The sequence below is a fragment of the Ambystoma mexicanum genome, chromosome 6p (assembly GCF_040938575.1).
Source record: "Ambystoma mexicanum isolate Mex_15411 chromosome 6p, UKY_AmexF1_1, whole genome shotgun sequence".
Classification (NCBI taxonomy): domain Eukaryota; kingdom Metazoa; phylum Chordata; class Amphibia; order Caudata; family Ambystomatidae; genus Ambystoma; species Ambystoma mexicanum.
In genome coordinates this window covers 128,311,265-128,599,622 of record NC_090935.1, presented here as the reverse complement: position 1 = coordinate 128,599,622, position 288,358 = coordinate 128,311,265, and positions in this window count along the sequence as shown.

The following is a 288,358-nucleotide window of genomic DNA, read 5'->3' as shown; positions in this document are numbered from 1 at the left end:
CTTCTTGTTGACAATATTGTAACTTTTCTTTTTCAACCCTATATCCTTTGTCAGCAAGTATAATCATCAGCTGAACAGGATTGTGTCTGCACTCTTCCTCTGTGGTGCTGTAAACTAGAATGTCATCTACGTATTGCAGCACAACCCTTTCTAAAGCAATATTGCTCAAGTCCATCTGGAGGACTCTGTTAAAAATTGATGGGGATTCTCAGTACCGCCGAGGCAGCCTTGTGCTTTTTTAATCGCACTTGTCTAAAAGTAAACAATGTCAAATCTTGTGAGTCTTTGTGCAATGGGATTGAGAAAAACACATTTTTCAAATCAATCACTGTGTAATATCGTGCATCAACATGTATATTACATAAAATCGTAGCCGGGTTAGGGACTAGAGGGAACTCAGCCTCTACAATTTTGTTTATTGGTCTCAAATCTTGTATTAAATGCCACAACCCCCCCTTACTTTTATTCACATGGTACACTGATGTATTACATGGCGTCTCTAACGTCACTAAGATACCTTGGTCCATCCCGGTGGAAATTGTTTTAAAAATGCCTTCATCTGCCTCTTGAGACATGGGTATTGTCGCGCTCGAGGTAAAATTGCTCCTGGATTCAATGTAATCTTTACTTCCCCAACTCCTTTCGGTAAGCCTACGTCATAGTGGCCAGTGGTCCATAATAATATTGGCACTTTCACCACATCTTCATCAAAATATTCAGGATGCTTTTTTGCTAGCATCATTATCTCTTAATCACCTTTGCCCCATATGTAATGCACATTTCAAATATCACAAAATCGTCAGATCTGTCATCTCTAAACAAGTCTTCACCAGTGACGTCAGTCACTCTGCAATCTTCCTCAATGTCAATTATTGTGCTCCATCATCTACCTTTATCATCAGTTCCATTAAGCAAAGCCATATTTCCTTGAACTATAGCTGCTTCTATGCCTAAGGGGAAAATGTGTCCGTCCTCTTTGTCCATAGGTATCTGAGGTCTAAATAGAACCTCACCTGGTATTCTCATGGTTCTGCCTACTAGTCCTGGCAGCCATGTTAACAAAATATGTATCCCATAATGGAACACTTCCAACAGTATCGCTCTAGGCACTACTTTCCCTGCATATGCTCTGATAATTTCACACACGTTTAGATTCCCGGTGTTGAGCATACTATGCCATTGTCTGTAAACAAAATAGTCATATTCATTTTCGTCATTAAATCTCATCCTAATATGTTGACAGGTGTTTGCCTTGAATAAAGCAGTGGTACCTTCATATCGCATTCTCCTAGGGAGACTGGTAATTATTTTGTAAAAGGAACATGACTCATTGCTCCTGTAAAGCCCAGAGTATTTATCACATCGCCAGACATTAACAATTTACCCTCACATATGCACGAGTGTGTTGCACCCGTGTCCACTAAGAAGGAACAAGCTTTGCTGCCTATAATTACGTCTACCCTTCGCTCCTCATGAGGATTTGGCGTAATAGATAGAACTGAAACACATCAGATCTCCCAGTGAGCTGTCCTATTTGGGGCCAGTCTCACTCCATCACCCACGAATGGATTTCCTCCATCAACAGTAACACCTCCTATTCTACGTGTTATAGACTGTTCTGTGTTTTTGTTCTGCTGAAATTGCATAGGAGATTTCTGTGATTGTCCTTGCAGTTGATTAACTGTTACTTGCTGTGATTTCAAGCCTTGCTGCACTCTCAGCGCTTGCTGCTGCACTATTTCATTTTGCGCAAATCCATTTCCTCCCTGCTGCGAATATGCAGGTGGATTTGGCATTCCCTGTCTTGAAAATTGATCATTCTGTATCATGCCTTTGCTTCTACACATACGAGCTATGTGCTCTGTCATTCCGCATGTCCAACATACAAGCGGCTGTCTCCCCATCTGTCAATGTTGCATGTTCTGATTACCATTTTGCATTTTCTGGAACCCTCCCTGATTATTCTGCCAATACCGTTGATTTCCTTGCCAATCTCTCCCTCGATATACCCTCTCTCGTGGAGCATATCCATTATTTGTCTGATCAAACTGTCTTTGGTGATTTACCTGTGGCATGTGCAGGGCCTGCAGTGAATTTGATCTGCCGCCGTTAGGTAACATTGCCCCTTCAATGGCATACCTAGACAGCTTTTTCTGAACTAATTTTGCTTCTTCACCTTTTCGTGTATCGTCCTTTTTGCGATTCTTTTCCTGCATGAGTCTGCAATAATGTGCAATGGTTAACTGGATTTCCGACCATGGTTTAGCTTCAATACCCACTAACTTCTTGAGCTGTTTCTGTACCTGCTCTAGCAGCCCTTGGCATAATATATGATAGAATACAGGTATGGACTTCCCCCAAGTTTCCCGTTTTTCAAGCGCCCATGTGTCTTGAAAACTTTGAATGTAAAGCAAAGGATACTCTCCTTCCTCCCATATCGGACGTGTACGGATATAGCACTCGAAGCGCTTTACAAATCGCTGCTCTACAGTTATAAAACGGCGCAACATCGTGTGCGGTGTTGACTGTAGTCACACCAGGGTAACCTGCCTGTGTCTACACGTCATCAGCTCTCTCACCAAGTATGGCGATTAGAAGACCTTTATTATCCACTATAGCTAATGTGTTCCCTCCCGTCATTTTTTCTAACTCATATATCCATTTTCCAGCACCGGAAGTTAAATTTGGGAGTTTATATTTTAAATTTTCTCTGTCCATCTAGGGCCATGGTATATGTTGCAGCCTGGCCCCTCCCTTTTGCAGCAAGGGGAACTGTGATGCTCCAAACTCATTCTAATCTCTCATCATTTGTCTATATACTGTTGGGGTAATATTCCCACATCGCCGTCTACCTGGCAGTGATCTTACTCTGCTTACATAAGGCGGGGACTCCGCCCTCTGACCATGGGGTTGCCTCTTATGTCGATCTGACTGTGTCAGTGGCTCTGGTGCCTTAGACATAGGTATTTCTGAATCTGACCATCTTACTCCCTTATCCATAGGTGAACATCCCTCTAGATCACATATATCACTTCTCTTTTCACTCGGGAAGGTTTCCCTTTTTTCGTCTGATACTTCATGTGCCCAACTCATGCAGCATCTCTCCTCATCATCTCTAGTTAACGTTAGTTTGTCTAAAGACCGCACTACATAAGGCTTCCTCCTTGTCATACAACTGAGGGCTCTCGAGATGATAATTTTTTCCCTTCCTTTGTGATTCTTTCTGGGCTTGCATTTCGTGGTATACCTTATCAATCGTGTTCCCAATGCTTCGTGAGTGAAACTCGTCTTCTAGATTTGCTCTAGACATGTCTGGTAATGACTTGGACTCAGGGAAGAATTCCTCTATGTCTTCCCATGTTACTCGTGGATTGGGATTTCTTACTTCCCTTTCCAAATACTCGAGATCTCGTGCTGTCTTCTTTTACATTTCATGTTATCATCGACTTCTCTGCACTTTCTCACTTCTTCTCTTAATCTATCTTCCTCTTTCTTTTTCATAACCCTTCGTTCATATGCCCTTCGTATTTCCTCATCCCTTTGTCTTTGTATTCTTTTCTCTTTTATCCTTTCCTGTTCATCATCTTCTATTCTTTTTCCTTCTAGCCTTTCCTGTTCATCGGCTGTTCTTCTTTTATTATTGCGTTTCTTTGCTCTTCTGCTCTCTCTTATTTTTTAGCTTGCTCATCTTGATATAACTGTTCTTGTCTTTGTCTATTTTTTTCTTTTCGCTCCTTCTTCTTTCAATCGTTCCTCCCACTCTTTGTCTCTTCAGTCTTGTTCGTCTTGATCTCCACTTTGTCTTACCTCTTCGATGCTTTTACCATCGAGTTTAAGTAAAATCTGACCTCCCAACCATTTGTTCTGTACAAGCTCGATCTCATCAGTTTTATCCTTATCTCATTTCCATCTCTTTATTTCTCTCCTTATGTCTAGAGATGTACTTGCATGATCATTTCACTCCTTTTCGCGTCTCTCCTTATCTCTCGGGACTTTGGAGTTTATATCTTTATCAGTGTCTTTCTCTGGGCCCTTGTCACTACTTTGCATAGGTGACTCATATGACGGATTGATATATCCCGTTGCTGCTTTTAGTTCCCTTAATGGGTATAATCCTTCGTATTTCTTAATCACATCTTTCATTTCAGATGGGGCGGGCGGAGCAGAAGGCTCTTTACTCCTCTCTTTACATATATTGAGTATCCAATTTAAAGGAGGCTCCTCCTCTTTCTCATGTTCATATATTTTCCAAAGCTCTAGACTCGCTAGGCGCTTTTCTAACTTTTTTCCTGTGTACGCAGCATGCTAATATGTCATCATATGCTACAGAACTGCTTTCGATATTCAAAGATAAAACTTTTTATCTGCGATTTCTTTAACCCATTCTGCACTGTACTGTTTAATTTTAAGCGCATGCTTTGGTAGCTGTTTGCAAAGATGCACTAATGGCGTAACTTCTTCCATTTCTTAACTATTACTTTTCTCTTTGCTACCACTTGCTTATGCTTTAGTTACAGTTTTTCAATTTTACATATCAATCAACATACACTTATGAGCAAGCACCAACCGTTGCAGTCTCCAATCTTGTCACAATGCAATTTTTAACTTTAATCTTGCTAACAAACAAACCTCAAAGTTTAATCTTTAAACAATCACTTTCTGCATCTCTACTTCACGTTTTTTAATCACTTAAATATTACTTTTTTCAATTCTAACATCATCACACCTTTCAACCACATAAAACAAAACGGACAGACTTAACAGGTCACATGTACGTACTACCTAGCGTCTTCTTCTAACACTTGTCTACCCTCTAGATTCTACTCTGATTGGAACTTAAGCTAATTCCTTTAAGAAAGTCTTTAAACTAATCTCATCTCCTATATGTCCCATGTAAAGGGCCTCTGAATCATAGCTTCTGCTAGCACTCTTTAAAGTCTAGGAACAGGGCGTATCCTCGTAGCGTGGCTACACTCACGACTATTTTTCCTCATATATTACTTGATCATACTCAAGTCAATAAATATCTTGTTTCCCAGATACATATATATTACACTCTTACACTTGAATTTTATGTTATCCCGCTTCCCTCCGTTACTCTGTTTTATTTACCAAGCATGCATCTCTTTGCCACACTCTTTGGTCTATTCACTCACCGTTCGCATGTTTTTCGTCTTTGGACCGTCGGGATCACTGCCTTCGTTACCGCCTCTTTGAGCTGCTTTTCAATCCGCTTTTCGTAGATGTGGGAGGAGTTTCTTGTCAACATAGGGGTCTTGTCAAACCTTTCCCTGCAGGGGTCTTTCCTATTCTAACCATTATCTACGAGGAGCTTCACGTCCTGTCAGCCGAATGGAAATGTTTGTGCAATATTGACGAGACTCTAAAATTACTTACGTCGACAGCCGATGCTATCTTATCTAACCATCAATCTCTGCTACCAAGTGAACTGGAGGCTCCCAGCCCTTGAAGATGGGTAGCAATACCCTGGAGAAGGGTGGGGATGCAGATTCTACTCATACATCAATAATCAAGATGACACAAATAGTTTGGCGAAGTTTGTCTGTTTTAATGCAAGTCTTAAAACAGGAGTACAACGAAAATCAGCAATCGCTCGATATTCTGGCTCTAACTACTTGATAAAAAAGTTGGGTTGTTATACCCGTAATTGGTCATAGCTGACATGTTGACCTATGTCATTACCAACGTCATTCTACGTGGCAAACTACAGAAACGTATCGGGTAGCGGATTGGGTCTCTTAGTGAATAACTAAGCATAGGTACTATGTATGGAGTAACAGAGAAAGTTAATAGGATAACTAACATCAGGTGGGGCAACTCAGCCCTGCCTCCAATGTCCCATTGGTTATGCAAACTTACTAACTGCGTGGTCCCATACAATTTTTTGGCTTCTAACCCCCGTCAGTAATTTCCACCTACGTGAGCAGCACGCAGACTGAACAACCAGGTGCGGATAACCTCATCTTTGCACCACTAATTAAAATATAATCCATCATCACCTCAATGGTCCAGTGTCAAGTAGTACTTTGAAGTTGGCGTTGAGTCTGTACTGTTCTCTGAGAAGTTTTAAGGATTATGGGTACTATCCAGCTTCCGTGCGTAGGTGTGACCATCTCGTCCGTCCAACTTTCTTCTATCACGTGCCTGGACACCATAAATTGAGCCTTTTTGTGTATTTGATTTTATTCTTCAATAGTCCTCTGATGTCTTTTGTTTTTGCTTGACCTTCTTGAACAGGAGCTTCTGTTCTTTCACGTTAATTGTATCCAATGTCAGCCAGCTCCTAATTTGATAAGACCTTGGCTTTCTTGGCTCAGTTAACTGTTTAGCTGAAATAGATTCTGTTTAATTCAATTGCTTTTTGTAACTGCGACACAGAATGAGGCATTCTCGCGTTGTTCAGTACTGCTTTATACGTAGTGGAAACATTCATTCTTAACTTAATTCATATGTATCTCTGAGGTATATAGGTATATGTTGGCGCTTGCCACGGTCTAATCTATTTAAGCATGTGGCTAGCTTCATGATTGCTTTTCTGCTTGCGTTTCATTGCATCTGTACACATTTAAACTAACTAAATATCGTCATCACATTTGTGGCATAAGTTTCTTCATCTTGATCTCAAGATGTCACTTATCCTTGGGATTTCTTTGTTCTTTATAAATGGTCTGCCTCTCTGGTCTAGTTATCGTTCTATCTGGTTGTCGATTCAACTTTGTATGATGTCACCATTCATCCTGGTCATTCAGTTTCTTTTTTTCATCAGGAATCTCGTTTCAATGACCATCATATTGTCTTGGATACAAGTATGGTTTCCTTAATGGGTACTTTACTTCCCATATTCTCTTAGGTATAGGTATTCATATGGGTACAGCACAGAGCCCTCTCTCTTCTCTTTGTTGGTTTAACTGTTCAGTATACATCACATATTTTGGTTCATATGTTTCAGGTAATGTAAGCGGGCAGGTGCAGTGGGGGTACTTGACTCCTCCTCTACAGTTTTTATTACTTTGAAAAGGTAAACTAAGAGCTGAGAATCAGTGTGGATCCCAGGTCGAGGGACGTCAGCTCTACCCAACCACAGTTCAGTATCCGAGGGGTGGGTAGCAATGGGCAAGAACCAATGGTAAGACCCTCACAGTGCAACATTGTTTAGAGATAATAATTTGGGAATGCACCAGGTCAGCCACCTGACATGCGAGGGCCAGTAGAGTAACTCATATAAGGGAATATATAGGTTATTAGGCTCCTAACAGCCAATCCCATATGGCAATATGTTTTCTGGAATAGGGCCCAGGTTGTGACGTCACTACGACACAATCAGGATACAAAACTGGCCTTTGTGCCAGGAGACGTTGAGATGTCTGTGGATTTCTTCAATCCTCGTACTGATCCCTGTTGGTTTTGGCTGTAATAAACTGCAGTTTGAACTTTCTGTCTGGCTGGGGCTACGTTCCTTTTGGGAGAAGGTGTTGGGCTGTCTGAGAGTCCGCAAACTCCTAGTAGCCGTCACACTTACCTGGGAGTTTGTCCCCAAAAATACACAAAGTGCTTTGCTGTGCCGGACAGAATTGTAGCAGACAGGAGACAGGAAGGAATGAGAAGCCCCCAGAAAATCAAGATGGAGGTATCATTTCTCCTCTGTGATCAGGCCTGCAGGTCTGGCTTAGCCTGCTCACATCTCTAGTCCTGCACTTCAAAGGTTCTTTGGTTTGCAACCCCTATTGTGAGGAAGGCATTTGTTATGGAATACCCTCTTTGAAGACAGGCTCCTAATAGGTGTACTGTTACGAGTCACTGGCAATGGCAGGAATTAGTTCCCTAATTTCCCAGAATGTCAACGGAGACAGGCATCCTGTATTCTGTCCCATTAACTATTACGCAAGAGGCAGGTACCTGGAATCACATGGCCTTTTATAGATAGTCTGAGCCCACAGGGTTGACACTGGCATGTTAACATCAGATACTACTTTTAATAATCATGCAAACCATCCACAACCATACCAAAACCTAAGTATGCTTTATATTTCCAGATTATAATGCTACTAAGTTGATAGTTGATCACACGTATGCAATTTTAGAACTGAGGTGTCAATTTAAAAGCAGGCTCTGCACTGCAGTGACTTGGCTGCCACAATAGCTGTCAAACAGGGAACCTGTGACTTCTGAACCTGCTCTGTGCCCCGGGATAGCAGGGGATGTAAATGAGGATAGTGATGCATCAGGGCACAGGTGTCTGTGTGACTTTAGCATGGACTTTGATTAAAAGCTGGGCCTGGTTATTAGACCACCTTTCTGACACGGATAACCTACATCATTTTACTATAAAATCAAAATCAAAAAAATCTGTGACTTTCCTACACTGGCTAGATGGGAATCCTTTGTGCTCAGTGATACCAGTAGACAACTGTGGCATTAACTCCAGGAATCCACACCGTAATGAATGAATTGATCTTTTATAACACACTTAACAGAGACCAGTCTCTAAGCGTGTGACTGGGATTCAAACCTCTGTTGCTTGATTAATTGATTGATTGGTTATTTATAATGCCCAATACACAAGTGTTTCAAGGCGCAACCAGGCAGGGAGGGGGAAAACAGGAAAGAACAAGACAAATGATCTTACTAGGCCTAGTATCATTTAGATTGAGCAATTGTGCAGACAAGAAGTGCAGGGGAGAGGAAGGGGGAAAAAGTGCACCCAGTGGAACAGTGTACTGGGTTAAATGCAGGACGGCAGTGCCTCCAAGGGGAACATGCCCAGTAAGTGCAAGGAATGCCAGATGGCAGTCCAGGTGGGCCCGAAGGCAAGTTCTAGGGAGTGGGCAGGGTGGGCAGGTGTCCTATATGACTCAGAGGCGCACTAGGCACCAAGTCAACGTAAAAGCAGAAGGAAGGGAAGGATTGCAGATGGAAGGCAGAGAGAAAAGGAGATGGGGAGAAGTTAGCAGAGGCGAGGCAGTGAGACGGAAGAGGAGAAAAGGAAGATCTTGAGGAGCTTCCAGAACTGGAGGTCCGGCTCAAGGCACTGTCTTGCTTCCAAGGCAAATGTGTTGTCCAAGCTATCCTCCAGGCCCTGGCCGATTAATATGCAGCACATAACAAAAATGCATGCTCTCTTTTGGAGTCCATGACAAATTGGATCAGCACAACCCTAAGGGGAACCTCCAAGGACCAGCTGCCTCCATCTATATGCAGAATCATGACTGAAGGTTAGCAAAGACAGCTTCTAGACAGCATCACATGCCTTCTCTTCCACAACAAAATCTGGCTCGCTGACAACTACTCAATGGAAATCCCCCTGGCATTCCACCCAATTTCAAGATGGACTTTGCCTATCATGCTGTTAGAAAGGGAAGAGTTACACTCATACACATGAAACAAATCTGAACCATGGTAACACAATCCACATCGGTCCCAGGCTGTCAATTGCTTCTGCTTACTGATACAGCACTTACTCAAATAAACGTCCATGTTTCTTTTAGGCTAGTGCCCACGTCCTTGAGCCCTTCCTCAGAACAAAATGTACAGATGAGGCCCCTTTAATCTATCTGTGCTTCATTTATATGGTGACTGAGAATCCTAGGAGACTTAAACTAGTGACTGGTGCAGGATTACAACAGTGTAGCTAGATCCCTTCCAGAAACCCAGAGGAATTGAACCTAGGATGGCACACCCACCAGTGTACACATGTCATGTATGGCCATACTTGGAAGCTTTGGAGCCAGAGGAGGAGCCGCAATGAATTTGCTTGTTACGTTTTCCCCGAGTGCTGTCTAGCCTTTCCGCACCGTGGCTGATATCCTGGCCTTGGTCCCCCCCCATGTATTGCAACTCTAGCTTCTCCTTGCACAACGCTGGCTATGAAGTTCGTCTCCACGTTCTTTTCCTTTCTTCTTTTGGCCAGTCTTCACTCAGTGTACTCGGATTCCTGTCCCTCCTGTTTCCAACATCTATGCCGGTGTTCCACTCTTTCTGTCTTTCTTTCTTTCTTTCTTTCTTTCTTTCTTTCTTTCTTTCTTTCTTTCTTTCTTTCTTTCTTTCTTTCTTTTTTTCTTTCTTTCTATTCTTTCTTTCTTTCTTTCTTTCTTGCCACTTTTCTTGTCGCCATTCTACCACTCTCTTCACTCTCCCTTCTTCCACTGTCCCTAGCAAGGCTACTCGTCTCTCCAGGCTTTTCGCCTTCCACGTCTCACTCGAGCATTGTTGGCTTTCGCTTTCTTTCCTTTCCAAGCTTTTTTTCTAGCTTTCTTTCTTCCTGCTTCCTATCTATGGATCCTGTTTAGACATCTTTCGCATTTTGAGTTCTCCTTTATTCCTTTTCTTACTTACCGCCAAGCTCCTGCATTCCTCCGGATTGGTGGTCCTTTTTCCCACACTGACCACCCTCTTCCCTTTTGGCTACCTTGAATATTCCTTGGATACTTCTGGATTATCGTGTGAAGAATTCTTCCTCCACTATACACTTTTGGAACTATACCAACACTTCTATCCAACCAGACCAGCGTGCTACAGCAACAGGGGGGACACCATTCTTGATTGTTTCCAAATCGGAAACAGTGGCAAATCCCTGGAACAGACCCTATCTCTTCAAGAAGAAGAAGAAGGGAACCTTTGAGGAACCTACCACCGAATTCTCTGACTCCGAAGCCTCTGACAGTGGGAGTGACTCAGATCATCAGGTGAGATCTGACAACACACCACACAGAATCATTAGTAGTGACACACTGCTCTTGCAGATAAGTGAGAGCCTCTGTTTGGCCCTCATGCCACAGAACATGTGCAGTGAGACCACCTTTCAGCACTTTGCTGCACATTTTACAGGTACGTATGCAAAAATTAAGAATACAATTAGTGATGCGTCTTTCCGACCCAACTCCTTAAAGATTGCTGGGGTCCAAATGATGCCCACCTCTTGCACAAAGGCCTTGACTTTCATACGTTCAAGAAAACTTGTTTTTATGTGAAAGCATCAGCAAGCTATATGCCAGACATTTTATTTTTTCACTAACAGTAAAAGCTTTTTAACCAGTAACTTGCTGGTAATAATAACTGTTACGGTTAAGGAAAAGATGGAAAACATATAGTTAGAGCAAGATAACGAAAAATAAGCTTGGTTAACCTTGCTTTTGTATCTAGCTATGACACCCGAAATGCAGTTAGCCGCATTTTTGATGATCTAACACCATTGGATTTCCAACGGATATTTGAACTTGTACTGTATTTATTTGTTGATGTATAGCAGGCCAGCTGTAATTTGCAGACTTCTTGGTGGCAACCCAAGTGGAAGTCTTGAAGTGACAAGAGAAGGACAAGAGGGTATGGAATATATCAAAGGAAATTCACAGTATTTGGAGTCTTCAGACCAGCATAAGTAGAAGATAAAGAGAGGAGGGAGGCAGTGTTTCATTTACGTCGGTGTTTGCCAGGGCTCAGCACAGGCACTTATTTTTGTGCCCCGGCACTTATTGTCCCCGACTCACCTTAATTGTGAAGTGGTGATAGTCAGTGCGTCCATCAACCACAATGAGCAGTTGCGAGCTGTAGTGCCATCCCAAATACGTTGACACTGTGGGGAGCAGCTATGGGTGGTGGCAGCAGTGGTGGGAGACTGCCCTTCCCTTCACCCCCCATAGTGTCACCGGAGTGCTAGAAAATATTTGCGGCATAACACTTATTTTTTTACAAATTAAACACTGGGTGCAGGGCAGGTCTTAGTGGCAGCAGTGCCCTGGGCAAATTGGCGCCCCCCCTATCCGCACAGCCCTGGTCAACAGGGAGCCGGTGGCAGGATGAGCCACATTCTTTTCACCCTCCTAGCTCTGGAACCTCGTAGGGAGCTAATCATAGGAATAGGACGCTCATGCTAATGCATGAGCGTCCTATTGCAATGCAAACATCCTCGATCCCGCGTCAGAGCGAGGGGGTAAACAATTGAATAGGGTGCTGATGCAAAGCATCAGCACCCTGTTGTTATTAAATGCATCACCTCCCCCACCGCAGGCACATTTAATAGCAAAAGGGCACCTGCTGCGCCTTCTCTCACTACTCCAGCTCGGGGGAGTCCTTGAAAGACTCCCCGATCTGGCGTGGCAGGGGCTTAAAGCCGCCCTGGGGGCAGGGTGCCCAGGGCAGTCACCCGGCCTGCCCTGCCTTAAGGCCGGCCCTAAACGGGTGGGAGGTAGTGCAAAACCTGGCAAGTTGTAGAGGGACAGGGCCATGCCAAAAGAAATGTATACATGCAAAGCAAGTACGTCAGGGTTTAGGCTGCAAGAGCATCAGTTCATGAAGCTCCACGTGGCACCAACAGCATGCTGGAGACAAAATGTCAATCAGTGTATCGACCGAGAACTCGAGGAGCCAGCAAGGTGGGCTCTGTCACATGGAACTGGTCATCATCTGAGTCCAGAAACTTATGGACCTTAGTCCATGCGAGACATCAATTTGAACATATCAGTATTTAACGGTGTTCTGCATCCCTGGTGTTTGTCTTCAGGTGTGATGTTGAGCGGTAGGTTGTTCCAGAAGGCAGTGGCCCGGAAATTGTCTTCGCTAACTGCACATAGTCACTGATGGCAGTGGAAAGCACAACCTTTCTCCTGCTGCTAACAACAAGCCTGTCTCTGCTCAAAAAAGCAGAGACCTTTAATCTGCAGAGCGATTGCAGCACATAAACAATGCATTTTCCAATTCATAAAAACGTAGTCTCTCTGTTTGTTGCTTTTATGCTCGGAAAGCCCCCCAGAGCCTCGCTCCTAAGTTTAATTTACAAACATGTTACCAACAAGGTCCCATAGCAGATGGCTGCTAAAAGGCAGGCAGGAAGTGACAAGATCCTCCTTGGTGTCTGTTTTCATGGCCCTTCTTTCTTGAAGCAGCCAAAAACACTTTAAGGGTAACGTCCTGTGCGGAACATTTGCTTGAGTGCGCAGGATAATTATTTCTTAACAGTGCCTCTTTATTGGACCCAAGTGGACTCATTCGGCAGGTTTTTGGCAGCAATGATGTTCGAAATTGCTTTCTTTTTTCACCTCTGCTGGAAAACTCAAAAGAAGAGCACTTCGGAAGAACTCCAAAGTTGGAGAGCAGTGACGAGCTGTGTATTGCGTTTGCCGAGTCCTGACAGACGAACACTGGACAGCTGAAAGATTACGTTCTTGGTCGCCTGAACGTGCACACGGGTGGTCACGCAATACGCGATGACGTCTTCACACCCAGACCCATTTGGCAGATGAGAATTTGCATATTAACTAGATGTTCACATATACAAATATTGAACTCATATAGCTGCACTGCTTTGGATAGGAAATCGAAAAAAAATGCCCCAATGAGTCACTAAAAATTTGTGGGGGTTGAACATATAAAGTGTCCGTCACAGCCTAACAATGTCAAGAAGATAATGAGCTTTAAAACTAAAGGAAGGGGCGAACCGACGCAATCGAGTTTTCGCATATGGTTATAAAAGATAACACAGCCTAGTTAAAAAAAGCAGTATTAAACATAATATAAAGTGTCAGTTGAAAGTCGACTAAAGGAAAAACGTTAAAGTGTGAAAACTACATCAAACCAGCAACAATGAAGGTTCATATCGCTTAGTTCTTTTCAATGAAATCTATGATTCTCATGTTTTAGCTAATTTTATGTAATTATTCTGAAGAGGTATCGACATAATCATCAGTTGCAAAAATCAACGTATTTTCACAATTACATTTTTCCTTGAGAGTATTAAAAAAAAAACCTCGGGGGTGTATAAAACCGACGACGTGATTCAACATATGGGGTGATGGTGACATCCACATATATCCAACACTTTTTATCCTAAATATGTTTGATATTTCCTTATCATCTTTTTTTTTTATTCTGCTTTGGTACTTGTTATTTTAATTATTTATGTATGCGTATTTAAAATAATGTGTAAACATCTGTAAAGTGTAATTATAAACTGTATCACATTATTAATAAAATTGTAAAATTGTAAACAGTACATTAACAGTATTAACACGCCATGTTTCCATTGTCTTTCAGCATGTCCGGGGAGCGCTCGCAGCAGCTGTTGGATCTATTAGAGGCTGTGTCCTGAACTAGCCCTATTAAAAGTGTGAGGCAGCCATGCTTCTGTGTCCTCCTCCAGTGCACTCTAGCACCACACTGCTACTGGACAAGCTGAAATGCAAATGCCGGATTCCATTGCACTTTGGGCTAACATGAAAGAGACGATGATAGTAACCTTCATGAAATGCTATGTTATATTGTGTAATGTTATGTTACTGTGTCTTGCTGTTGCATGGGTTATGCCATTGGCTTGGCTTCTTAGCTCGTTGTGTTCTGCACATACAAAGGTGAGGTTGTGGGTATGCTGGTGGGACTATAGAGGGCAGAGCAAAGGTTGCTGTAAGATCACCTGTTCGAGCCAGGCAGCGGTTATCATTGCCTTTGTGCATGTGGGAATATGCTGTGTGTGGGATATTCGCTAGTGTTTCGATGGGTGTCATAGTCAGCAAGCCAGAGCCCATTGCTTTGCCTGAAAAAACAATTTTCCTGTGCCTGCACCTGAGTATGATGGGTTTCATGAAACTTTGAACCAAGAGCTAAATAGTTGTGACTCAGGAATTAAAATGGCAGACTGATAGATTTCTTCGAAGTTGTTTTTGATGTTGCCACTGCAATAAACTTAGAAAGAAAATACACCCAGACCCTCATCAAACTCAAATGGCTTACGCCCCAAATCAAGTTTCATCTTCAAATCCTGCTGCATCATCTACTAGGCTGTCACTCTAATCTAGTTCACTGACAGGTAGGTTGGAGCACAGACAGAGAAGACAGGCCTTCACTGTCTATACCCCAAGACTCTGGAACCCTGTCAACATTAGATGTGCCACCTTGCTTCTTCAGTTCAGGAAGTAACTCAAAATAAATACCCTAAAAATTAAATGTGATTATTCAGAGATGTGAATGAAGTTTTGACGTTTTTCCTGGAAGTTTTGCTTGACTGTTTTAACTTTGACTTTGAAGTATTCAATCCTTTTCTACCAAGTGATTGTGATTAGGGCAACCAATGTGTCTGACGTTCACCTTTATACTACTATTTTTTCCCATTTTAAATCCTTAGGGTGTTCCAACTGGCACAATAGAAAGCAATTCTATAATAAGAGGTATTGTATTGTATGTAGACTCGTAGCGTGAAAACTAAGTACAGGTGGTATCTAGGCACTAGCAGCAAGTGGGTGGGAGCAACTGATCATAAAGTCTAGGATCAAAAGATATACATTTTCAGGTTCTACTGAAACTGAAGATGATCAGAAATGTCCTGGAGGTCCATCGGCAAAGAATTTCACAAAGTGGGAGTCAACACTGAAAACGATCTTACCCCACTCATGCCCTACAGAGGCTTGGTATTCGGAGCAAAGTTTGGGAGGAGAGCAAATGGTTCTGGTGGGCTTATAGAGAATAAGCCTTGAGCATAAATACTCAGCACCGGTATTATGAATTGTGTGACGTACTAGACACAGTATTTTAAAATTAATATGCCTTCGAATTGGAAGTCAGTGCAACTCACGAAGCAGATCCGCAGAGTTTGAGTGTCCTGGGGCTCTGAGAACCAACTGTGCTGCCGATTTCTGGAGGATCAGCGAACGTTAAAGCATAACTTTTGGGCGTCCGAGATAGATGCTGTTACAATAGTCAACAGACCCCATAATCCAGAAAGTGAAAACCTTAGCCCTAGACTCCGTGGGAAGAAATGGTAGAATTTATCTCAGAATTTTCAATGTAACAAAGCCAGACAGAAGATATTTGGGATTCTCTAGAGCCACTTGCAAGGTCCTTGATCCCCAGGCTTATGACCAATAACACAGGCTCAGGACAGGGTCCCAGAGAGGCATGCCAGTAGTCGGTACTCCACGAGGCCCCAGTGGTAGGAGAACTCACCACTAGGACCTTGTGGGATGTTTTTATCCACGCATCCAAGGCCTACCTCAAAACTGTGCAGTACTGACATGGAAAACATCATGATGGCCAGAGCTTCCCAGAAAATGCACAGGGAAATGCATGAAGAATAGGCTGCCACTCATTTTTGCCGATGTTATGGGCACTGCCTAAAACCACCATTGGACTACCCACACAGTAGTCTGAAACCATTGGGAATGGCAATGCTGATTGCCAAAAGCAAACCCATAACTGTTGGGAATTCATTTTCTTAAATCCCAAAAAGGGGTGCAGTACCAGTACTCACCACTATCGGAAAGCCGGCGTTTTAAAACAACACCAGATTTTACTTTTTTGTAGAAAACTGAATAAATGAACCCAAAGCAAGCCAAAGAAAGACTTACTGAGAGGTGGATCCAATGTAAAGTTATATTCTGAAGTGACTTGAAGGTTTATAACAAGACTGGCTGAGCTGTGGATTTCAGCAGTTTAAGTAAATTTGGACTGAAAGACACTAAAAATCTAAATGTTTAAATTGACTGAGTGACCTACTTTGAGTGTCACATAGGTTGCAATTGTTTAAATGTCATGGTTTTAAACTTAGAATCAGCATTCTAGCTGCATATGTAAACATTGTCTTGACTTAAACTGGGTAACAAAAAGTGACATTTTATCTGAAACCTGGCTTAAGGAACTGAATTCTGCCCACCAGCTACCCCCGACAGGAGATGAAACTTGAGTCACAGCTGTGTTCCCAGGCCTATCTGCCTTTTGCTGGCCACACTAAGGATATGCCATCTCTCTGATAATTGAATTAAGGGGAGCCCCCACAGAATACAGGAGCTCTGAACAAAGCCCTGTCCTGACTCAGGCAAATGTTTTATTGGCGGGAGTCGTAAATGGAGCTTCCTCCTGGAAGGACAGGGGAGGAGCACTGCCTGTGAGAGCAAGCTGGCTTGGCAGAACTGGAAAAACCAGAAATTCAACCTTGTGCTGGGGGGAAACCACACCCCTTTGGGGCCAGAACATAACTCTAAAAAGATGAATAACTCATAGTACGGACTTGTGAAAATTATTTAAATGACACCATAATTCTTGTGATTTTTCTGCCCACATTTTAAGACGTGTTAGGACCCGGTGGTATGTTCAGGGGGGTTTTAGCGGAAAAGAGGATATTACTCAAAATGTGTGCATGTGAAAAATCTGACACTTCATCAACTAATGTCCATACTCCTTGCGCACATGTGTGTAAATTTGGGTTAATGTCCGAAATTGCAAAATCAGTTAAAAAGTGCAAATGTTGCCATTTCTGAATGCAAGCCCCCAGGAAGAGCAGATTTGGACAGGGTATACCTCCTGTGATATGTGAGGGGTGCATGTAATTTTAAACAAATGTGTACCTGTGCAAATATGTTTTTTTTAATCAAATATAGATTGTGTGCAATTTGACAGGGGAGGATCCTCTGACCCATAAAACCTACAGCATCACTCTGACTCACAGTTCCTTCCCCAATCATGGGAGAGGGGAGAATTGGGCCAATGGCAAGTGGAGAGGGGTAGAGCCTAGTGATGCTGCACACACACCCATTTTAAAAGCATACAGACAGGACAGATAGGGACCTTCAAATCCATTTGCAGCTGGAAGCTATGCCGGGAAAATCCATACTTTACCTCCCTCAACCTTCAGAGAGCAGACATAGAGACTTCAAATCTATCAAATTTCCAGAACCAGAGAGAGAGCAGAGCTGACCCAGATCACTGTGAAGTGCAGAGACCAGAGTCCAGTCTAAAACCTGACCAGATCCGTGGCGAGGCCCATTTAATTCAAGAATATAGTGTGAGTACCTAGCAAAACTGTGCAGAACCAATCTCTTAGTTAAAATAATATAATTCAATCTATTTTAATCTAAGTAGAACTGCCTCCTAACTGTCACCTGTCATTTTCTAGTTGCAAGCTGCACTTGTCTTTTTGAACTTTAAAATTTCAAATCTGAAAAACGACCTTTATTTAATCGCTCATATCTCCGTGACCGTTTGTCTTAGAGACTTGCAGTCACTTTCATCTGGAAGCTGAGATCCTAGGCTTTCCTAGGACCCCAAAACGATAGTGATAGCCCTTGTAGTCCCTGTAATCGCGCCCGGCGCATTAGCAAATTTTGCCGCGATTTGACATTTTGCCGCGATTTGCAATTTTCTCCACGTGTAAAAATCTGCTGCTGCTTGCCTTCCGTTAAAGAAAAGTTTGTTTAACCTGCTAATCATCCCTGAATCATTGCTAGTGTGAGCCTGGACTAATATTAACTTGATAACACTCACCCTGAACCTCTAGGGGGAATTAAAAGCATTTTAGCATATTTTTCACTTCATTGCCAGCACATATAAAAGCATTTTGGGCCTGTGTTTAAAACTCCGATCTGTACTCTAAGCTTGCTGGGGTGAACTGAATTACATTTGATTGCATTTCTGAGAACTGTGTGCTTTCCTTCCATTTCCTTGCATTGCATAAAGGGGGGAGTGGATTGCCAGAGAAAAGTGATTACATTGTTTTGTTGAAATCATATTGAGTATTTTCTGTACTGCCTTTCATTCAACATTGCATCCATTTGAACTCTATAAAGCATTCTCTATCACATTATTCTTCTGTCCCTACTTACCAGTGTGCTACCTTATCCATTTCATGTCAACTCCTTAGCGATTATAAAGAGGTGTGCTAGTGCCAGACTCTCCGTTGTTAATCTTTATCATATCAGATTAAGTGTGCTTTTCAATTATTAATTTATTCTAAAGTGTGATATATCTATACATTGTTTAATTTTTTTCAAATAAATCTTTTAAATTTGCAAAACAAACCTTCTTCTTGGCTCAGTGGAGTCAGGGGGAGTCCAAGAGAGGGGTGTTATATAGGGGGAGTCATCCATACGCATGAACTGGACATAAAGATATATCAATAAGCGTTTCCATTCAGTATCCCAGACTAGGCATTGACTTAGCTGTAGTGTTGAATTGAATCCTCTTACAACCCCAATTTTATCCCTGTTATGTGTAAGCCAATTCAGGTAATTACAGTAGCAGTACAGCACCTGGCTTTATTGTTCATACTCCTCTTAAAAGATAAGATAGCTTTGAGAATTGTGTGCTTACCTCCGATATGTATGTGCAACGTGCAATCACAGAAAGGACATCTCGGCCTGTTATCCTACAGGAGTCGGTTAATTGACTACCATGTAGTGGGTAATTCTTCAAAACTAGCAGTACCATGTGCATGGCATGCTAATCTTGCACTCTATCTCTAGCTGCACTTGTGCTATCACTCCGTGTGTCTCTCTCTGTCACTCTAGGTCTGTGTGTGTGGGGGCAGAGTCACATTGACAGGTGCATGTTTGCTAGTGCCACCCCAATTGTTTTGAGGTCACTACAGATTGCTGCAGTCCCCCTGTAACCTATCCTCCTCCCCACACCTCCCCCCCAGGTTTACTAAAGTCAGTAAAGCCAACCCAGTCAGTGCATGGCACGAGTGTAACCAGAGGGAAAACACAGGTAGGTTGCAGAGGGGGGTGATATTTTAATGGTGAAAAGTAGACTGACAGCAGCAGTGACAGAACCAGCCCAATCGTGGGACTGACCTGGCATTTGGAGACAAATATTGTCATCATGTGTGACTCGCAGGAATGTTGTCACCACCCTGAACGCATATTGTCTGTCTGAGGAGAGGTAAAGGGGGCGTGGATAGATTCAATGTGGGGTGCATGGGTTAGGCATAACTTGTAAAGCACCAGAGGACCAGACATAGTGCATACAAATGTGTTTTACATTTTCTGTATCGCATTCATTATTAGTCTGTGTGTGCTTAACTACTACCCTATGTGTATCCAGCACCCCCAATAAAGCATGTGCTTGGTGCTCACTGGAGAAACAGACCACTAGTTTTAATCTGACCCTTCCTAAGGAGGCTAAGAAGGTAGGACTAATTAAGAAACGAAATGGTGTGGACTTTCAGCAAAAGAAGTTATTTAACAAAATATACATTATTTAACTGAACTGATATTGCAAACTGGTTCTTTTTAAAACTTCACAGTGTAAAGATCTAAAGATCACTGTCAGTATGCACCTTTGAGATAATACAAATATTGCATTTGTCTTATTCGTATAAGTACAAAAAACCTATAGTAGCCATATACATATTTCTTCTGATAGCAGGTTATCAGTCAAAGATGTACAGTTTGATACACTCCTATCATACTCTTTCGAGATAACAGTATGAGAAAGGGAAGGAGAAAAATAACGCCAATGTGGACTCCTGGATCATTTCTTAAAATGAAAGACCATTCAGAAAAAACATAGGCTTGACAATAGATAATTGTATTGGAGCTATATTTTTTGTGATCAAAGGGTTGTGTGCTTAAATCTCTAAATTAATCACACTGGGCTTGGTGTTCATATAATTTTTCAGAGCATTCATCATTACTCTATAATATATTTGCAACTAGAACCATAATATGAAGGGCCACAACCTTTGCATGTGAGTTTAGAATTGCTGAAGTGTCTGTCACTTCTGTAGCCCGATGACTGCCCTGCTTCGTATTTTCAAAGATAATGTTGCATTTCCCCAAAACTGTCAGTCTGCCAGAATTTTAGAAGTGAAGGATATCCGGGTTTATTGTTAAGCATGGCTGGTAATTGCCCAATTTTCCAGCCTCCTTAGGAAGATATGGCAGTAGAATTGGTTAGGACCATGAATGATCCCTGCTGAAACCCACTATAAATGTGTGATATTATTAAATTATTCATTTAGATTAAGAAGCATTGCTTTAAAACATGGCTGGACATGTCGACTCACTCATAACATAGAATTAGTGCAAATAATGTCCACTGAAATACACACTATGCAAACATGTCTCTTACAAATGTGCTATGGGAAATGTCAATGTTATACGTTTAGAAGCCTAGTTCCAAATTGGCGGAACTGCTGGGGAGGAGAACTACAATTCTAAATGTAAATGTAATTGGTTATTTATAACGCGCTTAATACACAGAGTTTTTTAAGCGCGGAACCGGGGATCGAACCTGTGTTGCGTCTTTCCTCCAAGGGTTGTCCCTGAGCTATCCTCCCTAAGAACAAATCTCAGTCAACAAGCCAAAGCAATGAGTGCAGCTGAAGTGATACTGCAATCCATACATGCTGCTTATTCATCATCGTTGCTGCCAAACCATACTTTTCATGTGTCCACTCCTACATGTTCTGTGCAGCTGGAATTGGATGTTCTACATATTTACCATAAACTGCAGATAGTCTTCCATCTGCCAATGAAGTGGGATTAAAGGGGCACCTTTTCTGAGTGTTGCAATCCGCTGACAGCGGGATATTGCATTCACATTCAGCATAGAACATAAGGCATAAAGAACACAAGAGGCACATGAAAACTAATTTAGTGAAAAAAAGAAAAAGGCCACTGGAAATCACTCTGAACAATTGTATTAAAACATTGTATTAGTCCACATAGCACTCAGAAACTTTGAATGGCATTGGTGTTTTAAAAATATGAATACATTAGATTACAAAAATACCACAATTAGAATTACAATATGACCAAAAAACCTCTACAGAGAAAAACAGAAATGAAAATAGCGGCATTGTTTGTAGGAACAAGAAAACACATTTCATCAAGTATAAGCCACATACATTTCCTAAAAGACTTTCTGGTTTACTGATGGATGTATGGAGGCAATGAATTATAGAGCTGGGGAACAGCAACTGAAAGTGCTCTGTGAGATTTGGCAGACATTTTGTTTTTTACTTGCAAGTATCTCATGCACCTGGAGAGGAAAGCTAGGAGTATTTTGAGAGACGTGGATCATTTTTGGTTTGTTGGCTCATTATCTAGGATGGCCTTTGACAAGGGCCTTGCAAAAGAGACAAGAAACCTTGAGGCAATTACCTGCCTAAATAGGAATATAGTAGAGGGAGTTAAGGTAAGAGTTTGTGTGATGAAGTTCGTAGATATCTGATACAAAGCGAGAATGTTGTACTCCATTTAAATATAATATGCTCAGGTACCGGGGTGTATGTTATTGTAATTGACTGTGCTCGATATATGACCATTGATTAAATAAAGTTAAAAAAATTAATTTAAAAAAAGTGAAAAAAAGAAGAGGGGATATCATGATGAAGTTCCTTTCCACCACCATCCAGATGAAAAATTGCAAGAATCTGGGTAGCAGAGTGAACATGTGGGCATGCAGAGCATGAGGCCAAAATGAAACCTATAGAGCGGGCATAAAGTGCAAGCATAACGGAGGTACCAATAGGTGTAAGCATGAAAAGCCAGGCCAGATGGCATGGGAGGACTGTCAGAAGAAAAGAAGGACACATTTTGTTTAAGTGCAGTTCAGTTTACATGAGTGTTGGGACTCACAGTCTTTGATCATGCAGTCACAGTGCCTCAGGTGGTGCCAATCAATCAGCCAGGGACAACACTGGGCAATAATAGAATACTGACACCTGGTCTATCCACCAAATCTCCATGTTGGCTCCACGGTGATGTGAAACTTTGGGGAAACCAGGATCAGTATGTAGGGTACACCATAACACAATAGCACAGCCCAGATGGGGGGAGCAGACCTAAACCAACTAGGAACATTCACTTAGGAATGCAATCAATTAAGTATCTGGCCTTAACCCCACGATTGCAGTTAAAATGCATAATAGGAAAACATGATATTCATGATATCTGTCAGAAGCCAGAAAGACATCGTGGAGGCATCACCAGCACCCAGAATGTGCAAGGCATCATTCACCACTAAACTGCACTGGGCTTTTTGACGTGTGTTGGCCGGTATCTGTTGAAAATAAAGAAGGTGCTAGAAAATTTGGTGTTGGGGGAGTATGACCTTGTATCCAGATGCTTAGCAGTCCCAGTTTGTAAATTAATGGAAATACACTATATATGGCAGGAAGTGAAATTGCTGATGAATGAGTTGTAGCAAACAAACTCAAATGTGTGGTTCTTTTATTTTGTTTAAGTGCTAATGAAATTTAAAAAGAACATGTGTGGTTCTTAACTGAGTTATTCTGGTAAGATGTCCTTTACATCAACTGAAAACTATCCACCCAACAAGACTCAAAGGCTTAGTGGGATCAAAACCCACAATTTCGCTGAATGAAACTTCAGCACTAATGGCAATTTGGGGGTTTTGTTCTGATCTCCTGTCTGTTCTACCGCTTCCACTTATGTATATTGCTGTATATAAGCTTTGTGAATAATTGTGTTTATAATTAAAATGGTAATAACGTTTTGAAAGAAAGTAATCATTTCATTCAATTCAATTCAATTCATCAAGTGTTTCAAAACATGTTCAATTGCAAAACAGAGATTGTTAGGGAAATTACAATGTGATGAAATATGCCAACAGTCAAAAAGAGGTTGGGCACACATAAAACAGGGAGAAGTGCATGCCTGCAAACAGGTTATTCTAACTGGATCTTCATTTATGTATAGAGCAAATGCCTGACTTCTTGCCAGATTTGCCAGAAAGTGGAAGTCTCACCAAACTCTGGTGGGAGTTCGACAGGCAGGATCGAGTATAGCAGGTCGATCAGAGTAACACATGCTCATGATAGGTCTCCCGATCACCCCTGACAATTTGTTACCAATATTATAAACACAACCCCTTGTAGGGACTTTTCATCAAAATGAATTCCATATGTGATGTCTTCAATGATGTCATCAATTGAATTTGTGATGTCATTTTTGATGTCCTGGTTGTTAGTCTTAGCAGTGCACAGTGGTGGCACAAGTTATGGTTGCTTAGCGTACCATAACTGGCGCATTTCTGTTTTTTTTTTCATTTTACTTGTAACCATAGCGTCCCTTTAACAACGTTTTTCATTGAATTTCATAGGTTTTTATCAGTGAAAATTAATCATAACGTCCCTTTAACAAAGCTTTTTTCAGTGAATTTTATAGGTTTTTATTAGTGAAACTTAACCATAACATCCCTTTAACAAGGTTTCTTCAGTGAATTTCATGGGTTTTTAACAGTGCATGCTAATTTCCTACAACTTACTAATATCATACTTAACCAAATAAAGCAACATTTTTGTACAATTTACAAAGTCAACCTTAAAACTCTATCATTTCCCACCTTCTAGAATAATTTTTAACACATCTATAGACTTTTTGCAACTTTTTTCAATGTTTTTGTGTTCGTCGACGTCCACAAACGTCTGACGTCATTGCAGACTTTTCGGACAGTGTCACGTGACCACATGCGCAGTATGATGACCTGTTTATGAATGCTATCACGCTTCACCATCAGGTCTGTGCTTCGCGGACGTTTAGGTATTGCACTTTCTACTGATCTAGAAATTTTCAAGCTCAAAATGTACCCTTGCACAGCTCCTACACCTATTCTTACTCATTATCCATTAACAATCTAGTACAAACCACATACTTGGAAGAATATTAGCAAAACTGCTACTTATTTTCAAAATGGCAACAGGTACTTCCATCCCTTCTCCCCAAGAGCCACCACCAGCTGGAAGACCTACACAACAAAAAAAGTTCAATACTTCCAAAGACAATGAAGAGGACTATGAAGATGAGGTAGAGGAAGTGCCTAACTCTAGCACCCAGAGAGAATCATTGGCGTGGCAGTTCTTTACCACTGTTTGCAATGTACCAAAGGCTAAAGCTACCAAAGTGAAATGCACTGATCGCAACGTTGTACTGAGTCGCGGATTACCTGGACAGTACTCTTATGGGACCACCTCCATGTGCCGCCACACCCAATCCAGCCACTGCAATGCTCTCAAAAACGTTCCTTTCTTAACAAGTAGTAGGCTGTCTTCCTCCACCTCATCTTCCTCAACCAATTCTGTAACCATAGAGTCTACTTCTGTGAGACACAAAATCCCACCAGCTACCTTGCAAGCAAGAAACGAGGCTGTTGATCCTTATCTGTAGAAGACAACAGCCTTCTGTATATACTGCAACACACCACTCTTCAGGTGGGAGCAATTTCAAAGTGCTTTTGAAGCTGTAATCAAGGAGCATGAGAAACACTGCCCGCTACCTTAGATGTAACACACATGCAACATCCTCCCCTGTCCACCTGCGCCTCCATATTAGTTATTGGTGCCTCTTCCCTCATTTCCCGCCCCAATTTATGTTCTATCCTCACATGCAACCAAAGAATAAAAGCAAAAAACAACAAAAAAAGGTTCCTTTAGGAACTACCTTTTACAGTTAGAAAATAGAACAAACAAAATAATCTTATAGGCTCCATCTACTTTACATTTCTCTGTAAAGTACATGAACTCAATAATATTTTCCAACATTTCCATTAGCATTTTGTGTTATGCTAATGGGAATAATGTGATGTTCATCCCCCGTTCTAGGGACTGCAACTGGGGCAAACGCCACGGCAGCCCAAGCTACTGGCCCACGCGAAGCCACAGCAGATAACTGGAACTCTCGACGTTATTCCCCGTTCCAGACCCTGCAATGGGGAACGAAGGCCATTAGCACCCTGGGTTGTCAAAGCGTTAACCAGAGGTGCTTAAAAAAAAAGGATTTTTCTCCCTTTACCAGGATGCGCGTGGCTTCCCGCTGTAAGAAGGAAAATCCTTTTCCATTATGGCTTCCAAAGTCCCTAACAATAGCTCCTGCCCAGGGATCTAAAGGAACTCGCAAGCTGAACCGAAGCTCTCTTTTGGCCTTACTCAACAAGATCCCGTCGCTTAGGATCCTGAGCTCTGGCGACTTTGACTTTGTTGAACCACTCCGCTTCCCTGGGTCCAAAGCTACTAAACTCCACTGCAGCCTGCCTGAGACCATCTCACTTATCAGGCAGCATAAAGCTTCACTTGATCACCTGGGCTATGCTCTGGATATACCAGCTACTAGGGAGGTGTCTGTGGAGGGTTGCGTTAAATGCAGATGCTCTCAAGCTAACGCAATACCAACTCAACCTCAGACAAAGGTCACGCCCTTGTGCAGCGACTCTCAGTGGTGGGAGTGGCTGAAATCAATGATTGCTCTAAAAACAGCTCCAGAGTGAAATTGGTTGCTGACCAGCTGGAATACCAGAAGTTTTAGTTAATGGTTGAATGAGGATGGGTCTGTGGAATTGTTACGCAAACACAACATTTTTATGTTACATGAAACATGGTGCACTTTTGATGTTGAGTTTGATGGGTATACGATTTACCAAGTTAAGGCCAGTAAGGGAGAGCGGGGTCGCCCTATGGGGGGCCTCATGATTGGTGCCATATTTAATCTGAGAATAGTTCACCAGGCAAATCCTGGGGGCAACATTCTGACAGTGGAGGTGTCCTCCCCAGGTGGCTGGGGTAGCTGTCGGAACACCTTACTAGTCTGTGTGTATGACCTCCCCCGGTGAATCTATTACAGAGGTAATTTGTGACCAATTAGACACCATACTTACTACCTGGTTGGTCTCCTTAGACAGTAGCTCAGTCATTCTAGGTGGGGACTGGAATGCCAGGGTGGTGGACCCAAGGGGTTGTGGAGGCTTTGATAATGTTTTTGATTACTGTAGCATGCCATTTACGAAATCCAACAACAAAGGGAAGTTATGGATGGACTTATTGAAGGAATGGAACTGTACGGTCCTGAATGGGCGCACCTCTGGAGACTGCCCATGGCAGTCGACCTTGGCTGTAGGGACAAAAAGTGCTATTTTGGACTATATGGCAATCTATGACTCCCTGTTGGACTATGTACTACAGCTGCAAATCACTTTGAACGTCTATAGTGACCATACCCCCATTGTACTCACTATGTGTGGTGTGGGTGGGGGGGGGGGGATTTGTCTCTGTAGTGATGTGATCATAAATCTACCAGGAAACAGGATCCGCTGGCCCGAAAAGAACATCAAGAGGGTTAACGCACCTGCCTTCCCGCTACATGGCAAGATAGGCAGGGAACTCCGGGGCAAAAACCCTGATGCTATTGAAAATTGGATAGAACAAGTATCTCTAGCCCTCTTTAAGGTCAACCATTCCACTAAGATAAGGTGGGGCAGTGAGGGTATAAATCTCTTTGACACGAACATTAGGGTCTGTAAGCATCAACTGAGGTGGGAAATGTGTCTCTGTAGAAGAGAACCCACCCCTCTGCACCCACGTATGGGATCATCACCCACATAAAGTATCTAAAACAGCAGTATCACACTTGGCTCTATCATTACCATAAATCTCAGCAGAGAGGGCAGTGGCAAAACTTTATTCGGATCCTGTGTATCAGAGATACACGGAAAATATGGCAAATTCTCTCCCATGCTGGGGGGGGTGGGCCTGACCCAGAAAATCTTGAACCCAATCCCGGCCCAACAGTGGGATGACCATGTTAAGTCTAAGTACTATAAACCCATCACATGTGCACCCTGGGTGATGGAACATCGTGAAGCTTGCCGCTCCCTATTAGCTACAAAATTGTAAAACAGGCCATCATGGACACTAAAACATCAAATGCTCCTGGCCCGAATGGCCTAGCCAACTGAATCCTGAAAAAAGACCCAAATAACTGGGCTCAGGTCCTCCTGATCCTCTACCTCTACGGGTGTGTAGGTCTTGCACTTTCCCATCATCATGGCAAAGGTCTGTGTTTATCCCAGTCCACAAAAAGGGGGACCGGAGGAATGTGACCAACTACCGCCTTGTGTCCATGCTGGATGTGACAAGCAAGATCTTTACAACACTAGTACTTAGAGAGCTGGAGACTTGGGTGGTAGCTAATAGGGTGCTGAGCTTTGCTCAGACTGGATTCAGACCAGGCTCCAGCACAACACATAACATCAGAGTCTTGGACTCATTGATCAACTTCACTTTCAGTAATAAAGAGGCTACCCTATATATAGTCTTCGTAGACTTTAGTAGTGCATTTGATCAGGTGATGCGAGAGAACTTTGGTCTAAGCTCAGTGACCTAAATTGCCCTGACTGGATAATGTATATCTTGAGGGCACTGCACAGTGAAAACAGTTCATGTGTTAGACTCAAAAACGAGGCAGAATTGACAGAATCTATCAGCATTATTATGGGGGTCAAACAGGGATGTGTGGCGGCTCCATGTCATACAACATCTATATTGCTGATCTTCTCCCACGTATGGCTGCAAAATCCAACTGCCCTCCCCCAAACTTGGGGATTCACCTATCTCAGGCATGCTCTACGCAGACGACCTGATACTGTTCGATCAAACTATGTCTGGCGTGAAGAACTTGCTACAGGAGCTCTCGCAGTATTCATCACAGTTGGGATGAAGCATCAATTTAAGGAAGACCAATATAGTACAAATCTCCAGAAAGGGGCCTAGGCGATCCAAAATTGAAACTAGTATGGGTGAGATTGAATTCACTGAATCTTACCCCTACCTGGGATTGGAATTTGATGTCTTACCTAACTATGGCCTGATAATTGCACAAAAAAAGAAGCAAGCCAAGATGCTCACCCTCCAGGCACGGAAATTTGCAAAAGGATCCACAGGGTATAGTATGGACGGCATTGTAAAATTGCATCAACAATGCTTCGTACCTACCATACTGTACGGCCTGGAAGCATTAGCCAGGCAGGATCTGAGCTGGCTCAACATCCTAGAGGGTCATTACTGGCCAACAGTATTGGGACTCGGCCCTCTTGCCCCATGCAATATCTGAGGCTAGAACTGGGCCTAACCTCGCTGAGGGTAATGGCACTGCGTGCTCGGGATACCTTTTACTTGAAATCATGTGCCTCGCCAGTATGCAAACTCCTTGCTCTGTCAGGTAGCAACTATGACCTAGAAAAGGTGCCGCGTGGCGGCAATTTCAAACACCTTAACTAATCCCTTTTTCTGGATATAGGCTGGATCCATGGCACGCCGAGAACTAGACCATACACCCACCTGAAAAAGTCATTTGGACACAAGCTAAATCACTGGGATTGGTGTGAAAACTACGCCCACTTAGAAAAGCTGCAAGGGTATGAGTCAGTATCCCACGTAGTCCACAGATACAGGAGGATACAACCTTGCCTGATCTTGTGTCCGGACCCAGACGTAAGGGACTTTGTCCTAATGCTACGCATTAACCAATTGCAGGTCCTTGCTGTCACAGGCCCCCGCCTGGGTATAGCCATCAGGGACAGGAATTTCCGGGAGAGCCGATTGCCTGGAGACCACCAGACATGTGCTAACTGCATGTCCCAAATTGGGACTGTTGTACACGTGCATGCTGGGAAGGCTGGTGCATAGCCTGGACACTATCACCGGAGACTCTTTTTGTGACTATTGTCTCAATACAGATACCATCTCATCCCAGCTTGCACTGTTCCGAGTTTGGACACACGTGAGGGATCTCCTGTTGAATTAATCCCTCAAGAGACTGGACATGGCACTCCTACTTGCGTTGGCTAAGCTCCCTTGAAGTTGGGCATAACATTACAGGTCGGGACATAGGCCTCATACCTTGCTCTGTCAGAGAACCAGTTAGCCTGAGTACAGAACTATAGAACGGTCTTGGATAGTCTGGACCCTGTGGATCACTGGTGGGGGGGTTGACCCATTAACATTAGCATTAATTGTGTACTCACTGTATACTTAGTTCCAGTCAGTCCCATTACCTGATCCATTCCTCTTTCATATTCATGAAAGAACTATAAAGCACCTTTAAGAAACACTTTTACTTATGTCTCTTGTTATCAGCAGGGCATCCTGGGGATGGAAATTATCGTTAAATTGCCTACGGCATAAGGCTCCCCCATGAACCCAACCAAACCACCCCTATTATTCACTTCCCTGCATCCTAGTTCAGTGTCCACTGTACTATAATAATGTATACAATGGCCAGTGCTCATAGCTTGCAGCCAGGGCGCAGTCTCCAAATACCTGGGGCATAGGCTTCAGCCATGCCGCATTCCCCATTAAGCAAATCAGAGCACACATTTGCATTTGCCGAGGGCCAGGCCCACTACCCAGACACCAAATGTATATCACTAGTTTTTTTACTTACATTCTTACACTTTGGAAAAATAGGACACAAGACGTATTTCCAAAAACATGTTTTCAGGTCCTTGCTAATGCTCGTCGGCCAAGTTTGTTGTAATCTAGCCCACCACTTCATGCGGTAAGCGCAAGCAGAATATTTTTTCACATTCAAACCTACCACATCGGCCATGCCCCATGCCCCCATAAGCAATCCAAAGTACACATTTCTCCTTGCTGACGGCTAGGCCCATTAACTAGACACCAAAGTTTTATCACTGTGTTGTGTACTTAGTATTTATACTTTTCTGTGGGGATCATTACGAGTTTGGCAGTGGCAGGCTGGTAAATTCGGCACGGCTGCCGCCAAACTCGTGACAATACGGGCACCCGGCAATGGGCAATTACCGGGGTATTCCGGCCCTGCCAGACCTGATAATTACCAATTGCCGGGTGCCGGTACCCATTACTCCCCATTCCCATTGACCCACATAGGGCTCAATGGGAATGGGGAGGTCGGATGCACCAGCACCATTCGTGAATGGTGGCGGTGGATCCAACGAGTTCTGCTCGCGGGTGCCAGATTGCCCGCCAGGTCACACCTGGTGAGCAGAAAGGCACCTGCAAGCACCACTCGTAGTTCGCCGGTCCGGTAGCAACGGTGCAGGTAACTTACCGGCACCGTTACTACCAGACCGGCAAACTTGTAATGAGGCCCACAGAGGACACATTTGCAAAACAATGCTTTAGAGTTCTTGCTGACCCTCCTCGTGCATATTTGCTGCAATCCCATTTCAACATTTTTAAATGGCTTATAACTTTGTTGCCATTTGACGAATGTGCACAAAAGATGTAGAATAAACCCAACCTTGAATGTTTCTGAAAAGTGTGAATAGATTGTGTGAAGTGGGGCTAGGTTATACAACTATTTTATGTACGTATATTTTGACACTTTTCAAAACATAAACCATGGATGGATTTGCAACTCATTCAAGGCGCATTGGCAAGGATGTGAAAGTATGGTTTTGCTAATGTGTCCATGTTTTATTTTTTTAAAAGTGTCATAATGTAGGTACAAAAAATAGTGATATACCTTTGGCGACTTATAGCATGTGGCTATGGAAAGTGGCCATATTTTTCGAGTCATGGCCAAAGGCCACTACTATTAGAGAACAGCAATGGGGTTAAAGTGGGTATGGCCACCAGTGACCGGCTATGTGGTAAAGTTTTTCAAAATTGGGATAGGTTTGAATGGGAACAAACATTTTGCTTGTGGCTACAGCCTAAAGTGTTGGACAGGATTGCAGCAAACATTCACGAGGAATATTAGCAAGCACCTGAAATCATGGTTTTGCAAATCTGGCCTGTGTTTTATTTTTTCTAATGTGTGAAAATGTAAGTACATAAAATTGTGATATAACTTTAGTATCTGGCCAATGGGCCTGGCCCGACGCAAAGACAAATCTGTACTCTGATTCTGAAAGCATGTCTTGTGTGATGGTGTGCATGTGCAATCTGGATTTTCTAATAAGGTGTGGGCTAGACAGGGTAATGGATTGTGGTCTTTATTGTATACTAGAAAGAAGAATTTCGGCAAAACATTATTTCTGTGCTTTTTTGTTTTTCTCTACTATACAATGGTCCATTATTTCCATTAGCATATTTGAAAATGCCAATGGGAATGTTGGATACTCTTATTGAATCTAGCAACTTCACTGAAAAATGTAAAGTAAATGGAGTCTATAAGCTTATGTTTACATGATACATGATATTCCTTATGTTTTGTATTGTGACCGGGACTGCTGGAGCAAAGGGGAATTTTAGGTCAGTTCAATTACATCCAGCAATATGTTCAAATGAGTCTCATTTCAAATTAGATAAATAACATTATTTGAAGTGAAGTGAACACATGGCAAAATAAACTGGTGCTAAATTACACTTCACATTAATTTAGTTAATAGAGTAGTAGCTAATACAGTAATTGAAAATAAACATAGGTATCTATAATTCACAAGTGCATCCTGTTATGTGCTTAGGGCGCAGGGACATAACTGTGACTTTTATATTTGTGTTATGTTCTCCTGTAAATGCTCTGCAGCCTGTTGAACTATTTTGGTGCTAAAGCACACTCTTTTTACACATGGCACAGATCCACTTCCATGTGCATTTTTCCATATGTCTTTACACTCTTAATGAGGCAATAATTGAAGAAATATGTGATTTTCATTCATGTATTCAAAACAGGAAAAAAGGCCTTTTGCATCTTTATATGTAGAGAGCTCCTATCTCGTTATTGGCCTATCCTTAGCATTGACAAACCATATTTTAGAATCATTGTTAACGAGCTCAGAAATGGTGGCAGTTTCAGATATTCACTTTCAATCCATTAGAACATGTTCTTGGGTGCCTACTTGCATTTACAGGCAAACCCTTTTTTATCATGACAATGAACAAGAGGCAGAAAGCGCCTAACAAAACAAACTCGTTTGTGTAATCCCTCTCCTGCTCTTTCAGAGTTTTCTATTGTCAGTCTATTTTAGGCCAATATACTTTACTGCAAAGTCTCTTAAACTTCAATTTGGACACAAATCATCTATGCTCTTTACACAGAGTGCCTAGCAACTGACATGCACGCTGAGTGAAGGGCATTTCCGATCTGCATGCATCAATGCAACAGCAAAAATATCTTATATGTTCCCGCTCTACACTTAGGTTTGCCTTTACCACCTAATTTGTTGTACATAAACAATGTATTTGAGTTGATATAGCTAAGCAAAAAAATGTTTTTCTTGTTTTATATTAGAAAACTCTCCTGATGAACCACGTGCGTTAAACGTGGAGAAACACGTGTTGAGGGACAAAAGGGATATGGTTATTTGAAGAAGAAAGTTTATGTTTGAAAGGAAATAAAAAACAAAGATGTGCATAACCAATCAAAGATGTATCTTTGTATGATTTAAAAGTTCAGAAAAGGAATACCGGAAGCGCACTCCAATGAAGTGTACAGTTAAAAAGAATCATCTATGCTCTTTAGATAGAGTGCCTAGAAACTGACATGTACGCTGAGTGAAGGGTATTTCCGGTCTGCATGCATCATTGCAACAGCAAAAATATCTTATATGTTCCTGCTCTACACTTAGGTAAGCAACTAACCTCTCTGTTAGATCCGCTTGAGCATTAAGAGACCATAAATATGGCAACAGAGTATGCTATTAATCCTACTACAGTAACATAAAGGAATGTTTCAGTCAGGGATATTCTATTATTATTATTATTATTATTATTATTATTATTATTATTATTATTATTATTATTATTATTATGTTTATTGATCAACACCTACTAACATCGGGAAGCAATGGGGTGCTGTACAAGTCATAGGAGGAAGCACACGATGAGGGAAACAGATTGCAAGGTATTGAAAGAAGGGATTACTATAAGGGAGTAGGTAGCTAACATCAGGGAAGGTGGAGGGCAGGCAATTTGGCAGAAAGGGATCTACAAGCAACCATGGGAGGACACAGGGAGGGATCAGATTGCCCAGTCTTATTAAGTCACTGTAGCTATTCATGGTTATGAAATCTGAGGACATGCTGTTGTGTAAATAGATGAAAGTTCCTTCATTAGAAGTTTATTTTCGTTGTTAAAGGGAAAACACTGAAGCTTGGAGGTTTACATGAAGAACCTGTAACGTGGGCAAAGAAATATGTACTGCATTGTGTATTAGAACCATTTGTGATTCTCTAAATGCCATTACTAGGGATTCCCTTAGGCCAGTGAGGGAAATATGTTGGGATGTGTAACTGGACAGAAAGCTATTCATGCAGTTCAGATTAAAATGCCTCTCTCTGTGTTACCATACTGCTAAGTGGAGCAAGGATCCTTGGTCCAGACTCAATTACTGGAATATTAAGACCATTGAGAATAACGGTGGGTGAAATTACCGACAGCGAAAAGAAATTGGTGAAATTCGCCTTCACTTTCATTTTGCTAGAACTTCGATTTTGCACCTTTTTTCCATCTTTTAGGTGAATTTCATTTAGATTTTAAATGTATTATTTCCCCAAAGATCTTTTTTAATCGCCTTTAAAAAACAGAACTTCAAGGAAAACAGAACTCCAGGAAAGAAAAGACATTCTGGCCCTCATTCCAAGTAGGGCGGTAAGGGATACCGGGCACCGGTAAGGAGACCGGCGCCGGTAATCCCTTACCGCCCTACTACGATGTCCCTTAGCGGGTCTGACCAGGTGTTAAGGACGGGACCCGTTAAGGGACCTGGGTGCAAATAACGGGCTTGGCATACACCGGCACGTTATTTGCACCCTCCCGATTCCCATTGAGCCCTATGGGGTCTGAAATGGAAATGGGGAATGGTTTGGTAAATGGGAACTTACCGGTCCCTCCAAGGTTGGAATGGACCGGTAAGTGCCTATTGAACCAAACTGGAGTCGGTACCGGTATGGGAGGCAGTAATTGCGCAAATAGCGACATGACTACCACCATACTCAGAATGAGGGCCTCTGTCTTTATATGGCCAGAGTATTTTATGACATCTCCCCCAAAAATTTGAAAAATAAAATATTTAGGCAGGAAATAACCCACAATTGTCAATTGTGATCCACAGGCACAATTTGCAAAAGATGAGTATTTTGCCTACCAGTAATTGAGACCATGGGCAAATGTCTTACTCTTATGTCTGCATTATCACAGTTGATATGAAAGTAATTACTATCCTTCTTTAGGGTGAACAATATTAAACATTGAAAAACACACTGGAGTACTACACATCCACTAAAGATAAGTGGGTGATGGACATAGGGGTGTAGAGAAGGAGCTAAGTACCCCCACCTCAACCACTTTGCCCAGAACGCCTATAGGTTGGAAACCAGAGTATGTGACATAAGTGGAACAACTAAAACGACAGAGGCCAAAGGAAATCCTGAAGGCTAAGTTCCCATTGAGAAAACCATACCTGCATTCAAGACAGTATGATGGCTGTTTAAACGAAATCCCAGAAGAAGCAGGACATCTGACTGAGGAAGCAGACTGGTGACATCATGGGAGAGTCAAGCTGACGTACAATAGAAGAGATGCTGACACGAGAGAATATGGATATTCTATAAGGCATCAAAGATAAGCAACATCTTGGGCTCAAGATGAAGAGGCTTATGCTACAGAAGCATTGAAGATATGAAACCAGTTCACACATGTACAAACGCAAAGTAAAGCAAGCAGACAAAGTTTGAGGCTAGCTTTATAGTGAATAGATTGCGGCAGGCGCCAATGTATGGATACATAGGAATAAGTAAAGAATGGATGGTCCCATCATGAACTATAATCAGAGCTGAGCTAAAGGAGAAAGGACATCTTTTTCAAGTGTGGCACAGTTAGAAAACAAATGGATTACAAACGGAGATCAGAAAGGTGAGGTTGAACGAGCCAAGAAGCCATGGTCGTATCTGGCTGAGAAAAACAGAAATTAGTTACAAAACCTTTGAAGGGATGAACCTCCTGTTCAGAAGCTTGGAGAGAACAGAGAAGATATCAGAGACTCATTGAAAGCTCTAATTCGTGGTCTTCAGTCATGTGGGGAGAAGGAGTTCGACGAACATGATGGTCACACCTACGCATGAGGGCAGATCGTCCCTCTACTCCCCTGTATCTTCCAGAGCAAATGAACACACCAAAGGACAAGTTCAAAAGGGCTAATTGACAACCGACCACTGAGGTGATGATGGATGATGTTCTAATTGGTGAGAAGTGGATGTTTAAGACCAACTCACCAGCACCTGGCAGTCTGGCCTGCGTGTGGCTAGCATGGGCTGAAGGCTGCTGACAGAGGTTAGAAGCCAACCAATGATAGAGGATTGCATGATTGGGGGGTCCTATAGTTAAGTAGCCAATAGGACGTTAATGACTTTCATAGTGACCTGTTTTGGGGGAAGGGCTTAGTTGCCCCACCTGATGTTAAGAAACCTATCACCTTTCTCACACCCATTAGACGAGTATGAATTGTATACTTAGATATTCCCTTAGACCCTATTACTCTCTTCAGTATGTTTTTGTAGTTTGCCACGTAATATGACGTTAGTAGTACTCAGGTTGTACGTCAACAATGACGAGACTTTATTATAAAGGAGTGCTTTTTTATAAAGTTCGTTGAGATCATGCTGTGAGACGTCCGATGAAGTCCGTTGTTCTCCCTGTTTTAGATAATTGATATTAAAACTGTTATCTTTTGCCAACGTCCTAAGTTGTTTTGTTTATTGATGTTTGAGTAATCTCTGCATCCCCATTCCTCTCAATGTATTGCTGTCGTATCTTAAAGGGCTGGAAGTCCTTCAGTTCACATGGTAGCAGAGGGTGCTTTGATTTCCATTGAGATAAGTAAGCTTTGGGGTCCCCCGGCAATATTGAACAACCTCTGTCATTCGGCTGAAAGGACGTGAAGCTCCCTGTGGATGGCGGTTAGAATAGGGTAAGGGCAAGCTTAGGTAGACGGGTCCCCTGTTTTCAGTCATTTACCCCTCCCAGCATCTACAGGAAGCTGAACGGACACAAAGTTGGAGAGCCCGCAGAAGGAGGTGTTGCGATCTTGAGGGTCAGAAGCCGAATGTACGAATGGTGAGTACAAACTGAGCAAGATGGCAAAAATGTATGAAAGGGCAGTGGGAAGGGATATTCAGTGATAAGGAAAAAAAATGAGTAACAGTGGGTTGGAAAGGGATGGTCAAACCGAGACGAGGATCATCGAGTTTAATGGGGATAATTGACTCGAGACGATAAGAGCGTTGAGTAATTTAAAGAAGGTTGACTTGAGACGATGAGCATCAAGCAACGAACCCTGCGAGACGAGGAGCGTCACAGTGGGATACACCCAGTTTCCTGAGTGATAAAGAAAGTCAGCAGGATCTGTTCCCTAGAGCCCTATTATGGGTGACGTTGAAAACAAACTTGTTTTAAAGAACAGTTTAACACTCACACTCAAATGGAGTATTGTTTTAGGGGCATAACGGGGATGAGTCTTGAAATATAGACTTATATATGTGACCGGTCAAGTATGTCTGGTTGGGTGTTTGTTTTATGTATGTAAATGGTGAAAAATTAATGGAGACATTGATAGATAAGGAAATTAGAACATGAGAAAGTGAATTAAAACTGTTTATTTATGATATTGTATTGATGATGTTTAGTGGGAACAAAGAGTAAAAGGAGAAAATGTAACGTAGAATGGATTGGAGCATGCGACGACTGGTGCAAGCTCATATTATGTTATTTTTGGAAAACACATTTTTTTAATGAAATTGCAAAGTGTACAGGTGAGTATTGACTGTCAAGAATGACGAGTCAACATGAGGAGCATTGCTCCATTTATACATTGCTGCAAATATACACTCGAGCTTTAATAGTGAAGTACAGAAGGGGTGAAGGAGACCTCAGATAGGATATAATATATATATATATATATATATATATGTATATATATATATATATATATATATCAGTGAAAAAACATTGTTAAAGGGACGTTATGGTTAAGTTGCGCTACTAAAAACCTATGAAATTCAGTGAAAAAAACTTTGTTAAAGGGACGTTATGGTTCCAAGTAAAACCGAAAAACCCTTGAAATTCGGCAGTTATGGTAAGCTAAGCAACCATAACTCGCGGCACCACCGTGCACTGCTAAGACTAACACCCAGGACATCAAAGATGACATGCGCTAACCAATCTCCGCGCACTTGGTGTCCTGCAGACAGGCGCTTCCTTCGCGGACTAGTTCGCAAACGGATCATATGACCGCGCCCACGCTCATCGTGTGTCCTGAAATGCGGACACTGTTTGTGTCCCCGAACAATTTAAAAGTACATTTTCAGTTAATCCATAATATTTTTCAATAAAATCTCACCATGGCACATGTCCCACATAGCAATCTTGAGTTTCTATATACCTTTTGAAACTTTCCGATCCTTTTTTTGTGTTCGATCTGTCCGCGGATAGTGCGCATGTCCGCGGACCGCGCACAAGCACCCCTATAAAAGACCATGCCCAAGAGCTTATTCCCATTGTGTTTCTGGCTATTCTTCAGAACACAGTGATTTTTGCTGCCACCTGCAGACTACACCATCATCGAGATGGCATCCTTGGCTGCTGAACTGCCACTTGGTGCTGCACCTGCTTCAGCACCACCCCCACCCCCTCCACCACCACCACCTCCCCAAGGGCCTGAAGAGGGGAACAGGAGTGAGGATGCGGAGGAGGAAGAAGAGGATGATGAGAATGAGGTAGAGGAAATCCCTACTACCCGCACTAGGCGTGAGTCTTGGGTGTGGCGGTTATTTACCATTCATGGGAATGGTCCTAAGGCTCGTGCGAACCGTGTTACCTGCAATGAGTGCAAAATGATACTCAGTCGCGGGAAGCACGGTAAGTACAGCTTTGGGACCACTACTATGAAGCGACACCTGAGGTCATTTCACTCTGGGGCTATTCGCAGGGTTGTACCTTGCGAAGAACGTAGTAGGTTCATTTCCTCTACTTCATCCTCTGTTTCTGATCCTGTCACCACAAGGACCACCTCTGTGGGACAGCGTCTTTCTCAAGCTGCCTCACAGGCCATACAGAATGCTGATGACCCTTACCTTTCGAGGGTCACAGTTGTATGTATGTACTGTGACACAGTAATCTGCAGGGGGGAGCGACTTCGGAGTGCTTTTGAGACTATCATCTCAGAGCACGAGAAGACCTGCTCACTACCCAAATAAAACCCACTCTACATCTTCCTCTCTCAGCTCACCCTTTCTTATCCCTGTGGTTGGTGTCCCCCTTTACCCTCCTTTACCCTCCTCTCCTAGTGTGTCTTGTCTGAAAAACCAAAAAAAATACAAAAATCAAAAAAAAATAAGGCTCTTTTCAGAGCCGCTTTTCCCAGTTAAAAAATAGAAGTGAAAATAAATGAAGCAGGGCTCTTTGTATTTTTTAGAAGTCCGCGGACAGTTCGCGAACATTAAAAAAATTGGGTTGCTACTCCATCACAAACACTGTAATTTTCTCTGGAAAGAAGTGGTGGCTCTGAAAAGAGCCTTTGGGCGGTGTTTGTAAGTCAAAAATTGTAAATGCTTAACATCTACTTCAAAATCATTGTTGTAATTCCAAAAAAGGTCGCAATGCATTTTTTACATTTCTCAGAAAAATCTGATTGCCAGCATAAGTAAAATGGACTCCATCTCTGCGAAAAATGTATGTACTACAAAACATAATATTTTCATTGTGAAAAGAAGACATGCCAAAATCTCTTAGAAAGGCACAAACAGCCTAATTAACATTGCGCCTTGCTTTTTCCATTTGTGGACCAAATGAAGAAGAACGAAGCCACATTTGTATCTGCGCAATCCGTGAAAATATCACTTGAGAATTAGGAAACATGTCCATAACCTTCCTAAGTCCTTCTTTCATAGCAAATTGCAAAAAAATTCCAGTCACATGTCCTAAACTGTTCCCTCCACAATGAATTACAATTATGTCTGAATGTTGCTTTGTCTCCAAAGTAGCACAGAGAGGTAGCAAGTCCAACCACTTCATTCCACGTACTCCATGCCAGTGTACTTCCACATGTGGGAATCCAAGATCTACAGCTACTCCACAGATTTCTGCATGCACCTTCAACCAATGTATCCACGAATCTCCTAAAATCCAAACAATCTGTTTTCTGAAACACACAGCCATAGCTATCTTTTGTTCTCTCAGCAAAAAGAGTATCTGAGAAAATCTCTCCTGGCACAACACACCCACCAAACTTTCCTGACCAATCCCTTTCAGTGCTTATTCTCATTTGCATGACTTCTGAACCCAAAAATCCCCGGATGTAACTCCCGATGTCCGCAAACTACCGCCATGTCCACGGACATATCGTAACATGAACAGCCCTTCTACCATTTTCCACTACACTCTTTCTGCCTTTCCCTCATTGGATGTACCTCAAAAATCACATGACCATGCACCAATCACATTCAAGACCTCTACATCTAACTGCATCATCATAGATCAGCACTGCAAATGTACTCTGAATCTCATATCATGGCAGCTCCATGCATATCCATATGCATGAACACAAACTTCAGGTATGCATATTTTCTGTATAGTAGATGAACACATTTTCAAACAGACTTTTACCTTGTAAAATCTGTAAAATGAATTTACTGTACTTTTTTCAATTTCCTAAAATCAACTATCACTTATAAACCTTTATACTATTTACTTTCTCTATACACACACACTCAAATCATGTTAAATTAACATTTTTTAAAAGGAATATATAGACTACATATATTCAAACAAAATTGCATGCAAACACAATCTATGTTTAAACATTTCTAAAAATACTTATACAATTTCATATTTTTTGTTTTTATTTATTTATTTACTTAATTACTTTAAATTAGACATGACATTGAGGCGCTATTACCTAGAACAGTTTACTTACAGAAATAGTGGTATTCTATTCACTAATATATTATACATTTCACAAGACATGGTAAAGATATTTTTTTTTGCTACAGTTAGTCATTCAATACAATTTGTTGGTTTTACAGAAGGCACTGAGAATTTCAATAAAAAAAAATCAATATCTAAATTAAAAACAGTGCTATATACAAACAAAGTTACTAATTTGAAGCTTTTACAATTGCAGTGAAGACCAGTCTCCTGAAAAGAAGCAGCCGAATTCGAAGAAGAAAGAAAAACTATGAAGTTACCAGTTAATTTTAAAAAAAAGTAAGTAAAATATCACCATAATATTTGTATTATTAATCAAATATACTATAATATTAATACGAGCTATTTTGGTTTCTAAAAATAGAGATTTTGTACCATTTTGTCCAAAAATGTCCATGTCTTAAACAGTGATTTACAGCCAGAATGGCCCACAAATTTCTATTTTTGGACACACAAATTACCCAACTGGACCACTACAATTTTCATATTATAGAACAAACAACAGTTTTAATTGTATACATTAGAACATTAGATTTACTATTTGTACTTTTCCACACCACTAGCTTACTTTTTTTTGTGTCATCTGAACCCCAGTTTAGTAACACATAAATTCAAGAATACCTATCCCTACTAGTTTTAGTTGCCAATGCACAATCACACACCATTACATACATCTTTATCATCTTACTCAAACACTCATGCACACAGCACACTTACATTCCAGAACACCCCAACCCATATCTTCTTTATTTTTTTCAACAGACCCTAAAGAATGCCTACCAAAAGTCAAGTCCGTAGAAAGCAACGCAAAAGTAGAGCAAATGAAAATAAAGGTGTCCAAATAAGCATCCATCTCTAGCAGAATTTGTAAAAAAAGTTGAAACAAAACAGCTAATACAATCATTTAGTGAAACACAAGAAGTTTCAAGTACAACAACTTCGCTTCCTCTATCAAAATGTAAAACAAACCAAAAAACAATTAACAGAAAATCAGCTATCAGTACAGATAAAACTACTTCTTCAAATGTTAATATAGTGCAAAGTAAGCATACCAAGAAAAGTATTTTAGCCAAAATATACCGTCACAAAGTCCTTCAAAATCTTATAAAAACAGGAGAGAAATCAGGTTCAAAGCTAAAAACCTATCGTAGGAAATTAATCTTAGAAGCATTGATGGACAGTGCAATTCTTCTCAAAAGAAATTTATTTATTTTACTGTTAAACAAAATGAAACCACTAACAAAACTAATAACTAAATTACAAAAAAGACTTCTCAATAAGCGAAATGTCAACAGAAAGAACTTCTTAAGTATCTGCGGAGGTGAATGGAATCACACTACGAGCACAGAACCATAGTTTAATGAAGAAGCGTACAAACAAAAGCAAACAAATACAATTGCCATAAATAGCAGTGGTCGAGGTTATGAAAAAGTGAATAATACCATAATGGAACAAGAAGTACTCCTTACAAAAATATGCCCTGAAAGAATTACCCCTCCATTCAACTGAATCAGAACGTCTAGTGTACAAATGGCCATGCACATCAATGTGTAACATTCCCAAACAATGTTTCAAATCTTTACGCCAATTCCTCAATAAATATGTAAAAAGCAAAGACAAAATCAAAATTAAATTACTGCAAAATATAGATACCTGTCCAGTGCGCAAGTACACAGGACTACAAGGACATTCATTGGCCTGCATTACAGGACCTACTTGTAAAACCACTTTCCATGATATCAAAAAGATATCAACACATCATTCAACTATAAGAAATCTAGTCTATAAACTGTACTATGCTAAAAGTCCTGCTTTAGCACTAGCAAAGTTAAATAACATCCTTCTACATGGTACAGCAAAAGACCTACTTGAAGAAATTCACTATATCCAGAAAAAATATTTTGGAAGTGAAAGCCATTTACAGAATGAAATAGCTTTAAACCAATTAAGCAACAATTCTACACATGGCAACCTTTTGCTAAACACATACAAAAAAGAAATACTAAAATTTAAAACTACTTTAGCTGAAGTACCAAACCATGTATGTGTATGTTGCCGTAGAATTTTTTATAAAAGTAACACAAAAACTGTGGACCTATCATACAAAATAGAAGACAATGAAGATTCTAAATGGTTTGAATTAGCTCTCTACCTTGTAGCAGAAAACAAATATAAAATAACTGAGCCCTTAATACTTTGCAGTTATTGCACTACAAAACTTGACAACAACCAAACTCCTTCACGTTCTATCACAAATAATTTGGAATTATACCCAGTACCAAAACCTCTACAACAACTTAATTTATATGAGAGCATCATAATTCAAACAGTACACCCATTTCAAGCAATAATACGCCTTCAACCAAAAACAGCAAAATTACCTCCCTCTGAATTGGTAAAAGGCATTTGTGGAAAAGTAGTTGATTTACCATTAAATCTAAAATAAAAAAAACGTGCATACTCTAGGAGTGCAACGTCCAATGCAGCAATCTTTAATTATATTAGTAAATGGAGTACCTACAAAAGACAAAAAATATGGCAACAGCTGGTAGATTTATATAAAGTTAGACAAGCCTTCCAATATCTTAAAGAGAATAATGAATATTACAAATAAATTAATATTGAAGAAAACATGAAAGATACAACTGAAATAATTCAAGAAACACAAGAAGCTGGTCAATTTGAGCTACTAGATCCTGCTACAATATCAAATACTTTAGACCATTATACAATTCATCCTTTGCACTGTAATGACACCGTACAAGATGCACTGGAAACTTACCAAATGCGTCAAACAAAAGGATCGCCAATCAGTATACGGGAAAAAAGTATAGAAGCACGTGCTTTTCCTCTACTCTTTCCTACTGGCAAAGGAGGAAGGTATGATGATAGACCTATTCAAATATCAGCTTCAGAATACCGCTCATTACGGATGTATTCTGAAGATCCCAGATTTAGACAAAATGTGGAATACATATTCCACCTACTCTTTGAAAGTGAACTAGCAACTTTATGTTACGGAGTTGCACACATATTAAAATCAGGATCACACTTTCAAAATATGACAGCTACACAATTATTAGAGAAAGTGCAACAAAAGGATGAGGTTTTACAATCAAATATTACAAATCTATTAGCAAATATGCGTGGTACTAAAGAGTACTGGTTTCAACGTCATGGAGATGTACGTTGTATGATCATAAACCTTGGCCCACCCACTTGGTTTGTTACATTAAGTTGTGCAGAATATGCATGCGAAGATTTACATGATTTCCTACGCATATCAAATAAAAACAAAATAAACATAGATATTCTAACACCTGGAGAACTTTGTTCTTTGGATCCTGTTAATGTTTCAAGATATTTTCACCATCGCTTCATTGCTATGCTACATTTTATTTGTAATAAAACTGTTCCTCCCCTTGGAGAAGTGCAACACTTCTTTTGGAGAAAGAATACCAAGCCAGAGGAGCACCACATATTCACATGCTTTTATGGATTAAGGATGCTCCTAAATTTGGTCAAGACAGTGATGCCACTGTTTTACAGTTTATTGAAAAATATGTCACTTGTGAAATTCCATCAGAAGCCACAAATAGTGATCTTCGTGCACAAATTTTACAATTTCAAAGACACAAATGTGGAAAATATTGTCGTCGCAAATACAAAAACAAAGGAAAATACTACACCAAATCCCGATTTGTTTTCCCTAGACCCGTTACAAATACAGGTCAAGTAAACAACCTCATGTCTTCAGTTAGACATAGTGTTAAAGGTAAGTCACCTAAAAATACATATTACATAAAAAGAAAAGAAGAAGAAACATATATCAATGATTATAATGCAATCATTGCCCACTTATGGAATGCAAACATAGATGTGCAGTACATTGCAGACAATTCTACTGCAGTTGCACGATATGTCACAGAATACTTAACTAAAGCAGAAAAGACAGAGCTCCAAGACCTCTGGAATGACCTGTCATCAGATAAAACAGTATCTCAGAAATTATACAGCTTGGGCATAAAAATGCTCACCCATAGAGAATGTGGATCTTATGAAGCAGCTGATCGTTTAACTGGTACTTCATTGTATGGTAAATCTGAAAATATAGTATGGCTAAGTCTTGGTCCAGCTAAATCTAGAAAAAGAGTTCTAAAATCATATGAAGATATAGAAACAATAGCCAAGCATGATCCCAACAGCAAAGACATTTTAAAAAACAATTTATTGGACACATACTACCCAAACAGAAGTAATACTTTGGAAAACATGTGTCTATACCAAATAGCCCAAAACTACACATACAAAAATAATATGAAACCTGATGAAAAAAAAGGTAAATATAGAGTGACAGACTGTGAAGGCAGCTTAGTTAAACTCACTAAACCAAATTTAATTAATCATATCAAATTGTCATTGAAGACTCCTCAACATAAAGAAGTATATTACATGTCCCTGCTACAACTCTTCAAACCATGGAGATAAGAAGAACAATTACTAGATAACTATGACTCATATGAGGATGCTTTCAAAGCAAATGAAAGCACTATAACTGATGTAAACTTTACACAGTACAAAACAATGTTGCACAATGAACAGCAACATGAAGAAGAACTCCAAGCCCAACTAGATAAGGATACTCCTGACAGTAGTCAACCTTCTGTAACAGGAAGCCAAGAACCACTGGGAGAACCACTAATAACAAATGAGGCAGAATTAGCTATGATAGAAGTAGAAAACACCATGTGTCAGTATGAAGATAAGGAAGACTTAACTATACTACAATCAAAACTAAACAATGAGCAAAGTAGCATTTTTCAAGAAGTAACAAAACAAATTGCACATGGTGTAAAACATGAAAATAAAGAATGTTACTGCCATAATTATAAACCTATACTACTGTACGTCAGTGGTGAAGCTGATTCTGGCAAAACATTCCTAATCAAAATCATTAGTAAGTTCCTTCAACAATTGACAAACATTAAACTGTCAGCTGTTGTCACTGCCCCCACAGGTTTAGCTGCCTACAACATAGGTGGTGTTACATTACACCGATTACTACTATTACCAGTAGAACACCAGAACAAATTAGACTATTACAAACTTTCTGCAGAAGCTGCAATGGAATTACGCAGAGTATTGAAACAAATGAAAATGCTACTAATAGATGAAGTGAGCATGGTCTCCAACCTGATGTTAGCTTTGATTCACCTCAGATTACAAGAAGTACTCAAAACAGACTATGAAGAGCTCTTTGCAGGAAAACACATTATTGTTTTTGGAGATCTGCTTCAATTAACACCAGTAAAAGGTGAACCTATTTTTAAAACATTAGGGCACAAACTCTGCCGTAAATCTGTTGGCAGCATTGGAAATGTCAACCTTTGGCAACATTTCCAATACAGAGAATTAACAGAAAACATGCGCCAATCTGCAGATCTAACTTATGCCAACATTTTAAAAAGTTTGAGAGTTGGTATACTTTCTAAAGAAGCAGAAGCAACATTGATAACCCGGCACATTAATGTACTTTATGGCGATAATGCATGTGCTACAGATGTTATGGAACAATTAGCCCACAAAAATGTCAATTGTATGGCCTTAATGCCAACTCTTGCAAGCTGTCTCAAATTCAATGAAATAATGTGAAGTAAAGAAATGCAACCAATAATGGAAATTAGCGCCACAGACAAACTAGATGTACATGGTATGACACTACCCATGTGTGACCAAGCCACAACAAGACTAAATAATTTAGAAAAATCAATCTCAAACACAGCAGGCTTAGAAAAGATGTTAAAATTATCCTTAAATTGCAGAGTAATGCTTAAACGTAACCTTGACGTGGACCAAGGACTAGTTAATGGAGCACTGGGTACAGTTGTTGCCTTTCAAACATACCCACGTGACAACAAAATTCAGTTTGTCAATATACTCTTTGACAAACTTTCAGAAGTAAAACGGATAGGACGCTCAACAGCTAGATTCCTTCTCTTCAAAGATATGTATGTACGCAGAGAACAATTTTCTCTGACTCTTGCATACGCAGACACGATTCATAAATCAGAAGGTCTTACCCTAGACAAAGCAATGATAGATATTGGTAACACAGTCTTTAAAGAAGGCATGAGCTACGTAGCACTATCACGCTTACGTACACTTGACGGTCTATTTCTAATCAACTTTGATGCAAGTAAAGTAAACGCTGATATTCCTTGCATTTTAGAATATAATAGACTTCGCTCACTATACACTCCCCATCTAAACACATATTCTGTTCCACAAAAACTAAAACGTTGTAAAAGAAAACTAAATCAAACAGAAATGCAACAGGACGTCACTGCAAATCCTCCAAAGAGAGTAAAAGAAACGAATACTTCATCAAGTACCACAAACAAAAAAGAATCAATTAGAGAAAGTAAACCAGGTACTTCTTTAAAGAAGGAAGACAAACTCCAAAAAAAGCAGTTAGATACAGAACTACCTGGACCATTTAAATTCTCAAATATAGTTGGTGTAAGTAGCTATGCAAATGTAGCAATGAATATTCTATTTCAATTTCCACCAATTGTTGACAACATTTACTTACACAGTACAGACCCATTGTGTTTGCAAATGTTAGTACTTCACAGAAATGCAGCAAACAATCCTGACAACACATTTGGGGGCCAATTCATAGAATTCGGCGACACAAGTGGCGCACGCGGATGGCGCACAGTGTGCACGTGCGGTAGTCTGCGCCAGCCGCGTGCGCCGAAACACATTCAGGCGCACAGCGTATTCATGGATTCCAACATCCACAACCAGCCGTGGCGCACAGTGGCGCAGCGACCCTGCAGCAGCGTCAGTTACGCCCCCAGGAACGCCCCTCGCGCAGGGAAAAGCCATCAAAATCCCCAATCCAGCGCAAAGGGCAGCAGCAAACGCAGAGCGGGGAGCGTGTATTTCAGGGGTGTGCGGGTGTTCCCACATGCGATAGGCCTGGGTACGTGTATTACAGGGGTGCGCGAGAAAATCTACACACGATTGGCCTGGGTACGTGGATTTCAGGGGTGCGCGAGAAATTCTACACGCGATTGGCCTGGGTACGTGTATTACAGGGGTGCGCGAGAAAATCTACACGCGATTGGGCTGGGTACGTGGATTTCAGGGGTGCGCGAGAAATTCTACACGCGATTGGCCTGGGTACGTGTATTACAGGGGTGCGCGAGAAAATCTACACGCGATTGGGCTGGGTACGTGGATTTCAGGGGTGCACGAGAAATTCTACACGCGATTGGCCTGGGTACGTGTATTACAGGGGTGCGTGAGAAAATCTACATGCGATTGGCTGGGTACGTGGATTTCAGGGGTGCGCGAGAAATGCTACACGCGATTGGCCTGGGTACGTGTATTCCGGGGGTGCACGATAAATTCTACACGCGATTGGCCTGGGTACGTGTATTACAGGGGTGCGCGAGAAATCCTACACGCGATTGGGCCTGTGCGAGTGGGGCAGTGTATTACGTGGGTGTGCGGGAAGTTGAAGAGGTGAATTGCCAGTGTGGGTCCTCCCAGGTCTCCCCTCTACCCCCTCCACGACCTCTGCAGGCAGCCCACACCACAGGGGACTACCCTGCACCCCTGGTCATGTCCCGCAGGCAGCTCATCCACCATGGGCATGCCCCCCAGCCAAGCCACATGTCCCCTGGCACCCCCACCCCCCAGCACCGTGGGGCACCTGCCAGCAGGCCCCCAACCATGTCCCACTCATGTCCCCTTGCACCCCCACCCCCCAGCACTGTGGGGCACCTGCCAGCAGGCCCCCAACCATGTCCCCTTGCACCCCCACCCCCCAGCAGGCCCCCACTCATGTCCCCCTGCACCCCCACCCCCCAGCACTGTGGGGCACCTGCCAGCAGGCCCCCAACCATGTCCCCTTGCACCCCCACCCCCCAGCAGGCCCCCACTAATGTCCCCCTGCACCCCCACCCCCCAGCACTGTGGGGCACCTGCCAGCAGGCCCCCAACCATGTCCCCTTGCACCCCCACCCCCCAGCAGGCCCCCACTCATGTCCCCTTGCTCCCCCACCCCCCAGCACTGTGGGGCACCTGCCAGCAGGCCCCCAACCATGTCCCCTTGCACCCCCACCCCCCAGCAGGCCCCCACTCATGTCCCCCTGCACCCCCACCCCCCAGCACTGTGGGGCACCTGCCAGCAGGCCCCCAACCATGTCCCCTTGCACCCCCACCCCCCAGCAGGCCCCCACTCATGTCCCCTTGCACCCCCACCCCCCAGCACTGTGGGGCACCTGCCAGCAGGCCCCCAACCATGTCCCCTTGCACCCCCACCCCCCAGCAGGCCCCCACTCATGTCCCCCTGCACCCCCACCCCCCAGCACTGTGGGGCACCTGCCAGCAGGCCCCCAACCATGTCCCCTTGCACCCCCACCCCCCAGCAGGCCCCCACTCATGTCCCCTTGCACCCCCACCCCCCAGCACTGTGGGGCACCTGCCAGCAGGCCCCCAACCATGTCTCCTTGCACCCCCACCCCCCAGCAGGCCCCCACTCATGTCCCCTTGCACCCCCACCCCCCAGCACTGTGGGGCACCTGCCAGCAGGCCCCCAACCATGTCCCCTTGCACCACCACCCCCCAGCAGGCCCCCACTCATGTCCCCCTGCACCCCCACCCCCCAGCACTGTGGGGCACCTGCCAGCAGGCCCCCAACCATGTCCCACTCATGTCCCCTTGCACCCCCACCCCCCAGCACTGTGGGGCACCTGCCAGCAGGCCCCCAACCATGTCCCCTTGCACCCCCACCCCCAGCAGGCCCCCACTCATGTCCCCCTGCACCCCCACACCCCAGCACTGTGGGGCACCTGCCAGCAGGCCCCCAACCATGTCCCCTTGCACCCCCACCCCCCAGCAGGCCCCCACTCATTTCCCCCTGCACCCCCACCCCCCAGCACTGTGGGGCACCTGCCAGCAGGCCCCCAACCATGTCCCCTTGCACCCCCACCCCCCAGCAGGCCCCCACTCATGTCCCCCTGCACCCCCACCCCCCAGCACTGCGGGGCACCTGCCAGCAGGCCCCCAACCATGTCCCCTTGCACCACCACCCCCCAGCAGGCCCCCACTCATGTCCCCCTGCACCCCCACCCCCCAGCACTGTGGGGCACCTGCCAGCAGGCCCCCAACCATGTCCCCTTGCACCCCCACCCCCCAGCAGGCCCCCACTCATGTCCCCCTGCACCCCCACCCCCCAGCACTGTGGGGCACCTGCCAGCAGGCCCCCACTCATGTCCCCTTGCACCCCCACCCCCCAGCAGGCCCCCACTCATGTCCCCTTGCACCCCCACCCCCCAGCACTGTGGGGCACTTGCCAGCAGGCCCCCAACCATGTCCCCTTGCACCCCCACCCCCCAGCAGGCCCCCACTCATGTCCCCCTGCACCCCCACCCCCCAGCACTGTGGGGCACCTGCCAGCAGGCCCCCAACCATGTCCCCTTGCACCCCCACCCCCCAGCAGGCCCCCACTCATGTCCCCTTGCACCCCCACCCCCCAGCACTGTGGGGCACCTGCCAGCAGGCCCCCAACCATGTCCCCTTGCACCCCCACCCCCCAGCAGGCCCCCACTCATGTCCCCCTGCACCCCCACCCCCCAGCACTGTGGGGCACCTGCCAGCAGGCCCCCAACCATGTCCCCTTGCACCCCCACCCCCCAGCAGGCCCCCACTCATGTCCCCTTGCACCCCCACCCCCCAGCACTGTGGGGCACCTGCCAGCAGGCCCCCAACCATGTCCCCTTGCACCCCCACCCCCCAGCAGGCCCCCACTCATGTCCCCTTGCACCCCCACCCCCCAGCACTGTGGGGCACCTGCCAGCAGGCCCCCAACCATGTCCCCTTGCACCCCCACCCCCCAGCAGGCCCCCACTCATGTCCCCCTGCACCCCCACCCCCCAGCACTGTGGGGCACCTGCCAGCAGGCCCCCAACCATGTCCACTTGCACCACCACCCCCCAGTAGGCCCCCACTCATGTCCCCCTGCACCCCCACCCCCCAGCACAGTGGGGCACCTGCCAGCAGGCCCCCAACCATGTCCCCTTGCACCCCCACACCCCAGCAGGCCCCCACTCATGTCCCCCTGCACCCCCACCCCCCAGCACTGTGGGGCACCTGCCAGCAGGCCCCCACTCATGTCCCCTTGCACCCCCACCCCCGAGCAGGCCCCCACTCATGTCCCCCTGCACCCCCACCCCCCAGCACTGTGGGGCACCTGCCAGCAGGCCCCCAACCATGTCCCCTTGCACCCCCACCCCCCAGCAGGCCCCCACTCATGTCCCCTTGCACCCCCACCCCCCAGCACTGTGGGGCACCTGCCAGCAGGCCCCCAACCATGTCCCCTTGCACCCCTACCCCCCAGCAGGCCCCCACTCATGTCCCCCTGCCCCCAGGTCCTGACGAAACGCAATCATGGCAGTAATGGGCAGCATACCCAGCACAAACACCCAGCCAAGGATTGCATCCACCCACATAGTAGATGCAATTACATGATACAACCCCAATGGCAAGTATGTAAATGAACACATGTCCGTCACACACACATACACAATGGGTGCAAGTGAATGTCAAAACCCATATCATGACATGCATGAAACCAATGAGAAAATACCACAAATGTAAGTAATAAATATATGTATTAAAGATGAAAATGAAGTAAAGAAATAAAACACACAACAATGGGGATGACAAAACAAATGGTCCATGTCCGAGAACTAATAGAAGAAATCAAAAAACAAAGGTATCCAAAAACTAATGTAGTCCAAAGCAAAATAATGGGGGGAAAAAATAAGGAAAAACCATTGCCTCATGGTGAACACAAATATAAATCCAACAAATGTTTTCCAAACATCAAACTATGTACAAGAATATCCCAGGGTCCATGAGCCCAACACCATAAATGAAACCTACTACTACTAACTAATAAAAAAAATATATACAGAAAAGTGGCCATTGTCCGAGCGGTCCAAAAAAAACTTAAAAAATAAAGGAAACCTAACACTAACTAACTAAAGAACTATATACAATGGCAGCGGGCAAGTCCTGCGGCTCACTCTGTGATGTTGCCGGCCAGGGCATCATCGAACTCCATGTCGATGTCCCGGAGGCGGGACTCTGTCCTGGCCCCGAGGTCTCGCAGGGACAACCCCGTGTCCACCTCAAACTCCCTGCGAGCTTCCTCAAGGCACTCAGCCCACCTCAACGCCCGACGCATGGAGAACTCCGCCCTGACCATGGTGAGCCGCTCCTCTTCCGCCCGCTGCCGCTCCGCACCTATCCGCTGGACCAACTGCTCCCACACGGAAGACACTGCCATCCCAGGGTTCTCCTGCCCTCCGGCCGATGCCTGCCCCTCTGATCTTGATGGCCCCGAGCCATGATGCCTCCCACGTCGAGCCTGCTGCTGCCTCCGACGCCACTGCCTCTGCCAGCACGACGGCATCCAGGCTGATGGAATCCACCGATGCCGTCGTGCACGTGCCCTGCCAGATGATGCCGGCACATCCTCCATCTGCAGGGGGACAGTTGCTGGTGTGTCCACCCCTGCTGGACCTTCGACTCCCGACTGGGGCAGGGATGGGGTCCCCACCGAGCTGGCTGCGTTGGTCGGGGCAGGTCCACAGGGGGCCCTGGTGGCATCTGGGCCGGAAGACGGCATGGAGCACGACTGGCGCATAGCCTCCACAGAGGAGGAGAGGGTCGCCAGAAGGCCACACACATGTAGGAAACCCCCGACCATGGCGGCTCCCAAATGGTTCACGTACGCACGGTGCTCTTCGTGATGATGTGCATGCTCCTCCCGGGAAGCATGCACCTCATCACGAATGCCAGCCGTGCGCAACGCGACACCAATCAGGACCCTCTCCACACGGCCAGGGGTCCGCAGGTAGAGGAGTGTCAGATGACATGGACATCTCCCCTACCTGCGGACGGGCCTGGGATGGGGCATCCCTGCTGGTGCATGGTGGTGCAGTCACAGTGTCAGGGACAGTGACATGCACAGGCACCTCCACGGCGACCTGTGCTGCCTCCTGCCCCTGGCCCTGGACTGCACCACTTGCACCAGCGGGGATGCCCCCACCAGGCCCCATGTGTGGCTCAGTAGCGGCCTCCTCCCCCTCTGTGGAAACCACCAACCTGGATGTCTCCACGCCGTCTTCCGCCGGTGCAAGCCCCTGTGGGGGCTCACCCACCCCTTCCGCTGCAGCCGTGGCGGCATCCCCGCCGCTCTGCTCCACAGCGCCTTCTCCGCCCTCTTCTTCACTTGCCACTGTGTAGAGGGAGACATAGAACACAAGCATCAGGGTACTGTACAATGGTCCCCTAGACAGGAAGCAACAGCAGATGCGTGGCACTGTCATACATCACTTCCATCATGTCCCTCCACAACACATGGGTCAGTGCAGGCAAAACACATACAGTAACAGGCATGGCGCATGCCATGGACATTGGCATACATGACCAAGGGACTCATGATTCATACAACGTTGGTTTTAAACTCACATGCATCATGGGTCTTGCCATCACATGCACACACCTCACCGTAGTTCCATCCATCTGGCCTCGTACACCACAGACGCAGTGGATACAAGGATGACTAGGCTGCATCAGTGAATCTGAACATTGTCACAGACATGTGTCATGCATCCATGGCATTTACAAGTCACAGACACGCAGGTCAGACACACACACATGGACACCATACGTGTACATGGGACCAGCACCCATCCCTCACCCCCACCCATGTCCAGGAACAGAGACTGCCATGCTTCCATGTGTCCATTCCGCACAGAGCCCCCCATGTTGCAATAGAACACATGCACCAACCATGTGGTTCACACATCACTGTACTCACATGCCTGACCATGATGTCCCTGCACACACACATACGTACATGGCCTATGTCATACATACAGGCAGGTATCAGACAACCAGCACACTGCAACATGCCCTGTCTCACACAGCAATGCTTGGCCACTTACCGGCCAACTCCAGATGGGTCTGCCTCCGAAGGATCTGGGCGTGGAGCGCTGGGTCTACGCGTTCCAGGACCCTCATCTGGATGTCACTCAGGCGCTGCCCGGCCCCCCTCCGCGAGGCGCCGGGCCTTATTGAGGGTCCTGGACCTCAAGTCCTCCCAGCGCTTCTTGATGTGCTTGATGTCGCGGGTTGCCACCCCCTCCGCGTTGATGGCAACCACTACATCGTCCCAGATCCTCTCCCGTCCTTCCTTGTTGGCGCGTGGTCTTCCGAAGAGGGCATCATAATGCCCCAGGACATGCTCCACCAGGACACCAACTTCCTTCTGACTGAAGCTGGTGGCCCTCTGCCTCTCTGGCTGGGGGTCGCCACTGGTCTCAGATGGTGCTTGCCCCGACATGGCGACCCCCGAGGCAGGCGTGGGTGGGCAACTGGGTCCTGGGGCTGGGCTGTGGAGCGATGGTATCCCAGTCGGGAGTCTACTGTTCCAGCAGGGGTGGACACAGCAACTGGACCCCTGCAGATGGCTGATGTGCAGGCACCAAATGGCAGGGCACGGTGGCAGCGGGCAGGCAGGCAGGCAGGCAGCAGCAGATGGCACGTGGGAGGCTGCTCGGGGCACTGGGGGACAGTGATTCAGCCTTCTGGGCAGGAGCGTGGTCTTCCGTGTGTATTTGCGTGGCCAGCTTGATACGGAGTGATTTGGCACGTGAAAAATCTGCACGTCAGCGTGTAATTTCGAGGAAAGGCATTTTCATTGGACCAAAGGCCCTCAGCGCGTGAGCGCGTCTGTGACGTGACGTGCGAGGGTGTATCCCTCATTGCACGTGATGACAGAACACACGTGGATTTCAACCAATCGCGTGTGAAAGTTCACGGCACCCCGGAACACACGTACCCAGGCTAATCGCGTGTGGAACTACCCGCGCACCCGGAAACACACATACCCACCCAATCGCGTGTAGATTTTCTCGCGCACCCCTGTAATACACGTACCCAGGCCAATCGCGTGTAGAATTTCTCGCGCACCCCCGGAATACACGTACCCAGGCCAATCGCGTGTAGCATTTCTCGCGCACCCCTGTAATACACGTACCCAGGCCAATCGCGTGTGGAACTACCCGCGCACCCGGAAACACACGTACCCAGCCCAATCGCGTGTAGATTTTCTCGCGCACCCCTGTAATACACGTGCCCAGGCCAATCGCGTGTAGAATTTCTCGCGCACCCCTGTAATACACGTACCCAGGCCAATCGCGTGTACGCTCGCTCCCCTCCGATCACACGCGATGACACCCGAATACGGGAAACACGTGCACGGCAAAAGACGTGCACAGGCGTCAACGAGTCCGCCCACACGGAGGCGTCCCGCGGACAGCATAAAAGTGCGCGCAAACAACAAACGCGTATATACAGCGACGATGAATGCCCCATTTGTTGCTGCACTGATCGTGGAACACCGCAGGAGGAGGAGAATAGCCAGGGCACGCATTTTTGCACCACGGACAAGCCTTTTTGGGATGCCTGACGACCAGGTCTACGGCAGGTATAGGTTTCCACCCCATATCATCCTAGACCTGGTCAGGGAGTGGGAAGATGACCTCACATCCCCCACCCTTTGCTCCCAAGCATTGAGCCCCTTGGAGAAGCTGCTCAATGTCTTGCATTTTTTGGCCACTGGGTCGTTTCAGCGGACCACTGCCATAGTGGGGGGGTCTCACAGGCCACGCAGTCACGCTGCCTACACCAGGTACTGGCAATCATGACAGCGCACCCCTCAGTCCGCAGGCACATATACATGCCCAGAACACCCGCAGAAAGGCAGGCCGTTGTCCTGGATTTTTTCAGGGTGGCACACTTCCCCAAAGTGCTCGGTGCCATAGATTGCACCCATGTGGCCCTACGTCCACCTAGGGCCACTGAGCACATCTACCGAAACCGCAAGCACTGGCATTCCATCAATGTACAGGTGGTATGCGATGCAAAGGGAATCATCACCTCTGTCTATGCAAACTACCCTGGCTCCACCCATGACAGTTTCATATACAGAATGTCCGCCCTGAGCCGGGCCCTGGAAGCTGGGCAGCATGGCGACACATGGCTCCTAGGTCAGTACAAATGCCCTTGCACATGCATGCAAGTCACACACAGACAAATATCCCAACCCTAATAATCTCAATTATTATCACCTCCCCAGGGGACAGTGCCTACCCTCTGAGCAACCACATGATGACGCCAATCCGGAACCCCACCACACCACCCCAGGTAAGATACAACACCGCCCATATTGCAACCAGGGGCATAGTGGAGCGCACATTCGGAGTGCTCAAGTCACGTTTCCGCTCCCTTGACCGCTCTGGTGGGCAACTACTCTATGCACCACCAGTAGTGTGCAGGATCATTGTGGCAGCATGTGTCCTGCACAATGTTGCAACACGGCAGGGCGTCCCGGTGGACATGGTGGTGCCCCCACATCCCCAACCACAGGCACAGGCGCTGCCCATGGGAGGGGACAGGGCACGTGGCGAGGAAGCCCGGACCCAGCTTGTGGCCACATTTTTCACCTAAACTCCCACCCCTGCGGAGTGCACACAGGCCTGGCACATACCAGGTGACAATTGATGATGACAAAGTGACAGTCAACTGTCACAACCCTACCACCCTGAGATAGTTGCCATGGAAGTGCCACATCGTCTGCATCCCTAGCTACTTAAACACAAGCTATCCTGTGCAACCAAAATGCACACATATGACATGTGACATGACATGGGCCATACACAAGTATTCCAAGGCGCAATGAGGCAGGGGGGGGGGAACAGGGGAACACAGAGAACGGTACTACTAGGCCAGGTGTCATTGAGATTGTGCAAGTGCAGGGGTAGGGGGAAGGGAAAAGTGCAAGGGGAAGGGTGGGGGGGAGTCCAGTACAGGGGAAGTAGGCCAAAAAAATAATACATAGGTCGCCTGGTGGCAACTGCAAAGGTAAGTGCAGACAAGTGCTGGGAAGGGAAGGCTGTAGGGATAGAGAGACAGTACTGCAGTGCAGGGGTTGCCAGGGTGGCAGTGCAAGTGGACAGTGGCTGGGCCAGGGACCGAGGTTGGTGAGAGTGTCCCAGTAGCAGCTCCTGTGCAGTTCCAGTGAAGAATTCTGCAAGGGAGAGGCAGAGAGTAAGCAGAAGCAAAGAGGAAGGTCTTGAGGTGCTTCCAGAACTGGAGATGGTTCCCCTCAAGTTCAAGTCAGGCAGGAAGTCTGTTCCAGGGGGAGGGCCCTGCTGCGGAGAGAAACCTACCCCCAGCTAGTTGCTCTGAGAAGCGGATGACCTGGACATGCAAGGTGTGCATCACACACACCTGCAAAACAGGCCATGGCCATCACTGTCATGTCAGTCAAACCCTCCCAAACATCAACATGACATGGCAAGCAATACCCATACACCGACGCAGTAACGATAAGGTACACATTGCCATGTCCTAAATGTACAGTGGCATCGGACAATGATGCCTGACCCGGAATCAGATGAAATGACAGACCAACAAAATGTCCCACCCAAAATAAGTCGTTTCCAAATGCATTGCAACAGTCGTAGACGTAACATCACAATGAATGCCTGTCTATATGCACATTATGCATTGCAAAATCAACACTGCAGCTCATGTGTGCAGTGTCCCACTCCTGCATCACACTGCTCAGCGCACAGCACAGTGAACAGCCATTGCGTGTGATGCACACCCTGAGCATCACATCTAAGTGACAGACTACATCAAACATCAAATTAGGCATGTACTGGAACCATAATCGGTCACAGAACATGTGCTGCCGGGACACAGTGGGCACCAGAAGGCAAACAGTGTACACGTGGATATGCAAGGGTGGGAGTACATGGAGTGCATCCGAGTGCAAGTGTGTGGTTCTGCAGGGACATGCACTCCACATATGCATGTGCACTCAAGTGACCATCAGTGTTCCCTACACATCACATGTGAACATCCACCATGTGTACACCCCAGCATGTCAAACCACAACTATCCCCTCGCACCTGAAAGGAAAACACAACACATGAACAGGCATTGATCAGCAGAACACAACATGTACATAGGACAACAACATTACAATGTCAGAGTTCCCATCACACTGCAGGGCAATGCAACTATCAACAACAACCCCCCCTCCCGCACAAATGACCATGACCCACTGAACAACTGCACCTGGGTCATGGAGCCTCCAACCCTCATTTCCACCTGGCCACAGGATCACCTTTACCCTTCGTGTCCATCTCCCACCTTGTGTGTAAAAAGATGCCTGAACCCTCAGAATCCACACTCATTTCCAAAATCACAAAATCCAAGGCATGAAAACGAACCCAAACACCCTCCAGTAGATGACTTGACGTAGCAGTACCTCACAAACGCCAAGTACTACCACAATGATGCAACAACCAAGGTAGCACAGCAGAACAATGTCACGACAGGATGTGAGACATGTGTGGTACATGACATAGGATGATGCACCATGAATGGATGTGTACTGTTACAGGTCCCCTGTACAGGCGCGGGAGTCTCATGAAACAACCACCCACACCATGTCCCGGGTGCCTGCAAGGTCAAACTCACACAGGCCCCTGAGATCATGGTGGGGAATGAGGTTCAGGGATATGCAGTCGGGACAGGTGTAGACACACTGGATGACTGGAATGAGTGGCAGGTGACGGGAGGAGGAATGACACATGAAACTAGGGAATGCACGAAAATGTACAACCTGCATGAACACATACACAATCCAAACAAACTTGGACATCATTGTCATGGCCTTCTGTAGTCCAGGCTCAGGAGTGGTACGAACCAACCACCCCCTCTAGGGTTTTGGCGCCTGCAAGTTCGGGGCTTACACAGGCATCCACAACCCCAGTGGGGAAAGAGGGTCAGGGAACGTTGCTTGGATAGGCACGGGAAGCAGGAACACCGGGTAGAGGGCACAGGTTTCATAATTGCATAGGATCACGGGTGATTAGGGAAAAAAACATACCAAATAGGACCACACATACATCCATGCATGCATCAGTACACTCCACAGCAAGCCTATGCAGGGCAGTTTGTAAGGAAAACAACAAGACACTTAGCTCTGGTTTTGAGTGCTGGCCTCCTGCCTGCGCACTCTCAGGGCCGGTTACAGGAGCACTGCAATGCTGCAAAGAGAGACACAGTCAACAACCTGTATGTGCCAATTACACAAAAACACAACACAAAACATGCCCCATAGCAACAAACTACTCTACAAACAGACAATCAGTGCTCGATGCTTCGTACCCATATATAACATCACCCCTGTGACGGGTCATACACAGTCAATGCAGTAAGTCAGGCGCTGGTGGGTGCGTGGCAAATGGAACACCAATGTGTCACAATTCACACAACATGCAATGTTCCCTGGGTAAGCAGACAGACCCATATGGCAAGCCATGACTACAGAGCAAGTTGCGTACCACCATGACCAAAACAAAGTTGGCAGTGCATTTATCATGAAGTACGTGGAATAGACATGCACTGCACCCAAGTATGTCCCTTGCTGTATGTCCCTGTGAGCTGCCCCTTTCCATGTCTCGGAAGGCTACATGGTTGATACAAGTGCCTCAATGAACCTTGGTGTACCGCAGGGTATGTGCCACTGCCCCTGCATGTGTCCCAGACAACCCTACTATCAACAGCCATCAGTCCACAAACACATCTGAGCTGCATTGTGTGCTTCAACACCAATATTCGTCTAAGCTCACCCTCAGTGCTGTGACTAAGCCTGCATGTGCAACTCGCCTGGTGCAAGCTTTGCTGTGTCGTGGCCCCCCTGTGATGCTCACCTTGCCTGGAGTTCCTTGGAACATGTCAGCAGTTCTATGATGTGGGTCTGCAATCACTGTGGCTCTGCTCGTGCACACATGTGCATGTGGGCACCAACAAACGGGTCAGGAATTCCGTCGTCCAATGGGCCATGTCTGCTGGCAAAGGTGCTCTGGTGCCTCATCCCCCTGCAGAAAGTGCATGAAACAAATGATTAATGCATCAAAGTGATCTGTGTGTGTCTCATCAGGCATCTCATTACTTGACCATGTCAGAGAGTCACATCACAAATCACACCATCAGTCCGTCTTTGACTTCCAAAGTGTGGAACACTATCTACAGCATGAATTGCAACAGGTTCGTGTACAGGAAAGATATGAGACATAATACACAATGCATAGCAATCAATGTCCACATTAATCATGACACACTCCATCTAGCAAAAGCTGAACAGTGGACAATTACACCTAAATCATCCCCACTAGGGGTGTCAACACAAGTCACAAAGCACCAGACATGCCACAGATATGACAGTCCAAAGCCCTTGTGTAAAATTCTGTAACACCGAACCATCCTTGCGAGCCCATGGATAAGGGAGGCAGGAGTGGCATATGTGAGTCAAGGAACCCAAGCAGCAAACACATACACAAGACAACCATGAAGGGCCCAGCTGGAATAGACAGTGGATGCCTTCAAAAACCACAAGGCACCGCACTGTCACATGAAAGCACAATAGACTACAAATTTTAAACTAACTCAACTATTAACTAATTACACTAACTATGGAAAACCTACATTACCTATTTAAACTAACTATCAAACAGAAACTTAACTAACTAAACTAAAAGAAAAATCAAAAATGGCCACATACGACCCGGGGGGGAGGGGAGGCACCCAGGAGGGGGGAGGTACAGGGTGCTGCTCAACATCCACATGCGATGATGCTGAGCCAAAAAAAAATACCCCCATGGGCTCAACGCCTGCACAGCACGACCTATGTGGGAGATAGATGGTCGTCCGAGTCTGGCTCATCCTGGAAAGGAGGACGTGGCACAGTAGCCTGGCCACGCCTAGCCGCAGCTTGCCCCTCGTCGGCAGCAAGTCTGCCGGACAGGTGAGCCTGGTTCTGTGTGGCGATGTTACATAGGTCTGCATGCAGAACCTCACGTGATACACGTGCTTCCTCTTGCAAGGTAGCACGTGTAACACGGAGTTCCTCCTGCAAGGCCTGGCTGGACAACCGCTGCACCTCCCGGCAAGCCTGTAGCTCAGCCGAGATGGTGCGCTCAAGCTGTGCAAACCTCTCCTCTGCCTGCTGCCTCTGGGACATCATAAGGACACCCAGAGTGGATCTGAGGGAGGCATACTCCTCCCTCAGGGCATCCATGTGCGCCTCTGCGTGAGCAGCAATTGCTTGACGCAGAGACGACATTTCAGCCTGGCGTGCCCTGTCTGAGGCCGCCATGCCCAGCCTGAGCGAGCGGGCCGTGGACCGTGCCGCCTGCTGCTGGAGAAGCACCTGCCTAGCAGGGGGGAGCACAGATCGGGCCACATGCTCCATGCTGTCAGCGATGTTCTCCATTGCTGCCCCCTGCCGTTCGGAATTGGCAGTCATGTCTTGCTCCCACTCAGTATACAGCGGTTGCGCGCGGCGACCGCGTTGCCGGGCTTGACCCCTGCGGGACCCAAGGACCGGGGGTCCTCGCTGTGTTGGCACCGCTTGCGGCTGCACGACTACATGCCCCCGTCGACGTGATGTCCCAGGCACATCAGTGACTGGTGTGGAGGGTGACCCTGCGTCCCGATCCACCACGGGCGGAGGAACCAAGACTGTCTGATCCCTCAGTGCAGGTGTCGCAGACAGAGGAGTGTCCACATCAGAATCACTCACCCCTGACACATGGACTTGATGCTCATCCAACTCAACATGGATGTCAGAGTCGTCATCAAGGCTGGACTCATAGGCAGCCAGAGACAGGATGGACTGCAGCAGTTGGGGGTTTTCGTGGCCTACCACCCCACGACCCCCACTAGTGCCGGGTTGATGTGGTCTTACCAACCCTGTGTCTGGCATGACAACACCATCCTCTGCATCCATTGCGTCATCACCTGAAAAATAGAGAGGAAAAGGTCACTACACATGTCAGAAGCACACAACACACACACACACCGACAGCAAAGGCATCTGGCAGACATGTGACACACAACATATGACCTGGCATGCATGCTGGGTCTACTTTGAATAGCTACTGTGATCAGACCTGTTGAAAGGTGGCAGTTTGCATGGAAGTGGGTCTATGCAGTGCTGAAAATGTGTACGCCACTCACTACCTACATGTACAAGCACTCCATGGTGTGTGCCAGGAAATGTGAAGGCAGTGCAATGTCAAATTCAGACATCACGTGCATTGTGTATTCAATGTGTACCATGTCTAGCAGCCAAGCACCCCTCCACCCCAGTACCAAAGCAGGGATGCCTAGCATGGTATCAAAAGGCTGCCCATACACCTGTGTATTGACAAGCAGTGTTGACTGGCATCAACAGCTTAATGTGATTCAAATTACAACACTGCAAATGATGCTGGGACAGTGGGCAGGACACATGATGGAAGATCCGGAGGCCGGCCACGTGTGAAGAAGACACGACAAGAGTTGGACAGAGTCATTGGCCATTGAACAGGCTGAGGCCTGTGAGCCACACAGATTGTCAGAGCCTAAACATGTGTGCAACGCAGGACTGAGCCACAGTTGACATGGGGAGGCCGATAATATGGCAGGCAATGTATGTAACCAAGGACTCATATTACAGTGATCATCCAGTCAAGGACACATAGGGGCATGCGTGCAATGCACATGGAGCATGAATGGGCACTCATGTCCCTGCGGGACATCTGACCCATGCACAGTACAAGTGAGATACCCTGCATCGAGTACTAAGGCTGTACCACATGGCATATGTCTGGCAGTTTCTAAGCTGGAAGTTAGCATCTACACAGGACACATGAACAAGAAACTACACATTGGCAAGAATGTAGCAGACCAGTGCAAAGGTGGAACTGGGGTGCAGAGTGGCGGAGGAGGGGCAAGGGAGCATGCCCACATGGAGTCCCGCATGCAGGCAGAGGAGACATGCATGACGGTAGCATTGCATTACTTACACATCAGAACCATGTACACGTCACATGTAGCAGCAATCATGCACAACACATCCCACAAGTGAAACACACACGTACTCAACAATTACGCATCAACACTCACTGGACTGGGCATCAAAGTCCAGCATCTCTCCCACACCTTCGACCAATTCTGGTGGTATGAACTCCGCAACGAGAGCCTCATGCGGAGTGAGTTCTTCCTCCTCTGGTGCAGGCCCACCGCCAGTCACCAGAGTCAAGTTGTAATTTGAGGCACGCTTAGCCTTAGTGCTGCGCTTGATGTCATTCCAGCGCTTTTTGCACTCCTGCGCCATGCGCACCTCATGGCCGAATGAACTGACATGTTCCGCAACATGCTTCCAGTGGGTTTCACGTTGGGCAGCCGTAGTCTGACTATTGGCACCCACTAGCATGTCACGGCTGTGTCCCCGCACGTAGTCCATGAGGAAGTCCAGTTCCTGCTTACAGAAAGGCTTCTTCCTCGACGTGCAGGAGGTCGTGGCTGTGTGTGGGGTCCCAGCCTGTGCTGCAGGTGCAACCTTCCTCCTCTTGGACTGTGGCGCAGACCCTGGCTGGCTAATGCCGCCCTGACCAGTATGGCCAGTGGGTTCGGTGGATTGAGCCGAGGGAGTGGCAGGTGGAGGGATGACCAAAGGCCTGACTTGTGTCAGTGGCAGCTGGGTGCCCACTAATGGACCCTGCGCAGAAACATCAGCTGTGGCAGGGTGGTTGGCCGCAACGGTCCTGGTTGGCAGACTCACAACCGGGGTGCATGTTGGGTGCATCTGCCCCTGCACTTGCCAACACCCGGCTGTTCGGGGCAGCAGATGACATGACTGCCCCAGGGACACGTGTCTTGGTCTGAGCAGCCCGGCGTGCCCCTATGGTTTCCCCCCTGGCCTGTTGGAGATCTACCAAGGGCTCTTCAAGTGCCAACGCAGCCTGCGCTGGCAGACCCTGAGCCTGGGTGGCGGTGTCCACAGCTGCACCTGCAGCTACCGCTACCCTTGGGCCCGTGGCAGTCGATGGAACGGACTGCCGGGTCATACGGGTGCCAGTGCCAGATGCAGGAGCTGCATCCCCCGGAACCACAGGGGGTGGTGGCATGGCTGCACCAACACATGGCACAACATTGTGCTCAAGTGGCGCACCCCTGCCTCTTCCCCCTCTGTGGCTGCCCTGGACACCGTGGAGTCCCCCTACTCCCTGGTCACCACGGCCACGTCCCCGACCACGCCCGCCACGAGGAGTACGCCCAGCTGAGGCGCCCCTCACCTTTGGTGGCCTCCCAACCATGGCACAGATGTAATAGTGCTGGCACAGATGGAGTGGTGCCAATGGGAGGTGTACAGCACAATTGACCTGGGCTATTGGGGTGAAGGGGGTGGGAAGCAAGATGTTAACAGCCCCCCTGCACCTGCAAGGCTGTATGTGACCCCGGTGATGTGGTGATGGGTCACGCAACGCTCAGGCACCCCAAAACTGCAGTAAAACCGTGCATGCAACCCTGCAGCCTACGTGCGTGGATTTAACCTCCCGCAGTACGCGGTGGCACCCAGTAACACGAATAACGCGTACGCGTGGGACACGCAGGCTACGATGACATCGAAAATGGGTGCAATACACAGGGGCACCCGCAGTGGGAAAAGGAGCGTTTGCGACTCACCGTCTGACTAGCGCGATGCAGAAAAACACGCGTAGCCAATACCCCCGCCAAAAGAAGAGATACGTCCTTGAGAGCTGTGAAGTAGATGGCGCGCGAAACAACTGGAAGCAGCAACACACGTCGGTCTCCACGGAAGGCACGTACAGCGAACTGCTGGGCCCGCTCACCTTTAACCCGTCCTGAGGGAAACGCACACGCGCGTCACGTCACATGCGGACGTGCAGTTTTTCACGCGCGATTACGCGCATTACACGCGGACGTGCAGTTTTTCACGCGCAATTACGTGCATTACACGCGGACGTGCAGTTTTCCACACGCGATTAGCCTGGGTACGTGTGTTTCCGGGTGCGCGGGTAGTTCCACACGCGATTGGCCTGGGTACGTGGATTTCAGGGGTGCGCGAGAAATGCTACACGCGATTGGCCTGGGTATGTGTATTCCGGGGGTGCGCGAGAAATTCTACACGCGATTGGCCTGGGTACGTGTATTACAGGGGTGCGCGAGAAAATCTACACGCGATTGGGCTGGGTACGTGTGTTTCCGGGTGCGCGGGTAGTTCCACACGCGATTAGCCTGGGTACGTGTGTTCCGGGGTGCCGTGAACTTTCACACGCGATTGGTTGAAATCCACGTGTGTTCTGTCATCACGTGCAATGAGGGATACACCCTCGCACGTCACGTCACAGACGCGCTCACGCGCTGAGGGCCTTTGGTCCAATGAAAATGCGTATGCGTGCAGACGCGCTTACGCGCTAAGGGCCTTTCCTCGAATTACACGCTGACGTGCAGATTTTTCACGTGCCAAATCACTCCGTATCAAGCTGGCCACGCGAATACACACGGAAGACCACGCTCCTGCCCAGAAGGCCGAATCACTGCCCCCCAGTGCCCCGAGCAGCCTCCCACGTGCCATCTGCTGCTGCCTGCCTGCCTGCCTGCCTGCTGCCACCGTGCCCTGCCATTTGGTGCCTGCACATCAGCCATCTGCAGGGGTCCAGTTGCTGTGTCCACCCCTGCTGGAACAGTAGACTCCCGACTGGGATACCATCGCTCCACAGCCCAGCCCCAGGACCCAGTTGCCCACCCATGCCTGCCTCGGGGGTCGCCATGTCGGGGCAAGCACCATCTGAGACCAGTGGCGACCCCCAGCCAGAGAGGCAGAGGGCCACCAGCTTCAGTCAGAAGGAAGTTGGTGTCCTGGTGGAGCATGTCCTGGGGCATTATGATGCCCTCTTCGGAATATCACGCGCCAACAAGGAAGGACGGGAGAGGATCTGGGACGATGTAGTGGTTGCCATCAACGCGGAGGGGGTGGCAACCCGCGACATCAAGCACATCAAGAAGCGCTGGGAGGACTTGAGGTCCAGGACCCTCAATAAGGCCCGGCGCCTCGCGGAGGGGGGCCGGGCACGCCTGAGTGACATCCAGATGAGGGTCCTGGAACGCGTAGACCCAGCGCTCCACGCCCAGATCCTTCGGAGGCAGACCCATCTGGAGTTGGCCGGTAAGTGGCCAAGCATTGCTGTGTGAGACAGGGCATGTTGCAGTGTGCTGGTTGTCTGATACCTGCCTGTATGTGTGACATAGGCCATGTACGTATGTGTGTGTGCAGGGACATCATGGTCAGGCATGTGAGTACAGTGATGTGTGAACCACATGGTTGGTGCATGTGTTCTATTGCAACATGGGGGGCTCTGTGCGGAATGGACACATGGAAGCATGGCAGTCTCTGTTCCTGGACATGGGTGGGGGTGAGGGATGGGTGCTGGTCCCATGTACACGTATGGTGTCCATGTGTGTGTGTCTGACCTGCGTGTCTGTGACTTGTAAATGCCATGGATGCATGACACATGTCTGTGACAATGTTCAGATTCACTGATGCAGCCTAGTCATCCTTGTATCCACTGCGTCTGTGGTGTACGAGGCCAGATGGATGGAACTACGGTGAGGTGTGTGCATGTGATGGCAAGACCCATGATGCATGTGAGTTTAAAACCAACATTGTATGAATCATGAGTCCCTTGGTCATGTATGCCAATGTCCATGGCATGCGCCATGCCTGTTACTGTATGTGTTTTGCCTGCACTGACCCATGTGTTGTGGAGGGACATGATGGAAGTGATGTATGACAGTGCCACTCATCTGCTGTTGCTTCCTGTCTAGGGGACCATTGTACAGTACCCTGATGCTTGTGTTCTATGTCTACCTCTACACAGTGGCAAGTGAAGAAGAGGGCGGAGAAGGCGCTGTGGAGCAGAGCGGCGGGGATGCCGCCACGGCTGCAGCGGAAGGGGTGGGTGAGCCCCCACAGGGGCTTGCACCGGCGGAAGACGGCGTGGAGACATCCAGGTTGGTGGTTTCCACAGAGGGGGAGGAGGCCGCTACTGAGCCACACATGGGGCCTGGTGGGGGCATCCCCGCTGGTGCAAGTGGTGCAGTCCAGGGCCAGGGGCAGGAGGCAGCACAGGTCGCCGTGGAGGTGCCTGTGCATGTCACTGTCCCTGTCACTGTGACTGCACCACCATGCACCAGCAGGGATGCCCCATCCCAGGCCCGTCCGCAGGTAGGGGAGATGTCCATGTCATCTGACACTCCTGTACCTGCGGACGAGGGGACCCCTGGCCGTGTGGAGAGGGTCCTGATTGGTGTCGCGTTGCGCACGGCTGGCATTCGTGATGAGGTGCATGCTTCCCGGGAGGAGCATGCACATCATCACGAAGAGCACCGTGCGTACGTGAACCATTTGGGAGCCGCCATGGTCGGGGGTTTCCTACATGTGTGTGGCCTTCTGGCGACCCTCTCCTCCTCTGTGGAGGCTATGCGCCAGTCGTGCTCCATGCCGTCTTCCTGCCCAGATGCCACCAGGGCCCCCTGTGGACCTGCCCCGACCAACGCAGCCAGCTCGGTGGGGACCCCATCCCTGCCCCAGTCGGGAGTCGAAGGTCCAGCAGGGGTGGACACACCAGCAACTGTCCCCCTGCAGATGGAGGATGTGCCGGCATCATCTGGCAGGGCACGTGCACGACGGCATCGGTGGATTCCATCAGCCTGGATGCCGTCGTGCTGGCAGAGGCAGTGGCGTCGGAGGCAGCAGCAGGCTCGACGTGTGAGGCATCATGGCTCGGGGCCATCAAGATCAGAGGGGCAGGCATCGGCCGGAGGGCAGGAGAACCCTGGGATGGCAGTGTCTTCCGTGTGGGAGCAGTTGGTCCAGCGGATAGGTGCGGAGCGGCAGCGGGCGGAAGAGGAGCGGCTCACCATGGTCAGGGCGGAGTTCTCCATGCGTCGGGCGTTGAGGCGGGCTGAGTGCCTCGAGGAAGCTCGCAGGGAGTTTGAGGTGGACACGGGGTTGTCCCTGCGAGACCTCGGGGCCAGGACAGAGTCCCGCCTCCAGGACATCGACATGGAGTTCGATGATGCCCTGGCCGGCAACATCACAGAGTGAGCCGCAGGACTTGCCCGCTGCCATTGTATATAGTTCTTTACTTAGTTAGTGTTAGGTTTCCTTTATTTTTTAAGTTTTTTTTGGACCGCTCGGACAATGGCCACTTTTCTGTATATATTTTTTTTATTAGTTAGTAGTAGTAGGTTTCATTTATGGTGTTGGGCTCATGGACCCTGGGATATTCTTGTACATAGTTTGATGTTTGGAAAACATTTGCTGGATTTATATTTGTGTTCACCATGAGGCAATGGTTTTTCCTTATTTTTTCCCCCCATTATTTTGCTTTGGACTACATTAGTTTTTGGATTCCTTTGTTTTTTGATTTTTTCTTTTAGTTCTCAGACATGGACCATTTGTTTTGTCATCCCCATTGTTGTGTGTTTTATTTCTTTACTTCATTTTCATCTTTAATACATATATTTATTACTTACATTTGTGGTATTTTCTCATTGGTTTCATGCATGTCATGATATGGGTTTTGACATTCACTTGCACCCATTGTGTATGTGTGTGTGACGGACATGTGTTCATTTACATACTTGCCATTGGGGTTGTATCATGTAATTGCATCTACTATGTGGGTGGATGCAATCCTTGGCTGGGTGTTTGTGCTGGGTATGCTGCCCATTACTGCCATGATTGCGTTTCGTCAGGACCTGGGGGCAGGGGGACATGAGTGGGGGCCTGCTGGGGGGTGGGGGTGCAAGGGGACATGGTTGGGGGCCTGCTGGCAGGTGCCCCACAGTGCTGGGGGGTGGGGGTGCAAGGGGACATGAGTGAGGGCCTGCTGGGGGGTGGGGGTGCAAGGGGACATGGTTGGGGGCCTGCTGGCAGGTGCCCCACAGTGCTGGGGGGTGGGGGTGCAAGGGGACATGAGTGGGGGCCTGCTGGGGGGTGGGGGTGCAAGGGGACATGGTTGGGGGCCTGCTGGCAGGTGCCCCACAGTGCTGGGGGGTGGGGGTGCAGGGGGACATGAGTGGGGGCCTGCTGGGGGGTGGGGGTGCAAGGGGACATGGTTGGGGGCCTGCTGGCAGGTGCCCCACAGTGCTAGGGGGTGGGGGTGCAAGGGGACATGAGTGGGGGCCTGCTGGGGGGTGGGGGTGCAAGGGGACATGAGTGGGGGCCTGCTGGCAGGTGCCCCACAGTGCTGGGGGGTGGGGTGCAAGGGGACATGAGTGGGGGCCTGCTGGGGGGTGGGGGTGCAAGGGGACATGGTTGGGGGCCTGCTGGCAGGTGCCCCACAGTGCTGGGGGGTGGGGGTGCAAGGGGACATGAGTGGGGGCCTGCTGGGGGGTGGGGGTGCAAGGGGACATGGTTGGGGGCCTGCTGGCAGGTGCCCCACAGTGCTGGGGGGTGGGAGTGCAGGGGGACATGAGTGGGGGCCTGCTGGGGGGTGGGGGTGCAAGGGGACATGAGTGGGGGCCTGCTGGCAGGTTCCCCACAGTGCTGGGGGGTGGGGGTGCAGGGGGACATGAGTGGGGGCCTGCTGGGGGGTGGGGGTGCAAGGGGACATGGTTGGGGGCCTGCTGGCAGGTGCCCCACAGTGCTGGGGGGTGGGGGTGCAGGGGGACATGAGTGGGGGCCTGCTGGGGGGTGGTGGTGCAAGGGGACATGGTTGGGGGCCTGCTGGCAGGTGCCCCACAGTGCTGGGGGGTGGGGGTGCAGGGGGACATGAGTGGGGGCCTGCTGGGGGGTGGGGGTGCAAGGAGACATGGTTGGGGGCCTGCTGGCAGGTGCCCCACAGTGCTGGGGGGTGGGGGTGCAAGGGGACATGAGTGGGGGCCTGCTGGAACAGTAGACTCCCGACTGGGATACCATCGCTCCACAGCCCAGCCCCAGGAACCAGTTGCCCACCCACGCCTGCCTCGGGGGTCGCCATGTCGGGGCAAGCACCATCTGAGACCAGTGGCGACCCCCAGCCAGAGAGGCAGAGGGCCACCAGCTTCAGTCAGAAGGAAGTTGGTGTCCTGGTGGAGCATGTCCTGGGGCATTATGATGCCCTCTTCGGAAGACCACGCGCCAACAAGGAAGGACGGGAGAGGATCTGGGACGATGTAGTGGTTGCCATAAACGCGGAGGGGGTGGCAACCCGCGACATCAAGCACATCAAGAAGCGCTGGGAGGACTTGAGGTCCAGGACCCTTAATAAGGCCCGGCGCCTCGCGGAGGGGGGCCGGGCACGCCTGAGTGACATCCAGATGAGGGTCCTGGAACGCGTAGACCCAGCGCTCCACGCCCAGATCCTTCGGAGGCAGACCCATCTGGAGTTGGCCGGTAAGTGGCCAAGCATTGCTGTGTGAGACAGGGCATGTTGCAGTGTGCTGGTTGTCTGATACCTGCCTGTATGTGTGACATAGGCCATGTACGTATGTGTGTGTGCAGGGACATCATGGTCAGGCATGTGAGTACAGTGATGTGTGAACCACATGGTTGGTGCATGTGTTCTATTGCAACATGGGGGGCTCTGTGCGGAATGGACACATGGAAGCATGGCAGTCTCTGTTCCTGGACATGGGTGGGGGTGAGGGATGGGTGCTGGTCCCATGTACACGTATGGTGTCCATGTGTGTGTGTCTGACCTGCGTGTCTGGGACTTGTAAATGCCATGGATGCATGACACATGTCTGTGACAATGTTCAGATTCACTGATGCAGCCTAGTCATCCTTGTATCCACTGCGTCTGTGGTGTACGAGGCCAGATGGATGGAACTACGGTGAGGTGTGTGCATGTGATGGCAAGACCCATGATGCATGTGAGTTTAAAACCAACATTGTATGAATCATGAGTCCCTTGGTCATGTATGCCAATGTCCATGGCATGCGCCATGCCTGTTACTGTATGTGTTTTGCCTGCACTGACCCATGTGTTGTGGAGGGACATGATGGAAGTGATGTATGACAGTGCCACTCATCTGCTGTTGCTTCCTGTCTAGGGGACCATTGTACAGTACCCTGATGCTTGTGTTCTATGTCTCCCTCTACACAGTGGCAAGTGAAGAAGAGGGCGGAGAAGGCGCTGTGGAGCAGAGCGGCGGGGATGCCGCCACGGCTGCAGCGGAAGGGGTGGGTGAGCCCCCACAGGGGCTTGCACCGGCGGAAGACGGCGTGGAGACATCCAGGTTGGTGGTTTCCACAGAGGGGGAGGAGGCCGCTACTGAGCCACACATGGGGCCTGGTGGGGGCATCCCCGCTGGTGCAAGTGGTGCAGTCCAGGGCCAGGGGCAGGAGGCAGCACAGGTCGCCGTGGAGGTGCCTGTGCATGTCACTGTCCCTGACACTGTGACTGCACCACCATGCACCAGCAGGGATGCCCCATCCCAGGCCCGTCCGCAGGTAGGGGAGATGTCCATGTCATCTGACACTCCTCTACCTGCGGACGAGGGGACCCCTGGCCGTGTGGAGAGGGTCCTGATTGGTGTCGCGTTGCGCACGGCTGGCATTCGTGATGAGGTGCATGCTTCCCGGGAGGAGCATGCACATCATCACGAAGAGCACCGTGCGTACGTGAACCATTTGGGAGCCGCCATGGTCGGGGGTTTCCTACATGTGTGTGGCCTTCTGGCGACCCTCTCCTCCTCTGTGGAGGCTATGCGCCAGTCGTGCTCCATGCCGTCTTCCGGCCCAGATGCCACCAGGGCCCCCTGTGGACCTGCCCTGACCAACGCAGCCAGCTCGGTGGGGACCCCATCCCTGCCACAGTCGGGAGTCGAAGGTCCAGCAGGGGTGGACACACCAGCAACTGTCCCCCTGCAGATGGAGGATGTGCCGGCATCATCTGGCTGGTCACGTGCACGACGGCATCGGTGGATTCCATCAGCCTGGATGCCGTCGTGCTGGCAGAGGCAGTGGCGTCGGAGGCAGCAGCAGGCTCGACGTGGGAGGCATCATGGCTCGGGGCCATCAAGATCAGAGGGGCAGGCATCGGCCGGAGGGCAGGAGAACCCTGGGATGGCAGTGTCTTCCGTGTGGGAGCAGTTGGTCCAGCGGATAGGTGCGGAGCGGCAGCGGGCGGAAGAGGAGCGGCTCACCATGGTCAGGGCGGAGTTCTCCATGCGTCGGGCGTTGAGGCGGGCTGAGTGCCTCGAGGAAGCTCGCAGGGAGTTTGAGGTGGACACGGGGTTGTCCCTGCGAGACCTCGGGGCCAGGACAGAGTCCCGCCTCCGGGACATCGACATGGAGTTCGATGATGCCCTGGCCGGCAACATCACAGAGTGAGCCGCAGGACTTGCCCGCTGCCATTGTATATAGTTCTTTAGTTAGTTAGTGTTAGGTTTCCTTTATTTTTTAAGTTTTTTTTGGACCGCTCGGACAATGGCCACTTTTCTGTATATATTTTTTTTATTAGTTAGTAGTAGTAGGTTTCATTTATGGTGTTGGGCTCATGGACCCTGGGATATTCTTGTACATAGTTTGATGTTTGGAAAACATTTGTTGGATTTATATTTGTGTTCACCATGAGGCAATGGTTTTTCCTTTTTTTTCCCCCCATTATTTTGCTTTGGACTACATTAGTTTTTGGATTCCTTTGTTTTTTGATTTTTTCTTTTAGTTCTCGGACATGGACCATTTGTTTTGTCATCCCCATTGTTGTGTGTTTTATTTCTTTACTTCATTTTCATCTTTAATACATATATTTATTACTTACATTTGTGGTATTTTCTCATTGGTTTCATGCATGTCATGATATGGGTTTTGACATTCACTTGCACCCATTGTGTATGTGTGTGTGACGGACATGTGTTCATTTACATACTTGCCATTGGGGTTGTATCATGTAATTGCATCTACTATGTGGGTGGATGCAATCCTTGGCTGGGTGTTTGTGCTGGGTATGCTGCCCATTACTGCCATGATTGCGTTTCGTCAGGACCTGGGGGCAGGGGGACATGAGTGGGGGCCTGCTGGGGGGTGGGGGTGCAAGGGGACATGGTTGGGGGCCTGCTGGCAGGTGCCCCACAGTGCTGGGGGGTGGGGGTGCAAGGGGACATGAGTGAGGGCCTGCTGGGGGGTGGGGGTGCAAGGGGACATGGTTGGGGGCCTGCTGGCAGGTGCCCCACAGTGCTGGGGGGTGGGGGTGCAAGGGGACATGAGTGGGGGCCTGCTGGGGGGTGGGGGTGCAAGGGGACATGGTTGGGGGCCTGCTGGCAGGTGCCCCACAGTGCTGGGGGGTGGGGGTGCAGGGGGACATGAGTGGGGGCCTGCTGGGGGGTGGGGGTGCAAGGGGACATGGTTGGGGGCCTGCTGGCAGGTGCCCCACAGTGCTAGGGGGTGGGGGTGCAAGGGGACATGAGTGGGGGCCTGCTGGGGGGTGGGGGTGCAAGGGGACATGAGTGGGGGCATGCTGGCAGGTGCCCCACAGTGCTGGGGGGTGGGGGTGCAAGGGGACATGAGTGGGGGCCTGCTGGGGGGTGGGGGTGCAAGGGGACATGGTTGGGGGCCTGCTGGCAGGTGCCCCACAGTGCTGGGGGGTGGGGGTGCAAGGGGACATGAGTGGGGGCCTGCTGGGGGGTGGGGGTGCAAGGGGACATGGTTGGGGGCCTGCTGGCAGGTGCCCCACAGTGCTGGGGGGTGGGGGTGCAGGGGGACATGAGTGGGGGCCTGCTGGGGGGTGGGGGTGCAAGGGGACATCGTTGGGGGCCTGCTGGCAGGTGCCCCACAGTGCTAGGGGGTGGGGGTGCAAGGGGACATGAGTGGGGGCCTGCTGGGGGGTGGGGGTGCAAGGGGACATGAGTGGGGGCATGCTGGCAGGTGCCCCACAGTGCTGGGGGGTGGGGTGCAAGGGGACATGAGTGGGGGCCTGCTGGGGGGTGGGGGTGCAAGGGGACATGGTTGGGGGCCTGCTGGCAGGTGCCCCACAGTGCTGGGGGGTGGGGGTGCAAGGGGACATGAGTGGGGGCCTGCTGGGGGGTGGGGGTGCAAGGGGACATGGTTGGGGGCCTGCTGGCAGGTGCCCCACAGTGCTGGGGGGTGGGGGTGCAGGGGGACATGAGTGGGGGCCTGCTGGAGGGTGGGGGTGCAAGGGGACATGAGTGGGGGCCTGCTGGCAGGTTCCCCACAGTGCTGGGGGGTGGGGGTGCAGGGGGACATGAGTGGGGGCCTGCTGGGGGGTGGGGGTGCAAGGGGACATGGTTGGGGGCCTGCTGGCAGGTGCCCCACAGTGCTGGGGGGTGGGGGTGCAGGGGGACATGAGTGGGGGCCTGCTGGGGGGTGGTGGTGCAAGGGGACATGGTTGGGGGCCTGCTGGCAGGTGCCCCACAGTGCTGGGGGGTGGGGGTGCAGGGGGACATGAGTGGGGGCCTGCTGGGGGGTGGGGGTGCAAGGGGACATGGTTGGGGGCCTGCTGGCAGGTGCCCCACAGTGCTGGGGGGTGGGGGTGCAAGGGGACATGAGTGGGGGCCTGCTGGGGGGTGGGGGTGCAAGGGGACATGGTTGGGGGCCTGCTGGCAGGTGCCCCACAGTGCTGGGGGGTGGGGGTGCAAGGGGACATGAGTGGGGGCCTGCTGGGGGGTGGGGGTGCAAGGGGACATGGTTGGGGGCCTGCTGGCAGGTGCCCCACAGTGCTGGGGGGTGGGGGTGCAGGGGGACATGAGTGGGGGCCTGCTGGGGGGTGGGGGTGCAAGGGGACATGGTTGGGGGCCTGCTGGCAGGTGCCCCACAGTGCTGGGGGGTGGGGGTGCAAGGGGACATGAGTGGGGGCCTGCTGGGGGGTGGGGGTGCAAGGGGACATGGTTGGGGGCCTGCTGGCAGGTGCCCCACAGTGCCGGGGGGTGGGGGTGCAGGGGGACATGAGTGGGGGCCTGCTGGGGGGTGGGGGTGCAAGGGGACATGGTTGGGGGCCTGCTGGCAGGTGCCTCACAGTGCTGGGGGGTGGGGGTTCAAGGGGACATGAGTGGGGGCCTGCTGGGGGGTGGGGGTGCAAGGGGACATGAGTGGGGGCCTTCTGGGGGGTGGGGGTGCAAGGGGACATGGTTGGGGGCCTGCTGGCAGGTGCCCCACAGTGCTGGGGGGTGGGGGTGCAGGGGGACATGAGTGGGGGCCTGCTGGGGGGTGGGGGTGCAAGGGGACATGGTTGGGGGCCTGCTGGCAGGTGCCCCACAGTGCTGGGGGGTGGGGGTGCAAGGGGACATGAGTGGGGGCCTGCTGGGGGGTGGGGGTGCAAGGGGACATGGTTGGGGGCCTGCTGGCAGGTGCCCCACAGTGCTGGGGGGTGGGGGTGCAGGGGGACATGAGTGGGGGCCTGCTGGGGGGTGGGGGTGCAAGGGGACATGAGTGGGGGCCTGCTGGCAGGTTCCCCACAGTGCTGGGGGGTGGGGGTGCAGGGGGACATGAGTGGGGGCCTGCTGGGGGGTGGGAGTGCAAGGGAACATGGATGGGGGCCTGCTGGCAGGTGCCCCACAGTGCTGGGGGGTGGGGGTGCAGGGGGACATGAGTGGGGGCCTGCTGGGGGGTGGGGGTGCAAGGGGACATGGTTGGGGGCCTGCTGGCAGGTGCCCCACGGTGCTGGGGGGTGGGGGTGCAAGGGGACATGTGGCTTGGCTGGGGGGCATGCCCATGGTGGATGGGCTGCCTGCGGGACATGACCAGGGGTGCAGGGTAGTCCCCTGTGGTGTGGGCTGCCTGCAGAGGTCGTGGAGGGGGTAGAGGGGAGACCTGGGAGGACCCACACTGGCAATTCACCTCTTCAACTTCCCGCACACCCACGTAATACACTGCCCCACTCGCACAGGCCCAATCGCGTGTAGGATTTCTCGCGCACCCCTGTAATACACGTACCCAGGCAAATCGCGTGTAGAATTTCTCGCGCACCCCCGGAATACACGTACCTAGGCCAATCGCGTGTAGCATTTCTCGCGCACCCCTGAAATCCACGTACCCAGCCCAATCGTGTGTAGATTTTCTCGCGCACCCCTGTAATACACGTACCCAGGCCAATCGCGTGTAGCATTTCTCGCGCACCCCTGAAATCCACGTACCCAGCCCAATCGCGTGTAGATTTTCTCGCGCACCCCTGTAATAGACGTACCCAGGCCAATCGCGTGTAGCATTTCTCGCGCACCCCTGAAATCCACGTACCCAGACCAATCGCGTGTAGATTTTCTCGCGCACCCCTGTAATGCATGTACCCAGGCCAATCGCGTGTAGAATTTCTCGCGCACCCCTGAAATCCACGTACCCCGCTCAATCGCGTATTTAACTTCCCGCGCGCCACTTTTTTGATGCGCTGGGACTCTACCGCCTGCCTTCGTGTGGCGGCCGTGTTTCAGCTTGTGCGTGTCTTTGGCTGTGCGTGGCTTTGCCCTATTCGATTCCATGAATACGTGTGGTTCGAGTGCGTGTGGGCGTTCCGTCTGCTTCCCTGCAGTACATCCCCAGTTACGCCCTTATTTTCTCGTGTTGTTCCCCATTCCGCGCGTTACGCCCCATGTCCCGCCCACTTTCTGGTGTGTGCGCTGAGGTTGTGTGCTTTCACTGTGCGCGTCGCGCATGCCTTTCGCGATGTTGCAGTGACTTGTGCGCCATGCACGGGTTTGGCGCACATCCCGCGGTGAACACGCGCAGGGACTTCCATGAATCGCACGCGTGTGCGTGCGCCTGTTTTTTTCCGCTTGCGCATGCTTGCGCGAAGATTTTCGGCGCACGTTTGTTCCATGAATCGGCCCCATAGTGTTTTTGGAATAAGACGACAATTGGACTACTGTGCTGGAATGGTGAAATTCACTATAAACTCACAGGAAGATCCACAAGAATTTCTAATGTACTTACTACAAGTACTGGAAAACAAAAACATACCTATAAATGAAATCTTTCAGATTTCATACATGTGGAAACATACATGCACTCTCTGCAACAATGTGACACAAGAAGAAATCCCCAATGAACGCTTCATATATATATCAATACCAAATTGTGAATCCATTCCATTTCAGCAACTTGTACAAAATGCAAACCATGGTAGATTATGCTCTACCTGCAATTCAGATAATCGCTCCACGTTAGTAATACAAACACATAGTAAATACGTAATACTAATGCTTCTACGTTACAATGCAGATGGTACCAAAAACAACTGCAAGCTGACTGGATTCACACATGGTCAAATATCACTTGGTAAGAAAACCTTCACAACAATAGGTATAATCTACCACGCAGGAGCCACAAGCAATTCAGGGCACTACACTGCATATATAAAAAAGAAATGTGGATGGTTTGAATGTAATGATAGTACCATTACTCTAAAGCAGAGATTACCAGCAAATCTTACAAATGCTTATTTGATGTTCTTAAAACCAAAATTTGATAAATAAACTGTATTTAAACCTTTAAGTAAATTTGTGTTAAAAAAATATAAACTGTTAGAATACTACAAAAAGCTATCTAACTGCTCAAAGATTCTACAACAACTAATCAGATAAATGAATACCACTAAATTAGACCAAAAAATACACAGTTAGAATACGCCAATTGGTATCTAACTGTCCCAAAATTATAAATTTGTGTTAAAATAATATAAACTGTTAGAATACTCCAAAAGCTATCTAACAGCTCAAAGATTCTACAACAACTAATCAGATAAATGAATACCACTAAATTAGGCCAAAAAATACACAGTTAGAATACGCCAATTGGTATCTAACTGTCCCAAAATTTAACAATATCCAAATAGATAAATCAAAACCGCTAAAATATATTAGAAAAATAGACAGTTAGAATACGGCAATTGGTATCTAACTGCTCCAAAATTTTATAATATTAAAATAAATGAAGAATCTGTTACTGCTCCAAAATAAATACAACAAAGCAAAGTATAAAGCATTAGCCAGAAACAACAAGTGAACACTGAAAACAAACAAACAAATAAACTGTAGCATAACAGAAAAAGGTTTTTTTTTTTATCCAACATGGATTTTTTTTTCTCCCACAGACCCAATGATTTTAGCAACAAATACAGAAACTGAGCAAATTGCACAGTACTCTGATTTGTACTCTACTAAATATGAGGGTCGAAAAAAAATAAAAGTATATTGCTTATACAATGTAATAAGTCATTACAAAATACTAATACTAACATGCTATTTTCTTTTATCACAGAAATGAAGAAGAAAAACATGGACTCCCATTACTAGACCAAACAGTAAGTATACAATAATAAGGACAACCATAGCAGCATATCACATCCATAGTATCTAATACCTTTGTTCCTTATACATTTGTTTTTCGCCCAAAGTTATAAGAAAATATGAATGTGATATGCTGCGGTGGTTGTTGCCAGGGCATAGAGTCTTCGGTGCATGGCCAAATGGCCATGAACCCAAGACTCTATGCCCTGGCAACAACCACCGCAGCATATCACATCCATAGAGTCAAACATTTCAACTATGATCTATGGGAAACTTTTAATGTCCGCGAACAATGTGAGTGTTCTTAGAACACTTTGAACTTGCCAGCGAACAATTCAGACACCGTTTTCAGGACACCCCCTACGAACATTTCAGAACAACGCGATAGTTCTTAGAACACTTTCAACTTAACAACGAACAATACGGACAGCGTCCTAAGGACACCCCATACGAACATTCCAGGACACCGGGAGTGTTCTTAAAAACGTCTTCAGAACACCCCCATTTTGTTTATTTGCGAACATTTCAGGACACCGCAGGAGTTCTTAGAACACATTCAACTTGACAGAGAACAATATGTACAGCGTCCTCAGGACATCCCCTACGAACACTCCCCGGACACCGCGAGTGTTCTTAGAAGCGTCTTCAGAACACCACCATCTTGTTTATTTGCGAACATTTCAGGACACCGCGAGTGTTCTTAGGACACATTCAACTTGACAGAGAACAATACGGACAGCGTCCTCAGGACACCCCCCCTATGAACACTCCCCGGACACCGGGAGTGTTCTTAGAAGCGTCTTCAGAACACCACCATCTTGTTTATTTGTGAACATTTCAGGACACCGCAAGTGTTCTTAGGACACATTCAACTTGACAGAGAACAATACGGACAGCTTCCTCAGGACACCCCCTACGAACATTCCAGGACACCGGGAGTGTTCTTAGAAGCTTCTTCAGAACACCACCATCTTGTTTATTTGCGAACATTTCAGGACACCGCGAGTGTTCTTAGGACACATTCAACTTGACAGAGAACAATACGGACAGCTTCCTCAGGACACCCCCTACGAACACTCCCCGGACACCGCGAGTGTTCTTAGAAGCATCTTCAGAACACCCCCATTTTGTTTATTTGCGAACATTTCAGGACACCACGGGTGTTCTTAGAACACATTCAACTTGACAGAGAACAATACGGACAGCGTCCTAAGGACACCCCCTACGAACATTCCAGGACACTGGGAGTGTTCTCAAAAACGTCTGCAGAACACCCCCATTTTGTTTATTTGCGAACATCTCAGGACACCGCGGGTGTTCTTAGAACACATTCAACTTGACAGAGAACAATACGGACAGCGTCCTCAGGACACCCCCTACGAACACTCCCCGGACACAGCGAGTGTTCTTAGAAGCATCTTCAGAACACCCCCATTTTGTTTATTTGCGAACATTTCAGGACACTGCGAGTGTTCTTAGGACACATTCAACTTGACAGAGAACAATACGGACAGCGTCCTCAGGACACCCCCTACGAACACTCCCCGGACACCGCGAGTGTTCTTAGAAGCGTCTTCAGAACACCACCATCTTGTTTATTTGCCAACATTTCAGGACACTGCGAGTGTTCTTAGGACACATTCAACTTGACAGAGAACAATACGGACAGCGTCCTCAGGACACCCCCTACGAACACTCCCCGGACACCGCAAGTGTTCTTAGAAGCGTCTTCAGAACACCCCCATTTTGTTTATTTGCGAACATTTCAGGACACCGCGGGTGTTCTTAGAACACATTCAACTTGACAGAGAACAATACGGACAGCGTCCTCAGGACACCCCCTACGAACACTCCCCGGACACCGCGAGTGTTCTTAGAAGCGTCTTCAGAACACCCCCATTTTGTTTATTTGCGAACATTTCAGGACACCGCGGGTGTTCTTAGGACACATTAAACTTGACAGAGAACAATACGGACAGCGTCCTCAGGACACCCCCTACGAACACTCCCCGGACACCGCGAGTGTTCTTACAAGCGTCTTCAGAACACCCCCATTTTGTTTATTTGCGAACATTTCAGGACACCGCGGGTGTTCTTAGAACACATTCAACTTGACAGAGAACAATACGGACAGCGTCCTCAGGACACCCCCTACGAACATTTCAGGACACCGGGAGTGTTCTCAAAAACGTCTTCAGAACACCCCCATTTTGTTTATTTGCGAACATTTCAGGACACCGCGGGTGTTCTTAGAACACATTCAACTTGACAGAGAACAATACGGACAGCGTCCTCAGGACACCCCCTACGAACACTCCCCGGACACCGCGAGTGTTCTTAGAACAGTTTCACTTTGCTTGCGAATAAAACGGACACATATTTAGTCCTTAGAACACCCCCCAGTCAGTTTATTTAGAACATTTCAGAACACCCGTGATGTCCGCAAACAAATCGAACACAAAAAGAACGTCTAACACATAAAAAACACAACTTTCATCCTATCTCATACACTCCCACCCTCCCCAAACACTCCTACACACCAACACACTCTACTAAATACACATTTTGAACAAAGTTTCACCGTGCTGTCCGCGGAGTCCGCGAATCCAAGATGGCGGGCGCTACCGAAAAATCTGACGCGCTTCACGCTCCACGCCGTCCAATCAGCGAACACGTTGCATGTCCGCGAACATCACGCAAGACGATTGGCCAATCGGGACACTGTCCGCAGAGCGAACAGGGAAGTGTGTCCGCTAACCGAACACAGATATCACTAATTTTTTTTTACCTACTTTTTGGTCATTTAAAAAAAAACTACTGGACGGATTTTCCCCAAATTTGCAAAAGCACGCTTTCGGGACCAAGCCGCTGCTCCTGGTCCAAATTTGGTGGAAATCCGTCCAGCGGTTTGGGCTGTAGGCGCGAGCAAAATGTTTTTCCCATTCAGTCTATGGGGAAAAAAAAAAGTTTTGGGACCCCCCCTATAACTTCCCCCCCTGGACGAATCCTCACCAAACTTTGCAAAAAAAATTCAGAGTGACCCAAATACTTTTTTTGCAAAGTTTGGTGAGGATCCGTCCAGGGAGAGCGAAGTTATAAGCCACCCAAAAAGTGCTCTTCCTATGGAAACAGCAACTTAACCATAACTACATGGCCACTACCGTGGCCATGTAATATATATATATTATATTATTATATTACAATATATTATATATTGTTTGAACATGAGCGAGTTTATTATGGTATTTATAGGGCTTTGTACACATCACAGGGAGATTTTTGGACCTAGTTATGAGGGGTCACGCCCCTGGCAATTAAAGATGACAGTTGTTGAGTTTGCCGTTATGAGGGCTGACAGTATGGTCATAAAACGATTTTATGATGTAATGTATTGGAAATATAGGGATTTGTTCTATTTACGACGATTTGAGGGTATGTTGGTGTTTTCAATGGCTATTGCCTATGAGGGGGTTGTGTTAAAACTGGCGATCAAATAGTCCCACATGGGAAAGAGAATTCTGCCAAGGGTGCAGTGGAAAATATTGACGGGCACTGAGAAGGTTCGGGGGTGTTTGTATTTTGAGAAAAATTTAGGATGAACCCACAGGGTAAAGAATGAGATATTGGTAGTGGGGGAGATTTTTGTTATGAACGGTTTGTCGAGAACCAATTGGGCTAATAGACTTATAGATACAGGTGCCGCTCGGGCAAAGCATAACAAGAAGTATTAACAAGTGCATGACTACTGTCTCACTTTTTGGCACAGGCTGCTGAAATAGTGGCGCTGATTGTTGCGCTGGGAGGATTCGTGCAGACCAGAAAGTAATGGTGAACAGTGACTCCGCCTAAGTGCCGTTGACATTACACGCAGAACTAGCACGTTGGAAAAGGATGGGTGACCTCCGAGTGGGCAGTACTTCAGTGCAGCACGCAGCTTTAGTGAATAGAGTCAGAGGAGTGAGCATTATGACTCGTAGTAGCCATTACAGTAGCATGAAATATGTAGTGTAATGTGAAAGGAGAAGATTTTATTATATGTTTAGTATTTTAAAGTAAAAATAAAAAAGTGAACGGTATAAGAGGGAGCTTTGTTATGATTGTATGAATACGCATGGAGATGAATAAAAGAACGGTAATGATAAATGAGAATGTTTAAAAATTGTGATGTTAAAATTATGATGATTTAGTTAGTAGAAAGTTAGCAGGAAAAGCGCCAAGATGAAAAGGATTAGTGAACGCGGAACTGGTGTTTTTAAGCGCTTTTTGGAGCATTGTGGCAATGAGACAGCACTGGTACACCAGTGATGCCTGAAGCCTTATTAAGTATGGAGATAGGATAGCTACACTGCCTTGGTCACGGTAATAGAAAAGAATCACACCACAACGAGTGTGAGGAATGGTTTGGTTTGCATAAAGTAGAACATGTTGCATTTTGTATAGTAATGTGCACTGTATGTTAAAATATTTACTGCTGGGCACATGTCGCTCACTGTTAGGAGAAGTATTTTGGAAGAATAGGGAACCGTTTTAGTATCCATGCTGATATTGCAAAAAGAGATATATAAACCTGGGTATGTGGTTGATATAAGTATATCTTTTCTCAGGGTGGAATGAAGATGGACTGTGTATTCACGCCCAGATGCCATCTCTGCAGTAAAATTAGAGGTGCACAAAGTCTTTATAGATTGGAATTATGTAAAATAAGTCAATAAGTAAAGCAAGATAATGGTCCTCATTACGAGTCCGTCGATAGCTGTGCCAGTAAAATCGGCAGGCTGCTGCCGATCTCGTGGGGATTTACCAGCTCCGGACTTGCCGGAATCACCGGGGCATTACAGCCTCAGTGGTCCGGTTTGTTTGTTTGTTTGTTTGTTTGTTTGTTTTATTCACTTATAATGCGAACCAGACCCGGAGGTAGCCGGACGCAGCAGTAAAGAAAATGCAAAGCTTAAGTTACAGGGTAAGGTCATGGGTTGCATACAGTGTACAAAATACACAAACAGTATATCACAGATGGGCGGCAATTGCAATTTACACACAAAATACAAGCAAAATGAATACAAAATACAATAAAGACAGTATATATACAGGCACTAGATGGACGTTAGCTCATCAGCCAGGTGGGCAGAGTAAGGAGGTCCATAAGATCAAAGGAGAACAGAAAAGTGATGTGTATATGCTAGGTTGTGTGAGGATAAGTGTGCGCCAATGGGCTAATCATTGGCAGATCTCAACAGATTAATGTAGTTGGTTCTGAATTTAGGAAAGTTTGGCAGTGAGTTCCATAATTGGGCCGCTTGAACCTGGAAGCTGCTTTCCCCCGCCTTAGCTAGCCTGAATCTTGGAATGATGAGGCTGTTGGCATTTGAGGTTCTGGCAGGGCATGTGTGGTTTCTTTTTGTGAATTTGTTACAGAGATAGCTCGGTGCGGCATTGTTCAAGGCTTTGTGAGCCAGGGACGCTACTTTTAAGTGGATTTTGTTTTGGGTGGATAACCAGTTGTTTTGACGCCTGATCTTTGAAATATGCAATCTTTTAGACACACCGAGGGCGGCTCATAGGGCATTGTTTTGTAGAATTTGAATTCAGTGGGTGATAGATTTATTTGCCCCAATGTAGAGGGCATTACAATAGTCGAGCCTCGAGAGGATTAGTGCTCTCGCTAGGATAAGGAAGTTGTTATCAGAGAGAAAGTGCTTGCCTGCTCTAATGAGCTTGCATGTGTAGGCAGTGGCCGAAGCCAATGACTTCACCTGCTTATCGAAAGAGAGGGTGGCATCCACATAGAAGCTGAGTGTCTTCACCTCTTTAGATACCTTGATGATGTTCCCATCAATTTCAAATGAGGTATAGTCCTGGCTAAGTTGTTTGATATTTGAGTGTGTGCCTAGGATGATCAACTCTGTTTTGTCATCGTTCAGGCATAGACCGTGGGTTGCCATCCATGCCTGGACGATGATATACACCCTATTCACCAAGGCCAAATCCTTGTTGTAATCCCCGGAAAGTAGGAGGAGAATCTGGGTATCATCTGCATAATTAGTGTAGGTGATACCGAGATGTTCCAGATCATCAAAAAGGGGCTTAGTGAATATGTTATAAAGAGTCGGGGAGACACACGAGCCCTGAGGAACTCCGCACCTGATGGGGATTGGGTCAGCCGCTGCCGATGGGGAGAACACCCTCATGGTCCTGTCACTAATAAAGGATTCAATCCAGGTTATGGCCTCTCTGGAGAAATGTGCGGCAGAGTCTAAATGACTGCAAAGAACCTTATGGTCCACGAGGTCGAATGCCGCCGAGAGGTCCAGCAACAAGAGGAGATCCATTTTTCCTTTGTCCCTAAGTTCATCTATTTGTGCCTTTAGGTCAATAAGGGCGGTCTCTGTGCCGTTTTGGGGACGGAATCCTGATTGGCGCTCTCCTAATAGTTTATGTTGTTCCAGAAAACTTTGGATTTGATTATATGCAATCTTATCCAGGATTTTAAGCAGGAAGGGGAATGTCGTAATGGGACGGTAGTTTGTGGGTATAAGAGGGTCTAGCGTTTGCTTTTTGAGCAGTGGTAGTCTCCAGGATTGTTTTAGATTGGTGGGCACCGTACCGGATGTGAATGAGGAGTTGACAAGTTTAGCAATAAACGGGGAGCGATCCCTAGCAGCATCCTTTATAATCTGGGCAGGGCAGGGGTCGCCCTGGCAGTTTGACGGTTTAAGAGAGAGGATATCCGGCTCTGGTAAAGAGCCAGCATTCCATTACTCCCCATTCCCGTGGAGTCCCATAGGACTCCCCATAGGACTCCACGGGAATGGGGGCAGTGGAAACACCGGCACCATGCGTAATGGTGCAGGTGTTTCCATGTTCATATGCGTCCGGTGGCGTTAAACCCGCCAGGTCAGACCAGGCAGGCGTAATACCACACGGCCACATAAATCAGAGTAAGTTAACTCATAATGAGGGCCAATGGCCCTTATTTCATTTTTTGAAGCCTTTGAATGGATAAGCTTATTGTTCAGTAAACAACAAGGTATCATTGGCGTGTCCCAAGCAGACAGACAGAGTTGGAAAGACACTTGACAGCCTGCTTAAGAAGAGAATAGCCAAATAGGAATTGATTATGAAAGAAAGGATGCGTTGCATTGTCTATCACTGGCATTGTAGAGAGATAAGGAATTGGCCAGGTATGGACCACCGTCCTATCTCACAAGGAGAAAATGACAGGGACGCAGATGAGGACATCCCTCACCCCTCCATCTAGACTTAGAAGTGATGCCCAAGCAGCAATAGAATTGTTAGGAAAGGAACTACTTCTGTTCCTTATGTGTATGACTTCAAGTATTCTTGTCATTTCAGATGAGCTCCAAAGACAGGGGGGTGGGGCAGCGCAGAACACAGAAGGAGATGCTACAACTACCGGAATTGAAGGACTTCGTCTTCCCAAATTTTTCACCAGATATTAGGTCATGAACTTTACAAAAACCTCACTAACGAGAGGAGAGAGCTTCGCTTCAAGTAGCCGTCCATTAGTGAGGGACATGACTTCCCCTGCAGCCCAGAAGCAAGGCAACCGCACAAGGCTAGCCACCTGTAAAGACGTAAAGACATCCATTGACGAATCCCCCTCACCCTGACCCCCAGCAAAAGAAAAAATCGGAAGCAAGCATCGGGGTAGAACCTCAGCATGCGCAGACTAGATGTATGATGAGGAAGAAGCATGCAGAGGCAGTCAAGTAAAGACAAAGAGTTCATTGGACTGTCGCTTGTTTTCGAGACATTCTTTTCGTCGACTGAAAATAAGTGAGTCAAGGGAAGTTATAGTATCTTGAGCCACAGGAGCATGTTGACATTGAACTGAGACATGTTTGAGTCTCAATCTCGCAGGCAAAGAGGCCAGATATGGAGTTCTTCTTTCGATAATTGGAAAAGAGAGCAGTATCCTTATTCATTTTTCACAGAAATTCTCTTTGGAAGTGCTTATGGTGGTGCCCAATGAAAACATTGTAGGGAACATTAGAGCAAGGTTTTCTCTTCATGTTAACACTCATCTGTCGTTAAAGAAGAGAGGAACTTTGGCGATCTGAATCAATTCCTGCAGAGTCCTTAGAATGGTCAAGAATGAGAAATAGCTGCAGCAGTTATTGAACAGATTCTGAAGCTTCCTGAGGTAGTTGGGAAACGCCAATGCCCCAGCCACCAGATAAAGTGCTTATATTGACTGTTCAACTATTTCACTTCATAATTGAGGAATTTCCATATGCTGTTGGAAGACAGAGCAACGTCAGAACATTCCTGAGGGACCAGATAAACAATTTAGTACTGTTGCAATTCTTGAGAGACATAATAACCGAATTGAATGTGTATTCTGATATACCAAGGAGTATTGAATGAAACCTTTCAAGGGAGAAGAGCCAATGGTCTGCTGATTTAGGAACTTTGGTTCATGCTGAACAAAGATCTTCATCTCGTCTGATATTAGACAGATTTTAGGTGTTCATTGGGAACAGGTGCACGTCATTGAAATAATCCAGCCAGCTGTAGCTGTTTGAAGAACTGTTTGAGCCGATTCAGCAGATGACAGTGACGTGTTGCATGAAGTTGCCCCAGTATGAATGTTTTTCTTTCCTTAGTAGAGCAAAATGGGCAGCATCTGAAGCAACTTCATCATGGAGCATCATGGGAGACGTCCACGATGTGTGAAAAGATGTTGTTGCCGCCTTTCATACATGTGTGTCATCTACACCTGTGTTTTATTCATAGTGGGACTGTTGTCACTTGCGGTACGAACCACATACTATGTCGAGACAAATGAGGTAAAAACTATGATGTACCCTCCTGTAAGAGAGAGAATGGATACAAATGTGGCAACTACTAGGCAGCAGAAACCTAATGTGATTTTTTCCACTCTGAAGGTACCCACTAGAGCACCTGATTCTCTGATGATAGGAGCAAAGTTACGCTTTGTGGAGAGGTCATGTATGGAAGTTTTCGCAGACCTTATACAGCCATCATTTGCCGCAGCTAGACAAAAACGGCAGGATAGGGAGAGACTTTTTGCACATTCCCCTCTACAGATAGCACATGTGAATGCACCCAGTCCACTGACAAATGCTCCATTAATTGGTCCATGAAGGAAGAGTTATACTGAAACGCTTCATGATCTAATACTAGAGGCTCATATAAAAAGAGCAAGACCAAAAAAAATGCTAAAGAGAATGATTATGAGCTGAATAACTATTTGGACAGCACAGCGCATTTGGGGAATAAAATTTTGTATCAACACATGAAGGAAGTAGGACGAAGGACATCAAAGATAGAATGCTTTGTATGTGTACTCCTGCCCTATAGTATGGGGAAGTCAAGATCTTCATAGCTATTGAAATAGACGTTCAGACAGCTCATTGCTGTCCCACATAGCGCTCTGCAGAACAAGAGGCCAGTTCATTGGCCGAGATGCCTATCTCAAATGGGCAACTGAATGGGCAGATCCAGATGAAGATGATTATGTCCAGAATACGAAGACAAGAAATAGGGCGCATAACAAGGATCACGTGATTATATATGAAACACCTGGAGTAAAAGGAGCAGGAATCAGATGGAAAGTAAACAAAAAACTTGAAAGTCCAGGAAAATCTGCATAGGAAATTCGTAGATGGAAGAACAGAGGCCAGATGATGATTTGGGAATCAGTATTATCACTTGATGGCTGGGAAGAAGGAATGGTTATTTGCAGAGCCTGGGTGATCATTGGTTGTTACTCGCCAGTTGTTGACATAGTGCAAAATGGATGTGAGCTATTATGGCCAATACTCGCTACTGACCTGGGTGGAAGATAGAGGAGGACCCTTGCAGATGGTGCCTTTGGAAAAGTCAAAACTGTGTTTCAGGAATAATGGCACCAGAAAAGTTGGAGAGAATCAGAACTGTGGCTGAATCTTTGATGTGCCAGGATTGAACATTTTGTACAGCAGTGATCATGGATCACTACTGGGCTTGCAGAGCCAAGGCTTACATGAAGCTTCCAGAAGGCTGGGAAGAAATATGCACCTTGGTGAATGTTCATGTTCCAGCATTAGTGATTCCAAAAAGTGATCTGAACATTGACAATTTCCCGAAAGCAGATTCTCACCTCAGAAAGAAGAGATCTCTGGAGCTGATAAGTAGAATGAAGAGAGAGAACTATTTCTCAGCCAAGTCAATAGAAGCCTTTGACTCTATTCCTTATGAGCACAGGTTGTTCAGCCAGACTTCATCAGTATTCACGATGATCTTCATGCCGAGAATCCAGGTTGGAGTAAATACCAAATGGCTGCAGATCACCAGATGGAAATTGCTGAAGACGATTGTCACGACCATAAATGGATTCAATGCTATCAAGTAAGACTTGAGAGCTGTAAGGCTGATGACACTTCAGAACAGATATGTCTTGGATATTATTACAGCTATGGATGGAGGTGTTTGTGCAAAAATTGGAGAATCATGTAGCACAGTCAAACCTTCTCATGATGACGAGAATGCCACCTTGACAGAGGCTAAGGGAATGCTATCAAAACTGCACGGCCAGGTGATAGAAGAAGTATTAATTATTGCTGATGACAGCTGGTTTGGAGCACTATTTTCTTGGATCACACAATTGATGGCAGTCATGTTCAAGTTTCTTGGGGCACTGATCGTGTTAGAGTTGTTAGGATTCGGTGTGATCAAGATAATAATCACAAAATGCAAGACGACAGCCAAGAAAGCGATAGGGATGAAAATCATGATCAATGTTAAGTCAGGATGGAAGACTAAGGACTTGACAGATGAGGAAATCAGAGACTTTGTGAGGACCACTATGAATGCACCCAAGGAAATGAAATTCCTGTATCCAAAGGACCATAAGAAGTGTGTGGGAAGATGGATCCACTGCAGTCCAAATGGACAGTGCATCCTTATGACCTGGAACAAGGATGCGCATGTGAAGAAAACTGTATGCCTGAAGGGAGTCATTAAAACATGGCTCCCTAAAAAGCATCTCTTCAGACAAAGATGTTTGGATATCAAGGAGAAAGGGGGAGTGGTTGATGAATCGCCCAGAGGGGGGAGTGTAGAGAAGGAGCTAAGTACCCCCACCTCAACCACTTTGCCCAGAACACCTATATGTTGAAAACCAGAGTATGTGACACATGTGGAACAACTAAAACGACAGAGGCCAAAGGAAATCCTGGCGGCAAGGTTCCCATTGAGAAAACCATACCTGCATTCAAGACAGTATGATAGCTGTTTAAAAGAAATCCCAGAAGAAACAGGATGCCTGACTGACAAAGCAGATTGGTGACGTCATGCAAAAGTCGAGATGACGTAAAAAGAAGAGATGCAGAGACGAGAGAATGTGGATATTCTATAAGGCATCAAGAAAGTATTAAAGATAAGCAACATCTTGAGCTCAAGATATAAGATATAAGATGAAGATATTAAACCAGTTCACATGTGTACAAATGCAAAGTAACGCAATCAGACCAAGTTTTCATGAGGCTGGCTTTATAGTGAATAGATTGCGGCAGGTGCCAATGTATGGATACATAGGAATAAGTAAAGAATGGATGGTGCCATCATGAACTATAAGCAGAGCTGAGCTAAAGGAAAAAGGACATCTTTGCCAAGTGTGGTGCAGTTAGAAAACAAATTGATTACAAATGAAGATCAGAAATGCGAGGTTGAACGAGCCAAGAAGCCATGGTTGTATCTGGCTGAGAAAAACTGAAATTAGTTACAATCTTGTGAAGGAATGAACCTTCTTTTCAGAATCTTGGAGAGAACAAAGAAGACGTCAGTGACTCATTGGAAAATAGTCTTTTTAATACAATGAAAGCTCAAATTTGTGGTCTTCAGTTACATGGGGAGAAGGAGTTGGATGAGCAGGATGGTCACACCAATGCATGATAGAAGAGCGTGCTTCTACTCCCCTGTATCTTCCAGAGCAAAGGAACTCTCCAAAGGTCACTTTCAAAAGGCCTAATTGACAACCAACCACTGAGGTGATGATGGATGATGTTCTAATTGGTAGAAGAGGATGTTTAAGACTAACTCGCCAGCACAAGGCAGTCTGGCCTACAAGCGGGTAGCTTGGGCTGAAGGCTGCTGACAGAGGTTAGAAGCCAACCAATGATAAAGGATTGCATGATTAGGGGTCCTATAGTTAAGTAGCCAATAGGATGTTGTATATTTAGTGACGTTCATAGTGACCTGTTTTGAGGGAAGGGCTTAGTTGCCCCACCTGATGTTAAAAACATATCACCTTTCTCAACTAATCGCCTGGTTATCTCGATCTTTAATTGGGTTCGGGTCAGTGGTCGTGCATTTTCCATAGCTGTTGCTACTCTGTGGAATGATCTCCCGCTTGCTATCAAGAAAACTACTAACTATCTAGCCTTTAGGAAGGCCCTGAAGACTCATTTATTTTAGGCTGTGCTGGCTGTAGTTGTAGTTACAGTCTCGTTCTTTTAGCGTCATGATGCCCCTGGGCAACCGTGCGCTTTAGAAGTGATATTAACATAACATAATGCCCATTCGATGAGTATGGATTGTATACTTAGATATTCCCATAGACCCTATCACTCTCTTCAGTAGGTTTTTGTAGTTTGCCACTTAGGATGACGTTAGTAGTATGCAGGTTGTACGTCACCTATGATGATATTTTACTATAAAGGAGTGCTTTTTTATAAAGTTTGTTGAGATCATGCTGTGAGACGTCCGTTGATGTCTGTTGTACTCCCTGTTTTAGATAATTGATATTAAAACAGTTATCTTTTTGCCAACTTCCTGAGTCGTTTCGTTTATTGATGTTTGAGTAATCTCTGCATCCCCATTCCTCTCAAATGTATTGCTGACCTATCTTAAAGGGCTGGAAGTCCTCCAGTTCAGGGGCCTGCTATCTAACTGCATCCTGGCAGGAATGAAAAAATACCATTATTGCCTGTATATGCAAGGATTGTTAAATAGTGAATGGAAGAGCTGTGAATAAGGGATATGTAAGGTTGTTTTATGGAATTTGTAATTTGTATTGCTAATGTTTTAGTACGGCTATGTCTTATTTAAAAGCCATATCCTTCAGAATAAATTGAGGTCTCATGGGTCAACCTCATTCTTGTAGCATTGAAAACAATCGATCAATTCAACTAATGTTATCTGTGCCAAAACCACATACATGGTTGTGCACTGTCAAGGCCACTGATAACTCGTTCCCATCTAACCGAGAAGGATGTTACAGAAATGCGCAGTCAGAACTGTTTACTTTGATTGTTCATTAGAATAATTTACTTTGTAGATCAAGTAAATCCACTTATCCTACAAAGAAGGTGAGTTAAACTAAGATCATACCTGTGTTCGCTGGACATTGTTGATCCAGCCAGCTTCAACCAATTTCTCATTGCCCTTTACTGCTAGAGTACATTGTCAGTCAGAAACTGACATCCTTTGCTAAATTGCATGAGGTACATTATGCTGCTCAAATAGGAACTCCCAAACTGATCACCAGAACTATCTTGAATTGAATCAGGGCTGTCATATATGGTGATGATGTCAGACCCCGAATTTTATGGTGTCAGTCAATATTGTATGGTGTCTGTCAACATTGTAGACCACCAGCTCCTCATCAGGTGCCTGGGTTGTGGGTTTATGCTTGAATGTCCTGTGTTGGATCCATGCTTCATAAACAGACCTAATCCATTCAGTACCAATCCTTTTGTCGGCATGCCCCTGCTCTATCATTTTGCCGGGCCTTGTCAGCACTTCTCTTCAACTTCAAACATCAACATTTTGCTGCACTTATCCGTGCCAAATGTTTAAATTTTTTAATAATGCAAACTACACTCAAATGCACACTCAACTTTCTGCAGATCTGGGTCAAAGAGGCTGGAACACTGCCTATTTCAAATCAGCAGTTGTATGTTGTCTAATATTTTTTGGGAATGTAACTGATGTAAGACTGGTTTTGTCATCTATTCAGAAGATGTAGGGATGCTTGGAAACTCACCTATTTCCCTGACTGCTTGAACCTGCAACCGTCAAGCCAAATGAATAAATACAATGCCGCCACTAGTGAATTTACCGCTGACATTCTAGCACCAACATAATGACTATAGAGGTTTGTTAATGCTCCTAGGTTGTCAAGATATCCAACACAAGGGGAATGTTTCTACCTTATCCATTGAACAGTAACAAGAACTATATACTGTACCAGATACAGGAGAAACTGATCTCAGATGATCAACAAATGCAAAGAGATTATAGGTACCATGTGCAAAAGAAATTCCACATGCAATTAACATATACACCACACAAATAAAGAACTTCTGCATGCCCATGAGTGGTCGCCCGACTCGACAGCATAACAGTCAGGGAGCATCATTCTTCATGCAAGAGACACTTCAAGCAGGGCTTTCGTGAAAACAGGCAATCCTGTGTATGTGTTGCATACAAGAGACACTGCAGGCAGGCCCTTGATGGAAGCAGCCAATCTAGCATGTCTGCACATGCAAGAGAAACCTTAAGCAGGACCTTGATAAAGACATGCAATTTGGTGCATGCACCACACGTGCAGGCAGATCCACACTGGAACATGCAATATAGTGTACGTGCAGGCAGAATCATGGTATCAACGTGCAATCTAGTGTGTCTGCCACATACATGAGACACTGCAGGGGGATGATTGATGAAAACATGCAATTGAGTGTATTTCCCACATACAAGAAACAGTGCAGGCAGAATATTGAAGAAAAATATGAAAACAGTTTTATGTTCTAGATACAAGAGGCACTGCATCTAGAACCTTGATGAACACATTCAATCTAGTGGATTTGCCACACACAAGAGATATTTCAGGCACACCATTGAAGAAAACATGCAAACTACAGTATGTGCTAAATACAAGAGACACTGCAGGCAGAACCTTCATGAAAATCCACAATCGAGTACATGTGCTGCATACAAACGACATTTTAGAGAGTAATTTGATGAACACATTCAATCTAGTAAATTTGCCACACATAAGAGATAGTTTAGGCAGAACATTGAAGAAAACATGCAAACTACTTTATGTGCCAGATACAAGAGACACTGCTGGCAGAACCTTAATGAAGAGCCACAATCTAGTCATGTGCCACAAATAAATGACACTGCAGACAGAACCTTAATGCAAATGCTCAATCTTATATATGTGCCACAGAAAAGAGACACTGCAGGCAGAACCTTGATGACGACATGTAATCCAATGTATATGCCACATAAAAGAGACTCGGCAGGCAGAAACTTGATGGAGACATGCAATCTTGTGTATGTGTGCAATTCAAGAATTACTGCAGGTAGAAGCTTAATGAAAACATGAAATGTTGTGTATGTGCAGGTAGAACTAAGATTAAAACATGCAATCTAATGTATGTGCCACATACAAGAGACGCTGCAGGCAGAACCTTAATGAAAACATAACAGCTAGTGTATGTGCCACATACAGAGACACTGCAGGCAGAACCTTAATGAAAACATGCCAGCTAGTGTATGTGCCACATACAAAAGACACTGAAGGTTGAACATTGATGAAAAGACACAATCGTGTGTATGTGCTGGATACAAGAAACACTGCAGGAAGAACCTTGATGAAGACATGCAATATAATGTATGTGCCAAATACAGAGACACTGCAGGGAGGACCTTGATGAAAACATGCAATCTAGTGTATGCGCCACATACAGACACACTGAAGGCAGGACATTGATGAAAACATGCAATCGTGTGTATGTGCTGGATACAGGAAACACTGCATGAATAACCTTGATGAAGACATGCAATCTAATGTATGTGCCAGACACTGAGACACTACAGGCAGGACCTTGATGAAAACATGCAATCTAGTGTATATGCCACCGACAGAGACACTGCAGGCAGGACATTGATGAAACATGCAATCTAGTGTATGTGCCACATACAGTGACACTGCAGGCAGGGCTTTGATACCAAAACATGCAATCTAGTGCATGTGCCACATATAGAGACACTGCAGGCAGGACTTTGATGAAAACATGCAATCTAGTGAATGTGCCACATACAGAGACACTGCAGGCAGGACTTTGATGAAAACATGCAATCTAGTGTATGTGCCACAAACAAGAGACACTGCCTGTGGCCGTAATCGAGTGTGTGCACGGGAGGTGGGAGCTTCCGCAAGCAGAAAGTAGATGAGGCGAACGAGAAGTGAGGCAGGCAGTTGACACTGGTCTTTACTGGTCCTCTCATCCCTCCAACCAACCCTGTACTTAACCCCAGCACATTGTGGCGCATCATTACCAATAGGTAGCAATTTGGGGGGAGAGCAAATATGTTGTTACATTTATAACCTACCTTCCCTCCTATCCCGCGGTGGATTCAAAACTCGCGAGATTATGAAGCACAGCGGCCTGCTTTGTCAGAAGCTGAACCTGTGCTGCAAGTTCACAGTTGGATGATTATTTAAGGGGGAACTCATTATGCAAGCAATCGTGAAATGTTGGTGCAGCTGTGTAAATTGGCGGGTCATTGGCGAGCTGTTAATAGGGCTGTTAGCGAGTTTGGGATTTAGGAGGTGTTTGCTTTGGAGCTCTTGCGATGTGCGGTGTCCCAGCAGGCAGCGGCCTGGACTTGTAGGTGCCGCCGTCCAGCTGGCAAGCGTGAAGGTATTAACCTACGCACAGGCTGGCACATAGCTTAAATACTGAGGGGCGGGGTGAAGGGCTGTGTAGCTGGTGCTACCATGTGGTGGGTTTAACAAGCACCTGGCGCGAGGTGCGACATACCCACTCCAAATCCACTTGTGTTGGCATAGCGTGCAACGAATGCTTACATGCCCTCTGGCTTTTTTTCTTTTTGCCCACCCTGTATTGCAGAAAAAACATTGACTTTATCGAGACACAAACTTAAAGAACAAGTGGTGCATTCAATAACAGCGTGTTGGCTCAGCCATCAGCGGGAAACAAATTAAGCTGGGAAGATGCATTTGGGTATATGGTTAAAAAAAGAGACGCTGCCTTGACTGTGCACATCAACAGGTTTTGGACTTCGTGGTAGAACCACACTTTGGTTTCTGGAACTTGTAGTTTCACATCCCACATTGTAAACATGGACCATGCAAGTCCCAGTCTTCAGAGTTATTTTGGCTGGAAGACAACCGGCCTGGCTGAAGGCGACCATCATGCAATCAGGTCAGCTGACAGCTTAGATGGATCTTATGTCTTAACTTCTTCTGCACTTACTTCTCCATACACTCACTTTGTCCCATTTACCTCGTCATACCCTTACTTCTTCTGCATTCACTTCTCCATACACTCACTTTGTCCCATTTACCTCGTCATACCCTTTACTTCTTCTGCGCTCACTTCTCCATACATTCCCTTTGTCCCATTTACCTCGTCATACCCTTACTTCTTCTGCGCTCACTTCTCCATACATTCACTTTGTCCCATTTACCTCGTCATACCCTTACTTCTTCTGCTTTCACTTCTTCCAACATTCATTTCGTCATTACAGGGGGACAGCCTTTGCAATCCCCCTTTCTGTTTGCAGCTAGCGTTTTTTTGCTGTTGTCTTGTTCTTCTGGGGTGTCCCTTTGCTTCAGCCCTTCTCACTTTCGAAACCCCCTTTTGCATCCCAGTAGGAGCCCCCATGTTAGAAGTTGACTGTGCTATGAAACTGCAACATACTCCTTTCATTCGGGACTTTAAATGTGCACTGTGCAGTGATCATGTTACAGGCTGCATTTGCTGGTGGCCTCACACTGTCACCCCACTCAGGACTCTGGGGTATCCAGCAACACTCTCATCAGCTTGTTGTCTTTTTACTCTGGTTACGTCTACAACAGCCCTGTGGATGATAATACCATTCCATTGGACATTGCCCATCCAATGTGATAATCTGCAGCTATTTTCCCCCTGGCTGTATTTCTTTGTCTTTACTATGAGGTATGCCCCCCAAATATCATTTTAAAATGTGCCCCACGATCCTTCACACGTCGTCAACAGGCCCTGCTCCAACCTACTGGGAGGCCCAGAGGCGTCGCTAGGGGGGGGCTAAGAGGGCTATAGCCCGGGTCTTTTGGTTGTAGCCCCAATAGAATCTCAGGAGCTACAACGAAAAGGCTATCTAGCCCCCAGTCCCGACAGTTCTGACATTAGCATAGCCCTGGGTCTTTTCCAGACCTAGCAACACCCCTGGGGAGGCCTAGGTTCTGACCCGTGCTTTCACTCCAAAAATATTGTTATGCCATCCAAAGGCCAACGCAGGACCATTGTATGCTCATCTTTCCTTGTTTTGTAATTGATTGTCTCGCTTTGCACAATGCGTTGTTGAAAGCGCAAAAAAATACAAATACAATAAATAAATGCATTCTTTAAGCTAGAGTTTTTAATTATGTGTGGACATGGTTTAATGTTATCTTTCTGAAGTCAGTGATTTTATGACGAAATAATAATGTCCTTAATATACATTCTCATGTTCCATAAAACAACAGCAATTTCAACTTGCATTAATTGCTCACTCCAAACAATATTGCATGTCGGCAATAAACAGAAGTTATAGTAATAGCATTGTGTTCTTACATAGCACTTCATGCCAGAATCCTGCGCCTTCTAAGCGCTGTAACAACAACTGCTGTTGTGAGCCCTTGAGTTTTGGCCGCCGGACGGATGGAAGTCTACATGCTGCGGTTTATAATGTGTGAAATGCAGACTGTTCTCGTGTCAAAGTACGAGGCTTTACCCGTGTAACTACCCGCCCATGGCATAGTTTTGTATATGTTAGTGAAGAAACTAAATGAGCAGCTGGAAAAAGGGGCTATGGGGCACTGGCATTTTTTCCTTGCAATTGTAACCGTCCCTTCTGGTAGCTCCCCTAAAGATACATTGGCACCATGAACTTCCATTTCCTAAAACATCTAGTCGCTGCCAAGCTGCATCAGTGGGCAGATGGAGCAGCGAGTTCTCGGTTTGTGGCACTGTTTCATCTGCATCCTCTCCTCACTATGGGGCACACACCTACTTGTATACACCATCTGCCAGACTGCCGTTCGCTACCCTGCTATGAGTCTGCTTTTGCAAAGAAGAGCTATGTTTATTGTTTGTGCCTATCTGGGCGAGGTGTTGGAGGCACACGTGAATACGTGGCTCAAGGTTATTTATGTATTTTATTGTTCATTTATAACGCGCTTAATACCAGCGAGTGGTTGCTAAGCGCGTGATTCACCGCGTCGCTTTGCTTCCAAGACAAATGCGTTGCCACTGAGCCATCCTTCTTCCCCAGTGGGAAAGAAATGGGAGCCAAAGGGCCCTTGTCCCAACGAAGGGCATTTACCAACTACATTTGAAAACCATAAGACGATGTTATTTCATCTGATTTATTGGTCAGTTACTTCATATTACTAAAATGACCACATCGAATATACACCACGACAGGCCTCATTCCATTCGGGAGGCACAAGACATGTCCTGGCTAAACTTTGTATTCTAGGTCTTGAAGTTCCAGATGTTCCCATTATAAACCCGGAACTACAAGTCTCAGAATGTAAAGTTAACACCGGGTCTGGACTACCATTTCCCAAATGGCAGGCAATGTTGCCATGTATGCAAGAAACTATCACACTACGTTATCAAAATGTTTCAATGAAATGTCTAAACCTTATTACACGTCTGTGAACTAGGTTTTAGTATAGGAAGGTAGCTCTCACAATCATACATTCACATGCATGCCAACTGTATCCATTCTCTTTGGTGGAAGTAGTCCAGGCCTGGTTTTAATTGTGCATTCTGTGACTTTTACACCAAGCTTTATAATAGGGAAATCTGGCACTACAATCCCAGGATGCACAATTAAAATCATGAATTATAATGTGCTGTGTTGCTATGGATTGTCTTGCTTCCAAGGTAAACACGTGGCCCCTGAGCTATCTTTCCACTCTAAAACACAGACTGGACTTGAATCTCCAAAATGGAATGAACAATGGTGGCATATATTTATTCAAATCAAACTGTCTTTTTAAAGCATGGCTTGCCATATATACCCACTGTTCTACCTTACAACAGACTGACACATGTCCATGCTACAAAAAAGTAAGTGAATTGGTCTCATTTCCATAACATTTTCCTGATTTGAAACACCCTAGTCTGCAACCTTTGGCTCCCAGATGTGTTTGGACTACCATTCCCATCCGGCCTGTACAGCATAGTCAATGTCAGGAGATCATGGGAGTTGTAGTCCGAAACATCTGGAGAGCCACAGGTTGCAGACCCCTGGGGGCTCTTGTGAAGCGTTCTGGGTTTTCAATGCGTGTTCCCAATAGGCTGCAGTTTGGACGAAAAATGTCTTGTCTTAGAACATTTACAGGCCTGGTTTTGGTCCCTCCTCTCTTCCTGTGGCCGAATTCGAAGGGATACTTACCATGCTTTGCTATGTGTATGCAGGATCTGTGCCACAGTGAATAGTGCAGCACCCACAAGTATGCATGTTTATACTCATGGTCAAAGGTTCAAATCTTGCAATTGTGCGGCACATATACTCATGGAATTCACGAGTCATCAGTAGCCTTGGCGCAATGAACATCAAGCAGCGCCAGTAACGCCCCCAACATGCCCTTGTGTGAAGGAAAAAGCCAGTACACTGCCCAATATGGCGCAAGGCCCTGTGCAATCCGTGTGCCAGCACACAGCCCCCATTGTAATCGTGTGAAAAATTAGCGCGTAGCACGCTCGCACCAGCCAAATCGTGTGGAAAGGGCTGTGCGTACCCCGTCCGCACCCCAGCGAATTCGCATACCCTGGTCGCACCAGCCAATTCGCGTGGAAATTTTGCACGTACCCCATTGCACCAGCCAAACCATGGCTAAAGGCCAGCGCGTACCCCTACCGCACCCCAGCTTTATCCGTATCCCGGTTGCACCAGCAAAATCGCGTGGAAATGCCAGCACGTACCCCGTCCACACCCCAGCGAATTTGCATACCCCAGTTGCACCAGCCAAATTGCGTGGAAAGGGCTGCGCATACCCTGTCCGCACCCCAGTAAATTTGCGTACCTTGGTCGCACCAGCCAAATCGCATTAAAAGGCTTGCGCGTACCCTGGTCGTACCAGCCAAATTGCTTGGAAAGGCCTGCATGTACCCCTACCCCACCCCAGCATAATCGTATACCCCGGTCGTTCCAGCCAAATCACATGGAAATGTCTGCGCGTACCCCGTCCGCACCCCAGTGTAATTGCGTACCGCGGTCGCACCAGGCAAATCGCGTGGAAAGGCTGGCGCATGATGCCATCAGCTGCAAACAAACCACGCATTCCACATGGGACCTCCACCATCACCTGTGACCATACCCCACAGGCAGACCACACCACATGGGACCCCCCATCACCTGTGACCATGCCCCGCAGGCAGTCCTCACCACATTGAACCCACCCATCACCTGTGACCGAACCCCGCAGGCAGTCCACGCCACATGGTGCCCCCTCCATCCCCATACCCCGCAGGCAGCCCAAACTACATGGGACCTCCCATCACCAGTGAACATACCCTGCAGGCAGTCAACACCACATGGGACACCCCAAAGCACCTGTGACGATACCCTGCAGGCAGCCCACACCACATGGGACCACTCATCACCCGTGACCATACCCTGCAGGAAGCCCACACCACATGGGACGCCCCATCACCACTGACCATACCCCGCAGCCAGGCCCCGCCTCATGCCCCCCCACACCTGTGACAGCAACCTGCAGGCAGGCCCTGCCTCAATTCCACCCCATACCTGTGACGGCAGCCTGCAGGCAGGCCCCACCTCATGCCCCCGCCCCACACATGTGACGGCAACCTGCAGGCAGGCTCGACTCATGGAACACCCCGACTCCCCAACACACTGTGGACCAATAGAAATAAATGCAGCAGATGTGAAAGGAAATGCCACCACACACTGCACATACCAAGTGCACTTTAACACCCATCCATTGTTTATGCACACCACAACATGCCACATGCCATTGGAAGACAAACATGACACATGAATTCATGTGTTCACACACATGAACAAAATAGGCCAGCATCGTGGACATAGAACAGAGTAAGCAAGAGCCAAACATGGGGGAAACCATTGAGACCAGACACCAGTTTGATTTAACATGAAAAAATATAATTAAAAAACAGTATTCAAGTCATACTCAATAATCCAGAAGTATATAATCAAAAGAGAACTATGTACAAAAAGTGGAGCAAAGTCCAATAACTCCAAATAAAATTTTTAAAAAATTAAACCAAGAACTATATACAATGGCAGCAGGCTAGTCCTTCGACTCACCATGTCCCCTCATTGTCTCCGCCAGGGCATTATCGAACACTGCGTGCACTTCCCCTATGAGGGCCTCAGCTCTCCCCTCGAGGGCTTGCAGGGACTCCAACATGCTACTCCGAAACTCTCTGCAAGTCTCCTCGAGGACCTGCACCCACCTCTCTGCCCGGCGTACTGTATTCTCCGCCCTGGCGATGGTGAGTCTAGCCTCCCGTGCCTGCTGCTGCTCTGCTCCGATCTGCTGGCCAAAACGCTCCAACACGGAAGACATCCTTGTAGTAAGGTCCATGTGCAAATTGTGCATTCAGCTCACACGCATCCTGGGAAATACACATCTCATTCACACACATCACCTGACAGTCATGAAGCAGGGCATGGATCTATCATGTCAGAGTGCACTCGAGGTCAAATTGACAGTGTGAGGCAATCACACAATCAAACGCTCAAGTAACTTACATCCCGGAGTGTTGGCTAGTCACACACTCACTACTCAGACACATGCACATGTACACCATGCATGTCCATGATGTTGCCAAAAGCACACGTGTCACACCTCTCGCATGCCCCAGTCCAGACACAGGGATGCAAGCATGCATCACGCATTGCAACACAGACACCATTGAGGTTGCACACACTTGAATGGACTCACATTCAGCAGTGTCTGGGACATGCACACAGACATCTGTACAGGAGGCATGCCAGAAATAAGGCCAAGGTGCACACTCCAACCACACATCAACATGCACATGCCCTATGGTGGACAAGAACACATGGACACTTAACAGTCGACTCCAGACGGAGCGCTAACTCCAAGACCTGGGTGTACAGCGCTGGATAGAAGCGCTCCAGGGCCCGCATCTCGTCGGTGGTCAACTGGCACTTGTGCCCCCTTCAGTCATCACCAACTTAGTGTAAGCGCCGAGCCTTGTTGTGGGTCCTGGACTTGAAGTCTGCCCAGTGCTTGTGGACATGCAGGTAGTCACGGGGTGCAACCCCCAACGCGTTGATGGCACCCACAATGTCCGCCCAGATCTTCCTCCATCCTTCATTGCCGACTTACGATGGTCCATGGAAGAGGGCATCATAATGCCCCAGGACTTGCTCCACCAGGATGGCAACTTCCTTGGATGAGAAGCTGGCAACCCTCTGCCTCGCTGCCGGGGGGTCGTCACTTGCCTCAGATGGTGTTGTGTCAGACATTGCAACCCCTGAGGCAGGTGTGGGTGGGAAAGGTGGTCCTGGCACTGGACTGTGGAGCAGTTGTATGGCACGTCGGTGTTAGGGAGATTTCTCACCCAAGTGCTAAATTCCCTCTACCTTAGAGCCCTCCAGCTCTTTTGCTATATTTTGGGACTTTGAACTTTTCATTTTCAATGTGTTTCGCTTTTGTGTTCTTTGGTTATTGAGTTTTAAAACAACTCCATAGGCATCATCTTTTTCTGTGTGTCACACAGCACCATCAGTGCAGTGGCACAGGGATGTCTTTCAGACTTCCCAAGGTTTAAATACATCCTCTGGGACTGACTACTGTCTCCTAGAGGATGTAAAGATACATTGACTTTACTAGTCTCTTTAAATGTACAGACCCAGCACACACTATCTTCCTATAGAGTGCTGGAGGGGTTGCCTAGCATCCCCAGAGTTAAAACCCTCATGCAACAGTCAAATGTTACCCATTCTTACTTGAAATGGCTGGTGAAAGTGGTTTAGATCAAACCACCATGATTTTTCCCGACCGCGAACAACGGTAGCTAAAAATCGGGTCAGCCATGTTTTTCAATATGGCGCCCAAGACCTATCTGTAAAAACCGACTCCAGTGAACTTTTTTCGCCAGTTCTTTTTGAAAAGGTCCTTCTTGTGTTTGTCTCTGTGCGCCAAACCAGATTTGGTCCCTTTGTTTGTTGGCCTTTGGAGGGCTTCAGTGTTGAAGCCCTCCTCTGGCGCCTGATTGTCTGGGGTGAACAGGATGTGAAGGAGGTGTCAGAAACTCCCTGTGCTTAGTCTCCTAGGAGACCTGAATGCACTCTGGCGTGATTGGCCGGCTGGCTGTCTGGCAAGGGCAGCTCCCCTGCTGTGTGAGTGACAGCCAGGCTGGAATTAATGGGGGAAAACTGTTTAAAAGCAGGTCTCTGGGACTTGGAAAGAAGAGTCGACCACTGGAACGAAAGAACCAAAGACAAACTGAAGGAAGACGACTGCTACAACTCCTGGACGACCAGAGAAGCCCTGCTGCAGGTCCGAATTGCCTGAAACTCCATCGACAGAGAAACCCTTTAAGGTTAACTTCTTCCCTTGAGTTGGTGGGAACAACCAACTCGCAAGCCGCCTGGACACGTCCCCCCTTGGTCGAATATTCTCTAGAGGGCTGTGGAAAACCGGATAGCCAATGGGAAGGATACCAGTTTGTGGTCTTTAAGGCACTCGCACCTTAAACTGACATTTTTGCCAAGCTTGTTGCCTCTTCCCTGGGCAGTGCAGGAACCTCCCGACATCCACCAGACGTCCTCCAACTTATCCCCACGACTGAAGTTCAGGAACGGCTAGATCTGCTTGAACTGCCAGGAACAACTGCCTCAACTACAGCTCTTCTTCACTTTAAAGGTACTGTGCAAACGCGATCCGGAAATCTTTTCGGGCATGGTGAAAGTTTGTGAAACATTCCCCGACTTCGAAGGCTTGTCCTTCCCTAAACCAACATCTAACTTTTCGTCTGACCAAATTCTTCTAAGATCCATGGCAAAGACATAACCGTTTACTAATAGAACTGTGCTATCCTATACAAAGACTCTGAAGCATTGACTTTGGCCCAGGCCTATGAACTTAATTGCTGGTTGTAGTTTACTGAAACCCTTTGCCCTGCCTATGAAATTATGTGTGCTTCATTTCTTATAACCTTGTCTTTATACCCCTTTTTAAAGTAACTGAAGTGCCATTTTGCTCATACTTCGGGGGAGCTGAACTTGTTCAGTAACTTATTGGTTGTGTATTTGTAGTATATAAGTATATGATATTGAACTGCTCTTGCTAGTGTAATGTTTTCCAAATGACTGTGTAAATAAATGTACATTCTTTTACCAAGAAACCTTGAGTGTTTGTTTGAATCACTGTATTTGTTGGTCCTTTGTGTAAGTTGTTCTACTGCTAACTTTACTCTTGAGATAAGACTGGCTGCTCAGCCACTTTTACCACATTACTGTGTAGTACAGGCTTGTACCAAAGGTGAAATTGTACTGACACTTGTAGTCTTAATTGCATGTAGTGTTCCCCAAGGGTACTGCATGTGATTCAGCCTAACAGTCGGTAGTCTCCTAGATCAGCAGAGGTGTTCACAACGACAGGATCCCTGACAGTGGCTGTAAAGCAGGCATCAAAATGCAGGGCACTTGGGCAGCAGGCACACACAGTGGGCAGGCAGCAGCAGATAACTCATAGAAGACAGCTTGTTACAGTTTGAGGCATGTGAACTGGCCGGTAGGCAGGAGCGTGGGTCTTCCGTGTTACTTGCATGCCCATCCAGAAATAAAGTGACTGCACGTGCGGAAACAGCGCATTAGCGTGGAATCAAAAGACAGGCCCTAAGCGCATAACTTACGTGACAAGCACTGAACGTTGGGCGTGTCATTCAGGATGGGGATAAAGTAGTGCATAGGTGAGCATCACACACTTGCCGGGTTATAACAGACAGACGTGTGGAATTTGTTTCCATGCAATCTCTTCACTGCGTGCAAGACTCTTCTATTGGTGGGGGATTGCCTCCACGCACATGTGTGTGTACATTTGAGGCTGGCTGTCATGGCCCTTGACCCTGGCCCTCACTGGCAAGTCAGCCTTCCAGTTAGGGCCAGGCAAAGGCCTTAAAACCACATCCAAGACTCTCTTGGAGTCAGTCCTGGCACCTTTGGCACCAGCTCATAACAATCATGAAGACCAACATTAGAATGGGACTATTTGCTTGTGACTATTTAACTTGGGTGGGTTCAGCCAACATGGAGGCACATACATAACTTAGTTAGAAGGAACAGAGCTATGAGATCTAGTCTTTTGGGTTGGCAGGCCTGGGACTACTTTACCTGGACTACTTTGGGTGTGGCAGGCCTGGGACTATTTTACCTGGACTACTTTACCTGAGACTATTTAATCCGCACCCAAACAGCAGAACGTGCTTTGCGTTATTCTGCTGTGGGCAGCGTAATGCTCACCGTGTCCAGTTCTTTGATGCCAGCTTACCTGAAACCAAGGGCCTGCAGAGAGAGAAAGAACACTACAAAACTTACCTGGAACAGTATCCTGTCTTCAATCCATCACCGACTTCAGTTCCACTCACCTGAAGGTACGCACTCCATCATGCGGAACCGCATGCATCCTGGAATATCATAACCTGGAAAGAGGAGAAAGAAAGACAGCATTAGTAAGCGTTTACTCATGTTTCCTCCCGAATGAAGAAAGCCACACAATTCTTACCTGGGTAGTCATCTCCTGGTCAGTATCATTGCTGGAACATTACGGAGCTCCGCGAGGAACATCGCAACCTGCAAGGAGAGAAAAGGCACAGGTTAGCAATATAAAAGGCGAAACAGCGCCGCGCATTGCGCATTACTCACCGGACAGCATTGCGCACACCGGCCCATGCTCATCTTCAAACTTATTCGAATTAAGAGGAACATAAGAACTGCATATAAAGACTGTAAAGCAGCAAACCTATGGAGTCGCAGCAGGCCTGGATTCCCACAGGAGGGGCTTGCACCAGTGAAGTAACTTGGTCGCTGCTCGCCCCCCACATCTACGCGCCCCTGCCACGAGGCGCAGGACGGAGAATCCACCTTTTACAATATTAAGGTGAGGAGAGGGCCCAAGGGGGAGGATGGAGTTGGGCCAAGGGAGGTGGGAAAACATAAAGACAATCTGGTATTGAATCCAGCTCTCCTATATTGCAGACCCATCTTTAACCAGAGCAATTACCCAGGGACCGGGAGAGGGTTCGAGAGTGCGTCATCACATCAAGGGCCAGGTACCCTTGGCCTAGGCAGGTGTCGGGTGCCAACGCGGTGGTCATGTGTGAGCTGACGATACTGTGTGGGAGCAGTCCATGTATGCTGTTGCACAACAACAGGCTGCTTCACATGAGATGTTGGCTTAGGGCATGGATAGGCTGGCCAATTCCATGATACCTCCAGCAAGGCAGGTGGAGCACCAGCAGCAGGCATTGCGGTCCGCAGGCGTTGCGGTCCACATGCCGCTCACACAGGCTGAACATGGAGGCCAGCAACAGGAGCTGACAGGCAGAACTGAGGGCTCTGTGTGCATCCTTGGCTGCAGAGATTCGGGCCAACAGGGAAGCCCTGAGGTCAGAGTATAGGTCCCTCAGGGTTACGTTGACTGTACTCGAGACATCCACCAGTAGACGGTCTGAACATCAAATGCAGATGATGACTTGTGCCATCACGGAGGACCTGCGTGCATACCGTGAGATGATGCATGGAGATTTCCGTGCCATCATGTTGCAGATGCAAGCATCTCCCTCCGCATGGCCACTGCCATGGAGGACAAGACCAGGACTATACGTGGTTATCCTCCCTTTCCACTACCACATTCTGACGCAGCACAAGAGGGTGGGGACAGCAGTGACGTGTCTCCCACTCCATCATAGCCGTGCGGGCCATTAACCCATGGAGGGTTCTTTTTTAACATCCAAACATGTGGGTGTGGATGTGCACCCTGCACCTCCTTCCTCCTGGGTGGGCCCATTGTCTTGGTCCCCTATGGGCATTTTTGATTTTTTTAAATTAGTTTTTTGTCTATTGTGGATTTATGTGACAGTGTGTTGCTTTTTGTGGCAGCCAAGGGCATCCACTGTAGGTTCCAGCTGGTGCCAGAGAGGCTTGTCTCGTTTTGGTGATTGTACCTTAGGTCCAGACACATATGCCACTCCTGCTTCCCCTTTCCATGGGCTTGCTAGGAGTGCAGTGTGTGAAAGTAACTTACCCAGTGGCATTTGGCTTCCATTCTATCTGTGGGCAGTCTCAAGTCCGACCTGTGTATACACTCCTAGTGGGATTCATGATTGTTTGTCCACTGCATGGTTGCCATCATTTTATGATTGTACATTGAGATGCATCCTTTGTTAATGTTCTATCTTCATGTATTGCCTTGACTGTCTCCATTGTTGTTAGCATTCATGCTGTATGCGATTCCCTGGCCCCCTTTCGTTGGCAGTGCCACAGAAATTTTGAAGGGTGCAATTTAGTGTGTGGCATGTGCAAGTCAAGAAACATTGAGGAATATGTGCATTTGGGTATGGTCACGGTCAGACAGATTAACTCTTGGGTCCTGTGTTTCTGGTTTGTTGTACTGGCCAATTGATATTCCTGTGTACATGATTATATTGATAAATGAGTTATTTCTCGAGGTTGATCGCTGCACGCTTTGTGACAGAAGTGTTATGTGTTGGCCATTTATTTCTCTGTTTGGACATTGCATGGCATGGCATGGTGTGTCAAGCAGGTGACATGAGGTGTGGGAGGGTTTAGGTGACATACCGGCATTTAGATGAGTACTTTGTCATGCCGTTTCTGGCATACTCTATGTTCCATGTGTTCCTTTTGTGCACACCAGATTTAGATACTTTTAGTACTAAGGGATGCACACAATGTAGCACTTCCGAGGACACATTTTCAGGGTGTTATTGTTGGGACAGATGATTGTCCCTTTGTCATAATCGATTGTCACCTGGAATGTGCTAGGCCTGTGTGCACTCCCCAGGGGTTGGATTTTATGTGAACAATTGTGCCACAAGCTGGGTATGGGCCACCTTGCCACGTGCCCTTTCCCATCCCGTGTGCATCTGCCGTGCATTTGGTTGGAGATGTGGGTGCACCACCATGTCCACCGTTACGCCACACCGTGTTGCAACATTGTGCAGGACACATGCTGCCAAAATGATCCTGCGCATATAGTAGCTCACCACCAGAGTGGTCAAGGGAGCAGAAGCGTGACTTTAGCACTCCGAATGTGCGCTCCACTATGCCCCTAGTTGCAATATGGGCTGTGTTGTAGCTTACCTGGGGTGGTGTGGTAGGGGTCTGTATTGGCGTCATCATGTTTGAGCTCAGAGGGTAGGCACTGTCCCTGTAGAGGTGAGATAGGTTGTCCATGGTGTGGTTTTGTCTGTGTGACACATGCATGCATTTGCAGGGCCATTTGTACTCACCAATGAGCCATGTGTTGCCATGCCTCCCTGCATCCAGGGCCCACTGTAGTGGTGATATTCTGAATAAGAAACTATCATGGATGGACCCCGGATAGTTAGCATATACAGAGGTGATGATTCTCTTGGCATCGCATACAACCTGCACGTTGATGGAATGCCAGTGCTTGCGATTGCAATAGATGTGCTCTGTGGCCCTAGGTGGATGTAGGGCCACATGGGTGCAATTGATGGCACCAAGCACTTTAGGGAAATGCGCCACCCCGTAAAAGTCCTGGAACATGGCCTGCATTTCTGCGGGTGTTCTGGGCATGAATATGTGCCTGCAGACTGAGGGGCGTGCAGTCATGATTGCCAACACCTGGTGTAGGCAGCGTGACTGCGTGGCCTGTGAAATGCCCCCGACAATCCCAGAAATGCAGTACATTGCGCACCTTTTCCAAGGGGCTCAGTGCTTGGGAGCACAGGGAGGGTGATGTGAGGTCATATTCCCATTCTGTGACCAGCTCTAATATGATATGAGGTGGGAACCTATACCTGCCATAGACCTGGTCATCAGGCATGCCAAAAAGGCTGGTCCTGGGTAAATAAATCCGTGACCTGGCTATCCTCTGCCTGCGGTGTCCCGCGATCACTGCTGCGAAAAATGGGACATTCATCGTAGCTGTATAGCGTGTTGGTTTTTCGTGTGCCCTTTTTAAGCATTGTTTTTTATGTGCCTGATTAGCACGTCTTTTTCCGCGGGCAGGAGAGCCCTGTTCAATTCCATGAATACGTGTGGTTAGCGAGCGTGTGGGCGTTGCAAGTATTTTACTGTGCTACATCCCACGTAACACCCACATTTACGCTTGTTGTTCCCCATTGCATGCGTTCCGCCCCCTTTTTGGGTGACTGCGCTAGACGGTATATGCCTTCGCTGGGCTTCTCGCGCAAGTCGTTCGTGGTTTCGCAGTGACGTGTTGGACCACCGCAGATTCAGCACAAGTCTCCGGTAAGCCACGCACTATGTGTTCCATGAATCAACAAACGGGCGCCTGTTTTTCAGCGCTATTTTATTCTATGAATTCTATTCGTGCCCCTTATCTTTGATTTTCTAACATTTAGATACGGTAACTGCACAATTCGGAAAACCCCATCCTTTGATCAGTCACCCTAACTTCAAGTGCCCTGTGAAACAGATATGCTGCGCCCTTTCTCATGATGGTGCACAGCGTAGTCAAACATTGCCTTTCAGCAACTACGCCATCACGTTTCCCAATACAAAATGTGTAAAATTTACACACACACACACACACAAACACACACAGTTAATATTTACTCTCACAAACAAGAAGATAGTTTGTTACATAGTTTGTGGAATCTGTAGACCACTTTCTGTTGGCATGGCCTCTGTTCGTAGATTATAGAACTCTGTACCTAATACAGCCATTGCAAGTAGCGGGGTTACAATCAACAGAGGAAACCAAAACATTCCTAAAGAGTACAGCAGATGATGCTATTATTTATACAGTGTCTACCTAAATGTACATAGCTTGGAATAGGATAAGCCTAGCGAGTAGTGTAGCATTATAAATGGTATTAGGTATATGTTATCAGTTTAGAGTCATCGTTGCATATGTGTAATTATTTTGAAGATTATGCCCTGAGCTGAATCTCATTATTGTAATTATTCTTAAACTGATAGGGCTTTTTTAACATTTTATTGTTGTGACAGGCCATTTTAACTGCAAATGTAATTACTATGAAATTGTATGCAACGTTTCATTGAATCACAAAGCTAACTAATTTTGGGAAATATTATGAATTTCATTAAAATAATTGGGCCGATGGAAATGCTTTTATATGGTCCCTCCTTCTTGCTGGCCGCACTACTTCTTCATTCAATGAGAGCGATAAAAGGTTTTATCAGAGCACTAGATGTAGCTACTTTCAGGGTAATTCATTGAATCAAGCGCAGAAGTGGTGCATGCGGCTGGCGCATAAAGGGAACGTGCGCCAGATTGCGCCAGCCGCGTGCGCCAAAATCCATTTCCACGCACCGCGTATTATGGATTTCCCCATCTATATTCAGCCAAGGCACAGCGTGGCACAGCGACCATCCAGCAGCGGCAGTTATGCCCCAAACCCCGCCCTTGCAGCAAAAAACAGCCGCACAAATCCCCTACATGTCAAAGGCCAGTGGACCAGCATACAGCCCCCCAATAACGAAACTGTGCTAAAAACGCCACTCACCCTGCTTGCGCCAGCCCAATCACGTGTAGACCTCCCTGTGCACTACCTCGGAATACGCAAACCCCGCTTGCGCCAGCCCAATCGCGAGTAAAACTCCCCACGCACCTCTCGGAATACGCGAACCCTGCTCCCGCCAGCCCAATCGCATGTAAAACTCCTTGCACACCCCTCGGAATACGCGTACCTTGCTCACGCCAGTCTAATCACCTGTAAAACTCCTTGCGCACCCCTCGGAATCGCGAACCCCGCTCGCACCAGCCCAATCGCGTGTAAAACTCCCTGCGAGCCCCTTGGAATACGCGTACCCCGCTCACGTGTAAAACTTCTCGTGCACCCCCTGCAATACGCATACCCCACTTGCACCAGGCAAATTGCATGGAAAAAGTCCCCCCTGCGTGTGGGCTGGCTGCGGGGCATGGTCAGGGTGGATGGGCTTCCTGCTTGGTCATGGCCAGGGGTGATGGGCTGGCTGCAGGGCATGGTCAGGGGTGTAGGGCCATCCCCTGTGGTGTGGGCTGCCTGCGGGGCATGGTCAGGGTGGATTGGCTGCCTGCGGGGCATGGCCAGGGGGTGTAGCGGTGTCCCCTTGGTGTGGGCTGCATGCGGTGCATGGTCAGGGTGGATGGGCTGCCTGAGGGGCATGGTCAGGGGTGTAGGGCCGTCTCCTGTGGTGTGGGCTGCCTGCGGGGCATGGTCAGAGTGGATGGGCTGCCTGCGGGGCATGGCCAGGGGTTGTAGGGGTGTCCCCTGTGGTGTGGGCTGCCTGCGGGGCATGGTCAGGGTGGATGGGCTGCCCGTGGGGCATGGTCAGGGTGGATGGGATGCCTGCGGGTCATGGTCAGGGCTTGGGGCTGGCTGCGGGGTACGTTCAGGGGTGTAGGGCTGTCCCCTGTGGTGTGGGCTGCTTGCGGGGCATGGTCAGGGTGGATGGACTGCCTGCGGGGCATGGCCAGGAGTTGTAGGGTTGTCCCCTGTGGTGTGGGCTGACTGCGAGGCATGGTCAGGGTGGATGGGCTGCCTGCGGGGCATGGTCAGGGTGGATGGCTGCCTGCGGGGCATGGTCAGGGTTGTAGGGGGGTCCCCTCTGGTGTGGGCTGCCTGCGGGGCATGGTCAGGGTGGATGGGCTGCCTGTGGGGCATGGTCAGGGTTGTAGGGCTGTCCCCTGTGGTGTGGGCTGCCTGTGGGGCATGGTCAGGGTGGATGGGCTGCCTGCAGGGCATGGCCAGTGGTTGTAGGGGTGTCCCCTGGGGTGTGGGCTGCCTGCGGGGCATGGTCAGGTGTTGTAGGGGTGTCCCCTGTGGTGTGGGCTGCCTGTGGGGCATGGTCAGGGTGGATGGGCTGCCTGCGGGGCATGGCCAGGGCTTGTAGGGGTGTCCCCTGTGGTGTGGGCTGCCTGCGGGGCATGGTCAGGGTGGATGGGCTGCCTGGGGGGCATGGTCAGGGGTGATGGGATGGCTGTGGGGCATGGTTGGGGTGTAGGGCCGTCCCTGTGGTGTGGGCTGCCTGCAGAGCATGGTCAGGGTGGATGGGCTGCCTGCGGGGCATGGCCAGGGATTGTAGGGGTGTCCCCTGTGGTGTGGGATGCCTGCGGGGCATGGTCAGGGTGGATGGGCTGCCTGCAGGGCATGGCCAGTGGTTGTAGGGGTGTCCCCTGTGGTGAGGGCTGCCTGCGGGGCATGGTCAGGTGTTGTAGGGGTGTCCCCTGTGGTGTGGGCTGCCTGTGGGGCATGGTCAGGGTGGATGGGCTGCCTGTGGGGCATGGCCAGGGCTTGTAGGGGTGTCCCCTGTGGTGTGGGCTGCCTGCGGGGCATGGTGAGGGTGGATGGGCTGCCTGGGGGGCATGGTCAGGGGTGATGGGATGGCTGTGGGGCATGGTCGGGGTGTAGGGCCGTCCCTGTGGTGTGGGCTGCCTGCAGAGCATGGTCAGGGTGGATGGGCTGCCTGCGGGGCATGGCCAGGGATTGTAGGGGTGTCCCCTGTGGTGTGGGCTGCCTGCGGGGCATGGTCAGGGTGGATGGGCTGCCTGTGGGGCATGGTCAGGGTGGATGGGATGCCTGCGGGTCATGGTAAGGGGTGGTGGGCTGGCTGTGGGGTATGGTCAGGGGTGTAGGGCTGTCCCCTGTGGTGTGGGCTGCCTGCGGGGCATGGTCAGGGTGGATGGGCTGCCTGCGGGGCATGGTCAGGGGTTGTAGGGGTGTCCCCTGTGGTATGGGCAGCCTGCGGGGCATGGTCAGGGTGGATGGGCTGCCTGCGGGGCATGGTCAGGGGTGTAGGGCTGTCCCCTGTGGTGTCGGCTGCCTGCGGGGCATGGTGAGGGTGGATGGGCCGCCAGCGGGGCATGGCCAGGGGTTGTAGGGGTGTCCCCTTTGGTGTGGGCTGCCTGCGGGGCATGGTCAGGGGTTGTAGGGGTGACCCCTGTGGTGTGGGTTGCCTGCAGGGGGTGCATGTGGCTATTCAGCACACTGGTGCGTGAATATGGGGGTACGTGAGTGAGCTTTACACGCGATTCCACTTGCGCAAGTGGGGTACGTGTATTCCGGAGTACGCGAGAGAGCATTACATGCGATTTCGCTGGTGCAAGCGGGGTACATGTATTCCGGGGTACGCGAGTGAGCATTACACGCGATTACGCTGGTGCGAGCGCGGTACGTGTATTTTGGGGTACGCGAGTGAGCATTACACGTGATTTTGCTGCCACGAGTGGGGTTCGTGTATTCCGGGGTACGCTAGTGAGCATTACACGTGATTTCTCTGGCGTAAGCGGGGTACGTGTATTCCAGAGTCCGTGAGTGAGCATTACTTGCGATTTGGCAGTGTTGGCCCTCCTGGGTGGCCCCCCTCCCCATGTCCCGCAGGCAGCGCACACCAGAGGGGACATCCCTACAACCCCTGGCCATGCCCCTCAGGCAGCCCACACCACAGGGGATGGACCTACACCAGGGCAGCCCACGCCACAGGGGACACCCCTGCAACCCCTAGCCATGCCCCGCAGGCAGCCCATCCACCCACACCATTCCCCGCAGGCAGCGCACATGGCACCATGCACTTGTGAGCCCCAACGCATGTCCCCTCCCACCAGTGACGGACATATGCCAGCAGGCCCCGATACATGTCCCCCCACCCCACCCCCATTAATGGCAACCTGCCAGCAGGCCCGACACATGTCACCCTACCCCCATTGACAGCAACCTGCCAGCAGGCCCTGACTCATGTCCCCCCACCAGTGATGGGCACCTGCCAGCAGGCCCCGCACATGTCACACCACCCCACCCCCATTGACGGCAACCTGCCAGCAGGCCCTGACACATGTCGCCCCACCCCCATTGACGGCAACCTGCCAGCAGGCCCCGACTCATATCCCTGCCACCAGTGATGGGCAACTGCCAGCAGGCCCAACACATGTCCCCCCACCCCAACCGCATTGACGGCAACCTGCCAGCAGGCCCCGACAGAAGTCCCCCCACCCAACGTGCTGTCAGAATAGAGGCCCATGTCAGAAATGCCAACCTAAATCCCACACCACAGCACTCCAGTCCAAACACACAACCATATACTGTACCCACTCCCCACTAAAAGCACCACGCCTTGACATTCAGAAAATCACACACATACACCCAAAGACAAAATGTCCAACAGAGCCACACAGTGGTGACACATGACAGAGGCAATGGACAGGGACACATGCACAAAACTAATGAGAGTAGACCACACCAATAATGAAGATTCGTGAAATTTATTAAAAAGAAAACAAAATGAAAAATTCAAAACCACACATGCAAATGAACAAATTATCAAAGCAATAAAATCCAAGGAAAAATAAAAATCCAAGACATGAAAACTGAAAAGTGGTCCATTGCCAAAGTCCACAGAAATAAAAATAAAGTTGAACACCACAAAAAACCATTACTCTAGGGGATGAAAAAAATAGAATGTATGTACATGTTCGGAACTATTCACAATGTAAGTAACAAGTGTCCATGATCCCAAAGATAAAGGAAACCTATCAAAAACAGAACTATGAAAAAAAAGAAGGAGGAGCAAAGTCTGTGGACTCCAAGTCATAAATTAAATGAAAGGAAACCTATGCCTAAATAACTATGTACAAAGGCGGAGGGCTAGTCCGACGGCTCACTTCTTGATGTTCCGAGCCAGGGCATCATCGAACTCCACGTCAATGTCCCGGAGACGGGCCTGTTCCCTGGCCTCGAGGGCTCGCAGGGATGTAGCCATGGACTCCTCCAAGTCCCTGCGAGTTGCCACAAGGCTCTCAGCCCGCCTTCACACCCAGTGCATGGAGTTCTCCGCCCTGACCAACGTGAGCCGTGCCCTCTCCGCCCGCCGCTGCTCTGCATCGATTTGCTGGCCCAACCGCTGCCACACGGAAGACACTTCCAGTCTGGGATCCTCCTGCCCATTGGCCGATGCCTACCCCCAGGATGTTGTTGGTCCCGAGTGATGACGCCTCCCACGCTGAGCCTGCTGCTGCCTTAATGCCAAATTCCTCTGCCACCACGTTGGCCTCCAGGCTGATGAAATCCCCCGCGCCATCGTGCACATGCCCTACTTGATGATGCCTGCAAATCCTCCATTTGCTGGGGTCCAGATGGTGGCCTGACCACCCCTGCTGGACCCCCGAGTCCGGACTGTGGCAGGGATGTGTTCTCCACCAGCCTGGCCACAGGCTCAGGGGCCGCTCTGCAGGGGGCCCACGTGATACATGGGGGGAAGACGGCACGGAGGACGACTAGCGCATAGGGGGTGCAGTTGAGGAGGGAGTCGCAAGAGCATCCAGCACACGGATGAACCCTGCGCCAGTGACATGTACTAGCAAGTCGAGATGGCCAAGCAGGTATTCGAAATGACGTGCACTGTCCTGCCTAGAACCATGCATGTCATCCCGAGTACGACGCGTGGCCAACACCACACCGACTTCGACAGTCTGCACATGGTCACGGATTTCCACGTCTGCAGGGAGAGGATGGCCAGTTGTTGTAGACACATACCCTACCTGCGAACGGGCCTGGACAGAGGCATTCCTGCTGGTGTGGGATGATGCAGTCACAGGATCAGGGACAGGATTACACAGAGGCACCTCTGAGATAGTCAACTGTCACAACCTTACCACCCTGAGAATGTTTCCACGGAAGTGCTACATTGGTAACACGCACCAACTTGACATTGTCACCACCCGGCCCCCTCCCACCATCAGTGTAGCTTTGAAAGCTAAAGGGTGCAGGCTACCATCTACATCATGAAGTGCATCAACGACGTATACAGGCAAGTAATGAAAAAACATCACAATCAACTTAAAAAAAAACCACAGTTCAAAAAAATACTCACCAAAATTGATGGCAGACATGCCGTGGAGAAAACATCCTTAATCCCCACTAGGGGTGTATACACAAGTAGGACTGCAGACTGGCCACAGATAAGATGAAAGTCCAATGCCCCTGTGTAATTTGCTGTCCATCCTTGCAAGCCCATGGGAAGGGGGAGCAGGAATGGCATATGTGTCAGGAATCCAAGCCACAAACACATACACGAGATAAGCTTGTATGGGCCCAGCTGGAACACACAGTGGATGCTTTAAAAGCCACAAAGCACCACACTGGCACATGAATGCCCAATAGACAAACAATATAATAAAAATAAAAATGGCCACATATGACCTGGGGCCTGGGGGGACACCTGAGAGGGGGGAGGTACAGGGTGCACCTCATCACACACATGTGATGATGTTGAGATAAAACAAAAAATATATGGGCTCAAAGCCTGCACGGCCAGACCTGTGTGGAAGATCCTACTCACCCTCTGGATGACAATCAGAAGGTGGATGTGGCACAGTTGCCTGACCATGCCTATCTACAGCTTGCCCCTCCACGGCAGCAAGCATGCAGGTCTAGTAAGTCTGGTCCTGTGTTGCAAGGTAGTACGTGTAACATGGAGTTCTGCCTGCATGTCCTCACATGACATCTGGAGCACCTCCCGACATGCACGTAGCTCAGCCGAGATGGTGTTCTCAAGCTGCTCTAGCCTCACTTCTGACCGCTGCCTCTGGGACATGTTGAGCACACCCAGAGTAGATCTGAGGGATCAGAGTTCTTCCCTCAGGGCCTCCCTGTGTGCCTAATCCTGAGCAGAAATTGCTTCGCACAGAGACGCCATTTCAGCCCAGCCTGCCATGTTTGAGACCACCATGCCCAGCCTGAGTGAGCGGCACATGAACTGCATTGTTTGGAGCTGGAGCTCCACCTGCCTATCAGGGGGAGCATGGATTGGGCCACACTTCCCATGCCTTGAGCAATCTTCTCAATAGCTGCCCCCTGTTGCTGTGAACTGGCATACATGGCATGCTCCCACTCATTTTACCCGGTGGCACACGGCCACCGCGTTGCCGGCCACCGCGTTGCCGCAGCCGTGGTTCTTGCTGGATAGGCACCGCACGCAGCTGCAGGACTACATACCTCTGTCGACATCATGCCCCAGGCACATCAGCAATTGGTGTGTAGTATGACCGTGCAGCCAGAACGACCACAGGTGGACCTTCCAACACTGCCTAGCCCCTCACTGCAGGTGTCGTGGACAGAAGATCATCCACATCAGGATCACTCACCGGCAACTAATGGTCATGATGCGCATCCAACTCAACATTGTGCTCAGATTGTTCATCAGAGCTTGACTGATTGCCAGCCCTGGACATGACGGTCTGGAGCACAAATAGGTTCTCGTGGTCTACCACCCCACGACCCCAACTTGTGCCGGGTTGTTGATGTAAAAGCAACCCATGTCTAAAATGACATCACCCTCCTCTTGCTCCATTGCGTCATCACCTGTAACGCAAACAAAATAAACATGAGTACACATGTCAGCAGCACATAACACACACACACATAGACATCACTACATCGACAGCCAACACATGAAGCAGACATGTCACACAAAACTCAATCTCCTGCATGCATCCAGTGGCATTGATATGCAAGAGCATCCCGAAAGCAGAAATGGATGCATGTAAATTGCGAAGCCTACACATGTACTGTATATGTAATATATCACCTACATCACACACAACCTCTGGCAGGCACAGATCACAGGCAGAAATGACAGATGTCAACAAAGAGATGTCACGTGGCATAAACATGTTTGTACAGCCAAATTGCCACAGCTGCAAGTGAATCAAAACACACCATGACACACATAATATGCATGTAGACATGCATTACTAAATCATCATCACCAATATAGCTTCATCGAGGTGCAGCTCGGCCCGTACCGGGCGTCATGTGCCATGAAGACATACTTAATGTCCCGGGCAAATCGAGGGCCTTCAACGAGGTATGTGGGACCATAACGCCCTGTACGGTCCGAGCTGCCGGTCCATGAAGCTTCTAGAACACCCTTCAGGGCCTGATTCAGTACTTTGTGCAGTGAATGTCCCAAAAAACATGATTCAGCATATTAAATCACCACGCCCAGGCTCCACCAGTATTGCTAAATGGGCCTGGGCGTACTCGTAGTGCACGACAGTGCACCTTCAGGATTGTTCCGATTTAACATAACGGGCGCAATGCTGAAATCTCAGCAGCATTTTCATAAAATAACGACATATTTGTTATTCAACAAAAATGCTGCTGAGAACACATGTCTAAATAAACACTTTCACACACACCAAAGTAAGTAGCTGCAAATGTTGCACAACACAACATTGAAGCTGCTTGCATGTGTGTATGTGAAAGTGTACATATACACCCTGTACACATACACCATATGGCGTATATCAACACCTTCCTATACAGCAAAGCATGCAGCTTCAACAATGCTTGCTTTGATGTATGTGAAAGTGTACACATAAACACGTGCAGGCAGCTCCACAGTAATCACAATCCAATGTGCGGCCTGTAACCATTCTGCGGGCTATACCAGTTAGTATAGCCCGCAGATTTACCAATCAACTTTGCGAAACACCCACTAGGGTGTTCTAATACAGAGTACATGTGCCACAGGATGCACCTCTGCTACTGCGTTTCATAACAGTGAAGGGATGAACACCTGACCATACATGCCAGGTCACTTTGACATTGCAGCAGTGAGTAGGCATGTAGAATGGTGTACCATGGCTCAGAAGTGGGTGGGTGCAGTGCAGTACATGTGTACATTCCCAACAATCTACATCAACAAGTACGTTTTGATGTCAATCAGTCAACAGGACGGCAGTGTAAGGGCAAGTTCAGCCATCATGTGCAATGTACTTGCACTGGGTTGCATGGCTACAGTTCACCCACCCACCCCTTAGTGAAAATGCAGGGAGGCATTGCATGGAAATGAAAGGTTGACCAGAGAACTGTGTATTGGCAGACAGTGTTGGCTATCATCAATTTCATCATATCAGTCAACTGACACCACAGCAGATGAGAATGGGACAGGGGGCCTGCAACAGGGGGAGGCCTGTGCCCCACACAGACAATGACACCCTAAACATGTGCGTGATGCAGGACTGAGCCAGAGGGAGCATGGAATGGATGACAAAATGCCATGACACGTGTGTAATCCTAGAGACGTGCTACAATGATCATCCTGCCAAGGACACATAGGGGCGTGCATGTAATGCACATGGAGCATGAATGGGCACTCATGTCCCCGGGGAGCATCTGCCATCTGCACAGTCCGAGGGAGACACCCTGCATCAAGGACAATGGATGTACCCAACAGTGTGTGTTGTGCAGATTTGCAGAGGGAAGTGTGCAAGTACGCAGGAGTGTGGAACAGGCCATTGCAGTAGTCCAACATGTTGCCGACCAGTGCCCTGGTGAAATTGATGTGTAGGGGGGTGGAGTGGCAAGGAAGCATACCCGCGTGGAGTGCCCGCATGCAAGCATGACTACACATGCACATCAGTCATGCGATGACATAGTCCGAGTGCAGAGTGAAAAGACACCACAGGCTACATGCAGACAGGTCAGTGAGCTGGGACATTGACCAGAGGAGCAGCAGAGCGACTAGCATGTGAGTACGGTGCATGTGTGGTGATGAGGACCGTGCCTGTCTGCTTCACATGTCCAGCATACATCACAACAGGCACGCATCAGTGAAGCATTGCATGACTCACACATGAGAACCATGTACACATAGCATGTGGTGGCAGGCAAGCACAACACATTTCACAAGCAAACAACACATGGGCTGGAGGAACATGCAACAACACTCACCGGACGATGCATCATAATCCAGCATCTCTCCCACTCCATGGATCAATTCTGCCTGCATCTCCTCGTGCAGAGTGAGTTCTTCCTCCTCAGGTGGTGGCCCACTGCCAGTCACCTGAGTCATGGCATAATTGGAGGCACGCTTTTACTTTGCACAGCGTCGGAGTTCATCCCAACACTTTTTGCAGTCCTGAGCTGTGCGCACCTGATATCCAAATGCATGAACACCATCCACAATATGCTGCCAGTGGGCCCGACGCTGAGCAGGCGTAGTATGGCAATTTGGGACCACTAGTATATTGCGTTCGTGTTCCGACACATAGCCCACAAGGAAGTCCAGTTCCTGCTTGTTGAAAGGCTTCTTCCTCGATGTGCCGGAGGCCGGAGCTGTCTGGGGTCCCAGCCTCTTGCTCAGGATCAACCTTCCTCCTCTTGGGCAGTGGTCCAGACCCTGACTGGAAAATGCTGCCCTGATCAGTAGGGGCAGTGGCGTTGGTGGACTGAAACAAGGGACTGGCAGGTGGAACCGGGATGGAAGCACTGACTTGCGTCAGTGGCTGCTGGGTGTTCTTGCCAGGACCCAGTGCAGCACAGCCGCTGTGCCAAGGACTGTGACCGACACAGTCCTGGCTGGCAGACTCACAGCCGGGGTGGTGTTGCTGCATCTGCCCATGCAGTTGCCAACACCCGGCTTCTTGGAGCAGCAGATGACAACACTGCCCCAGGGACATATGCCTCAGTCAGAGCATCCCTGCGCGCACATTGCTTGTGCCTCCTGACCACCTGTAATTCAGCCTGTAAGTCGTCAGGTGCCAACGTGTCATGCGCTGGCTGACCCACAGCCTGGGTGGTGGTCGCCATAGCTGCACCTGCAGCTACAACTACCGTTGGGCCTGTGACAGTAGATGAAACTGACTGCCGAGTCACATGGGTCCCAGTGTCAGATGCAATAGCTGCATCTCCTGGAGCTGCAGGGGGTAGTGGCATGACTGCACCAACATGTGGCAGAACATCCTGCCGAAGATGCACACCCCTGTCTCTTCCCCTTCTGCAGCCACCCTGGCCACCTTTGATTCCCCCTACTCCCTGGTCACCCCGGCCATGTCCCTGACCATGCCCACCATGTGGAGGATGCCCAACTGAGGCACCCCTCACCTTTCGTGGCCTCCCAACCATGGCACGGATGTACTAGTGCCAATGGGAGCTGCACACAACAATTGTCCTGGGCAATTGGGGTGAAGGGGGTGGGTTATGTGATGTAAACAGCACCCCTGTATTCCTGCAAGGCTATATGTGACCCCTGGGGGAAAAAGACAGGTCACGCAACGCTCAGGCACCCCAAATATACAATAAAACTATGCACGCAACCCCCGGTAGCCCACGTGTGTAGAATTAACCTCCCGCAGTACGTAGTGGTACCCAGGGACACAAAAAACTCATACGCGAGGGACACACAGGCTACTATGACCTCGAAAACGTGGAACACGATACACAGGGGGACGCGCAGTGCGAAAAATAGCATACTCGACTCACTGTCTGACTAGCTTGGGAAAGAAAAACACGCGTAGGCAAAACCCCCGCCAAAAGAAGAGGTACGTCCTCGATCCGCTGTGAAGTGATGGCATGCGAAACAACAAGAAGCAGCAAAACATACGCGTCGGTCTCCACGAAAAGCATGTACAGCAAACTGCTGACCCACGCTCACCTTTAACCCACGCCGAGGGACATGCCCGCACTCATCACGTCACTTACGTGCTTACGCGCTAAGGCCCTTTCCTCGAATTACACGCTGATGTGCTGTTTTATCACATGCTAAATCACTGTGCATTGAGCTGGCCACACGACAACACATGGAAGACCACGCTCCTGTCCAGAAGGCCATTTACCTGCCCCCTAGAGCCCTGAGCAGCCTCACACAAGCCATCTGCTGCTGCCTGCCTGCCTGCTGCCATCGTGCCCTGCACATCAGCCATTGCCAGAGATCCAGTTGCTGTGACCACCCCTGCTGGAACAGAAGACTCCTGACTGTTGTTCCATCGCTCCACAGCCCAGTCCCAGGACCCAGTTGTCCACCCACACCTGCCTCGGGGGTTGCCATGTCGGGGCAAACACCATCCGAGACCACTGGCAACACACAGCCAGAGAGGCAGAGGACTGTCAGCTTCTCAGCCACAGAAGTTAGCATCCTGGTGGAGCAAGTCCTCGGGCATAATGATGCCCTTTTCAGACGACTGTGTGCCAACAAGGAAAGATGGAAGAGGACCTGGTCGGACATCGTGGTTGCCATCCACGCAGAGGAGGTGGCAACCCGCGACTTGAAACACAGCCAGAAGCGCTGGGAGGACTTCAGGTCCAGGACCCTCATGAAGGCCTGGCGCCTCTTGCGTGCAGCGGAAGCAGGGGGGGCGTCAGGTCCAACTTACTATCGACCAGATTAGGGTTCTGGAACGCATCAACCCTGTGCTTCACCACCAGGTCCTAGAGAGGCAGACCCGTATGGAGTCGAGCAGTGAGTGTCTGGGCTATCCCATTCCACATAGACCATGTTAAGGTGTGGCAGGAGTGTGCAGCTTGGACACATGACTGACATGACAGATGTATAGATGTGTGTGTGCAGGGACATGCCCATGCTGCATGTGAGTCCAGTCATGTGTGATGCACATCAGTGGTGTATATGCTCCAATGCATGATGCCCAACTTCATGTGGAGATGCACACATGTTTGCATTTCTGTGTATGTACTATGCCATGGTTGGGGTGTGACACATGGATGCTGGTCCCACCTTCAGGTACGTGCACAGTGTACATGTGCGTGTGTCTGTTTGGCATGTGTGTGACAGTGAGACGTCATGGATGCATGTGACCCGGACATCTGGGTACCTGATTGGCAGATGTGACATAGTTGCCGATGATTGCACTGTGACAGGTGGTGGAGATGTACAGATGCATGTCTATCTGGTGGCGTGTGTGCATGTGATCGCCACTCCCCATGTTGCTTGTGACCTCATACCAACCTTTGGATGTTCATGCAGTTACGTGTGTATGGATGCTGATGTCTGGTTATTTGTGCATGAGTGTGGATTCAAATGACATGAGTGTTGGGGTGTGTGATGCCATCTGTGATGTCTGACACTGACACTCATGTGCAACTGTCATGTGTGTAGCAGACCATTGCATGGTGACCTGATAGCTGTGTTCTCTCTCTCCCTGTCTGCAGCGTCGAATGATGAAGAGGGTGGTGAGGTGCTGTGGAGCCCAGCGGCAGCGATGCCACCGCCAGCTGGACACGCAAGGCCCAGCTCCCCTCCCAGGTTCTGATATCTTGCGGGAGTGTGGAGTCTGGTGCCGCATCCATGGTTGCAGCTACCGAGGGGAGGTCCAAGAGGCCAAGGTTGGAGGTGGATTCCTCGGCAGCAGAAGGGGCATTTGAGCTCCCAGAGGGGCGTACTGAGGAAGACGGCACAGAGTCATCCAGTTTGGTGTTGGGTGTGGTTGAGGAGGAGGAGGCTGTATCAGCTCTACGCATGGGGCCTGGAGGGGGTGGTTCCACTGGTGCGAGTGGTGCAGTCCAGGGGCAGGGGCAGGAGGCAGCACAGGTCGCCGCAGATGTGCCTGTGTGTAATCCTGTCCCTGCATCATCCCACACCAGCAGGAATGCCTCTGTCCAGGCCCGTTCACAGGTAGGATATGTGTCTACAACAACAGGCCATCCTCTCCCTGCAGACGTGGAAATCCGTGACCATGTGCAGGCTGTCCTAGTTGGTGTGGTGTTGTGCACGCGTGGTATTCGGGATGACGTGCATGGTTCTAGGCACGACAGTGCACGTCATTTCGAATACCTGCTTGGCTGTCTCGACTTGCTAGGACTGAGCCAGAGGGTCACTGGCACAGGGTTCATCCGTGTGCTGGATGCTCTTGCGACTCCCTCCTCAACTGCCCCCAACTATGTGCCAATCGTCCTCCGTGCCGTCTTCCCCCATGTATCACATGGGCCCCCAGTGGAGCGGCCCCTGAGCCCACGGCCAGGCTGGTGGAGAGCACATCCCTGCCACAGTCCGGAGTCGGGGGTCCAGCAGGGGTGGTCACGCTACCATCTGGACCCCAGCAAATGGAGGATGTGCAGGCATCATCAAGTAGGGCATGTGCACGATGGCACGGGGGATTCCATCAGCCTGGAGGCCAACGTGGTGGCAGAGGAATTTGGCATTGAGGCAGCAGCAGGCTCAGCATGGCTGGCGTCATCACTCGGGGCCAACAACATCCTGGGGGTAGGCATCGGCCGATGGGCAGGAGGACCCCAGACTGGAAGTGTCTTCCGTGTGGCAGCGGTTGGGCCAGCAAATCGATGCAGAGCGGCGGCGGGCGTAGAGGGCATGGCTCACGTTGGTCAGGGTGGAGAAATCCATGCACGGGGTGTGGAAGTGGGCTGAGAGCCTTGTGGCAACTCGCAGGGACTTGGAGGAGTCCATGGCAACATCCCTGCGAGCCCTCGAGGCCATGGAACAGGCCTGTCTCCGGGACAATGACATGGAGTTTGATGATGCCCTGGCCCGGAACATCAAGAAGTGAGCCGTCGGACTAGCCCGCCGCTTTTGTACATAGTTATTTAGGCATAGGTTTCCTTTATGACTTGGAGTCCACAGACTTTGCTCCTCCATTTTGTATATAGTTCTATTTTTGATAGGTTTCCTTTATCTTTGGGATCATGGACATTTGTGACTTACATTGTGAATAGTTCCGGACATGTACATACATTCTTTTTTGTCATCATCGATTGTAACCTGGTATGTGCCAGGCCTGTGTGCACTCCGCAGGGGTAGGCGTTTAGGTGAAAAATGTGGCCAAAAGCTGGGTCTGGGCTGCCTCGCCACGTGCCCTTTCCCCTCCCATGCGCAGCGCCTGTGCGTGTGGTTGGGGATGTGGTGGCACCACCATGTCCACCGGGATGCCCCGCCGTGTTGCACCATTGCACAGGACAGGCTGCCACAATGATCCTACACACTACTGGGGGTGCATATAGTAGCTGCCCACCAGAGCGGTCAGAGGAGCGGAAGCGTGACTTGAGCACTCCAAATGTGTGCTCCACTATGGCCCTGGCTGCAATATGGGCTGTGTTGTATTTTACCTGGGGTAGTGTGATGGGGTTCCGTATTGGCGTCATCATGTGAGTGCTCAGTAGGCAGGCACTGTCCCCTGGGGAGGTGATGATGGTTGTCATTAGTTGGGATTGTGTATTTGTCTGTGTGTGACATGCATGCATGTGCATAGACATTTCTACTCACCAATGAGTCATGTGTTGCCATGCTTCCCATCTTCCAGGGCCCGGCTCAGGGTGGACATTCTGTTTATAAAACTGTCATGGGTAGACCCAGGATAGTTTGCATAGACAGAGGTGATGATTACATGGGCATTGCATGCAACCTGTACGTTCATGGAATGCCAGTGCTTGCGGTTGTGGTAGATGTTCTCAGTGGCCCTAGGATGACGTAGGGCCAAATGGGTGCAGTCTATGGCACCAAGCACTTTGGGAATTGTGCCACCCCGTAAAAGTCCTGGACCACGCCTGCCTTTCTGCAGGTGTTCTGGGCATGTATATGTGCCTGCGGACTGAGGGGCGCGCAGTCATGATTGCCAACACCTGGTGTAGGCAGCGTGACTGCATGGGCTGTGAGATACCGCCAAATATGGCAGTGGTCCACTCAAATGACCCAGTGGCCAAAAAATGCAGGACATTGAGCACCTTTTCCAAGGGGCTCAGTGCTTGGGAGCACACGGTGGGTGATGTGAGGTCATCCTCTCACTCAGTGACCAGGTCTAGGATGATATGATTTGGAAACCTATACCTGTCATTGACCTGGTCATCAGGCATCCCAAAAAGGCTGGTCCTGGGCAAAAGAATGCAGGGCATGGCTTTTCTCCTCCTCCTGCGGTGTCCCATGATCACTGCTGCGAGAAATGGGACATTCATCGAAGCTGTATATGCGTGTTTGTTGTTTGCGCGCACTTTTGCACTGCACCGGAGCGCTCCCGCCTGCTTTCATGTGGCGGACCAGTTTATGCCTTTGCGTGTCTTTTGGTGTGCACATGTTTTCCCTATTCGATTCCATGAATACGTGTTGTTTGCAAGCGTGTGGGCGTTCCAAGTATTTCCCAGCAGTACTTCCCCAGTTACGCTCTCATTTTCACGTGCTGTTCCCCATTCCACGTGTTCTGCCCACTTTTTGGTGTGTGCGCTACACGTTGTACGCTTTCGCTGAGCACGTGGTGCACAGCGTTCGGGATGTCGCAGTGACGTGTAAGGTAGGTGCGGATTTGGCAGAGCTCCCGGGAAAAACATGCGCACAGACTTCCATGAATCGATTGCGTGCGATTCACACGAGTGCACTGGAATTTTCTCGCTTGCGCCACTGATTTCAGCGCACAATTATTCCATGAATCAGCCCCTTTGAGTATTTGAAATTTTACAGTATCTTGTTCTTTTTTTCCTTTGCCTCCTTTTAAGAATATTTAGACTTTTATTGTTTTCAAGATTTCAACGGTTTATTTATGAAGTGTATTGACGTATTTTCCTTGAAAGTTAATTAAAGTTTGATTTGTTTCAACCAACAATTTAAGTTAAAAAAAAGCTAATGCTATGAAATATTTGTTTCATTTAATCTGTTTATGATTGTCTCAAAATAAAGTTTGATCGGATCGTATTGTATCAAGTTACACTTTTCAATAATTAATCATAGTCAGGAATGTACTAAGTCATTATATTTCTTATTGCAACAGAAACAGTTTAATACTTTGAACAGAGCCATTACAACCTTTTTGCACATAATCAATGGAAGAACATAATGTTTACTTCAAGCCATTGTAATTATATTTAGGTTAAGGGACAGATTTTGTGAAATCTTTCAGATTTCATTCTTCAATGTTTGAAGTTCTTGAATTGTGCAAGGAAATTCCCAGTGGAGTGAAATAGAATTAAATGTATTTCCATCCTCCGATTTTCTCTAAAGCACGTAACCTTCCATTTGGAATAAGAAATGGTCTGAAATAAAGCTTTGTTCTCCGCATGTGTTCATTGATGACATCTGGGAATGTTTTTACTGAGTAGACCTGGGCAAAATTTTTAAATTCCAATCCTCCAACCGCAGAAGCTATATCTGTGAAATTTCAATCCATTTTGCCCCAATGCACCATCCCGTCACCTCTATGTATCGGAAAGAGCTCCGCAAAGTTTCTCGTGCTGCTGCGTGAATGAGCCACACAATGTTTCTTGTGATGCTGCTCGAACCTATCACCGATCGAAAAGAGCAGCACAACATTCCTTGTGCCGCGGCCTGAACCTAGCACAAATTCAAAAGAGTGGCAAAACATTTCTCATGCCGCTGTGTGTAATGCCCATGAAATGGAAAGAGTGGCCCAAAGTTTCTCATGCCATCGCTTGAACCGAAATGAGCTGTGCATAGTTTCTTGTGATGCTACTCGAACCTAGCATGAATTGAAAAGAGCAGCACACATTTTCTCATGCCATTGTGCAAATTTAGCACAAATCGAAAAAAAGAGCGGCACAAAGTTTCTCGTACCGTAGCACAAAACTAGCACGGCTAAAAAAAAGTGTGAAGTTTCTCCTGCTGCAACGTGAACCTAGTATGAATCTAAATTAAACTTGTGCAAAGTTTATTGTGTCACTGCATAAAACTAGCATGGATCGGGGAAAAGCATGCAAAGTTTCTCGTAATGCTGCATGAAACTACCACGGATCGAAAAATACCCACACAAAGTTTTTTGTGTCGCTGCTCAAAACTAGTATGAACAGAATAACAACCTGCACAAAGATTCTTGTGTCGCAAACCTAGCATGGATCGAAAAAAGGCCTGCATGAAGTTTCTTGTGTCACCGCACAAACCTACCATGAATTGAAAACAGTGTGAAATATTTTTGTGGCAATGCACGAAAATAGCATGATTTAGATATACCCACACATATTTACTTGTGTCACTACACAAAACTAGCACCGATATTTTATAAAAAGATCCATAGAAAGTTTCTTGTCACGCTACACAAAACTAGCATGGGAACAAAACACCACACTCTGCGCAAAACTGCAAAACACTGGCCGAAACGTCAATGGGTTGAAGCAGATTCCAGTGCGGATTCTCATCCCAGAAGATAGACAATGACTGCTCTATTCATGATGGTGATGCTCCAGTTTAGGTTGAAGAATCCCCTTGTGGCAAATTGCTCCCATGACATACACACATTTTTAGGATGTAACTTTTTTGTTCTAAAAAATAATAAATTATAATTTAGTACCCATGTCAAAAGAAGTAACACTATTACATGCATTCAAATAAAACATATTTTTATATGTATTCCACATGTACAAAGTAATCATATAAATACAACAGGTACTGGGGGTCATTACGAGTCGGGCGGTAAGGGATACCCGGCACCGATAAGGAGACCGGTCCTGTAATCCTTTACTGCCTGATTCCAAGGTCCCTTGGAGGGAACCGTAAGGAACGTGTGGTCAGACCACACGTCCCTTATGGGTCCCGCTAATGGACCAGGGCGCTAATAACGGGCTTGCTAGTCACAAGCCCGTTATTAGCGCCCTCCCCATTCCCATTGAGCCCTATGGGGACTCAAATGGGAATGGGGAATGGTTTGTTCAATGGGGACTTACCGGTCCTGCCAGGGTCGACTGCACCGGTAAATCCCCATTGACCAAGACCGGTGCCGGACCCGTTATTGGAGGCAGTCATGGCGCAAATAGCGCCATGACTCCCTCCAATCTCAGAATATAGGCCCACTGAGTTGTGTTTTTTCAGAAAAAACATATACGTTTTATATCAGTGTAACAATCCATTATTTGTAGATTTCCTGCATACCTCACAACTTTCCCAATTACTTGTGTGTGCATTCATCCAAGTCCTTTGTTTTTCTGTGCACTACATTCTGCAACAGCTAAGATAGTTCTTTCAATGTGCAAGCTCAAGTACAAGCTCTATCATTCAATTCCAAGCCAAAACCATGACGTGCAATAAAAAGGGCACATTTACGTTCAAACAATTTAAAGATATCAGTAGCCATTGTGTTGCAATTTTTACCCTATTTAAAAATACTTTCTATATGTTGGGCCTCATCACGAGCTGGGAGGTAGCCCTTAAATGTGGCAGTACTGCCATTACCGCAGCAATTAAGCAATTAAGGGTCTGCCCAAACGTGGGTCTGGCATGAGCTGGGGGTAAACGCGCCGGAAAATTTCCCATTTTCGGGCGCAATTAGCATGTACTTATTGCGAGGGAAATTCCCCATTGGCTCCAATGGACCTAAAGGGGAATGGGGAATTACAGTTACCACCCAACCCTTGATCCGGGGCTAATAGCGCTGAACCGGTTGGCAGTAGCGCTATTAGCATGGGTGGTTTTACCCCCGGATCCCGCCCGACTCATGATGAGGTCCGTTATATTCTAATGAAAAAGAATTCTCTGTGTTTGCGTCAATTCGAAGATGAATGAACAGTTACATAATTGTTCAAATAATTATGAAAACAATACTTAACTGAATTGTTGGCTTGCCATTCTTGCAATGCAGGTCGTTCTCTTTCAAGAAATCAAAATTTTATTTTGGCCTTTGCAGCTCATGTTATCTATTTATATTGTGCTTAATAACTAAATGTTATACTTGGAATGTTTAATCTGGCAATTTCAGGGACGCCTTACATTGAGACTCTTCTATCAGTATTAAAAATTCTAAGGTCCACATGACTTTTGGTTTTCCTTTACCGCAGAAATTAAAAATATTGTTTTCCTATTTCTATTTAGATGTTGATATGAAAATCAAGACACTTGTTTTTCTCCTCACCAAAATATTATGTTTTTTAACCTTTACTGTTAATCTACATATTTGTAATCAAAACGTGTTAAATTAAAAATAAATAAATATACAAGACTATATGGTTTTGGTCAAATGCATAATGAGTAACTTGTTTGTAACACAAGGAAAACATGTTAATTTTACTAACAATGATACTGAATATAAATTTAGCTGGTATTGGAATACGATAGTAAAGTATCACAAAATGCAATCACCTTGGTTGACAATTGAAAAAACCAAGTAGTCTCTTACATTGTGACAGAGACAATCATGGGATGGGCGGAGGCATGGCAAATTACTACGGGGCAACAATGTGTCTACATAAGCTGGACATGATTAATACAGAGCACACATGCTAGAGTCATTTATTTACCTTAGCGCTATGAAGTCTGTCTGTACAACTTTGTTTTCAAGAGTTCAGGGGGTACAGATCTACAAATAGAGATTGATGCAATCAAACACCTCTGACAAGCAGACATATACACAGAGAGTAGAAGTGCCAGTAAGACAGAGTTTAAAAAAAGGTGCATAGATGGCGAGCGATGGATAGTGATATAGGCAGCTGAATAGGGAGGGATACATAGCTAAAGATATTGACAAGGAGATATGCATATAGGATAGAGAGATATAGAGAGAAGCATACAGGGAGATGGATAGAGGTAGGTAGATAGAGAGCAATGAATGGATAGATTGATAAAGAGATACATAGAGTTACATTTGTAGCGAGAAATGGATAGAGAGCCAAAGAGATATGCATATATTGAGATGTATAAAGGTTTATAGATAGATAGAGATGGATATGTAGATTGATGTAGAGAGATAAAAAGACACATTGAGTAACATTAATAGAGAGATATGGATAGAGAGAGATGAATAAATACATAGAACATAGATGGGGATGTATATAGATAGATATACATAGATGGATAGATAGATATAGAGAGGTGGATAGGTAAATATGAAATATGCATTGAGGATGCTGTATATATGTACAGATAGAAATATGCATAAACAGAGAGAGATGGATAGATATATCGAGAAGGATATATAACAACTATATATATATATATATATATATATATATATATATATATATATATATATATATATATATATATACAAACAAAAAACCTTGTTAAACGGCCGTTACAGGAGCATTACAATGAGTGCCGCCTATATAGGTGAAGGCCACCCAATAATTTAATCTCCCGGCATGTCCCTATGTCCCTATAGTATCCTTCTGTGGCTTGTGTGAGAGCACGATAATAAATAAAAATGCACTGGGGAACGAAAAAAGGTCAAAAAAGAAGGCACCTTTCACAGATGAACAACGGAATTGACAATGCACGCATGCAGGGCGGGAGGCGTGGCATTGTGGAGAACACTGTAGTTCAATCAATAAAAAAGGAGTGCACTGTATAAAGAGGTTTCTTTACATGTTGCAGAGTGTTTTCAAGAGAGACACAGGGTAACACTTACTACAAGAAAATATCACTAGTTGCAAGAAAGGCACCAAGCCAATTTAGATGGGGTGTGCAGAAATCGAGATAGCTGGTACAGTAAGATGAATGTTATAGCTAAGGAAAAGTATTCGTGCAGTGAAAGGTCATAAGGCCATGGGCAAAGTATGCCATTGGCTCATGACAAAGAAATGCACAAATACACTTCTTTGCAATGTACCACGCTGTCTCCATTGATGGACCAAATAGAAAATGACACTGCCACATCGGTAGCATACTGCGATAGAAAGTTATGCAAGAGATCTGAAAGAAACGCATGAACAGGGCAAGTGCCTCCTTCATCGCAAACGGCATTGAAACTCGTGTAACATGCTGTGCAATGTTCCCTGCACAATGAACAACAATAATATTGTCATGATTGCGTATCATACACACAAACCACAATCAGGCATATCATTGTACCTACTCCATAGCACTACACATGCACATCATAGATTAGTAAATGAGTAGCGAGTGCACGGTGTTTCTCATTCACTTTCACTGAATGTATGTCAGCATACCCTTAAATCTGCATGCTGTGCCTCGTAAAACACACAGCCATAACGGCACCTTCTGCATTTCTGTGAACAAATACACAGTGTAGCACCCTCGGTCCAAACACACCACACCCACAAACTTTATTGCCCAATCCCGTAACCTCTGCAGGCACATTTCTGTGGGTGTCATCTGCAAAAGGGGCGTATGTACCATGTGCCACCCTGCAACTTATGTGATATTCGCGGACCTTCCATACTGTACGTGTGCGCGAGTGGGTTAATAACTTTCTACCAGGGTAGCGCACATCATTGGTTGTGGTGGTTCTTAAAAGAACCTTTGTTTTTTCTGTTTTAAAAAAAATGTAAAGGCGCTTCCCTAGAAACACTTTTTTGGGGGGTTTTATACGTGAATGTGTGTTTTCAACTTCAGCTCACATTCTTACAGTAGGGTCTTCAGTGCAGTCTGTATATTGTGAACAAACATTTCATTGCCACTGGCTGACAAAGAAATGCCATTTACCTTGAAAAGGTGTATGTATCGGTAACCAATGTTCTCATTCTCACAGTAGAACATCCCAGCAGCACTAACAAAGTCACACATGCTTCTGTTGATGAGACCCCTTCCGACCTCTGGCTGGCGACATGAAGCATTGGAATAATGCCACGTGATTCTCGGCAGTATACATGAGAAAAGCACCTTGGAAAAATGTGCTGCACTGCTTTCATCAAAATCTTCAGTTGACTGAACACACGGGAACAAGGCATGTAACCCAAAAAGAAGCCTCCAAAGTGCATGATCACAACATGTACAGTTGCCGAAGAGGTCATGCGTCGACATTCTAGAAGCAGTCTGCCGAAACAGCACGATTCCATACCACTCCACAAAACGTCCACTCCCTCCAAACCCAAATTGCTAGACAAGTCTTCTTGGAGGGCATACACGCACAGATATTCCACAAAGCAATCACCCACAATGAAAACTGTGCGTCTTGCCATGTTTGCAAGCTGCAGTACACAAAGTTATGGAAAAAGGAATGCCTCCCTTTCCTGTGACGCACACCCAGAGCAACTGATTGGCCAAAGGCCATAGTTCCATTTCCATTGGCCAACATGGTTAGAAGGGCAAAATGTGGCATGCGCCTTTCCCCAATCACCGCAAGGGACGCACCCTGGTGAAGCAGGAGGCTCCCAATTGGTGCTCTTTTCTGTAACGTACACCCTGACCACCTGATTGGTCAAAGGCCATAGTCCCATTTCTATTGGCCAGCATGGTGAGGAGTTTTGAATGTGGCACGTGTGGGTCCCCAAGTACGTCGAGGGCCGGTCCCCAGTGCTGCAGGAGTCGCTCTTCCTATTGCCACACATCCTAAGCAATTCATTGGACAATCCTTGCAGTTCAATTTTCCTGGCCGCCACCTGCAAAATCTGTGCATTTGACATTTGTGCTGCGTGCGGGCATACAGGAATAACTTGCAACCAAGACAGGGGGAGATGGTAGTAAGGGGCGAGTCTGTTTTTTTTTTTGTTGGTGTAAATCCTTCTACAGAAACACCTTTTTTGTCTGGTTTTAGTAGTTTTTTTGTGTTTTCTTCTACACACATTAGTTCAGTAAACTCTTCACCACATCCTGTAGACGAGCAAACAAAACTTCATTGCCGATGGATGACAACAAAATGCGATTTTCTTGGAGAAACTCAGCATTTCCACCAGTAATTAAGGTAATTGTTGCAGAAGAACATTCCACAAGCGGACAAAAAAGTGTACATGTTTCTGTTAATGAGGCACCTTCCTTCGTCTGGCTCGGAACAACATCCATGAGAAGTAGGCCATACTCGTGGTATTATAGATGAGAAAAGCACCTTGGCGGTGGGAAAAGGCGTCCTCATTACATCCGGCAACCTCCTCAGTCTATGGAACAAATTTGAGCAAGGCAGGTAACCCATACCGCCATAATGAATTACAATAACATCTACTACTGGAAATGTGGCAAGGTCTTTGCAAAGTGCATGCATATTGAAGAAATGGCACTCATACACAGCGTTCCACAATGCGTTCACTCCTTCCAAACCAAAATTGCTGTCAAAGTTTATTTGCAGGGCACAGTTGTGCAGATCTATTACAAAGGGATCACCTACAGTCAACACAATAAGTTTTGCCATGTCATCGACCCTCAGTACGTGCAATCGTTTCACTTCCCCTTCCCATTAACCACACCCACGCTACCTGACTGGCTAATCCCCGCACTGCCATGGCAATTGGACAAGGTGGTGTAAAGGGCATATTTTGGCATGTGCGCTTCCCAATGTAGCGCGTGGCCCGCACCCATGTAAAACTGGAACAGTCCTTCTTCCCTTTGCACTCTGCAGCTCTACTTCCTTGGTTTACTGGTAAATAGGCACACACGCATCCACCAATCGCATTAAAGCCACCATTATCGAACACTGTCACTGCTGTACAACACTTGAAATGTACCGTTCCACATTTGCAGTACAAAAATTGTGCCATTCCAAAGCACGTCCACTACAAAGTTTAATGAAAGTATGCACAATGTCTCCATCCGCATACATCCACACAGCTACCCAGGATGTGGCACGTGCAATCCTGAAAGTACCTCGTAATCCACTACCTTTTCGTGATAGTGAAGGTTGGGGTGGAGGGGGGGAGTGGTAAACAATATGAAACTGGGCAGGGGATTCAGTCTTACAGCGTACATGTATAAAGTGTTTTTTTGTTTTGTTTTTTTAACGTGACGGCAAGCAATTTGTTTTTGCATTTTCTCTTTATAAGCATTTCTGTTTGCCTGTCCTCACATTTTTACAACATTCTGATCAATGCTTCTTGCATAGAGTAAAAGAAAATGGCATTGCCAATGGCGCTCAAATAAATGCCATTTCTACAGAACCACTGCATATTTTGCGACCTCATGATCCCATAGTGGGTGGAGAACATGCCAGCAGTCTGCATAAATTGACGCATAATTCTGTTTATAACACACCTTCCGACCGCTGCCTTGGGACAAATTACACCGTCATGGACAGAAACTGCTGTTGGTGTTATGTATGAGAAAACCACCTTGGCAGTAGGAAAAATACACATCACTGCGGTCAGCAACCTCTTCAGGAGACAGATTAATCGGCCACACAACATGTAAACCAAATGTACACTTCCGTAGTGCACCACGACACAGTCCACGTTTGTGATGGACGCCACATATCTGCAAAGGCGAACCATCCCGCTGAAACTGCAGTCACCCTCTCAGGCCCAGGAAACGTCCACTCCTTCCAACCCGAAATTACCAGCAATGCTTCTTTGCACGCAACACCTATGCAGATGGAGCACAAAGGTATCACCGACAGTAAGAACTGTGCGTCTCCCCATGTCAGCCACCCTCATGACACAGTATTGTTACGAAATGGTACCACCCCTTCCTATGAACCATGCCCTAAACTCCTAATTGCCTCTTTCCCACAATTCCATTTCCATTTCCACCCTGCTCATAATGGGAGGATGTTCACGTGCGCTTTCCCCTCTACAGTGAGGGCCACAGCCCAGTAAAACTCGGACAATACTTCTCCCCTTTGCACATTCACTTTTGCAGTACTCCCCCAATTGGGTGCTGTCACATTTCAAAACACGCATGCACCAATCACATACAAAACCTCTGCATTGCACACTGTCATTTCTATACACCCCTCCTTGTTTACCGTTAAACACTCTCAGTACATGTTCCGTTTGATTGCAAAGCCCCTCCACCAGAAACTTCTGCTAAAGAATGCACTATTGCAGAATCCACAAACATCCTAATACGCCCCAGCACACTTTTGGTTATGCACCCAACATTGTAACCTTTTCCGCACTCACCACAACACTATACATCCAAGCAAGTGACAATGTAGGCACCTAACATTATGCACAAACATTACATACATAGTGGCAGTTCTACCCATCTCCCCCAAACCATAAAACACCATTCAGGAAAATGTGTCACACTTAGCAGAAGCCAAAAACATAGCGCAGCCTGCACCACCCCTACGCATTACCATACACACTTGATTGTGTCATTGCCAACCTATGCACACCACCTTCACAACATTGGGCCTACTTCAATAAATCTGCACACAGCAGAGTAACCAACCACATATAAGATGCCCTTCAACTAGACCCACTTCCATACTAACATTAAGTAAGCACTGCACCCTGTGGCCACACTACCCAACTTCTCACTGCACTATCTCCTGCCGCACACCAAATACTGTAGCATGTTCCAACTATCACCGCAACCATACAGCGCACAATACACGCTTTGCAACTCACTTGTGCTGCTGTAGCACGTCAACAATGTGCTCCACACGCCTTCTCCAAATATCACCACACTGTGCCTCATACACTGCCAAACCTGCATTGCTCCAGTGGGTCTGCTCCTTACACACATTCCCCCCACCGTAATTCAACAATACATGTCGACATATCACCAACTACCACTATGCATATATGCAACACTGGCACTAGCACTCCTAACCAACCTCGACACCGCAATGGACATGCACATCATTACATGCAACTATTACCATAATGTCTAAACATTACACTCTCTCAGGCACCCCTACACCCTTTTATTCACATACTATTGTCTTACCCACTTTCACTCAGAAAGAATTGTTTCACTGGCAACGTAAGCACAACATGTTTACAACATTACCCATACTGCAAGCATTGTGCACACAGCACACTATCCAAGCACATATAAGCTGCCCTTCAACCTATACCCTGCAACATACTGACAGTATACATGCATTGCACCCAGTGCCCACACAGCGTGACTTTTCACTGCAGCCTTCTCCAACCACAGGGCACCGACATGGAGCTATGCAGTAACATATTGTAACAGTTACCATAATGTACAAACAAGACACTCTCTCCTGCATTCCTGTACACTTTTAATCACATACTATGGGCCTACCCGCTACCATGCACAAATTATTGTGCCACTGCCAACCTACCCACAATCTGTTTGCAACAGCGTCCTATAATGGCTTAAATGTGCTCCTCACCCATGTCACCAACCTCTAACTCATGCACATTTGTTTGTTTGTTTGTTTATTTATCTATTTGTAGGGCGCACCAAACCTGGGGTTAACTGGGCGCATGGAATACAAGAATACTTTAGGCTTAGGTTACATTGTGAATCAAGTAGGTAACAGGATTATACATTGAACAATGCATTACTGCTGTGTGTGTCCTCAATGCCTAGGCCCTTGAATGCATGGCCTACGGCCTACGGCTTTCGGCCATGCATCCAATAGTCTAGGCTTTGAACACACTCACGGCAATGTAATGCCACCATGCATGTCTCCATATCAGCAACTGTGACAATCCACATAGACACCACTGCCACCAAAACTCCTACCTAACCTGTACACCGCCATGGCGCTACGGAGCAACAAAAGGCAACAGTCAATATAACCACCTCCACCCACAGCCATTCACAAAGTATTGTGTCATTAAAAACAACATTTTCACAACATTCAGCCTACTTCAATAATTCTGCACACAGCATAGGCCTTGAATACACATAATGCAACATAATGCTACCATGCATTTCATCATTTCACCATCTACGACCATCGACATACACACCACTGCTACCAGCAGTCCTACCCAACCTCCGCACCACCATATAGCTATGCAGCAACAAATTGCAACAGTTCACGCAATGTGTGAAGAAAACACTCTCTCCTACACTCCTATACACTTTCATTCACATACTATAGGCATACCCACTCCCATTCACAAAGTACTGTGTCACTGCCAACCTACCCACATTCAGTTTGCAACACTAATGCTACTGCAACCAATCTGCACACACAGCACCATGCAAGCACCAGCCTGTACCGGATGCAGAGTCAAACGTGCCTTCCTGCGGTGTGTATGTGTCATGATCCCAGCAAAGGAATACAGGTCCCATTCAGAAACATTAGGGAAGCAAGGAGCTTCTTATCCATCAGTGGGTCAACAGTGTCATCAAGCCTGGCACAAAAGGCATTTGCCTCACTCTTAGCATTGCACCCATAGGCTCATTGCACTTACATAGGTTTTCATTACACTTAACATAGCTGCCGCTAAGTGCATAGCATGCATGCTACACCTGTTGCAGAGGGAGCTACTTAAGCCCCTCCTCCGCTGGAGCGCTTGCTTCGCATCTTCTCCGCTGACAGCGGGTAACGCTACCAGCGATCTGCTGACAGAACCTGTCAATAGAAAAGCGAGTTAAAAGATATTAATTTCCACAGCAAATCAACCAAATCCCACTATAATTGTAAAAACTTACCAAACCAAAGTTTTTCTGAAGCTTTTCCTCAGTCCGCTTTTATTTTCATAGTCTCCACATCTTCTGTCAGAAGTTCTGTCGCAGCTGCAGCATTTCTTCTCTCAGCAGCCTTCGATTGTGGTCGCAGTGCCTTCATTCGAAAGTTTTCCTCAGCAGCCTTCGTTCTCGGTCTCAGTGCCTTCATTCAAAAGTTTTCCTCAGCAGTCTATGCATCGTCCAAAGGTATTATCATCAACAGGTTTTTCCAAGACCTGCAAAACAAAGGTATTTAATGAATGAATGAACTTGTGAAAAGAAAAGAAAGAAGAAGTTACATATGTGCTTACCTGAAGTCTCAGCAAGGCTTTTCTTCGCTTAATTATTACCACGCTTGTCACTGAAGACAGCTATTACTCCATTTCGACAAACGTATGTTATTTAATGATTCCTAAAACCGAGTATAGTTGCAGCAATACCACAGCATCTGCCCTTTTTCTGGAACCACGAACCTGCAAAAATAAAGGAGAATTTTAGTAAGAGCGATCTCCCCAATGTAGGGACAACTCAGAATCTGATGAACTGTACATAATTATATTTTTACGATAAGACTTGCCCAAGATACATCTAGAAGAGGATAGGACATCATTCAGTAAATAATCTGCCGACACCACAGCCCCTCAGATTCAAGGTTATCAACCCAACGCATCCCTGTAGAATACAGGATAGTGAGCTACACAAAACATAAGCACAGGTAAGAAGGGAGGGTTTATTCAAAGGTGCACTGCACCACAGTTTTTGTTTGCGAATGGGAATGACAGTAGTTCTATTGTTATAATTGTTGTTTCCACAGAATAAAAGTCCAGATAAGAGGTCCGCTGGCTGAAAATGCATTGCGCTTCCAGTATGTTGCAGCCCTACGCTCCTCAGAGAATGCCCTAAAGCCTACGGGCCACGGGCTTCACCAAAGCAACCAATAGTGTAATCCTTCCACAGACCCACTGCACCTTCATTCACCCATGCATGCCTCCATGTGCCCAAATATTGCATTCTATCCACAGCGCACTGCCACCCCCGCTCTCACCCAACCTATGTCATGTGCAATTCGCTCCCCATCTGCAAATGACCTGGCACCACTCACCACAAATAGAGTTCACTGCAAACAAGTTGCGGCAGAAACTAAGGGGCCGTTACGACAGCTGCCTCCAATCACCACAGAAAATACTAGCCCACGTATGTCACATGAACCACTTCTCACTCCCCCAGCCATTCCCTCCTTTATTGCCACCAACACAATGTGTACGGTACATTGTCCAGACCTTTCCTCCGCCGCACAGTCCTCCGATACACCATGGCGGCTTTCCCAAAAAAAGCCATACTGTAATGAACCATACCCAAAGCACCAGCTGTTCTTGCTTGTTCCCTACCAGCATTTTCATTGAGAGCAAGTACAGCCAGAATTGTTCCGGGCTCCATGCTGTCTATTCCAAAAGGCAACCTTTTAGGCCTGTACTTTAGGCACATATTATGGGATATCTCCAAAACCCCCGTGTGGCAAAATTCAGTTAGGCCCTTCACATCTTTGGTAAGCAATTTGTTGCACACAATCTTTTGAAGGTCTATATGAGGAGGGGAGTCATGCGCCAATCACATTTCTTATGATCTTACACTTCACTCAAAGGTTCATGTACTCATGTGAATGCTCGGTATCCACACATGGGTATATGTTTGAACTATGATGGAGCAGTGAACACCACTTTTAACCAGAATCTGGACTGAATCCAAGTTTTTGAACACCACCACATGGATTGTAACCATTTTAAAATTTCTTCTGACCTCTTTTTTACCAGCAGCAGTGACTTTATTTGGCTATTGATTTGGTGACTTGCCATACATCAAATGGATGCTTTATATCCACGATTTGCTCCCGTATTACCTTTGCTATTCCCATGTGCTTGTCTGTGGCTATCAATTCTATTTGCAATCCCTTTGATTGCAGAAGTATAATGGGTTTAATGATACCGTATTTCTCCATGGCAACAGAGAATGTGCATTCTGACACTGCACCATGACAGAACGCACTATTATTTCGGTGCCCATGTACAGTAAGTGGTAAGCACAGTACTTAGGTGAAAATCTTGGACTGATACATTGCCCATCACCAGCAAGCCTGAGCTTTTTGCCTGTGAGAGCATTGTTTCTGGATATCTATTTGAGTTTCCCAGCTTGTCTAATAGCAGGGAACAAGAACTGTTTCTGGGATTTGTAGAATTCAGTTTTATCAATTAATTCAAGTCCTAAAAATGTATAGAAACTTGAGATCTTACTAATCGTTCATCCACTGAACAACAGAGCACAATAACTAATTACATTTACAGCTGGTTGAGAGGAGCACAAAAATGTTGAACGCTTGTGCACACAGCTCCATTGATCTTTAGTGCCTTTGATTTCTTAAGTAAACTTCACCAATAGAAACCTACAAATTATCTTGCTTTTTCCATAGTTGCATTTAATCATTTTTTAATCTCACTCAGGCAGCTATCAAAATAATATAGTTGTGTGCCCTTAATTGCTAATCATGTTATGATATAGGGATTTCAGATTATATGGTGGTGGAAAAACGTCTCTGTACTAACCATGGACAGGGTCATGCAAATTGTCGTTGTTGAATTCATAACATGCCTCAGAGATTTCAATCTATGATATTTCTTGATGAACACATTTCCAAATAACAAAACAACTTTGAACCAATCTTTAAATCCTGCTTTGTATTTGCCCAATTTTCCTAGTGGGCTTTGGTACAGTTAAACTTCATTTGCTGAGTTCATCCCCCATCTGAAACAAAACATTCACAATAAGTTGTAAACAACAGAACGTTGAATATTTGGTACCTTTCTTCCTTCGACAGTCAAATACAAGTGTGTTTACATCCATATACATTCCAGTGCATGTAACATATTGAATGGAAAGGAATTGTCATTTTATTAGCATTTCTCACATTTAAGTTTAATATACTATTTGTTATTATTTGTTATATTATTTTGCAAATTGGAAATATTATGCATCTATATAGCATAGCTAAGTACACGGACAACCCCATAATTGGCTGTTTATCCTTTTAATAAAGTGCATTATGGATCGATCCGTAAGATGTAATTAAGTTTTAGAATTTAGAAAGTATAAAATATTAGAAAGTACATTAATTACGAAGCTATGATATTACAGATACTCAATGTTTTTCAGTATTAAAGATACATACTGCTTTACCTTGCAATACTTTTACCTTTGGTTGTACAATTTATTACAAAACTACATATCTGGTGACCATCACTAGTATCATGGACAATGGATGGAAAGGTTACTCATTTGTTATTAACTGTGCTTCAATAAATCAATACTTTAAAAAGTAGCATCTCGCAGTGCCAAGAAACATAAATACAATTAAAATAAGTACAATATTTCACTTTGATGAGCACTTTGCACAATGAAAGGGACATCAAAGTGAAATGGATGTAAAATAATTACTGTAACAATTATTTTTAATACCTGTGGTCCTTGTGCCTTTTCCATCTCCACCGCTTAAGTAGTAGACTCCTTGTACATATAGACATATGCAGTAACAATTGGATAATAAATAGTTATTTGAATGTTAAACTTGTTTCATAACAATAATGACCTCTTGATAAGTGACATTTTATGCATTACAAATTTCAACGAGTGATGCAAAATCCAAAGACAAGGTAATGATATTAAAAGAAATGCACATTTTTTATAAATGAAAACACATGTAATTGTTATAAAGAGAAAGTCAACCATTAAATGATTGAAACTTTAGAACAATAAGGCATTATGAAATATACCATAATGCACTAACACAATCTGCCTTTCGCAAATTCCACTCTACAGAGACTGCACTCCTTTCTGTTTCCAACTTTATTCTGTCTGCGAGTCACTCTAACCTTGCCTCTATTCTAATCTTACTTGACCTCTTTGCTGCTTTTGATGCAGTAGACCATCCTACTTTTCTCACTTCTTTACATTCCCTGGATTTTTCTGGCACTGCTCTTTCTTGGTTTAAATCCTACCTGGCCGACAATTCCCTTTCTGTTTCTTGAGGCAGATTAACGTCTTCTACTTTCCTGCTGACTCATGGCATTCCCCAGGACTCCATCCTGGGTCCTCATCTCTTTTTCCTCTTCACCTCCTCCTTGTCTTTTGTTGTTTTGTTCTGCATATTTCCATGCAGATGATACTCAGCTCTTTTTCTTTCCTCTTTTTTCTGACAACCTTCACTTGACTATCTCTAATTACCTCATGGCCATCCAATCTTGGATACACTCCAATTTCTTACATCTGAATGCTTTTAAGTCTGAAATACGTTTCTTTCCTGCCCCTTCAATCTCACCTGCCCTCTTGACACCTTCTATACTGTTTCCTCCCTCCTCAATTCCTTGTTCTTCTTCCACCCAGAATCTAGGTGTCACATTTTATTCCTCTCTTTCCTTTACTGTTCGCATCACTAATATTGCTTGCACCTGGCATTTCCAATTCTTTAAAATCTGTAAAGACCGTCCTTTTCATGCAACCAAACCCCTTATTACATATTTAGTTTTTTTCCCATCTTGATTACAGGTCCTTTCTTTTTCTTTGTCTTCCTGCTTCTCATATTGCCCTTCTTTGTTCTGTTTTTAAGAGTTCTATTTGCACTCTGTGGCAAATTTCACCTTGGGTCTCTATTATTCCCTCTTTACACTACCTCCGTTGGCTATCTTTGAATCTCATCTTCTGTTTCACTTTCACTGTATTACCTTTCAATGTTTTCCTGGATCTGATCCTCCATATCTCTGTTCTCTTGTTTCTTTGTATGTCCCTTTCCAGTCCCTTCAATCTCAATCTTTCTTATTGTTAATTGTTCCTAGGCCACCCTGTGCCCATTCTTGCTTTTGATTGTGCCTGCTCCTAGATCCCAAACTCTGGCATTCTCTCCCTCGTCACATCAGGTCTATCCCCACCTACTCCATTTTACCACACAACACAATACCCATCTTCTTTCTAATATGATAGTTTCTCTCTTTTGATATTTATGCTAATGAATCATGTTAACTTTTCATGTCCATTTCTACTGAATGTTTTGTTTGGCGCTTTTGAAAATGCACCTAATAAATCAATAATACAAATACGTGTTGAAATTCACTGGTGTCACAGGGAATTGATGTTAGAGTTATCACAATACTCTTGTCCTTTAAGGAAAAAGAGAAATAATTATTTTCACCACAAAACTGTAGTATTATATAGTTATTTTTGATTGTTTGCTCTTTAGTTCTACAGTATATAAAAAACATGCATAGAACATTTAGAGAAAAACAGAATCCATGAAATTGATCTACATTCATACTTTTATGCAAGGATTCTTGTCAATGTTGCTTGTTGGAAGGTGCATGATACTACATTGACAAACGCATGCATTTATTTTCTTGTCCAAACCGTTATGCATTGAAAACAACATGTAGAACATTCAATTAATTCCACAATCTGCCTCGACTTTGCTACCTTCTGCCCTTAACCCCTGTGCCTCCTACCTAGCAGCCCTTCTCCCCTTCTTTCAGTCCTTTGCTCCCTGTCTGCAACCCCATGCTCTCTACCACCAATTCTCTCATTTTGTGTCTGAACTTCCTTTTTCTGTGCCCATAGTCTGTGTAACCTTGCTTTTGCTTCGTAGATTCCAGTCCTGAGTTTCAGTTTTATATGTTTGCAGTCCTGCCCTCAGTATCCCAGTCCAGAGTTATATTTTCTTGTATTCCTTGTTACCAGTTTGCACTTCTGTCCATGTTATCCTAGTGGCAAACTTCTGTCCTCAGATTTCTTTCTCCTGGTCTATTGTTGCTGCTGCTGTTACTTGATTCCGGTCCTTAGTTTTCATTCTGCAGTTCCGGTCTCATGTACCCTTGTGCTTAGATTTCTGTGTTCTCGCATATCCTCTTTTCTTCCGTTCTCTGTCTTGAATCGGGCTCACTTTGTTTTCCTGTTCTTTCCTTGGATATTTCTGTTATGGTTATTGTCCTCACTTGTTCTTGTGTAATTCCTTTGTACAGAGTTTGGGTGCGGGGATTCCCAGCAGGCAATCTCTTCCCATTCCTCTGTCATGTTTCAATATTGTACATCATGCTATATTGTTAACAGTGTGCTGGTTCCTGTTTCTGGAGGTAGTCACTGTTCAGTTCCTGCTGGACTCATACAGGCTTCAGTCTTGTGAGTATTGTTTCCTTGTTCAAGCCTTAGGGCCCAGACACAGACACCCAACACGTATTGCTCCTTTCCAAGAGCATTGAGAATGGGCCCCTGAAATTGTAACCAGCTCAGATGGTTAGAGTCTCTCCTGACCCTATTGGAAACTCTCCCACTATTCTGCATATACCCAATCCAAATGGGATCAAAACGTGTTTATCTTCCTTGTACTCCCTCCCCCTTCCTGTTCACAGTATTTATTTCCTGTCTGTAGGCAATGACAACCCTTCCTTGTCTGCAAGACTCCTTATACTCTGATCCCATGTGCACTTTTCTTCCCTAGGCTTTGTGGGCAAGTCTCAACCCTCAAGCCCCTGACAGTAATTTCCTCAGGCATAATGGTCTGCACTTCTATCAGTGTGGGCTATGTAATTAATGAATACACTATACAAAACAGACCAATGTACAGTTACCTCTATTGACGTTTGACAAAAAGTGTCACATTGCAGTGAACATTTTGTGTATGCAAACATTAGGAATATATTGCAGCTGAAAGTCTAAAATCTAAAGATGTATAAATTCAACCATAATTAGAAAATTGATAATAAAAAATATAATACAATATCTTGAAGAAGAAAATCCATGCTATCATTGCAGAAGCAATTGGTACAGATGTTGAATTGAAGTGATTTTGTTGTAATCTCTTTGAAAATAAATATCGAGATGTGTATATATGAACATGCAATATCCACTCATGGTTAATACTCATCTGACAGTATTGGCCAGCAACTAAGGAGTGACTCTGGGGCTACCCTTTTTAGTGAATCATGATGTTCCATACATATCTTCCTAGAAGTGCATGCTGCACACAAATAAACGATTGCCCCTCACGTCCATCAAGACATCTTTGGCTCTACCATCAACTTTGATACTGCAAAACCACAGTTGATCAACCCTTTTCATATCAATGGCCCTCATTACAAGTCAGGCGGTGGACCATGGTGCTATTAGCACCATGGTCCATGCCGGATTCCGCCATGGTGGATGGCGGAATTACCGCCCCATTCCACGGTGAGTGGGGCGGTAATTCCCCATTCACCATTTGCCCTTCCCCATTCCCATTTTTGCCCCATAAGGCATATTGGGGATGGGGAAGGCGCTAATTAGGACCAAGGTCGCTTAGCGCCTTGGACTTTAACGCCTGCAAAAAGCAGGCGTTAAAGTGTGAATCAGGCGTTAAGGGTTAACGTCGCCGACGGCGCCGTTAAACCCTTAACACCTGACTTGTAATGAGGGCCTATGACATATCACGAGGGAAAATGTGCATTGCTGTAGCAGGAGTCTTATCATGGCTGATATTAGGGCAATTCAAAACAATACATGAAGGTTTTGTTTTATGCTCAGGAAGATCTAGTAAAAATATTATAAAACAAAAATAATCATGCCAGTATGAGAGTGGTTTATTCAACAATTAGAACCTCTATATACAAAGCACTTCAGAGTTTGGTAACTGCTTATAAGCAAGCGTAACCCGCCAGGCTAACCACCCACTCATATGTTAATCACATGGCGCATGAAGTAAAGTATTTATGGTATTTTGATCATCCATAGTGCCACCAAAAATAAGTGCGCACATTTCATATTAAAAAAGACCCTATCATTGTATGTACTACTTCAAAATATAATAATACATTGGAAGGTTGATAATAGAGAAATGATTGAGATACGTGAATAGAAGATTTGGATGTAAATTGGTTAAAATGCACTTGTACAAAGTTGAAAACAAGAAAACTGTTAAATTACCTGTAGTTGGGAAAATCTGTGAATGCATTCAACACTAAAGATAACGAGTCATGCGATGATGATATCCATAGTACACTGCAGAGAGGATTTCTTGCTAAAGACATGAAGTCATTTATGAACACTTTGAAAATGGATGTGTAAGTGAATTAGCCACGTGGAAGGACTGCACATACATTTTGTTGGTTATTTTAAATTTAGGGGTGTGATATATTTCAGGCATAGTCATTTTTGGGTATGTGTAAAGATTGAGAAAGGTGAAGGAATGATCATGTAAAATCTTGTAAAACATTGTTGGCCCAAATGAGAACATTGTAAGATAAGGGAGGGTGTTGATAAGAAGGAAGCGAGTGGGATAAGATACACACTTTTTCAAAGGACACACAGATATGTTCATTTTTCAAGGAGGACAATGGAGACACCGGGTCTGAGGTGGCTATGTTACCAATGGTGCCTAGAGGGAACACCCATTTGAGTTGTACATTTTATTCGACACCTTGCGTGTTCCCATCTACCCACTGACATTGCGAGCGCATGGCCTAAGTGAGAACAGCATTTCATCGTGGACAATGTTTCCCAGGTGACATAACCCCTTTGAGTTCTACGTGGTATTTGGCACCTTCTTTGTGCCCGCCCACCTCTATCCCCTGTGAGCGCATGGCCCAAGTGAGAATTGCCTTTGGCTAATGGGAGTGTAGATCTGGATTTTTGAGTGGAATAGGCCTGCCACCTTGTCCATGTACACACAGATATATTGATTGCAGGGATGGGGCCTACTAAGCAGAGTAGGAGGCACGGGGTCTCCAGGCGAAAGACTGCTTTAAGGTGCCCATTCACCCACCCATCCACATCGTGAGCGCATGGCCCAAGGAGAACTGCTTTTGAAAAGGGAGGAAGGATGGATCTGGACATAGCAAGCAAAATAGGACTGGCACCTTGTCAAAGAACACACAGATATCTTGATTTCAGGGGCTGTGGTCTTCTGATGGTAGTATGGAGCCAATGGTCCCCAGGTGAAAGACCCGATTGAGTTGTAGATGGTTTTTGGCACCTTGTGTCTGCCCATCCGCCCACCCCCTTGCAACCATATGGCCCAAGTGAGAACTGACTTTGGTAAAGGAGGGGGCATGGATCTGGATGTAGCAAGCAGATATACGCCTGGCGCATTTACAAAGGACTCACACATAAGTTGATTGGAGGGACAGTGTGCCTCATTACGAGTGCAGCAGTAAGGGGTAAATGGCGCCAGTAAGGATGCCGGTGCCGTTAACCCCTAACCCCCGCATTACGAAGTCCCTTAGTGGGAGCCGCTAAGGGAGCAGGGAGCTAATAACAGCCCCTTATCAACGGGCCCATTATTAGCTCCCTCCCCATTCCCATTGAGCCCTATGGGGTATTTTGAATGGGGACTTACCGGGTCCTCCAAGGTTGGAATGACCCGGTAAGTCCCCATTCAAGGAACCTGGACTCGGACACGAGTTTGGAGGCAGCCATGGCGCTAATAGCACCATGGCTACCTCCAAACTCATAATGACCCCCAGTGTCTTCAAAGGCTAGTATGGACATACTGAGTCCAGGATGGCCATGAGACCAATGAACCCCAGGCGATAGATCCTTTTAAATTGTACATGGTATTCAGCACTGGTGCATGCCCACCCACCCATATCCGCTGCAAGTGCACGGCCCACATGAGAATTGGCTTTGAAAAGGGAGGAGGGATGGATCTGCAAGTGGTATATGCCCGGCACCTTGCTATAGGACACACATATATGTTGATTCCAGGAACGCGTCCTTCAAATGGTTGTTTGGAGACACCAGGTCTGGGGTGGACAAGTGTTGATAGACGCAAGAACACATTGAGTTGGACATTCACCTACAATCCGGTGGACCTTTGACCCAAAACCAAACAAAAAGGCATGGAGAAACTAATAACCATGGATTGATAGAGAGTAGTGTTTGGATAAATTATGATTGAGTGTGGTTAATATTGGTAACGCATTCATGGCAGTTCCAATAATATGTGTTGATCTTACTGGTATAGCATACCATTTTTAGTACTAGACTTGGTGGTGTTGATGACTTGGACACACCCTCTCATTCACTTGTCAACATATTACTTCATTCTTTTTATTTCCTACGATTGTGAATGTGTAAAGTGTTAATATTTAATAAAAGACGTGTGTATTCCAAAATACACTCAAATAAAATGTAAAGAAGAAACATGAATAATTATTAAGAATAAGAAATGCAATTCCACTTACTACTGAGTATTTGGTTCTGTGACGTTATGGTTTGTACCTTGTTATATGTTGCATGCTGTTTGGGCACATATAAGAAAAACGTTAAAATCGTTAGTAAAATTAAACACTTGAAATTAAATATACTAACTTGAAATAATTAGAAAGTAAACCATCCCAAGTTATTAGTGACATACCCTTTTCGGTGAAATGTACATATTCTTTTTTTTTAAATTAATTTTTGAAAAATTGGTAGATGGTATATACAAACAACAAATTACAATGTTCTGGTGGTGGCACTGTCTGTAAAAATCCAGTGTATTGTCAGGAGGCACTGGGAAATTGTTCACAGATGGCTCGAGCGATACAGTCAGGCATGACATGTCAAGCACGTCTCAGTCTTCCTTGTATCCACCAGGTAAACGCTTGATGGGCCAGAAGCCTGTACCATCTGTGTAAATGATAGAGAAATAGTTTAGTTGAATGAGTCGAATAATTGCATTTATCTTGTTTTGCGTATCTTTGAAAAAATAGGCATAGAAAGCAATTCAAAAGCATATTTTGTGAGTAAAGTAGTCTGAGTCCAATATTTTTGATATAATGATATTATAAAAATGTATACGCATTTTGGAAAAAATGACAAGATAGGAAGATCGTTTGGTCATAACTTGTAATTGATCAAAATAATTGTGTTGACTCTCAAAAAAGATGAAATCATTTAGCCCGGACAAAGAACAAATCATTGTTCAATATATCCAAATATATACAGTGAGTGAACCCATGATATCACAATGGCCTTGCAGGAAAAAAATAAACGGCTATAGTGCAAGTTTGGCACAGATACAACGAATGTAGACAATGCTTACTCATCACTGGCAACGTGAGGGCAAACTGTTGAAATAAGTTCATGCATCTGCACCATCAGCATTCTCAACACGGATCTTGTAAGGCAAGCTGCCCTGATGTGATGCAGCTGGTTCATGTATAGTGGGGGAGCGTTCTTCTTCCACTATGTAGGCCAAGAAGCCAGAGATTTCGCAACAGCAAGTGTTCTCCACCAAGGTTAGCATTACTTCACATCGTTGGCACATACAACAGGTGGAAACAGGCCCGACCCCTGGAATTTTAAGCCAGGTTTTTGATCACAGGGGCCCAGTCCTCATCGGGAGTGGGTGTGGGAGTACCCTAAACACATTGGGCCCGATTTCCCAGATCCATTATAAAACAACACATATTTTCCTAGATCCATCAACTGGTTTACTCTGACCGCTTTAAAAGATGCAGAAGCCAGGTTTTTAGGACCAGGGGCGAGACACTTACCCTTAAGACTACTTGAATGTCTGACCAGGATGCTTGCAAGGATTACACTCAGTATCATGTTTAAGGCAAAGGGCTCCATGGCCAGGATTGACAGAGGTCCCTACGTAGGCAGGGCAAGGGGGTGGAACTTAGGGTGGTAGTAGTTAGTGGCTGTTACAAGTGCAACAAACGGTCCATGTTTAAGGGTTTTTCCTGACATAAAGTGATTTCACCAGGATCACTCCATGTGTTCAAGTTGAAAATCTGCTCTCTGCTTACATATGTTCATCCCTTCCAAAATCACATGCTCTCCAGTACCCCTTCCGTCTTCTGCTCCACTCTTCCATCTGCTCCACTGTTGCCTTCCATAAACTCTGACATTACTTTGATCTTCCATTCCCTACTCACTTCATCTTCCCTCCACTCCATATTGCCAAAGCAGGCCAAATAAAAAGGGTATAGTGCAGAGCCCTGAACAAGAGCACTCAAGGTAAATGCCAATTAACCATTCCCTAAGAACAAAGGTTGTGTATCATGTTTCAACATGCTATATATGAGCTATACAAACAGTACAGAGAGAAAGCGAAGCAAGTAAAATAGTGTGGCAGCAGCAATGTACCTATCTAAGCTTACCTTTTCCATCTGCTCTCCCTTTTCTATTCTAGTCACTGCTGCCTCACCTTTCACCCCAATCACCTTCCATCAGCTCCCCCTAACCACCATTCCCATCTACCATCACTCCTACCTACCCCCACCATGCCTTCTTGTCCTGGCTGGGGAGAACCAAGGAAAATGACTTCTCCTACTCTTTGAGGGCTGAGCAATGAGGCTCTAGTACTTATTCAATCTCAGATGGCGTTGGCTCAACAAGGACTCCTTGGAGGCTGTCACTACTCCCAGCTGGCAACGGAGGAGGTGATTTTGGTCCTGCCATCTTGTTGTGAAAGACAGACCTCCCTCCAGAATACTGAAGGAATAGGACATTTTATTTCTTACAAAATGACATTTTGAAGCACGATATTTTTTTTGCTGCATTTTTGCAGCACAATTTAAGTGAGTTGAGGGTGTGAGGGAGTTCTAGTATGCAGGTGAGAAAGCGCGGTAGGGGTGCTGGGTCAGGGGGCAGATGGTAAAGGTTGAAGGATTTCCGGCCTCCTGGATTTTCTCCATGTGTTGCGTGGCAGGGAGGAGGCTGCCAGGTACATACTAATATGTAAGTGTGCATGATGACGTCTTGCTTGTCATGTTTGCTTTGATTTGATGATGAATGTTGTAATTTTGTTAAATAAATGCAGCCTCATTTTTTCCAAGCATTATGTGTGTGTGTCTCCTTGGCAGACCCTGCCCCGTGTGCTGCCCATCTATTCAACCATGAGTGAGGCTTTTTAGAATAGATTATATTAGGGGAAACTAATTTTGGCAGGTACAGCCTAGTGGGATTAAATGAATTATCCAGGATCACATACTTTGGTTAAGTGGCAAAGCCAGAATTTGAGCATAGCCTTAAAGTTAGGTACCTGACCACACACCTTCACTGCTCAAGTTGTTACAAATAAGTGTTGAACATTGGTTTTGCATAAATTAAATCTAATATAGATTATATACAAAATAATAAAAAAAAAAAAAAGAAATTGTATACATATTATTTTAAAAATGCCCAAGTGACATGATAAATCAAACTGACAATGTATACAACACTGTAGAAACGTGTTTCTGAAAAAGAGCAAGTCTGGTAATTTTGTTTTGAATCCTAACGTCCATGGATGGGACAACTCCCGTTTGCAGGAGGGGCCTCTATATACAAGTTTAATTGTTTCCACCAAGCACTGGAAATCAAATAGTGAAACACCGGCAAAAGTGCCTTTGCTCTTCACATTTCCATTACACGTCAAATTAACGAGAACTTACAAAAAAATCACACAGAGACACAAAATGAAATGAAAAACTAGAAAAGGTCATTGTTCCACACAGCTTGTTCTGTACACCACAGTTTCTAATTACCCAACAATCACAGGTAAATAGCTTTAAAGACCTTTTATACTTTTTACGAAAAAGTTACCACAGCAATGGTCACTGCCAATTACCTTTTCCCATCTCAAATCACTTCCTGTTCTAAATAATCTGCTGCTGAGACACATTAAGTTATAAACTCTTGCTGAGAGGGCCTGTGCAGCAATAGCTGTCTGTCTTCCAGGGGGGAGAGGCCAAGCTGTGGGGGCCACATAGGCATGTGTCCCTTGTCCGACTGTTGAATCTACCTGTGATTGAACTTTGCAGGTAACATGGAAATACCGTTTTTTAGGTTTAAAGATGCGCTCCTTTTATACTTTACCAGCAACATTGTAGGAAATGATCCTCTCTTGTGTTATTTTCCATGTATTCATGATTAATCTTCTGAGAGGAAAATGTTTATTGGGGAATGAGAATAATCCTCCTGTCCCGCTCCCCGCACCCATGTCACTGGTGCAATATCACAGTAAATAGTTTAAATTTCTGGCACTGCCATACAAACTCTGGTAATAGTTACTCAAATAGTATGAGGTTATCAAGTTAGTACTTAAAGTACTTATCAGTTTGAATCCTAAAATCTTTTGGCAGGGCAGACTAGGCTTACACATACACAAAGATATGTAATATTATGGTCGAACCTCACTGTTAAGTGTGCATGGAAAGAAGATCTGAAACTGGACCATAAGTGTCATCCTAGACTTGGCATGTTCAGCTAGGGCATTGTTGGGCTAACAGTGAGGTGCAGCTTGATTACCTAGGTGTAACAAGCAAGAAACCCATACCTCGGCATATACACTTTCAATTGCTGAAACTAACAGGCATTGGCAAAGCCAACAGCATGGGACTTTGAGTAGGCATAGGATAAGCCTTTGCCATGAGTGTACCACCTGTCCATGAGTTGGGAACTATTGGAACATGGGGGAAACACGTGAATGGGGTTACTGATGGTACTCTTAGACGTGGACCCCTTGCTCACTGTTCTTAGAGAGGCAACAGTTTCACCTCACTGATGATGCCCAACAAGGCTGAAACACGTGTAAGGGGTTACTGATGGTACTCTTGTTCAGAGGAGAATTGCCTAGCATTTCGGCGCCGGACTGCCCCTGTGCAGGACAAAGGCTGATATGCGGAGAAATTTCTTCTCTGTGAAAGGGACAGTGAGCTAAAGACTTGGTAGAGTCTCTCCCAGAGGTTATTCACCCAAGAACAGGTCATTAGGCTGTGTTCGTGCTGGTAGAGAGATTCCCAGACCCCCCTTTGTTTTGAATAAATTAGCTGGTTTATTTAGCTGAAGTCAAATAGACATGGGTTGAGTATCCCATGATATATTATAGTTTTTTTGAACACCTGCCTAATATTTAGCAGACATATTGAAAAACAAGGGAACAGATTAGCAAACACAGGACTCAATTCAAATTATTCACAAATGACCATAAGTTTGTCAATACATATATATAGATGCATGGCAATTCTCCAGCAAATATGATCACATAACACTTAGAAAGTGAAATCGTAAGCAGCGAACTAGAGCTAGTCTTCACAAGTACCTCCTGCTAGTTGTTTCCAAGGTGTGCTGGATATTTGGGAGGTAACCAAGTCTTTGGTCTATGTCTGGATGTAAATCAGATGGTGTGTAGGGACAGGGATGGCTTGCCCAGATGGTGTAGTGTCCCGTGACGTTTCGGCATAAAGAGCCTTCTTCAAGGGCCTAGACCGGGTCTCCCTGGACAAAAAGGAGTACGGGTCGTCTTCCAATGGTGCAAAAGTAAGAGGACCTGGCGGCAAATGTCTTGAAGGCGAAGCTGTGCTTAGCGCATTTGTCTGATCTTCTATGTAGATACAGGTCAAAATGCGGGGCCTATGGGGATCTCGTGCGGCCTGCAGCATGGAACTCGGATGATTTATGAGCTCTGCTGTTCATAAACTGGAAGCAGCAGCGTTGAGGTTAGCGCAGAAAATGGTGGAGGCAGGACATCCAGCTGTTTAAGGAGCATGCCGAAGGCGAGTCGAACAACGCTACGGAGGCGATTAGATCAGCACTCCATGTCGGCCACTGCTACATGAGTTGGGAACAGCTGGAAAATGGTACTGGTACCTGGGCATATGATGTATTTGCCTGGCACATGTCTATTACCTATACACAAGTCAAAACTGTAGGCTTTGTGATAGGTTGTTTTAGAGGGGGCTTTTAGTCCAAGGAACAAATGCACGGCACACATACTGCTTATAAATGAACAGGCTACAGACACGCATTGTTAGGGTATTTTCATTGCACCAGGAGCTCATTTACAAAGGCATTTAGGTCATCAAACATGTTAAGGGATGCATGGATATAACAATGGCAGGCCATATACAGCACACACGCTGGTGTTCAATTGTGATAGAGCTTGTTCAAAAAGTTCCCAGGAGAGTATGCTTCATCAGGGAGGGGCAAGTAATTAGTGGTAATGCCATAGGGATGACTATGGCAATGAGTAGTTCAATGTGTGTGTATATGACAAAACAAAGATATAGGCTCTGTGTCCCACCTCACATCCCATCTCCATACTCTCTGTGTTACAATGCAAGAGTTCTGGCTTACACCTAGCAGCCCAAACTAAACATGTATGGATATAAGTATCTGAATCAATCATAACCACCAGCATGTCTTTGGTCAGCCTTCCAGGCCATTGTTTGCAAATCAACCTTAGCCCTACCACTAATGTGAGCAGCCCTTCTCAAACTGCTAGTCCACAAGTACTAATGATACCTGTGGTTGCTTGTGTTCCAGTGCGGAGGGTACATGTCCTAGCAACTGAGATTGAACTGTACTATTTGGTGACAGAACCAAGACTAATTTGCTAATGACGTGTTCCCTTCTGTAATTGCCAGACATATCAAAGGATTATGGCATGGAAGGTTGTCCACAGCAATGATAGTGTGAATGCTTAATGCAAAGCTTTGCTTCTATCACGTTTTGGTTTTACTACACTTTTCCTGTACCAACCTTAATTTTTCACCTATACTCAATTATGAAATTCATCAGAATATACACCTTGAATGTAATTTGTAAAGACTCTCAGTCAATAGATGCACCTGCTGCAGAAATCTGGTGCAATCAACATCAACAGTAATTTGTTTGATACAGTTAACCATTTTATAAAGCATGATAGGAATAACTGTTCTAATCCCACAAAAACATACTTTAAATCACAGAAATCAACTTGCAATTGTAGGTTTGGAAAAATATTTACCATGTAACTGAGCAGTTGGAAATGAAGGTAAGATGAATACAATTGATAGGTGGTTTAGCAAAAACATTTGTCAATGATGTGATAGTTATTGAAAGCCAAAGCGTTTGTAGAGAAATGTAATTAGAGCTACTGTAACTACCATTTCTTCGGATCTAATTATCGCAGTTGTTAGGTAGCTAGCTAAACAGTGCAAGAAGGAGTGGTGGAGGCTTGGAATGAAAAAGTCATACATGAGGGCAGGAGAAACTCAAATGCTGTCTGATCAGAAAGGGTTTGTTGATATTTATAGAGCAAAGAAGTGTCTTGGAATTTCCATGAGACGTCAATAGATTGCAAACAGAGGACATTTTAATGAGACATGGACTGGTGTGGTGACAAGGGGTGTACGATTAAAGTTAGCATCTGCTGTTGTCAGCTTGAGAGGCATGTGTTATGATTTACTGCCAACAGGGAACTTGAATTAAGGGTGATTAATAAATGGGTAAGATTCTGACCCGTGCAATTCGCTTGTCTAAATATCCGAAAATCGCAGTTAAGATATATTGGAAACAAAAATGTGATCGAGCAATATATGCTCAAAAATACATGCCCTATTCATTGTGCCAATAGAATTGCTGGGAGAACTTTTCCGTTAATACTCTCAGGCCCAGGAATGGCATCATTTCCTTTCAACCGTTTCATTTGTGGCATGAGCCTCGGGGTGCCCCCAGGAATTTGCTGCCGTGTTTGCAATTGGAAGTCCGATGAAACTGTAACATATTTCTGTCATTCAGGACTTTAAATGTGCACCTTGCAGTGCACGCGTTACAGTCTGCATTTGCCGGTACCCTCATACCATCACCTCCCTCAGACCACTTTGATATTCAGCAATGTTCATAGAACCTCATTGCTTGGTTACTTTACACTCCAGTTTCATCTACATGAGTCCATTGCTGACAAAGGCTGATTAATACACTTTCAGTGGACATTTAGTGAATCAGCACCCCCTTGGCTTCCCGGCATGTGATAACTTTAGACTATTGCTCCTTGACTGTATATCTTTGTCCCGATTACAATGCATGCACCCTCAGCTGCTTGAAACAGTTTTTCTACAATTAGGTAATAAGCCACCAAACATCATGTTTAAATGTGTGACACATCTTCACCCGGCCTTGCTCCAGCCTATTAAGAGGCCCGTGCTCTTACCTGAGTTTTTACCCCAAATACAATTTTAGGCCACCCAAAGCCCTGTGAATGTCTAGCATGTGCTTGTCTAGGAAAACTGCAATATTTCTCTCTGTTTTAGTCCTGTCCTTTCAACCTTACATATTCTGTATTTTGAGCACATTGTTGGGATTGAAATGAGTTTATTCCACCCCCGTAGGCGCTTTCAAATAATGCGAACTCCATATGAGGCAATTTAACATACAATGGGGAAGCCGTCTAAATCGTTGGGTACCATACAAAGACCTTGCATCACATAGAAGGAGCACAAAGGAAGCACAAAACTCTAGAAATGCCCACAGGCCGCAACGCATTTTGGGTTAGGCCCAACCCGAGACAGGCTGCTGGCCTCCACTGCTCACATCCCCAGTCCACAAGGCCCATTTTCCACACAATTCGATGGCTCCGGTTGAGCCTTGTTCCCACGGAAATCCATTTCTCTCTCGTCCCTTCAGTGTTGCGAATATGTAATGTCGTTTCTAGGAATGTGCCTGACGAACAGCGTGAGAGAGCACCAGGCTCTGCACTGTGCCCATTCATCTACGCTAACCTGTTATCGGGCCTCTAACCCCCACCCAGCCAGACTGGAGCCAGCCGCACCCCACCAACCCGACCCCTACAACCTCTGCTCTTTGACCAGCACCCAAACCCCAGGTCATAACCTCCATAAAGTGCCCACTACAGATCTAAATCTCACATGATTGTGTTTCTTTCTAGCAGCATCACACGTCTCCTGTAACAAGAGGTATCAGGAAAGGTAAATCAAAGATCAATCCCCAAGGGGGAGAAATTGGTTGCGGGAACTGCTTATCAACAAAGCCCTGAATGTATAGGTCTGCTCAACTGTATTTTATCCTCCTCTCTCCCTGGAACCCCATTTCCTGTGCGCCCAGGTGCCTGCCATAATGAATGAATAGTCCATCTTAGTTGTTTAGTTTAGACAAGATAGAGTGTGCTTTATGCATGCCCTGACCCTATTGCATCAAGATCGACGGAGAAGAACCAGCCTATTACCGCCTAGCATCCCCTATGGAGCAGGCCCATGTGTAGGGTGCCTCCAATCCGGAGCACCAAAGTGTCCTTTATATGAACGACGATTTTCGTGTTTATAACCTCATGTTCGATGATGTAAGACCAGAGCACTCTCAAGCAGCAGAGATCTCTGCTGGCATTTGAATTTTGTACAAGTAAACCTTGCTATCCCTGCAAAGCTAATTCCTGGCTTATTTCCCAAGTGGGTTGTATATACTCTAGAGTATGTGTATAAAAGGACTTACCTTCATTTGGTGACCCCAACGCGATTCCGTAGCTCCCATACCTGCGGTGATATCCAAATGGACTCTACGGAAGGGTGTGCCCACCTACAGTGACCAGTCCCCAAAACGCATACGCAGAAGAAGTGGTCCTTGTGGGTGCCGTCTTTGCAGAAATCCTGCCTGCTCGTTGGGACACGGTGCAACCCCAGGGAGATGCCCAGACCTGTTGTGGATTAACCAAAAATAGAAGCTGTCAGAAGAACATGGACACATGAGTATAGACTGCAAGGAATAACAATGTTCAGGTTGAGGTATGGAGCAGTATGACAGAGACAAGCAGGCAATGAATGAAAGTGGATGTATAGACTGGATATTTAATTGTTGAGGGTTTTTTATGGCCATTTGTACTTATTTTATTTTTTAAGTTATACAGAGAACTAATAAGAGGAAGAAATGGGAGCCCCCCTACCCCTAAGTGAGGTCCCGACCAGTGCAGGAAAAGAAATATAAGGAGCAATTTAGGTGCTCAATATAATTAGATGGCCCGGGAAAAGTAGTGGTCATTGTTTTAGCTTGTTATTTTAGTTTGTTATTTTGAGTGTATTTTTTCATATGTACGGTGGATCCCAGGAGGGGCGCGTATGGTGTGAATGGGACATAAGTAGTGAGAATGGGTCAGGAGTGAATGGGGATGCACTAAGGGGGGAAGAAGGTAAGGTTGATGTTTTTGATATAAACAGAATTGTGACATTATTGGCTGACAGGATGGAGACAATTATAAGGTGCTGGACGACTTTAGGATGTAGACTAATGGGGAGAATACTGAATGAACATATTGGTGACAAGCACTTTGGACTGATGACAACCATGGGGACAGATACACCCCTAGACCACATATGTAAGGCCTTATCCCTGTACAGTGACAAAGAAGTATCATAGTCAATGGGTAACAGAAACTAAAGGGAAGGGATGCCCCACTCCTAGCCAGAGGGGTGATCCTTCAATAAGTGTGCTTTAGACCATATGGCAACATACCTGACTGCCAAATACAAGGGGAGGCCACTACAGAACTGGTGGGAAATATTGGATTTGTGGAGAATGTTCAAAGAGACAGAGGCCCCTAAGAAACGAGGGGTGACATCAGGCAATGAGACATCGACTAACACAGGGAATGTGAAAATGGGGAGGGGACAACTGAAGAAACGTTACCCATTATTAACGATACCTGTAGAGGGATACACAAATCCAACCTATGTATCCAGGGGTACAATCTTAACAGGCTCCTGTACAGCCCCACCTTCTCCGTATGTGACTCCCCCTGCAGTGTCCACCCATTCAGGGGTGAGCACTAGAGATCTCTAAGTGGTGTTATCCATCTCAAGCACAGCATTGGCTAGATTACATGAAGCATGTGAAACAGCAAGGGCAGCAGAAGTTCTGATGCTGCCACAGGCACCACTCACTTACCTCCTGGGGAAGAGTGAAAATACGGGGAATTTATGTTCAGGATTGACAGCACGCCTATAAGAGCCATACATGTAGAAATGGAGGGGGAGGAGGACAACTCAGGGTACAAGAATGTGGGGTCAGCACAAGGGGACGAGGAATACGTGAGCGATTTCAATGAAATAGAGGAAGGGGCAGAGGGAGGGGCTGAGACAGCACTCCCCACCACAACGAGGGTAGAAAGCTTGAGGGACGGAAGGTTGAGGGAATGGTTTGGGAGAATAGCGTTGGCAATGAAAAATTGAAGTGGCCTGAAAACCGGGAAAGTTAAAACGAAATTACAAATGCCCCTTATACACAAAGGTGCAGGATGCCCCCATTATGTTCCATGGGTGCAGATGGATAAAAACAAAAAACGATCTTCTAAAGTCCCTGCCCCAACTCACTGCGGTGTTGGGGAAGTGGATCTATGCATTCAAAAATCACACCACACGGGTGCCCCTCGCAATAAGAAACATCAAATGTTTGTTGGTATCGGCAGTGGGAGATCAGGCAGAATCATTGTGGGGGAACCCAGGACTGTCAGTGAGCAACGACTCCCATGATGGGGCATCGTTCAACAATATCCCCGTGTTTGGGGTGCACTGCGAAGGACCTTCCTGGATACCCCCGATTTACAATCAATACTGCACTGCACAATGGGGGATGAGGAAGATGTTGTTCAGTACATTCTTCAGGTTCAAGAGATGCGGAGAGCAGAGTCGGCCAGCGCCTGGTACCAATCATCGTTGTTGTTTTATTTCATTGGGAAGCGATGGCTCCATAAGGAAGTGCAGAAGGTGCTTGATAAAATAGTGAAGGGTTGGCCTGAAATTCAAAGTGTTATAGTACATCATTGTAGAAGGCTCAAAGAGCGTGAAAAGGGAACTATTCAAAGATAGCAGGCAGAGGAAGCGAAACTAGTTCAAAATAAACTAGTGAAAGTTGCAGAAGTGTCAGTGGTACCACTCCCGCAGCAGATGGGAGAAGAAGGGTGTGCCTCCATTGCCACACAGGTGAGGATGGCAGCTTTGTGGGCAGAAAATGGGAAATGACAGTGGGGAGGAAATCAACACTATAAAGTACCTCAAGGGCAAGGAGGGAAACAAAGAGGACAAGGTGGGTTCCTTGGAAAGAGGGGAGGGGGATTCAGTTGACAAGGGCCAAGCGAGGGTGGACAGGGGCTGTGTTGGTCATGAGGAAGGTGGGGACACTTTTCCAGAGAATATCGCAGCAGACAAGGAGGGAACTACAACTACAACTAAAATCAACAAGCATATGGAACCCCACCCCAGGAGCCCCCAAGGTCCTCCAAATGGGTCGACCATGATTCCATGCAAAAAACACCAAGCTTACACTCAGTTACCTCCCCAAGTCCCTGGCCCATATCAAAAAACCACCACAACAACAAGCTATGTAACAACACCCGGCCTGCCCCAACCAGCAATCAGAAGCAAACAGACACCCTTTGGGCACTGCACCCATTTGCCCCCTACAAAGGAGCAGCAGTGATAGGAAGGAAGCCCTTCTCATGCCCAGGGACAGACACTTATCCTGACTAGGACATCCCACAGGGAGCACTTTCATTTCTAGTACTATTAATGACTTACATCCTGAAGAGGAACTACTGTTGGGGGCAGAGAAAGGAAATAAGTAGTTCATCTTTATGGTGGAAAAATAGTGCATTAGTGAAGGTGACTTCCTGCTATCAGGAAAAACTCTCAACACGCATGGATTCTTTGGGGTTGTAGTAATGGTTCCATACACAGAAGATTTAGATGTCAAAATTGGTGCGAAGGGCATATGAGCACCCCTCCTTTAATATGAAAGATCACTTGTCAACTTATTGAGACGAGACCGGCTAGGTAAACTGAATATGAACATATCGTTTACATATAGATGAGTTGTCTGTGCCACCCGTGGCATCTGCTCCCTCAGAGCAATGCTAGTGTTACCTGCAGTGGAAAATGTGGTGGTAGTGAGAGGGATACCTGTGAACACAGATATATTCATCTATGGCATTAAGGTGCTTGCCAGAGCAGTGCCCCAGATTACCAGGAAAGAGTTGAGAGTACCTGCTGGCTTTGTTTTTTGACCTGTAGCACTCCGTTATGTGGTCGCTGGTACTTTGTTGTACTTAGATTTCGAGGGGTTACAGTTGTCTGCCAAGAGAATTGTGGTACTGGGCACAGATATCCGTGGGTGCCAATGGGTCATAGTGTTATGTATTGACACCAATATAACTCTGCAATAACTGACTGATGGAGATTTATTTGAAGACAGCAACAATGATGGGGAGATACCTATTGAAATATGTATGCCTTGTGACATCATGGTACAGTATTCAAAGGTATAGATCCCCTCATGGCTATTGTTAGTAGGCCACCCACATTCTGTGATAGAGTACGTTCCGCCACATTTATGGACTATAAATCTGCATGTTGTGGGGATGCTGGAGGAAGTGACGCCAGTAAAAATAACACTCAAATCAGGTGCAGTGTTGCCGAGGGTCAAACAGCATCCCCTATCAAGGGATGCAAAGGAGGGAATCCAGCAAACACTCCAGTCCTTATTGCACCAGCAGATTATTTGCCCCTCCCCGTCCCAATGAAACACCAAAATCTATCCGATCAAAAAAGCAACAGATGGTAGTTGGAGAATGATTCAAGATTTGTGCCCCCTTATGATATCATACAGAACAAATGTCCTCTTGTTCCCAACCCTGCCTCCATTTTGTACCGCATCTGAAGCAAGCCACCCATTTCACTGTGGTGGATCTAAAAAATGCATTTTTCTCCATGCCATTGAGCCAGGATCACAGTATCCTACAGCATTTACCCTGAGATGAACGCGATATGAACACCGTTGCTTGCCCCAGGGGTACTGTGAAAGCCCTGGTATTTTTAACAGAATCCTGCATGAAGACCCTGGTAACATTCAGGTACCCAGCATGTTCATTCAATACGTAGATGACCTACTGGTCTGCAGCGACAGCAAGCAGTGCTGTCAAAGGGATTCTACTGCCTTGCTCCAGTTGCTAGCTCAAAAGAGTTCAAGGTAGACAAGAAAAAACTCCAGTATTGTTTACCAGAGGTATTGTACTTGGGCCAGCTTAATTTCAAAGATGGCAAAAGAATAATCCCAGACAGAGCCGCCACAGCATGTGCCACTCCTAAACCAAGACCTGTAAAGGACATGCAAAGGTTCCTGAGGCTTTGCAACTTTTGTGGGGCCTGGATTTTAGATTATGCAGCGTACACCAGGCCACTCAAACAATGTCTCAAGGAGGCACAAAAAGAGGGAACAACAATCCAATGGACAGCAGAAATGCTAACTGCATTTACTGCCTTAAAAGGTGTAATTTCTAGACCCCCGACTAACACAGGAATTCTACTTATTTTCACATTCAAATGACACACTCATGACCGCGGTGCTGTGACAAAAAAGCTCCATGGGACACAAGCCTTTGGCATTCTATAGTGGCACACTTGACTCTGTCATACAAGGACAGCTTGCATGCAAATAAGCTCTCGCTGCTGCAGCCTTCGCCATGGGATACTCCATAACGTTATACGTTAAGCACTAACTGTTTGCAATACTGGAATGCTCAAAATCCACTTTGACCACACACAGAGCGTCCGCATGTGAAACAATGTAGTGAAGCCCAAATTTCCATGTGGTGTGATGCAGAACAGTAAATCCAGCCACATTCCTTACAGAACCATGCACTGTTGAGGATATGCAACAACATGACTGTGCAACATACTATTATTATTATTATTATTATTATTATTATTATTATTATTATTATTATTATTATTAACATATAAAGAAGAGGGGGATGGTATTTCCAATGCCAAAGGCAGTGCTCTAGAAGAAGGGGAGGTATGTTTTGTTGATGGGTCAATGTCCATTGATCAGGAAACAGGAGAAAAAGATGTTGGGGCAGCATTGGTATGAAAGTAGGAGGGGGAATTTGAGACACTGATCATGAAAAGATTACCCAGGCATTACTCAGCAGAGGCAGCAGAACCTGTAGCACTGATTGAGGCCCTGCAGGCATCAAAGGGATGCTGTGTTACCATTTACTTAGACTCTGCATATGTCACCACCATGCTGCACGCAGATCTATCCCGGGGTAGGAGACAGGGGGTTCAGGAGAGCAGATGGCTCCCTGGTACAACATGCAGATCTATTAAAATTATTGATTTCAGCCCTCACAGATCCCCCCATAGCAGCGGTTGTTAAGTGTATAGCTTACACTCAGTGCACAGACGAAATCTCATTAGGAAATGCTGCCGGCAGCTAACAAAACAGAATACCTGCCAATACATATGGGTACAGAATATGTCCTAATTACACCTGTAACATCCAAGACGGCAGACGCCTAAATGGCCCTCCCTATAGAAAACTTCATTGAATTGCAGTGCAGAGCAACAACTGAGGAACAGAGTCTATGGCTCAAATGATGGTGCATCTTATCACCCGCAGACCTCTTGTGGCGACAGCAGGCAACAGGAAAAGTTGTCATGCCTGTCGCCCTACTATACACAGCATTCGACGACTGCATTTTCCATTCCACAGTTCTAAGCAACACATTGCTGCTGAACTCCAGGAACATTGTTTTTTTTAACAAACTTACAGGAACACCTGACACAGATTGTGGTCCAATGTACCACATGTCAAGTGTTCAAGAAAGAGATGACATTAAGAACTTTACGGGGTACATTACCCCGCCCAATGGGCCCTTTCCTTGAGGTGCACATTGATTATGCAGACATGGGATAAAGATACAATGCGGCACGATACTTGACTGTGGTGGAGAGTCTATTCTCTCCGTGGGTGGAAGCAGGCCCCTGTGCCCACCCCCATGCCAGTTGTGCCCCTAAATTCCTCGTCAGAGAAGTTTTCCTCCGATGGGGAGTGTGTTATGTCCTACAATCAAACAAAGGGACTCACTTTTTCAATTAGCTGTTTAAAGTGACAACCTTATTGGGGATCAAACACAAATTGTGCTCCATTTACCACCCACAAGGAAATGGGGTGACAGAAAAAATAAACAGCCTCCTAAAAAGTAGACTGCCCAAACTATTGTCATGGCCACTGTGAGGGGGCACAAGTTATGCCACATACAGGCTCCCACCAGAACCCTGAGGGCCTTAAATAAAACCACTGCAAAAGGGCTCCTGGAGCCAGTCCTGCCATCTTTGACACCAGGCTCATATGTAGGAAGGAAGTCTGTTCAAACTAGGTCCCATTTATGTACTTTAAATCATGCACCCACACAGTCTAGTTCTAAGAACCAAGCAATGCGGTCTAGTGTTTTGGGTGTGGCAGGCCGGAACTACTTTCCCTGGTACTACTTTACCTAGGCCATATAAACCACACCCTGACTGCAGAACACGCTTCGTGTTATTCTGCAACCAGCAGTGTGATGCTTACCGTGTCCAGCTCCTGGTCTTCAGCATCTTCCTGTAATCCTGCAAGAACAAAAATAAGATTATTCTGTTTTACCTGAGAAAACGCCATCCAGTACTCAGCATCTCAACTGGGTTGCAATCTGTGGAAACCGAGAGAAGAAGAATAATCACTCCGCTGTGGGTACTAGCTTAAGGACTTCCGGCTAACCGCTACCACAGCTGCTGTTCGAACATTGCGACTTGGGCCTCGCCAGCATCAAGACCTTTGCACCGGAAAAGAAGGAGATAAAGACATTAACTAATTCCCACCATAAACAGAACAAAGACTTACAATTAACAAACCTAGCTGCCTACCAGCAGATTTGGAGTCACAGCAGGACTGGGGCCAAGGAAGGCGTGATGCACCAGTGAAGCAACTCGGACAGCTCGCCAACAAACGTCAAGCGCCCGTGCACAAGAAACACAGGACAGATAGCTCACCCTACAAATAACTAAGGTGAGAAAAGAACGCAGTGGGAAGGGAATCGGTCAGAGGGAGGTGGGAGATTCACCATTAGAGATAGTTATCACAAATCCTCCCTTTTGTAATTGCAGATTCATTATTGAGCACTGGGCAACTACGCATCCAGGGTTCCAGATCTCAGAGCCTTCCAGACGCCCCCGGGGAGATCAGGTGAACATAACAACTATGCAACACTCTAAAAAGTAATTGGGTGTACTGTTTACCATTGGCATTGTTCCAATTGCGCTCACAGCCCAGCAAGGACCACCACATGTCCGCTCACGAAATTGCATGCAAACACCACTGTCGCCAGTAAGGAGAGCATCAGATGCGCACAGATCTGCCACTATCTTAGGAGAAGAATTCAAACAATACCTCATATAACTTACAGATGCAATAAGATGTATTTCAAAACAGATCGCACATCCGTACACAGAAAACAGAGAATCTATAACCATGTCTCTAAAAGACACTGCCCCAACCCAACCCTTGCTGACAGGGGAATAGATTTATTTTAGGAGGTTTGTCCAAAAGTGGAACACACCAAGATTCCACAGACCTTATGAAGTGGTGTTTTCCACCACTCTTGCAGTAAAACTGAAAGGGCTAAGATATTCGATTCACCTCTCAAATGTTCGTAAAGCACCAACCTGCACCACACAAGGAATAACCACTGAGAATGACAATACTACCTCGACATAAGTAGCCCTATGCAAACATTATTTGTGCATGTGAAATGTGTTAAAAGAACATGCATTGCTGCTAGAGCATGGGCTACAAAATATTAAACTTCTCTTTCTCTCTTGTTCTCCTCTGTACCAACCCCACCCCAGTTTCTCCCCTCTCCACAGTTGCAACGATCATGGAAATTATGCCACTGAGGGAGTCATCAAATGTACATAGCAGTAGGAATAGAATTCGTTTTACAAGAGCATATAGTTACAATTGTGGGTTGCATTTCATAGCTGTCCTATTTACGTGTATTATTGTCTGCATTGGGCATCTACAGGGGAAAATCTTTTATCTGGGATGACCATATAAAAGAAGTGGGATAGGGGGGCAAATGGACATGGGACGGGGACAAATGGGCCTGGAATAAGCATACATTGGAACACTACAAGAAAGATCACATGTGTCATTATGTGAACTGAAAGTGTAGGTGAAAGGTCACCAGATGCCCCAAAGGCAACCTCTATACTATTTAGTATTTAGTATTTAACTTCCAATCATCTAGCTGCGTACCTAACATGTTGTCTACCTCAGCCCCTAATATGGTTAAAGGTTTTTTCCTCTTTTCAACCCCAAGACCCCTGTTTGGCGATTAGGAAATGCAAAAGAGGAAACCAGGTGGTTGGGCCTGTCTATTAACAATTGTGTTCAATGCAATTATACTTACAGAATCATTTCCTGACTCTTGGCTTACTGTTTTTGTGGTGTCTATTTTTATAAGGGGTGCAAAGACTGACCCTAGAAATGATCGCCCCCATTATAATATTGGACATCGGCAGTAAAGCCTTTAAGTCCCTTTTATTGTCACATTTGGAGGAGTCGGTGAATTAGGAACTAAATCTGTTCCAAATCTAATTTCATAAAGGGCATGGTACAAATGTCACTGTTGTGTTGTAAGTTACATACAGGAACAGGCTTGGACAGAGAAACAGAGTGAGCCATTTGCTGCCTCGATTGATCTTTCTGAAGTTTTCGATTCTGTGGTACGACCTCGACTGTGGGCTAAGCTAGTGAATTGGGAAATTCTGGAAGACTGGAGCCAGCCCACCCCACCAACCCAACCCCTACAACCTCTGCTCTTTGACCAGCACCCAAACCCCAGGTCCTAACCTCCATAAAGTGCCCACTGCAGATCTAAATCTCACATGATTGTTTTTTCTTTCTAGCAGCATCACACGTCTCCTGTAACAAGAGGTATCAGGAAGGGTAAATCAAAGATCAATCCCCAAGGGGGAGGCATTGGGTGCAGGCACTGTTTATCAACGAAGCCCTGAATGTATAGGTCTGCTAAACTGTATTTTATCCTCCTCTCTCCCTGGAACCCCATTTCCTGTGCGCCCAGGTGCCTGCCATAATGAATGAATAGTCCATCTTAGTTGTTTAGTTTAGACAAGATAGAGTGTGCTTTATGCATGCCCTGACCCTATTGCATCAAGATCGACGGAGACGAACCAGCCTATTACCGCCTGGCATCCCCTATGGAGCAGGCCCATGTGTAGGGTGCCTCCAATCCGGAGCACCAAAATGTCCTGTATATGAACGACGATTTTTATGGCCATTTTTATTTATTTTATTTTTTAAGTTATACAGAGACCTAATAAGAGGAAGAAATGGGAGCACCCCTACCCCTAAGTGAAGGGGGAAGGTGGGGCCACAGTGCACTGTCCCGACCAGTGCAGGAAAAGAAATATAAGGATAAATGTAGGTGCTCAATATAATTAGAGGGCCCGGGAAAAGTAGTGGTCATTGTTTTAGCTTGTTATTTTAGTTTGTTATTTTGAGTGTATTTTTTCATATGTACGGTGGAGCCCAGGAGGGGCGCGTATGGTGTGAATGGGACATAAGTAGAGAGAATGGTTCAGGAGTGAATGGGGATGCACTAAGGGGGGAAGCAGGTAAGGTTGATGTTTTTGATATAAAGAGAATTGTGACATTATTGACTGACAGGATGGAGACAATTATAAGGTGCTGGACGACTTTAGGATGTAGACTAATGGGGAGAATACTGAATGAACATATTGGTGACAAGCACTTTGGACTGATGACAACCATGGAGACAGATACACCCCTAGACCACATATGTAAGGCCTTACCCCTGTACAGTGACAAAATCAAAAAGTATCATAGACAATGGGTAACAGAAACTAAAGGGAAGGGATGCCCCACTCCAAGCCAGAGGGGTGATCCTTCAATAAGTGTGCTTTAGACCATATGTCAACATACCTGACTGCCAAATACAAGGGGAGGCCTCTACAGAACTGGCGGGAAATATTGGATTTGTGGAGAATGTTCAAAGAGACAGAGGCCCCTGAGAAACGAGGGGTGACACCAGGCAATGAGACATCGACTAACACAAGGAATGTGAAAATGGTGAGGGGACAACTGAAGAAACGTTTCCCATTATTAACGATACCTGTAGAGGGATACACAAATCCAACCTATGTATCCGGGGGTACAATCTTAACAGGCTCCTGTAAACCCCACCTTCTCCGTATTTTACTCCCCCTGCAGTGTCCACCCATTCAGGGGTGAGCACTAGAGATCTCAAAGTGGTGTTATCCATCTCAAGCACAGAATTCGCTAGATTACATGAAGCATGTGAAACAGCAAGGGCAGCAGAAGTTCTGATGCTGCCACAGGCACCACTCACTTACCTCCTGGGGAAGAGTTAACATATGGGGAATTTATGTTCAGGATTGACAGCACACCTATAAGAGCCGTACATGTATAAAGGGAGGGGGAGGATGACAACTTAGGGTACAAGAATGTGGGGTCAGCAAAAGGTGACGAGGAATATGTGAGCGATTTCAATGAAATAGGGGAAGGGGCAGAGGGAGGGGCCGAGACAGCACTCCCCGCCACAACGAGGGTAGAAAGGTTGAGGGAACGGTTCAGGAGAATAGCGTTGGCAAAGAAAAATTGACGTTGCCTGAAAACCGGGAAAGTTCAAATGAAATTACAAATGCCCCTTATACACAAAGGTGCAGGATGCCCCCATTATGTTTCATGGGTGCAGATGGATAAAAACAAAAAACGATTTCCTAAAGTCCCTGCCCCAACTCACTGCGGGGTTGTGGAAGTGGATTTATGCATTCAAAAATCACACCACACGGGTGCCCCCCTCGCAATAGGAAACATGAAATGTTTATTGGTATCGGCAGGGGGAGATCAGGCAGAATCATTGTGGGTGAACCCAGAACTGGCAGTGAGCAACGACTCCCATGATGGGGCATGGTTCAACAATATCCCTGTGTTTGGGATGCACTGCGAAGGACCTTCCTGGATACTCCTGATTTACAATCAATACTGCACTGCACAATGGGGGATGAGGAAGATGTGCAGTACACTCTTCAGGTTCAAGAGATGCGGAGAGCAGAGACAGGCAGTGCCTGGTACCAATCATCGTTGTTGTTTTATTTCATTGGGAAGCGGGGGCTCCATAAGGAAGTGCAGACGGTGCTTGATAAAATAGTGAAGGGTTGGCCTGAAATTCAAAGTGTTATAGTACATCATTGTAGAAGGCTCAAAGAGCGTGAAAAGGAAACTATTCAAAGACAGCAGGCAGAGGAAGCAAAACTAGTTCAAAATAAACTAGGGAAAGTAGCAGCAGTGTCAGTGGTACCCGCCCCACAGCAGATGGGAGACGACGGGTGTGCCTCCATTGCCACACAGGTGAGGATGGCAGCTTTGTGGGCAGAAAACAGGCAAGGACAGTGGAGAGGAAACCAACACTATACAGTACCTCAAGGGCAAGCAGGGAAACAAAAAGGATGAGGTGGGTTCCTTGGAAAGAGGGAAGGGGGATTTATTTGACAAGGGCCAAGCGAGGGTGGACAGGGGCTGTGTTGGTCATGAGGAAGGTGGGGATAATTTTTCAGAGAATATCGCAGCAGACAAGGAGGGAACTACAACTACAACTAAAATCAACAAGCATATGGGAACCTCCACCCCGGGAGCCCCCAAGGTCCTCCACATGGGTCGACCATGATTCCATGCAAAATACACCAAGCTTACACTCATTTACCTCCCCAAGTCCCAGGCCCACATCGAAAAACCACCACAACAGCCAGCTATGTAACAACACCTGGCCTGCCCCAACCAGCAATCAGAAGCAAACAGACACCCTTTTGGCACTACACCCAACGGCCCCCTACAAAGGAGCAGCAGTGATAGGAAGGAAGCCCTTTTCATGAACAGGGACAGACACTTATCCTGACTAGGACACCCCACAGGGAGCACTTGCATTTCCAGTACTATTAATGACCTTGCATCCTGAAGAGGAACCAGTGGTGGGGGCAGAGAAAGGAAATAAGCAATTCATCTTTATGGTGGAAAAATAGTGCATTAGTGAAGTTGACTTCCCGCTAACAGGAAAAACTCTCGACACACATGGATTCTTTGGGGTTGTAGTAATGGTTCCATACACAGAAGATTTAGATGTAAAAATTGGTGCAAAGGGCGTATGAGCACCCCTCCTTTAATATGAAAGTTGCCTTGTCAACTTATTGAGACGAGACCTGGTAAGTAAACTGAATATGAACATATCTTTTACAGATAGATGAGTTGTCTGTGCCACCTGTGGCATGTATTCCCTCAGAGTAATGCTAGTGATACATGCAGTGGAAAATGTGGTGGTAGTGAGAGGGATACCTGTGAACCCAAATATGTTCATCTATGGCATTAAGGTGCTTGCCAGAGAAGTGCCCCAGATTACCAGGAAAGAGTTGAGAGTACCTGCTGACTTTGTTTTTTGACCTATAGCACTCTGTGATGTGGTCGCTGGTACTTTGTTGTACTTAGATTTCGAGAGGTTACAGTTGTCTGCCAAGAGAATTGTGGTACTGGGTACAGATATCCATGGGTGCCAATGGGTCACAGTGTTATGTATTGACCCCAATATAACTCTGCAAGAACTGACTGATGGAGATTTCTTTGAAGGCAGCAATAATGATGGGGAGATAATTATTGAAATATGTATGCCTTGTGACATCATGGTACAGTATTCAAAGGTACAGAGCCCCCTCATGGCTATTGTTAGTAGGCCATCCCCATTCTGTGATAGTGTACGTTCTGCCACATGTATGGACTACAAATCTGCATGTTGTGGGGATGCTGGAGGAAGAGACGCCAGTAAAAATAACACTCAAATCAGGTGCAGTGTTGCCAAGGGTCAAACAGTATCCCCTATCAAGAGAGGCAGAGGAGGAAATCCAGCAAACACTCCATTCCTTATTGCACCAGCAGATTATTTGCTCCTCCCCATCCCAATGAAACACCAAAGTCTATCCGATCAAAAAAGCAACAGATGTAGTTGGAGAATGATTCAAGATTTGTGCCCCCTTATGATATCATATAGAACGAATGTCCTCTTGTTCCCAACCCTGCCTCCATTTTGTACCGCATCTGAAGCAAGCCACCCATTTCACTGTGGTGGATCTAAAAATGCATTTTTCTCCATGCCATTGAGCCAGGATCACAGTATCTTACAGCATTTACCCTGAGATGAACGTGATATGAACACCATTGCTTGCCCCAGGGGTACTGTGAAAGCCCTGGTATTTTTAACAGAATCCTGCATGAAGACCTTGGTAACATTCAGGTGCCCAGCATGTTCATTCAATACGTAGATGACCTACTGGTCTGCAGCGACAGCGAGCAAAGCTGTCAAAGGGATTCTACTGCCTTGCTCCAGTTGCTAGCTCAAAAGAGGTCAAGGTAGACAAGAAAAAACTCCAGTATTGTTTACCAGAGGTATTGTACTTGGGCCAGCTTAATTTCAAAGATGGCAAAATAATAATCCCAGACAGAGCCGCCACAGCGTGTGCCACTCCTAAACCAAGACCTGTAAAGGACATGCAAAGGTTCCTGAGGCTTTGCAACTATTGTGGGGCCTGGATTTTAGATTATGCAGCATACACCAGGCCACTCAAACAATGTCTCAAGGAGGCACAAAAAGAGGGAACAACAATCCAATGGACAGCAGAAATGCTAACTGCATTTACTGCCTTAAAAGGTGTAATTTCTAGACCCCCGACTAACACAGGAATTCTACTTATTTTCACATTCAAATGACACACTCATGACCGCGGTGCTGAGACAAAAAAGCTCTATGGGACACAAGCCTTTGGCATACTACAGTGGCACACTTGACTCTGTCATACAAGGATAGCTTGCATGCAAATAAGCTCTTGCTGCTGCAGCCTTCGCCATGGGATACTCCATAACGTTATACGTTAAGCACTCACTGTTTGCAATACTGGAATGCTTAAAATCCACTTTGACCACACACAGAGCGTCCGCATGTGAAACAATCTAGTGAAGCCCAAATTTCCATGTGGTGTGATGCAGAACAGTAAATCCAACCACATTCCTTACAGAACCATGCACTGTTGAGGATGTGCAACAACATGTGTGTGCAACATATGAAGAAGAGGGGGATGGTATTCCCAAAGCCAAAGACATTGCTCTAGAAGAAGCAGAGTTATGCTTTGTTGATGGGTCAGTGTCCATTGATCAGGAAACAGGAGAAAAAGATGTTGGGGCAGCATTGGTATGAAAGTAGGAGGGGGAATTTGAGACACTGATCATGAAAAGACTACCCAGGCATTACTCAGCAGATGCAGCAGAACCTGTAGCACTGATTGAGGCCCTGCAGGCATCAAAGGGATGCTGTGTTACCATTTACTTAGACTCTGCATATGTCACCACCATCCTGGGGCAGGAGACAGGGGGTTCAGGACAGCAGATGGCTCCCTGGTACAACATGCAGATCTACTAAAATTATTGAGTTCAGCCCTCGTAGATCCCCCCATAGTAGCGGTTGTTAAGTGTATAGCTTACACTCACTGCACAGACGAAATCTCATTAGGAAATGCTGTCGGCAGCTAAAAAAGCAGAATACCTGCCAGTACATATGGGTGCAGAATAAGTCCTAATTACACCTGTAACATCCAAGACGGCAGACGCCTAAATGGCCCTCTTTACAGAAAACATAATTGAATTGCAGTGCAGAGCAACAACTGAGGAACCGAGTCTATGGCTCAAATGTTGGTACATCTTATCACCCACAGACCTCTTGTGGCGACAGCAGGCAACAGGAAAAGTTGTCATGCCTGTCGCGCTACTATACACAGCATTCGACAACTGCATTTTCCATTCCACAGATCTAAGCATAACATTGCTGCTGATCTTCAGGAACATTGTTTTTTTTTAACAAACCACTTGTCAAGTGTTCAACAAAGAGATGACATTAAGAACTTTACGGGGTACATTACCCCGCCCCGTGGGCCCTTTCCGTGAGCTGCACATTGATTATGCAGACATGGGATAAAGATACAATGCAGCATGATACTTCACTGTGGTGGAGTGTCTATTCTCTCCGTGGGTGGAAGCAGGCCCCTGTGCCCATCCCAATGCCAGTTGTGCCCCAAAAATCCTTGTCAGAGAAGTTTTCCTCCGATGGGGAGTGTGTTATGTCCTACGATCAAACAAAGGGACTCACTTTTTCAATTAGCTGTTTAAAGTGACAACCTTATTGGGGATCAAACACAAATTGTGCTCCACTTACCACCCATAAGGAAAATAAACAGCCTCCTAAAAAGTAGACTGCCCAAACTATTGTCATGACCACTGTGAGGGGGCACAAGTTGTGCCACATACAGGCTCCCACCAGAACCCCGAGGGCCTTAAATAAAACCACTGCAAAAGGGCTCCTGGAGCCAGTCCTGCCATCTTTGACACCAGGCTCATATGTAGGAAGGAGGTCTGTTCAAACTAGGTCCCATTTATGTACTTTAAATCATGCACCCACACAGTCTAGTTCTAAGAACCAAGCAATGCGGTCTAGTGTTTTGGGTGTGGCAGGCCTGGAACTACTTTCCCTGGTACTACTTTACCTAGGCTATATAAACCACACCCTGACTGCAGAACATGCTTCGTGTTATTCTACAAGCAGCAGTGTGACGCTTACCGTGTCCAGCTCCTGGTCTTCAGCATCTTCCTGTAATCCTGCAAGAACAAGAACAAGATTATTCTGTTTTACCTGAGAAAACACCATCCAGCACTCAGCATCTCAACTGGGCTGCAATCTGTGGAAACCGAGAGAAGAAGAATAATCACTCCGCTGTGGGTACTAGTTTAAGGACTTCCGGCGAACCGCTACCACAGCTGCTGTTCGAACATTGCGACTTGGGCCACGCCAGCATCAAGACCTTCGCACCAGAAAAGAAGGAGATAAAGACATTAACTAATTCCCACCATAAACAGAACAAAGACTTACAATTAACAAACCTACCTGCCTACCAGCAGATTTGGAGTCACAGCAGGACTGGGGCCAAGGAAGGCGTAATGCACCAGTGAAGCAACTCGGACAGCTCGCCAACAAATGTCAAGCGCCCGTGCACAAGAAACACAGAACAGATAGCTCACCCTACAAATAACTAAGGTGAGAAAAGAACGCAGTGGGAAGGGAATCGGTCAGAGGGAGGTGGGAGATTCACCATTAGAGACAGTTATCACAAATCCTCCCTTCTGTAATTGCAGATTCATTATCCAGCACTGGGCAACTACGCATCCGGGGTTCCAGATCTCAGAGCCTTCCAGACGCCCCCGGGGAGATTAGGTGAACGTAACAGCTATGCAACACTCTAAAAAGTAATTGGGTGTACTGTTTACCATTGGCATTGTTCCAATTGCGCTCACAGCCCAGCAAGGACCACCACATGTCCGTCACGAAATAGTGACTTGTCAATGCATGCAAACACCACTGTCGCCAGTAAGGAGAGAATCAGATGCGCACAGATCTGCCACTATCTTAGGAGAAGAATTCAAACAATACCTCACATAACTTACACATGCAATAAGATGTATTTCAAAACAGATCACACATCCGTATACAGAAAACAGAGAAACTATAACCATGTCTCTAAAAGACACCGCCCCACCCCAACCCTTGTTGACAGGGGAATAGATTTATTTTAGGAGGTTCGTCCAAAATTGGAACACACCAAGATTCCACAGACCTTATGAAGTGGTTTTTTCCACCACTCTTGCAGTAAAAGTGAAAGGGCTAAGATATTCGATTCACCTCTCAAATGTTCGCAAAGCACCAACCAGCACCACACATGGAATAACCACTGAGAATGACAATACTACCTCGACATAAGTAGCCCTAGGCAAACATTATTTGTGCATGTGAAATTTGTTAAAAGAACATGCATTGCTGCTAGAGCATGGGCTACAAAATATTAACAGGCCGATTCATGGAATTAATGTGCGCAAGCGTGCGAAAACGTGCGATTCGCAGTGAAAGAGCGAAAATCGCAGTGCAAGTGCGAAAATCGCAGGGAAACCAGCGCACATCGATTCATGGAAGTCCGTGCACGAGAAAAATATTGGATGTGCGCTGAAGGTCATCTAACGGCGTGCGCCACGGCCACAGCGAAATCGCACATAGCGCGGCGCACATAACAAAAGTAGGTGGAACACGGGGCATGACACGCGGAATGGGGAACAACTCGTGAAAATATGGGCGTCACGGGGAAAGTACAGGAGGCAAGTGCGCGGAACGCCCACACGCTCGCCTACAACACATATTCATGGAATCGAATAGGGCAAACCAGCGCACGGGCAAAGACGCGCACTGACCCATACACGTCTGCCACACGAAAGCAGGCGGTAGCGTCCCTGCGCATGAAAAAAAATGTGCGCCAAAATGTGCGCTAACAAAAAGCACGTATACACAGCTCTGATGAAAGTCCCATACTGTGGCCCTCTGGGACAAATGATGTGCAAAGGGGTATGCGACAAACACGGACACCCGCTGTGTGAATAATAGTGTGTGCGTGTATTTCGTGGGTACGCGTGGAAGTTTCACACGCGATTGGCCTGGGTACGTGTATTTCAGGGGTGCGCGAGAAGTTTCAGACGCGATTGGCCTGGGTACGTGTATTTCAGGGGTGCGCAAGAAGTTTTACACGCGATTGGCCTGGGTATGTGTATTTCAGGGGTGCGCGAGAAGTTTCACACGCAATTGGCCTGGGTATGTGTATTTCAGGGGTGCGCTAGAAGTTTTACACGCGATTGGCCTGGGTACGTGTATTTCAGGGATGCGCGAGAAGTTTTACACGCGATTGGCCTGGGTATGTGTATTTCAGGGGTGCGCGAGAAATTTCACACGTGATTGGCCTGGGTACGTGTTTTTCAGTGGTGCGTGAGAAGTTTCAAACGCGATTGGCCTGGGGGAGCGGGTACGTGTATTTCAGGGGCTCGCGGGTGGTTTTGCACGCGATTGGCCTGGGGAAGTGGGCACGTGTATTTCAGGGGCTCGCGGGTGGTTTTACATGCGATCGGGCCTGGGGGAGTAGGGTATGTGTATTTCAGGTGATTGGGGGTGGTTTTACACGCGATCGGGCCTGGGGGAGCAGGGTACCACTCACCGTCTGCCTTGCGTGGAGAAGAACGCGTAGCCAACACCCACCCGCTGTGAAGTAATAGCGTGTGAACCCCAACGCCTGCAAAACACATGCACCGCACCCTACGAAAAGCACATACAGAGCAATAGAAATCCACGTGGGATCTTCAAGCCCTGCCAGGGCAACGCCCGTGCGCGATACGTCACAGACGCGCTTACGTGCTAAGGGCCTTTGTTCCAATGGAATCGCGTATGCGTGCTAACGTGCTTACGCACTAAGGGCCTTTCCTCGAATTACACGCTGACGTGCAGAATTTTCACGTGCCAAATCACTCCGTATCAAGCTGGCCACGCGTAAGCACACAGAAGACCACGCTCCTGCCCAAAAGGCCGAATTACTGCCCCCCAGAGCCCCGAGCAGCCTCCCACGAGCCATCTGCTGCTGCCTGCCTGCCTGCCTGCCTGCCTGCTGCCACCGTGCTCTGCCTTTTGGTGCCTGCACATCAGCCATCTGCAGGGGTCCAGTTGCTGTGTCCATCCCTGCTGGGACAAAAGACTCCCAACTGGGATACCATCACTCCACAGCCCAGCCCCAGGGCCCAGTTGCCCACCCACACCTGCCTCGGGGGACGCCATGTCAGGGCAAACACCATCCGAGACCACTGGCGACCCCCAGCCAGAGGGGCAGAGGGCCACCAGCTGCAGTCAGAAGGAAGTTGGTGTCCTGGTGGAGCTTGTCCTGGGGCATTATGATGCCCTCTTCGGATCATCACGCGCCGACAAGGAAGGACGGGACAGTATCTTGGACGACTTTGTGGTTGCCATCAATGCGGAGGGGGTGGCAACCCGCAACATCAAGCAAGTCATGAAGCACTGGGAGGACTTGAGGTCCAGGACCCTCATGAAGGCCTGGGGCCTCGTGGAGGGGGGCCGGGGCAGCATGAGTACCATCCAGATGAGGATCCTGGAACATGTACGGCCAGTGCTCCATGCCCAGATCCTTGAGAGGGAGACCCGTCTGGAGTCGAGCGGTAAGTGGCCAAGCATTGCTGTGTGAGACAGGGCATGTTGCAGTGTGCTGGTTGTCTGATACTTGCCTGTATGTGTGACATAGGCCATGTACGCATGTGTGTGTGCAGGGACATCATGGTCATGCATGTGAGACCAGTAATGTGTGAAGCACACGGTTGGTGTATGTGTTTAAATGCAACATGGGGAGCCTTATGCGGAATGGACACATGAGAGCATGCCCGTCTCTGTTCCTGGACATGGGTGGGGGTGAGGGATGGGTGCTGATGCCATGTACATGTATGGTGTCCATGTCTGTGTGTCTGACCTGCATGTCTGTGACTTGTGAATGCCATGGATGCATGACACATGTCTGTGACAATGTTCAGAATCACTGATGCAGCCTAGTTATCCTTGCATCCACTGTGCCTGGGGTGTACGAGTCCAGATGGATGAAAGTACGGTGAAGTGTGTGCATGTGATAGGCATGACCCATGATGCATGTGAGTTCCAAAACAACATTGTATGTTTCAAGAGTCCCTTGGACATGTTTGCTAATGTCCATAGCATGCACCATGCCTGTTACTGCATGTGTTTTGCCTGCACTGACCCATGTGTGTGGAGGGACATGATGGAAGTGATCTTTGACAGTGCCACTCATCTGCTATTGCTTCCTGTCTAGGGGACCATTGTACAGTACCTTGATGCTTGTGTTCTATGTCTTCCTCTACACAGCGCAAAGTGAAGAAGAGGGCGGAGACGGCTCTGTGGAGCAAAGCGGCAGGGATGCCCTCACAGCTGCAGCGGAAGGGGTGGGTGAGCCCCCACATGGGCTTGCAACGGCGGAAGACGGGGTGGAGCCATCCAGGTTGGTGGTTTCCACAGAGGAGGAGGAGGCCGCTACTGAGCCGCACATGGGGCCTGGTGGGGGCATCCCTGCTGGTGCAAGTGGTGCAGTCCAGGGGCAGGGGCAGGAGGCAGCACAGGTCACCGTGGAGGGGCCTGTGCATGTCACTGTCCCTGACACTGTGACTGCACCACCATGCACCAGCAGGGATGCCCCATCCCAGGCCCGTCCGCAGGTAGGGGGGATGTCCATGTCATCTGACTCTCCTCCACCTGCGGACGAGACCCCTGGCCGTTTGGAGAAAGTCCTGATTGGTGTCGCTTTGCGCACGGGTGTCATTCGTGATGACGTGCGTGCTTCCGGGGGGGAGCACGCACGTCATCATGAAGAGCACCGTGCCAACGCAGCCAACTCGGTGGGGATCCCATCCCTGCCACAGTCGGGAGTCGGAGGTCCAGCAGGGGTGGACACACCAGCAACTGGACCACAGCAGATGGAGGATGTGACAGCATCATCGGGCAGGGCACGTGCACGACGGCGTCGGTGGATTCCATCAGCCTGGGTGCCGTCGTGCTGGCACAGTCAGTTGCGTCGGAGGCAGCGGCAGGCTCGACGTGGCTCGGGGCCATCAACATCAAAAGATGGCCGACCGTCACTGCCACAACACTCCACTCAGCCCCACAGCCCTACAAGCATCGTGATTGGCTCCTCTCCCCTACTTGGGAGCCAACCACAAGCCGGCAGGCTTGGAGCCGGCCCACCACGAAGGCACCCACAAAGGCACTGTGCCTGTCTCCAGCCTGTCTACACCGTCGAGCCTAGAGCCAGGACCCCTTGCCGTCCAACTACAGGGTAAGCATACTGCCCCCCTCCTCTACAATCCACCCCTGACCCTTGAGCTAGAGTCCTGAACTGTTCCCAGCCATCACGGACATGCACCTCCCAACTTTGCTACGTCAAAGGTCCCACCTGCACCGTTGTGCCCTCGAACTGCAACAAAAAAAAAAATCTATTCCAATGCATAATCTGTAGCCAACTAACCATGCACTGGCCATGCATTGCAGTATGCTGTCACTTGATAATAGCATCTGCACCACGGTCGCCCAGAGACCATTGTATTACTGTGTAGTGCCCTATAGACCACTGTGATATTGTGTAGTGCCTTATGGTCGCCCAGAGACCATTGTATTACTGTGTAGTGCCCTACAGACCACTGTGATATTGTGTAGTGCCTTATGGTCGCCCAGAGACCATTGTATTACTGTGTAGTGCCCTACAGACCACTGTGATATTGTGTAGTGCCTTATGGTCGCCCAGAGACCATTGTATTACTGTGTAGTGCCCTATAGACCTCTGTGATATTGTGTAGTGCCTCATGGTCGCCCAGAGACGTCTGTGATATTGTGTTGCATCTTAGGGTCGCTTGAGACTTTACTCGCTAACTTATCTCAACATGTACAGCTGCCACACACTGTACCTCTTCACAGGTATAGTCTACACCTTACTGACTAGTACCACTGACTACCCCGTGCCCTCAGGGCAACCCAACAGCCACTCCATGGATCTCAGACACACCACCACACACGCCACTCCTCCCGAGATCTTACTCAGACAGTACAGACTTAGAACACGCACACCCCCTCTAGCTCTCCTCTCCACACCTATGCAGGTTACACCTAGAAACTCACGCCTAGGCTCTCGCACTCACGCCAAGACCTGCTGCCCACCATACACCACAACCCGCAAGCACCGTATCAGGTCCCCTAAGCTCGCTCCAACCCCACACAACCAATGTGAAGTCAGACATCACTCGAATAACAAGCCTACTCACACTACCAAAAACCGTACCCCCAGTACCAACCTCAAGCCACCACTACCAAATAAGCTCCAACACCTTAAATGTGCTCTATTAAATGTACGCTCACTCAATGCCCACGCTTTAGAAGTCAATGACATCATCACCAACCAAGACCTAGACATATTAGCCATAACAGAAACATGGCTGCACCCTGCCTCTGGCCCGACTATCAGTTTAGCTGTACCATCAGGTTACACGATCCTAAGACAAGACAGATCAGCTAAAATGGGAGGTGGAGTCGCACTAATCTTTAAAGACACCCTAGCCTTAAGACAGACTCCTACCACAGGGGAAGACCTCATTGACATCCTCTCAGCCAAACTCACCCTCTCCCCCAAAGACACAGTAAACATTCATGTCATATACAGACCCCCAGGACCCACCAATAACTTTAAAGGCATAGTCAACCATCTTCTTGGAAAAAACATTAAACAAACTTCCAAAACACTGTTTTTAGGAGACCTTAACCTTGGATATAATGATAAACTTGACAAAGAAGCCATCACACTCACCAGAAACCTCACAGATCTAGGATTCACACAGATAGTCACTGCCCCGACCCACAACAAAGGCCGTATCCTAGACTGGGTAGCTGATCACAACTGTGGCTCCACCCTCAGCTCCAACACAGCCCTTCCATGGACTGATCACAACTGCCTTCAATTCTGCATTCCCATAACCTCCTACTCCACTCCTCTTATACCAGCACCGGCCATGCTAGCCAGAAGTGCAAAAAAACTTACAGCAGAAAATATACGTCCCCTTCTCAACATCCCTTGCCTAGCGCCACCGTTCTCCTCTGACCCCAGCATACTAGCAGAGATCCTCAAAGACACACTCACCCATGCCATCAACACCGCAGCCCCTCTTGAAAACAAAAAAGAAAAAAAATCATTTCACTCCAACTCATGGTTCACGGAGGACTTATCAAATCTACGCCAATGCAAGCGCCAAGCCCTCAAAACATGGCAGGCCAATCCATGTGACGCCACCAAAGTAGACTTTCTCAGTATCGCTAAAAAATACAAACATGCCATATTCCAGGCGAAATCAGAAACCTACAATAAACGTATTTTGGAAGCCAACTCCCACTCAAAAGAGCTTTTCACCATCTTTAAAGAGCTCACCATCCCCCCAATTTGCACAGATGAGATTGTTAAGGATGAGACCTGGTGTAACAGCATTCAAACAGCAATGTTAAATAAAATAGACCTTCTTCAAAATAAAATAGCAGAACACTCTAAGGCACTGCACGCCCAACAAACCCTCTCCGTCAATAACACCAAAGACGAGCACACCTCCAAATTCGATTTCTCCCCAATCACCGAGTCAGACACTCTCCACATCCTCAAACAGCTCAAACCATCTCGATGCAAAGGAGATATATGCCCCCCCAATATCATCAAAGAATGTGCGACTCCCCTCGCACCAATCATCACAGCATTCATTAACGCCTCATTCAAGACTGGCAAAGTCCCTGACAGCCTTAAAGAGGCATGGGTGCGCCCACTCTTAAAGAAACCAACCCTGGACCCTGCTCAACCTAACAATTATCGGCCTATTACTACCGTTCCATTTCTCTTAAAAATCCTAGATAAAGCTGCACATATGCAGATACAGGCCTACCTAGAAAACAACTCTGTCCTAGGGAAAAGGCAGTCTGGATTCCGCAAAGGTCATGGCACTGAAACCGCCCTACTAGATCTTAAAAATCAAATTACCCTCATCCTAGACAAAGGCAAGCCGGCCCTTCTGCTCCTCCTAGACCTCTCAGCGGCATTTGATCTAGTCGACCACGCCATCCTCTCCAACCATCTCACACAGGCCGCACATTTCTCTAAACAAGCCACAAACTGGATCACCTCCTTCCTCGAAGGTAGAGTGATGAAAGTGTTTTCCAATACAGCCAACGCAGAGCCTACCACCATCAGGTATGGAGTCCCTCAGGGCTCATGTACGGCTCCTACCCTCTATAATCTTTTCACCAAACCTCTCTTTGATAAACTGGACGCACTTGGGATCACATACACCAACTACGCTGACGATACCCAAGTACTCCTCCCGCTCACAGGACTCTACCACCAGGACGCAGCCACTCTCCAGAATATATACGCAACCATCCAAGCATGGATGGCCACAAACGGTCTATGTCTTAACGGAGACAAGACCGAAATCCTCATCCTCGGCCAAAAACCCACTCTCACAAACCTTGACCCCCTCTTCACCAACTTCTGCATTGACAATTGTGTCATCCCAGTTCTACCTTCGGTTAAAACACTAGGAGTCCACATTGACGCATCACTCTCCATGGAAAAGCAAGTCAACTCCATTGTCTCTGCTTCCGCCCTGAGTACCAAGCTCATCAATGCAATCAAACCATTCCTAACTAAAGATAACTGCCTATCCATTGCCAGAGCCACCATTGGAGCCAAACTAGATTACTGTAATGCGCTACTGGCGGGCACCTCCAACTCCAATCTCAATAAACTTCAAATAACACAAAATAATGCACTAAGAGCAGCCCTCAATATACCTAAAAGAGACCACATCGCGAAAGCCAGAAGGGAAGCACATTGGCTACCTGTTAAAGAGCGCATTACATTCAAAATACTTACCACCGCACACAAATGTATTAACCTGACTGCACCTTCATACCTGTCCGACACGCTAGTTAGATCTCACACCAATAGGCCAATGAGACAATGCCACACTAACCAACTTAGGGTCCCACGCATCAAGCGAGCTAAAGCAGGTGGAATAAGCTTCCCCTACATCGCACCTAAACTATGGAACGCATTACCTAGCACGCTCAGAGCAGAAACCTCTCTCACCACCTTCCGAAAAAAACTGAAAACCACCTTGTTCAACTAATTCCCCCAACATGTGTATGCTCACCCTCTCCTCTCTTCTCCTCCTCACCTATAGCTATACACCTATAGCTACTACTTTTCTCTTGCAACTAAGTTATGACCTCTATGTATGTATAACAAGTCATGTTCATATCTGTAAACTTTTCTATTGCAACTAAGTTATGACTTCTCGGTATGTATAACAAGTCATGTTCATATCTGTAACCAGCGCCACGATGCCCTATGGGCTGCCTGTGCGCTTAACAAATGCGAATAAATAAATAAATAAATAAATAACATCAGGGGGCAGGCATCCGCCGGAGGGCAGGAGAACCCTGGAATGGGAGTGTCTTCCGTGTGGGAGCGGTTGGGCCAGCAGATAGGGCCGGAGCGGCAGCGGGCAGAGGAGGAACGGCTCACAATGGTCAGGGTGGAGAACTCCATGCGGAGGGCGCTGAGGAGGGCTGAGTGCCTCGAGGGTATTCGCAGGGGGTTGGAGCTGGACACTGTATTATCCCTGCGAGACCTCGGGGCCAGGGAACATGCCCGCCTCCAAGCCATTGAACAGGAGTTCGATGATGCCCTGGCCCATGACATCAACCAGTGAGCCGTCGGACTAGCCCGTTGCCCTTGTAAATAGTTATGTAGTTAGTGTTAGGTTTCCTTTGCTTTTTTATTTATTTTGTACTTTTGGACAATGGACCACATTTTTGTATATAGTTTTTTTATTAGGTAGTATTTTTAGATAGGTTTCATTTCTTCAGTTGGGATCATGGACCCTGGATTGTTTATCTGTATATAGTTGACTGTTGGATTATAGTTTTTTTTTTTAATTTATCCATGGAGCAATGGTTTTCGGTTTTGTTTTTCCCTTGGATTTACTTTTTTGGACTGTGACTTTGGACACCTTTCCTTTGGATTATGATTTGTGGTTTTTCATTATTTTTACGGACATTCTGCTTTTGGTTTTTAATTCCCATTGTCGTTTGTTTATTTTTAATTGCATTTATGTTTCTTTTAATACATTTTTTTCATCAAACTTCAATGTGTAGTATCATCTCATTGGTTTCATGCATATCATGATATGGGTTTTGACATTCACTTACACCCATTGTGTGTATGTGAGGGACATGTGTTCATTTACATACTTGCCATTGGGGTAGTGTCATGTAATTGGCATTTCTAAGTGGGTGGATGCAATAATTGGGTGGGTGTTTGGCATGTGGAGGCTGCCCATAAGGGCCAGGGATCTAGATTGTGATGACGTGTTGGCTGGGGGACATGTGTCAGGGCCTGCGGGCAGGTGCCCCGCACTGCTGGGGGGTGGGGGTGCAGGGGGACATGAGTGGGACATGAGTGGGGGCCTGCTGGCAGGTGCCTCGCAATGCTGGGGGGTGAGGGTACAAGGGGGACATGAGTGGGGGCCTGCGGGCAGGTGCCCCGCACTGCTGGGGTGTGGGGGTGCAAGGGGACATGAGTGGGACATGAGTGGGGGCCTGCTGGAAGGTGCCCCGCAATGCTGGGGGGTGAGGGTACAAGGGGGACATGAGTGGGGGCCTGCAGGCAGGTGCCCCGCACTGCTGGGGTGTGGGGGAGCAAGGGGACATGAGTGGGACATGAGTGGGGGCCTGCTGGCAGGTGCCCTGCACTGCTAGGGGGTGGGGGTGCAGGGGGACATGAGCGGGACATGAGTGGGGGCCTGCGGGCAGGTGCCCCACACTGCTGGGGGGTGGGGGTGCAGGGGGACATGAGTGGGGGCCTGCAGGCAGGTGCCCCGCACTGCTGGGGTGTGGGGGTGCAAGGGGACATGAGTGGGACATGAGTGGGGGCCTGCTGGCAGGTGCCCTGCACTGCTGGGGGGTGGGGGTGCAGGGGGACATGAGTGGGACATGAGTGGGGGCCTGCTGGCAGGTGCCCCACACTGCTGGGGGGTGGGGGTGCAGGGGGACATGAGTGGGGGCCTGCTGGCAGGTGCCCCACACTGCTGGGGGGTGGGGGTGCAAGGGGACATGAGTGGGACATGAGTGGGGGCCTGCTGGCAGGTGCCCCGCACTGCTGGGGGGTGGGGGTGCAGGGGGACATGAGTGGGGGGCCTGCTGGCAGGTGCCCCGCACCACTGGGGGGTATGGGTGCAAGGGGATATGAGTTGGTGATCAGTAGTGCAAGGAGACATGTGCCTTTGCTGGGGGTCCTGCCTGCGGGACATGACCAGGGGTGCAGGGTAGTCCCCTGTGGTGTGGGCTGCCTGCAGGGGCCGTGGAGGGTGTACAGGGAACACTGCCAAATCACGTGTAGGACTCCCCGGCACCCCCAAAATACACGTACCCTGCTGAAATCGCGTGTGAAACTTCCTGCGCACCCCAGTAATACACGTACCCTGCTGAAATCTCGTGTGATACTTCCCACGCAGCCCTGAAATACACGTACCCTGCTGAAATTGCGTGTGAAACTTCCCGCGCAACCCAGTAATACACGTACCCTGCTGAAATCGCATGTGAAACTTCCCGCGCACGCCAGTAATATACGTACCCTGCTGAAATTACATGTGAAACTTCCCGCGTACCCCAGTAATACACGTACCCCACTCGCACAGGGCCAATCGCGTGTGAAACTTCCCGCTCACCCCAGTAATACACGTACCATGCTGAAATCGCTTGTGAAACTTCCCACGCACCCAAGTAATACACGTACCCTGCTGAAATCACGTGTGAAACTTCCTGCGCACCCCAGTAATACACGTAAGCCGCTCGCACAGGGCCAGTCGCGTGTGAAACTTCACGCGATCCCCAGTGATACACATTCCCCGCTTGCCGTGCTGGTACCTGGCGCTGCTGCAGGGTCGCTGCGCCACGGCTGGTTTGGTAGCTGGAATCCATGAATACGCTGTGCGCGGAAATGGATTTAGCGCACGCGGCTGGCGCAGTCTATCGCACGGGAACACTGTGCGCCTGCCGCGTGCGCCACTTTTGTGCGAATTTCTATGAATTACCCCCTTTAACTCTCTCTCTCCCTTGTTCTCCTCTGTACCAACCCCACCCCAGTTTTTCCCCTCTCCACAGTTGCAACGATCATGGAAATTATGCCACTGAGGGAGTCATCAAATGTACGTAGCAGTAGGAATAGAATTCGTTTTCCAAAAGCATATAGTTAAAATTGTGGGTTGCATTTCATAGCTGTCCTATTTACGTGTATTTTTGTCTGCATTGGTCATCTACTGGGGAAAATCTTTTATCTGGGATGACCATATAAAAGAAGTGGGAGAGGGGGGCAAATGGACATGGGATGGGGAAAAATGGACCTGAAATAAGCATACATCGGAACACTACAAGAAAGATCACATGTGTCATTATGTCAAGTGAAAGTGTAGGTGAAAGGTCACCAGATGCCCCAAAGGCAACCTCTATACTATTTAGTATTTAACTTCCAATCATCTAGCTCTGTACCTAACATGTTGTCTACCTCAGCCCCTAATATGGTTAAAGGTTTTTTCCTCTTTTCAACCCCAAGAACCCTGTTGGTCGATTTGGAAATGCAAAAGTGTAAACCAGGTGGTTGGGCCTGTCTATTAACAAATGTGTTCAATGCAATTATACTTACAGAATCATTTCCTGACTCTTGGGTTACTGTTTTTGTGGTGTCTATTTTTATAAGGGGTGCAAAGACTGACCCTAGAAATGATCGCACCATTATAATATTGGACATGGACAGTAAAGCCTTTAAGCCCCTTTTATTGTCACATTTGGAGGAGTGGGTGAATTATGAACTAAATCTGTTCCAAATCTAATTTCATAAAGGGCATGGTTCAAATGTCACTGTTGTGTTGTAAGTTACATACAGGAACAGGCTTGGACAGAGAAACAGAGTGAGCCATTTGCTGCCTCGATTGATCTTTCTGAAGTTTTCGATTCTGTGGTACGACCTCGACTGTGGGCTAAGCTAGTGAATTGGGAAATTCGGGAAGGTGTTTTAAAAACATCTATAGACATTCATAATGGATCCGGAAAAAGGATTAGGCTCAATAAAGAAGGTGAACTTTCGATGAGGATAGAAACTCTGACTGGTCTTAGGCAAAGTTGCATTTAAGCTCCCTGCCTTTTAAATTTTTTTGTGTCAAATGTGAATGACTATTTATCCCCTGCTGCTTTTATTTCACCAAAAATCACTTGTGAAACTTCCCACGCACCCAAGTAATACACGTACCCTGCTAAAATCACGTGTGAAACTTCCTGCGCACCCCAGTAATACACGTAAGCCGTTCTGGGTAGTGTAAGCGATGCCTTTTTCTTTTTGATAAGACACAAATTGGTTTGCAATGTTTACGGAGGGCCTTTGAAGTCTTTGCAAAAGACAATGGCCCTCATTACGACCCTGGCGGAAATCGAAAAACGATGGCGGAAATGTAATACCGCCATCGAATAGCGCTCGGTGCGACTATGACCCGTCACCGCAAAGTACGAAGCCATTAGCGACACCGTAGTGAACGCCAACGCTAACTGCACCAAGCACGCGCGCGCGCGCCATGCCAAACCGCAAACACCACCATGGTGCAACGGTACGCCAATTCCGACCCTAGCGGACATGTACCTAACGCCATCAGGCATGGCGGAATGTACCATTCCGCCATGGCGAGAAGTACGGCATCGCGAATCAACCGTAAACGGCCCCACTGAGTGCCTGTACACCGCTCCCTGCCCACAAAGTACAACTCCCTGTAGGTGCAATGAAGTCACAATGCAACCATTGAAATGTACAAAGCACCCATGCATGCCAACGAACAAAAGCAACACAAGAGGGGCCAATGGGAGCTGCAGGTCACAGATGGCACGAATACAGAAGCCATCCCAATGGACATGACCACAGTCCCCCACCAAGAAACGCACGCAAACACAGGCACCTGTGCCCAGCAACATTCCGAAAATCACATCATTCCACCAGTCCACCTGGCTGACCGGCATCTGTTACACAAAACCCAATCCCCCGCCCCTGAGCATGACAACATTCAAACTGTCATATAGGCAGCCCCCATCCCTGACCTCACGGGCTCAGTAGGCAAACGCGCCCAGTACAGTACCACGCAACTAAACCCCGAAGCTGGAACCCAATGCAGATCTCCTCACAATACATCGCCCCCCAAATAGGCATATGCCACATCACTTGCAAAGAAAAACGCTACACGGGCCAAATCAGAATAGCAATTTATGCACATCAAAGACACCAAGCCCATACAGCCATCAGGCCATGAACTCCAAAACACTAATCACCATTGTGGGCTGCATCCGCAAGAAATGACCAGCCACTACTTGTGTGTCGCCCTGTACCCCCATGGTACACAGAGCCACATTCACGTACGAAAAGGCAACATGGAAGCGCACAGAACCGCAGGGCTGTCCCAATGGGGAGGCACTAGTCCAGCTGAAAGGCCGAAATGTTGCTCCGAGACACCAGTACTGCGTAAGGGCATGTGGGCCATTGGCGATCGTCCCATAAGATCGTAATGCTGCTCCACCGATTAACACGAAGCAGCAGGTGTCGGGAGTAAAATCCATCTGCAGGAGTGGCATACAGATGGCAGTGGCAAAAGGGGAGGAGATACCTGTCAACCAGAAGAAAAGAAAAAGAACAGAATGGCCATCAGAACTACATTCGAACAACTCACTTCAATGATCACACGAAATCCACAGCCATATGCATGCTAGCCCACTCAAAAGGATCATCACCACCCCAAAACCACTTGCTACTCATAACCATCTATATCGAGGTGCAAACACCATCACTAACGAGTGTACCTGTGCATGCGTCTGTCAAAACAGAATCCATCAGATGGGAATGTCAACGTGCATGGACACAAGTGTCTGAGGGCGCCTCGAGACAGGGAGGGCTCAACAAGGCCAGAAAGACGATGGTCCCACTATGGCAGGCCTGCATCACATAGCGTAGGGGAGGCGGATAGATCCCAAGAAGCCCTGTACATGGCAAACTCTGTATCAAATCACCTGCCCATGCATCCATTCATCATTCCCTCATCCCGGGATCAAAACGCCTGAATAATTACTCACATGACATTAGAAACATCCATTGAGTCTGTGCGTTATGCAGCCTGCAAAATCCACAGTGCCCCAGCCCGTATTTCCAGTGTTGTGAAGTAACATGTATTTTGGAACGGCCGGCCTCATCGCCCACGTAGCTAATGCGCATCCCAAACTATTCATATCAATCATTGCTCCCTCGCCATGGGCCCTGTCTCAAGGACATTGAACAATAGAACGTTATATTTGCAGTCAGACCTGTGGGCATCTCCTCGCCGCCAGCTGATAACCGAAAGCGCCGCCCTTCGAATTCCTCATTTGCAACATCACGTCGAAAAGGCATCTGTGGCCGTTTGAAATCCCTAATTATTCCATCGAGTGCGGCTGTGTGTGAAAATGGCAACTGCCTTCACCCACGAATGGGACGCCCCGCCCGTCGTTGCAACTCGGTACAGTGATGCATGAGGGCCCACCGTTACTCGAGTACTACGTTCCACTGACCCTTCACAAGTCTGTTCGCGACTGCACAGATGGAATGGGAAACAATGGGACCATAGCCGAATGAACATAACAACCAATCCAACACGCCCATCGGGTACAAATACATGATAGCAATAGCAAGATACCATTCCCCGAATTGCAGCGTTGTGCGCGTGACGTGCTCGGCCAAAGGGGAGAGCAGTTTGCACAGGTGGAATGAATCACCACAGGTGGAGGCCATACAGCCTGAAAACACATGAATTGCACAGCCAGTCTCCTCCCACAACCACACCGAAATGCTACCGGCAGGACTCGCGATGTTGGCCCTGGGGGACCTGATAGCGCTGCAAGTGCTCCAACTCCAAGAGGAAGACGAACACCAACTACAACCGGCCGCACGGAGGAGACGCAGGAGGAGGAGGAGGGCAAGGCAGGGCCAGCAAGGCCCACCAGCACAGCCACTACCACCACGCAGGCAGCCCGCAATCCCACGCCCCCGAGCACATCCGTTCAACCTCACTGATGAGCAGATCCACACCCTCTACCGTTTGGACCGGGACACCATAGCCGCCATTGTGGACATGACACAGGCTGACCTTGTCAGCATGATAGATAGCCCAACCGCCATCCCACCCCTACTGAAGGTGGTGTCTGTACTCCACTTCCTGGCCACAGGCACCTACCAGCACACAGTCGGACAGTTGCATGGCATTTCTCAGCCACTGTTCTCACGGACACTATTGCAAGTGCTCGATGCCCTCCTGCAGCACGCAGACGACTACATCTGCCTACCACGCTCGGAGCAGGAAATTACAAACACGAAAGTGGGATTCCATGCACTTGGCGGCATACCGGGTTGCATTGGTGCCATCGACTGCACCCATGTGGAATTGGTCGTCCCACATGCCATGGAGGCCCAGTACCGCAACCGAAAACAATTTCATTCCCTGAATGTACAAATGGTGTGTGACTCCAACAGGATCATTACACATTGTTGTGCCCGATTCCCTGGATCAACCCATGATTCTATGGTCTTGAGGAACTCTACAATACCACGCTACATGGAGCGACACGCAGGGAACAGATCCTGGCTACTCGGTGAGTCTCATTACATGCATGATGATGTGGGGTATGTGAATTGGCAATGACCTGGCAGGAAGGGGGGGGGGGGTGTGCGTACGTATCAATGGCATTCCACATCATACGTTTCTCATCCACATACAGGTGATGCTGGATATCCACTGAAGAGATGGCTCCTCACACCAGTCCGGAACCCACGGGACCAGCATGAGGAGGACTACAACCATGCCCACTCACGTACCCGTGTAGTCATAGAACAGGCATTCGGCCTACTGAAGGGCCGTTTCCGCTGCCTCAGCAGGTCTGGCGGGGCACTCCTGTACCGCCATGAGAAGGTTGCAAAGATGGTGATGGCATGTGTCATGCTCCACAACATGTGCGTACGTAGAAATGTGCCCATGCCCCCTGACGCAGAACTGCAAGCACCTGATGATGGTCATGATGAGGGTGGGGATGTGGCAGCACCTCATGGAGTCTGCGAGGCACCGGAGGCCCGTGACATTCGTCAGCATCTCATTGATGTATGCTTCTAGCACTCACGCCTGGTGGCTGATACATGGACACGGGACTCGTGGCACTGCGTGTGTCTGGGACATGCACAATATGGACTGTACGCCTATGATGGCCTAGTACACAAAGATCAATGTCCACACATCTCATTGGTTGATCGTGCACTTTTTATGGCATATGTGATGTCATGTTGAACACCCTATCGACCCGCCACCCAAGTGAGCCCAACACACCCCCTCCACCCCCCTACCTCCCCCCCGAACACCAGTGTCCAAAGATGCTCATTGTCAGTGGGCTGTCGCTATTGCAGGCCCCCTCTGCGGGTATCAGGGGCACCCCTGCCTGTGGAGCGCAGGTTCCTTCCAGATCTACATTGGGGGCTGCCCTGGACGGAGCTTGCAACGGATGATGTGTCTGCCTGCTCACGTCCATGCATGTCCCTAAGGGTTTGCGAGAGCTCCGTGAGCACACGGCGCACTGCGGCAAGTTCGGCACATACGTCCTTGGCCGTCGCATGCAGTTCCCCCCTGAGGCTCTCGGTGCTTCTCTCCATTTGGACTCTCAGGCTCTCGGTGCTACTCTCGATTTGTGCCCTAAGTGTCTCAGTTGATGTTTCTATGTCTGCCTTAGTGCCCCCACATTCATCAGCATGGTCCTTGAGGAGCGTGGCCAGTTGCTGCTGTTGTTCGATCAACTGGTCGAGGGACTGTTGCCTCTGCTGGGCCAAGGCCATTTGCGGGGGTGTCACGGAGGGGCTGTTGTCCTCATGTTGCATTGCCACAGGGCTTGTGGGGGATGCCCAGTCGTCGTCTTGTGGGTGCCCCTGCGTGGTATCCTCATGTTGTACGGGATGGGACAGACAGGGGGATTGGGACAGGTCATGGATGGATCTGACTTCGGCATCCCCGTTTTCTGTGTCGGAGCATGCTGCCATCAATGGGGTGTCACCTATGGTGCTGCTGCCACCGGAGGCAGTGCCTTCTGTGGCATCCATTGGGGGGACCTGTGGTGGTGGTGTTGTGGGCATGCTGGCTGCTGGGGTGCCTGTTGATGTTCCCTCCTCTGTGCTGCCACCTGATTTGTGCTGCTGCCGTGTCTTGATGCGTGCAGCTGAGGTGGAGGGTCTCTGGCCGTTGGTCTTGGCCCTCTTTGCAGGTGTGCTGGTAGGGGTGTCCTGTAGCTCGTCGTTTGGATCGGACCCTGTGGTGGAGTAGAGGAGGGCGAGGGTTATTGGTGGGTCTGTGGGAATTGGAATTGCATTGTGTCACATGCATTGGGGTGGTACCTGAGGGTGATTTGGGCCGGGCCCTTGGAGGTGCTTTGATTTGTGTGTGGAGTGAGGGTGCAGTTGTTTGGCAGCCTGCAGTTAGGGTGTGCCTGCTGCACGTGTAGTGCGTGTATTAGGGGTTTTTAATTATTTATGTATTTATTGTGGGTTTTAACGTGCGCTATCAGGCCGATGTGTGTGGACGTTCTCCTGGACATGTGTTTCTGTTGCACTATGTGGACGCATGGTACTTCACATGGATGGACTGTGTGGATTTGGCATAGTTTTTCCTGGCCCACCTACCTGTATCTTCGGATGTCTGCACTCCTTTCTCCATCCCTCCGACTCCCTCTATGCTCTCCATTCCGATGGTGGAGGCACAGATTTCTTCCCAGGGGGTCAACTTGATGGGTGATTCAGGACCTCCCCCGGTGGCTGTGGCAATGTTGCGGTTGGCAGAGAGTATGCTGCGGACGCGTATCCGCAGGTCGTCCCATCGCTTGCGGCATTGCTGTGGGGTGCGGGGTGCGGTCCCCACCGCACTTACCCGCTGTGCCACCAGAGCCCATATGGCCTTCTTGTTTGCAAGTGCCGTCCTGGTCATTTGCGTGGAGAAGACGACGGCAGCATTCTCCTGGAGGGTCTCTGTTAGCACGGTGAGTTCCTCACGGGAGAAGTGGACCTGCCGCTTGCGGTCGCACGCTTTCTTCGCTACTTTTCCCATTTTTCTTGGTTTCGCTAGGGTGGTTGACGGGTTGGGGTGTGTTTCAGGGTAGTGATTTTAGTGGTTGTGTGGTTTTAGTGTATTTATAGGTGTACGCCGGGATGTTTCCCGTTCCGGGCCCATGTTTTGACTTCCGTTTCCGTATATTTCCGGCCACCGTACTTTCCGGTAGGCGCACACTACGGTGACCGCTAAGAGGGGTGGCGGTATTGCACCTGGGGCGCCGTACGGCGGCGGTGTGGGCCGTTTTGGGGTCATTTCCGCCATCGCGGACTTTGCACTTCCGCCATGCCGTGGTGCTCGTGCCCGATGGGTCGGAATGGGCCGCACTTTGCTCCTTCGTGCAATGGCGGAAACGCTATTTACGCTGTGGCGCTCCGGTCAGTCGCTTTCCGCCAGGGTCGTAATGAGGGCCAATGGCCCTCATTACAACTGAGGTGCTAAGTGCACCAACTTTACCACCATGGTGTAAACTACGTTTACACCATGGTGGATGGCGGATTTACCGCCCCATTACAAGGTGAGTGGGGCGGTAAATCCCCATTTCCCATTTTCCCTTCCCCATTCCCATTTTTGCCCCATAGGGCATAATGGGAGTGGGGAAGGCACTAATTACGGCACCGTAAATTACGGTGCCGTAATTAGCACCAAGGTGCCTTAGCACCATGGAACTTAACGCCTGCAAAAAGCAGGCGTTAAGGTGGGAATCAGGCGTTAAGGGTTAACGGTGGCGTTAACCCTTAACGCCTGAGTTGTAATGAGGGCCAATGGATTAACAATTATCCCTAACAAACAAACATTTTAGAATTTTCGAAAACCTTTAAACATATTGCTTTTCAATGGACCTTGAATATGGTTCATTTGAGTAATGAAAAGAGCATTTTATACTTGGTTTTTATGATTTTTAGTCAGCCACAAGAGAAACAGTTGATCTCCGGCCTAAAGCATAAAGCATTTTTGTTAGCTTATCAAATGCTGAAAATCAATTCTAAATATGGGGCCTCATTACACGGACAGCGGTAAGGGTTAACGGTCACCGTTAATAGTACCGGTGACCGTTAACCCTTATCGCCTTACTACGAGGTCCCTTTGCGGGTTAGAGAATTTAACACCTGCTTTTTGCAGGCGTTAAAAACCAACCCGCAAAGGGACCAGGGAGCTAATTACAGTGCCGTAATTAGCACCTTCCCCATTCCCATTATGCCCTATGGGGCAAAAATGGGAATGGGGAAGGGCAATGGGGGAAGGGGGAATTACCGCCCCACCAACCTTGGAATAGGGCTGTAATTCCCCTTTCCTCCAAGGCGGTGCCAGTATTTTACTGGCACCTTGGTCCACCGCCGTCCGTGTAATGAGGCCAATGGTCTTTTTTCATTGAGGTCTGTGTTGAAGTACTATGAAGGGAACGTTTGGCCAAAATTGCATTATGGCAGAGAGCTGTGGGCATCATGACCATATGAATATTTGGACACATTTGAAGTGATCATCTGGAGGAAGGTGTTAAGAGTACCCAATTGCATTTCTCTTGCAGTGTTTCCAATTCAAATTAGTCATTTACTCATTGCAAGCAAAAGCCAAGTGGAGATCTTTGGCTTTGTACCAAAAATTGTGTTTTCCTGCAGAAAAGACAATATATCGTCATTTCCATGATACCATGCTGATGGCGAAGGGTAAGACCAACTTTTCTTAAGGAATTTCTAAACATTGTGAAGACATTCTTGAAGAAATTGGAAGTAAAACTGCTGAACTCGAATATGATGTATTAAAGGTGAACATGGTATCGTAGCATTGGGACTGGGCAAAGACAGGGGATACATTTCATGGGTGCCCCTATTATATACCAAGGAGGCTCTACTTAGGCGGAGGTTAAGAGGAGCCAAAGATGCATATTGACGAACAGTGGACGTATCAGAAACACTGAAACATTTGTTAATGGCGTGTCTAGCACTGTTGATATTGAGAATTAGTTATATTAAGAAATTGGGTATAGATCTAAGATGTGTGGATAATGATTTCATCAGGAGAAAATATTGTAGTGTTAACTCTACCTCCATTGGTCTTGCTGTCGCAGACTTTGTGATAAATTTGGAATTAAATAAATTGGGAGGTGGGGAGCTATCATCAGGAAACTGATCTTAACGGGTTGCTATTTCCTCCTGGAATATGACATGGTGGGATTCTATAAGATTTACACTGTTGCACATAGAGGCATCATTTGTATTAAATGTTTAAGTTGACAGCTTTTACTTTTGTGTATCTATGAATTTTAGCGATATTTGGTGATCTGTTTTAATGCATTTTTAGAGATTCTTGGCTGGTTTTAGGTGTTGTACTCTTTTTGAATTTTTATCACAATTCTTTGACATATATATATATATATATACATATATATATATATATATATATATATGATTTTTGTTTTTTAAAGAAACCTGTGTATTTTTATATAACAGTTTTATATTTAGAGGTCTGATTTAAGTATAAACTAAGAAAGTAATTTATGGGTGTTGTATTTTGTAAAGGTTTGTATAAAACAAATAAAAATAAAAAATGTTTTACCCTGTTCTGCCCCCATCAATATCTTGCCTCACATATATATATATAGTCTTTCCTAGGTGGGCATGGAAAAGTGACAAAATGTAGCCAAGAACAGTTTAAGAGAAGCGTAACACGTGTGTATTATTAATAAATAAAGATGCCACTAACCTGTGTATGATATCATTAAGTCACTTTAATTCCGAAGACGCAAATTATTCAGGTGGCATTGCTTTGATTAACCCAAGAGACAAATAACTTTGTGGTGTGACATCTATGAATGGTGATTATTACTATTGTTAACATATATTTAGCAAAACTCTATTCTATGAATGCAAGTCCTTTTTCAAATAGTTTACAGTGCACTAACTCAGTCACCTGTAGGGACCCACACAGTTTGGTGATAAGCACAGTGTGATTAAGTGATTTGCATTGGATTACACACTTTGGGGAAGTAGTAGGGTTGTGATTTGAATCCATTGTTCAATTTAGGCATTTGACTGCAGATCGTTCAAGTCCTAGTAGAAACCTATTTGTTAGGTTTGACGTTCAGCAGCTACCTAACCTGTGGGTGGTGACTGGACTTGAGGGGGCATCCTGAAGTGGTGGCGGAGGTGAGGGTGGCTGGTGGGTGGCATTAGGACTTGATGCATTGTTGTACCTGTACATTATGCTTGTGTCATTACCGATGCCGAACTATAGGTACCAGAATGCAAGGATAAGATACATTCTGGATTGAATAGATTGCTTACATGTAACTCTGGAAAACATGAGCTGTTTATGGTGTTTGCCGACCATGGTGCAGAGCACAGACATAATAATGGCGTGTGTGCAACAATTTGATTACCCAAAAGATCTAACTATACCACACTTGAGGAGTAAGTAACGCATCCTTTCCTGCTTATTTTCTGAATGATAGTTTTTGTTTTGGAAATTATAAATATAATTTCTATTATAAATCAAGTCTGCAGGTGGCAGAAGACAATCATAGAAGACCAGAGTGTCTGTTGTATTCACAAGAAACATTTGACAACTTAGTACATCTGTGAACTCTCCCCGAGAATGGACAATCAAAGAAAAATGATCCGAATTTATAAATAGAACATGTTTGAAGCTTGTTGTTGCGGATTAGGGGAATAACAGATGCAGTGCTGTAAATAAAGAATGGCATTTACAAAAAAGAAAACGGATACAATTATTTGGATTAACTTTTGTTTCATAAATTAATCACTGCAAGATATACCTGACGAGTGATACTGGATGCTTGGTCGGCTGCTAGCCGATAATTGTCTACCCTATCAAAAAAAAAGAGCGACACGCTTCAGCGGTGTGCAAGCACCAAGTAGCGGATCATGGAAGAGCCATGCCGACTCAAGATATCAGTTGTAATGGCTTGTTCATCCGATTGGCCTGAGAAATTAAGATCTATGCTGGCTGCCTAGAGGAGACTTTGATGACACCAATGGCACAGATGAGAACCATTGTATGTGACAATGTGGCCAACATGAGCCATAAGAAAACTTTAGGAAAAACAAACCTAAACTCAAGAAGTCCGGTAAAGGAGGAGAGAGCTTGGGGACTAATAATTGTCATAACCATGACAATTACTTCTTATTTTACCAAGAACAGTAAGGAGCTAGTTAGAACTCAATATGGGGACCAATTGTGCACCTCAATTGCATGCTTAGGGGCCACACTTACAGACTCAATCCTTAGGCTACTTAATGAGTATCAAAGTTCTCTACTTTTAGATGAGGGCACCAAGCAACTTACTCATTGAGTCATTGCTCTCAGTCATTCCAATGGAATTTATATGGTAGTCTCTAGTGCTGCCATGCCATAGCGGATGGACCACGTCCACTGAAAATATATACCCCAATAACTTCAAATTAATTTGATGTCCATATAGAAGGGAGTGACCTCAGGGGCTAAAGTCAGTTACATCCTCCAGTGTTATCATTATTGAACGCTCTCAGATGTTGTATCGGTAGTTGATCTGGAATCCAAAAGACGATTGATAAATAATAATAGCAACCTTGATAATACACTTGTGAATGACCTTGAGAGAGAAAACAACATTACAATACACACTAGGCTAGGTAACACACCAGTGACTAACGGTAGCATTAACATTCTGTATTAATTTAATTATGTACATAAATGGCATACACTTGATTATCTCCTCACTTCATTGATAAAACTATGTGAAGCAACACACAAGAAATTGACTAATCATACTACTCTTTTGGGCATTAACATACTTGACCGAAAAACATTTCACCTTTTCATTTTGGCCATATGTATTTGATTGTATTTGATTGTTATTTCAGTCAATTAAAATTAAATAAAGTGGAGAGGGGGGTTCTCCCCATGCCTTATTGGCCAAAAAATTACCCAAAATAATTAGGTAAAATTGGAAAAGGTCAAATAATTTTGAATCAAGTAGACCTAAACCCTATTTTACACACCATTCCTAAGCGACTGGGTATGAAACCAGTACTTACTAATGTTGCCTGCCATATCTTTAACATAAACATGGCAGACAATTATTGAGTAACAGAAGAGCACACTGTAATGATATATTGAGAGACCACTCTTAACTTGATGAGTACCCTATGATGCTGGAAATGCATTGGAGGGACAGGGCCGCCCTGTCCTTGTCCTGTAGTCCTTTTTCATTTGTGTTCTGTATTGTTTTCTGCCCAGGTGTCCATGTGGGACTCCTAGCAGTGCAGCTCTTCCTTTCTTTGGTTTGGTGTACAGACCCATGGGACACCCTTATGGCACCCATGGGTGGGGGTGCAACCCTGTTCCCTTAGTATATGTTTTTGGGCACCTTTGTGTGGCCCACAGAGCAGGGTATGGGCTGGTGGTAGCTCCATTCTGAATTTGACAGGTGCTCTGAGTATCCTCCATTTTGGGATACCCAGGCCCTGGCATTGGAATCAGTTGATTCCTGATAAGACACAAGATGGCCCCTGTGCCCTCTTGCTTTCTATTGCCTGTTACCTTGTTTTCCCAAAGTCATGGGAAGCCCTGACTCTGTCCCCTCCCCGCTGACTGGCTGTTGGGTGGAGGTTCCTTATATGGTGTTGTTGTAAAGTCCATGCCAGACTGGCTGGAGCCTTCCCAGTGACAGTATGTTGTGGGTGCACCCTGTGGGTGGGACCTGGGTGAATGGAGTGTGTGACGAAGATGCACTTCTTGTTGTGGATGTCTAGTTTCTGGTGTTTGACACAATGACTGAGACAGCCCTGCCCGAAACTGGTATGAATGCAGTGTGGAGTGTTGAATGGCTGGGTACTTGTACCAATACACATAACTTGTTGTGAGTGTCTGGAGAGAAGTGAATGGCCTGAATGCACTATGCACCTGATTGGCTGCCTGCCTGCATGAATGCCCTTCTGACCGATTGGATGCCTGAGTGTGACCCAGCAGAATGAATGGGAGATAAACTAGTATATCCGGGGGCCTCTCACTGCTAGAATTCATGTTCAGAAGCTGAAGAGAAATTGGAGTTGAAACTGAAGCTTAACCTTGAAGCCCTGCTGGATGAGAAGTCTTGCTGCTGCTCTACTTCACCAATCTGAAATCTGCTGTGTCTCCAAGGACTGACCCACGGAGGACCTGTTAGGCGCCCTGTTCCCGAGCTACGAGTCACCATCGTGCACTGCTAATCTTTGCTAGTGCTCCCTGGTAGACAGACCTATGACCGGCTGCCGACCGGAGATGGGGAACACCACGGAAACACAAGGAGAAGCGCCCGGACCCTGTTTTCGACCACCGTCGACGACCGCCGTCGCCGACCAGAGCCCATTCTCCCTTTGCCTAAGTAACATTTGCTCCAAGGATGCTCTCGCCTGCACCGTCAAATGTTTTGTCCCGCCGGAGAAGGTTGAGGCCGCCGACGTGCCGAGGAACATCCGCCGGTGGGTTTCCCACCACGTAAATACCACAGACGCCAATGACTTGATGCCCTTGCTGGGCCACAGTTCTTCAAAATCTCTTTGCCGTCCTGAACTATCATCACTGAGGTGCCCCGCACGCCTCTTCCTTGCAGGATGCCAACACTCCGTCATTGACGAGCATCACTAGGAACGAAGCTGCCACCTCACCGTCATCGTTCAACCCTTTTCCACATGGGATCTCGACGATCCGTGGCTCCTGCCTTAAAGGGAGCCGCTCAAGAAGGATCCGTCGACGTCCCGACGATGAACTCTGCTATTCCAGGTACATTGGGGTGGTAGAACTATTTTAGAAGGTAATAAGACTTATAGAACAATACATGGACTGGGCTTGTGATATATATTTACTTTACAGATTGCCCAGGTGGGGGGATCTCTACACAGAACTGTGTCTAAGGGTAGGGGCCAGTATTCTGCCAATTGTTCCAACCAACTGCTTTCCTCCTATTTCTATTGCTGGTTTCCTTTACTCAGTGATCTGTGTGACATTTGACCAGAGTATGGATGATGCACTTTAATGAGATCTGACAATAATTGTGGTACCACTTTGAACTGTATATAGTTGCCATTATAGGTTAACTAAGCACAAAGTGAGTTATTGTGATTGTATATAACCTTGAATATTAATTATATAAAGACTGTGTTTTAACTAATACAGAGTGTGGACATTCCTTTGTGGGGGCTTGGGGACTACACTGTACTTAAGAACCAGCCTGCATCACCGCCTGAGATTGCTCGACCACAATACCAATAATAGAGAATCTTGTCTGGGGTCCTCTGTGCCTCTCCTCTGCCATTTAGAAATCAGAAGTACAGACCCCCCTCCAGTCTTTTCATACCCCCCGTCAAGGTGCCACACAATAAATCCTATATTTGTGTTCAGCTAGCCCTATCTTTGCCTCACATAGAGCCATGTAGACCCTTGTGCCAGCAATGAGCCAAACACCAGGCACACTAAATAGTTACACATGCCACCTTCTCTGTGGCACAAAACAAATCTTCAATACAAAACACACTTTTTCTTTTTCGTCTCAGGTATAGGGAAGACAGGCCAAATGAACAGGCCAAAAACTCTTGTGCCATGAACCCCTTTGAAGTCAAAATTAAATAATACCTCAGAACGTTACTAGCGCATGAGCTTAAACATTTCTTGATAGGGGTTGGATTTAAAACAAATGCACAGATTTGGTTTACAAAGACATTTCACCTGCAACACTTGGTATATGTCATTTCCCTGCACACTTGATTATATAATTTTAAGAATACTTTTAATGGATAGAACACTTCTTTCTTCTTCACCCAAAAGTAACACAAACTCTTTCTGTTATCAGGGTCACTTACTCACTCTCAGGTGAAAGTGTGCTTTTCTCAATGGTGAATTACATTTGGTTGCACTTGGCAAATTACTTCTCTCCCCGGCACCAAAAACCCAGGCTACAGTTATATTCACCAGCCCTCTGTTCAACGGTAAGGTCTGGGGAGTGGGGACAGTTGGTAATTTCTTTAAGCACACCCCTTTCCTTTAAAGAAATCTATGGGTGACAGGAAAAAAAATAGATGTAACCAATCACTTTAAATGACTATAACTTAACTTACCACTAGGAAAGAGTGTGGAGGTTTCAAACTCCCCTGATCTCTCCCCGCATCAATCTATATGGGAGTTAATTAAATTGATATTCAGTAAAAGATGGGGTCTACACAGTTTGCCCCCACCCACAATTAAAGGAAAATATGAAGGCAGACAGATCCCCCACACACCTGGTTTTGTTTGAATTATTCAACTTACATTGGAAATCTCAGTTTTTGGCACTCAGGAAAGTCAACAGGGCTCCTCCTTTGGGGAAGCACAGGGGTCTTGTCAGCCACTTAAATATAGACACCCGCATCCATCCCTCATTTGGCACTCTTTAATCGTAGGGCCCAGTCAGATTTTAACCTTTTAGAGGGTTGCTGTTTCCCAAGTAAAATGCTATTGCAGCCATCTTGAGTCCTTTCCACCCAGGTAGTGTCTGCAGCTGTATCAGGATTTACCGAGATGGATTATAGGCAAGTCTTTGTCAAGATTTTTAGGCAGCGCCCCAAGATGTCTTTTAGGACAGTTTGTTCTACCCCATAGAGTGTGAACTATTTACTCTATGAGCCCCCCTCTGCAGAATATTGATGTGTTAACTTATTAGCACTGAATTTTCATTGGACCTTTATGCTAAGCTCCTCCTCCGAGGTTTAAACCCCCTCTACCAATAAGAAAATGAAGTTGAATTGATGCAAAGGATGGATCCACCCACCAATGTTACCATTTGAATGTTTCTAATTTTTGACCCAAAAAGTCGCATCATGACAAAAATGTGTGAATTACAAATAAATATCATAATATCAACATATTTATGTTCCTCTTATCATCAGGACGGATCTATAAAAATCATTTCTGTTTCAGCAGGACATTGCTTGTGCGAACTTCCATTTTTCGACCCTTTATACAAAAAGAATAACAGTTTTGAATGACAAGTTTTCTACCCAGAAATCTCATTCAATAGGCCATCATCTCCCCAACTTTCGGATTCAGAATATTTTTGTGGAAGCTAGAAACAAATTTTCGATTATAGCTTGGGTCCCACAAATATAATGTAGATACAAATGTAATTAAAATGACCGGTTTAGGACAAGCTATAAAATACATGTTTCCCATTTTTGTGAGAATCATGGTTCAAAAGTAACTGGGTAAAATTGAATTCCTTGTGTAAGCCTATGGCCACATATTTTTACATAGGCTTCTGACCATCAACAGCATACCAGGTCTCCATTTTAATTTCCCTTCAGACTACCAGCTCTGGGCATCTGCTCCAATCTGTGGCAAGATTGTCTCAATGTTGTCTTAAACCTGGGATACATTCATTAGGCTTTTTTCTCTTAGGGATAATGGATGCTGAAGAGATTGTATCTCTCTGACCAGATGGGTCTCTGGTCTCCAGTAACAATCTTGCTAGCAGGCCACCCCCTCGTCAGTCTTGGGAATGTCCACATAAGTTCTTGAATTTGTGGGATTTCACAAAGTTCAATTCACTTAATAGCAGCCTCTGTTTATCCAGAACCAATAAAGGGCTCTGTCTGAACACAGCCCTCCTCTTGAAATTCAAAGCAATGGCCTTTCAGCTGGACATCAGAGCATAGCATGTCATGGGGGAAGATAGCTTTGAATCTCAGTGTTGCAGTCAGCCTCAATGACCAAAATACTGTACTTTGAATGTCACATTATCTTTCATTAGACATGAGGCCTTCCTTAATGATATATTCATTTTAGCAAGGGAACACTTTTCTTCATATCTGTATTTCCAACTGCAAAATGCACACACTTCTGGACGTTGTAGTTTCAGTGTTCGAAAAAACACTGATTTTCACGTAGAATCCTTGTTTTACGTTTGCTTGCTTTTATCAACTACATGCAAGGCTGTTTTTAATCAGTGTCTTTCCCTTGCTTTGCACATAACATTTTTTTTATTAATGTGGCAAAACTGAAAGTGAAGGGCTGCTACTGTTCCTTTTGTCATTCACATTGTGCCTTTTCCATTTTCCACATATTCTCAAGTACAGAAAATACACAATCTGCAATCACTAGACACCTTAGATGTGTTAGAGGTTTGGTGCTAGCTAGTCATTTTGCCAGTGTGCGTTTTCCATAAGTACAATGTATTTCGCATTAGAGGCCTAACCTGGCCTTTCAGTTCATGTCATTCTGGGGATGTCAATAAACCCCACAAAACTATGCCTGACTGCTTAAATAATGGAAAATCGATGCCACATAATGGCCACATAAAATTAGTGATGATTGCACTGTAGCCCAAGAGAAGGAGAATATTTAGATTATTATACTCAGAAGAAATCAACTGCAATATGGGGGAAAGGAAAAAAAGAAACATAGCAAAGTATGCAAGAGCCAAGAGTAAGGAGTAACTATGAGTAATGAAGATACGAATGTCTCATCTGACCATATTGACTCTAACACAGTCAACGCGACACTTGAAATGAACAGGGAAGGGTGCTATACTTTATCCAAACACAAAGCTCGAAAAACATCTAAAAGGTTATCTAAAGCAACTTCTAGCGCTAAGTCCAAAAGGAAACCTATGTCTGTGAAAGCACCTGACAAGGAGGTAGAAGTAATTCCATATAAACAGCCAGATATTCATGAATTTATAAAAAACAAAACTTCACGAACATTAGGACATCACAATCTATCAATGAATGAGCTACTAGACATCTCCATAGTTCATGAAGGCTTGAGTGAGCTGCTTAAGCATAAACATCCTAATGCACATGAAGGACCTGGATCTACAATCAATCAATGTTGATCTATGTGATAGACGTGGTGAAGCAGCTATCTCACATTCTCTGAACATAGCAGCGTTCGCCAAGCCAGTGGAAGTGATTGTGATCTGCCATCAATATACTGGATTACTTGGTTTTGCAGATTACACCATTTCACATTGATAACACATTTCTAAACAAGGCATAGTTTTATTGAAATAAACTAACGCTGTACTGCTCATGTCACAAATATGCAATACAGTAACTGAACTTGCAGTCCTCTACATCCAATGAACACAATAGGCAGCATCTGTGTTGACCTTGATACAATGATCGAACAACTGGTTTACCTGTAACTGCCCAACCATCCTCATCACACAGACACCTAAACTGAATGACAACAAATGTCTTGCTACTAAAGTACTTCAGCATAAAGTTGTCACACTTTATCAGGCAAATGAGCGGCATCCAGAATGTATCCATCACTGAGTACGTTGGCCATACTTATAGAGTTGTATTAAAGGTAGGCATAGCATCATATCAAATATAGCAATATTTCTGACCCAGACCAATGTATACTTTTTCTGGGTACTGCTCAGCAATCACAGTGTGCTGCAAATTGTATTACATAGTAAGAAGTATGCTTAAGTGTGCCATGATGATTCTTGTAATGTATGGAAGTGATTGCAATTTCAATCAAGCAGTCATGGAATGGCAGTCACGCACCTGTCAAATTACCTGAATGTGGTGTGTGTTATCTGCCTTTCATCCATTTCACTCTCATAACAAGACTTCCATACACGCCCATACACTTCAGTGGGATCCCAATGCAAGCAACTTATAATCATATTGCTCAACAATGGTCACCTCATTGACTCCAACTTGATTTCTGTAAATGGACTGCATGACACAACCTATATCTTGACAGTCTGCACAATCCCAGTTTACTTATTTTAGAGAGGCCTATACTGTATTTCTAGTTTGACAATTTCCAGAGATATTGACAATTTCCAGAGATATTGCCAGTGCCAGTGGATTCCGATTTCACACAATCCCAGTTGTTTGCTTGTACAAACCAGCTGAGCAAGAACACATATTTACAACACTTGGCCATCCTCTTCTGTGGGTGTTCTTTGACACTGCTATGATAATGATATGCACACCTTGTGGGAGGGATCCGGAGAGTGTCAAGCAATTGCTGGTTTTCCATAATGGAAATACCAACAGCCAAAAAACTCCCTCAGCTTGGTACTCAATACTGGGCTGGTGCATTTAGGCATTAAATGGTCAACATGAAGAGATGTAGCAGGAAGAGTATCTCACAAGTTCCAAAGCATGATGAATAACTGTAAGGTAACCTCAAGAACTGGGTCCTTCAAATGGGGTAGAACATTAGTAGGAGTGGGGACAAACAGTGCACAAATGTATGCAGTTTATTTGATACATCAAGTACCATCTTAAATTCAGCCATCAACTCCTGGCACCTTAAAAAGGGTTTATTGAAATGTGTCTGCCCAAGGAGAAAGAACACATCCATGTTAAAAGGTGTGAAAACCTTGCATGAGGCAAAACGAGGTTACCATCTCCATATATGAGGTCTGCCACCAATCGCAAATCGAACGCATTATTGAAATAGGCTGATTAAAAAAATCTGAGTGATACTTTAGGAATCAACAAATATTTAAGTTAAACACATGTGCGTCCTATCAGCAGCGCAGCTTTTGTAGTGTGTGTTTGAACAGTGGGAAAAAGTGGTGTTGTTCATGACGGACCACCTAACTGCACACCCTTTACACGGACCATCAGTAACACCATTATAATATGAATAGTAGCACAATAGAGCAGCCCATTTCTTTTAATTCTATAGTGATGTAACAAAACACTATAAGTATTTGATAGAGGCAAAAGTGGTGTTGGCTAGCATGTTAAATGGCATTCACCACTGATTGCAAGGCTCATCGGTTATTTGTGATTTTACTGACCACAATGACAGAGAGGTACATTTCATTGTGGTCAAAACACAGAAAATCACAGATGCTTTTTTATTTTTTTATTTATTTGGGGGTTCCTCTCAAGCCTCCCTATTTTCCACCCTTATCCACCCCAACCCCATCCCGGTTGATTTTATCCCTTTACCCTACTACCCTTTATATATTTATTCCATTGTTTCGTTGTTTTTCTGTGTTATTGTCTGCTCTGTTATGTACCACTCTGTAATGTTTGCGATACAATGACTGGCTACCGGCTCTTCTCTCTTCCGGTCGTGTCTGCTAAGGTGTACATTCTTTGCAAATCAAGCATTGACCATCTATACAAAAGCATATAGATCTCAGGACTCCTCTTCTAAGTTGATAGATCTTCGAGACCTTGAAGCGGGCCTTCAGCATCTCAGATGGTAGACACAGAGCTCCCTAAAACATCTCCCACCAGGAGGCTCCAATGCAGGCCTGGTGCAGTAAGCTGTCAATGTGGCAAGCAGCATTTCTGAGCGCAGCCATAGAAGGCATAGCACTGCCTGTCCACAGTCACCCAGGCAGTGGCATAACAATGCCTTATTACCTCAGCACGGCTGCCAATCATTGCAAAAAAAGGTAGCAGGCGCCCCTCTATCGAAAGAACATGGCATGATAACCTGTTCTGTTTGTTTTTACCCACTGTGAGAGTCCGCAGCCATTGCTTTGAGATCACTGTACTTTTCACAAAGGAGGAATAACCATTTGCATATCAGTCTTTGTCCCGCCCACATGGGCAGTCCAGCACAGAAATGCTAGGCAAACCTCTTTTGAACAAGAGTACCAACAGCAACCCCATACATGTGTTTCAGCCTTGTTGGGCCTCATCAGTGAGGTGGATCTGTGCCTCTCTGAGCACAGTGAGCAAGGGGTCCACGTCTGGGTTCCCCCAGGTAACTTAGGGTGACCAACCCCAAGTTCCTTAAAAAAATGCAAAACAGTTACCAGGCGCCCCTATCTCAAAAGAGCATGGCATGATAAACTTGTCAGTAGTTTTTTAACCACTGTGAGAGCCCACAGCTATCACTTTTAAGTATAAGTCCTACAATGCCACCTAAGGTGAACCTATTGCATGCCATTATCTCAATGGCACTCTATTGAACAAGGAACACAAATGAAATACAGATGGTACAAAGGAAAGAAGTCATTAATTAACACACAACCGTGATCACCAGCCATGGGAGATTTGCAATGAACCAAGGTATTAAAGCAACAGACTGGTAAAATCTGTCACCAGAAGGCGGCTTCCCTCCACAGAGTACAATAAGAGGACCTTCCTGCAGCCTGCTGTGAAGACGCTGCTAGCGTGTCAGTGGTAATTATCAGTATTAACTCAGACTGGAACAAATGAATTGCAGATTTGAAGGCGAAGGAAATGCACGAAAGCACACGAGGAAAATAATCAAGAGTTGTCAAATTCAATAGAGCCGGATTTTTACCTTTGGGAAGACGACTTGAGAATATGCAATGGCTGAATGATGTTCAAATACGTTGTGTGAATGTCATGTTTGCAAGTGTTAATCGTCACAGCAGGGGAGACAAGGATGGAATGGTGAGGGAGTTTATGCTCTCGTTGTATTGCCATCAGATGATACGTGTGAAAGGCACCCAGCCCTCATCATTAGGACTGATATACTCACACAACAGTAAACACTCTCCTGTGTAGGGCTTTACAGTAAGATAGCTTAGCGGGTTGATCACTCGCTGCTGCGATTTGAGCATGACCTGCAGGTCGCAGGTTCGAATCCTGGCATGGCCAACTCAGCCTTTCATCCTTCCGAGGTCGATAAATGAGTATCAATTTGGGTTGGGTGATATTGTATGTAAATATGTGCTCTGTAAAGCGCTTTGGATTAAGGCGCTATATAAATAACACATCATTATCATTGCAGTGCTTACTGTTTGAAAGTGCTACTTCTCAGCACAGTTGCTTTGTTTGTAAGGACACAGCACCAGACATTCTCAATGGGGTCGATGTGGTATAGATACAGTACATGAGGCGAGGGTCCCTGTCCCACATTTCTCAGCAAGGTTGCTATAGTTTCCGTGGTCCATAAAAGAACTGCACACCAGGGCTGAACATAACGTTTACAATAGTTAAGTAGTGTTATGTTTTGGACATTTCAGCGTATGGAGACTGAACCCCACTTTTATACTTCCCACTGTGGATGAATCTCTGGTGTGCACACTAATAGCACAGCTCAGCACAGAGAATCTCCCAGGCTTAACACGACTGATCCTGTCCCAGCCCTGCCAGCTTTTCAAACATATCCTGCATCAAAGGACTGTGGAAATACAGGAGGAAAAGCAGCTAAATAAATAAAAAACACAGGTATCAAAACCGTGAGGCTGATATATATGAGTAATTAAAAGCAGGTGAGAATAATACAATGAGAGAATAATTAGAAAAGAAAGCAGAGGTTTCCCTGAGCGGCCCACTTGCCAGTCACAATACTGGCGCAGGCGGTGCGAGCTCTCTTCATAGGAGAAACAAGTACAGTTCTGCCAGCAACCGTGGAAACGGTGCTCATGTGCACAAAACGGGAGTGAACAATCAGTAGCAGTGAAAAGCTTTCCTGCACAATGTACTGCTGCATAAAAGGTCATTCTTGGGTACAAATAGAACTTTCCGAGCAGAATCGCAACCTGTACACAACAATAAATAGCCTTGAACGGAGTAGGCCTCTAGTTAAGGGAGTTTTCCAGTAAGAAAGGTGGCTAAGTAAGTTTAATTTAACGTGTGGCACAACGTCAATCGTAATAGTAACACTGACTGTGGTCATCACAGACATAACCCAATATTAACAAACAGTGTGTGCAGCAGTTAAGGGGGAGGAAGTAATATGGGGGTGGGGCGGGGGGGATACAGAGGAGCATTCAGGGTAAAGGAGGTGGAGTTTAAAGGCAGGGGTATGAGTGTAGGCTTGCACAACGTCAACAGAATCTCACACACACACACACGTGTGCATGCAAAATAACACAGTGCACTTAGTCACAATAATCCTGATCACAAGCTCGCCCAAAATAAGTGCGCTTAACCTCACTTTAATTCAGGCAAGGGAGTTTAAATAGCCCTTGCGATCTCAACCCACTGCATGCATAGGGGATAGCTTGCTTCAAGTGGGCTGGGGTTCTCCAGTTCTCAGTCCTTGCAGGGTCCATAAATTGTTCTGAGGGGATCCGCAGTCTCATTTAGCAGAGCCAAAATGCTATGAAAATGTGATTGATAATATTTCTCTCCACCAGTAGACGTCACTATCAACCAATGTATAGAATCCCATCATCCATTCCCCAAGTGTTTAATTAGAGTATTCGTTTTGTAATTGAAGGAAAAATACATTAGGAATGCATTGGGACTCATTACAAGGTTGCGGGTAAGAAATTAGATGTTATGGCATGCCGGTCCCACCGTGTCCGGCAACGCGTGATGCCGGAAACCCCGGCTGATTCCGTGTTGGAGTGCACATGCATTCCGGCATGTAGGAAACTGGGTCACCGGCATGCCAGAAATACCAACACCCCCCCCTCCAAAAATGACAACACCGTCGTCCTTGGTGCCGGTGATTCCGAATCCAGCAACAAGGTCCCGGAGCCAACAGCACCGGTAAAAACAGCTTCAGCGAGGCAGAGCTGAACATGTTGTCGGACACCATAGTCCAACATGCTGATGAGCTTTTTGGAAATGACCAGCGCAGGCAGGCCCAGCTGTGGACGAACTCCATCTGGGAGATGGTTGCCCAGAAATTCTCAGCAGATGGCACAACCCCCTGCACTGGGCGAGACTGCCTCTAGCGGTGGGACGACCTGCGCTTGTGGGTGTGCAACCTCCTCTCGGCCCAGCGCCAACAGGGCATGGTCACCGGCACATTCCCCAATCCACCTGCTGTCCTGGGAGGAGATGTGCAGCAGTGTGCTGCACCTCGAGGCGATAGAAGTGGTCGGTGCTGCGGAGTCCAGAGCCAGGATACCTGTGGAGGCTGTTGAGTACACTTAACCCCAATGTTAAATCAACCTCCTGTCCACCCTGCACCCACTACTGCAGCAACATATGACATGAATGTCAAGTGCATTGTGCACAACACCAATAAAGCCCTGCCTGACCCCCTGAGATTTGCAACCTGGGTGCACACACTAACATACATCCTCCCCCAAAACCTCACTCATACCACTAATACACCTAGGACACAACACCGGCACCCTGTACTGCCAACAGAACATGCTTCTGCTGCCACTCAGACACACATCTGCCTGCCACAGCAAAATGTGCATTTGCCTGCCGTGCTTCCCCTGGCACTAAGTCAAATCAGTGCTAAGCCCCTTCACCACCCACAAATTATCAGTGTCACACACAAAGGAAACATGTGACTCCCTCGTCCCTGCCAGCCAGACCCATGAGCATCCATTTCCACCTATCCCTATAAGTACTAGAGGCAGCTTGCACATGGCGACCCCATCCATGGCACACCCCTCCCCAACCCAACATCATACAACTGGTAGGCCACAACCCTAACACCCTACCCATCAATTAATAGTACACCACGACAGTATCTCTGGCACACCACCCTATCATGTACGGACATCACATATCCACCTGCACAGTACACATGACTCAAGTATGTGTGCACCATGCCATGTCCCACGCCGTGTGCCTGACATAGCACCATCACAAACAAGATAAAGCATGAATCTCTGCCTCATCAATCCACACACTTCACAGACAACCTGCCTTTCTGACTCCCTCAGGCACATCATCTGACAATGAAGAGGCCCATCCAAGCACCTAAAGGGGCATTAGCCGTCAACGCCACCAGACCCAACAGACCACCACCACCTCCACCCAGGACACCACACCCTCAACAGGCACAACTGCCACTGCAACCCCAACTGCACCCGTCGAGCCACCTCTGGTCCTACAGGCTCAACCCATCCAGCCACCTCCGGTCCCACTGGCTCAATCCATCCAGCCACCTCCGGGCCCACTGGCTCAACCCATCCATCCACCTCTGGTCCCACCAGTTCAAACCATCCAGCCACCTCCGGTCCCACTGGCTCAACCCATCCAGCCTCCTCCGGTCCACTGGTTCAAACCATCCAGCCACCTCCAGTCCCACAAGCTGCAACCACCCCTGCAGCTCCAGCTGCAGAAGTACTACCACCAATGCAGCCAGAAGCAAATGCACATGCGTGCATTGTAGATGACATAGCTGATGATGGTGCAGTGGGGCAATACCAGCCACCACAGCACTGATGAGCCTTTGCTATTCATCCCCATGGGCCCAATTAGCCCAATTAGCCCACAATGCCCACCCTTCCCCAGTCTAAGGGAAATGTGGGATGTTTATACCCATGCATCCAAGCCCTACAATACAACTGTGGATTACTGGCATTGAAAACATCATGATGGCCAGAACTCCCCAGAGAGTGCACAGGGAAAACATGAAGAATAGGCTGCCACCCATTTTTGCATATGTTGTGAGCACAGGAGGGCACTGCCTAAAACCACCATTGGGCTACACACACAGTAGCCTGAAACCATTGGGAATGGCAATGCTGATTGCCAAAAAGCAACTCAGAACTGTGGGGAATTCATTTTCTCAATGTCAAAAATGGATGCAATACTGGTGCTCACCACTATCAGAAAGCCGGCGTTTTAAAACCACCAGACATTTGTGTAAAACTGAACAAATTAACCCAAACCAGGCCAACGAAACACTTGCTAAGAGGTGGATACAATGTAAAACTATATTCTGAAATGACTTGAAGGAAGTAATTATTTAATGTATATATAAAAAATAGCTGCGGATGTCAGCAGCTTAAGTGAATTTGGGTTTAAAGCCACTAAAACCGAAATGTTTAGAATAAATGAGTGACCTACTTGTGAGTGTCACATAGGTGGCAATTGTTTAAATGTCATAGTTTTGAACAGAGAATCAGCATTCTAGCTGCATGTGCAAAAATTGTAAATTGGATTTGAATGTAGAAAACTGGGAACTAAAGTGACATTTAGCTGAATTCTGCCTGACAACTACCCCCGACAGGAGTTGAACTGGCTCAACAACTCTTCCCATGCCTGGCTGCATCCTGCTGCCCCCACCAAAAGCAGGTGACACCTCTCTGATTGAATTAGGGGAGTGGTACCTGCAGACTGCAGGAAGTTGAACAAAGCCCTGTCCTGGACTCAGGCAAATGTTATATTGGAGGGATCATAAAATGGCTTCCTCTTGGGAGAAACTGGGAGGGGCAGTTCCTGTGAGGGCAAGCTGAGCTTGGGGGAAGTGGATAAACCAGAAATTCCACCATGTGCTTTGGAAAACCACACCCCTTTGGGGCCAGAGCATGATTTTAAAAAGATGGATAATTCACAGTGCGGCTTGTCAAAATTATATAGATAACATCATCATTTTTGAGATTTTTCTGTGCACATTTTAAGAGGTTTAGGACCCTGTGGTATGTTCCTGGGGATAGTAGCGGAAAAAAAAAGTTGTTACTCCAAATGTATGCATGTTAAAAATCTGACACTTTATCATCTGAAACCCATATCCCTGGTGCACATTTGTGTAAAATCTGGAAAGGTTTAGAGGTTGTTATCTGGATGAAAAGGGGAGAATTCTGTCATAAGTGGACACGACATTGTACAAAGACAGGGATCGGATGGTTTGGTGCTACAGAAAATATGTTAACTGGACCTATAATATTAGAAAAATGGTACATAGATAAATATGTATTTGGGTCAGAAATGGATTTGTGTGCAATTTGACAAGGGGAGGTTCATCTGACCATAAAACCTACAGCATCACTCTGACACACCATTTCTTTCCCCCAATCAAGGGAGAGAGGAAAGCTTGGCCAATGATAAGTGAGAGAGGCAGGCTTAGTTAGGCCCAGGCACACTTCCACTTTCAAAACACATAAAAGGAACATTGAAACCCAGGTAGAGACATTCACTTTCCACTTTCTTGTGGGACGCTTTGCCGGGAGACTTCAGACTTCACATCCAGAGATCCAGACTTCAAATCCATCAATCTCCAGAGACCAGACATTAACTCCAGAATTTGTAGCAGAGAGGCCTGAATCCACAAGCTGAATTCTCTTCAGCAGACCTCAAAAACTACCAAACTATTCAACAGCCAGGCGAGCTGTTTGAATTCTTTGCCAAGAACCTTTGCAAGAACCTGTAGCAGTATCCAGAAAGCAGTGATGTACCCGGAACCAGAGAGAACCAGAGACCAGATCACTGTGAAGAACTGCTAGCAGAAGTCCAGCCAATCCTGACCGATCGGTGACGAAGTCGCATTCCTGTCCAAAATCTAGTGTGAGTACCCAGCTAGCACTGTGCCAAAACCAATCTCTTAGTTTAAACTAATCTAATCAAAACTATTTTAGCCTATTAGAACTGCTTTCCAACGAGCCTAGAACCAACTTCCTACTCCTTATAGTGCCTCCATAATTGCGCTCAACGCACGCGACTAAATTTGCAGCAAGTTGACATTTTGCTTAATTTCAGCCACGTGTAAAAATATTTGTCCTTGCTTTCCTTGCTGAAATTCATGTGCAACCTGACAATCATTCATAGACCATTGCTAAAGTGATCCTGAACTGATTCAAAGTATCTATCGATTACCCTGAACCCCCTATAGGGAATTAAATGCCTTTTTAGCATATTTTTCACTTAATTGCAACCATATCAAAGTATCTTGCCTGTGTTTAAAAATCATCCCTTTTCCTCTAAGCTTGCTAGGGGGGAACTGAATTATATTTGATTGCATTCATGAGAACTGTGTGCTTTCCTTCAATCTCTTTACCTTGCACAAAGGGGGGGGTGGAGGGTGAATAGTCAAAGAAAAGTGATTACATTGTCTTTTGTTGAAGTCATATCAAGTTTATTTTCTGTACTGCATTTTCATTCATCATTGCATTGTCCTTGAAGCCATAAAAGCATTCTCAGCTACTTCATCCTCTCTATATCACTTCTAAGCTATCAAAAGAGTGTACCACTGTAACATTATCCATTGTTGATCACTATCATCCTCACAAGTGTGCTATCAAATATTAATGTACTATAAAAGCGTGATAGATATATATTGTTTAAGTTTCAAATAAACCTTTTAAATTTGCAAAACAAACCTTCTTCCTGGCTCAGCGGGGTCGGGGGGATTCTGAGAGAGGGGTGTTATATAAGGGTTGTCATCCAGAGTAAATTAACTGGACATAAACATACATCAATAAGGGCTTCCATCAGCATCCCAGACTAGGCATTGACTTAGCTGTAGTGTTGAATTGAAGTCGCTTACAAAGTGGGGGCTCGTAGCCGGGATATTCTGGATTAGATTTACCACTTGTGCAGCTTAATACAGTGTGTCAACTGACGGATACACATATCCGGTTAGATCACCACGCTGTTTTACACTGTGAAAGCACCCCTCAAAGGAACGCTCTAAGGAAACGGTCTGTTTTACAAAATAAAATACAAACTTCTGTAAGTCAGGAAGGAACTCAAATTCCAGAATGACGACACTGGTAGACATCAAAATAGCCAGAGAGCACTTGTTACATAAGCTATTTGTGAGAGGTGAATGGACTGAGCAGGGCCAGGATGCGTGGTTGCAGGCAATCACACGACAGGTCACTGCAACTGGGTTAGATAACTGGAGAGATCAGGGTCCCTTACATGTGGCCCTGAGTGAACTATACATGGCTCCTAAAACTAAAGATGAACACGACAAGATGGTTAGGATCGCGGCATATTTGTATCTATATATGGGAAGCATGCAGTACAAATGTGCTGAAGGCCAAGATCTGGCAAATAGGCAACAGATCGCGTTAGAGAAGGCCCAATCTGACCTGGTCTCTTCTGAGCAGAGGATGCACAGAAGCCAGGAGTCAGAAAATGAGAGCAGACAGTATCTCATTAAAATCAAAGAGGACATGTGTATCCTGCAACAGGAAAAGTCTGACCAGGATACCAGATTTCTGGCCTTGCAGAAGGAGTACCAAGAAGGTTTGGACTCCCTACTGCAGAGCCAGAAAAAGCTGGAGCAACAATTAGATTTCAATAGGGCATGTGCTGAGCAGGTAGTCGCCCTGCAAAGCCACCTCGATAGGGAAAAGGCAGAGAGCAATAAACTGATCCTGAAAGACCTGGATACCCAGGCAGAGTTTGATCAGGAGCGCCAGAAAGCTGGTGCCCTTCAAAGACAAATGGACGACCTGGAGGCACAGATGCAGACTCTTAGTCAGGAAAGGGACACCTTAGGCCAGGAAGTCTGCCTTTTAAAAAAAAAAAACTGAAGAAAATCACTTGGCCCTCCAGGGGCTAGATGACCTCCAAAAAGAGCATAAGAACCTGTTAGAGCACACCAGGAGGGTGGAAGAGGCTCTGGAAAGAAAGGAGCAGGCCAGTAGGAATGGGACTCAGGAGGTAACCCTCCTGCAGCAAAGACTGGCCCAGTACTCCAGGACCAATCAGGAGGCACAGAGAGAGAATGAGGCTCTCTGCCAGCACAATGATAGGCTCCAGCAACAGGTAGCCATGCAGGAGAGACTGATAGAGTCTAGTAAGGCCTTAACTGAGGAACTGAAAGCGCAGGCTCTTGCATTGCAACAGGGAGCAGGGGCTGATAGAGATGAGGTTCGCTGGGAAAGGGAAACGCCTGAGCATAACCTCAGGAGCCCTAGTACCAGAGGCATTCATCTCTCCCAGTCCCTGGACTCTGACACCCCCATGTCCCCTGGCGCACATGAGCACAGGGCCATAGGGATGGCAGATTACTATCCAGCCAAATGGATGGGGCTCATAGGCCAGTACCATTCAGGAATGGATGGGCGGGCATCCAGGTATGGGCACCTAAGTACAGTGCAATTTAGTGGGGAACCCCAGGAGAGTAGGCCCACTAAGGGCATCCTGAAAACCTCTGCCCAGTTAGGTCAGTGGCGGGGAGGGGTACCCATTAAATCCTGGTAGCAAGGAGGGATCTGAAGACTCCTCTGAGCGTCACAGGACACAGGAGACCAGGTCCCCACATTCTGCCAGCTATTCCCAGGCTCGCAGAATCTGGGAAAACCTGGAAGATCAGACGGGCACCTCTGGGAGCAGTGCTTCTAAATCAGAGGATGAATGGACCAGGGTTACCCGAACCAAAAAGGCCAATAAGGTGAAAAGGGCCTTTCTTAACGACCCCTTAAAACAGATTAAGGCAATCAGGAGTGTTATTACGCCTTATCATAAGAACGCCAAGTATTCTGTTTGGGAACACTTGGAGCTCTATGAGCAAATGATGGAGACTTTCCATTTGAAGGACAGCAGTAGCTGCATCCAGTACATCAAATGGACATTCTCCCCTGAATACTCCAGTTTCTTTGCGGGGCTGGAGGACCAAAACCATTCAAGATGGTCCACATATAGGGCGGCCATCTTGAAACATTTTTCTGTACATAGAAATCCCCAAGAGGCTTGCAAGGCAGCCTACAATTTGCAATGTGGGGAGGATCAGGCCCCACAAGAATTCGTGCAAGAATTGAAGCGTGCATTTGCGCAGAACACCAGAAGGGTGCGCACGGACAGCAGAGAATTCATCAACACATTTTTCCATGCTCTTCCCAAGTACATAATGACCCAGCTCGTGAGAGATTTTCAAGAGAAAAGATCTTTAGACTGGGTCATTGAGCAAGCCACCTGGATCTATGAGGTGCAGACGCCCATAGAAAATAAAAGTAATGCACAGAAAACCCCCAAAACCAACAGCACCCCTGCTGCTGCCAAGGTGGCAGGGGTAAAGGTTGCCCCCGTTTTAGATTTGGAGATGGGGGGCCTAAAAACCTGCCTGCACCAAATAATTCACAGCCCAGAAGGCCCTTGGGCCAGCTACAGACAGGGAGTCGAGGAGGTAGTCCCACAAATGGGGTACCCCGCTCCCCTGACTATGTAAGTCCCCGCTACAAGGGAAACAGACCAATCCTGGGTTATGTGTGGACTCTTCCAGCCCTAGGGGGGGATCCAGCCAAGCACATGACCCAGTGAACTTCCCTCCTAACTTCCCACAGGAGGGCAGAAATTCCCCAAACACTGGGCAGAACTTTTTTCCCAGGTATCCACAAGGTTTCCAGCCCCAAAACCATCCATCCTTCTTTCCCCAATTCCCTAAGCCCAGACAACCTAATCCGGGAGAGGGGAGGCCAAGGGTGGAGGGGTACCCAAATCTTGCCAACCCGGGGTATTACCAGAGAAGGGATAGCTACCCTTCCCGGGATCAGCCCAGGGGAGAAAACAGAACCCCTTATCAACCTGAGCGGTTTTGGCAACTTGAGCGCCAGGTCCAAAATATGGCACGGGATCTGGGTCACATACTCAGGGCTCAACAGAACCCTCAGATGAGCATGCCACCGCGGAATGACCCAAACACTGGACCTGGTGCTCCAGAACAATAACGGGGGCAGCACCCCGATTACCAACCTGTTCCCAGGGAGGAGGCACAAGGGAGAGAGGGGTGTAAAGCCGTGGAGGAAGCTTCCTTCCCAACTTGTAAACAGCCCCTGGAAAACCAGGAACCGGAAACAAAATCTCCTGCCCCTGAAAGCCTGCCTCCCAAGGAGCAGAGGGGGGGTAGGAGAAACAAAGGACCCAAACAGACCCATTTTGTGGAGAAGGTACAGGTCTTCCAATTTGAGGGAGAGGGATCCTCAGAAGATCCTGGGAAAAGGATCTTCTCCTTCAGAGATGGGGGAACTCCTCCCAAGGAAAAATGGGTCGCAAGAGATTCCAATCCAGACTGGGTAGATGTGGGGATTGAGCTGATGCCGCCCATCATCCTATCCCAGAACCAACAATACCAAAAACCCCTGGTTCAAACCCATCCTGGTGACTGCCTCCAAAAAGGTAGGGGCGGCCCAGAACCGGAAGCAGGGGAACCTAAAACCGAATCAACAGACTGGGTAGATGTGGGGATTGAGCTGTCGCCGCCCATCATTCTATCCCAGAACCAAAAATACCAAAATCCCATGGGTCAAACCTATCCTGATGACTGCCTCCAAAAAGGGGGGGGCAGCCCAGAATCCGAAACCATTTCCAGTTGCCAACTTTTTCTTTCAGATCAGATTCCCCAGGCTCTCCACAGAATTCTGCCCAAATCTCTTCTCTCGCCATGCCCAAAACCAGAAAATTAGCCCACCAGTTGTCCAAAAATCTGCATTATCTGTGCCCCCTTGAGGAGAAGGAGGGAAGATAGTAAGCCCCGGTACAAGTACAGGGGCAGGGTACAATTTGGGCACTGGTGGACACTGGATCCCAAGCTACCCTTCTGTCCAAAAAGGCCTTTGATGAACTAAATGCAGGAAAGGGGGAGAATTACTGAATTCCTCTCACCTCTCTTCCTGGACAACTGCAGAACTTTGACGGGAAGGAAATTCCTGTCGAGGGGACTGCAGATTTAGACATCAAAATTTAGCGACACAAGGTGAAACACCCGGTCATAGTAGTGACTCCAGAGGGCACCCCTTGTTTACTAGGGAATGACCTCCTGAGAAGGTTGTCACCCCTAATAGATTGCGTAAACAAGGTCCTCTGGACCCAGTTTAGCCGACCAATAAAATTAAAACAGAGTGTCAACCATGTTAGTTTAAATGGCACCTGCCATATGGTTGAACAAAAATCTGAACAAGTAGAATTCCACTTCCAGAACAACCAAATTCCAGACGTGACAGTAATAGCAGTATGATAACAGACTGGTGATGGGGGTTCCTCTCTATTTCTGAAAATCAACCTTCCTTCCAGTTTAAGGTGGTATTCCACACTGGAAGGAAATACTCTGAAATTCTTTACCAATCCACAATCAGACACTCCCACTCCTATAGACCAGAAAGATGTGAAATCAGCTCAGAGCCTGGCTGATATTCAGCAAATTGAGAGCAGTTGTTCATCCCCGTTCAGTAAATGATGGGAAGGACTCTGTTCTCGCTCGAGTGTGTGTGAACAACGGTAAGAGCTTCATCAGCGAAGCCATGTTCCGCCAACTCCCAAGCGATCCAGCCATTCCCACATTCAAACTGATAGACAAATGGGAACTGGACCTGGAAGCACCCAATTCCAAACATCTCCTGCCAAGCAGGTGTATGCTCAAAATCTCCATTGGCAACAAGAGCATAGTCCATAATTGTTGGGTCGTGCGAGACGTCACTGCCGCCTTTTACTTAGGCAGTGACATTCTCAATCGCTTTGCCATTAGTTTGGACCTAATAAACTTCAAAGCTTGGTCCCGATTAGTGGATAATCCCATGGGCTTTGATGATCCAGAAAAAGCATTTAGGTCAGCTAAATTGCTACCTTATGCAGTTGAAATTCAGATTAAAGAGGAAGTCACCATCCCGGAAAGGACCCGACAATTCTCTTTGGAAGTGAAAGTTAAAAGAGGACAAAAATTGAAAAACCCTGATGCTTATATTCATCTAAATGCTTCTCTCCAACAACAAGGTTAAGGGGTAAACCCAACACCATTAGAACATGACACGATTCTAATAGAGGTGGATAACAGCGACTTACAGAGTATTACTCTAGCCGCAGGCACCATTATTGGAATGGCGGTTGATGACTGACATTTCTCCATAGATTTAGGAAATGAACTGTTAGGACCAATCCCCAAGGACTGTTTTGACAGTGACAGTGAGGACAATACAACACCAGACAGGATTTTCACCCGGCATGGGGGGAACTTCCTGGTGTACACTTCTTGCCCTTAGGGTAAGGAAGATGTGACTTGAGACTTCAGAGGAGATGAGGTGATTTTCCAGGTCCATGAGGGCTGCCTTTCCCACCTGAAGTCTCAGGTCCAAATCAGCATTCTGACCAGGGACTTCTCCACCCAGCTGGAGGAGGCCGCTGAGATAGCAAAACCAGAAGTCTTTCCAGGCTTCAGGCAGATGGTGAAAGAGAGAGTCAACCTAGCTGATGTCCGTGTGACTCTGGAACAGAAGCAAAAGTTGAAACAAGTTTTCTTGGATTTTCAAGATCTCTTTGCGGTGGACTCATATGACTGTGGTCGCACCGACATCCACACAACGACAATTCCCACGGACCCTGGAATGACTAGAGTGTTTGTGAAGCAATATCGCTTGCCTCTCGCATCCATGGAGTCCCTTACTGAAATAATTAAGAACCTTGAGTCCCGGGGAATAATCCGTCCAGTACACAGCACCTTCAATAATCCGGTGCTGGGAATATTGAAGCCAAACTGCCAGTGGAGACTCTGTGCCGACCTTAGGGAGCTCAACAAACGGGTCCATACTTCCCGATGGCCTCTGCCCTACATTGACCAAGGGCTGGCCCAGATCCAGGGGTCACAGGTATTCACTGCAATAGACCTGACCAATGGATACTGGACTGTGCCTGTCAGTAGGGAGGACCAATACAAACTGGCTTTTACCTTTGGGGGCCAGCAGTACACATGGACCCGGACTCCCTTCAGATATCTCAACTCCGGCAATTAATTCAACATTTTCCTACATAAGGCCATGCCCTACCTGGGTATGAGGGGTAACCTGGCTTATGTAGATGTCCTCATCAAAAGTTCATCTGTGGAGGAACACATAGCAGAGATCCGTTATGTTCTGACGCAGTTGAGGGCCGCCGGAGCAAAACTTTCCTTTCAGAAAGCACAGTGGTGTAGAACCTGTGTTAATTTCTTGGGGCATGAGATTACTCCTCAGGGTCTCTGTCCCCAAGAAAAGAAAGTAGAAGCACTCCAGAAACTGAAGGATCCCACAACTCTGTGGGAACTAAGGAGCCTCCTTGGACTGACTAATTACAGCAGAAAGTTCATTGAGGGCTACGCAGAGATCACCAGACCCCTGATTCATCTTCTGAAGGGGGGGGTCAAGTGGGAATGGGGTCCAGAACAATCCGAGGCATTAAGACAACTCAAGAGAAGCCTCTCACAAGCGCTTTGCCTAGCTTACCCTGTCAGAAACAAGGAGTTTTTCCTGGAGACAGGGTTCTCTAATACGTGCTTGATGGCAGTATTATACCAAAAGCATGACAAGGTCAATGAAGTAATCTCCTATACGAGCAAAACTTTATCCTCTGTGGAAGAAAAATTCAACGATTGTAAGAAGGCACTCCTGGCAATGGTGTGGGCATTGAAGAATTACCGCCCGTTTATACAGGGGGAACACATCATAGTGGAGACTCCACACCAGCCTCTGCAATATCTCCAAAGTGACAGAATCTGGGCCGGAAATGTGAGTAATTCCTGAATTACTTCCTGGATTATGTCAATGCAACACTTTCCTGTGGAGGTCAGATATGGCCAAAACAAGAAGAGTCCCCTCGCGCAAGGTCTGGCTGATTGCATTATTGTGCCAGAGAAAACTGCCTCGAGGACGAAAGTCTAAAAATCAAGGACAACATTGAGGCATACCTTAATTCCCCACACAAAGTCTTTGATGAAGACAAGTGTGAGGGAATGCCCACTGTCTATGTGGATGGATGCTCTTACCATGTTGACAACATCGGGGAGAAAGAATTGGTGGCCGGAGTAGGGAATGCATGGCGAAGGAGTTTCCAGAACCCTCCGCTGGATACAAAATTGGTCCCCGAAGTAGTCAGGTGGCCGTCCAACATCAACTCCACAAACTGGTCATAATCACAGATTCGGATTATGTACGGAATGGGTTCATAGAGCACCTCGTTAACTTGAAAACCAGAGGCATGCTATGTGCTAATAACAAACCCTTGAAACATGGGAAGTTAATCCAAAACATTGATGATCTGGTCACATCAAATGGGATGACCATCTACTGGAAAAAGATCAAGGGTCATTCCAAAGTACAGGGACCAGACAAAACTGGAAATGACTTAGCTGATCAGCTGGCCAAAACCGGGGCCAGCCAAGGGGATCTAATAGAGATTGAGTCCCTGTTGGGGGAAATCCAGGTCACTGCTATCACTAGGTCCCAGACAAATGCTCACAATGATCTTTCAACTGCACAATGGAGTAAGGAGACCCCTGATGCTGATTTGATTACAGCTCAGAAAGGGGATCCAAGAATTGGTAAGGTTTACCAACACATTGAGAACCCTGAGAACTTTCCCCTGACGGATACCGATTACATTGGGAAAGAGGACCTAAGAGTGTTGATGAAATGTCCAAAAAGGTTCCGAATCCAAGACGGTTTGTTGGTAAGGAAATCCCAATTCCTACCTCATTCCGAAGCCTGATGTTAAGTCACGCCCATGATGCGGCCACCGCAGGTCATAGGGGGTTTCATACAACACTTGAAATCTTAAGAGAGATGGCATACTGGCCACATATGGGCCAGGACCTCAACCAATACTTGAAGGGGTGTCTTGTGTGTGCACAATTTCAGCCAACATCCCTCACACACCGGAAGCCCCTCCAAAAGAGGGGAATGACACTGCCATGGTCAGATTTGCAAATCGACTTTGTAGGCCCTGTAATTCGCTCGTCTAGAGGAAACAAGTACATGTTGGCCGTCACATGCTTGTTTACCAAGTGGGTGGAATGTCTCCCGGCCCCAAACTGCAAGGCAGAAGCAGCAGCTGCCCAGATGATTAACCACATCTTTTCCCGTTTTGGTCTACCTCAAAGGATTGAGTCAGACAGAGGTAGCCATTTCACCAGCGAGGTAATGACAAAGATGTGGGAGATACTGGGGGTTAAAAGGAAGCTACACATTGCTTACAGGCCAGCTTCTTCTGGAGCAGTAGAGAGATACAACCGAACCATTGTGAGCATCTTAAAAAGTTTGTGGCAGATTCTGGGCCAAGTTGGGATATCCGATTACCTCTGGTCCTAATGGCCATCAGATCTACCCCTTCATCTGCAACTAAAATGTCACCATTTGAGTTGATGACCGGACGCAAGATGGTGCTTCCCCAGCATTTGCTCTACAGGACCCAAGAGCAGACACTGATAAATGCCTCCACAACTCATGAGTATGTGGAGAATTTAAGGAAACACCTTCAACATGCTTTTGCCTATGCTCAGCGGAATCTAGAAAGATCAGCTGATAGCATGAAAACCCACTACGACCTGAAGACCACCAGGAAGGAATAGACTGAGGGGGACCGGGTCTATCTATACAATTTCCAAAGGAACCAGGCCAAACAGCGAAAATGTTTGCCTACATGGCAGGGACCGTTTGAAATTATAGACAAAATCTCCCCTGTAGCTTACAAGATCTGCATCCCCAAAGGCAGTTCGGCAGAGGGGGAAGACAAGTGGGTACATGTAAATCAGCTAAAGTGTTGCCATCCCAGGCACACACTGCAGCAACTGGAGGAGTCCTCTGCAATACCAGAGGGGACCACTCCAGATTAATTCAGTTCCCATCCTGAAATATCCCACATATAGTCTCTAAAATATTATGATTTGAAAAAAAAAATGTTTCATGTTATATCTTGTTTTTTAAAACAAGACTGAAAAATGTAACCAGATGTATAAAATGTATGTGTTCACCACACCATTAATAGTGGTGGAGAAATGTCTACTAATAGGTATTGCCGTTTTTCCTTTATCATCCTAGGAGAGATGAAACCATGGAGACTGACCACGGAAGGCGACCTGGGGTCCGGGAGCGAAGATCCGAGGGGCCCAGGGTACCGCCCAATCCTCCCATCAGGACCAGCAAGGAGAACTGATTGATCGACTGGAGGGAGGAAAAGATGCTGAACTGTGCCATCTACGGAATTGGAAGAAGATGAGGCGAACATCCCAGATCTTGCAAGTTCCATCAGTGAAAGTTCAGAATGGCCATCGCAAGAGGGGGGCTTGTGGGATGTTTTTACCCATGCATCCAAGCCCTACCATAAAACTGTGCATTACTGGCATTGAAAACATCATGATGGCCTGAACTACCCAGAGAGTGCACAGGGAAAACATGAAGAATAGGCTGCCACCCATTTTTGCCTATGTTGTGAGCACAGGAGGGCACTGCCTAAAACCACCATTGGGCTACACACACAGTAGCCTGAAACCATTGGGAATGGCAATGCTGATTGCCAAAAGCAACCCAGAACTGTGGCGAATTCATTTTCTTAATGTCAAAAATGAATGCAATACTGGTGCTCACCACTATCAGAAAGCCGGCGTTTTAAAACCACCAGACATTTGTGTAAAACTGGGCAAATGAACCCAAACCAGGCCTAGAAAAGACTTGCTAAGAGGTGGATACAATGTAAAACTATATTCTGAAATGACTTGAAGGAAGTAATTATTTAATGTATATATAAAAAAATAGCTGGGGATCTCAGATGCTTAAGTGAATGTGGGTTTAAAGCCACTAAAATCGAAATGTTTAGAATAAATGAGTGACCTACCTGTGAGTGTCACATAGGTTGCAATTGTTTAAATGTCATAGTTTTGAACTTAGAATCAGCATTCTAGCTGCATGTGCAAAAATTGTAAGTTGGATTTGAATGTAGAAAACTGGGAACTAAAGTGACATTTAGCTGAATTCTGCCTGACAACTACCCCCGACAGGAGTTGAACTGGCTCAACAACTCTTCCCATGCCTGGCTGCATCCTGCTCCCACCACCAAAAGGAGGTGACACCTCTCTGATTGAATTAGGGGAGTGGTACCTGCAGACTGCAGGAAGTTGAACAAAGCCCTGTCCTGGACTCAGGCAAATGTTATATTGGGGGGGGTCGTAAAATGGCTTCCTCTTGGGAGAAACTGGGAGGGGCAGTACCTGTGAGGGCAAGCTGAGCTTGGGGGAAGTGGAGAGAACCCAGCTAGCACTGTGCCAAAACCAATAATCTAATCAAAACTATTTTAGCCTATTAGAACTGCCTCATAGAATCGTGTCATTCTGTCATTCTGTCATCTTTAAAACTGAAAACTGTTATCTGTCATTCTAAGCTTTAAAATTTCAAATCCGAAAAACTATCTTTACTAAATCGGCCGTATCTCCGGAACCATTTGTGATAGGAGCGATTTTTAACTGTCATCTTATAGTGCCTCCGTAATTGCGCTCGACGCACGCGACTAAATTTGGCAGCGTTCAATGTGGCTGACCCACTCGCCACAAAACTGCATGCCTGACCCAAAAAGGGGATGAAAAATAGGCCATGAACACACATAAGCACTGTCTGTGACTTGTGCAAGTCATCCTTGCAGAACATGACAGCAGTTGCCTAGAGACAGTTGGGTACGACAAGTGGGGAGGGATAGTTGAGGAGATGGAGTGGTGAGGGATAGTTTTGCCAGTTATTTCATTCCAGATGTGTAAATATTTTCGTTGCACAAATTACAGTTGTTGTTGTATAGAAATCATGAATGGACATTGCTTTTTTAGTGTAAGTGATTTAATTACTGTGCAGTGCCCATTGTACTACCTGGCCTGTGCCACGAGTGTGTGGCCAAGTGATCAGAATTAGTGGTGAATATGTTCCTCTTGTGCAACATGGCCATCCATGCCATCACAGCGATGTGCAATTGCCAGTTCATTATCACTAACATCCTCCACCGTCTCTGGTGTGTGCATGTCCATGTTGTGGGGTAGTGGGACATTACGCCTGATAGACATGTTGTGCAACATGGCACAAGCAAGGACTGTCTTTCCCACCTTCACAGGACTGTACATAAGGGTGCCCCGTGATCTGCTCAGGCAGTGGAACCTTGCCTTTAACAGGCCAAATGTCTGGTCAATTGTACAACGAGAACAGATATGGGCACGGTTATATCCCTGCTCGTGCTGGTTGTGTGGTATCCTCATGGGGGTCATCAGCAATTGCATCAGGGGATAACCAGCATCACCTGTACAGGCTCAACAGAAAGTGTAAAATGTCATATTCATATCATGTTGGTACAGTCAGTATAGTGTTCACTAAACAACGCATAATTGCACATGCTAATTGCTGGTTGCGTAGCATATGTCCAATTTTGCAGATTGTCAGTATGATGTGATTTCCATGCATTTTATGGGCCATTGTGAGTAGGATCTGGGTGATGTCAGGGATATATGTCTACAGTCATCCACGTAAATGCAATGACAAGTGCTAAATGCAATTGTGGCTTGTCCAGGTGTAAGTGTGTTGGTGCCGTCACTAGGTGGCATTGTTTAACGGCTTGGAAAAATAGTCTTCAGCCTGACACAGCAGGTGTGCCTGACATCGCAGACCCTGTAGGGTGCCACAGACCTAGTAGGCATGGCTGACATGGGTAAGGACCTTAAGCTGTGTTGATATGTGCTTCTATATGTATGTGAAATCTGTGCATGCCTGAAGGCTTACTTGCATTCTAAGGTACATGACGTGCTGCATGGGAGTGGTTGAACAGCTTCACTGATTATTGCAAAATGCTGGATGTGTACATATTCACTGAGAGATACCATACAAGGAATTTGAGGGATGGAGAAGGCGATGACAGCCTAATGATTGACATGAAGCAAAACCGCCTTATCAATATGTGTGGTGGGTGTGTGGTGTGCAGTCACTTTGACATGGCCCATTCACCGACACCATGATATCTGACACTTTCATTACAACACACACAATTGAGACTGATATGTTTGTTATTATTGTGTTCAAATGCAATATTCCTATGATGGGCATGTTTCTGAATCATAGATATGTGTGGCTAAGCATTTCAACTTCAGCTCACATGCATATGTGTGTGTGCACTTTAAACAGGCAGGGGGCCTACTTGGTGTGCAGGAAACTACTGGTATGCAGGTGGGGTGTTCTGATACATACATACGTATTATCAGTCTGTCCATCAGGTGGTGTGGGTTTCGGAGATTGTGTTTGTGCTGGATTTTGTGACATTGGTGTGATGCATTCTGGTACTTGTAGTGCTTTTGATATTTCTGTACAGATTTGACGTTGTTATGCATGCACACCATCAGTTTGGTCAATTGAGACACGCCTGTCAAGGCCTTGCACTCAGGCATGCTATTACTGTGTTGTAAATTGCATTGTACACATCCACTGCTGATAGGTGTTGTACCTACCTGCATTGAACAGTGCACATGCCCTGGTAGTTACAGTAACCCAACAGGCAGGTATGCTATGGTGTTTTCTGCAACCCCCCAATTCAATAGGGCGCATGCCCTGTTAGTTCCACTCACCCAACAGCCAGGTGCGCTATGGAGTTTTCTGCCCCCCCCCCCAAATTGAACAGTTCACATGCTGTTGGGTGTCCTGACCCACGTTTGGACTATTATGCTGCAACATTTGGTGCTGTGGGTTTAGGAAATCCAAGAGGGCGGAAAAGCCCACATTTGCGCCAGAATCCTGGAGAACCGTGCAGTTTTGCGCACAGCAAAATGGTCCCCTGACCTGCCACCCACCAGTGCAAAGAAAGAAGGTTCTGTTCAAAACCCGTTTTTATTAATGTCAAAAATTGCTAAGATCATGGGCCCGGAACCACTAAACAAAAATCCAACTATGGTTGAGTGTTTTACTTTACTCTACTACAGATCCACATCAATGCCATGTCAAGCAAGGATCACATACTATCAAGTAAAATCCTTTCCTTTTGAAATGTATTAATTCAAGACAGCTGTCAAAAATAGGTGCAGTACCGGCATTGGACACTGACCGGTGATGGCACTCTATAAATCCTGACAGGAGAGCTGTCTTGCAGAACTGTGCAGTGAACAGAAGGGGGTCTTATGCAATTAAAAGTTCAAAAGACATGCCTTTCCTGAGAACTCTTAACACCCCAGAGACCCACACCAGGAGGCAGGATATCACATGGCCCTGTTAATTGAGAGGGAGGGGTTTCTCCTCCAGCCTGCAGGACCCAACACAATAGTCTCTTTCAATTGAATGGGATATACTGATTTGGCTGTGCACTGTAAACAGAGCTCTGCCTGGAAGAAGAGACATGTGATCCCTGACTCACCCAGTTCCTAGGGGCGGGCCAGACACTTTTTGTGAATTGAATTGAAGGCAAATATATGTTTTATAAAAACACTGATAACTAATTGTAACCAGATGACAGGAATGTACAATTTGGAGATCCTTAAAATGAAATGGACCTACAATTTGAGTTTAAACTCAATTCCATACGATGTTCTGGGACCGAACCCCGCAATTTATTCTTGTTGCAAACACTGGGTTTAAGCTAGAGACATGGAAATTTACTGGAAAATGTGTAGAGAGACAGGGTACCTCTGTGTAAATTTGGGTAAAAGTCCAAAATTGGGAAACCAACCAAAAAGCGCAGAATGTTGTCATTTCTTAATCCAAGCTCTTAGAAACATCAGAGTTGGAACAGAGACTACCTTATGTGATATATGATGCGTATATGTAATGTCAACCACTTGTGTATCTGGGAAATGTGTTTAGTTCTGAAAATGACTTTCTAAGGTAAAAGCAAAGGGGAGTGTTCTTTCTGTATGCCATGAAGATGACTCACTCTGACTCACTGCTGCCTTCTCAAATCAGGTCAAAGAGAAATCCTTGACCTATCAAATCGTGAGTGGGTTGGGCAAAGAAAGTTAGCATCCACACCCATTTTCAAAAGACATAAAAAGAGCCACTGGAAGCCAGACAGGGAGATTCACTTTCCACTTTCTTGCGGACGCTTTGCCGGGAGACTCCAGACTTCAAATCCATCAATCTCCAGAGACCAGAACTTTGAATCCATACTCCAGAACTTGTAGCAGAGAGGCCTGAATCCACAAGCTGAATCCTTTTTCAGCAGGCTTCAAAATCATTTGCAAATTATTCAAACAGCCGGGCTGAGCTGTCAGATTCTGGCCTAGAACCTTGTGCCAGAAACACCCAGAAAGCAGAGCTGTATCCAGAACCGCAAACCGGACCCAGACCAGATCGCTGTGAGCAGAACCAGAGATCCAGACCAGACCAGAACCAGAGATCCAGAACCAGAGAACCAGTACCAGAAACCGCATAGAAGTCCAGTCCAACCTGTTGACCAGATCTGTAACGAGGCCTATTCTTTCCAAAATTAGGAGTGAGTACCCAGCTAGAACTGTGCAGAACCCATCTCTTAGCTTAAAATAATCTGATTCAAAACATTTGAACCTGTCCAGAACTGCATCATAGAATTGTGTGTCCCTTCTTCGATTTTAAACCTGTAAAAGTGTAATTTTGCCTTTTTTGAATCATTATTTAATTTCTGAAAATCTACCTCCACAAAATTGTCCGTATCTTTTGAACCGTTTGTGCTAGAAGCGAGATTTAACTTTCATTATAAAGCTAAGATTCTAGGCTTTCCAAAGAACCCAGATTTCCTATTCATTATACTTTTTCCGTAATCGCGCTCGACGCACTCGGAAAAAGTGCTGCGATTTGCGATTTGGCTCAAATTTCTTCACATGTCAAAATAGCAGCTTCTTGCTTTCCTTTGCTGAAATTCGTTTGCAACCTGACAATCATTCATAGAGCATCGCTAAAGTGATCCTGAACAAATTTGAAGTCGCTATCACCCACCCTGAATCTCTTATAGGGAATTAAAATCATTTTTAGCATATTTTTCCCTTCTTTGCCTACCACCTTTAAAGTACTTTGCAGGTGTTTAAAATCATCCCTGTTTCTCTAAGCTTGCTAGGGGGGAACTGAATTCGTATTGTACATTTGATTATATTCCTGAGAACTGTGTGCTCTTCCTTCCATCTTCTATTGCATGGGGGGGGGTGAGTTGCCAAAAGGGGAAAAGTGATTCTATTACCTTTTGCTGAAATCATATCAAGTTTATTCCTGTGTTGCTTCTTTTCCACCTTGCATTTCCTTGTACCATATAAAGCATTCCCAGCTACCTTATCCTCTATACTACTCCTAAGTAATTAAACCAGTGTGCTAGTATAACATCATCCAGTGTTGATCACTGTCATATATCTAAGTGTGATATCAAATATTAATTTATTATAAAAGTGTGATATATATCTATTGTTTAATTTTTCAAATAAACCTTTTTAATTTGCAAAACAAACCTACTTCTTGGCTCAGTGGGGTCAGGGGGATTCTAAGAGAGGGGGGTTATACAAGGGTTCATCATCCAGATTATAACTTGTCATAAAAAATATATAAATAAGGGCTTCCCTTGAGCAATCCCAGACAAGGCACTGACTTAGTGGGAATGCTTGATTGGAGTCATTAACAATGCCCTAATAGTTACACTCACTCAACAGCCAGGTATGTTCTCCACTGTGACGTGCCATGTACCCTGGCAGCATGGAGTTGTGCAGCACCATGGAGTTGTGTGTTGAACCGAGGAATTTGGCACAGCATTGGGGGATGAGGTGGCGGGCATCATACACCATCTGCACATTGAGTGAGTGGTAGAGTTTTCTGTGCTTGTACACTGCCTCAGCAGCATGCCTGGCCACCAGCTCCACATGTGTGCAGTCCAATGCACCTATCACGTTGGGCATGCCTGCAAGGACATGAAAGGCAATTTTTTTTTTTTTTTGAAAATCTTTATTGGTATTTCAATAACATGTAACAACCTGCGCATAGGCAAAGCATTGTAGTATGTATGATAACAGAACATTAACTTTAACATACCCACCCCACCCCCCCACCCCCCCCCCGAGACCGCAATAAAAACCTAGTCTTCCATGGGCTCACGTGCCGGGCTGGGGCTGGCAGGACTGTTCGGTGTGCTGTCAGGTGTCGCTAGACGGAGAAGTGGCTCCGTCAGCTCTATCCAGCGAAGAAGATCTGCACTGGAGTCTAGTTTTTGTACTTGGATTGCCATTTCCCAAGCTGCCGTTTCTGCGGCAATCCACCTCTTGAGATCGTACCACCAAAGGGCCTCGCTAGGACCCCGTGCGCTCTTCCAGCTCGTGGCTATGCGCCTTTTAGCTGTTATGTAAATCAAGTCTAGGAGTCTATTTAGGGGTTTGTTCTTGCTGCTTCGCGTGTATGTCCCCAATATGCAAGCTGTAGGAGTATGAGTTTCCACTTCGATCCCGGTCGACGCCACCCTCTCTTTCACCCGGGCCCAAAACCTCAGGACCTCTGGACAGCTCCAGAACATATGGGTCATTCCTGCCCGCGGCGCGTGGCACTTGGGACAGGTCTGTGGCGAGGCCCCTTTGAACTTTGATATGGCATCAGGCGTAAGGTAGGCTCTGTTCATAATATACAGCTGTATTAATTGGAGGCGAGCATTCCTGGAGGACTTTTTATGGTAAAGGGTTATTTTTTCCCATGTGTTGTCCTCAAATACAAGGCCCAATTCGCACTCCCATCTCTTTTTGCATTTTAGTTTGTTCTTTGTCGAGGCCAGCAATAGGGCTTCGTAAATTCTGGAGGTTTCGTGGCCTCCCTCAGCAGTGTCTAGTAGGGTTTCGATGGTTTCGTTCTCGGTGAATCGATTGTCTGTATCAGGCCACCTATTTTTTAAGGCCAATGTTACTGCCCTGAGGAGTAGAAACTGCCCGGCGGGCAGGCCCGTCAATTCGCAGAGGTCGGGGAATGCCAAAAGTTCATGTTCATGCATGAGGTCGCCCAGTACTGCCACTCCGTAAGGCTCCCACACCGAGCGTGTTTCAGTGTTCCCCCAGGATGGTTTCGCCATGACTGCGGCGATGGGGATCTGTGAGGAGTATGGGTCTTTCAACCCCACAGTTTTGCAGGCCCGCTTCCAGAGCTGAATTCCTAGTTTAGCCAGGTATGGGTGACCCTATGGAGCCCCATTCTTGACCCACAAGTCTCGAAGTAGCAGTCGCGGCAGAGCCGGTTGCAGAAGTCTGGTGTCTGTGGTGGTTTCATCTGCCATCCAGTGCGTTACGTGCTTCAGTTGGCTGGCCAGGTAATATAGTTCGAAATTGGGGACTTTCAGTCCGCCCTTCTCGTAGGGCCTCTGAAGGATGTCAAGCGCCACTCTGTGCCTGCCTCCCTGCCACAGAAATCCTCTGCAGAGTTTGTTTAGGTCTCTGAAAAAGGCTGGGGGGATGTTGTAGGGGACATTGGTAAAGCAATGCAGTAGGCGTGGGAGCGCTACCATTTTGAGGAGTCCCGCCCTTCCTGCCACAGAGAGAGGGAGTTTCCCCCAGAAAGCCATAGATTTAGTGAGTGCGTCCTTTGTTCCGACTGTGTTGAGAATATGTTCAGTAGCCGGGCTACGGTGTATGGTGATACCCAAGTATTTGAAGGAAGTCACCTGCCACTGAAGGGCCAGTGGGGGCAGGGATCCACACCCATTGCTATATAGTGCTGCGAGGGGGTAGAGACACGACTTGTCTTTGTTTATCTGGATGCCTGTGTGTTTTTGGAAGCAGTCCAGTGTCTCCAAGATGTAGGGCAGGAGGTGCTCAGGGTTATGTAGGTAGAGAAGAGTGTAATCTGCGTACATGGAGATGAGGTGTGTCACTCCATCTAGTATGATGCCTCCCCCACCGTATTCCTGCCGTATATACGCGGCCACTGGCTCTACAGCAATGATGTATAGCATGGGGGATAAGGGACATCCCTGTCGTGTGCCTCTGTGGAGGGGCCATTTGTCAGAGAACGTCTTGTTGGTGCGCTCTCTAGCTACAGGGTGGGTGTAAAGCAATTGGGTCCATTTAAGAAAGGTGGGTCCAATGCCCATTCTAATCATGGTGGCGTATAACCATTCCCAATTAACCGAGTCAAAAGCCTTGGTGGCGTCGAGTGATGCCACTGCGTATTTCTGGGTATCTCGCTCGGTGCAGTATATGACGTGGTGCAACCTGCGTAAATTTTCGGTGATAGAGCGCCTGGGTACATAACCTGTTTGGTCATGGTGGATTAGCAGGGGGATCACACTGCGTAATCTGTTGGCGAGGAGTGCCGACAGTATTTTGCAGTCGACATTGAGCATGGAGAGTGGTCTATATGAACCGCAATCTGTCCCATCTTTGCCGGGCTTCAGTAAGGGGATGATTATTGCTTCCCTCATGGAGTCAGGGAGTGTGCCACGTTCGAAGGACTCGTTGTATACCTGTGCCAGCAGTGGGGCAAGGGTCTCCTCATATGTCTTATAGAATTCCCCAGGGAGACCATCCATGCCTGGCGCCTTCCCAGAGGGTAATGATCTAATGATTGCCTTGACTTCGTCTGGGGTAATCGGGTCTTCCAAGGCTACGGCCAACTGTGGGTCCAGTTTGGGCAACTCTATGCAGTCTAGGTCATCCTCGATCCCGGTGCTCAGCGAGGGCAGGGTTTTGGAATATAGGTCCTGGTAGTACTCAGAGAAGGTTGTGTTAATTTCTGCCTGGGTGTGCACTGTAGTGCCATCCGATCTACGAATGTGGCAGATAGGGGTCATAGGGGTTTCCCGCTTGCACAGCCAGGCCAAGAGTTTACCAGGCTTGTCTCCCAGGGCATGTGTCCTTTCGGTGTGTTTGGCGTAGCTTAGTTTCCCCAGGGACTCCCAATGCGACAGACAGGCCTGTCTCTGCGTTATTATTTCCCGTATATGCTCTGGGGTCGGGTCTGCCTTGTTCTCTAGCACCCCTAACTTTCTTTCTGCTTCCGCCAGAGCATTCGTAATGACCCTTTGTGCCCCTCCCACTGCAGCCAACATGTCCCCCCTCATAACCACCTTATACGCCTCCCATGCTGTGCTGATGCACTCTACACTGCCTAGGTTATTGAGCCAGTATTCATCTGTGCTGTCTTGTACGTGGTCCCTGAGGGCCACGTCCAGAAGTGCCTCTGCCCGCAGTCTCCACGTGGGAACCGGGGGTCTGGGCGGGTACACCTCCCAGGTGACCAACAAGGGCGAGTGGTCTGATAATACTCTGGGCAAGTACTGTGCCTCGCTGAAAGTGGCTTGTTGCTCCTGGTTTACCAGCATGTAATCTAACCTTGTGTGGACGCCATGCGGCGGGGAGAAGAAGGAGTACTCTCGTCTCTCCGGACCTAGTTCCCTCCACAGATTGCAAAGTGACAACTGAGAAATCAGTTTGGATAATATCTTGGCTGGGGGGGACGGACGGGAGTGTTTGGTGTCAGACCTATCTTTGAGAGGATCTAAGGTGCAGTTGTGGTCTCCGCCCCATATCAAGCTGCTATTTACGTAGGGGCGTAATCTAGAGTACAGGGAGTGGAAGAAAGTCGTGGCGTCATGGTTAGGTGCGTAAGTGCTAATCAGGCATAGGTCTTTTCCCTCCAAGGTACCCCGCACCAGTGCCATCCTGCCCTCATTGTCTGTCTTGGTGTCCGTGACTATAAAGGGGACTGTCGGGTTAATCCATACAAGGACCCCTCTAGCGTATGAGGAGTAGGAGGATCCCACCAAGGTCCCCCGCCAACTTTTAGCTAGCGCCGTCAGTTTCTCCCCAGATAGGTGTGTCTCCTGGAGCATGGCGATCCCTACCTTGCAGCGTCTCAGGTATGCTTGGATCCTTCGCTGTTTGACATAGCTGTTCATGCCTCTGACGTTCCACGTCATCACTTTTATTCTCTCAGCCATAGTCGTGGTGGTGTTCTCTCTCCTGCCCCGTACCCGGTCGAGGTCTCGTTAGAGGTGCTGTAGTAATAGGGTAGTCCTGCGGTCTCGGTACTTTAACTTTAGGGTTCCCAACTAGGGAGCGGGTTTCTGGCTCCCCCTTCCTTAAGAAAAAACTTCCCCAACAAACAACTGGTCTGACAAGGTACTCCTCGTCGTGACTGTCCCGTTTCCGCTCCTTAGGACCAGGCATGGTCTTCGGGTGCCCTACGGGCGGGTACACGTACCCTGTAAAACAGAGAAAAAAAAAAAACAAGCTCCAGGGGGGTCGAGGGAGTTGGAGCTTCGGTGTTCCGCGAGAAAGGATCATTTCAGCTGCTCTTGGGGTTAAGTTATTAAGCAAATTCGTTACAGCAGTCTCCGGTAAGTGTGTCAGCGCGGCTTGCGCCTCTTGCCTTCGATGTCAGGTAATTGCTGCTCATCCATCCAGTCCCGGACCTGTTCCGGAGTGTCGAATAGATGGGCTCTGTTCTTGTGTATTACTTTTAGCCTTGCAGGGTATAGGAGCATGTACTTCAAGCCTGCGGCCTTCAACCTGGCTTTGGAGTGTATGAACTGAGCTCTGTTCATCTGCACTTGGAAGGTGTAGTCGGGGTAAATAGCGATCTTGGCCGAATTCCTTAGTATCTGGTCCCCTGACCGAGAGTACGCCAGGACAACTTCACGGTCTCTGTAGTTTAATACTTTTGCTATCATGGGCCTGGGCGGGCCTCCTGGCAGGGGTCTCCTGGCAAGCGACCTGTGAGCCCTTTCGATGGAGAACCCCTGCGATAGTTTCTCCGCGCCGATCTCCTTCAGCAGGAGGTTTTCCACGTAGTTGGTGGGGTCCGAGCCTTCGATGCCCTCCGGTAATCCGAGTAGCCGGATGTTGTTCCGGCGGGCCCTTCCTTCGGCCTCCTCCACTCTGTCCTCCAGGTTCTTGACCATTTGCTGGAGGCCCTCAATGTCATGCAGAAGCTGGGTATTCGCTTCAGTGTTCTCGCTTGCTTGGGTCTCGAGGGCTTCAGTTCTATCAGCCAAGGAGCGGACGTCCTGGCGAAGGAGTCCCAGATCTATGGCCACAGCGTCGATTTTATTCACCATAGTTGTTTGGATTAACTTGATGACCTCCAAAAGTTGGGAGTTGGTGGGTTCAGACGTTTCTGGCGAGGGGCTTATGTCTTTACTGGCAGTTGCCATGGTTGGGCACTCAGGGCTGGGGGGCTTGGCGGCTCTGTAAGCATCTAGGGTAGTCTGCCGCTGCTTTGACCTGGCCCCCCTTCCCGTAGACTTATCTAAGCTGGACATCCTCTCAGCTCAGCGGGTATCAGGTGCTGCAATCGGGTGTTCCGGCCAGGGTACTTTAGAAAATTGCCAACTCACGGTTCTCCCGGTAACCAGTCCGCGCTCTGGGCCCTCCGGCGGGGTGTGAAACGCTCCGGCGCCGGTCCCCCAGGTTCTCCAGGCTCCACGAGGTGCAGTAGATCAGCGTTTTGCTTCGTCAGGCAGAGTACAGTAGAGAGGTACGACCCGGTGGGTGTAGGTTGGTAGGCTCCCGCGGTGGCTCCAGGAAGTCCCCCACCAGGAGAAGTACCCCGAAGTACCCCCGCACGCTCCGCCAGGCAGGGGCCGTTCTCCGGCCTGTAGTTGTGGCCAGGGAGCCGGGGTCACGATGTAATTCGGGCGGACGGATGGTGTGCGCGGCTCCCGTAGTAGCGCCAACTGGGGGCGGCGCGAGGCGGACAGCGTCCGCACTCGATATAGTGTGCGATCTCTAGGCCCCGCTTCCGGTACTCTCTTCACCTCCGGCCGGTCCTCGATTACCTTCGATCCCCACAGCAGGGCCGGCAGGCACCCTCGGCTGCTTCGGTCGCCCTATTCGCCCTCGGGCCTGAAGCACACCCAGGCCTATCGTAGTGGTCGCTTCTGAGGGACCAGCAGGGGTGCCACCCACACCAGCTCCGCCCAGCGGCGTGGGGCGGCCTTCTCCCAAAATGCTAGGCAGACGCCGGGCTCTCCGGGCTCAGCAAGTGGAGGCCGCCATTTTGGCCGCCCGATCCGTCAGGCGCAGGGTCCCCACAACGCGGCTCCCGGGCATCTAATCTCGAATGTGGGGAGACCAAGAGGTTCCCGCCGCTGCCAGCAGCTCTTGGGGTAGTTTGTAGGCACTAAAGACGACTTAAATGTTAGATAACAGCTTATCAGTAGCTCATTGTGCGGAGCTTGCCGAAGTCGCGTCCGCTCTACATGGCGGTTGGCCACGCCCCCCCTACATGAAAGGCAATTTTAGTTGCATTTACCTGGTCAGCTGTCCTGGCTAGGCTGATGTGATCTCCAATGTGGCACAGGAGTACATCAATGACCTGAAACAGAACACACGAGAAACAGGGTTGCGATAGCCCATGCAGTTCACCCACAGTGTGTTGGTAGGTGCCAATGGCTAGGAAGTGTAGCACAGTCACTACCTTGAGCAATGGGCAGATGCCTGCACAGATCTGTATCAGGATCTCCAGGTTGTCATGGATCATGCCCACTATGGAAGTGATGGTCTCCCTTTCTAGCCGGAACAGGGTGTGGATCTGGCTTTGGCTCAGGTTGAATAGTTTGGCCCTTTGCATGATATAATGGCTGCCCTCAGGCTGCAACCTGCTGGCCATTGCTGTTTAGCTGGGTCATCATGATCATCCTTCTCCTCAAGCGCCTCTGCTGCATCCTCTGCCTCCCTGCCTCCTCAAGTAGTAGACCTGCATGCAGGGCCTCCAGCTCCAGTACTGCTACTGCTATCATGGTAGTGTTGGAAGGGGGGTGGGGTGTGGGAGTGGTCCTTTTGTGCTTTTGCAGTGCTCATTGAAGCCACCTGGCCTGATTTTGGCTACCTGTGGCATGTTTCTACACAATTGACTTTACTTAATGCCTGGTCAGCGATGCCGGTGTTAAGGCGCAGTGTTGCATGGACCTCGGAATGTGCACTTACTAGTGCCATGCCCCGCTTTAAAGCCTCACTGGTTTTGTTGAATAAATCTCTGAAGTTGTATGTCGGCCAACCTTATCAAGGATCCTAAGAAGAAAAGGATGATAATTTTCCACTAAGAATGGGTTGAGACTGTCCTTCTTCAAAAGGGGAGTAATCCAATCCTCCTTGAGAAAGAGCAGGACGAACCCTTCAGCAAATGAGAGATTGACTTGCTTGGTAACCCATGGGAAGAGCACATCAATGACAGCTGATTAAGAGATTAGAGAGACAGACATCCCCCTGGCATGAGGTGGGCTTCATGCTAGTGATGATCTGAGGGATGACAGTCTCAGTACATGGAGAAAATACAAAAGGGGGAGTGTCGAGGGCTCTCAGAGGACTATGTTCATAAAGAGAAAGGTTGAGATCTTCCATGGTATTACATGAGTTGCTAGAGGACAGGATGGAAGTGTGATGGGTGCTGGCCTTGTCAATGAAGGCGTTATGGATAGTTTGGCAACAATTGTTATCCTTCACTGGGCCTGGCGTGGTGCACAGCTTGCCCTTAAATTCATTCAAGATGGCAAATATTTCTTTAGAGTTGAATTTAGCTTGTGAAATCCTAGAATGATACATGTAAGATTTCGCTCGAATGATAGCTTCCTTTAATTGTTTCACCAGTGATTTATGAACAGCCAGAGTGGACCAAGAGGGTTCCTTATGCCAGCAGCGTTCGGCAGACGGTTTCTGGAGTCTAAGATGGATAATGGTGCCACCAAACCAGCCTTTGTTTAGGATTTTACTTTTTACAGACCAATTTCTTATGGGTGCTAAGAAATTAATAGCGCACTCTAGAGTATTGATAATGTGGTGGGCTAGTTCATCAGCCTTCAAAAAGTCCTCTATGGAACCAAGCTTATCAAGGAGTAAAGAAGAGAGTTTAACGGGGGTTACGATCTTCCAGTTTCGAGTTTGAATAACAGATCTAGGGTTGGTATCTAGTCTTACTGGAGGCCCGGAAGGTTGACACAAAAGGAAAGCAAATAATGATCAGACCAGATACAAGGAGAGATGAAAAGATGTACTACCGTAAAATGGTGTGAGAGGATCCAATCAAGGGTCATATGTGCAGGGTCTAACACCCTTTGAGAAAACCCAAGCGTCTAGTAACAAAGCCGTAACAGCGTTAGCTGGGGTCTCCCACCCCTTCGTTAGATTCTCACAGATCATTTCAAGACATGAACATTCACCTGAGAAGAAATCATCTGACTTCCTTTGGGAAAGTTGTGCTTTCCAAATCCCTCAGTCTTAGGTGAAGAAGGAGCCGTCCAAGGCAGAAGAAAGGTCTGTTCCTCCCCACTCTCAGGGCACATTGGGAGGGACCTTTGCGATGGAACGGGACCTTCTACTGTGCACCAGAATCGCCTGTCTGAAGCTGGGAGAGCAGACAAAGCATGCAACTGATCTGTCCTCGCCACCCCCTGAGTGGACTTCAAAGCAGCTGGAGGCCCAGACCTGCCAAAGCTCTTTGTTCTGCTGAACTGGTCACTCCATGTTCTAATGAACTGGTCACTCCATGTTCATTGCACTGTGAATGCGAGGGGAGGTGCTGGCACTGGATTTTGCTCTCCTCCACCAAGTATGACTATTGCTTGCACTTCAAACCAACTTGCTGCTACCTTGTGCCCTAGCTAAGCCCATCACCTGCTAGGCCCAAATCGACTGTTCGACACTGGGACTCAAACTGAATCACTAGTGTGTCACACTCCAACTATGACCAGGGGTTACAACCATGGTTCTGCTCAGCTAGTCTTGAACGGATGCCCCACTGACCTGCTCATTGACGCCACCAAAATCACCACTTCCTTGACCATTGACTGCTGACGCAAACTGCTAGAGAGTCACTCAACAACCACTCCCAGCGGCTAAAGCCTGAGTTGGCCTGGCTGAACTGCGAAGCAAATCTAGGAGCTCTCGGAACTGCATCTTTGAGAGCACCCCTTCTGCTGCACACAGCGACCACATTCACCCTGACACAGTGCCCACCAAGAACAAATCTAGGTACTGTTGACCCTGAAATGACCCTCACTCCACTTGGGCCCTAGAGACTGGTTAGGTCACGATCGCACCTATTTTCAATAAAGACATATCCTTTTTGTGGCTAGTAATTCTCCTACCACTCCTGGATCCACGTTCAGAGTGCTAGTTTCTTCTTACATCTTCTCTTTTCTATTTGTTCTATTACAGGTGTTGTGTTTAATATATATATATATATATATATATATATATATATATATATATATATATATACATATATATATATACATATTAAATATATTTTTTATATAATTTAATACATGTATGTATATATATATATATTACACAGCCACGCTAGTTATGGTTAAATTGCTAATCCCATAGCAAGAGCAATTTTTGGGTGGCTTATAACTCCGCTCTCCCTGGACGAATCCTAACTAGACGTTGCCAAAGCAGTATATGGCCTACTCTGAATCTTTTTGCAAAGTTTGGTGAGGTTTGATCCAGGGGGGGCACAGTTATAGGGGGGTCCCAAAATGTCTTTTTTTCCCATAGATTGAATGGGGAAAACACTTTGCGCACGTCTACAGCCCAAAAAGCTGGATGGATTTACACCAAATTTGTGGAAGGAGCAGCGACTTAGTCCTGAAAATGTGCTTTTGTAAATTTGGTGAAAATCCGTCCAGTAGTTTTTTTTTAAAACGATGAAAAATTAGGTCTCAAAAAATTAGTGACATCTATGTCCGCTGCGCGGACACACTTCCCTATTCGCTCCGCGGACAGGAAACCGATTGGCTGATCGGCTCGTGTCATGTCCGCGGACTTGTGACATGTACGCTGATTTGATGGTGAAGAGTGTGATGTGTGTCAGATTGTTCCGATGTGCCCGCCATCTTGGATCCGCGGACATCCACGGACAGCGCAGTGACAAATGGGGGAGAAAAACAACTTTGGCAAGTGTGTTGGTGTGTAAGAGTATTTGGGGAGGTTGGGGGAGTAAAAGATGGGTCAAATGCTGTATTTATTTAGGTGGCAATTACCCCCATTTTGTTCATCTTGTCCGCAGACAGCCGCGCTATCCGGGATGTCCATAATCGGTCAAAATGGGGGTGTCCTAAGGACACTATTCCTGTCCGTACTGTCCGCAAACAAGTTGAAACTGTTCTAAGAACACGGGCGGTGTCCGGGTTGTCCGTAATTAAACAAAATGGAGGTGTCCTAAGGACACTATTCCTGTCCGTGCTGTACGCAAGCAAAATAAAACTGTTCTGAGAACATGCACGGTGTCTGCGGACATAAAAAATGTCCATATGGCACATTTAAAATGTTTGATTCTATGGGTGTGATCTATGGGTGTGATATGCTGCGGTGGTTGTGGCCATGGCCTAGAGTATTGGGTGCATGGCCGACGGCCATAGGCCGTAAGCCATGCACCAAAGACTCTAGGACCTGCCCGAAACCACCGCAGCATATCACCCCCATAGAATCGAATATCTATCAAATATTTGCAAATCTACAGTTTGTGTACTGTTTGATTTGTATAGTTTGTATGTGAAGTTTTGGCTACGTCATGTCATTAAGATTGTAGATTTTGGTAACAAGCACTGCAGTATAACATATCCATGGAAGTAAACATGTTGTATTGTGGTGTATGGTTAGATGTTTGCTTCAATGGTTCTGTTTTGCAGCAGTATTTATGTGTTCGATTAAAATATACTTACTGTTTTATTTTTTGTGATTGGATATATTTTTTTCATGAGTTGGGTAACTGGAGCAGATATTCTTTTTCAATTTCTGTAATAAAAGAAAAGATCATGTTAGTGTAGGTATTTTATAAAGACTTATTACTTTGCATAATAGATATTTCAGCTTTTATTCGACCCTCATATTTAGTAGTTTACAAACCAGTGTACTGTGCAATTTGCTCAGTTTCTGTGTTTGTTTTTTAAATCATTGGGTCTGTGGGAAAAAAAATCCATGTTGGATTAAAAAAAAACATTTTTGTTATGCTACAGTATATTTGTTTATTTGTTTTCAGTGTCCACTTGTTGTTTCTGGCTAATGTTCTACCTGTTGGCTTGTTGCAGATTGTTAGATACCTGTTGTTGAATTTTAACTGGTTATAGTTTTTTATTTATATTCTCAAATTGCTGATCTATCTGTTGGGTTGTTGCAGATTTTTGGAGCAGTTAGATACATGTTGGCGTATTATAAGTGTTTATTTCTTCTTATAATTTTGTGGTATTGATTTATCTGTTTGGTTGTTGTAGAATTTTTGGGCATTTAGATACCTGTTGGCGTATTCCAACTGTTTATATTTCTTTAATTGAAGTTGTATTAATGTTTATGCACAGATTAGTTATTAGTGGTATTGAATTGTTTGTTTGGTTGTTGAACAATCTTGGAGCAGTTAGATACCTGTTGCCATATTCATAGTTTTCTAATTGAAGTTTTGTTAATGTTTAAGTACAGATTAGTTATTGAATTTTGGTTTTAAGAAGATCAAATAAGTGTACGATTTGCTGGTAATCTCTGCTTTAGAGTAGTGGTACTATAATTACATTCGAACTATCCACATTTCTTTTTCATATATGCAGTGTAGTGACCTGCATTGGTTGTGGCTCCTGCGTGGTAGATTATACCTATTGTTGTGAAGGTTTTGTTACAAAGTGATACTTGACCATGTGTGAATCCAGTCAGCTTGCAGTTGTTTTTGGTACCATCTGCATTGTAACGCAGAAGCATTAGTATTACGTATTTACTATGGGCCCCATTACACGGTAGGCGGTAAGTAACGGTCATTACTGGCATGGCGCTAATAACGTGTCCGTGTAGGAAGCAGCCCGCTAATTGCGTGGCATCACGAGTACGCCCATAGCGCCATACCGTTAAAGCCCCCGAAAAGGGTTCCATGTAATAATATTGTCGCAAAAATATCACCATACTAAAATTTCGCCATATTTTTGCGGCGATATTACCCCATGGAACATGCGGGGGACACCCCTGCAGCCCCCATATATTTTAAAAGGGAGCCGGGGACACCCCTGCAACCCCCCAATCCATTTACCCCATAAATTATCCCCACCAAAAATATCGCCTATGGCCGTTCCCGACGACCATATGTATGGCGGTATTTTTGGTGGGGATAATATTACCTGATACCCCGAAAAGTCCCTTAGCGGCACCTAGGAAAGAGCTGATTGCACTTCTGCCATCCTATAATACAGCATTAGCGGTGACAGCTAAAAGCGCTGACCGCTAATAGCGGTCACTGCAAATAGCGGTGACCATAAATAAGCGGAACCGGAAGTAACGTCATCGCACAGGAACGGGAAAGAGCACAGCGCCATCTGCCCCGAGGACCTGCAGCCACACCAGAGCTTGCCAAAATTGTCCATACAACCACTGAGAATGCCCAAGGCCATAAAAAAAAGAGCAGCGCAGCAGCGAAAGGAGCGCTTCTCAAATGAAGAGCTAATAATGCTAACAGAGACACTTGCTGCCAACGCAGAGGTTGTATTTTCAAATGACATGCAGCATCCCACAATAATCAAGAAGAAGGAGATCTGGGCAGAGGTGGCCCGTAAAATCAGTGCGCCCCCTGCACTGTGAAGGATGTACGCAAGCAGTGGGATGATCTACGCCTCCTTGTACGCAGTATCCTAGCTGCCAACCGGAGCCTGGCCATGGGCACAGGAGGATCCCCAATAAAACTGCAGAAGTGGGAGGAGACCTGTGCAAGCACCATTGGGGTCGAATCAATTGAGGGAGTAAGCGAAAAGGTGAAAAGGGGCGCGGTGTGCTGTCATCGTCAGATGGAGGTGAGTGTCCACACAAAACACTGCACTGTGAAACATGAGGTAATCCCCCAAATGTGACCCTTAAATCATCTCATGGATGGGGCCATCAAACATACATGCACAAAACCCTGCCCATATGCTGTGCACATCCCCACAAAAACACATGCATGCAGCACCCCAGACACGTGTCACCCAGACTCATGCATGAATGACCCACCCATCTGTAGGGCCAAACATGAAGTCCAAATGCATAGAACAGCAGGAACAACAACATCTGTATGAAGCACGTTGACCCATCATCGATGCTATCCCTCTCTTTGTCCCTCACAGGCTCACAATCTGACAGTGAGGAGCAGGACACTGCGACGCAGGCCCCACCTCCCAAGAAACAGGCCAGGAGAATGGAAGTAGGCACCATGGCCAGCATGTCGAGGGGCACTGGAAAGACTGCACTCCTGCAGAGGGCCAAACCCACAAAGACACCCACGTCACCAAGACGTGAAAGTCCGCCAGATGTAATTGCAGCAATTCCCCCCACGCACGATCCACCTGTGGAAGAGACACTGTCAGCCGCTAATAGCTCCATCGGCGAGGCAGCTGCCACGGCACCCATGTCCGATGTGGAAGACACCTGTATCACGGCCATTGAACACCATACACCCAGCCCACAGCAGTCAAACCAACCGAGCCCACGCCCCACATCACATGGCAGCATCCAAGAGCAGTCTGGGGATGAATTCGTGGCAGGGTGCTGGAGGCCAACAGTGACATCACCTGATGGTGGACATATGCCACAAGGTGCGGCAGGTACCGTACTACCCAGACACAGAGGCAATGACATGGCCATCATCCGACAGCGCCAGGAGGACATCACTGTGCTGGTCGGCCAGCATGTGGGCGACGCTGCCCTGGCGAGGGAAAAATGCAGGGAACATGCCAGGGGCATCAGACAAGCCATAGAAGCCGACACCAACCGCATATGCGAGGAAATGTCAGCAGTGAGGCAGGTCCTCACACGCATCACAGACGCAGTGGATAGGCAGAACCCCCCACCGTCACCAGCCCAACCGAGCACCTCCTCCTCTGCTAGTTCAAGGCAGACCAGCTTCCTGCGCAGGTCCATGCAGGCTATGTGGCGCACAACCTCACAACCCCCCAATGGTGCCAGAGGGGGTGGGAACTAGGGCCTGCCTGATGTTGCTGACACGTGTACTGCAATGCTGCACTGATGTGCAAGCCATGTTTGGGAGTGTTGTGGGGGGAGGTGGGAAAGTGTTTTTGGGAATGTTGTGGGGGGCTGGGGGAAAGTGTTTTTGGGGGTGTTGTGGGGGGAGGGGGGAAAGTGTTTTTGGGTGTGTTGTGGGGGGAGGGAGGAAAAGATGTTTGTGTAGTGGGGTCCATGCACTTCTTTAAAAATAATACATAAAACACACTGGTGACAAGATAAATCACAGGAGTGGACATTTTCATTGTGTATGTGTGCTTTATTGGTGAACAGGGCCCAGTGTACATTTCACCACAAAACCCAGTGGCCAAATACCCACATCAATTCAACAAAGGTCAACCATGTGTGTTAGAAAATTTGGTCGATCAGATGCTGGCGCACAGCACGTCCCTCCTGGGCATCGCCACCTGCATGACCTGCAGCCCTGTCTCCTCCCTCCTCATCCCCATCATCATCCTCAGCAGGTGGTTGCAGTTCAATGTCAGGGGGCATTGGCATATTCCGTCTGATGCACATATTGTGCAGCATGACACATGCCATGGCGATCTTATACTTACGATACTTAATACACACTGGTGACATGACGAATCACAGGAGTGGCCAATTTTCTTTGTGTATGTGTGCTTTACTGGTGGACAGCGCACAGTGTACATTTCCCCACGAAACCCAGTGCCCCAATACTCACATCCATTGCGCACTCTTCATCCATGTATATTAGAAATATTGGTCTATCAGATGCTGGCGCACAGCACGTCACTCCTGTGCATCGCCACCTGCGTGACATGCAGCCCCATCTTCTCCCTCCTCATCCTCATCATCATCCTCACCAGGTGCTTGCAGTTCAATGTCAGGGGGCAATGGCATATTCCATCTGATGCACATATTGTGCAGCATGACACATGCCATGGTGATCTTGGCCACCTTCTCATGCCCGTACAGTAGTGCCCCACCCGACCTACTGAGGCACTGAAACCATGTCTTCAATAGGCCAAATGTCTGCTCAATTACCACACGGGTACGGGTATGTGCACAATTGTATTCCTCTTCGTGCCTGTTCTGTGGGTTCCCTACAGGGGGAAGGAGCCACCTCTTCAGGGGATAGCCAGCATCACCTGCATGGGTGCAACAATGGGTATCTTTAAGTGATTACATCAAGTAGAAGCAGTACATATCACACAATTCAACTTAGAATTGTGAATGTCATCCACAAATCCCTACATGCATGGAGGTAATCAAAGTAACTGCAATGTGGGAAGGTGATGTAGTCCTTGCAAGTGTACATGCACTGTGCATGCCTACGTCAGTTATTGCCATGTACTGGGTGAGGTCAAGTCATTTGTGTCTTTTGGTCCTGGCACCGTTTGAACCACACTGCTAGTGTACTGCCATTCCGAAGTTGATGCCCCCATGCTGTCATGCGGCACTTCAGTAGTGGTGTATGTGTGTGGATCAGTATAATGGCTACAGGAGATCCCTTTGTATACACACAAGGTCGCATTTCCATTGTGATGCTGTTCAGCGTACATTTCCATTGTCCATATTGGCTGCATGTAGCTGCATTGTGTTATAGAGGGTATGGTCCGATGTGCAATGTGTATGTGGATGGATATGACATGTTGGGTATTGGCTTTGTTTCATTGTTGTGCAGCTTACTACTTGCATGTGGTTTTAATGTGTCAGGTCCAGTGTGGGCTGCCTCGGTGGACAGTGGTGTAATTCTGTATGGGCATTGTTTATCCTGACAACTAATCACACCCAGTTGGAGTATGCATCTCTCCCCCCCAAACACACCCAGCTGGAGTATGCATCTCTCCCCACCAATCACACCCAGTTGGAGTATGCATCTCTCAGGGGTTAGGTTGAATGGACTGGCTCTGATCCTGGAGATTGGTGGCTGCTTCTGTGGTACAACTAGCTGCACTGGTGAGGCTTGCTGGGCCTGTCTTGCCCTCCTCGTCCTCCTGCGTCTCCTCTGTGCTGCCTGTTGTTGTTGCTGTTGCAATGCAATCATGTCCTCCAGCCCATGTAATGCTACTAGTATTGGAATCATTTTGGTGTGTGAATGGATGTGGGAAGGGGTGTGGTGTGCTCCTTTTGTGCTGGCCCAGTCTCCATTGCCTCCACCTGTGCTGATTGTGGCCACCTGTGGCAGTTGGGAAGACTGCACATGGCCCTTAACGGGTGGTTCGCGATGCCGGTATTTTTGCCATGCCGGTATGGGCTTTTGGGCTGCTCCATGCCGCTATTTGCATGTCCGCATGTCTTGTGATGGACTCCTATTTCTGCCATGCCCCTATTGCCAACACGAGGGGTTGTGTGTCTGCGAGCTTGCCGCTATTAGAGGCACCATTCTTAGCAGTGCCGCTAATAGCAGGTAGGCGGGTCGTAATTAGCAGTAGCGGTTAGCAATGCCGGTAATCCTTTACCAGCATCGTTTTTTCCTTACCACCTACCGTGTATTGAGGCCTTTTGTGTTTGTATTAGTAAGGTGGAGCGATTATCTGAATTTCAGGTAGTACATAATCTACTATGGTTTGCATTTTGTACAAGTTGCTGAAATGGAATGGATTCACAATTAGGTATGGATACATATACAAAGCGCTCATTAGGGATTTGTTCCTGTGCCACATTGTTGCAGAGAGTGCATGTATGTTTCCACATGTATGAAATCTGGAAGATTTCATTCATAGGTATGTTTTTGTTTTCCAGTACTTGTAGTAAGTACATTAGAAATTCTTGTGGATCTTCTTGTGAGTTTATAGTGAATTTCACCATTCCAGCACAGTAGTCCAATTCTTGTCTTATTCCACGAACACTATATGTGTTGTCATGATTGTTGGTTGCATTTCTATGAAGGACTAACATTTGCAAACACAATTGGTCTGTACTGTGTAAGTAAATGTTGTCAACAATTGGTGGCAATTGAAATAGAATATTGATTGCTACATTTGCGTAGCAATTTACACCAGTTATATTTAAAAATTTGAATGGAGCAGATAGTTCTGTGTCCAAATAATTTTATTCGGAGTGTGTGTTGCTTCTTTGAAGAAGTACCTGAGTTAATTTGAGTAATAGATTCTTCTTTGATTATGGTAATTGATGAAGTATTAGCTTCTTTTACTCTCTATGGAGGATTTGCAGTGAGATCCTGTTGCATTTCTGTTTGAAGTAGTTTTCTTTTATAATGTTTTCCTTTTTGTGGAACAGGATATGTTTTTAGATGGGGGGTGTATAGTAAACGTAGTCGATTGTATTTTAAAATGCAAGGAATATCAGCGTTTACTTTACTTGCATCAAAGTTGATTAGAAATAGATTGTCAAGTGTATGTAAGCGTGATAGTGCTACGTAGCTCATACCTTCTTTAAAGACTGTGTTCCCAATATCTATCAATGCTTTATCTAGGGTAAGACCTTGTGATTTGTGAATGGTGACTGTGCATGCTAGAGTTAGAGAAAATTGTTCTCAGCGTACATAAAGGTCTTTGAAAAGAAGGAATCGAACTGTTGAGCGCCCTATCCTTTTTACTTCTGAAAGTTAGTCAAAGAGAATATTGACAAACTGAATGTTGTTGTCACGTGGGTATGTTTGAAAGCCAGCAACTGTACCCCAGTGCTCCATTAACTAGTCCTTGTTCCACGTGAAGGTTATGTTTAAGCATTACTCTACAGTTTAAGGATAATTTTAATATTTTCTCCAAACCAGCTGTGTTGGAGATAGCATTTTCTAAGGTATTTAGTCTTGTGGTGGCTTGTTGACACATGGGTAGTGTCATACTATGTACGCCCAGTTTGTCTGTGGAGCAAATTTCAATTATTGGTTGCATTTCTTTTTTCAACATTGTTTCATTGAATTTGGAACAGCTTGCAAGAGTTGGCATTAAGGACATACAATTGACATTTATGTGTGCTAATTGTTCCATGACATCAGTAGCACATGAGTTATGGCCATAAAGTGCATGGATGTGCCGGGTTTTTAATATTGTTTGTGCTTCTTGAGATAGTACACCAACTCTAATACTTTTTAAAATGCTGGCGTAAGTGGGGTCTGCAGATTGGCGCATGTTTTCTGTTAATTCTCTCCATTGGAAATGTTGCCGAAGGTTGACATTTCCTATGCTGCCAACAGTTTTATGGCAGAGTTTGTGTGGTAAGGATTTAAAAATAGGTTCAGCTTTCACTGGTGTCAATTGAAGAAGTTCTCCGAAAACAATAATGTGTTTTCCTCCAAAGAGCTCTTTGTAGTTTGTTTTAAGTACTTCTTGTAATCTGAGGTGAATCAATGCGAACATTAGGTTGGAGACCATGCTCACTTCATCTATTAGTAGCATTTTAATTTGTTTTAACACTCTGCGTAGTTCCATTGCAGCTTCTGTAGACAGTTTGTAATATTCTAATTTGTTTTGGTGTTCTACAGGAAGGAGTAGTAATCGGTGTAAAGTGTAAACACCGTTTATGTTGTAGGCAGCTAAACCTGTGGGGGCTCTTACAACAGCTGACAGTTTGTTGTTTGTCAATTGTTGAAGGAGCTTGCTGATGATTTTGATTAAGAATGTTTTGCCTGAACCAGCTTCACCACTGACATATAGTAGTATAGGTTTGTAATTTTGGCAGGTACATTCTTTATTTTCATGCTGTACACCATGTGCAATTTGTTTTGTTACTTCTTGAAAAATGGTACGCTGCTCTTTGTTCGATTTTGATTGTAGTACAGTTAAGTCTTCTGTATCTTCTTCATAGTGACACATGGTGTTTTCTACTTCTGTCATAGCTAATTCTGCCTCATTTGCTATTAGTGGCTGTCCTAGTGGTTCTTGGCTTCCTGTTACAGAAGGTTGACTAATGTTGGGAGTGTCCATTTCTAGTTGGGCCTGGAGTTCTTCTTCGTGTTGCTATTCATTGTGCAACATTGTTTTGTACTGTGTAAAGTTTACATTGGTTATAGTGCTTTCATTTGCTATGAAAGAGTCGTCATAGGAGTCATAGTTTTCTAGTATCTCTTCTTCTTTTCTCCATTGTTTAAAAAGTTATAGCAGGGACATCTAATTTAGTTGTTTATGTTGAGGAGTTTCTAATGACAATTTGATATGATTAATTAAGCTTGGTTTGGTAAGTTTCACTAAGCTGCCTTCACAATTTGTCACTCTATATCTACCTTTGTTTTCATTGGGTTTTATATTATTTTTGTATGTGAAGTTTTGGGCTATCTGGTATAGACACATGGGGCCTCATTACGACCCTTGCTCTGACGGAATGAAGAAGGCTGGTACGGGAGCCGCCTCCTTCATTCCGTCAGGGTTGATTACGAGGTTCCCTTTGCAGGACCCAGATCAGATGTCTAGTTTTACCAGACGTCTTTTCTGGGTCCCGCGAGGGGAAAAGGGAGGTAACAACAGGACACTTGTAATGTGCCTGTTGTTACCTCCCTCCCCATTCCCATTGAGTCCTATGGGGTCTCGAATGGGAATGGGGAATGGTTCCTGCAAGGAGGACTTACCGGGTCCTCCTATGTCAGAATGACCCGGTAAGTCCCCATTGCAGGGACCCGGTAATGGAGCCCGGTTTGGAGGCAGCCATGGGGCTAATAGCTCCATGGCTACCTCTAAACTCGTAATGAGGCCCATGGAGGGGAAGAGGGAGGTAACAACGGGACACTTGTAATGTGCCCGTTGTTACCTCCCTCCCCATTCCCATTGAGCTCTATGGGGGCTAAAATGGGAATGGGGAATGGTTCCTGTAAGGAGGACTTACCGGGTCCTCCTATGTCGGAATGACCCGGTAAGTCCCCATTGCAGGAACCCGGTAATGGAGCCCGGTCTGGAGGCAGCCATGGAGCTATTGGCTCCATGGCTACATCCAAACTGGTAATGAGGCCCATGGTTTCCAAAGTGGTACTCCTGTTTGGGTAGTATGGGCCTCATTACGCGGTAGGAGGTAGCCATGGTGCGATTTGCACCATGGCTACCCCCTTACCACATTCCGGGTCCGGGTTCCCGAAATAGAGACTTACCGGGTCATTCCAACCTTGGATGACCCGGTAAGTGCCCATTCCGGGAACCATTCCCCATTCCCATTCAAGCCCCCATAGGGCTCAATGGGAATGGGGATGGAGCTAATAACGGTATCGCAATTTGCGGTACCATTATTAGCTGTGAAGTCCCTTAACAGGTCCCATCCTTAACACCTGGTAAAACCAGAAGATTGTTATTTAAATTGGCTAGTGCTAAAGCAGGACTTTTAGCATAGTACAGTTTATAGACAAGATTTCTTATAGTTGAATGATGTGTTGATATTATTTTGATATGATGGAAGGTGCTTTTGCAAATAGGTCCTGAAATGCAGGCTAATGAATGTCCTTGTAGTTCTTTGTATTTGCGCACTGGACAGGCATCCATATTTCGCAGCAGTTTCATTTTGATTTTGGGCCTCATTATACGGTAGGAGGTAAGGGAAAAACGATGCCGGTAAAGGATTACCGGTATCGCTAACAGCTACTGACAATTATGAGCAGCCTATCCGCTATTAGCGGCACCAATAAGAACGGTGCCTCTAATAGCGGCAAGGTCACGGGCGTTTCGACAATAGCGGCATGGCAGAAATATGAGTCCATCACAAGGCATGCGGACATGCTAATAGTGGCATGGTGTATGGCCAAAAAGCCCATACCGGCATGGCGGAAATACCGGCATCGCGAACCACCCGTTAAGGGCCATGTGCAGTGTTCCCAACTGCCACAGGTGGCCACAATCAGCAAAGGTGGAGGCAATGGAGACTGGGGCAGCACAAAAGGAGCACACCACACCCCTTCCAACACCCATTCACACACCAGGATGATTCCAATACTAGCAGCATTACATGGGCTGGAGGACATGATTGCATTGCAGCACCAACAACAACAGGCAGCACAGAGGAGTCGCAGGAGGAGGAGGAGGAGGGCGAGACAGGCCCAGCAAGCCCCAACAGTGCACCTAGTCATACCACAGAGGCAGCCACCAATCCCCAGGATTAGAGCCAGTCCATTAAACATAACCCCTGAGCAGATACACACCCTGGACCGTCTGGACCGGGATACCATCACCATCATTGTGGACATGATACACAATGACATTGTGAGCCTCATAGACATCCGTACTGCCATCCCCCCTCTACTGAAGGTGGCAACTGTGCTCCACTTCCTGGCCACAGGCACCTACCAGCATACGGTAGGGCAGATGCATGGCATATCACAAGCAGTATTCTCATGCACGCTGAACCAGGTGCTAGATGCCCTCCTGAAGCAAACAAGTGAACACATATCCCTGCCACGGACTGCCCAGGAGATCTCCAACACCAAAGTTGGCTTCTATTCACTGGCAGGCATCCCAAGTTGCATCGCGCCATCGACTGTACCCATGTGGAATTGGTGGTCCCACGTGCCAATGAGGCAGTCTACCGAAACAGAAAGCAATACCACTCCATCAATGTCCAAATGGTATGTGACTCAAACAAGATAATCACACATTGTTGTGCCCGATATCCCGGGTCAACCCATGATTCAATGGTCCTGTGGAACTCAACGATACCACGCTACATGGAGCGACATGCTGGACAATGTTCATGGCTACTTAGTGAGAAGCAGGGCAAGCACATGGCAGTGTGATGTGGTGTGTGATTGGGGGGGAGAGATGCATACTCAAACTGGGTGTGATTGGGGGGGAGAGATGCATACTCCAACTGGATGTGATTGGGGGGGAGATGCATACTCCAACTGGATGTGATTGGGGGGAGATGCATACTCCAACTGGGTGTGTTTTGGGGGGGGAGATGCATACTCCAACTCGGTGTGAACAGTTGTCAGGACATAAAATGGACATACAGATTTACACCACTGACCACCGAGGCAGCCCACAATGGACTTGACACAAAACCACATGCAAGTAGTAAGCTGCATAACAAAGCAATTAATCCATTATGTCCATTACGCCAAACATGCCATATCCATCCACATGCACATTGCACATCATACCATACCCTCTATAACACAAAGCAGCAACATACACACAAAATGGACATTGGAAATGTATGCTGAACAACATCACAACGTCACAACGGATATGCAGCCTTTGAGTGCATACAAAGGGATCACCTGTAGCCATTGTACTGATCCACACCCGTACACCACTACTGAAGTGCCGCATCACAGCATGGGGACATCAACTTTGGGATGGCAGTACACTAGCAGTGTAGTACAAAACGTTGACAGGACCAAGAGACACGAATGACTTGACCTCACCCAGTACATGGCAATAACTGCCGTAGTCATGTACGGTGCATGACCACTTGCAAGGACTACCTCACCTTCCCACATTGCAGTTACTCTGTTTGCCTCCATGCATGCAGGAATTTGTGGATGTCATTCACAATGCAAAGTTGATTTGTGTGATATGTACAGGTTCCACTTGATGTAAACACTTACACATACCCATTGTTGCACCCATGCAGGTGATGCTGGCTATCCCCTGAAGAGGTGGCTCCTTATCCCTGTACGGAACCCACAGAACAGGCACGAAGAGGAATACAATTGTGCACATACCCGTACCCGCGTGGTAATTGAGCAGACATTTGGCCTGTTGAAGACACGGTTCCGGTGCCTCAGCAGGTCGGGCGGGGCACCCCTGTACAGCCATGAGAAGGTGGCCAAGATCGCCATGGCATGTGTCATGCTGCACAATATGTGCATCAGACGGAATATGCCAATGCCCCCTGACATTGAACTGCAACCACCTACTGAGGATGATGATGGGGATGAGGAGGGAGGAGACAGGGCTGCAGGTCATGCAGGTGGTGATGCCCAAGAGGGACGTGCTGTGCACCAGCATCTGATCGACCAAATTTTCTAACACACATGGTTGACCTTTGTTGAATTGAGGTGGGTATTTGGCCACTGGGTTTTGTGGTGAAATGTACACTGGGCCCTGTTCACCAATAAAGCACACATACTCAATGAAAATGTCCACTCCTGTGATTTATCTTGTCACCAGTGTGTTTTATGTATTATTTTTAAAGAAGTGCATGGACCCCACTACGCAAACACCCTTTCCCCACTCCCCCCACAACACTCCCAAAACACCCTTTCCCCCCTCCCCCACAACACTCCCAAAACACCCTTTTCCCCCTCTCCCCACAACACTCCCAAAACACCCTTTCCCCCCTCCCCCACAACACCCCCATGAATGGCTTGTACATCAGTGCTGCATAGCTGCACATGTGTCAGCAACATCTGGCTGGCCCTAGTTCCCATCCCCATTGCCACCATTGGGGGTTTGAGAGTTTGTGCACAGCATAGCCCGCAAGGACCTGCGCCGGGGGCTGGTCTGCCTTGAACTGGCAGAAGAGGAGGTGCATGGTTGTTCCGGTGCCGGTAGGGGGTTTTGCCTGTCCATTGCGTCTGCTATGCGTGTGAGGAGCTGCCTCACAAGTGACATTTTCTCACATAGCCTGTTGGTGCTGGCTTCTATGGCCTGTCCGATGTCCCTTGCCTGCACTCCTCCCTCCCATGTGCTGCCTCATCCACATGCTGGCCAACCAGTGCAGTGATGTCCTCCTGCCACTGTCTGATGATGGCCATGTCATGATGGCCACTGTGTCTTGCTGGTTGGGTGGGTGCCGCACCTTGTTTTATTCGTCCAGCATCAGGTGATGACACCGGTGGACTCCAGCACCCTGCCACTATTTCATCCCCAGACTGGACATGGCTGTTGGAATGTGATGTGGGGCATGGGCTTGGTTCTTTTGACTGCTAGAGGCCGGGTGTATGTTGTTGTATGGCCAAGTCACAAGTGTCCTCCACATCGGACATGGGTGCCGTGACAGCTGCCTCGCCTATGGAACTATTGGCAGCAGACAGTTTCCCTTCCGTGGGTGGATCTTGCGTGGGGGTTATTACTAGAGTGGGTGCCTCAATTGGGTCAGGCGTACGTTCACGTCTTGGTGACGTGGGTGGCTTGGTGGGTTTGGCCCTCTGCGGGAGTGCACTCTTCCCTGTGCCCCTCGACGAGCTGGAAATGTTGCCTGATTCCTTTCCCCTGGGTTGTTTCTTAGCAGGGGGAGCCTGCGTCACAGTGTCCTGCTCATCGCTGTCAGTTTGTGAGCCTGTGGGGGACAAAGAGAGTGATGGCATTGGTGATTGGTCAACGTGCTTCATGCAGATGGTGTTGTTCATGCTGTTCTGTGCATTCGGACTTCATGTTTGGGCATACAGGTTGTAACACTGTTGGGTGGGTCATTCATGCATGAGTCTGGGTGACACGTGCCTGTGGTGATGCATGCATGTGTGTGTGTTGGGATGTGAGATGCAAATGGGCAGTGTTGTGTGCATGTATGTCTGATGGCCACATCCATGAGATTATTTAGGGCTCACATTTTGGGAATTACCTCATCTTTCAGTCCAGTGTTTTGTGTGGACACTCACGCTCCATTTTGCCGACTCCCTCCATTGATCCAACCCCTATGGTGCTTGCACAGGTCTCCTCCCACTCCATTAGTTTTATTGGGGATCCTCCACCGCCTCCTGTGCCCATGGCCAGGTTCCGGTTGGCAGCCAGGATGCTGCGTACACGGAGGCGGAGATCATCCCACTGCTTCCTGACATCTTTCACAGTGCGGGGGGTGGAGCCCACCGCACTGAATTTACGAGCCACCTCTGCCCAGATCTCCTTTTTATTATTAGGGTGGGGCGCCTCATGTCATTGGTGAACACCACCTCTGTGTTGGAAGCAAGCGTGTCAGTGAGCATGGTAAACTCTTCATTAGAAAAACGCTCCTTGCGCTGCCGCTCGGCTCCTTTATTAATTGCCTTGGGCATTGTCAATGGGTCTATGAAGGATTTTAGAAGGCTCTGGTGTGGATGCAGGTCCTGGTTACAGAGGATGGCAATGGATTGTGTTTTTAAAGATGGCAGCCGTGCTGTTTCCCGTTCCTGTGCGATGACGCTACTTCCGGTTCCACTTATTTACGGTGACCGCTAATAGCGGTCACCGCTAATGCCGTGTTTTGGGGGGGCGGATGTGCTATCTGCGCATTCTTCAATGCCGGTAAGGGCCTTTACTAAGCTTGTACCCGCGTATTTGTGATGCCATGTTATTAGCGGTCTACTACCTACACGGACACGTTATTAGCGCCATGCATGTAAAGGCGGTGCCTGACCGCCTACCGTGTAATGAGGCCCTTTGTCTTTTCCTTTCACATACTGATTGAGGAACTGGCGTAAAGATTTCAAAGATTGTTTTGCAATGTTACACGTAGACGTGCATGGCCATTTGTATACTGCACGTTCTGGTTCAGTCGAATAGAGAGGTAATACTGAGTTTTCTGGGGATATTTTTGTAAGCAGTATTTCTTGTTGCATTATGGTATTATTAGCTGGTCAAGTGGCACAGCGAGCAGATCGCTCGCTTTGACATTCGTGCAGATCCTGCTAACGCAGGTTCGAATCCCGGCGGGGCCAAACTCATCCTTCCGAGGTCGATAAAATGAGCACCACACACCGTGGGTAATAATAAGCAGTGCTCAGATACCTGAGGGTTCGTAGCGCTATATAAATGCCAAATTATTATTATTATTAAGTTTTTCATAACCTTGTCCACTGCTATGTATGGCTATTGTGTTTGTTTGGTTTTGTTTGTATGCTTCGTCGTTAAAATATGGTTCTGTGCTCGTTTTGTGACTCCATTCACCTCCACAGATATTTAAGAATTTATTTTTGTTGAAATTCCGTTTATTGAGAAGTCTTTTTTGTAATTTAGTAGTTAGTTTTGTTAGTGGTTTCATTCTGTTTAACACTAAATAAATACCTTTCTTTTGAGAAGGATTGAAATCTTCTAAGATTAATTTTCTACGGTAGGTTTTAAGGGTTGTGGATGATTTGTCTCCTGTTTTTTCTGAAGGACTCTGTGCCAGAACATTTTTGCTTAAATACTTTTTTGGTATGGTTACTTGCCACTATAGCACGATTTATGGGAGCAGTTTTAGCAGTAGTGGTAGCTGAATTCTTGTTAATTCTTTTCTGTTTTGTTTTACATTTTGATAGAGGAGGCAACGTTTCTGTACTGGAAGCTTGTTTTGTTTCACTAAATGACTGCATTAGCTGTTTTGTTTAAACATTTTGTACAAACTCTGCTAGAGATGGATGCTTATTTTGGACACTTTTATTTTCATTTGCTCTATTTCTGCATTGCTCTCTACGGACTTGCTTTTTTGTAGGCATTCTTTGGGGTCTGTTGAAAAAAAAAGAAGGTATGGGTTGGGCTGTTCTACAATGTATGTGGGCTGTGTGCATAAGTGTCTGAGTATGACGGTAAAGATGTATGTAGTGCTGTGTGATTGTGCATTGGGCAGCTACAAATAGCTGGGAAGGCTATTCTTCTATTTGTGTGTTACTATACTGCAGTTCAGATGACAGTAGAAAGTGAGCTAGTGGTGAGGAGAAGCACTAATAGTATATCTAATGGTATAACATTAAAACAGTTCTTTGTTTTGTAATACTAACATTCTAGGGATTGAGTTATGTTATTTGTGTTCCAAAAAACTGGGATTTGTGTGCCATTCTGCCTGCTAAACCCTGTTTAATAAATGGGGATTTGTGGGCAGAATGGTTCAGAAATCTCAGTTTTATTGTTGCACAAATTACATGAATGAACCACACAGTGTGTTTGAGTAACAGTAAGAATATTAAGGTAGTATTGTACTTACTCTTTTGTTGTGGAATGAACAGGTTTCTTCAGAGATGTTGTTTGTAGTTCAGATGATGCTGAATTTCAGGAGAGTAGTCTTCACTGCAATTGTAAAAGAAAGAAGTTAGTAATTTTGTGTGTTTATAGCACTGATGTTAATTTAGACGTTGATTTTTATGTTTTTGTAGTAGTATTCTTGTTTGATAGCTGAACATTGTGTATGCATGCATTTCATTTGACTATGTGCAGTCTTTATATTTTATTTACAATAACATGCTTTGCAAATGAGTAGAATATAAATGTATGAAATTCACTTGGTTTTGTAAAGCTGTGTTGTAGATAGCAGGTTTGGAAGTGACAGTTGATTATTGCAGATGGGAAAAATTGCAATAAGTTCATTTTATAGGTTATATACGTTTAGTGGCATTACTCTGTTTATATGCATTCATAAGAGTTGTACATGTACTGTGAATAAAATATACATAACCTGTAGTTTGTATTCATGCATGTGGATATACATGCAGCTGTGAGTAGAATGCTTGGAGACTTGTATAGTAGTTTTTGTAGTAGGTGCTTTCCAATGATATGAGACTTGCACTCAGAGTGATCAACAGTACATTTGAAGTGCTGAACTCTGATGATGAAGTTAGATGTAGAGGTCTTGGATGTGATTGGTGGATGGATGTGTGACTTCTTAGCTGTATCCAATGAGAGAATGGCACAGAGAGTGAAGTGGAAAGAGTAGGAGGGCACACCCGGAAACACAAGAAAGCATGCTGTTTGCTGTTCCAGTCCCTTGTCAATTCATGTGCTGAGATCGATACAGATGTTTCATCTCCCCAGCCTGCACGGACTTCTCTTGCAGCGCGGGGGATCCGCAGATGAGCGGACGTCCATCACAGGCACACAGGAAGTTGCCTGATCCGAATGGGCAGAAAGCAAATACGGAGCTTGACTTTGAAATTGACTTTCTTTGAATATCCCTGTCAGTCAATCTGCCCCTTTTTCTATGATCTAATACTTGTCTTCTTAATTTTTCGTAGCTGTAATTCTATTGGACTTGCTTTCTAAAGCCCTCCTTTACTCCCGCCCACTCCGATTTCAAAAGCACGGTGTGCAGCGCACCCGGAAGCACAAGAAAGCATGCTGTTTGCTGTTCGCGGTTCGTGCTTCGTAGTGCGTGTGTTCGGGTGACTAAAACTCGGATTTTAATAATTCGGGTTACATGGGGCTCTGCTCTGATGTTGATGAAGTCAGTTGGTAGTAAGTCATTTGCAAAAGCTCAGTACACTCTCTCAAACAATTATCAAAACTTTTTGATTTGTCTGAAATATTTCTGTAAAATTGGAAAGTAGGTGTTGCTTGTTCTATTATTCTTGCCTTGTCCTGTGGTATAGTGTGATTCAAATAATGGCTATTATGGGTATGTTACGCTCACCTGACTCCCACGGAGGCGCTGGCCTGGTTCGCGCTGCTGTGATCTCTTCTAAGGTGATGCGCAGGGTTCGGAAGACGGACTGGACCGGGCCCCCAAATCTGGCTTGTCTGGCTCACAGAAGTATCCTTCTGTAGGCAAAAATAGGGGATTAACTGTCTGCGGGGTAATGCAATCGGCCTCCCACTTTCCCCTCTCACCCTCCTTGAAACCCTTCTGTGATTTCTCGTAGCGTCTCACCTTAGGGTCTGGAAGGACGAGCTCTCCATCCTGCTTCTGATGCAGGGGCGCGTTGGTATCCAGTTACTTCACTGGATTTTCGGATTGGTGAGAACCAAACTTGCTTGGCTTCCAGGTAAGTTTTTTTTGATAGGAGGTACCCCTTGTGTCCATGCATTAATGTACTAATGCTAGTGTCTTTTTCCCCATAGGGGCCGGGGTACGGAATGCCGGGGAACAGGCACCGACCCGAGATGAAAGGTGAAATCCTTGTAGAAATCAGGTAAGTCTTTAATGAGCGTTTTTTGGTAATGTCATTTCATTCGCTCATTAACGCTGTTGTCTCTTTTTCCCCTTAGGGGCCGGGGTCCGGAAATGCCAGGATGCGGCGCGGACCCGAAATGAAGAGAGAATGAATCAACAGGTAAGTCTTAACATGGAGATTTAACTTTTCTTATTCCCTTCTCTCTCTCACCTTTTGTTCTGGTCTTTTTCTCCCTAGGCGCTGGGGCGTGACTGCGAATCCGGATGATCGCTGCTGAACATGGAGGCGCCCTGTAAAGTTGAGTGGAATGCGGTGCTGCAGCGATCGACGCGATGAGCTTTTAAATTAAAGTCTTCCTTTTCAGGATTGTCGGCGAGATGTCTCCGGGATGCGGATTCAGCAGGTAAGGACTTTTCCTTCTTCTGTTCTCTTCTTCTCTTCCTTTGCAGGTGATCCAGGATGCTGGCAGGCGTGGCAGAAGTCAGGATGCAGGAGCAGACGCGGTGAGCGTCCAGCTGCTAGATGCAGAACAACGCAAAGCACGTGTGGCTGTTCGGGTCGGGTTTAAATAGCCTTGGAAGAAGTTCCAGGTATGTATCCTTCCTCCAATCAGGTATGTATCCTTCCCCGACCACGCCCGGATGGTAAATTAGTCCCACAGGTAAACTAGTTCCTTTCAGGCCTCAAGGAGACCGGGATCCTGCAGCATGGTCAGCATCAGGTAAGTGCAGCGAAGCACTCCCATAATGAGCCTGGCGCCTATGGCGCCAGGACTGATGTCTTTTATGTCCGCTTTCGGGGACGCAGGGCTTGAACCGGCTCCCCGGGAGCAGGCATCATGACAGGGTAAAACAAAATCAGCAGCTATTCGTAAAGACCACAGGGCAGAATTCTTTACCGCAATTAGTACTCGCAGGGCTAGTCTGACATGAGCGACGGCGCTCCCTCTGCCAGCCCCCTGTTTAGATGAAGAGGAATTGTTACAATGTGCACAGGACTGTTCAGTAGAAATCAGGATTTAGAGGAAAATATTGATCCCTCCCAACCTATGTTTGGAGACTATGAGAAGGAAGTGGGACATTATGATTTACACCAGGGGGATATGGCTGTGGAGATGGATGTTCTTGATTTAGACACTCCGGCTATCTTTATCCCGGATGACACTCTGTCTGACCCTATATATGACATCCTCACTGGGGGTAGAAATGATTTTCCTTCCGCTGATGATACGATGACAATGCTAGGAATTTTTAACCGAGAAATTCTGGTTGAGCTTAGAAAACTTAATGAATTGTTGATGTCATTGGTAACAGCAATCGACAATATTCCAAATGTTCTATCAGCTTCACTCATACCTATTGTAAAAGGTATAGAGGTATTTCCTAACAGTATATCTGATATACTAGTGCCCTTAGTTAAGAAGCCGATGGAAATCCGGGGCTCTGAAGTGAAACCTGTATGTAATTTAGAAAGGGATGCATCAGGGATGGGTCACTTTGATTTATCATCGCCACCAAAATGTCTAATACCCATAAATAATATGGCGATTCCCAAATTTTCAGAAATCGTGCCCAATTCTGCAAAAAAGGATATTGCTATATCGAAAAGCGCTCCCAAGGTTACCACTGTAGGTTCCGGGATGGATATCCTGTTTTCTAGAGCAGCAAAAAAACAAGCTAAGAAAAACAATAATAAAGCAAAAAAAGCTGACCTAAAAAATAAATCCTCTAGAAAATTCTTGAGAGATATTGATATGAAACACATGATTGAAGAGGATGCTTCGGATGCAGTTGTTTATGTGGCGACACATATTGGTGCCACACAGACGAAGGCAGTCGAAATCGAGAGGACATCTGCTGATCAGACAACCCAGAGTGAATATGAAGAAGGATTGGATGGAATGTATGAAGCTATGAAAAAGAGCTTCACCAGTGGAAAATAACAACAGACTGGAAAATGGGTTGAGTGACATTTTTAAAATCTTTAAGGGCTCAACGAGCACCTCGGGTAAGGATGTAAACCCCCGAGCTCCAAAGGAGCCCATTAGACCTTCTAGCAAGAATACTCTTATAGAACAGGTCAAAATTAACCAACCTCTTGACTACCCTGGAGATGTAGTTAAGTCTCCAATAAGACCTATTGTACAATCGGTAAATACGGGTTTATACCACAAAGACATTGCTAAAGACAATACACTGCCTTTTACAAATAATACAGTGGTTAACTCCTACAGAAAAACAAATGAGATGTCAATGTTGTAAGGGCTTAAAGAGGGACTTCATAGTTCCCACTTTACCTCACCCGAAAATCAGACAAATGTGGAGGATATTCTGAGAAATGTGCAGGAGTTGATGATTGAAAATAAAAGGCTGAAAGAAAGAGATAGAGTAATGGACGATATGAATGAGAATGTGTGTACAAATGGTAAGGGACCGGTATTACATATGGAGATGACTAAGGTGGTATAAACGGAGAAACCTACCATACATATTGAATCCAGTGATACAAGTAAAGATCTGAAGTCCAAAGACTTGGACCAAATTGGGGAACTTTTAAAAAATGTGCATCATATTGTGGAAGAAAATAAGAGGTTGAGAATCAAAGATATGCAGCTGAACTGTCAGAAAAAATGATGAGGGTTTATCGGATGAAGAGAGGAATGAACGTAAATATTGCTCCATTGTAAGGGGGGAAGATAGATGGAATAATGAAAAATTACCTCAAAAGACCAAATATGTGCAGGAGACCAGATCTTTGACATTCCCCAATATGCCGGTATTGATCTTATGCTCATTATTTAAAGATGAGAGAAATCAACCGCTAAATAGAACTTATATTATCTCTTTATTTGCAGAGATATCTGAACTCGAACTCATTACTTCTGCTGATATCCATCTGGTTGATTTCATAGATAATGAAAGATTGGATTTTGTAAGACTGGTTGTTCCATCCCCATTGGTTCGTTCAATGATACTGAAGGAAGCAGAAGCCTTACAACAAATGGGTTTTGATCTCTTCCCATTTAAAGATCAGTCTATTCCAGCACAAGCCTCCAATTGAGGTGCGTTAACTGAGCAGGAAAGATTTGATCGGGTGAATTACCACTCCAATCAAAGAACTGATGATGTCCCTGAAAAACAGGATTGGAGATGGCTGGCTTTATCTTTGCGTGATGCAATCTCTAATCTAAAAGAATTGGGTAAACCTGCATAGCTAGAAATCATAACTTGAAATTGCTCTGATGGAACTCTCGCTGCAATTTCAATCTTTTCAACAACGAGTCACTTATGACAGATTTACATGGATTTGATTTAATTGTGCTGCAGGAAACATGGCTAACTTCGCAGGTGGGCTGGGAAGATTTTGTAGTGGAGAACTTATGTGCCATAAAAGGACCGAGGGGTAGACCCAAGGGTGGCATGCTTACGGCCTCAAAAGAGTCCTCTGGTATACTAATTAAAAATACTTTGAATCAAGGCCATTCTTTTCTCTTAACCGATTATTTGATTGGAGAGGGTGTGAATCTTTTTTCTCTACTGGTTATTAATGTTTATTGGAATTCCAACGAATTATCGGATCAACAGCTTGAAACCAACCTAATTGGCCTTGGTAAACAAATAGACCGGTGGTCTACAGATAATATATAAATGGTCAAATAATAATAGCGGGCAATTTAAATGCAGATTGTGGAGTGGATAGCCTGACTGGAGAATTTGTTTATCGCAAGATGGCGACCACTATGATCAGTAGTCAGAAACTCAGACTTATGGCTTAAATACACTGAACGGAATTGTGGGGATTAAAGCATATTCCAAATTACCACTATACATGGAATGCAAAGGGCTGTGTGTCCACAATTGATTATATTTTTTTGACTGCTAAACTAAGTTTTTCTGTGGCAAAGTTTGAAGTAAAAACTGTTGTGACGAGTGATCACTGTATGTTGATGGTGGAGTTTGAATCTACAGTTCGTGTGAAGGAGAAACAGTGTTATAACAAGGATCTTTTACTTAACTCTGCAAATAATAGGATTAAGTGGTCTTTTAATTCTACAAATAAATTTACCTCTACCTTGATTGCAGAATACGAAAAACCGAAGCTTGAACAACGTTTACAAATGTTTTCTGTAAAAGAATTTGATAGCACTATTAGAGTCAAAATTATGATATTTTTTTAACATAGGCCCTGTCGACCAGCACAACTTATACATCATAAACATTCTATGGATATAGAGGTTCACGAAAGAAAAAGGGAACTTAACAGGGAGCTCCGCAGATTACGGAAAATGATCACAGTAGACCGTAGCTCCAGGGTCTCTATCAAACGATTAAAGCAATCTTATAAAAACTGGTTGATGAGCCATAGATGTATCATGGCTCAACGTGATGGGGAACGTATGTTGGGAGCAATGAGAGGGGCGACATCATCTAATTTCTGGCAATTGATGAATAATGTTGATTCGACCCAAGCTCTAACATTGTTAAACCCAATTCCTGAAGCTATCTGGACTGGTCATTTTGCGGAGCTATATAAGACTAATGATCAATGCCACTCACCTCAGGGAAGAAAGATGTTGGATGGTAGAAAAGTTAGATCGAAGAGAAGGACAAGCCCGCGGATTGGAGAAAGATTTCAAGCACTTTCACTGCAGTTGAATGAAACGGACAACCGGATTTGCACAGTACCTTAAAACGGAGAGGGAGCTGTAGCCAGGCGGACGTTCCTGGTGGTTCCTGCAGGCTCACGGTTCCTGAAGCGACTGTCGAACTGACATGAAGTAGGAAGACTGGAGGTTCATGCGCCACCCAGGGAAGAAAAAAGCAGCAGAGGAAAACAACGAATAAAAGGTTTGCTCCTTAAAACCCAAGCAGGGTCTGACCTTCCTGGCTATCCGGCCCACTCTAGCTCTGTACAGCGAATTCGACCAGAGGAGGGGTCCTGGCTTGTAGTTTGGGTAAACTGGTTGGTCCCACCAGCTCAAGGGAAGACGTTTTCCTGGAGGATCTTCTCTGTCGTCGGATTTGGATATTCGGACCTGCAGCAGGTCTTCACCGGCGGTTCAGTCATGGTAGGGGTCCTCTTCCTCCAGTTCATCATTGGTTCTTTCGTTCCAGTGGAGACTCTATCTTTCCAGTCCCAGAGACCGGCTTTTTTATGCAGTTGTCCCCCATTCATACAGCCTGGCTGTCAATCACACATCAGGGTGGCTGGCCTGGCAAGGCAAGTCCCCTTAGCCAATCAGACAAGAGTGCGACTTGGGTTACCAAGGGAACCCATGGCAGGGGTCTGAAGATCCCTCCCTCACATACTGCCTACCTAGACTATCAGGCGCCTTAAAGAGGGCTTCTCCAGTGCCCAAGATCACACAAACAATGAAAATACATTCAGCAAAACACATGTAAGAGTGGGATAAAAGGCTCACACTCTTACCGGGTAAAAGAAATAAATCCTAGAAATCCAGCAAAGCTGCTGGGGGACTCTTTAGGTAAGGGAAATCAGTCATTTATGAGAATGGTTATACTTAGATTAGGTGTCTTCTTTGCAAGTGGATCTAGGTCATATGACACAAGGCCCATCAACCTTGCAATCACTTCTAATCATTTGGTGCCTTCTTATTTTGCTGCTGTTTCTACTTACTTAAGTAGCCTTGCAGCCTTTTCTTTTGCAGTTGCTGAGCTGGTACAAGTGTCCCACCCACTTGTCAATCACTGTTAAACTTTGGCCTCTTTTTGTTTGCTACTCTTTTTCCTCCAGCTTTTTTTTATTGTTGCAGTTAATGAGCTGTTGAAAGTGGATCTAGGTAATGTGATCTAAACTTCACCCACTTATTAATCACTGCTAAACTTTTGGTACCTTCTTTTTTTACTACTTTAGAAGTCTTTCATCCACTTTACCTTTGCAGTTGGTGAGCTGGTGCAAGTGGATCTAGGTCATGTGACTTAAAACCCAACCAACCTGTAAATCACTGATAATCTTTCTGCGCCTTCTTGTTATCCCACTCTTTCCCCTACTTGAAGAGTCCTCCAGCTTCTTTTATTATGTAATTTAGAGCTTGTGCAAGTTCACATGACCTAATCCACCCACCTGCTGAGCCCAGACCTACCCTTTCTCAACTGTTAGATCACAGGGCATCTTTCACCCACATGACTAAAGCGAACGGCAGATGAAAAAAAGGGTCATTCCTGTTTGGACCATTTCAGACAGGAGGAAACCAGGATCAGAACCTCTGTGCCCTAACTTCTGGTAAGGTCCCTCAAATATGTTTGTTATCCCCCTCTGCTAACAGCCCATACCCACAATCAAAACTCATTGCCAACCATGCCACTCACCAGCAACACCAGGGACATGGCATCGCCACAATCTCACCCACGTTCCCATAGTCCCCATCAGCACTTCCTCATCAACCACTAGACAAAAACTGATGTTCACCAACCTTGGCTCAGCAAACAACCATGCAGCAGACATTGCTGACCTCATCAACACACACATTTCCGAGATCTGGTTGACATCGACCTTCATTCACATTCTACAGCTCTGGAATCCTCAAAGGTTGCCGAATACTACAACAGAACACTCCATCCAAGAAGGGCGGTTGTCTCACCATCTCACAATCATTTGCACGGCTTCATTGCCATACAAACAACCAAATGCCGCCACTGTATGGTCTTTCAAAAATATTTCCTGCCACTTCCCATTCTCCACAGTCAACAGAGTCACATTCCACTACATCTAAAGTGCACCGAAGCACAGCAAATCCTTCATGAGAGTATTGACTTAGGCCATGTCTCCCATGCCTGCCAACACCTTCCCTTTAAATATCCCAGACAACCCATCAACAATGTCAATGAAGGAAGATCTTTTTAGCCTTCTTGACCCTCTGAACCTCACACAGCACATGAATGACCTAACTTACAGGAACAAAATATCCTCAACCTCATAATAAACCATCTGGTAATCACCTTTGATATCAGTCCCACCACCCCAGTCAAAAATACTATTCGGAAACCCAGCAAACAAGCCTTCAGATAATTCAACAACTTTCTAGTGGTGACTCTAACAGAAGACCTCACGAACCTCCACCTCACATGGACCAATCTACCTCGGTGAATTAAAACTGAGACTAACTGAGGCTGCCCCTACCAGTGAAGATAAGACCCATGGGGTCATCTTTGACTCCACACTTTCCTTCTCTGCAAACATCTCTGATGCCTCCAAAAAGTCTAACTTCTTACTGCACCTCCTTAAAGGCACTCTTCCTTTCCTCTCCTTCCCTCAGAAGCTCCTCGTCTCCCAAGCTCTGATTCTCTCTAGGTTGGACTACTGTAACAGCCTCTTTCTAAATCTACCTGCCTCCACTCTCCACCCTTTACAACTAATCCAGAACAGGACTGCGAGACTTGTCCTTGGCCTCAAGCCATGGGATCGTATCTCTCCAGTTCTGAAATTCCTTCATTGGCTCCCTGTGGTTGCAAGGATTAAATTTAAAACCCTTTACATGGTCCACAATGCTTTCTGGGGCCTGGGTCCAAATTACCTTCAGCTATCCCTCCGTAAATATCTCTCCTCTAGAACCTTTCGCTCCTCTACCTCCAACTCCCTCACGGTCAGTCGTTTTTCAAAGAAACGAGCTGGTGGTAGATCTTTGTCTTCTGTGGGGGCCTCCCTCTGGAACTGCCTACCTGCCACCTTGAAACTTGAGGAGAACCATCTACATTTCCAGAGCTTCTCAAGACCTTCCTCTTCACCTATGCCTTTGCCCCTCTTCTCCCCTGCTGATCTGCTTTCTCTCTCAGCAATGCTGCACCTGGCCACCCTCTGCCCTTCGGGCCCAGGTACCTGCTCACCCTGCCACCCTCATGCACTGTCCCCTGGCCACCCCTTCCACTGCGGTCTGTATCTGTACCCATACAGCCCCCCACACGTTGTCTGCACTTATCAGATACTCCCGATCTGACTAACCTTGCACTTGGCCCTCACAGGATGCACTACCATTGTTTTGGATCTCTGTATTTATTTATTTATTTACTTATTATGTATCTTGTCCTCTCTTATGCTCTGCACTTTCCAATTTCTCTCCCCTCCCATGCACTTTCCCCCTTTTCCCTTCCCCATGCACTTGTGCTTTCTCAATGTCACTGGGCCTAGTAAGATCGCTGTGTTTGTTCTCTCCTCATTTCCCCTCCCTTTGCCTGGTCGGGCTCTGAAACACCTGTGTATGAGCACGATATAAATAAAATATCATATATCATATCATATAAGCGCCCTCAAAAGCAACATAAACTGCCAAGCCCAGTAAAACCTCTAGTCTAAATCGTCTGCATCTCTGATATACACAAGAAGTCAACTTCAACAATAGAACAATCAGAAAACAAGAACAGACTTGGTGAAAATGATGCAGTGAATCCAACCTCTGCCTGCTCAAGAATCTCTGTGATACATGCAGATGACTGATCACCACTTCAAAGGCCATCTATTATCAAAACAACATAGCCAAGGACAACAATGAAAGCAGAGCCCTCTTCAAAACCATCAAGCATTGCATCAACCCTCCGCCCAACCCACCTGTACCACACTCCATCAAAAAAATACCTCACCCTCAACTCTTTCTTCATCGACAAGATCAGCATGAGCCGCTAGCACATAGTCTTCAACACCACAACTGACAGCACACTACCCACATCCCATCTTGCCAAACTACCACTACTTGGAAATCTTTCAAGATACTAACCATGGAAGACCTCGCTGAAACATTAGCATCTCACAAGGTGACTTTGTACACAAATGACATCCTCCTTGCCTCCGTACTCAAGACCCTTCTGACAGAATCACAATTCCTGTACCTGCCAATCATCAACAGCGCCCTCACTCAAGGCACATTCTAAGTAACCCTCTAGACTGCAAAAATCCTCTTGATTCTCAAGAAATAAATACTGGACCCTTGTGCAAATCCTACCATGCAAACTGCCACCAATACCTCCAAATGGTTTTCACAAACACAACCCATCACCTGTTGAGTCCTGCAAGGATCCATATTCTCCCATGTGATCTTCAACTAGTATAGGCAATGGCACTGAGCCATCCTGGCTCCACACAACATCCACATCCACCATTAGTCAGATAGCCCACAGCACTACCTCAAGATACCCCCCATTGAAGACATCCACAGGTTCAAGGCCTGACTCACATTGACCAAGTACTGAATGTGCAATGTTTACCTGAAGTTCAACCCCTCCAAGGTCAAATTCCTACTGCTGACCAACAACACTGAACACCATGACATTCAGACCTGGCTCTCCAATATGAACTTCAAGTGCTTAACACATCAGCTGAAAAGCTGCACCAAATTCCTCTGGCTCAATATTGATAAACATCTTTCTTACAAGCAGGAAGCAACAAGGAAAACTCAAAAGACTTGACACCAACTTTCACTTCTGTGGAAAATCAAGCCCTTAATCCCAGAAAGCAACTTAGTTGTGCTGTCCAAGCTTTGGTCCAATCCATGATCCCCTAACACCAGGATAGTGTCAATGCTCCTGAGATATGCGGTATGGCTCATCAAAATACTCTGCAAATTCAACAACATCACTCTGACTAACATCAAACTGAACTGGCTCCCACTGAAATCACATACCATCATCAAATCCTGCTGCATCATTTACACAGTAGTCATCCTGAAATCTCCAAGCTAGCTTTCTGAGAAACTCAGCATCTCCAAATGCATAAAATCCGTAAGAAGTAGGGACATGAGCGGACTTGAACTCCACCAGTGCAGGAAGGAAAGTACCAGAGAAAGGCCTTCCTTGTCTATGCCCCAGACTGGGCAACGTCCTCTCCTTTACCATAAGACTCACCCTCTAATTTCTACATCCCAGGAAGGAACTCAAGACACTGTTCTTCAAGGAATGGCTCCTTCGTAACACAGAGGTCCACATACCCTCCTCTCCCCACCTAATATGATACTGGGGATCTGCTTTCTCATATTTCCGCTCCTAGTTGCTTGTAGATCCCTTGCTGCAAAAAGTCCACTTAGCCCCTCCCACATTGTTAGCTCCATTCTTCCTTGTATTTATTTATCTATTAGCATTTTTGTTCAGCGCTGACCCTACTCAAAGCGTCTCAGACTGCCTTACAAGGTTCAAAGGTGAAAAAGGTGAGAGGTGAAACAGAAGTTACACAATTGCTGCAAACAAACACAAACCAAACAAAAAAAATAAGATTAGGATTGACAAGTGGTAACAGGGGTGATGGGGGCAGGGTTATTATGTGGGAAACAGATATCTGATGATGGAGTGTTTAGTGTGGATTTGAAGAGGTAGGGTGTTTCATGCCCTGGGTGTGCAATGGGTAAATGCTTGTTTTTGTTTGCATGATAGTTTGCAGAGTATTGTATGTAGGAGAAGCTGGCATGTGTGTCTGGTGTTTGTATGGGTGATGGGTTTCATTTTGTTGTGATGGTAAGATGGGGTTTGATGGTGGATGGTTTTGAAACAACAGAGTCATTTGAAGGCAATTCCTTGTGGCACAGGGAACCAGTGAAGCAAGTTGATAACTGGGGTGATTTGTGAATGTTTTGACAGTTTGTGGTAGAGTCTGGTTGCCACCTTTTGGATGGCTTGCAGGGTGGGCAAGGGTGCTGCTGGAGAGTATAGTGAGGAGAGCACTCCCATAATCCTTCTTGTACAGAACCAGTGCTTGGACTGTGGTGCGGAAGTCATCAGAAGGAAGGATGTATCTGATCTTTTGTAGCAGGTGTAATTGTAGATTGCATGTTTTGTGACAGCAGCTGTGTGCTGTGTGAAGGAAACGTGGCTCTCAATGGTGAAGCCAAATGATTTAACAAATATGGAGATCTGTGGGTTGTCTGTGGCTAGTACTTTGATCCAAGGTCTGAGTTTGGGGGGGTGTCTGCAGGAGATTGGGGTAGATGGGGAGGTATTCTGTTTAGATAGGATAGACATTGAGGAAGTGAGTGGCTATCCAGGTTTTGATGATGGAGAGTTGTGAGGGGTGAAATGTGGAAGTATACTTCTGTGTCAGCTGCGTACTGGTGTAAATTATTATTAGCATAATTATTATTATTTTTATTTGTATTATTATTGTATTTACTGTGCGTTGACTTACTTTTGCAAGCAACGGAGCACTTTACAGAAGTATACAACAGTACAGATACATAAAGGAGCGCTTTTCAGAGGTAACAACAGAACAGATATACAGCGGGGGTAGAATACAGAGGGGCATAGAGCAGGAGTACAGCTGTACCAGGTGGCGGGAAGGAGAGGTTTAGAAGTTGCTAAGGGTCTGTTGAATGGATTCAACAAATATGTTGAAGAGGCATGGAGACAGGGAGAAGCCCTGCTGGACACATACTTGACCATGGTGGGGTTAGAGTGAAAAGCGGGCATGGATACCAAAGTCCGTCCTGTCAGTAAGAAAGGCGGTGAAACATTCATGGACAGTGCCTGAGAGTTATCCTATGGCATAGAATGTTGAGTAGAATGGTGTGGTTGATGGTATATATATATTGTTGCAGTTGTGTAGTGATGCAGCTTTCCATGATACTGGTAATTTTTGGGGAGTGTCAGGTTTAGAGATTTTTTTTTTTAACCACAGTGAGATTTGCCCAGTTTTGAGAGGGGAGGGGATAGTACCATGTGAGAGACAGGAGTTGATGACATTGAGCCAGTGGGGTGCGAGGGTGGTGCTGATTAGTCTCTTTCCACATTGGGGAGTCCTCACAGAATCTCTCCCCAGAGCTGATTCTGCAAATAAATTATAACAGGGACAGAAGGGTGTACTCCTGTGCTCCTCTGTTTTTTGCCTTCAAGGATGTCACCTAGAATTGCATTAATGTTGCACTGGGCTACCCTCAGTCCATATAACTTGGTTCGGTTTCTTCCACATCTTTTCTTTCGTAAACTTTTTAAATCTTCTATCAATACAGCCTGAAATGCCTCAATGCTACCCCCAGTGTTTGGTATTGGGTTGAATTTGGACTTTTGTTTCAGTTTGCTTTTCGTAGTCCAATCTGTTTTGATATTGAGTTCTTCCAGATCTATTACCACTTCTGCAGTGTCACCCGGAAAATCCGTTTCTAGTGCCACCAAATCTGAAAATGTTTCCAGATCTCCTATCTGTATTTCTGTCCATCCTGTTTTGTCTCGTGATTGAGGACGTGACATCAGGGCATTTGTAGTAAAGAATATCTTGAGGTGTATTTTTCGTATAAATTTATCGAAGTCTAGTCGGGTTTGTACATAATCATTGTCAGCTGTTGGACAGAAATTCCAACACAGACTCAGCATTTTATGTTGGTTTGGAGTCAACACATGGTCTGATAAATTAATGATTTTTAGATATCCTTCACTGTCCAAACAGGTCTCATCTACTTACTAGAGCGGAGCGATCTGGCCAGGGTCTTTTTTTTAAATATCCGCCTCTTGCTTGCTTTTTTGTTTGTCCATCCTTTTGTAGCAAGCGCATCTCGTCTACAAAATGTAGACGAATGCTCGGTTCCTCGCTCTCACTGCCTTTGATGTCTGATTCGGAAGCTGAAGAAAGTTCACTTATATTCCCCTCCGGTGTGTTACCTAACGTTGATGGTTTGCTCACAGTTGCCTTTCTGAGTTGATCAAACCTTCGTGCACAGACATTTTCTTTGTTTTCTTTGTTTGATTTCCTCTTCATAGTCTCCGAGACTCTTCTCCATATTCACCTTTAGTTTCTTGCCTTCCTCACTTTCTGCAATTAGTTTCAATTTATTTTCTACCTCAGTTATTTTTTCAAGTATTTTATATATATATGTATATATTCAGTAAAAAAAACTTTGTTAAAGGGACGTTATGGTTAAGTTTCACTACTAAAAACCTATGAAATTTAGTAAAAAATCTTTGTTAAAGGGACGTTATGGTTCAAAGTAAAACCGAAAACCCCCTGAAATTCGGCAGTTATGGTAAGATAAGCAACCATAACTCGCGCCACCGTGCACTGCTAACACTAACACCCAGTGGGTGGGCGGTGGGTGGGGAGAGACACACGGACATGAGCGGCGGGTGGATGGCGGGTGGGGAGAGACACACGGACATGAGCGGGGGGTGGGCGGGTGTTGAGAGACACACAGACATGAGCGGGGTGGGAGAGACACACGGGGCATGGGCGGAGGGTGAGCGGGTGGCAAGAGACACATGGACATGAGCGGGGGGTGTGCGGGTGGGGAGAGACACACGGACATGAGCGGGGGGTTGGCGGGAGGGGAGAGACACGGACATGAGCGAGGGGTGGGCTCGAGGGGAGAGACACATGAACATGAGCAGGGAGTGGGAGAGACACACGGGGGGTGGGAGAGACACAGGGGGCATGAGCGGGGGGTGGGGAGAGACGAGCGGGGCACGAGCGGGGCATGAGCGGGGGGTGGGCGGGAGGGAGAAAGACACACGGACATGAGCGGGGGATGGGCGGGAGGGAGAAAGACACACGGACATGAGCGGGGGGTGGGCGGGAGGGAGAAAGACACATGGACATGAGCGGGTGGTGGGCGGGAGGGAGAAAGACACACGGACATGAGTGGGGGGTGGGCGGGAGGGGAGAAAGACACATGGACATGAGCGGGGGGTGGGCAGGAGGGGAGAAAGACACACGGACATGAGCGGGGGGTGGGGGCGAGGGGAGAAAGACACACAGACATGAGCGGGTGGTGGGCGGGAGGGGAGAAAGACACACAGACATGAGCGTGGGGTGAGCGGGAGGGGAAAGACACACGGACATGAGCGGGTGTGGGTGGGAGGGGAGAGACACACGGACATAAGCGGGGGGTGGGAGAGACACACGGGGGTGGGAGAGACACACTGACATGAGCGGGGGGTGGGCGGGTGGGAGAGACGAGTGGGGCACGAGCGGGGCATGAGCGGGGGGCGGGCGGGAGGGAGAAAGACACATGTACATTTGCAGGGGGTGGGCGGGAGGGAGAAAGACACACGGACATGAGCGGGGGGTGGGCGGAGGGAGACGAGACAGACACACGGACATGAGCGGGGGTGGGCGGTGGGAGGGAGAGTCACGGGGCATGAGCGGGGGGTGGGCATGAGCGGGGGGTGGGCGGGAGGGGGAGAGACACACGGGGCATGAGCGGGGGGTGGGTGGCGGGAGGGGTAGACACACAGGGCATGAGCGGGGGGTGGGCGGTGGGACAGGAGAGACACACGGGGCATGAGCGGGGTTGGGGGAGGGAGAGACACACGGGGCATGAGCGGGGGATGGGCGGGAGGGGAGAGACACACAGGGCATGAGCGGGGGTGGGCGGGTGGGAGAGACACATGGGGCATGAGCGGGGGGTGGGAGAGACACACGGGGCATGAGCGGGGGGTGGGCGGGAGGGGAGAGACACACAGACACAAGGGGGGTGGGGAGAGACACACGGGACATGAGCGGGGGGTGGGCGGCGGGTGGGGAGAGACACACGGACATGAGCGGAGGGTGGGCGGCGGGTGGGGAGAGACACACGGACATGAGCGGGGGGTGGGCGGGTGGTGAGAGACACACAGACATGAGCGGGGTGGGCAGGTGGGGAGAGACACACGGACATGAGTGGAGGGTGGGAGAGACACAAGGGGGGTGGGAGAGACACATGGGGCATGGGCGGAGGGTGAGCGGGTGGCAAGAGACACATGGACATGAGCGGGGGGTGTGCGGGTGGGGAGAGACACGGACATGAGCGAGGGGTGGGCTCGAGGGGAGAGACACATGGACATGAGCAGGGAGTGGGAGAGACACACGGGGGGTGGGAGAGACACACGTGGCATGAGCAGGGGGGTGTGCGGGTGGGAGAGATGAGCGGGCACGAGCGGGCCATGAGCGTGTGGTGGGTGGGAGGTAGAAAGACACACGGACATGAGCGGGGGTTGGGCGGGAGGGAGAAAGACACACGGACATGAGCGGGGGGTGGGCGGGAGGGAGAAAGACACACGGACATGAGCGGGGGGTGGGTGGGAGGGAGAAAGACACACAGCGTTCGTGTGCAGGCGGCAGATCTCGCTTCTTGGCCCTCCGCTGGCCCCCGTGTGCCGATGGCATGAGCGGGGGCTGGAGGAAAAGGGAAGACACTGAGCATGAGTGGGGGTGACAAGAAGGACACGCAGGGCATGATCGGGGGTGGGGATGGGAGGAACAGGAGACAGACACGGGCATGAGTGGGGGTGGAGGACTTACTGTGCAGGCGGGATACAAAGCCTCTCATGCGAGGAACAAAGATGGCGGGCGTCTCTGAAGCCAGAGGCACTGCACGCTTTCACCACATCCAATGAGAGAGCACGTCAGATGTCCCCAGACATCACGCAAGCTGCTTGCCCAATCACTGTCCTATCCGCGGAGCGAACAGGGAAGTGTGTCCGCGAAGCGAACACAGATATCACAAATTGTTTTCTCTTACATTTTGGTCATTTTTTTAAAAACTACTGGACGGATTTACAGCAAATAAAGCAAAGCACGCTTTCAGGCCCAAGCTGCCGCTCCGGCCGCAAATTTGGTGTAAATCCGTCCAGCAGTTTGGGCTGTAGGCGTGAGCAAAGTTTTTTCCCATTATGTTATGGGAAAAAAAAAAGTTTTGGGACCCCCCTATAACTTTGCCCCCCCTGGACGAATCCTCACCAAACTTTGCAATTCAGAGTGACCCAAATACTTTTTTTGCAAAGTCTGGTGAGGATTCGTCCAGGGAGAGCGAAGTTATAAGCCGCCCAAAAAGTGCTCTTCCTATGGAAACAGCAATTTAACCATAACTACATGGCCACTATCGTGGCCATGTAATTTAGAAACTTGATTGGACATTGCCTTTATTTTGGATTTAAGAGCATAGCTTTCCCCCGTCCACATTACCACAAAAGGCAAAGGATTTATATCTATTAACTGTCCCTGTTTTACCTTTATGATTGAAAACAGGTTGAATTATTTGGCTCTGCTGAGCATTGAGTCTGGAATTGTTCAAGAGATAGAATGTTCTGACTTAATTATTGTTTTGCAATACGCAAATCTATTTGGAAATATTAAGTTTAATTTATGCTGTGTTTCAGTCACATCAGCCTTGGGCAATAGAAAGCATAAACTGACTGGGTGCTTTTTGTTTCAGTCTTGATATGATTACTTGCATTTGTCTGCTGTGTCGGTATGAACTGAAATGCTAAGTGCATTTTGATGTTTGTCACAAGCTTTTTTGTTTTCTCTGCTGCCTAGTTATGTAATGCTTTTCCAAGGGCTTTTACATTGGACACATTCATACAGAAAGTAATGCTGAGGTTGAACTGTTAGGTTGTCATTTCATTAAATACATATTTGCTTAAAAATAATGTTCCTTTATTTTCGTTCCGTTATTCAAAAAACAAAGTGGACATCTCTTCAATATAGCGGACTCTTAGGGAAACATGTCACAGAGAGGTGTAGTGGTTATATTTAATTAACAACTAGATAATTCATTTAAAGCTTAGATGAGCTTCGGTTGAATTTGACTGGAGGTATGTAATCCCTTCATTTTGGGGATTGGGAGGGGGCATGGGTTCCGGGTGTGGTGACATGGGTTTTGGGGGTTGGAGGGGTGCATGGGTATCAGGGGGAAGGGGGGGGACCCACGGCTGGCTGTGCCCCAGGCCCCAGAAACTGTTAAGATGGCCCTGTCCAAGGTAATTTTTAATTTTGAGTTCTCGGCACTGATTGTGTGGTAGTGCTGTAGTTGTAGACCCTGCATATTGGCCCGCTGGTTGCTTTAAAGGTCTGTCAGAACCCTTGCACCACAAAGCAGAGGCAATTATTGCCCTCTCCACCTCCCTGAATACAGACCGCACCATCAGTGTGAGGACAACATTCATGCAGGTCCTACACAATGGCAACATATGTCGCCAAATACCAGGCAGCATATCAACTCGGGGGATGCCTCTGTCCACACTACTTTCATTCTACCAGAGGTGGAAGTGTAATGCAAATCATTGCTGCACTCTATCACTAGTCCATTTTTTATTTTGAGGTGTTTTTCTTTAGTTAAAGCAACACAAAAAATCATCCTTCAGACTTACTTTCACCAGAGCCAAATATAGCATCAGCTCAGCTCGAATGGTCAAGCACCTCTAATTTCCCAAATCACGCCAAACTGACACACAAACACACACACAAACAGACACACACAAAGAGCATCATCTGGGGCTGCACAGCCAGCACCATAAAGACCTTGCAAATATGTTTCTCTTGTTATCAGCAGAGCTTTTGTTATGCGAGACGGGACATTTCCAGTATGGAGAAACCAGTTTAACAGCACCATTTACCTAGTTATAGGGACAGCGAATAACACAGCGAATCTCTCTTATAAGGATTATTTTCTAGCCACAGGGCCAGACTCTCAAATAATGGAGCAAATGAATGGAGTGCAGACAATGCACCCGTTTAATTTGCCCTCAAGTTACCTTACAAGAAAGATGACCTGAGCATTTCAGAAGGTGCTGGACAATGGCACAAAAATGCTCTGTTAAGCCCCATTGCATACATGAGTGTCAAAGCAGGCAAGTGGTTGCTGGAAGCGCCTTTCACTGAATGGCGGCATTAAGGGTCCTGTTTTGATGGGAAGTTTGTGACATAGAATCTGCTTACCTACTAACTATGTTTATTATATAACGTCATCCAGTGTGTAGCTAAAAGTACAGGAGGTAGGAGATGTTTCGGCTTGTGGGCCTCATTACGAGCAAACCGGTCTGGAAAAAATGCTGGTAAATCGGCCCATATACCAGCTCTGGCATTTTTTCCAGACTGAGTTACTCCAAGTTTGCCAGCATGGAAAGTGAACTACTGGCAGACTTGACCTGCCGGTAGTTCAGGCCCCTACTGGCAGACAAATCACTGACGCACCGGCACCATTAAAGATGGTGCTTCAGTGGTTCTCATTCCATGGAGGGAAGTTACCGCCGTTGACGGCACCCGTAATATCCCAGGCTATTGCATGCCAGTAAGGTAAAGCATGACAGCCAGCAACCCGCCAGTAGCCCTGGTGGGTTACCGGCAGTCTCGTAATGAGGCCCACTGAGTTCCCAAACTTTAAGATTTGTACCAAGTGAAGCTTGAAAGGTATGTAGGCAAGTGCCTAAATTGCATAGTGGGTTAACAGCTGCTTCACTCTTTAGCCAAAGTGTATGGTCTTGAGGAAAATAATTTACTCTCACTCTGACTTCAAAACTTGAGTGCTTATAAGTGATTACGATCACATTATTTGAAATAAAGATTTGCTTACAATGGGGCACAGTTAATGATTTTAGCGACTATTAAGAGAGCTTTTTCTTTTTGCTACTTTCCCTTCATAGATAGCTATGCAATCCCCCAACTTTGTGGCTGTTGTTTTGAATCTGATCTGATTTTTATAGATAAATGTACCCTATTTTGATTGTCCTTACCTTGCTATGTTCATCTGTGTTGGGGGATCTGCTCAGTCCTTATGCCTATCAGTGCATGGTGACTAGCCAGACCTATATCCCGACGCCAAAAAAAGACTTCTTCACTACCTACCATGGGTCTCCTACAGTGCAATCAAAACACAGAAAGTGGGCACAGCGAATCCTGGAGCCACTGGTGTGTTCCCTGAGAAAATTGGAGTCCAGGGAGTGAGTTTACTGGTTTCTAACCCTTACCCTCCCTAGTTTCTAGGCGTAAAGTCATGACACTGCTTCAGGCATTCCTGACCGTGATCAGTCGAGTTCTGGTCAAGGATCCCCACCTAGCTCCCCCCTAAGTGGTGGGATCTGTAGAGGAACTCGTAGGCACTTCACCTCCACAGATCCGTTGCCAACACTTTTCAGCCTCCTTTAAAGTCTCCTAGTTTCCTGCAAATGGTTTGATTGGTACTTGTGACTCTAAGGGAACTAAGCACCTTCTCGTCTAGTAAGTTAAGGACTTTTAAAGAGTAGATATATAGATATGTATATCTATATCTTATTATTCTTTATTTTTATCTCTAAGTTCTCAAATGTGGTTAATACTTACTTTGTCTTTTTCTTCATTTAGCAAAGCATCCCTGCAGCCTATTTTTATTTTATTTATTTATTTGTTTATAAAGCGCTGTAAGCCCATGGGCATCGGAGCGCTGACAGAAAGACAGGACAACAGAAAGTGAAAACAGGACACAAGAGAGATGACCGATTTCCTCAGGAGATTTAGCCTATTTGCAAATTTAATTGAAAAGTAGTGTTTTCAATTTTTTGCGGAAGGAAATGTAATTGGACTCGAGCTTCATTGAGGTGGGAAGTTCGTTCCATTTTTTTATACTTAAAGTCGGAAAAGCTTTTCCAAGTCCATGCTGCTTTTTTGTTGTGAAGGTTTGCAATTGGCCTGTATTAGAGGATCTGAGCTGCCTAGTTGGTGCGTACCAGTTGAAATGTTTCTTAAGGTAAGCTGGAGCATTTCCGTATAAGCAACGGTGTACCATCGTGAGAGATTTAAACGTGATTCTTTCTTTCATGGCCAACCAGTGTAGGGCCTTCCTTTCGCCAGTGATGTGTTCCCTCCTAGTTCTTTCTGTGATGGTCCTGATGGCATTATTTTGAATCACCTGACATTTTTTAACGCAGTTGCTATTCGCTCCTAGAAGTAGGGCATTACCATAATCCAATCTGGATAGTATGGTGGCTCTAGCGATGGTTGTGCTATTCTTTTGGTCTAACAAAGGTCTGCATTTTTTTAAGTAATATCTGATGGTATTGACAATTTTTCTTTAGGTAAGCTGTATGTGCTTCAGCACCCAGTGAAGCTTGAAGGTAAACTCCTAAAGTCTTCACTTTTTCTGAGATTGGTATTTGGGTGTTTTTAATAGAAAATGAGGAGTAGAGTGGGCTCCGTTTTTTTCTGGTTTTTTGGTTTGCAGTTGGTGAGGTGGTGCAAGTGGATCTTAAACATTAGTTCTATTTTTTATAAAAAATCACGTACCAATCACTCTGTCTTTCACATCTTGACAGGGCTTCACTCCGCCGTATGGGTCACGACTGGAGTAGATGTTCACTCGTTCGGTCTGAAGGAGGTGTTCTTTTTAATCAAGGGAAACAGCCCCTGTTAAGTCTTGGATACTCTAATTGTTGGAATAGTGACATAGGGCAATCTTATCTCCTATCCCTTTTAGATAGGCAGCACACTATCGAGATCCTAGGTTCAGTGAATCCATCGTTGAGAGCATCCGAAGTTTTTCCACTGGGACAGAGAGCAGAATATTAATGTGTAGATAAACTGTGGGGCCTGTCCACCCATTTGTCCTAGAAATATACTTTCCATGGTGGACCACACCCGTGTACTAGGAGGTGCACTTAGATTCCCTATTCTGTGTTTTCTTTGCAAGTGGATCTTGGTCATATTACACAAGGCCCATCAACCCTGCAATCACTGCTAATCAGTTGGTGCCTTCTTATTTTGCTGATATTTTTACTTACTTAAGTAGCCTTCCAGCCTTTTCTGTTGCAGTTGCTGAGCTGGTGCAAGTGGTGTAGGTCCTGTGGCCTAAGTCCCACCCACTTGTCAATCACTGTTAAACTTTGACGTCTTCTTGTTTTGCAACTCTTTTTCCTTACTTAAGTAGCCCTCCAGCTTCTTTTTTTGTTGCTGCAGTTAGCAAGCTGTTGAAAGTGGATCTAGGTAATGTGATCTAACCATCACCCACGTATCAATTACTGCTAAACTTTTGGTAACTTCTAGTTTTGCAGCTCTTTTTTTTAACTACTTTAGAAGTCCTTCATCCACTTTTCCTTTGCAGTTGGTGAGCTGGTGCAAGTGGATCTAGGTCATGTGACTTAAGGCCCACCAACCTGTAAATCACTGATCATCTTTCTGCACCTTTTAGTTATCACACACTTTTTCCTACTTGAAGAGTCCTCCAGCTTCTTTTATTTTGTAATTGTGAGCTGGTGCAAGTTCACATGCCCTAATCCACCCACCTTCTGAGCCCAGCCCCATCCTTTCTCAACTGTTAGATCAAAGGGTGTCTTTCACCCACATATCTAAAGCGAAGGGCAGATGAAGAAAATAGTAATTCCTGTTTGCAGCTGTTCAGACAGGTGAACCTCTGTGCCCCTAACTTCAGATAAGGTCTCTCGAATATGTTTTTTATCACCCTCTGCCAACAGCCCATCCCCACAATCAAAACTCACTGCCAACCAAGCCACTCCTCAGCAACACCATGGACATGGCATTGCCGCAATCTCACCCACGTTCCCATAGTACCAATCAGCACTTAATCATCCACCACTGCACAAAAACTGATGTTCAGCCATGGCTCAACAAAGAACCATGCAGCAGACATTGCTGACCTCATCAACACACACATTTCCGAGATCTGGTTGACATCCACCTTCACCCATATTCTACCACTCCGGAATCCTCAAACGTTGCAGAATACTACAACAGAGAATGGTGAAGGTCTCACCATCATTTGAAAGGCTTCATGGCCATACAACCAACCAGATGCTGCCACTGTATGGTCTTTCAAAAATATGTTCTGCCACTTTACAGGAACAGCAATATCCTCAACCTCATCATGACTTTACTGCCATTGTCCATCACAGCTCTTCAATCCATTTGACTTATCAGACCATCTGGTAATCCCCTTTGACATCAGTCCCACCACCCCAGTCACAAATACCAAGCGGAAACACAGCAAACAAGCCTTCAGATAGTTCAACTCTATCTAGTAGAGACTCTCACAGAAGACCTCACCAACCTCCACCTCACATGGTCCGATCTACCTGAGGGGAATTAGGACTGAGACTCACATCTACAAGCAACATAAACTGCTAAGCCCCAGTGAAACCTCAAGTCCAAATCGTCTGCATCTCTGGTACACTCAAGAACTCAACTTCAACAATAGAACAACCAGAAAACAAGAACAGACTTGGTGAAAATCATGCAGTGAATCCAACACCTGCTCAAGACTCTCTGTGATACATGCAGATGACTGATGACCACTTCAAAGGCCATCTATAATCAAAATAAACAACACAGCCAATGACACAAATAAAAACAGAGCCCTCTTCAAACCATCAACCATCAAGCATTGCATCAACCCTCCACCCAACCCACCTGTACCACACTCCATCAAAAACTACATCACCATCATCCTCAACTCTTTGTTCATCGACATGAGCAGCATGATCCGCTAGCACATAGACTTCAACACCACAACAGACAGCACACCACCCACATCCCATCTCGCCAAACTACCACTACTTGGAGAACTTTCAAGAAACTAACCAAGGAAGACCTTGCTGCCACATTAGCATCTCACAATTACATCCTCCCTGCCTCAGTACTCAAGACCCTTCCGACAAAATCACAAATCCTGTACCTGACAATCATCAACAGCACCCTCACTCAAGGCACATTCCAATTAACCCTCTAGACTGGACAAATCCTATTGATTCGCAAGAAATCATGTTAAAGATTTCAATCAGGCGACGCACACCTTAGTCTCGTCCCAGTATGCAGCGCACAATTGAAATGCTTATGTTAGATTAGATTCAATATTGAGATGGTACAACACTCATATCACACCCCCTTTTCAAATACCCCGGGTCACAATGGACCATGAACCAGTCAGGTTGAAGAAATGTAATATTTATTTATTTATTTAAAATTCAAAAGACATCATACAATTTTTTTATATGGTGCAGCAATCGCCAATGGGTGATAAGAACAACAGGAATGCAAGCAATGCACTTAGTTTAACCTTCTATTGACACAACTACAAAAAAACAGGGAATAGGAACACTTTTTAGTTTTAGGTAAGATAGCACTTGAGTTAGAATTTCCCCCTGCCGTGTTCCCTCAACCCACAAATAATCAAATCTTAGTGGATAAACAGAAGCAGCAGGTAATCAGGAATGACAAATGGAAAACAGAATAGATATCCGACTTTCCCTCCCCAAACAAGAGTGAAAAACAGATTTAAACCCTGGCAAGGCTAAAAATGACACTCGGAAATGGATGAATAAACAATGAATGTGTCTAAAACTCTTGAAACAAAAACAATTCTTTACTGGAGCAACACTGGAAAGATACTAGCATTCGCAAGCAATGGATTGAGCAAAAGCATACAATTAAAAATCGAATGGAAGATTGAAAACAGTTTATAATCAAAATGACATGTTGTAAATTTAGCAAATTCCCGCCTGAATTTATCAAAATGTTTTTAAATAAAAACAGGTGAAATATTGTAAATGCAGTTTTTGTGTTGGAGTGTAACTATGGATCATAGGTACAATATGGAATTGAAATTCGGTCTATATCTGGTAAATTGAGTGAGTTATGCAAGATCTAGTAAGGTGCGTTTTAGAGAAAATGAAGGTGCAAACAATGAAGAGAAATCAGTTTTGACCAGACAGTTTTACTCTACAATAGAGCATTCAGGCTAGGCTACCAGATTGAGACACAGTAAGCTCTGGGGTTGACTCGCGAGTAAAACCCTAGCACCTCCGCGCCCGCCCTGGCGGACCCAGTCCAATCACTCCAAACAGGATTAATAGTTTAGGATTTTACAAGACAAAATTATTAAAGATGTTGGAGCTAGCACAAGAAATCAAAGCAGGGTTTCAAGAATGGTTTCTGACAATATCACAAGTTATCGGGATAAGGATAGGATGATTTTGAGAATGGAACTAAGGACAAGGCAAAACAAGTTATGCGAAGGTTTTCTATGGTTCCTATTGATACTCACAGTCTACTCTTAGTTTGGATTTTGGACAGTCAGCGGTTCTGGTCGCCACATGGATCTGGTCTAACAAAGGACAGCCGGACAAAATCAGTGGGACAGGATCATGGACTGATTCCCGGGTAACATTTCTGGTTACGGGATAAGATAGGGCATCAGGAGAGCAGGACAGCATCAGCATGCAGTGAATGGCAAGCCAGGTTAATTCAGGATGCTTCCCAAAACACCACACTGTTTCCCTTGGTTAATGGGATTATTTTAGAACTGAAACCAAGCTGAAGCAGGATCAGCAATGCTTGGCCTTGTGGTTGGGATCTGGAGTTGAGATAGATAAATGCAAGATCAAGACAGGAACAGACAGGAACAGGACGCTGGCGTAGGAAATCAGGAATCAGTGTGTGTCTGTCTTGTCAGGGACCCTTATTTATCATGCAAAATGACATCATCAAGGTAGAGGCTGGACAGGGTTAACTACGCCCGCCCCTAAACTACTTAGATTGGACAGGGGAGCTAGTCTCTGCCTCACTCTCAGTTGGTTGGATTTCTAAGGGGATGATGTCAGGTTTATGAGGTGAGGTTTACAATGTCCCAACAATCCCACATTAACATTACTTAAAATCCAATTTTGCCAAAAACATACATTTCTTCACTTGCAATCTTTTGGCAAATGATACAAACAGTTCACATAGTATGTGCATCACGTTTCAGTCCAATCCTCCGGTCTGTGTGACCTAGTTTCGCCTTTCTGATACATTTTGGTGCTTTTTCACATTAAAGATTTGGCCTAAAATTCCACAATTTTATACACAAATGCGAATTGTCCCCAGGGATGTATGTACAAAATGTTATGATTGCCACATTAATACTTTCCTGGGAATCTGTCCTATTTTGTAACTTCTGCTCCCCATGCCGCAATGAGTTCTACCAACTTTTAAAAGATAGCCCACAAAATTTGATTTAACACTGCAAACTTTTCAAATGTTTGCTAATTTTTGCTACAGAAATAAAAGTCTTTAAACTTTCTTTATAAAATAGTCTCTGGCACCAAAAGGCAGTCCGTTTGTTACTTGATTCTGGTTTTATTTTCTTCCTCCAACTGCAAGCAGCTGTCATTTCCTTCCAGGCAAGGGGGTTTCCAGTCTTAATTGAAGGTTTTATGGCCCCTTCACACTTGACAGGTGAGTGTCCCAGGACTGCTATTGTCCCAGCCTGGAGCACAGACAAATGTCTGATGAGCATGTGAACTTTCATTATCCTATCCCATTCAAAGTTTTTCAAGCTGGCACTTTGCAACTACGTGTCCTGGAGTTTGTGTGTATCTCCCTTCCTTGAAGGAGTTTCATGGCAGGCAACTGGAATAACAGGTTTTTCTGAGAGCTTGTGTAACGCTCACCTGACTCCCACGGAGACGCTGACAGGTCTGGGCTGCTGCGGCCTCTTCTAAGGTGATGCGCAGGACTCGGAACACCGACTAGGCCGGACCCCCAAACCTCGCCTGTCTGATGCATAGGAAGATCTTTCTGTAGATGGGGAAAAGGATTTTAATCACCTGCGGAGTGACGAGTCAAACCCCTCCTTTCCCCTTTTACTCTCTCTTCAAACCACCTCTGAACCTTCCCGTTAATTCTCACCTTAAGATTTGAAATGACGAGCTCTCCATCCTGCTTCTGGTGCAGGGGTGCGGTAGAATCCAGTTACTTCACTGGTTATCGGACGGGCATTCAGGTCCAGTTGCTTCACTGGTTTTTTGGATGAATAAGGCGCTTTCGTAAGTATATGACTTATCAAATCCAAGGGTTGTTCTCCCTTCCTGTTTGGCCTTTATTTTCAATGGACTGCTTTTAGTCTTTTAGCGCAGGTGCTGAGCGAAGATTCCACGTAGAGAAGACAATTCGCTGTGGATAATTCAGGTGAGCTTATGTTGGGGTGGTTTTTCTAATGTCTGTATGTTCACCCACTAATGCGCGTGTTCTTTTTTCCCCATAGGGGCCGGGGCGCGGTACTGCCAAAAGGCGTGCCGACCCGAGATGAGGAAGGATTCTCCCCCACCAATTGCCAGGTAAGCCTTCGGGCAAATCAGTCTTTTCCCAATGTCTTCTCTGGCTCACCTTTTGTTCTTCTCTTTTCCTTCCTAGGTGCTGGAATGCAGCGGAACGTGCGGATGGTCGCAGGAGTACGGATTTCCTTGTGGACAGGTGAGTTGAGCGCAGCGCTGCAACGAGCAACGTGAGGAATCCTAAAATAATGTCTTTCCCTTTAGGATCGTCAGCGTGTTGGCTCTGGATCCCATGCAATATCATGTAATGTCCTTTATTCACCTTCTCTTCCTCTCTTCTTCCTTTTAGGTGTTCCAGAACTGAAGCCGGCGTGGCTGGAGTCAGGATGCAGGAGCAGACACGGTGAGCGTCCAGCTGCTAGGAGCAGAGCAACGCGAAGCATGAGCTGCTGTCTGGGCGTGGCTTAAATAGTCTCCAAAGAAGTCCCAGGTATGTATCCTTTCCCAACCAGGTATGTATCCTTCCCTGACCACGCCTGAGTGGCAAAATAGTCCCACAGGTAAAGTAGTTCCTTTCAGGCCTCAAAGAGGTCTGGATCTGGCAGCATGGTCTGCATCAGGTAAGTCCACCAAAAGCACTCCCTTTATGAGCCAGGCGCCTATGGCGCCAGGTCTGTGCCCAAAGGGCCCCTATTTGGGGTTGCTGGACCTTCCCTTGGGTACCTGATGTGTGCTTCCGGGGCTGCCGGTCTTGGACTGGCTCTCCGGGAGTATGCATCATGACAGCTTGCAACTCCAGCCTATGTGTTTTAAACATTTTAATTTCTTACTTTGGGTCTTGAATTAAACAAACCTATGACAGAGGATATCCTATGTTTGTGTTATCACCACTACCATAATTGCTTTAAATTGCTACGTAAGCAGGCTATCCTTAACAATTGAGTTTTAAACAGGTCATTTTTTCTGTCTCTTCAGTCAGCACAGCCCATTTTCCACATGTGTTAAAAACTGGTATCATTTCTTTCTTTAATTCGGGTTGCAGTTCCTCAAAATGCCACTGTCTTTGCCGCTGTAATAATTTTCCTTGCAGCATGACTCACATCTAAAGTAAAGATACATTTATCCTTGACCTGGTTCAGAGAGTAAAAAGTCTCTTTGAACTGCTACACCTGGATTCATTTTGGCAAGAAATAACTGCGTGTTCCTGTGTGGGTGAAAAGAAAGTTGCTTGTTGATTTCTTTCAAAATCTACTTTGACAGGACCTGTCTTTCAGGAGTTATGCCTGGTTTTTTGAGGCACAATGACTTATCCTGTGCCTGGCAGAACCATTTCCATCACAGTGGTTTCAGAATGCACAGATGGAAATTGCATAACACAGCATTTTGAAAGGGTGAAAAAGGTTTCCTTTTGAAGGGGAATTTTCAGCTTTTGCAGCAATGCAGTGCTGCCTGATCACTTGATTCCATATATATGTCTCGGAACACACTGGAATACTTTTTCAGTGCATCCCCTTGTTCCATTTTGCCTGACGTGTGTGAGGCAAGATGGTGCAGCCATTTTTCTGATGCTGCCAAAACGCAGTTTTGAGGTCCTGGTGCGCACAGGAGCCAGAGCCTCCAGGTTGTTGTTTCTTGCGCAAATGCAGCTTGGTGATGTGGTGCAATGGTGTTGAGTGGATCAGTATATTCCACAATCAATACTGGACCCTTGTTCAAATCTTACCATGCTAACTGTCTCCACTACCTCCAAATGGGTTTCTCTAGATCACAAACTCTACCCATCACCTGTTGAGTCCAGCAAGGATTCATCTTCTCCCATGTGATCTTCAACCATTATACGGAATGGCACTGATGCATCCTGGCTCCACACAACATCCACATCCACCATCAGTCAGATAGCACACAGCACTACCTCAGGATGCCCTCTATTGAAGACATCCACAGGCTCAAGGCCTGCCTCACATTGACCGAGTACTGAATGTGCAATGTTTACCTGAAGTTCAACCCCTCCAAGGTAAAATTACTACTGCTGACCAACAACACTGAACACCATGTCATTCAGACCTGGCTCTCTGCTATGAACTTCAAGGGCTTAACACATCAGCTGAAAAGCTTCACCAAATTCCTGTGGCTCAACATCGACATACATCTTTCTTACAAGCTGCATGCAACATGGAAGACTCAAACCACTTGGTACCAACTTTCACTCCTGTGGAAAATCAAGCCCTTAATCCCAGAAAACAACTTAGTTCTGCTGTCCAAGCCTTGGTCCAAGCCATGGTCCCCTAACACCAGGATAGTGTCAATGCTCCTGAGATATGCAGTATGGCTCATCAAAGGACTCTGCAAATTCAACAGCATCACTCGGACCCACATCGAACTCCACTGGCTCCCTCTGAAATCACATATCATCATCAAATCCTGCTGAATCGTTTACACAGTATTCATCCTGAAATCTCCAAGCTAGCTTGCTGAGAAACTCACCATCTCCAAAGGCATATGATCCATAAGAAGTAGGGACATGAGCAGACGTAAACTCCACCAGTGCAGGAAGGAAAGTACCAGAAGACAGGCCTTCTTTGTCTATGCCCCAGACTGTGGACTTACTTCCCATTACCATCAGACCCTCTTATTTCTGTATCCCAGGAAGGAACTCAAGACCCTGCTCTTCAAGGAATGGCTCCTTCGTAGCATGTAGGTCCACATACCATCATCTCTCCACCTAATATGATACCGGGGATCGGCAAAATGTCCACATAGCCCCTCCCACATTGTTAGCTTCATTCTTCCTTCTATTTAATTATTTATCTATTAACATTTTTGTTCAGCGCTGATCCTACTCAAAGTGTCTCAGACCGCCTTACAAGGTTGTTCAAAGGTGAAAATGGTGAGAGGTGAAACAGTAACACACACACAATTGTTGCAAAAAAACACAAAACAAACAAAAAAATAAAGATTAGTATAGTCAAGTGGTAACAGGGGTGACGGGAGGCATGGTTATGTGGGAAATGGGTATCTGATGATGGAGAGTGTAGTGTGGATTTGAAGAGGTATGGTGTTTCATGCCATGAGTGTGCAATGGGTACATGTTTGCTTTTGTGTGCATGTTAATTTACAGAGTGTAGTATGTAGGAGATGCTGGCATGTGTGTCTGGTGTTTGTATGGGTGATGGGTTTGATTTTGTTGTGATGGTAAGATGGGGTTTGATGGTGGATGGCTTTGAAAACAACTCAGAGTCATTTGAAGGCAATTCCTTGGGGCACATGGAACCAGTGAAGCAGCGTGATAACTGGGGTGATTTGTGAATGTTTTGATAGGTGTTGGTAGAGTCTGGTTGCTACAGTTTGGATGGCTTGCAGGGGGGACAAGGGTGCAGCTGGGGAGTATAATAAGAGAGCACTCCCATAATCCTGCTTCTACAGAACCAGTGCTTGGACTTTGGAGCGGATGTCATCAGAAGGAAGGATGGATCTGATCGTTTGTAGCAAGTGTAATAGTAGATTGCATGATTCTGTGACAGCAGCTGTGTGCTGTGTGGAGGAAACGCCAGGCTCAATAGTGAAAACAAATGATTTAACAGGTGTGGAGATCTGTGGGCTGTCTGAGGCTAGTTCTTTGATCCAAGGGCTGAGTTTGGGGGAGTGTCCGCAGGTGTTGGGGGTATATGGGTGGTATAACGTTTAGATAGAGTAGGCATTGAGGAAGCGGACGGCTATCCAGGTGGTGATGGTGGAGAGTTGTGAGATTGTGAGATTTGGAAGTATAATTCTGTGTCAGCTGTGTACTGTTGTAAATTATCATTAGTACTATTATTATTTTTATTTGTTTTATTATAGGATTTACTGTGCACGGACCTACATTTGAGAAGCAACGGAGCACTTTACAGAAGTAAACAACAGTACAGATGCATAAAGGAGAGCTTTTCAGAGGTAACAACAGAACAGATATACAGCGCGAGTAGGATACAGAGGGGCATAGAGGAGGGGTACAGCTTTACCAGGTGGCAGGTAGGAGAGGGGCGAATGTTGTGTTTGCTAAGGGTCTGTTGGATGGATTCAACAAATATGTTGAGGAGGCATGGAGACAGGGAGGAGCTCTGCTGGACCCATACTTGACCATGGTGGGGTCAGAGTGAAAACCAGGCCTGGAGACAAAGTGTGTAATGTCATTAAGAAAGGAGGTGAAACATTTATGGACAGTGTCTGAGAGTTCTTCTATGGCAGAGAATGTTGAGTAGAATGGTGTGGTTCATGGTGTCAAAGACTGCAGAGAGCTTGCGGAGAATGGGTTCTGATGTGTTCTTTGTCAGTGATGTTGTGGAGGTCATCGAGAATGTAAAGCGTAGTAGTCTCAGTGCTGTGTCCATTTCAAAATGCCAGACTGAAGGGGTTCAGCGTGTTTGATTGTGATAATATATTGTTGCAGTTGTGTAGTGATTCAGCATTCCATGATACTGGTCATTTTTGGGGAGTGTCGGGTTTAAAGATGTTTTTTTTAACTGGAGTGAGATTTGCCCAGTTTTGAGAGGGGAGGGGATAGTACCATGTGAGAGACAGGAGTTGATGACATTGAGCCAGTGGGGAGCGAGGTTGGTGCTGATTAGTCTCCATCCACATTGGCGAGTCCTCACAGAATATCTCCACAGGGCTAATTCTGCAAATAAATTATAACAGGGACAAAAGGGTGTACTCCTGTGCTCCTCTGTTATTTGTCTTCAAGGCAGTCACCTAGAATTGCATTAATTTCAATTCAGTCCATATCACTTGGATTTGACAGACATATATATAGTCTCAGCCTGTCAGTGCACCAGAGGTTTGAATCTAGGATGGGAACTGTGGCAGGCCCAACATTAATTTCCTCCGATGTTGCTACTAGTCACTAACTTTACTTTGGCTCGCTGAAGTGGTGTCCCTCTTCTTCAAATTTATTGAATCCTGTGTATCATGGCTTCTGCCATGTTCACAGATTCTAGGAGCATCACGATCTGTAAGATGTGAGTTAAGGGGATAATGAGGTAGCTTGCTTTGTTGCAATGTTGATGTGTGCAGATCTGAAAAGATAGGACTCTGTGGGGTTTACGTTGTATACAGTTTATGAGCTATCTTAAGTGCTGGTTAAGGCGTATCCCAGGTTAAAAGATAATTGTGTGATTGTGGTGTGTGTCAGAGCAGTGGTGGAGAATTGTGTCGGTGTATCTATGGTGAGACATGTGGCGTTTAGGACATTTTTGTGAATCTGTGGCTGGTGTATGTTCCATTGTGTGACCTGTATTGTTTCAGAGGAGTAGTGGTGTGTTAAGGTGTGTACATAGTTAGGGTGAGAGTTGGAATGATTTTGAAATGGTTATTGCTACTATGTCTTTCTCCAATCAGTGCCAAATTTGATTGCATGGACACACCAAGCAAGCACGGCAATGTGGGTCTTTCAAAGGGTACTTAAGGCAACAACAGCATACAACAATATTCTTCAAATTCTTTTTGCTGGAAACTCACCAGGGAGTCAAGCACAAGATGAGGAAGGGCCAGAGGGCTGATGGATCATAGCAGAGTGACCCAGCAGGGAACCAAGGACCAACG